The 288,358-nt window shown below is 43.6% G+C and overlaps 1 protein-coding gene across 1 annotated transcript; it reads right to left on the bottom strand.

The window, feature by feature from the left end:
- Window positions 1-2,985: 2,985 nt before the first annotated feature.
- ITGA1 (integrin subunit alpha 1) lies at window positions 2,986-226,963 on the bottom strand. The gene is made up of 30 exons (XM_077462760.1): window positions 226,495-226,963; window positions 136,234-136,354; window positions 132,586-132,692; window positions 130,120-130,208; window positions 125,845-125,959; window positions 123,496-123,623; window positions 121,887-122,035; window positions 113,908-114,058; window positions 107,378-107,543; window positions 80,502-80,575; window positions 74,118-74,262; window positions 70,255-70,397; window positions 67,600-67,743; window positions 58,858-59,088; window positions 58,630-58,760; window positions 56,899-57,062; window positions 56,681-56,814; window positions 52,800-52,910; window positions 48,332-48,417; window positions 45,947-46,082; window positions 41,396-41,479; window positions 25,449-25,525; window positions 22,156-22,245; window positions 21,916-22,018; window positions 19,683-19,796; window positions 13,284-13,388; window positions 10,066-10,170; window positions 7,681-7,773; window positions 7,286-7,402; window positions 2,986-4,764 (listed from the first exon to the last, which is right to left on the bottom strand). Exons 1-30 carry the CDS (start codon window positions 226,532-226,534, stop codon window positions 4,720-4,722), a joined length of 3,498 nt encoding a protein of 1,165 aa, XP_077318886.1. The 5' UTR covers window positions 226,535-226,963; the 3' UTR covers window positions 2,986-4,719.
- Window positions 226,964-288,358: the final 61,395 nt, after the last annotated feature.

A 288,358-nucleotide genomic window follows, 5' to 3' on the forward strand; every position in this document is an offset into this window, starting at 1 on the left:
TGTCATCATGTCCAATGCAAGACTATGGAAATCCCTTGGGTCTTTGTGACATCAGGACCTAGACCACTGGAGCATGGAGGAGAAGATGCTGCAGGGAGGGGCAGAGGATCAGGTAAGTGCATCTTGTTTTATTGTTAGCCTACAACAGTGATGGCAAACCTTGGCACCCCAGATGTTTTGGAACTACATTTCCCATGGTGCTCAACTACACTGCAGAGTTCAGGAGCATCATGGATATGTAGTTCCAAAACATCTGGGGTGCCAGTTTGCCATCACTGCCCTAGAACAAGGGAGCAATTAAAGTGGTGTTCCACCCATAAAAAAAAAAAAAAAAAAAAAATCATGAATGTGGAATTTTTTTTTCACTTGCCTCTAAATGGCTGTTGCTAGGGGGTTCCTCATAGTCTGCCTCCTTCAGTGCCTGGGCTCTTGACGTCCCTTTACCTCAACGCAGGAAGGGCTCAGCTCTACCCCCTCCCTCTTGTCAATCATCTGGGACACGTAACAGGTCCCAGATGATTGCGTGGCCATTCACGGCGTGCAGCGCTGCTTGCAAATGCGTAGTGGGTGCCTGGCTGTGAAGCCACAGCCGGGCGCCCACAGTTACAATGCCAGCGCCGCCAAATGGAGGGGGAGATGAGCGGGGCTTTGATCACCTGCATCGCTGGACCCTGGGATGAGTAAGTGTCCGATTATTAAAAGTTAGCAGCTGCAGTATTTCTCATGCTGATATACGTCGGCAGAATGGCATGGCTGGGCACAAGCACGTACAGGTACGTTGCTTTTTAAGTGCCCAGCCGTGGGTCGCGCAGGCACCGCCGCCGGTGCAATCACGACCCGGTCCTGAGCTTCGTGACCGTGAACCCGCGGACCCGATCGCCGCCGGTGTCCCGCGATCGGGTCACAGAGCTGAAGAACGAGGAGAGGTAAGTGTAAACAAACCTCTCCTTGTGCTTCCTAGTTGCTTGTCCCTGATCGTCTGTTCCCTGTTATAGGAAAAGATGTTCAGTGACGTCACACGCCAAGCCACGTCCCCCTACAGTAAAAAAAACACACACACACTTAACCCCTACACTGCCCCCTAGTGGTTAACCCCTTCACTGCCAGTGACATTTTTACAGTAATCAGTGCATTTTTAATCGCACTGATCGCTGTATTAATGACAATGGTCCCAAAAATGTGTCAAAATTGGCCGACGTGTCTGCCATAATGTCGCAGTCACAATAAAAATAATTAAATTAAAAAATATTAATAAAAATGCCATAAAACTATCCCCTATTTTGCGCAAACCAATCAATAAACGCTTATTGTGATTTTTTTTACCAAAAATATGTAGATGAAGACGTGTCGGCCTAAACTGAGGGAAAAAATATATTTTTTATATATTTTTGGGGGATATTTATTATAGCAAAAAGTAAAAAATAATGCATTTTTTTCAAAAATGACGCTCTATTTTTGTCTATAGCGCAAAAAATAAAAACCGCACAGGTGATCAAATACCACCAAAAGAAAGCTCTATTTGTGGGAAAAAAGGATGGCAATTTTGTTTGATAGCCACGTCGCACGACCGCGTGATTGTCAGTTAAAGCGACGCAGTGCCGAATAGCAAAAAGGGGCCTGGTCCTTTAGCTACAAAATGGTCCAGGGCTTAAGTGGTTAAAGACAATTTTTTAGTTGCCTGCAGTTGGAGCTTAAGCAATAATTCTGCTGGACTTCACGTTTCTAAATAGTAAATTAGACTTAGAATTTATACATTAATACACATTTTATTTGATCCCTAATTTCTAATTTAGACTTTGAGAATTCTTCACATAGCAGTCAAGTTCATGAAACAATTTGAACTAAAGATCGAATGTTAAACTCTTCATAGATTTACCATGCATGTAACTATCGCCTTACCTTCAAATCTCTGCACAATTTTAAATTTACCAAAACTTGGTAATATGAGGGCCTAACTATACTATCTAATCAATTTGTATTCCGTCAGGCAGGCTCTTGCACTGCATACTTGTAGGTAGAATAAACAGGGAGTGTACCATCGGGCTATAATGTGTGTGGTGAGCTTTATCGCCTTAGAAAGATATAAACCGAGATTTAAAGTATATCTAAACCCAAGAAGAAAATTGTAATACATTGCACCTTACAAATCATTGCCTTTCTGTAGATTCCAAAGGTAACCTATGCAAGTTTGAAAACACTGCTTAAGATAGACACAAAGACACACACAGCTTTGGATTTCTTGCAGGATCACCAGGTATTTAACACACATACACTATATTACCTATATTACCAAAAGTATTGGTACACCTGCCTTTACACGCACATGAACTATAATGGCATCCCAGTCTTAGTTTGTCGGGTTCAATATTGAGTTGGCCCACCCTTTGCAGCTATAACAGCTTCAACTCTTCTGGGAAGGCTGTCTACAAGGTTTAGGAGTGTCTATGGGAACTATTTGACCATTCTTCAAGAAGCCCATTTGTGAGGTCAGCCAATGATGTTGAACGAGAAGGCCTGGCTCTCAGTCTCCGCTCTAATTCACCCCCAAGGGGTTCTATCGGATTGAGGTCAGGAGTCTGTGCAGACATGTCAAGTTCCCCCACCCCAAACGTACTCATCCATGTCTTTATACTTTTGGTAATATAGTGTATAACAAAACACTTTCAACAGAATACCAAACAGAGCAAATAAAATAAGTTCATTGTAAGGATTATCATTCAATTTAACCTAGTAGTTCAAATAAAAGTCTGAATTTATGTTGGTTCTCTCAATGCAATTCAGATCTTCAGGTCTTATCTGAGGCAAATAAATACAAACAAGGCTACTTATAAGATAATTCTACAATTAGCTTGTGTAGCTATTGGGATATTTGACCACAATATAATCAATGTGGTCTGTGTAATCAGTGGCAGTCCAGCAGGTGCTCAGGGATCCAACCTGTGCATACTTCTGTGTGTACATCAGTCCAAAAAACCCAGGAGTACATCTTATCCAATCTGGGTTTATTCTATTCAGTTTATCATCCAAAGCTGAACAAGGGCAAAGCAATCCCTTCATGGGAAGTATTTGACCATAATGAAGTTGGCTGGCATTGTAAGAACATGTACACGTGCTTCAATGACCTTAGTTACTATTGCAGGAAATATTTTTCTTTTGTACATTATTAAAATGAACGTTAAAATATATATTCCAATTAAAACTAATTTTGGAGCAAGAATGGTGAGCTCATATGGTCAATGACATTGTCTAAGTATAGCGAGGTGGCTATATCAGGTCAAGGATGTCATCAGCATTCCTGACCCTTTGCCATGTCAGATAGCTGCAGATGACTGGAATGACTGGAATGACAGCCTTCTATCATGTGACAGTTTTCCATGGGTTCAAGCTGAACTGAGTTTGGCCCAAACCTAAGCTCAGTGGTCTCCAAACTGTGGCCCAGGAGCCAGATGCTTGCCCTTTGCTTGCTTTTAAAGCCAAGGAAGCTGCCATCTTTGCCTCTGTTTAATCCTCAACTGCTATGGTGCTGCCCATGTGATTCGTTATGACACCAGCCATTGGATGGTTTGATAGTTTGGCTGAGAGCACAGCCAATGTGCAGTTAGCATTCCCGGCATGCCTTTTTTTTTTAACTGTTTAAATCGATGGGTTTACTTCCACTTTAACTGGCCCTTGTGGCAACAAAGGGACACAGTTCATCCCAACAATGGGGCAGAGTTCCTCCCAATGACACCAATGTTGGGGCACTATCCCTCCCAATGACACCAACGATGGCACAGAACTCCTCCCAATGACACCAAAAATGAGACACAATTCCTCCCAATGACACAAAAAATGGGGCCAGATTACACCAATGATGGGGCACAATTCCAACCAAGACACCAGTGATGGGACATTGCTTATTCCAACTGATGCAGGGACATTTTCTATTCACCGGTGGCCATAGTCTGGCCCCTCTAAAGTCTGAAGTGAGTAGTAAACTGGCCCTTTTGTTTAGAAAGTTTGGAGACCCTGCCTTAGCTCATCCCTGCTGTTGAGCAGCATGCAGGAGCAATCTAGCTTTCCAGCTGCATTTAACATCAAAAAGAGATAAATTATGATTCTTTTAAATTCATTTTACATAACACCTTGCACTGAAAATGCCTGTTGATTACTCTGATAGGAAAAAAACAGTCTTTAATAATATCATCAAGATTGAGTCTGACTACAGGGCCTTGGAAGAAAGAGAGCCTTCAGGCTGTGAGATTGCTCATGGTCATAATCAGGTAATGCCCACAAAACAGCTTGCAGCATCTTCTGAATGTTATTTACCTCAATGCAAAATTAAATTTCATTGTTCCATGAAGATGAGGAGCAGGATTCTGTCCAAACCACTCTAAATAGCAATTGCCAAGCTGGCCCATCTCCATCCATGCAAAGATACTGCATACCTTGCTGATTTCTACAGTAAGTATGACACACAGACACCTACATTCACAGCATGATGGGTTTTTGCATTGTGGATCAGGACAGAAACATTTGTGCTTTTCATTGTCGTATGATCAGGTCCCCAAGAGAATTGTCCAATTAAAGTATAGAAAACAAGTTCATTAGTCAATAAAACTGTCTATAAAAAAATTTAAGAATCAAAAAACGTAATTTTCATTTCAGTATTACTTTACAAATAAGCCTGAGTCACTGTTCAAGTATTCATTGAATGTTGTGTAAAACAAAAGTTTCTTCTCATTTTTCCATTTTCTCCTTTAGTGGTCTTTTAAAAAAGCCAAGCTGTAAAGCAAAAAAAAAAATATATATATATTATTTTCTGTTATTCCTAAATATATTTATTTAAGCTAAAGGGTAAGAGCATCCAAAATGTATATTCCATTACAGGTTATGTGTAGACGTGGTTCAGTACATTCTGCATTTCTCTCTCTAGACCTCTAGTAGTTAGTTCTCCCATCTGGCATTGGGATTTATTTACTAAAGCTGGAGAAAGCAAAATCAGGCTTACTTCTGCACAGAAACCAATCAGCTTCCAGGTTTTATTGTCAAAGCCCAATTGAACCAGCTGAGGTTAGAAGCCGATTGGCTACTGTGCACAGTTGCACCAGATTCTGAGTGCTCCGGCCTTAGCAAATCTACCCCATTGCCTTTTGTCAAGCCTTTACTTGATTGAGGTAGTAATACCCATGCCTACAAGGAATTAAATAGGAGTAGCTTACAGAGTTTAAAATGGGATAATTCATCACTAGAGTGTCAGAGACATTATCAAGCAGTGTGTGATAAAAACAAAAATTACCATCCAGTACCAAAACACCATTTAAGAAGGATTTATTCTTTAAAACCCAACTGCAGGCTCCGGTCTCCCTCCAAGTTGCCTGAAGACTTATATATACCTTTTCAGATGTTTTCAAGCCCCTCATGTGATGCAGAGATAAACATTATGAATTCTGCATTGCTATGTGTGTGCAGGGTGCCATGTTGGTACCCCCCAAGAGGCAGTTCCTTGTTGACCTGCACTCACAGAATGTCCCCAGTCTTTTGGGTTGAATCATAATGGGCATGATTCATGTCAACCCAAAAGACTGAGGACATCTAGTGGCAGAAGCCTTTACTGCAGGGAACAACACTGCAGCCAGTGCTCCATTTTATGGTTTTACCCCCCTTTTCGTGGCAATTAAATAATTGCATCAAGTTGTGTTTTAATTTGTAAATTTGTACATGTTGTATCACAGCTGCTTGTAACAGATACAGTTAAAGATCAATCAAATAAACACTTTTATTTTTTACTGATTTTGATGTCAATAAGCCTTCAACTGCTAAAAACATTGGGATGAAGTTTATCAGTTCTTACAGACAGCAAGAACAGTAAGACAGATTTATATTCATTTTGATAATATTATTATTTTGCCTTTTTTTCCTAAATTCCCTAATGGAAAAATTTTAATTGTGTGTGCCTGCTATGAGGGAATATGTGACTTATCTACAATGGCAAATAGGTTGCATAGCTTTGCAAAACCATCTCAGTTGGCCTCCCTAATTTTGCTCAATGAATGTCCTTAGTAATTTATTAGCCACCCCTTATGCTGGGACTGTGACATCATAAGGGGCGGGGTCTCCGGGTGACATCACCCGGTGACCACGCCCCGCGCCTATATAAGTCATTGCACACCTCACACACAGCATTACAGCAGAAGAGTGCGTTGTGTCAAAATCGGAAGAAGAGAAGAGGGAAGAAGATGACAGAAAAGACCGGGCCACCGCTAGCGAAAAATAGCAGAAGATAGCGGAGGAGACCGGGAGTAGAACCGGAGATTGGGAGAGGAGGCCGGTGAGTGGGAGAAGAGGCCGGAGAGAGCGGAGGAGTCGGAAGCGACCCCCGAAGTTGGAAGAGACCCCCGAAGCTGCCTAATAAATTACTTTAAAATCTGTCTAATGTGTTTTTTTTATGGACACTTTTTCCCCCCCAGGTGAATGGGTAGGGGTACGATGTACTTATTAAAGGGGGCTCCCGGATTCTGAAAAGCCCCCCGCCCGCAGATCCTGACAACCAATGGCCAGGGTTGTCGGAAAGGGGCCCATGTCCTCATCAACATGGGGACAAGGTGCTTTGGGGTGGGGGGGCCACAGGGCAGCCCCCTTCCCCAAAGCACCCACCTCCTTAAGTTGAGGGTATGCAGCCTGGTAGGGTTGAGGGGGCACTTGCTCGTCCCCACCCCCTTACCTGACCGGCCGGGCTGTGTGCTCGGATAAGGGTCTGTTATGGATTTTTGGGGGACCCCTACGCAGTTTTTTCGGCGTAGGGGGTTCCCCTTAAAATCCATACCAGACCTAAGGGCCTGGTATGCCCCTGGAGGGGAACCCATGCCATTTTTTTATTAGAGAGGTGACATTGTCGCTGTTTTTCCTATTGCAGCCAGCGTGAGATGTACAGTACCCTGTCGCCGAGAACCAGCGCAATGGAATTGAGCTGGAAACACATTCTCGCGGGCAGGTTTCTTTTCCTGTAAAGTCGCCTCAATATAGATGGAGATCCGACTTGGAGGCGACTTCTATTGAATTCTATGGGTACAAGTTGCCTAGAAGTCTTCCTTGAAGTAGTACAGGAACCTTTTCTGAAGTCGGAGCGACTTCAGTAGTGTGCATCAAGATGGCTCTCATTGACTATAATGGAATTTCTGATGTCAAGCAACTTGGGGCGACTTGAGGTCTGACAAGTCGGATCCCAAGTTGCGGTAGTGTGAACTGAGCCTTAGGGTTTACACATGCCTCAAAATATTACCAGTCAGAATATAGACATACATACCTTCCACATTGCAAAAATGATGAGCGCTAATATAAGTAAACCTATAATAATGCTTAGTGGAATGACCCAGAATGGTACCTTCCCATACTCCAACTCTTTAGATAGTTTAATCATTGTCTGCAGATAAAAATAAAGAAAAAATAAAGACAAAAATAAAGCCTTTCATTTTCCAAACATTTACACAGAAAGATTGTGACCATAAGCAAAGGAATCTGAAGATTTATTTTATAGGAAAAAACACTTTATTGCAGACTGGTGGCGGAATTCTTCTGCACCACTATGGAATTCATGTTTCAAGGATATTTCCATCTTCAGTAAAGTGCTCAATTCCCTGTGGGATACAATGGTTTCACATAGAACTCCAATTTATAACATTTTCGTAGGCTTGTACTTACCTCATAATTTTCACTGTCTTTCCTTAAAATGAGTACTTCATTCTCACTTTTCAGTGCAGCATTTAAAACTAGATTCAAGCTGTGGATACTGGCCTGTAGAATAGACATTGGTGTTTAAGAATATCCTGCCATTGTGATTTATTGATTTCATATGTCGCTTGTATGTCTTTGAAAATTTTAATCTGTGTACCATTCATTTTGATTGACATCCCAACACAACGTTACAGTAGAAGGCAATGCAGATTCATGTCTGACTTGCTGTGCATTAAGGAGTGCTGACAGCTCATTCAAACTGTATACTAGCAGTTCTCGTCTCTTACCAAATCACTGGTTATATGCTGCCTGCCACTACCTGCCATCATAAACTTTGCACTTGTCACTGAGCATGTTACCCAACTTCACACACTCTACACTCCTCTGCTGACCATACTACCTACTGTTATATATTCTGTAGGGATGAGTCTGTAGTTCAAGTTGAATGTAAGTTCTACTCAAACATCGGATGTTCATTTGCTTGGAAACAAACCAAACATATGGGGTGTTTGTAGGAAATTCGAGCGCTGCGGAATGCCCCATAATGCACTGTGAGATCGCAGTGCATTGACGTCTGATGATTGGCCAAAGCATGCACCTGACCTACATGCTTTGGCCAATCACAGTGTGCTCTGCTGCAAGAGCCATAATTGGCCAAAGGCAGGGTGCCTTTGGCAAATCATGGCTCAGGGGGACTAAGTCCACGTCCCACACTATATAAGGCTGCTTACATAATGGCCTTGTATAGTGTATGGACAGCTAGATTAGGCAGGCAGGTTACTTAGTGGCGTGCAGGCAGTGTATTTAATATATATGTACACAGGGGGTTTAGTCCTCACGGCGGCCATCTTTTTGCAGCCCGCCGGAAGTGACTTTGTTATCACACTGACAACAAAGCACCCGGATGCTGCTCAGTGCAATCGATTGTGCTGGAAAGCAGCTCGACACTCCGCCAATGAAGCGCCATGTCTGTAATCTCGTGATTACACTGATGTGGCGCTTTCCATAGTGCACTGGCGCCCGAACACAGTGCACTTAGTTAAAGGACATTTAAAAAAAAATCATTTTTTATTTTTTTTTTACATTTTTTGTGACTACTGGAGGTGAAGCGGTGCCTGGGTGTCCCCTATGGATGGGCCGCCACTGTGTTATATACTCTGCACTCCTCTCTTTAACATACTACCTAGTCATATACTCTGCTCTCATCTCCTGCACGTACTACCTACTGTCACACCTTCTGCATTAATTTCCTACACGTAACTAATCAACTTCTAACTTCAACTTGTTCAGTTGAAGTCCTGGAGCTTTTCGGTTTCTATGCAGAGTTGCGCCAGATGTTTCCCTATCCAGTTTTAGTAAATAAACCCCATAATATCTTGCACTGCACTTTTGTCCTGCACACACCATCATTCAAACAACACTCCTTTCCTGCACATACCATTATATACGTCATACATAGATGAACACCCCTCACATAAAGTACATTTTACAATTGGTTGCTGATGAGTGCACAACTAAAAAGGTGTCTCTGGAACGCTATTTGAAATGTTGATAACTATGCACTCTGTTCGAAAAACACCCTCCTGGTATTTAAAGGATAAGTTCACTTTTTGTGAAAAAATAATTAATGCACATAATTTTACAGGAAAAATAAGTGCATTTATTATTTTTTTCCTAAGGAGCCTGGAAAGGATTGCATCAGTGATCAGTGGATTAAGAGTGCAATGCCAGACTCCTGCAGACAAACCTTGCAGCTTTCAGCCCATACCTTCATTCTGGCTGACTGTTTACAAGCTGACTGTTTACACTGCAGCCTCGCAGTCCATTCAGAGCTACAAACCGTCAGCCATAATGGTTGCAGGTAGTTGTAGTTCATGCATTCATAGGAAACTGTGAATCATATGGCAGTGTGGCTGTGATTTCCAAATAGTGACAGCTGGCTCAGGGAGAAGATCCCCCGCTTGCTATCACAGGGAGGGGGGGAAGGCTGCAGCTGTTGCAATGTGTTACATGCGCTACCCTTAATATGGATGGAACATGTAACATGTTCCAAAAGGTACATTTTAACAATTTCCCTTTAATACCCTCCCACTATTAGTGCACTTTAGCCACACCCACTATTTCATGTGGTGCGCCGTAAAGGGGGCATAGAAAAAAAGCCCTGTCTCTCTTTAACATTTTTTATGAGTGTCCACAGAAAGGCAGGAAACATAGTTTAAAAGGAATGGTTATCCTCCCATTCAGAGTGAAAAAAAAAAGCCCTATTACACAGTAGTCATATTGGGTCTATGAGCAGTTTTGGTATTCTGGTAAAGTATTATCCAGAGGAAAGGAAAAGAAAAGTGCAACTACCTTAATGAAAGTTGATTTCCATATTCTTAATGATATGTTGATGTGTGTGCTGTCAGAGGGCTCAACAGTGCAATTAAATGAGGAGCACCTCATTCTCTTGCAGTCCTGTATTAAACAAACAAAAAAAAGCTTTATTCATGTCACAAGAAAATGTATACATTGTATAAAGAGTCAATTAATTCAGACTTCATTTAAAGCCAAACTCCAGGAAATCAGCCAATTTGGAAAATGTGCAGCCATACGATGAGTTAAAATTCACAAAACTGATTGTCCGTTACAGGGACCAATTGGTTCCTTATTGGAGCGTTTGGGAGAATGGTTAGACAGTCCTATCCAATATTACATCTATCAAATGGACATCTATCTATGTGTGGGCTACACTGTATGTGAGGGCACTTTATTTGTCGATCCCCCACAGCGCTGGATTTCAGGCCATCCAATATCTTCGACGCTATAGCTCCTATTCTCAGGGGCTACAGGAGTTTATTTTGTTAAAGCGGTAGTAAACCCGCTGAGGTTTTTTTTATACCTGCAAGGGAAAAGGCATAATGAGCTAGTACGCATTATGAAATACTTACTTTATAATGAGGCCCGACATCTTGCCAGATGCACGCAGAGGGAGCTGACATGTTCCCTCGGCGTGTATTCCGGGTATTGCGGCTCTGGCGTTGTGAGTGGCCGCAGCCGTGATATCGTCACTCCTGTGCGTGCGCACGGAGAGTCTGCCGGACTTTCAGCCAAGAATCCACTGTGCGCATGCACCGCTGATGTCAGCGGCGCATTGCGAGGGGAATATCTCCTAAACCGTACAGGTTTAGGAGATATTTTTTTTACCTACAGGTAAGCCTTATTATAGGCTTACCTGTAGGTAAAAGTTGTAAAAAGGACTATACAACCACTTTAAGTGTTGAGCTCTTATTAAAGCACAATTATTTTTTATTCAATGGCATTTATTAGGTCCAGCGCTGTGGGGCATCATTGGGTGCTAGATTCTCACCGTCCATGGCGAATCTCTACATGGGTTGGTGGGAGGAACAATTTTTGTTCTCTCCCAGCAACCTCTTTCCTAGGCAGATTGTATGGTATTGTCGCTATATTGATGACCTCCTGATGGTGTGGGATGGTGACACTATAGGATTGCATGAATTTTGGAAATGCCTTAATGACAATCAGTTAAATTAGCATTTTTCAATTGAGCATGATGCTTTCAGTATCAACTTTTTAGACATCACGCTAAAGGGCGCCAACTACGGGAGATGTTTCAACATGCACCTATAGGAAACCATGCTCTGGTAACACTAAACTTTTTGCAGCCAGTTGTCATCCATCCCACACCATCAATGCCATCCCTTATGGGGAGTTTATTTGAGCCAAACAAAACTGTTCAACAGACTCAGCTGTGCCCATCAAATGCCGCCACTGTGCCCATCAAATGTTGCTATTGTGCCCATCAAATACCGTCACTGTGCCCATCAATGGCAGCCACTGCGTTCATCAAAAGCTGCCACTGTGCCATTGAATGCTGCCACTGTAACCCCCCCACCTGCGGTGAGTGGTGTCCTCCGAGTGGTGTCCTCTACGTGTCTCTTCCTGTCCTCTCCTCCATTCACAGCACCTGTCGTGTTAGCCAATCAGGTGACGGGTAACAGACCCGAGCACCTGATTTGTGGAGAGATGGTCCAGTGTTAGGACAGTGAATATTAATTTGCTGTTCTAACACATCTGAGTGAACTCCATTGTGACGCCTAGTAGAGCCTATGGCCAATTGATTCAAAAACACCCCCGCTGATGTAATTCAGGCGCCCGACGCCCGAAAAAGGGGATGGGCGCCTGAATAGGGGGTAGCAGCGGCAGCAATGGATAGATTCATGCCATGCATGAGTCTATCCATTGGTCATACCGGAGAGAGGGGACGCACTGACACTGCTCTGCAGGTATGCACAGCAATCCGGAGCCACTTACGTTGACTTACAGATGCTGACAGCATCTGCAATGAAGAGTGCAATGCGGCCTGGCTGGTCCACATCCAAAGGGGAGAGGTTGGCATAGTTCTTGCACTTTCCCTACTCCTCCGGAACCCGTCCCTACCTCTAAGCACTGTCCCTGTCAGATGGGGATAATGTCCCTATGCTAGCCTGTCACATACCTTGGTTGGAGGCAGAGGTAATGAGAGGGCTTCCCTTGCTGCTCTGGTCCAAGCATTCCTAAAGGTGGTGATAGAGGTACAAGACAGCAAAAGCAGGAGCATCAAAACAAAGGTTTGGGGAAGCTGAACAACATCCAGTGATCCAGCAGACATTAAGGTCTCCTTTATATAGGCAGCTTGGCACCTATGCGAGTCAACATGCGTGCCTATGCATGTTGGTGCACACAGATGGGCCTACATGTCTGTGCATGTTCGATATTAGCCAGGGAATGAGCATTAGGTGCATGGGAATGAACATTAGGTGCATGGGAATGAGCATTAGCTGTAGTATCAGCATTAGTATTAGCTGTGTGAGTATTTGTCCACGGACATAGCCACTCGCATAAAGTGCCCAAATCCAGGAGTGGGACTGGTAACCCTGAAGATAGCTTATTATATATTCTTTACGACGTCCCTATCACATTCATACAGTAGGATCGGTTAGGCTGGAGCTACTGTAACTAAACTAGCAGCATATTTCCTGATTATTGGAAGAAAATAATGCATCCAAAAGAACCCACAAAATTCCAGTATGGTGTACTAGGTAAGGTGCTGACATGAGACATCTTTTTTTTTGGCAAAAGTATCAGGATGTAAAAAAAAAAAAAAACTTTTTCTTTTGTTGTAGTTTTCTTTGTTTCATAGTTACATAGGGGGGTTATTTACAAAAGGCAAATCCACTTTGCACTACAAGTGCAAAGTACACTTGAAAGTGCACTTGGAAGTGCAGTCACTGTAAATCTGATGAGTAGATCTACAATGAGGGGAAGCTCTGCTGATTTTATCATCCAATCATGTGCAAGCTAAAAAGCTGTTTTTTATTTTACTTGCATGTCCCCCTCAGATCTAAAGCAACTGCACGTTCATGTGCACTTTCAGTGCAATTTCAAGTGTACTTTGCACTTGTACTTTGCACTTGTAGTTTGTACTTGTAGTGCAAAGTGGATTTGCCTTTCGTAAATAACCCCCATAGTGTTGTTTAAATAGAAAAAAGACACAAGTCAAAGGGAAAATAAAACGAATAAAGCTTTACCATTATTGTATCTTTTATTTTTTCTTCAAACTTTTGCAGGACATATTTTGTTCCTGAATATATATTTAGAGGATCCAAAAGCTGATCAACATTGCACATCACATTCTGGAAATAAAGCATATTTTAGGTTATCCCAAATTTTAAATACACAATTCATGTATTCTGTATGACAGATTTTACCTCTAATTATAATCTATAATATTTTAAATATATTCTATGCAAGCAAGAACAAAAATATGGTGTACTTACTGTGTTAGAGAAGGATACATAGAGAAGGCAACACGTTAACTTTTAGTGGCTAGCTAAAAATATTAAATATAAATATATATATATATATATATATATATATATATATATATATATATATATATATATATATATATATATATATATAAGCTTTAAGAGCCCTTAAGCTCCTCCCTCAGGTAATACACTTTATGTTTAATACTTTCATTAATTAATATTATAATTATTTTAACGCAAGCCTGTGCTTTGCCCATGCTGCTTTATTACCTTGCACTCAGCAGCAAATAATTTAATGTTTCTTTGTCCCCAAACTGATCTGTTTAGCGGCCAGAGGTGAGCAAAAATACATACTCTTTAGCATGTGACTCATTATTTTTTAACAACTGACAGTTTTGGTGCTTGGTCCTGTACTGTCACATAAGGGCAGAGAGAAAACCCTGCCCTGCATAAACTTCAGCTAGAGGTAAACATTTACTGCTGCAGAGAGGAGCATTTAATCAAGCCTGCTGCTTTGCCCAACATGGGTTTGACTTTATGTAATGCAGAAAATTTTTCAATTTAGGCAAATATGAAATATCACACATAACATATTCAACATGAAGACAGCAGGTGGCGCTCCATGCAAGGTCAATCTGCTAGCATACGTTGCTAAAATGGCCAGTTTAAGAGCCAACACTATTCAGCTTGACAAACTTCAAATGAGAAGTTGAAAGAGCCTAGTGGAAAAAAGTCTCTGTCTCTCATAGGCTGATCCAGATTTTCATAAAGCATAGATCTTATCATGCCCCTGATTTCCCCCCCAAAATAGGCCTAAAAGTGTTTATGAATGGATGATAATTTGGCTGGTTAAGCAGGGACCGGCCAAATGTTGATCAGCGTGTGGCCATCCTTGTTAGACAGAAGTCAATTGTTAGATTGACTTCTATCGAATGAACAAGTTAGAAAATGTTGTTGATCAGATATGAGTACCACTGTTAGAACAGAATTGTGGGGAGGGCGATTCCTCCATCCATCCTGATTTTGTGGATGGAGGAACAGCCAGCTTAAGACAAAACCCTTGCTGTTCCAGATGCAGAACGAATCAAGGAGCTTTACTACACCTACTTTGGAGATGCCAAAAATTGGTGTGTTATTGGGAGGGCATTATATCTTCTGTTAATTCTGCTTTTTAGTTCTACATTGACCAACAATCTATGTACACGTATTGTGGAATCTTTTGACTTCTCTCTACCGGTCAGTGATACCCCCCTGTCCCTTTCCATGCTCTTTGTAGCAAGTAGAATGGTTATACTTAAATGGGTATCAAACCATCCTCCGCCTTTGAAGACATAGCTACTGGAAATGGATGGAAGTATTGCTTTTGGAAAAATTACCAATCATCAGTCTAGGAATTCAACCTGTAAACACTCACTACTATGATCTCGCTGGCTAGTCCAATAGTCTTTGCTATTGCTGTCCCACCCATTTTTAACACAGAAGCCTTTCTGAAGAAAACCAGGGAGAAGCTAGAGCAGACAAAATCTGAAGCAGGTATATACAGTAACCCAGCCTTTTTCAGGGTGCCTTGAGGTTTCTTCAGGTGTGCCTTGGCAAAATGGCAAAAAATTGCCCCAAAATTTGGTGTGTGGATAAAGCTGTCTTTTAGTTAAACAAAGCCACAGGTTTTCATTGTGCACCATTACAACATTCTAGCTTCTGGCATCCTAAAAACCAATGACATCATCATTTGATAAGGAGAATGTCAGCCTCCTGCATGGCATCCTTGTTTGACTCTTCCTTGCTCCTCTCCATCAGCAGTAAAGGCAACTTATCTGAGTGATGGAGAAAAACTGAGGGAGAAGAGAAACATTGCCATGCTAGTCAGTACCAGTTTGCAAACGTGTATTTGCTTTGGAAGAATATATCCCTTTAATTTTGGGAGTCCTACTTGTGTGGATGTTGCTGCATTATGCAAAACTATTAGAATATTTTTTTACATTTTAGAATGGGGTCCCTCAAGACTGTCCATAATTTTTAAAGTGTGCCTTGACTGAAAAAAGGTTGAGAAGCATTGCAGTAACCAATCAACTTCAAATTTCAACATGCGCGTGGGAGCCACCAGTCATGGCACACGCTGGGGAAGAAACGCCAATGATGTCATTGGCGCACTACAAGGTACATATCTCCTAAACTGCACACATTTATTTTTCAGTACATATAGATGTAGCGCCGGTACTCCTAATGAGTACGCGCTATGTACTTAAATTTAGTTTTTGCCCAAAACTGTAGTTGAGTTTTGGGGTTAATGGTTCAAAATTATGCTTTGGCATCAGTTTGGCTGGGCTGTATAGAAGTTCTGCCTGGTCATAGGTGGGGTTGTACACCTGTGAGGGGCCTTAGAATGCAGTCTGGTTGGACACATTGGGTATCAATCTCTCTCGGAGCCAATCAGTGGGTGCGTTTGCTCACTGTGTATTCCGGGAGAGGGTACTTGAGGTGCCGAAGTCACGTGATTCTGGGTTCTGGTCCAGAAGTTGCTGCTGACTCCATGGTCCTGATCCTTCTGACCAGCCCCCAGGGGCCCTCATGGCCTGGGGTGTGGATCCATCCATTCTCGAGCCTCTAAAATGGCTAGTTCGAGGCACAGTAACTGGAAGGAGGATTCTAAAGTGTTCCGATGCCGTTGCGACTTTGGAGAGGCCCAGCAACTCTACATGCGACCAGGGGAGGACTCTTTGGTAGGTGAGCCACGCATGAGGCTGGCTACTCAGTAAGAGCCTGGAAGCAGAGTTGTCATGGACATTGATTGAATCCACAATTTTTATGGCATCGACAGACCAGCTGAAAGATTCTGGTACAGTAAGGAAAGTTCCTACCTCTAACCTTCCGGTTACAACTAAGTTCTTCAACCAAGTCTGTGTGAGGGACTTTGAAAAGTTAGAATTACTTGTTGGCTGTTAGATCCAAGCTCAAGGATTTATCCAACAGTTAAATAATCCAGTTATGAGTGGCTATTCCCTGGATTGTGTACAAAGAAAGTCAGCAGTTCTAAGCATCTGAGCTAAACTTTATTCTCATACCCTCTATTCCCAACTTAGGCCGCGTACACACGCGGGGACTGTTCGCCCAACTTTGTCCGTCAAACAGTTTCGGCAAACAGTCCGCTCAAAATTAGCATGGACGGACATGGCCACACACGACGTACGAACAGTTTGCTGAAACCGTGCGCGATGACGTGAACGGCACGTACGACGGGACGAAAAATACGACGTCCTATACACTGCATTATAACTTTCGGCGTGTAAATCCTTTCTGAGCATGCGCGGAACTTAGTTTGACGAACAAGCCTACACACGAGGGGACTGTTCGCTGAAACCAAGTTTCAGCGGACAGTTTTACGGAAATTCCGAAAAACTTTGTTCGTCAGACTGTCCGCTGAAACTGTCCGCTGAAAGCCCACACACGAGCGGACTGTCCGCTGAAACACTGTTCAGCGGACAAAGTTGGGCGAACAGTCCGCCCGTGTGTACGCGGCCTTAGAGACTGAGTTTGTTCAACCGTTTCATGCAAAATAAAAGTCCTAACAAGGAATTCAAGTGTCGGTCTCTACAATTACTGGGTCATCAACCCTGGGAACCCCTAAACAAGAACAATGAGTTACGAGCTGGTAGAGCTAATCGTTAAGCCCAGAAAAATTCAGCAGCTCCTTCGGGGGTTAGTGCTACATAGATAAGCCTTATTATAGGCTTACCTATATGTAAAAATGTCTCAGGGGGGTTTACAACCACTTTAAGCTTTTAAAATGAAAACTAGAAGCTGATTGGTTGCCATGCACGGCTGCTACATATTCTGGCTGCCCCAGTCAGTAAATTCTCTTTGAGGTGTTAAAAGACTCTTTGATCTTTGCATTCAGATTCATTTGCTGGTTGAGTGTCTCACTGGGACCGCACAGTTTTGATATTGTTTCTCTTATACTTTATTGTTTAGTGGAAACTGCACACGCTTTTGGGCCATTATGACTGCATGTAAACCATGTGAAGGTGAACAACCTCAGCCCCTCTGACACACCAGGTTAAGCAGAGAGGATATTACACTACTATTACTAGCACAAATATAAATATCCTGCACACACTACAGTTCCACATCAATAAGCAAAAACTAGACTGGTTTGGAATAAATAAATTCACTGTATTGTAACGTGGATGGTCTTATGTACATATAGGAACAAATGTATGCGTCAAACACAAATCCATAGACAAAAGAGTTACTATATTGTAGCAGTTTGGATTAAGAACCTATATGTTTAGATTAATCTATACCTGAGAATCTGCAAGTTGGCATTAATCAATAGCACAATAAAAATCAGTGCTGTAATAACTTTTCTGCGATCAGTATACTGTCCTGCTAGAGTTCACTGTATATGAATAACTATGTTAAAACCCAGACCTCAGACCTCACTGCAGAAAAAGTTCTTTGTGTAGACAGCAAGTGAAGTCCTTATAGAGCAGATATCTGAGGAGGCAGTCCTTTGCCCTAATTCTTAAGCCAGCCAGTGATGGGGCCCAGTCTTTATAGTGGTGCATGTAAGTACAGTTCCAGTAAAGTGTGCATGCAGTGGTAAAGGCTGCTGGTCAAGTATAAACAAGAAAAACTGTGCTATTAACTAAAAAATTTACCAAGCTGCAACTCCAAAATGTTATACAACACTAAACAAAAATGAAAACCAAGGAGAGCTGCACTGAACTGATTGACCTGTGAGGCAATATTTGATATACTCACAATAAAAAAAAAGAGGCCAGTGCATCACAATCAGTGAGACCATGTAAAAAGAAAAAAAACGACCCCACCCAGTATGGATGCACTTGCTGATAAATGCAAAGAATAAAAGTCTGTGAAACAATATCAAGTGCCCCAATACTGAAGTTACTAAATAAAAAATTATAATTTCAAATCACAAAGAATTCCAAAAATAAACCAAAGGCTACAAAGTCTGGCCAAGTGTCCAGTCCGTATGTGCTTTGTCTCTGCTAGCAGTAACAGGTTAATGGCAATAGTGTCTTCTCACCAATACCAACAATACAGACATTTTAGTTCCACTGTCCAGAGATTGACCTGCATTTGTACTTGGGCACACTTGTCACAGCACCCTGATGCACAGAACTCTGATTCTCAGCACTCTGGCCCTTAGCACTCCAGTCACAGGTTATAGTAGGCATGCATCCTATTGCAAAGGCGCACACTCTCCAATCTGCCCACAGCACAGAAAGAGTCCCCTGTCTTTTGCCTGGTAAAATATATATCTCTCCCATCTTCCCAACAGGCTCACTTTTTGAGAATTATGGTCTGACCATCCATTGATTTCCACAGCTTGGATCCCATCCTGAACTGCATCTCCCATCATTCAGAGTTCTTCTGCTCACCAGCTCCCCCTGCTGAGTGGAGGTGCAATGATGTTAACTCATTCAGGCTGGTGATCCCAAAGGGACAGAGAACAACCACAGCACGATGTCCTAATTTGCCTCCTCTCTCTCTCTAGCCAAGCACCTAGTTACACCAATATAACTTATCCTCCTATACCAAGTCTAAACGTGTCTCTTTCTCATATTCCTACGTGTGTGTATAATATGTCTGGGAAATAACTGTATTTTCTTGCACCGTAAATCAGGCTTTTTCTTTTGTTTTGTTTGAAGGGTTTGTAGTTTTATTTTTGTCTAAAAAACGTTTAATAAAAACATATAAAATGTAAAAAAAAAAAGCCTGAAAAACTAAAACAAATGAAGCCTGATAAGATGCAATATATTACACTTTTCTTCCTGGATTTAGATATGCTTTAACTGAGGAATTAATACAATCTTATAAAAAACACAAACATACTATCATTAAAAGGCTCAATGTGCTATTTAAACAAAGGATAATTAATGTACCTGTAAAAAAAGTTTTTGGGAGAAAAAAAATAAAATAAATTAATAAAGTAATTCAAAATATGACATATAACACATCCTATGACCAGCTTGTAAACTTAAATAAATACACAAAATTGACCTTGGACTATTATAATTAAAATAACCATTTAAAACTGATAAAAAATAATAATAATTATCTCTTATTGGATTCAAGAAGCATGCATTGCTATGGTATTGAAAGCAGAATTAATAGTAATGAAAGTGAACTTACATCAGAAAATGACATATTGGTCACATAAAGGAGAATGTTGCCATCTGGAGTTGTATATGGGAATGAAAGTTGAAATGTAACCCTTGGCATAGGAATGTAGTCATCCTTCTTAATCTGAAATAAAGAACACAATATTTAAACATAACTTTACTTGCAGTAATTAAAATAGCTAGGGGAATTCTGAAATATTTTCCATAAATATAAATTTATCAGCCTGAATACAACCAAAGTAGATTGAAAACTAGAGCAGAGGTCAAATAGTATGTCCAACCACGACTTTATATTTGTTTTAAACAGAGTGGTGAAGGATTAGAAGCCCTGCTGAACTTTTATTGCTATCTATGGCTCTGTAGACAGGAGCCTCCTCACCTATTGTCATGGTTCCACCAGACAGGAAGTGAGGGAAAATCTGCCCCAGGAACACAGACACCAGTTAAACTAGCTGGGGTTCTAGTCTTTCCCAGATCAGTAGATTAATATGGGCCCATTTGTAGTTATAGTTACATAGTAGGTGAGTTCGAAAAAAGACACAAGTCCATCAAGTCCAACCTATGTGTGTGATTATAGGTCAGTATTACATTGTATATCCCTGTATGTTGCGGTCATTCAGGTGCTTATCTAATAGTTTGTTGAAACTATCAATGCTCTCCACTGAGACCACCGCCTGTGGAAGGGAATTCCACATCTTTGCCACTCTTACAATAAAGAACCCTCTATGTAGTTTAAGGTTAACCCTTTTTTCTTCTAATTTTAATGAGTAAGGCACGTGTCTTGTTAACCACTTAAGCCCCGGAACCAATTTGCAGCCAAAGGACCAAGCCCCTTTTTGCGATTCGGCACTGCGTTGCTTTAACTGACAATTGTGTGGCCGTGCGACGTGGCTCCCAAACAAAATTGGCGTCCTTTTTTTCCCACAAATAGAGTTTTCTTTTGGTGGTGTTTTATCACCTCTGTAGCTTTTATTTTTTGCGCTATAAACAAAAATAGAGCGACAATTTTGAAAAAAATACAATATTTTTTACTTTTTGCTTTAATAAATATTCCCCAAAAATATATAAAAAAAACATTTTTTTTCCTCAGTTTAGGCCGATACGTATTCTTCTACATATTTTTGGTTAAAAAAAAATCGCAATTAGCGATTATTTATTGGTTTGCACAAAAGTTATAGCGTTTACAAAATAGGGGATAGTTTTATAGCATTTTTATAATGTTTTTTTTTACTAGTAATGGCAGCGATCAGCGATTTTTATTGTGACTGTGACATTATGGTGGACACATCGGACATTTTTGACACATTTTTGGAACCATTGTCATTTATACAGCAATCATGCTATTTAAATGCACTGATTCCTGTGTAAATGACACTGGCAGTGAAGGAGTTAACCACTAGGGGGCAGTGTAGGGGTTATGTATGAGGTTATGTGTTTTTTTTATTGTAGGGGGTGTGGCCTGGCATGTGACCTCACTGATCGTCCTTCCCTATAAAAGGGAAGAGACGATCGGTGACAGCCACACAGGGAAGCACGGGGAGAGGTTTGTTTACACAGACCTCTCCTCGTTCTTCAGCTCTGTGACCCGATCGCGGGACACCAGCGGCGATCGGGTCCGCAGGTCACGCGGCCATGGTCACAGAGCACAGGACTGGGTCGGGCGTGCGCCGGCGGCGGCGCGCTCCCGACCCATGTCTGGGCACTTAAAAAGCAATGTACAGGTACGTGCTTGTGCCCAGCCGTGCCATTCTGCTGACGTACATCGGCGTGAGGCGGTCCTTAAGTGGTTAAACTCCCTTCTGTGAAAAAGTTTTAGCCCCATTGTGGGGTCACCAGTGTACTAGTGTGTTAATGTAAGTTACTTTACTTTATGTTACTCATTAACGTGCATTGCATCAAGGCAACCCATTGAAATCAATGGCCTTCCAAAGCACCAAGACATCAAAAAAATTGGACCTCGCTAATTTTTTGAGTGTTTGGATGCTATTCAAAATGAATGGCACAGGAGTAAGTCAACGCGTGTCCCGCAATGGATAGATGGAAATTGGCCCCAAAAGAGTTTCCGATCGTTGGGTATGTACATCTAAATCTGCAAGTATACCAATTATCTTCAATTTCTCCATGCTGTTGTATGTTTCCTTTTAGTAAATAAGATCTATTGCTTTCTACCTTTTTGTTTTGTACACTTCAAGCCGTCAACCCATATGCTTATTGCATACATATACTGTATATCAAGGACTTACCAAATAATTCAGATTGACTTCAGGCCCGATGAAATCAGTGGAGTTAATCTGAGCAGGTATGGAGTCATTGGCAGCAATAATAACACTGACTTCTTTTGCAGAACTTTGTAAATGAAAAGAATAACCAATTAATAACATCTAAAATATAGTACACATAACTATTTTTGTAGAACATTTAAAAATAACAGCTTGTACAATGGACACAACCATACATTATGGATAAAAATAGGTAGTAAATACCCAGTAAAGGTAAGTCCGGATTCATATCTCACTGAAAAAGAAAGGTCTCTTCTGTTGTCATGTAAGGTATTGTGCTTCTCATCACTGTCACTGAAAATGATAACATCAACATATTACTTTTGCTTTACATTACTTTATTATTATATCCTTTATTTTATAGTCTTCTATTTTTTTTATTTTTTTGGGGGTGCAGAATACCAGGAAATCTCACTATGGCGCCAAACACATGACCATTGCAGAAATAGTTCCTACGTGATCATATTATACAAACATCCTTATTCAATTACCAGTGCAAAGAGCTAATGGCTCTGAAGAGTTTAAAAACCTTAAGTAACCATTCAGAACTAATTAGAAGATAGCCTATATTAAAGTAAATTGAAATAGATCAACCTCAGTGGGGTTGGTTTATCAAAGTATTTAACAAGACACAAGTTACTAACACTAATATTGTGTAATGGACATACATTTTACTAAAGGTTTTTTTTTTGTTTTTTTTTACATGTTTCTGCCCAGAAGCTATAAAGGTTTGAGATAGATAGAAAAAGGCAAACCCAATTTGGATTGAACTACCCTGTGTATTGACTGGTTTGTATTTGAAACACACAGTACTATAGTCAATGTGTGTAATGATATACTATTTCGGTTCCATAATAAGAAATCAAACAGAATTTAAAGAAGCTTTGGAAAAAAATGGAGAATGAAGGCTATATTCATCTTAACAGCTATGGGGTTAGGCAAACAGTTCTTAATTCAGAGATTTCACCACTTCAGCCCCAGAAGGATTTACCCCCTTCTTGACCAGGCCATTTTTTGCGATACAGCACTGCGTCGCTTTATCTGACAATTATGTTGTCGTGCGACACTGCACCCATCAAAAAACGTGATTTTTTCCCCACAAATAGAGTTCTTTTGGTGCTATTTGATCACCTCTGTTTTTGCACTATAAACAAAAAAGAGCGAAAATTTTTTACTTTTTGCTATAATAAATATCCCAATTAAAAAAAAACGTTTTTTTTCCTCAGTTTAGGCTGATATGTATTCTACAAATTTCTGGTAAAAAAAAAAAAAAACATAATAAGCGTATATGTATTGATTTTTGCAAAAGTTATAGCACCTACAAAATAGGTTATTGACTTATGGTATTTTTTTTTTTTTACTAGTAATGTGAGCGATTTTTATCAGGACTGAGACATTGCGGCGGACAGGTCAGACTCTATTGACACTTTTTTAAAACCATTGATATTCATACTGCGATCAGTGCTATAACTAGCCACTGATTACTGTATAAATGTCACTGGCAGGGAAGATATTAATACTAGGGGGCGATCTAGGGGTTAAATGTGTTCCCTCTGTATGTTCTAACTGTGGGGGGATGGGACTAACATAACCTATTGCAAGGTTTGCACATACTTTATGACTAGTCATTCTACCTCGATTTTTTAATTAGCCTCTATTTTTAAATTAACTCCCAATTACCTGTTTCACAGTGATTGACACATTGATCTATGGTATTTCCTCTTGACACATTGTACACTTATGTTTGATATATCATTCATCTAGTATCATTGTGTGTTGTAGTGTCAGGGGTGTCTGTGACATTTTCTTCCCCCTGCTTTCACTTTTTAATCAGCACATATTGCACATTGCACTTTAGTATATACGCGTATGTTTTAAAGCTATATATTGGCTATTTATTTATATTTATTTTTATTAATTTAGATCAATTCACTTTTCACCTATTTTTGATAATGTAGTTAGTGGTATATATATATTTTTTGGAACCACTCAGGCCGCGTACACACGGGCGGACTGTTCGCCCAACTTTGTCCGCTGAACAGTGTTTGGGCGGACAGTCCGCTCGTGTGTGGACTTTCAGCGGACAGTTTCAGCGGACAGTTTGACGAACAAGGTTTTTCGGAAATTCCGTAAAACTGTCCGCTGAAACCTTGTTTCAGCGAACAGTCCGCTCGTGTGTAGGCTTGTTCGTCAAACAAAGTTGCGCGCATGCTCAGAAAGGATTTTCACGCCGAAAGTTATAATGCAGTGTATAGGACGTCGTATTTTTCGTCCCGTCGTACGTGCCGTTCACGTCATCGCGCACGGTTTCAGCAAACTGTTCGTTCGTCGTGTGTGGCCATGTCCGTCCATGCTAATTTTGAGCGGACTGTTTGCCGAAACTGTTTGACGGACAAAGTTGGGCGAACAGTCCGCCCGTGTGTACGCGGCCTTATAGATATTATAGTGGTGGGGTGAGTTGTTGTGGTGGTCTTCTCTCCCCCTATGGTCACTTTGTTGAACTTAGCATGTTGCACAATCTGCACATTGCACTTTAGGTTCTGGGTGGAATATTGATTATAGCGCATCACTATTGTTTAGTATTTATTCCAGGTGCATTAAAATAAAAGGTGTTATTACAGCTGATTTTCTTTATAAAACAGTAAAAAAAAACTGTCCTCAGCAGAGCTCTGGCAGCAGCAGCAGTTTTATTGGACCTCTGCAGAGAGACCACTGCTTCCACAATGAGAGCAAGGGTTCTTTTCTGCAGCATGCTGGCAGCGTACAAGCTTTTCTGCTCAGGTTGTGGATGTTTTAGGGCTCATTCACACTGCCCATACACTAAACGCTCAGTTGTCAGTTTGCCCCACAGTGAGCTGCTGTGTGGGGGGGGGGGGTTGAAAAGCTTTTGCAGAACATTATTATTATTTATTAAAATTTTCCTTTCTGTTTTCCTTTTTTTTTAAGTGCACAAAGTGACACTATATTTATGTCTCTGCACTGCATCATGGGGTAATGCGCTGCAGTGCCGTGACATGTGGTGCAATCCATGCAGCATGCCTGTATTTTACTGCACTGTACATCACACCAATGTTATGGTGTGAATGAGGCACATAGAAAACAATTGTTTTTAACCACTTCTGCCTTGCTTACATAAGCAGACCGCTGTTCTACCTGACTCACAAATGATCACCAGGTCCTGGCTTCATCTGTCTCCAATCACATCAGGAGTGGGCCGCCAGTGGTGTGTGCCCCAGACCCATAAGTGTCAGGTGACATACTAGGCATGGGTTCTGGCACAGAGTGGCCGCCCTGCCACAGTATATGTGTGTGAGGCTCTCGCTAAGTGGTTAAGTGACCCTGTAGTAACTAGTACTTATCCAGTGTGGAAAGATGACAGCCGCCACACAAAGTATGAATGAGCCCTGGACTTTGTCATATTGATAATCATGCAACCAATCAATCAAACAATCAATCATTCAGTCAATTAAACAAAATCAGTCAACATAGTGTTGTACCTTGTTGCATTAATAAATATTGAAACTCTATCCAGGAGGTGCGACACATTGAATTGGAATGTAACTGTGAAAGTTATCTAAAAGAAACAAGCAAATAACTATGAAAAACAACATTAATACTGTAACATACAAAATTTGAAAAACACACACTTATTACTATAAGACTGACTGGAGCAAGTGGTAAAAGCAAACCTGTGCCCAGACGATGCACAATAAAGTATTTGCTTATTCTGAACAAACAAAAGCATTTCAAAACACGCCCTCGTTCAACTTTGTAGCTGTATGCATTGTGGAAAAATGAATCTTCAAAGTTCACAACAGAAGCACTGAAATGTTAAAGTCTACTCTAGGCACAATAAACTTACTAGGCTTCAAGCAGGAGTACATTCCATTCCCTGAAAAACAACCCCCCCTAACCTGCTGGTTTTCTTCTACATTAGTAAAATTTGCTGGTTTACATGCCGGGCTCAAAACTGACTTCAGTGTCTTTGTTGTGATCTCTGAGGTTCTTTGAGAACTAATTACTTCAAAGTGCAAGCAGCTTGAAAGGTCATTGGAAGCTTGTTTTAAAGTTTATTTTTTTATTTTATTTGTTATGGCTTGTGAAGACTAAGTACATTGATTTAATGTCCATCGTCTGGGCAGAAGTGCACTTTATTTTGATGTGTTTAAAACTGACCCTGTGGGACATGTGGAGCGTGTTTTTGACCAGGTTTAATGCTTGTATCTTAAACCTATTACTTTGTTTTCTCCCCCAAGAAAGATGCAGTATCTTGAGTTGCAGAAATCTTTATATGTCAGTCACACTGACATATAAACATAGAACATAGACACAACATAGAAGATTGATGTCAGAAAAGAGACCAAGTGGTCTATCAAGTTTATATATATATATATATATATATTTTTTTTTTTTAAGGTTTTATTTAAGTCTTTAGTCTAAATATAGATTGTCCTAAACATGTTTAAATCCACTTATGCCGCGTACACACGGTCAGATTTTCCGATGGGAAATGTTCAATGGGAGCTTGTTGTCGGAAATTTTGACCGTGTGTAGGCTCCATCTGACATTTTGCATCAAAATTTCCAACAAACAAAATTTGAGAACTGGATCTCAAATTTTCTGACAACAAATTCCATTGTCGGAAATTCCAATCGTGTGTACACAATTCCGACGCACAAAGTTCCACGCATGCTCGGAATAAAGAAGAAGAGACGCACTGGTTACTGAACTTCAATTTCCTCGACTTGTCGTACGTTGCCGCGTTCTTGATGTTCCGAATTTCCGACAACATTGTGTGGCCGTGTATATGCAAGGCAAGTTTGAGCCTTGTTGTTGGAATGTGCGATCGTGTGTACGTGGCATTACTGTTGACTGGCTCCTTAGTTCTGATGGAAGTCAGCAAACAAGGAATTCCCTTTCACACGGGCTGTCCGATAAGGTCCACCTGTCCCTTTTTCAGGTGGACCTGATCTGACCACAGATTCTCTCCTATGGAGAAGCGAATGTCAGCGGTGACATGTCCACCACCGATTCTGTCCGCCAAATCCAAGCAAATTGTGGTCCTATTTTGTATCCATTTGGTGGATCGGATGAGATCGGCAGGCGGTCAGTTTTAATCCAATCTCCCCATAGAGGAGAGTAGGACTCCAACAGGACAGGGCCTGTCATCTGTCTGCTCAGCAGGGATCAATGGAGCAATCCCTGCTGAGCAAGCGGTGTCCGTCAAGACGAACGAAAGGGGCCTAAGGCTCAGTTCCCCTGACCAGTCACGCCCCAGTCAGTGCAATGGAACCGTTCTAATCAAAGTGACTCTAGTTGCTCTGACTTAGAAAAAGATTCCTGCACTACTTGGGGGCGACTTTGGAGTGACTTGCATTGACTTCTATTAAAGAAGTTGTTTGTAAGCCGCAATTAAGTCATGTTCCACAGCGTGGCTTCAAAGTCAGGCGACCTTGAAGTCACGCTAGTGTGAACTGAGACTTAGTGGATTCAAACATGCTTAGGAAAAACATAGATCTATACTCAGACAAAAAAAGTTAACAAAAATCAAAAACATATATTGTATAAATAAAAAAAATGATGCAGATCACTTGGTCTTTTTACCTGCCTTCTGCCATCACCATCATCTTCCATGTTTCTATGTCTATAAGTGTGACTGATCAATAGGGATGGGCGAACGGTTTGGCCTGAGCATAAGTTCGGGTCTGTGACATTTTCTTCCCCCTGCTTTCACTTTATTAATAAGCACATATTGCACATTGCACTTTAGTATACGCTTATGTTTTACAGCTATATACAACTTTCGTTGTTTGGGTGTTCAGCGAACAGCCAAACAAACGGGTAATTTGACTGTTTGTTCAGCCCCTCGAACCAACCACAATGCATTGCGGTTCTGAACAGTGCATTGCAAACCCTGACTGGGTGAAGCAGTGAAAGCTTCAGCCAATCACGACACAGAGCACTGTCAGAGTCATGATTGAACACTGTCATCATGACTTTATCCAATAATGGCTTATTCCCGCCCCACAGAATAAAAGTATTCTTTTAATGGCAGCCATTTTCAGTATGATTTTGGCATGGAGAGAGATAGAACAGGGCTCTGTTCAGTGCTATTGGTTAGTTAGTGTGCCATACTGTGCTATTTTGCTTCAATTGTCAGTGAGGAATATTAGTTTAGTGTCAGTCTAGGGATAGTGTGAGTGTAGTGATTAGGGCCATCATTCAGCATTGCATAGTGTGCAGCTAGAGTAGGGACAGCTCAGATAGTTTCACTGTAGTGTAGTGAGACCGTCAGTCATACATACATTAGTGTAGAGTAGGGAAAGCTCATATAGTTTCAGTGTAGTGTAATCTTGTGTCAGTGTCAGTAATTTTGATATTAGTGTATAGCTAGAGTAGGGACAGTTCAGATAGTGTCAGTGTAGTGATGGTTCAACACTGTCTATTTGATTGCACTACTGCCAGTTTAACACCATTTATTTCTGTGTGTGTTACTGCTAGTTTAACGTCATTTACTTTTGAGTTTAATGCCATATCGTTTTGTGTGCGCTACTGCCAGTTTAACGCCATATAGTTTCGCGTGATTTACTGCTAGTTTAATGCCATTTATTTCTGTGTGTTACTGCCAGTTTAACGCCATATCGTTTTGTGTGCGCTACTGCCAGTTTAACGCCAATTAGTTTTGCATGCGTTACTGACAGTTTAACGCTATATAGTTCGGTGTGCGTTACTGCCAGTTTAAAGGTGAGGCGGCACAACCCCAAGGAGGCTGACATCAAGAAAGAATAGAGAGCAGCCAACCTATTCCATCACATTCTGCAGCTGTTATCTCCCAAACCACAACCCAAAGCTCAGCTATCTGGGCCTTTTTCAGCACATCTGCAGCAGAGCGCAATGTTGCTATCTGCAAACTGTGTATCAGGCACATCAAACGTGGCAAAAACACCATTTGGGTACCACATGCTTAACAAGGCATTTAACGCCCAGCCACTCAGCCCGTTGGCAAGAGCACCTAAAAGCCACACAACAGGGGCACAAACCTGCCCCTCCTCCTCCTTACCCACTTCACTATGCCCCTGCGATACCGAGTCATTACCTCTCAGCAGCCTCCACTGACAGGGATGATAGTATAGCACAGGGTGTCCCTGGTCCTAGCAGTAGATCTGCCAGCAGCACACCACCAGCTGTAGACTGTAGCCCCATCTGCTGCAGCAAGAAAAAAAAATACAATCCCTGCCACCCACATGCCCAGCGTCTGAATACAAGCTTGTCAAAGCTGTTGGCTCTCCAACTTTTGCTTTTCAGACTGGTGGATTCTGCCTCCTTCTGTGAATTTGCACAATGTGCTTTACTACAATGGCAGGTTTCCGGTCACTACTACTTTTCACGTAAGGCCATTACATCTCTCTACCATCATGTGGAAGGGAATGTTCTGGCATTGTTGGGCAAGGCAGTCAGCCGTAAAATCCACCTTACTACTGATACGTGGTCCAGCAAGCATGAGCAGGGATGATATATTTAGTTCACAGCACACTGGGTAACGCTGCTTGCAACTTGAAAGGATGCAGGACAGGGCTCGGTGCTACAGCTTGTTGTGCCCCGACAACTCCATACAGCAGGTGGTGATAATGCCAGACTTGTGATCTCTACCCTCTCCTCCTCCTCCTCTGCCACCTTCATGCCCTCCTCTGCAGAATTGTCCTATGAACATCAGGTACCCCCCATTCCCAGAATCAGGCTAAAAGGTGTCATGCAGTGCTTCAGCTGATGTGTTTAGGGGACAGGAACCACACCGGAGCAGAGATTCTTGCAGCTCTGCAGGGACAGGCCCAGGGGTGGTTCACACCACGCCAGCTGGAGCCAGGAATGGTGGTGTCCAATAATGGCTCCTCTCTGCCCTTAGACATGGAAAGTTGACACATGTGCCATGCCTGGCACATGTACTCAGTTTGGTGGTGCAGCTTTTCCTAAATACGTACCCAGGGTTGCAAAATGTACTAAAGCAGGCCAGAAGAGTCTATCGTCATTTCAGGCGGTCATACACAGCCAGTGCTCAGTTGGCTGAAATTCAGCGAGAATTCTAACTGCCCATAAACCGCCTGATTTGTGACATGCCCACCAGGTGGAACTCAACTTTGGGAATGCTGCAGTGGCTATACATGCAGCAGAGGGCCCTCAATGAGTACCTGTGTCAGTATGGCATGACAACAGGCTCAGGCCGCCTCTGCTTTTTTTCCCCACACCAATGGCTGATCATTAAGGATGCATGCACTGTATTATCACCATTTGAGGAGGCCACAAGGATGGTGAGCAGTGACAGTGCATGCATCAGTGACATAATCCCTGTTGTATTCCTGCTGGAGCAGACTCTGTGTGGCATTATGGAAAGGGCACCGGAGGCAGAGCAGCAGGAGAGGGGGACTTCCTTTCCTCTCAAGTCCAACTTTATCCAGACACCATCATTCCTATGCCACAGAACAGGAGGAGAGAGGGGAGGAGGATGAGGAGGAGATTTCTGGCACTTTCATAGGCTTTGTAGAAGAGGAATACATGTGTCAATCCGTAAGTGATGGCTTTCCAACCCCAGGACCCTTGGGAGTAATACATGGCTGGGAGGAGGAAGTTCCAGATGCTGTCATCCTGAGTGACCCTGAGGAGTCTGTTCTCAAGCCTCGGCAAATTTGACACGCATGGGCAACCACATGCTTCAAAGCCTGCAAAAGGACCCAAGAATATGTGGCATAAAGGAGAAGGATGATTACTGGTTGGAGGGGAAGGTCTCAGAACTCATCCCGTCCCCACAGAGAGTGCAGAAGATACAATTTCTTGAGGACACGTTAAAGAGGATTTTATTGAACAATTTTCCTGACTCCAGTAGGTTACAGTGTCGTGGAAAATGTAGTTTTGAGTCTTCTGTTGGTCAAGAGAGGAGCATTGGAGAAGGCGTCCACCTAAGTAAGGAATTTCACATTTTTTTTAGTCCTCACCGCCCAGGGCTGTCAGAATCCACATCCTATCGGTAAGACCAATTCTTGCTTTCATCAAGATTACCTCTATAGGGTTAAAGAGGGAAGGCACCACCGACACCCAAAGACCAATTTTTACATACCCGTTACTTCTATCCAAAGTCAAAGTGACACCAGAATGTATCCAAAAAATCTCTAATCTTGTTCCCAGTGCACTACATTGTGACCTTATCATACTCACTGGCTCTCACACTGTTGCTGAGCAAAATAAAGGTAGCTTGCTGGGAAAATGTCATTTTATTTGGCTTTACAAATTATTGCTGCAGCAGATTCTAGACATAAGGGACCCCCCAGGCACTATATTGGAAGGAATTTTTCATTTTTATGCTTTAACTTTAAAATTAAAAAAATCAATGCTCATTTAAAAATGAAAATTTTCACAAACTTTTTTTGTATTGTAATATGTCCCCCAGGGCAAGACCCAGACCCCTATAACCACTCTATTGCCAATTACTTGCACATACACCTTCAAAATGGGCACTTTTGATTTTTGATGTTCGGGTCCCATTGACTTTTGCGGTGTTCGAACGTTCTGGTGCAAACCGAACAGGGGTCCTATCGGCCCATCCCTACTGATTAATATCTGCAACTCAGAATACTAAATCTATCTTGGGGGAACAACAAAACAATGGATATAAGATGCAAACATCAAATCAAACCTTGTCAAAAACTTCCTCCCCACTCCCACCAGGGTCAGTTTAAAACATTCACACTACTCAATACCTTCTAATTTTTACAGATTATTATCAAAGCTCAAATACTTCTACAATTCTTACCAATAAATGTAATAAATCAATAGAGTGCACTATACCATTTATCAATAAACCTCCACATACCACAAAGCTAATATGTACTACATTAGTATCCATGAAGAAAAGGGGCTGATTTACAAAAGGTTTATGTGACGAACGCTGGTGTCAGATTCCTGCCCTCCTCGCTAACTAGCGACAAAGGACCGGCCAACCTCACACCACGCTGTCACTTACGTAACAATGCCACCCTCAGCTGCACCCAGCACAAAGATTTTCCAGCTTGCAGGACCACAATCTAGGTGCGGGCAGCCTGAGAGCGATTGTCACTGGGCTAATTACACAATTAAGCCTTTAACTGCCACCACCCCCGTTTATAAGACAGAGCCGGGGGGACTCGTAATTTTAGCAATACCAATTATAAGTTTAGAATAAGCGCCTGCAACACACACTGCCACCACAGACAGGTCTGCTCAGTGCCTTACTCTACCACAGTAGTGCCCTTTTAAGAGACAGGTTCGTTTATAGTTTGCATCAAGAGCTTTAAAGACAAGGTTAACACTTTTCAACATAAGGATTTATTATGAAAAGTTCAAGGTTGGTGCGAATAAAACATTTACAGAAAAGATGTTTCAAAAAATAAAGACAATATACAGCCACAAAGAAATAAGGTAGAATTGGGAAGGAAAAATACTTGCAGTTAATGTCCAAGGGTTGATCAGAGTTCAATCGATAAGCAAAGGTAATCGGTTCTCAAACTTGGCAGATGTTCCTGCTTGGATGGTAAAAGGAGAACTGACCATTGCCTTGGCCTCTCCTCTTTTCTGTCAAATCAAAGGGGGTGTTGACAGCGACCAGTGACCAATCGTCTGGTCATCTTGTTTAGGGGTTGGTTGCTGGGAGGTGTCTACACTCATGACCCTGTCCCAGGTACACTTTGTTATACATATTCATATCTCTGCCTCTCTATTGTTTATAGACTGCAGATATCCATTTTAGTGATCAGCATGATATTTGCTTCAAAACAAGTCCACACATGACAGGTTTCCCATTTCAGGGTTACCTAGGAGCAGTAAGGGGTCCCAGTGGCTTCCCATATGACCTGACATAGGGGTGTTTGGACTTGAAATGTTAGAAATTATCCGAGGAAACTAAATATATCCATATTATGGCTGTGCTATGAGGGCTTTGAAAGTTATAAAAAATGTTATAGTTTCAACACTTTACTAATCTGTTTGCACGCTATCTGGTTGGAAGTATTTACGACGGGGATCTGTTAGTTCTCTGCATGGAGAGGGTGACAGTTTTACGACAGGCCGGAATACCTTGCCAGGCAACTTGAGCTTTGTGTATTGACCTAGCCCGATTCTGTTTTCTCTGCTAAGATAACCTTTCTTTCCTTTTGAAGATGTTAAGACATTTGGAATTCCTAAGACAAGGGAGGGGGGAGTTTTTACAGATGTAAGTAAGTTTACAAGGTAGCCAAACTGTCATGGCTGCGTTCCACACAAAATGGCAACTAGTTACAATATATCCTGGCTCAGACGTGATATCGTTACACCTCCCTCCTTAGGTGGTTGCATGGGAGGGAACTACAATTTCCCTCCTGACGCAACCGACTCTTGCAGGCTCGGCTTGTCGCGACAGCCCATCAGCATTGCCATGGGTGCTGCCTTTCTTATGCTGGATGGTGAAATCGTATTGCTGAAGAATTAAGCTCCACCGAAGTAGTTTGCCATTCTCCCCAGCCACACGATTTAGCCAGCTCAGGGGATTGTGATCTGTGATCACAGTGAAGTGCCGTCCATAAAGGTACGTTTGTAACTTCTGGAGAGCCCACACGATCGCAAGACACTCCTTTTCAATCGTGGCGTATGCTACTTCCCTGGGAAGCAGCTTCCGGCTCAGGTAGAGGATGGGATGCTCCTCTCCAGCATCATCCACCTGGCTCAGGACTGCACCCAATCCATAGGCAGAGGCATCAGTCTGCACTAGGAAACGGCGGGTAAAGTCTGGAGCCTGTAGCACAGGGGCGCGGGCCAGCGCCTCCTTCAAGGCCTGAAAGGCCTGCTCACATTCTGGTGTCCAAGACACCACCTTGGGCAGTTTCTTTTTGGTTAGGTCAGTCAGAGGTTTAGCCAGGCTACTATAGTTACATACAAACTTCCTATAATAGCCAGCGGTCCCCAAGAAAGACATAACCTGCTTTTTGGTTTGGGGGGTAGGCCATGCCAGGATGGCATCAACCTTCCCTGTCTCGGGTTTCAGGGTGCCTCCTCCTACCCGGTGTCCCAAGTACTGCACATCGGTCATGGCAATCTGACACTTACTGGGTTTGACGGTCAGATTGGCAGCTGTCAGTTGGTCCAGGACCTGTGACAGGTGCACCAGGTGTTCTTCCCGCACAATTTCCAGCAGCGTCTCCATTTTATCCCTGAACGTTAGGACGTAATCTACACCAGAGACCTCTGGGTCGGCAATCTTGCCCTCCCAGTTCTCACAGATTAGATTCAGGGGCCCTCTTACCCTCCGTCCGCACAGAAGTTCAAGTGGCGAAAAGCCTGTGGACTCCAGAGGCACCTCTCTGTAAGCAAACAGCAGACGAGGCGGATATCGTTTCCAGTCCTTGCCCTGAGAGTGCACAAAGGTGCACAACATTTGTTTTAACGGGCCATTGAAGCTCTCGCACAAGCCGTTGGTTTGTGGGTGATAAGGACTGGCCATGATATGCATCATCTGCATTTTCTGACAGAGAGCTTGCATCAAGTCAGACACAAACTGAATGCCTTGATCGATAATGAGCTTGGCTGAGAATTCCACTCTTGTGAAGATTCCCAGGAGAGCATCAGCGACCTTGTCTGTCCGGAGGCAGGAGAGAGCCACCGCCTCTGGATAACGTGTGGCATAGTCGACAACTGTAAGGATATAACGTTTGCCTGAACTGCTAGGGATGGCCAAAGGCCCAACAATATCCACTGCCACCCTCTTAAAAGGTTCGTCAATCACAGGCAAAGGTTTTAGTGGAGCCCTGTGGACATCCCCTACCTTGCCAACTCGCTGGCAGGTAACACAGGACCGACAGTAGTCAGCTATGTCAGCAAGCATCCTGGGCCAATAGAAGTTATGTACCAACCGCCCTCGGGTCTTAGTGATCCCCAAGTGCCCTGCAAGAGGAATCTCATGGGCCACTTTTAGCAGCTGTCCCCTAAATTGACTGGGTACCACCAGCTGTCTGTCACCAATGTCAGCCTCATTCCCCTCTGCAAGCAAACTTTCTCTATACAGTTTCCCTTTGTCCCAGTAGACCTTTTGTTTGTCATTCTCTGCAGGGGGGCGATCAGCTAGACTTCTGAGCTGTGCTAGTGTTTGGTCTGTCTGCAGTGCTGTTTCAAAGGCGGGGCCACAACTCTCAGCCAGCAGTCCTGTGGCAAACAAGGACAGCTGCTGAGGCTCAACAGAGGTGGAGTCCACTGGGTCAGAACAGGGAGAGGACCCTGAGACCTCCTCCTGCTGTTCTGCGATCAGTGCCTGCACCTCGGCTGCCTTTGCAGCACTGCGAGTGACCACCAAGACTGGCAATACCTCATCATCGTCGTCGTCGTCATCGTCGCCATCGTCATCATTATCGTCATCATTGTCATCATCATCATCACATTTAACCTTTATCGGTTCAGCAATATTGGAACATACATCAGGTACCTTCACTAGCAAGGGGGGCTGCTCTCCTGTCTCTGAAGAAGGAGGACCTTGCACTTCAACTCCACCCTCCCCCTCCCTCTGTCCATCCACAGGTTGCCCAGATATTACCCCAACATCTGTAAACAGTACCTTGGTAGGTCCAGAAGGTTCCGTGGGAGCATCCAGGGTGCTCTTAGCAGGGGCATAGTAAGAAACAAGGGTACCTAAATCAGAACCCAACAACACAGCAGTGGGGATCTCCTCAGAGACACCCACCTCTCTCATCCCACTTCCGGCACCCCAATCCAGGAAAACATAGGCACGAGGTACATGGGAACAGGTTCCCCCAACTCCGGTGAGGGTAAGGTACTTCTCTGGGATGATGTCTGTTTTTTCTATCACCTCTGGTCTGACCAAAGTGACTTCGGCTCCAGTGTCACGAAAACCTGTTACAGTTCGTTGGCCTACAATGACTGGCTGCAAGTTGGCATTGGTTCCTGGAGGTTTTCCACCGACGAGCAGCACAGCAGAAGGGTTGCTGGCCGGATGGCCAGGGGTTGTCGTCTTCTTCTGCTCAGGGCACTGTGTCCGGAGATGTCCGCCTTTCCCACAGTTATAGCATTTGCGGTTGTCAGTCACAAAGGCTTTGGCTCCAGGAGCTGCAGGTTCTGGCCGCTGAGGAACTTGGTTGGTAGGTAGAGGAGGGGTTGCCATGTGTGATTTCCCTCCTTTCCAGCCATTTGGAGGAGCCTTGCGATGGTCAGATACCCGAGAGTGGATATAGGTATCTGCCAGTTCTGCTGCTGCTTTGGCAGAGGTTGGCTTTCACTCCAGCACAAACTGTCTGACGTCTGTAGGACAGATGTGCAAAAGTTGATCTTCAATCATAAGATCTTCCAAGGACTCAAAAGAATCGGCTTTCAAGCATTTAGTCCACTGCCGGAATGTGGTGTGTAAGCGACTTACCACATCCAGGTATGAGTCCCCAGGCCCCTTTTGCAAGGACCTAAAACGCTTCCGGTACACTTCCGGGGTTAGCTGAAACTTTTGGATGATTGCAGCCTTTAGGGCCTCATAATCACCTCCTTGCTCTTCTGACAGTTCTACATAAGCATCCAGGGCCTTGCCTCGTAGCCCTGGTGTCAGGTACCGGGCCCATTGTGCTGGGGGCAGATGGTACTGATGGCAAGTTTTTTCAAACGACAGTAGATACACGTCAATGTCACTGTCCTTTTCCATAACTGGAAATTTGGCTGCCGGGGCCACTGGCAGAGAGTCATCCCTGTGCTCTAGGGATCCGAGGTTCTGAACCTGTCGCTGCTGCTGGAGCCTAGCCATCTCCAGTTCGTGCCGACGATCAGCCTCTCTCTCAGCCCGGCGTTCCGCAGCCTCTCTCTCAGCCCTGCGTTCCTCTCTCTCAGCCTGGCGCTCGAGAAACTGCAGGTACGCCACAGGATCCGTCTCCCTGAGGTGTTGTACTGTTTCCTGCATTTGAGGACAGTCTATTCTGGTTCCAGGCAATCTGATGCTGGCCTGCTCCGGCGATGGCTTGGAGGTAACAATCCGTGGTAGTCCAGTGTCAGTCTCTGCATGCCCATCTGGTGAGGCCGCCTCTGAACCACTGGGCTCTGGAGTAGCGGAAACCCTTTCTGGTCCAGTTTCCCCCAGGTTCTGGTCTGCACGGATATCAAACTCATGTAGGGCATGTATCAAGCCATCACGGTTTTTGCCACCGACATCAATTCCTCTTTCTGTGCACTCAGCAGTCAGATCATTTTTGTTCATCTTTTTATATGCTGATACCCCAGACATGTTGCAAGCAGAAAAGATAGAACAGAAAGCAGAGATAGGAAGAAGGTGTAGAAAGGAGCTGTTGCTGTATATCTCTTTTTTTTTAAAAGTAAACAAAAAAAATAATGTGCACCAGCTTGTCTCTAAGGACTGTTTCCACAAAGGTTACAATCCTTCAGTGCAGAGCTAATTGCTAACAATGCACTGAATGCTCTTAATGCGAAACTATCCCGCTATGCTGCCAGCCAATATGTGACGAACGCTGGTGTCAGATTCCTGCCCTCCTCGCTAACTTTGCGACAAAGGACCGGCCAACCTCACACCACGCTGTCACTTACGTAACAATGCCACCCTCAGCTGCACCCAGCACAAAGATTTTCCAGCTTGCAGGACCACAATCTAGGTGCGGGCAGCCTGAGAGCGATTGTCACTGGGCTAATTACACAATTAACCCTTTAACTGCCACCACCCCCGTTTATAAGACAGAGCCGGGGGGACTCGTAATTTTAGCAATACCAATTATAAGTTTAGAATAAGCGCCTGCAACACACACTGCCACCACAGACAGGTCTGCTCAGTGCCTTACTCTACCACAGTAGCGCCCTTTTAAGAGACAGGTTCGTTTATAGTTTGCATCAAGAGCTTTAAAGACAAGGTTAACACTTTTCAACATAAGGATTTATTATGAAAAGGTCAAGGTTGGTGCGAATAAAACATTTACAGAAAAGATGTTTAAAAAAATAAAGACAATATACAGCCACAAAGAAATAAGGTAGAATTGGGAAGGAAAAATACTTGCAGTTAATGTCCAAGGGTTGATCAGAGTTCAATCGATAAGCAAAGGTAATCGGTTCTCAAACTTGGCAGATGTTCCTGCTTGGATGGTAAAAGGAGAACTGACCATTGCCTTGGCCTCTCCTCTTTTCTGTCAAATCAAAGGGGGTGTTGACAGCGACCAGTGACCAATCGTCTGGTCATCTTGTTTAGGGGTTGGTTGCTGGGAGGTGTCTACACTCATGACCCTGTCCCAGGTACACTTTGTTATACATATTCATATCTCTGCCTCTCTATTGTTTATAGACTGCAGATATCCATTTTAGTGATCAGCATGATATTTGCTTCAAAACAAGTCCACACATGACAGGTTTCCCATTTCAGGGTTACCTAGGAGCAGTAAGGGGTCCCAGTGGCTTCCCATATGACCTGACATAGGGGTGTTTGGACTTGACATGTTAGAAATTATCCGAGGAAACTAAATATATCCATATTATGGCTGTGCTATGAGGGCTTTGAAAGTTATAAAAAATGTTATAGTTTCAACACTTTACTAATCTGTTTGCACGCTATCTGGTTGGAAGTATTTACGACGGGGATCTGTTAGTTCTCTGCATGGAGAGGGTGACAGTTTTACGACAGGCCGGAATACCTTGCCAGGCAACTTGAGCTTTGTGTATTGACCTAGCCCGATTCTGTTTTCTCTGCTAAGATAACCTTTCTTTCCTTTTGAAGATGTTAAGACATTTGGAATTCCTAAGACAAGGGAGGGGGGAGTTTTTACAGATGTAAGTAAGTTTACAAGGTAGCCAAACTGTCATGGCTGCGTTCCACACAAAATGGCAACTAGTTACAATATATCCTGGCTCAGACGTGATATCGTTACAGTTTGCGCCATGAGTTGTGGCGCACACAGATGCGCAACGGCCGTTTTCATATTTGTGCATTTGCACACGTTCAAGTGCTCTGGTTCACTGCACCCGCAAAATCTTAGTAAATGTCAAGCTGCATAGATTTATCTGCATAAGTTGAACAGGTGCACCTCTCAACTCGACTTTTTTTTTTTTTTTGCGCTTCTATGGTTTTTTTTAAGGCTATTTGCACACAGGTCATGTTAGCATTAAGAAAACAAAAAAATTAAGAAAAAAAAATGCGTGGGGGTCCTCCGAAATTCCATACCAGGCCCTTCAGGTCTGGCATGGATTTTAAGGGGAACCCTGCGCCAAAAAAAGAAATGGTGTGGGGGTCCCCTCAAAATCCATACCAGACCCTTATCTGAGCACGCAACCAGGCAGGCCACAGGAAAAGAGGGGGGAACAAGAGAGCGCCCCCCCCCTCCTGAACCGTTCCAGGCCACATGCCCTCAACATTGGGAGAGTGCTTTGGGCTCCCCTCCAAAGCACCCTGTCCCTGTGTTGATGAGGACAAGGGCCTCATCCCCACAACTCTGTCCGGTGGTTGTGGGTGTCTGCGGGCGGGGGGCTTATTGGAATCTGGAAGCCCCCTTTAACAAGAGGACCCCCAGATCCCAGCCTCCTCCCTGTGTGAAATGGTAAGGGGGTACTTTTACCCCTACCATTTCAACAACAAAGTGACAAAAGTGTAAAAAATGACAAGAGACAGTTTTTGACAATTCCTTTATTAAAGTCTTCTTCTTTCATCTTCTTTCTTTTGCTATAACATTTTGGGGCTGATTTACTAAGATGAATGCGCTGCTCTGGTTCATACCTCAATTTGTGCGCCAGATAAATTATTAAGTGAGCGTATGCATAAGCACAACAGAGGATAATATGCAATAATAGTATCCCATTGATAATAGCGCACGCCGTATCAATAACAGTCCATTCACAAGAGGCAACACAACTTCCAGCGTGACTTTGGGAGGCAGCGTGACTTTGGGATAGCAAAAGAAAGTCAAATGTATCTTTTCTTCCATTTGTGAATCCACACTTTGAGCCACAAAGTATCTTTCCATTTTCTTCCAAAAACAAAACCAGCAATGTGATAGTGTTTCCCACACCCATGCTCTTCCAGAATCATTAATCAGAACAATTCATCTTAATAAGGACATAGAAGGCATGTTATTCATTTCTCAATACTGAATTCCTTTGTATCCATCTTCATAATTCACTCTCGCTCTCTCAACTTAAGCCAAAAAAGATATAAGATAGAGATAAATATCAAAGGATAAAGTCCACTAGATGAAATGCGTTGGTAGAAGTCTTGTGCACATGGGAAAGTAGACTGTACACACAAGTGGGTTCAGCTTAGGTACATACCCAGGTGACAAACGTGGGGAGACTGCTATATTAGACTGATCAGTCATCAAGCAGAATATGGAGAGCAGTGTCTGCAGAGGTTGTATATGCAGTGGGAGAATGTTACTCTTAGCTGCCTGGGGGAGACTGCTGAGCATTGCTGTCTGAACAGTGAAACCTGCTATCTACTTACTCTTAGTTGTGTGGGCAGGGTACCTTCCCACATGCATACGTTTCCTCCCTATGGATTTCATCCAATGGACTATATCTCTTGATATCTATCTCTGTCTTTATGGTCTATCTCTTTTTGGTTAAATTGAAAGATTGAGAGTGAATTATAAAGATGGATACAAAAGGAGTTTGGTATTAAGAAATGAATACCAAGCCTTCTAGACCAGTGGTTGTAAAGACTGAAGTTTTTTTTTTTACCTTCATGCATTCTAAAACCTTTGGTGTGCAGCTCTCCCCTCAGCCCCCCTTATATTTACCTAAGCCCGATCTCTATCCAGCGATGTGCATGAGAGCCAAGGCTCTCCCAGGTCTTTCGCTCCTTATTGGCTGAGATGCAGCAGCAGGAACCATTGGCTCCTCCTGCTGTCAATAACATAACATAGTGGCTTGCTATGGGGGCACTCGGCGGGGGGCAGCGGGGACTCGAGAGGAGAAGGATCGGAGCTGCTGTATGCAAAACCATTGCACAGAGAAGGTAAGTATGACATGTTTATTTATTTATTTATTTTTTTCCTTTACAAACTCTTTAAGCTTAAGGTCAATAAATTTGATGAGAGATTGTGGAATATCAGGGATGCAGTGAGCACTATGAGAGCAATGGTTTCATTTTTGGAAGGAAAAGGAAAGATTCATTGTTGCTTAAAGTGTGAATGGATGCACAGCGGTGTTTATAATATGGATAGGATAAGATATTACATTTGACAAGTTTTTCAATTGTTGAATACTTTGTCTTCATGGACACTAATGTAACACGTATTGTTTTTTTGTGATGTTTTGAAGTTATTATGTCATAGTGCACTGTATTGTTTTATTATTTTTTAAGGTAGGAATTGTATTTGCACTTTGTAAATAATTTGTAAAAGTGTTTTATGTACACTTAATCAAAGCTGCATTTAGTGCTCATATATCAAGGTAGCGCAAATGTATACATGTATACCTTGTCATTCTTCTTTAAAAAGGGGTATCCAACCTTACATAAGAAGTCTTCACCAGATTCATCACAGCTTACTCCTGGCTTGTCCTAGGGATTATTAAAACAAAACATGACTTATTCATATAAATACGTTCATCGTAAAAAATCGTTTCATCGTTCATAGTAAAACTATCATAGTAAAAATGTCTGACTTACACATGAAAAAACATGAAAATCATAGCATGTTATTTTACACTTAACCAATCATGCTGCCAGTGTCCTATTGGTAGGCTAGAGAAATAATTATGTGTGTAGTTTGCTAATGTCATACAAATATACCATGGGACCAACGGGTCCTTGGTTCAAGTCTTGACCAGGACATTATCTGCATTCTCCCTGTGTGTGGGTGTACTTCAAGTACTCTGATTTCCTTCCACATTCCAAAGACAGTTTTTTGGGGCTTTTGTCTAAATTGGTTCTAACATTTGTGCTAGGTCTGAAAATCTAACTGCAGCCTTCTAGGCAAACCTTGGTAACACTCTGTCAAGTGGCTAATGCAGCTCTGGTTCTCATGTCAGACATGGAGTCACAGAAAAAGTAGGGATCTGTGGTTTCAAGTGCACCAAGGTCTTGGTCATGGTAGCAGCAGGCAGGATGGGCTATACCATGAGAACATTTAAAAAAGAGCTTGATGCATTCCTAAATAAACAAACAAAAATAAATAACCTAAATAAACAAAACATGGATATTTACATTTACAGTATACTGTAGGTCAAGGGTGTCAAATGTAATTTTTCATAGCAGGCTGCATCAGCAGTATGGTTGTCCTCAAAGGGACGGTGGTATCTTTAAGACTATATAAATGTATATGAATGTATATACTTTTTATCATAATGAATAATTGCCTCTGCATTCAAATATTACTGGTTTTAGTAATACTTTAAAACTTAAAATGTGAAGGACAGGTGCAGACTGGCACAGAGCCCACTCACTCTCCTGTAGCAGGTGATGCAAGTATGAAATTGGGGGGTCGCACACCACCGATATCATACACAATAAACTTTGTTGGAGAATGCTCATGGTTCTGCTATGATGTTCTGCCTGAGCAGTCTACAATAACGTTTCTTGTGAATGATACCAGCAATGTGCGACTCTCCTTTTCAACTGGCATAGAACTGTATTATTCTCATAGAAATAATAAACATATGTCCAGAGCACCACTCCCCCCCCCCCCCCTTTACATTAGATGTCAAGTGTCCCAACCCCACCATCAGAAGTCAAGAGTCCCTTGAAAGAAAGTGCAGGGTCTGGAGGAGGACCAGTGGGGGGCTGGAGTCGCCTTAATGTTAAGACCAGGGGAAGCGGAGACGATGTGGTCCTGCAGCTGCACTGAAGGATCTGTAGGAGGAGTTCTGTTCTAGTCTCTGCTTCCAACTGTTGAGATGGGGGGTGCAGAGACAAGCATCTTTGCGGCTGAACAGAGGATCAGAGAAGCACAGGATCTGGCGGAGGAGTGCTGTCTTCCCCCCTGCTGGTTTTTCTTCTATTTATTTTCTTTTGGTTGAACTAGGTGAACTTGTGTCTTTTTTCAACCTAACTATACAACTGTGTAAATATAACAAATAATTGTAAAACTCTGGCTATCCCTTTTAACGCTATCAAGTGGCAATCCGCAACATGTGGCAGGCTACGTGGCAAGTGACAATCCGCAACATGTGGCATGCTACGTGGCAAGTGACAATCCGCAACGTGTGGCAGGCTACATGGCAAGTGACAATCCACAATGTGTGGCAGGCGACGTGGCAGGTGACAATCCGCAGTGTGTGGCAGGCGACGGGCAAGTGACAATCTGCAACGTGTGGCAAGTGACAATCCGTAATGTGTGGCAGGTGACGTGGCAAGTGACAATCTGCAATGTGTGGCAGGTGACGTGGCAAGTGACAATCTGCAATGTGTGGCAGGTGACGTGGCAAGTGACAATCCGCATTAGGTGACAAGTGACGTGGCAAGTGACAATGTGCAGTGTGTTGCAAGTGACATGGCAAGTGACACCCTCAGGGCTCCCACTGATTCTGCATTATGGTGAGTTGAACCATTTATTTTTATATTACAATGTAATAATAGAAATAATGCGCTTCAATCATCCTGACACCGTAACAACCATGGTGCCATGATGATTGAAGCGCCAATACCAGCCATTTCCCCGATAAATTGCCCCCAAAAAAACATATTTTCTAGCAGTGCCCCTCCCGAGACTAGACTCTGGATCCGCCTCTGCCCTGTCATAATATATATATATATATATATATATATATATATAATCTTTCTTCATGAATTTAGGCTAACGTGTATTTTGCTATATTTCTTTAGTGAAAATAACCAAAATCAGTATATATTATTTAGTCTGTAGGAAAGTAATAGAGTCCAGAATTGATGGTATATATCTGTAAATTGATCAATCCCGATGTACTGGCAGCCACTGACTAATGTTTCTTGAGGCCCGAAAATGCCAGAACAGTACAAATATCCCCCAAATGACTCCTTTTTGGAAAGTAGACAGTCCAAGGTATTTAGTAAGATGCATGGCAAGTTTTTTCAATTTGTAATTTTGTCATAATTTTTGGGAAAATTAAGAAATTAAAAAAATGTTTGTTTTTTTGTTTTTTACAGTTTTTACATACTGTTACCAGTGCAGTACAGCATAATCATATGACTGGTGTGGCAGTTATCAGGGACACTGACTGGTGACAGTATGTTAAAAAATATATATTTTTTCAATTTTTTTTTATTATTAAATGTTTTCTTTTTTTTACATACAGTGACCAGAGCAATACAGTGTTACCACAATAACACTGTACTATGCTGGGAACGTGATCAGGATTTTTTTTTTTTTTTACACATTATGATTGCTTACAGTATAACTGTGCATTTTACAGTTATAAGCAACCATTTTTCCTGAATGAAAACCACTCATTCAGTGTTTAGCATTGTGAAATGCTGTGATTGGCCACAGCTAATCACATGGTACAGATGGGCTCTGATTCCTGTCTGTACCATGTGGTGAATGGGACCAATCACAGAGCTCATCAGGATAGTACACAATGAAAGGCATGTAACAAAGCCTTTCACTGTGTGGCCACAACTGGCCAACCACAGCAGATAACATGGTACCTGCAGTGGGCCAGTACAGGTATTTGTCATCGGCATTGTCCAGTAGACACGGTGATATCACAGATTGTGCCAGAGCACAATTGTAACACACATTCTGCTCTTATGCCGTGCATGATATAATAAAATCAGATCACAGAAGTCAGTCACAGAAGTGGGGGATGTGGCGACACAAACGTATCTGTGTGTCATTTTTTTATCTCACTAAAAAAAGGCAAGAGGATTGCTCAGAGTTGGAGTAACTCTTTGTGGCAAGACTGGGCACAGATGGCTTGACATCCTCTACTGTATTAGATGGAAGTCTTCATTAACTGCTTGCTGCCCGCCCACTGTTAAATGACAGCAGGGCGGTGCAGCTCTCGTTCTGGGACGCTGTCATATGACGGCGTCCCATAATGGCCGCTCTCGTTCGCCCACGGGGGCGCGCAGTGCGGCGGACACGGTGCTATCCCGATCTCTGTAAAGAGCCACGTCCGCAGGTCTTTAACATTGTGATTGGCTGTGACCGATCAAAACCGGTCACATGTAAACAAGGAGATGCTGATAATCAGCTTTCCTCACCTCAAACTGACAGAATGTGAGGAGAGGAGAGCCTATCAGCAGCATCTCCTCACAGTGGGACATTTAGGGATGTAATCAGGGCACTGATGATCAGTGCCCTGATTACAATAAATAAATGCAGTGTCACAAAACACTGCACAACATTGCCCACCAATGCCAGCATATAATGCTCACCAGTGGCAGCAATCAGTGCCCACCACTGCTCACAAGTGCCACCAATCAGTGTCCATTAGCGATGCAAGTCAGTGCTGGCAATCAGTGCCGCCTATCAGTGCTGCCCATCAATGTCGCCCATTAGTGCCACCCATCAGTACCCATCTGTACCACCTATCTGTGCCGCCTATCCATGCCCATTAGTGCTGCCTATCAGTGCCCACCAGTGCTACCCAACAGTGCCCATCAGTGCCATCCAACAGTGCCCATCAGCGCCACCTATCAGTGCTCATCAGTGCCACATATCAGTGCCATCTATCAGTGCCCATAAGTGTGGCATATTAGTGCCTTCTCATAAGTGCCACCTTCACATTAGTGAAGGTGAAAAATTACTTAGTTACAAAATTTACTGACAGAAAAAAGTAAAACATATTTTTTTTTCAACGTTTTTGGTCTTTTTTTGGTAAAAAATAAAAAAACACAGCAGTGATTAAATACCACCAAAAGAAAGCTCTATTTGTGTGAAGAAAATGATAAAAAAAAAAAAATCTGTTTGGGTACAGTGTGGTATGACTGCGCAATTGTCATTCAAAGTGTGACAGCGCTGAAAGCTGAAAAACGGCTTAGGCAGGAAGGGGGTGTAAGTGCCTAGTAGGCAAGTAGTTAAAAAACATTTTGTTCAGGTTTACTCACCTCTGTTTTAGCCCTTATAATATTGGGAGTATATTTCATTAATACTCTGGAATTATAAGCGCTATCACCACTATTCTTCAAAGTAATGGTGACATTAAATCTGTCCCTTCCATGCTGTACAATCATCTCATCAAAGCTGTAAAATATTTAAAGAAAGCAAACACATTAATTCATAAGGCAAACATTTTAGTTTACTGTTTTTAAAGTTTTCTCAAAATTTACTCCAAATGTTCATTCTTTTTTAGTATTTCTCTATACATCTATTACATTCAACTACTAAAGCATTGCAGTGATGTTTACAGGGAAGGACTCTGAAAGAGATGTACAGAAGTAGATCAGTGGTTTCTCAACTAGGGTTCCATCAAACCCTATGGTTCCTCCAGAGGTTGCTAGGTTTCATGGTTATGCAATAGAGTTCGTCTGCTTACCTGTCTCCATGTGTTCATTTCTAGAGACCAGCCGAGCCTCACCTGACTGCTTTTATAATCCATCCTCTGGCATGGCTCCACCCTAGCTCCTATCAGACTACTCTATATTAACCTGTGCACTGCTAGCCAATCCTGCTGATCTACCTTTGTGTGTTAGCTTCCTGTTACCTGCCGTGTGCTCTTCTACTGTTTTCCGTTACCGACTTTGGCGTGTCCTGACTATCCCTGTTTGCCTGTGATCCTGACCTTTTGGCGTGTCCCCGACTATTCTTGTCTGCTTGTGGCTCCAAACTTGGCTTTGTGCCTCACCATCCCTATCCTCCTGTTGCCTACTGTGGGTGTGAGCTGGGGGACCCTGGGGGTCGCGACCTGGAGCCAGTTGCAGCCAAGTCCATCCTCACCACTCGAGGCTCTGGTGAACACCTGCTGGCTCTTAAACTCCGCGCCCCAGGGAATCTTGCGCTCTAACCCTGGTGGGATTCATCTTGGTGTTCTGGCGGCCCTGCCTTCCTATCACCTTGACCCCTGTCCGCAGCAGTCAGCCGTAGGGTCCACAACCTTGCGGTGCACTCCTAAGCCCTACGGTGTGCATCTGTCACCTGGGCTCCAGGTGACCTGACACCAGGGGTTCGAACAGTTTCTGACCCTCCAATTCATCCCAATGACCACAAGTATAAGGAGCATTCTTCCCACTGACCATCACACTATATTATGAGTTGTAGATATAGTCATTTTTAGCAGTGGTTCCCTAAGGCCGGAATTGAATTTCAAGGGTTCTTCTGTGTTGAAAAGGTTGACAAAGGCTGATCTAGATAATGGCTTTGTCAATGGTTTCAATTAGGGAAACTATATATGAAAGGAAACAACCAATGCTGTGCTTTCTAGATAGTCAATTGATGGTGGGGAACCCTTGTCATATATATATATATATATATATATATATATATATATATATATATACATACATACACACACACATACATGTTGAAGCTGAAATTCGGGATTAAAAAACAAACAAAAAAACACCCTTCTATTGGGGGTTTCCAAGAAGCTTGGTGGGGGGGGGGCAGTTGCAAAGCATAGAGGATGTCTGCCAGAGTAAGAAATTAGGAAGTATTTAATGAATGTGTCCTCCAGAGCTTAATAGCCCGAATACACGGTTAGAAAATCGACCGAACGCTCGATAGCCAACCAACAGGCAGCTAGAAACATTTATGACAGAAGAGACCAGTAAGGTCTCTTCTGTCATAAAAACCCTGCCCATCAGCGGTTTTTATTTTTAGAATTCATTTCCACAGTGAAGGAGAACTTCCCTCTCTCAGTCAATATTGACTATTTTTAATCCTTATGATGCTAGCATTGGTAAAATGATAGGAAAGTATATTATATTTACTAGTTTTAATCTTTCTTTTTTTTTTTTTTTTTTTACATTTCTTCAGTTATTTCCTCGTTTCCATGCCTAGGCAAATTATGTCATACATAGGAGTTTTCAGGAGGGGGCACACCCTCCTGCCTACATGCTTAAGTTAAGAACAGATGGATTCCAGGAAGTAAATGCTACATGAATCTCATGAATCTTCTGCCCTTACTCAAGATGGTCACGGCCAGGAATGCTAGGAAGTGATTTCTCAACAAAATAAAGCATGGAGACATGGATGGATGGGGGAGTCAGTTTTGGATTTTAAAAATAAATGAAATAGCATTTTTGATTTGTGGTGCTCAGATGCAGCAAAGTTCCGCTATAATGAGCATTTAACCCATGCAGTTTGGGGAAGCGGCACTGCAAGAGTATTTTTCTCTTGCCCGGAGTGGGGCTTTAAAATGAAACAGCACAAAACATTAGTCTAACAAACATATCAACTTAAAAATAGACATAAAATTTACCCAAATCCGTCTATCTATTGTTTCCTCTTAATAAAAATTCAAACACATCTTATCCATTGTAAAATAATTTTACCTTTGCTCATCCACACTTAATTGAGCATCTAGAACAAGGTCACTGATGCATGTTTTATTAGTACCACAGTCCATGGTAAATGGGATCTGTAAAATGAGCAAACAGGTACTTGTTAGGATCTGAAATGTAAGAAATGTCATTATCATTGAATTAAAACAAAAAATGTTCTGTCCAAAATAATATTTCGGCCTGTGAGAAGGGGTATGCTTTTTTTAGAAAAATCTCCTCACTGTAGTTCTTTAAAACAGTAGATCATTGTCTGAAGATTCGGGTGCATCTTTCTTGTGTTAGCAGGGGGCGGAGATACAACAGTGTACTGATCTTCCCAGTAAAAAGCCGTGCCGGGGGCTGTCAGTACAAGTCTGATCATTGGAGTAAAAAGAAGCAAACTGACCACGTTGGGATGGATGTGCTTCCATGTCCTGGTGTGGCCAGTTTGAAATAGGAAGGCAGGGGGACTGGCAGGATCATCAGGTATTTCATACAAAGGAAGCAATACAAGAAACAAGTTTCATATTAATAAAAGTACACGGTAACATGGACACATATCAGAAATATTAAATTTTGGGGTAACATAAACTTTAACCCCTTTGCACCTAAGGGTAAAGCAAATCTAAGTTCCTATGCACAATTTGCAATTTTGACTTATATTAGGAAAACTATCACAACTACTTTTTGCATCCAGGTGAATTATACCGCATTTTTTCAGGACAAATTAGGCTTTGTTTGGTGGTAAATTGTAATGGGTACTGTATCTCCTGATTTTTATCAAAGGAAAACTGGCCCAAAGTAATATATATATATATTTTTAAATTTAGCTGTATATTTCTTGCTACTAACATACCTTTCAAGCAAAAACAAAATGCTCCTGCTCCTGACGATCACAGCAATACCACATATGTGTATGTTAGTTGTTGTTTGTACTCGTAGTACATACCTAAAACAATAGTGCCCATTTTGCTTTTTTTTTACCCTACCTAAAACACACTGACACTGATACTATAAAAAAATAAAATAAAATACTGACCCTGACCTTTGACCCTGACCTTGACCCAAACACTAACCCTGGCACTGACCTAGATCAAACCTTGATCTAGGTAATTTTAGTTTTTTTTCCATTTTATTTTTTTCTGATTATTTCTTCTTATTTTTTTTACGCACAGGAGAGAGAGGGGCGACAAAGAGAGAGTTTTTGAGAGAATCGGGAGTTCCGGGTCCCAAACGTTAGTACAGGGCTTCAATCAGAGGCTATCACAGCGATCAGGTGACCTGAAATCGGAAGTTTCGGGTCTTGATCATTAGTACAGTGCCTGGAGCTCTCCATGAAACTCCGGTCTCTGTGCTAGGAGTGCATTGTGTGGCTCCCAGCACAAAGGGAGATACGCAAATATGCGGCCCCACAGAAAAAAAAGCCCACTCCAGTGGGGCCATATATTTGCGTACGGTGAAGGAGTTAAGTATACACGAGGATGGGGTAGTGTTAAATTTCATAGGCAAAATACAAAAAATCAATACACTGAAATACATTCAAATTTATATGTTTTATCCCTTTAAAAAGCACAGAAAAATACCTGTTAATGTTGTGCGCTCACAGCTTCCTGTTAGTACTGACAAACACAGTAGTTTTGCTGCACTGAAATACCAGCCGACATTGACTCCCAAGAGCCCGCTCACACACTTTTGGAAGATGTAACATGCCTGCGTCAAGAGGAACTAAGCTTGCAGCAGCTGTCCCAGCAAGAATTTTACAATCCCGGTGATAATATTACAGGCCGAATCAAAAGCTGTTTCCCACTACAAGGTAATAAAAAATCTAATACCGGGACATGCTGTATAGGGGGAGACACTTTTCTAGACCAACACAAGGCGACACATAATTGTGAAGTGGAAGGAAAATGATAAATGGTTTTCAAATTTTTTTACAAATAAATATATGAAAAGTGTGGCATTCATTTGTATTCAGCCCCCTTGACTCGGATGTCTCTAACTAAAATATAGTGGAACCAAATGCCTTCAGAAGTCAACTAATTAGTAAATAGAATCCATCTGTGTGTAATTTAATCTCAGTATAATTAGATCTGTTCTGTGAACCCCTCAGGCCGCGTACACACGCGGGGACTGTTCGCCCAACTTTGTCCGTCAAACAGTTTCGGCAAACAGTCCGCTCAAAATTAGCATGGACGGACATGGCCACACACGACGGACGAACAGTTTGCTGAAACCGTGCGTGATGACGTGAACGGCACGTACGACGGGACGAAAAATACGACGTCCTATACACTGCATTATAACTTTCGGCGTGAAAATCCTTTCTGAGCATGCGCGCAACTTTGTTTGACGAACAAGCCTACACACGAGCGGACTGTTCGCTGAAACAAGGTTTCAGCGGACAGTTTTTCGGAAATTCCGAAAAACCTTGTCCGTCAAACTGTCCGCTGAAACTGTCCGCTGAAAGCCCACACACGAGCGGACTGTCCGCCCAAACACTGTTCAGCGGACAAAGTTGGGCGAACAGTCCGCCCGTGTGTACGCGGCCTCAGAGGTTTGTTAGAGAACCTTAGTGAACAAACATGAAGGCCGAGGAACACACCAGACAGGTCAGGGATAAAGTTGTGGAGAAGCTTAAAGCAGGGTTAGGTTAAAAAAAATCCCAAGCTTTGAACATCTCACAGAGCACTGTTCAATCCATCATCTGAAAATGGAAAGAGTATGGCACAACTGTAAACCTAGTGAAAAAAAGGGGTGGAAGGCCTAAGTTTGAGCACTTGCCCTTGCATGGGCATGTCTAATTTTTAATGTATATTTTGTAACCTAGTTTTTATGAATACATAGTAACTTTTTTGTATTCATCCACTTTGTTTAAGAATAAACTGTATTATCTTGATTCAAGCGTTAGATCACGCGCCTTCCACCCCTTTCTTTCACTCAGCCTTCTTCGGACCACCCCTTGTCAGTTTAGGCAGCGGGGCACGCATGCTCATCCTCTACTACCCACCATTCGAAAGTACTACCATTCTACATCAATACTGCCTGCACGAGCGCCGGAGAAATACTTTTTCTGTTCACAATTGCAAACCTACCAAGACATGGCCATCCACCTAAACTGAAAGGCCGGGTTGAGCATTAATCAGAGAAGCAGCGAAGAGGCCCATGGTAACTCTGAAGGAGCTGCAGAGATCCACAGCTCAGGTGGGAGAATCTGTCCACAGAACAACTATTTGTTGTGCACTTCACAAATCTGGCCTTAATGAAGAGTAGCAAGAAGAAAGCCATTGTTGAAAGAAAGCCGCGATAAGCCATGTGGAGGACACAGCAAACATGTGGAAGAAGGTGCTCTGGTCAGATGAGACCAAAATTGAACTTTTTGGCCTAAAGTCAAAACGCTATGTGTGGCGGAAAACGAACACTGCACATCAACCTGAACACACCATCCCCGCTGTGAAACATGGTGGTGGCAGCATCATGTTGTGGGGATGCTTTTCTTCAGCAGGGACAGGGAAGCTGGTTAAAATTGATAGGAAGATGGATGGAGCCAAATACAGGACAATCTTAGAAGAAAACCTGTTAGCCCTTGTGCACACGGTTGGACATTCTGACGGAAAATGTCTGATCGAAACCGTGTTGTCGGATAATCCGACCGTGTGTGGGCTCCATCGGACTGTTTCCATCAGAATATCCGACCGACAAAGTTTTAGAGCTGGGCTATAAAATTTTCCGACAACATGATCCGATCGGACAAATTCCAATCGTTTGTAGAGAATTCCGATTGGACAAAGTGCCACGCATGCTCAGATCAAATTCCTAGACCAAAGCTATTGGCTACGAGCCTGAACGTAGTCCCGTTGTAATGAAATAACGGCATCATGTTACAAACGAGCGGATTTTCCGACAACTTTGTCCGACCGTGTGTATGCAACACCAGTTTCGGACAAAATCCGACAAATTTTGTTGTCGGAATGTCCGAACGTGTGTACAAGGGCTAAGAGTCTGTAAAAAACTTGAGACTGGGGCAGAGGTTCACTTTACAGCAGGACAAATACCCTAAACATACAGCCAGAGCTACAATGGAATGGTTTAGATGAGGCATATTTATGTGTTAGAATGGCCCAGGTAGACTTAAATCAAATTGAGAATCTGTGGCAAGACCTGAAAATTGCTGTTCACAGACGCTCTCCATCCAATCTGACAGAGCTTGAGCTATTTTGCAAAGAAGAATGGGCAAAAAATATTACTCTCTAGATGTGCAAAGCTGGTAGAGACATCACCAAAAAGACTTGCAGCTGTTATTGGAGCAAAAGGGGGTTCTACAAAGTATTGAATCTATCACATAAAATCCCAATAAAATACATTTACGTTTTTGATTGTAACATGACAAAATGTGGAACATTTCAAGGGGTGTCAATACTTTTTCAAGGCACTGTAAATGTAAGATCGTTCATATGCAGTTCTGTGTTAAGTCTGTACTTACATATGCATTTATAACCCTCGGATGTTCATTGCTGAGAACCGGGCCTTCTTCTGGATCTTTAAAATTGAACTCAACAGAAATATTTACAGAATTCAAAAAATCTGGCTTTTCCTAGAATAGAAAAGAGAACACATGTGTGAAAAAAGTGGCCACATGGACAGGCTACATAACAATACGTGCCTATTCACTCATGTATTTTAAGTAAAAATCCCATTCTTTGGTATGTGGCCAGTTTTCAGTTGAATGTGCTGTTAAAGGGAATTTATTAGGCCCATTCATTCTTACTGCATCACATCGTTTGTAAATCTGGCAAGCTTTGGAATCTGTGATAGATATATTCATTTTAATAAACAACTCCATGGTACTTCTTAATACTTTGACAAACAGTTCAACAAAATGCACTGAGACTCTGCTTGTTGAATTTCCACCTAGATCAATAGTAATGAAATATTGTATACTTTTAGTAAGACAATGGATCTAAGTTGGGATAATGGTAAATACATGTTGAGGCATAAGCCACAAGGAGTAGCAGTATATGCAGTTGCTGATGAGCTCTGTACTTGCAATCAAAAAAATAACATTAAAGTTCATTCATTCAGTTAATTTCTAGTCAAATCCCATTTTTGTCAATCAAGCCACAATGAAGGGGGTGTTCTTGGACCCCTAAAATGTATTGGATACTTTTTAGATTGTCCCCCTGACTTTTATTGGAAGTTGTAACTGGCCCTCTTGGCAGTGGTGTGGTACTTCAATTTCAAGCTGCCTGCCTGATAATTTACATTAATTTCAATACTTTCAAATAGCAATACCTGTGATACTGGTTCAGTTCTATTTTTCTACTTTTCTAAATTATACAGCACTGTCCGAATTTTATGTTGCTTGTAACCCCCACTGGGGAGATTCAATCTCTCCATTTGTCCTGGTGATCATTGCAACTAAGGTGTCCATTTATGAACAGTGAAATCTATTCACTGCTTCATTCTCCGGCATTCACAGAGGAGATCTTTCTCCTCTATGTGCCGGTTTATGAAGCAGAGTAGATCGCTTCACATTCATTATATATACATGTAAATGCATCATGTGTGCACTATAGAGATTGACTACTATGTTCCCCTTTGTGGCAGAAGAATAAGGGGTGGCTAAACTATGTATTCGGTCTCTTATAGCACTTTTATGCTAAGAACACTTATATAATTATTTTATATAATTATTCTCATTGATTGTTCATCATCTTTTTTGAATGTTTATTCTTTGTAGAGACAACTGTACATAATCTCCTGTAAATTTTACTCCTGAAAAAGCGATCACCCGACGAAACATGTCGAGTTTGAATCAGTTCGATCGTCATTTTGTCTTCCCCTATTGTGGATGATTGACTATACGTCCTACTGCTCAATTATTTTATAGAGATTTGTTTATGTGTAATGTCCATACTTTGTTGTGAGGGTTTTTTTCTCTATTAATTGTGTTTTTGCATTTCTCTGATAAATTTATAGATTTTTTTTATATGAGAGTTTATGTAAGTTCTAGCCGTACCATGAAAGTCCATAGTTGCCCTAGATTCTCTGCCATCCAATTTTTTTCATGTATATGCACACACATTATATGCCCATATATACATATATACACATTATATAAATATATAATATATATATATATATATATATATATATATATATATATATATATATATATATATATATATATATATATACCGTATGTACTCGAGTATAAGCCGAGATTTTCAGCCTCTTTTTTGAGGCTGAAAGTGCCCCCCTCGGCTTATACTCGAGTCACCGCTGTCTGACTGCCCGAACAGCGTGTCGAGCAGACAGACAGCGGCCATTCTACCTTTCAAAAGCCGCGCCTCCGCCTCCGCCTGTGATAGGCGGAACACTCAATTTCCCAGCAGTCAGTGTTCCGCCTATCACGGACATCGGCTCATCCTCGGATGAGCCGATGTCCGTGATAGGCGGAACACTGACTGCTGGGAAATTGAGTGTTCCGCCTATCACAGGCGGAGGCGGGGCTTTTGAACAGGGGAATGGCCGCCAGGGCGCCGACGAAGAGCGGCGATCCTGGCATGGGACGACACGGAGGCTCGGGACGGGACGACACGGAGGCTCGGGACGGGACGACACGGAGGCTCGGGACGGGACGACACGGAGGCTCGGGACGGGACGACACAGAGGCTCGGGACGGGACCGGACGGGACCGCTCGGGACACAGGTAGGCTGGACACACAAGGCTGCACGGACACACACACACACACACACACACACACACACACACACACACACACACACACACACACACACACACATACACACACACACACATGGATGGATGGACACACACACACACACAGGGATGGATGGATGGATGGACACACACACACACAGGGATGGATGGATGGACACACACACAGGGATGGATGGATGGACACACACACAGGGATGGATGGATGGACACACACACAGGGATGGACGGACACACAGGGATGGACGGACACACACAGGGATGGACAGGCATATCTCACCCTCGGCTTATACACGAGTCAATAGGTTTCCCAGTTTTTTGGGGGTAAATTGGGGGCCTCGGCTTATACTCGGGTCGGCCTATACTCGAGTATATACGGTATATATATATATATATATAAATATATATATATATATATATATATATATATATGTATATATATATATATATATATATATATATATATATATATATATACATAAATATGACAGGGGGACATGGTTACAGTGTTGGGGGGTCTGAATGAGGTAGAAGGAAGTTAAAAATCTTCCTCTTTCCTCCTCAGATCCCCCCACATTCCCCCCCCCCCCCCGATTCTCCACCTCTGAGCTGGTGAATCGGGGAGGTGAATTCTGACACAGATCACCAGTGAAGCGCTGAGATCGCAGCTTCATAAACTGTCCGTTACTGTGTCAGTCAATGAGGATTCTCCATGAGCAGAGATCATCGGTGGGAGAACATGTTCAAACACTTCTCCCCCCAATTATCTCTGTTTCATAAACTGTTTATGGACTGTGATTAGCGGCGATCCTGTGGATCACTGCTGATCACTGCTTCATAAACGGACACCTAAGACTGAAAATGAAAAACATTGGTGTCATCACTGGACATAAAATTGAGGGGTTATCTTCCAATAAGGACGTTGTACACACGGTCGGACATTCCGACAACAAAATCCGTCGGATTTTGTCAGATGGATTTTGTCCGAAACTTGTGTTGCATACACACGGTCGGACAAAGTTGTCGGAAAATCCAATCGTACGTAACGTGATGGCGTTATTTCGTTACGACGGGACTACGTTCAGGCTAGTAGCCAATAGCTTTGGTCTAGGAATTTGATCTGAGCCTGCGTGGCACTTTGTCCGATCGGAAATTCCCTACACACAATCGGACAAAGTCCGATCGGATCATGTTGTCGGAAAGTTTTATAGCCCAGTTCTAAAACTTTGTCCGTCGAATATTCCGACAGAAACAATCCAATGGAGCCCACACACAGTCGGATTATCCGACAACGCGGTCCGATTGGACATTTTCGGTCGGAATGTCCGACCGTGTGTACAAGGGCTTAGAGGCGTCCTTACTATCTAGGTGATATTTGTTGTGTGTATGGGACAGGAGGTGAGGGGCTTCCCAGTTCTCCACAGGTGACAAAAAAAAGCCTGACAGGGGGTTTAATCCTTCTTTATGCTATGAAAAAAAAAAAAATGGGAGGCGGTTTAGATATAATTTACACATCATGTCCCTAGAATAATGTGAACTATGGAGCCCTTTCTTGAAATTGGGAAACTAATTTAATTGTTAATAAACTCATGTATTAGGAATATGGTTAAAGTATTACTTGCCACCATATAGAAATCGTGGTTTACACAGTCGCCACTTTTAGACACTACACCTTGTACATCCCTTCCGTTGGTATTCATGAAAAGGCTTCGAGATAGAAACCGATGTGAGTCAAGTGTGATTTTGTACTGCAGATCTACATCAAATAAAAAAAAAAAAAAAATAGTAAAAAAATAAATAAATAAATACAGTTTTACTTCAAAAATGACCACATACATACCATAATTTTCCTGCTTGTTTTCACCAGATTTAAGTTCTATTCTGAAGCAATACATTGCCTGGATGCACACAGTATTTCTGTTGATCACACAATTCTTTATTTCCATGTTGATGGTGTCTGGTTGGAAACGCATTGCTACTGTCACTTCTACAACATCTCGAGACCTAGAATAAAAAAAACACTAAACTCATTAATGCTGTAAAAGTATATATTTAAGTCTGCCCATATTCTACAGTGCAAAGAATTTGAACATTTTTTTTTTTTTTTTTACCAAATGCCTCCAGGTTGCCACATTGCATTGAATTTTACAGAAACTTACAGTGGCTGAAGATTGAAAAGGAAAAGTAATTTTTAATAACATTATTATAATATGCCTTTGTAGCAATTGTATGTTATATTGCTTTTTTTTTCCATTTACTTTTCTTCTCACAAAAGTGAAGTTACCTTTAAAATTAATAAGATTAAAGTAGTTGTAAACTCAAAGAAAGATTACTGCCAGATCCCCTGTTCTAGCAAGCCATACTACACTATGTACATGTTTGTATAAAATTATGCCTCTAAATACCTTATTTCAGTTTGTTTCTGGTAGGTCACGCGACCAACTAGAAATTTAAGGTCTACAGTGTGAGAAACCGAGATTCCCTTCTGATGTCAGCCGGGAGAGGTCACATGGATGCTGTGCTGTCTGCTCAGCCCCTCTCGCTGTAGCCCTTAGATCGAGGGAGGAGAGCGGCTGGAGGTCACATGACTGACCAGAAACAAACTATGGCTCAGTAGAACAGGGGGGCTGGCATTAGTCTTTCTTTAACTTTACTGCCAACTACTATTAGCGGAAGGAGGGTCTGGGAAGAGATCCGCACACACACACACACACAGGAGCTGACAGGCAGGGAGGGAGGGGGGGAGGGGAAGAGAGGAGAGCGGGGGGATGACGAAGGCACGTAAATGCTATAGTTGATATACTAATTTGCTTGTTTTGTTTTCTTACATTCAAAGCAAATCTATACTTCATTTTAGACTTTCACAAGTAAAAGACTGCCTAGAAGAAGACACCCATTATTAACTTTATTAACCAAGAAAGTCTCCTCTGTGCTCCACCCTGATTTAGTTTCACTTATATTATCACCTGGCTTTACTAAACTCTGCAAATCTCAAAACCCCGTTTCCAATGAGTATGTGTTACTGGCCACTCAATGGGCAGTGAAACAACAGTTGGCAAGATCTATGAAGTTAGAAGTAGTCAGGCCCCAGAAGTGAACAGTGGCACAAAAAGGACTGCATAATGTGTTTCCAGAGCCCCTTAATATATAGATGATAAAAAAAAATGTTATTATAACAATGATAACCACAACAACAGCAACAATTAGCTATTATATTTTCTAGCTGAACAGATTAGGACAGATTTACTGAGGTGTCAAATCTGGTTCTGTTGAAAAATTAAAACAAAACAGTTTGTTAATTGTTTCCAATTTTTGGAGGTGAAACTATAAACTTTTCAGCCACTAGTTCACAATTTGTTCCGAATGCATATCCTAGGACTCTTCCTCAAGCCCAAGGTTTAGGCAAACTCGAACCTCATTCTGAATCAGCTCACTGAACTTCTAGCAGGATCAATGGGTATAAAAACCTGTATAATGGTTTCAACTGTATATTGAACAAACCAAAAGGAAGTAAATAGTAGAAGTTAATTGTCCGGGTTTACTTTGACTTTAACATGATTTCAATACCTACCAAAACAGAGAAGCTCCTCCAAGACCTCCAATTGTTACATCCGTCAGTCCATCCCCATTCAAGTCCATTTTGCCATCAATAGACTGACCAAAAAATTTGACTTTTTTCCCATCTCCGCCTGATGGAATACGCTGTTAGGGATCAAGCAAAACCACTCTTTTATCTCAATAGCTTTTATTGATTTTAAGCACAAAGTATGAGACCAACAAATACAGTTTTGACACATACCTGAGCATAGTCGCTTTTTATTGTTTTTGCACTTCCATGATAAATATACACAGCTCCCCTGTGATCGCCCTCTAGAGGAGCCCCTATAGCTACATCATTAAAGCCATCCAGGTTGAGATCTGTCACAGCTGCAATAGCTGTTCCAAAGCGAGCCCCACAGGGTTCATTTTCTGCTTCTTGTTTGCAGGTTTGTTTCATGGGCTCCAAACTCATCTCATGCTTAAAAATCTCCTGTGAAGACAAAAGTATGTGTGAACATTATCTACTTATTAAGAAATAAATATTTAAAAAAAACTGGTCTCCAGCCAGAAATGTCAACTAGAACTGCGAGCAAAGGGACTATTACGGTGCACATTAGACATATGAAAACATTGAAAAAAACAATTATATAAAAGAATTTAACTAATTTATTTAAATATAAAAACATTTAACAATACAGCATATGGAAAGCTCATGGGGAAGGTGAAGTATTTCAACTAGTTTCGCTTCTCAGCTTCTTCAGGAAATACATACATCTAGGAATATACACATGAAACACAATTAAATCAACAATGAAAATGTAGAATGACTTTAAATAACAACAAGAAATGGAGCGAGAAAAAACAACATTGTTGTAATACAGATCAACATCTTCAGAGTCTTACCCCAACGCCTTCGCCCCAGGATAGCTCAAACAGACCAGGGGAAACCTCCCCCGGTGACTGGGAGAGGTATTAGCCCTGACACAAGCCGATATCTACATGAAAATATTTGTATTAAACTCAATGGTTTATAATCTAGTCCTGTAGCGTTTTACAGGTGGTGACCCGATGTGGACTTCTTTTGCTTGACAAAAAATAATTATAAATAATGTTCCTGTCCCTCTCTCCTCTTTTCTTATTTCAGTTATCACAAAATTGTCCCCTGTGGCTGTCTTTTTCTTTGTTCCCATTTTTCAACACTCCTCTTTCCCCACCCCCCTCCCCTTCTCCCGCCCCTTCCACCTTTAATCAATCCCCCTACCTTTCGCCCTTCTTTTTTATCCTTTGATCTCCTGTCACGTGGTTCATTCATCTTAGGGGTACACCTAATGACTCAATCACTTCTCGTCACATTTGTTTATTTTTGGTCAAGCACACAAAGTCCACATCGGGTCACCACGTGTAAAACGCGACAGGGCTAGATTATAAACCAGTGAGTTTAATACAAATATTTTCATGTAGATATCGGCTTGTGTCGGGGCTAATACATCTCCCAGTCGCCGGGGGAGGCTCCCCCTGGTCTGTTTGAGCTATCCTGGGGCGAAGGCATTGGGGTAAGACTCTGAAGATGTTGATCTGTATTACAACAATGTTGTTTTTTCTCACTCCATTTCTTGTTGTTATTTAAAGTCATTCTACATTTTCATTGTTGATTTAATTGTGTTTCATGTGTATATTCCTAGATGTATGTATTTCCTGAAGAAGCTGAGAAGCGAAACTAGTTGAAATACTTCACCTTCCCCATGAGCTTTCCATATGCTGTATTGTTAAATGTTTTTATATTTAAATAAATGAGTTAAATTCTTTTATATAATTGTTTTTTTTTCAATGTTTTCATATGTCTAATGTGCACTGTAATAGTCCCCTTGCTCGTAGTTCTAGTTGACATTTCTGGCTGGAGACCAGAATTTTCAAATATTTATTCCATACATAATTGGGATGATGGTGCATCATGTAAGGTTTTATCTGTAACTTACCGGTAATTTAAATTTTTCTGCAAGGCCTATATTTAATCTTTACTTAGTAGGAAAAAAATGACTTGAAAAATCAATCACTTTAAATGATGTTTCCTAGTTTTCAGAGGAGTGGAAAAGGATCTACTTCTTTGCTTAGCATTTACTGCTGCCCATCAGCCCTGAGAAACGAGATCTTTGCATAACGCTAGTCAAACCACCATGACAGCTGGAGAACTGAACTTCCTGCGTTCCCCATTAGTGGGGGTTCTCTTTTATAAAATAATCTGCTTAAAGGCCATTGACACAGAATTCTTGAAGTATGTTAATATCCTTTTCATGTTAACCACATTGTAGCACTGTGTGCACCAAAATAAAATAGAGCCTTCTTGAAACAGAAGATTGCGTAGCAACCAGTTCCTGTTACAACAATAAGTACCTTGATCAAGATTATGTACATTAGCATACAGAGTACAGAGGTCAGGAATATGTAACATACATCCTGCTGTATAGAGTGCAGAGATCAGGAGTATTTAACATACATTGCTGCTCAGCTTAATTATTAGTGTTCACTGATAATAAATAATCCCTCCCACCATCATTGGTGGTCAGTGCCAGTAAACAATACCAATCTCAATGCCAATCTTTGAAATAAAGCAACTTGATGGTCAATAAACCAGATGACTGACCTATTCTTAAGCCTAGTACACACAAGCCAAATGTTGGCCAGCATACAGCTCCTGTTTATAACAGCCAGTCCGACAGAAGCTGACTGGCACATGACTGAAAAAGGTCTGCCGACCGGCTCTTAATCAGTGCTCTTGGCCAATGGCTGAGAGCACTGACCGGAGTGTTCTGGCGGAAGGGCCGTCCCCTGTCAGAACACAATAGCACAGCAGGGGAGATCACTGTACTAACATTGGATTGTTAGTACAGTGGCTCTGACCTGAGCTGTAATGTATACGAGGCTTTAAATAGACAGCGACAGGCGCCTTGGCCAATTGGACCACCAACAGGCTTTTTAAACTTACCCAAACCCACCAACTTTCTGTTAACTGCCTAAGGCCGCGTACACACGGGCGGATTGTCTGGCCAACTTAGTCCGCTGAAACGTGTTTCAGCGGACAATCCGCTCGTGTGTGGGCTTCAGCGGACTTTTTCAGCGGACAGTCTGGCGGACTAAGTCTTTCGGAATTTCCGTAATTTTGTCCGTCCAAACTTGGTTTCAGCGAACAGTCCGCTCGTGTGTAGGCAAGTTGGATGGACTAAGTATGGCGCATGCTCAGAAAGGATTTACACGCCGAAGGTTGCATTGCAGTGTATTGGACGTCGTATTTCTAGTCCCGTCGTACGTGCTGTACACGTCATCGCGCAAGCTTTCAGCGGACTGTCTGTTCATCGTGTGTGGTCAAGTCCGTTCATTCAAAAGTTGGACGGACTGTCTGTCGGATTGTCTGACGAACTTAGTTGGGCAGACAATCCGCCCGTGTGTACGCGGCCTAAGAAGTATATAATAAAGAAACCCTGCGCTTATCCCTGCACTTGTCAAAAAATTATCAATACAAATTGATTAACAAAACAATTTGTGATTCAGAAAATAATAAATAAATAAAGAAGGCTGCAACCCAATAAGTCCAAACACAGGCTTAATACAAAATAAAGAAAAAAGATTGGGACACTCCTCTAAAATACCAATATGTGTATACACAATACTTGAACAGTGTATCCAAATCAATGTTAGCAACAATTCAGTAGTGATCCAGCAAAAATAAAAAATATTGGTACACAAATAAAGTCTTTGCTACAAAATGAAGTCCATGCAATATGTGACAGTTTCAAAAACTTCTTAGTATCCAAACCCGAGGGGTTAATTCTTGAAGTGAATATGCCGTGTTTAAACGGTTTCTTGGACAAAACAAGGCAAATAGTGCTTTTAGAAGGAATCTTCCACCACACAAAACACGCCTCTTACTGGACTAATACGATCTCCTTTCCTAGTTGATACCATGTTATGAGAAAACACATCAAGTGGAGCCAAGCAGGCTGGTGCTGACTGCCACTGTGCCCATTACTGTGTTTGTCACGCTGGTTTTTATTGTCAAAATTGTTGAGAGTGAGGAGTGGGCAAGCACCATCCATCTAACATTGTGGGATCACTTCACTGATCATGATTGGAACAGAGGGAATCTCCTTCCTACTGATGATTTTCTAATTATACCTCAAGTAAATGTGATCTCTATAATCGGAGATCATATTAATATGGTAAGAGGCGTGTGTTTTATGTGGTGGAAGATTCCTTCTAAAAGCACCCTTTTCCTTGTTACCCGTCAGTATACCTGATCACAGCCAAACCAGTTATATGATGATGTTATACTGCACTGATGATAGCATGTAAAAAATCTAAATATAAAAGTGAAAACAAAATTTTAAACAAATTTCATAATTGTCCAAAAAATTGTGACAAAAAATTAAAACTTCAAAAAACTTGCCATGCCTCTTACTAAATACCTTGGACTTTCCAGAAAGGGGTAATTTGGGGGATATTTGTACTGTCCTTGCATTTTTGGACCTCAAGAATTGAGATAGGCCATCAAGATCAATTGATTTTCAGATATATACCATAGACTTTGGACTGTATAGCTTTCCTACAGACTAAATAATAAACACTGATTTGGTTTTATTTTCACCGAAGAAATGTAGCAGTATACATTTTGGCCTACATTTACGAAGAAAGATTAATTATTTGTGAAATTTAGATTTTTTTGTTTATTTAGCAACAAATAAAAAACCCAGCGATGATTAAATACCACCAAATAAAGCTCCATTTGTCTGAAATTCCAAGAGCTTTGCTGTGTGCACTAGTGTGCAGTCATGTTGGAACAGGAAGGGGCCATCCCCAAACTGTTCCCACAAAGTTGGAAGCATGAAATTGTCCAACATGTCTTGGTATTCTGACGCCTTAATGCCCTGTACACAGGGTTGGACATTCCGACGACAGAATCCATCTGATTTTTTCCAATGGATTTTGGCCCAAACTTGTTTGCATACACACGGTCACACAAAGTTGTTGGAAAATCCGATCGTTCAGTAGACATGTGCATTCGTTTTCGTCCGAATGCATTTTCGTCCGAATTTCAGCTATTTTCGTTTTCGTTTTGACAAACGATAACGAAAGCACAAAATCCGAAAAACGAAAGATCTGACATAAATAAATGCTTTATTTTCGTTTTCATTGTTACAACAGTTCGATATAGAATAGGAGATTCGACATGACTCTGACAACAATCTGTGTCTATAGAACCTGTGTTCGAATGTGCCTAACCTTACCTCTATTAGTCCAAGATTATATAGAGAAAATATTCGACAGAGAAAAAAGATTTGACAGAGAGAAAAGATTCTGCAAGATACTGTCCTAAAAAGTGTTTGGGGACCCGGGTCCTGCCCCAGGGGACATGGATCAATGCAAAAAAAAGTTTTAAAAACGGCCGTTTTTTCGGGAGCAGTGATTTTAATAATGATTAAAGTGAAACAATAAAAGTGTAATATTCCTTTAAATTTCGTAGGGGGGGTTGTCTATAGTATGCCTGTGAAGGGGCGCATGTTTCCCGTGCTTAGAACTGTCCCTGCACAAAGTGTCATTTATGCAGGAAAAAAAGTCCTTTAAAATCACTCGCAGCTATTATGAATTGTCGGCTCCCGTAATACAGAGAACACTCATTGAAAGTCATTGATAAAAAAATAAATAAATAAATAAATAAAAAAGCGTGGGGGTCCCCCAAATTCAATTACCAGGCCCTTCAGGTCTGGTATGGATATTAAGGGGAACCCTGCCTCAAATTTAAGAAAAAATTTGACGTGGGGTTCCCCCTAAATATCCATAACCAGACCCTTCAGGTCTGGTATGGATATTAAGGGGAACCCCGCGTCAAATTTAAAAAAAAATTGACGTGGGGTTCCCCCTAAAAATCCATACCAGACCCTTTATCCGAGCACGCAACCTGGCAGGCCACAGGAAAAGAGGGGGGGACGAGAGAGCGGCCCCCCCCCTCCTGAACCGTACCAGGCCACATGCCCTCAACATTGGGAGGATGCTTTGGGGGTCTGTGACCCCTCAAAGCACCTTGTCCCCATGTTGATGAGGACAAGGGCCTCATCCCCACAACCCTGGCCGGTGGTTGTGGAGGTCTGCGGGCGGGGGGCTTATCAGAATCTGGAAGCCCCCTTTAACAAGGGGACCCCCAGATCCCGGCCCCCCCTGTTTGAAATGGTAAGGGGGTACAAAAGTACCCCTACCATTTCACAAAGAAAGTGTAAAAAATGGTTAAATAAAACAAACACACTTTTGAAAAATTCCTTTATTAAAAATAAAAAAATAAAAAAAAGATTCCAGCGGCGGTAATCCACTCTTGCTATCCAGCGACGGACGGTCATCTCTCCAGCGATGTCTCATCTCATCCAGCGCAGCGAAACCATCCTTCTTCTGTCTCCGTGTAGGAGACACTGCAGGCATTCCGGCGGCTCACGTTTCTTATATACAGAGGGCGGGGCCACCCGTCACCTGACCCCGCCCCCTCTGACGCAAGGGGAAACCCGGGGTTCCCTGTGACGTATGGGTGACCCCGCACCCCTCTGATGTAACACAGGCAGGTTTCCGTTACATCAGAGGGGGGCGGGGTCACCTATACGTCATGGGGAACCCCGGGTTTCCCCTTGCGTCAGAGGGGGGCGGGGTCAGGTGACGGGTGGCCCCGCCCTCCGTATATAAGAAACGTCAGCCGCCGGAATCCTTGCAGTGTCTCCTCCACGGAGACAGAAGAAGGATGGATCGCTGCGCTGGATGAGATGAGACATCGCTGGAGAGATGATCGTCCGTCGCTGGATAGCAAGAGTGGATTACCGCCGCTGGAATCTTTTTTTTATTTTTATTTTTTAATAAAGGAATTTTTCAAAAGTGTGTTTGTTTTATTTAACCATTTTTTACACTTTCTTTGTGAAATGGTAGGGGTACTTTTGTACCCCCTTACCATTTCAAACAGGGGGGGCGGGATCTGGGGGTCCCCTTGTTAAAGGGGGCTTCCAGATTCTGATAAGCCCCCCGCCCGCAGACCTCCACAACCACCGGCCAGGGTTGTGGGGATGAGGCCCTTGTCCTCATCAACATGGGGACAAGGTGCTTTGAGGGGTCACAGACCCCCAAAGCATCCTCCCAATGTTGAGGGCATGTGGCCTGGTACGGTTCAGGAGGGAGGGGGGGCCGCTCTCTCGTCCCCCCCTCTTTTCCTGCGGCCTGCCAGGTTGCGTGCTCGGATAAAGGGTCTGGTATGGATTTTTAGGGGGAACCCCACGTCAATTTTTTTTTAAATTTGACGCAGGGTTCCCCTTAATATCCATACCAGACCTGAAGGGTCTGGTTATGGATATTTAGGGGGAACCCCACGTCAATTTTTTTCTTAAATTTGAGGCAGGGTTCCCCTTAATATCCATACCAGACCTGAAGGGCCTGGTAATTGAATTTGGGGGACCCCCACGCTTTTTTTATTTATTTATTTATTTATTTATTTTTTTATCAATGATTTTCAATGAGTGTTCTCTGTATTACGGGAGCCGACAATTCATAATAGCTGCGAGTGATTTTAAAGGACTTTTTTTCCTGCATAAATGACACTTTGTGCAGGGACAGTTCTAAGCACGGGAAACATGCGCCCCTTCACAGGCATACTATAGACAACCCCCCCTACGAAATTTAAAGGAATATTACACTTTTATTGTTTCACTTTAATCATTATTAAAATCACTGCTCCCGAAAAAACGGCCGTTTTTAAAACTTTTTTTTGCATTGATCCATGTCCCCTGGGGCAGGACCCGGGTCCCCAAACACTTTTTAGGACAGTAACTTGCAAATTAGCCTTTAAAATGAGCACTTTAGATTTTGAACGTTGGAGTCCCATAGACTTTAATAGGGTTCTAAAGTATGCTATCTTCTTTATACATTCGACAGACACCATAAGCCTTCAAAGACAGATTCGACCGTGATTCATGTGGATTTTCGGACGAATGCAATTTTTGAACGAAAAACAAAATAAATAAAAACTAATTTCGGGAGTAACTAAATAAATTAAGTTTTCAGACGAAAACGAAATTCCGAAACGAAATATTTTACTCTGCACATGTCTATCGTTCAGAATGCGGTGACGTAGAACACGTACGATGGGACTATAAAGAGGGCAGTAGCCAATAGCTTTTGTCTCATGTATTCTGAGCATGCATGGCACTTTGTCTGTCGGAATTGTCTACACAAGATCGGAATTTAAACGATCAGATTTTGACGTTGGAAAATTTTAGATCCTGCTCTCAAACTTTGTGCGTCGGAAATTCCGAAGGAAAAAGTCAGATGGAGCCCACACACGATCGGATTTTGCGATAACAAGATCCAATCGCACATTTTCCTTCGTAAAGTCCGACCGTGTGTACAGGGCATATGAGTTCCCTTCACTGGAACTAAGGGGCCAAGCCCAACTCCTGAAAAACAACCCCACACCATACTCCCCTCTCCACCAAAGTATTTGGATCAGTGCACGAAGCAAGGTCCATATAGACATGGATGAGCAATTTTATGATGGAGGAAATTGACTGGCCTGTACCTCAACCCAAAAATCTTTGGGATGAATTAGAGCAGAGACTTCTCGTCCAATATCAGTGCCTGGCCTCACAAATGTGCTTCTGGAGGTATGGTCAAATATTCCCATAGAGACACTCCTAAACCTTGTGGACAGCCTTCCCAAAAGAGTTGAAGCTGGTAAAGCTGCAAAGCGTGGGCCAACACAATATTGAACCTTACAGACTAAGACTGGGATGCAATTAAACTTCATGTGTGTGTAAAGGCAGGCGTCCCAATACTTTTGGCAATATAGTGTATATGTCTAGCTGCCTCTGAGTCGGTGAAGTCCGTCTTATCAGAGAGGTGAATATAACTCAGATATGAGACTGCCAGCAAGTAAAATGCTAACTTACATCCTTATCAAATCACATAGATATCTGAAAATGCTAACCTCCTGAATGCTATAGACGTACACTTTTCCTTGTTCTTGTTTTTCAGCTCCCATAAACATCGGTGCGCCAACCAGAAGAATGTCACTGACTGCATCTCCATCTATATCTACTGTGGTGAGGACACTTCCAAAATAAGACCCAATCTAAAAAAAGTGGCATTAGCAAAACAAAGATATACGTTAAGGTATTGCAATAGAAATGACACATATGACAGTCTCTACAAAGTACATAGACAGATTGTACAGTCTGTTGTTTATAAAGCTTTCACACATACTGCTACTACAGCCAGCTGTTTTTTTTTTTAAGTTTACATTATTCACTGAATGGTTAGTTAATATTGATTCATAGATTTGCACAAAAAGCAATCACAAGCATTTTTTTTTACAACTAATCCGTTTACCTTTAAAGCTGAAGTTTAGGTACGGAATTGTTTATACATTTACACAGGGATCTTTTTTTCTCAGAAAATCGGTGCTGAAACTCACCCTCCCCAGCCAATGCCCCGCCTCAACCACACCCACAACCCCACCCCAAGTCCCACCTTCCTTTAGAGGTGAATTATACGGTTGCCAAATAGTGGGTGTGATTGAGGCTCAGAATTGTGTATCGCAGAAGGCACTGGGTTCAGAACAGTGAAACACACAGAGTACAGGACTCAGGAGTGCATATCATACAGGGTGCAGTAGCCATAAACATGTACAGGATCAAGAGTATGTAATGTACACTGTACATACATAATCTGAGGCAAATGATACACACTCCTAACCACCACCCCTGTATACTGTGCTATACTTTATATAATCATGAGCCGTTCTCTTTATACTCGGCTGTATTTTGCATACTTCAGACCACTGCACTCTGTCAGTTGTGTTGTACCTCACTGCTGAACTCTGTATGCTGTGATGTATTTTGCATGCTCCTGACTGCTGTAATCCCCACATACAGAGTGGTTGGATTATTCAACATATATCCCTGTGTACAAAGTGCAGTGGTCAGGAATATGTAATATAGAGTGCAATGTGCAGTCCAACATACATTGTGCAGGGGTCAGGAGTATGTAACAGAAAACCCATTTACAGAGTGCAGATGTCATTATTATTGTCCAGAGGCCATTAATGTAACATATGACTGTAAGAGGTATGTAATGTATAGCACAGCATACAGTTATGACTAGGTAATGTACAAGGTATTTTACTAAATCATCACTGTTGCACCCTGCATGCCCTGCCATACATGACATACTCTTGGTTACTGAACTCTGTATATTTTGCTGCCCCCCAGCAAAGTTCCCTTGTCCCCATCCAAGCAAAAATCCCCCACCCCTCAAAGTAACCATCAATTACTCGCCTCTGCACACACCTTTGCTTTTCTCGGTGCCCCTCCCCATTCTCAGCTCAGCTCTGTGTCCAACATCCACAGCCCACCTACACACCTCCCCATCCACAACACACCTCTTCTGCACCATCCACAGTTCAACTCTGTACTTTTTCCACAATTCACCTTAGCACTCTGTCCACAACTTACCTTTGTACCCCATTAACATCTCACCTCTGCACCTCTCCATCCATAGATTACACCCCCCAGTCCACAACTCACCTCAGCGCCCCCATCTACAGCTTATTCCAGCTTTCTCACAAATCGTCCCACCCCGCCCCAACACAAAAATCTCTCTCACCTGTTCACAGATTGTCCTCCTCCCCCACAGCTCTCTGTCACCTCTTTTTCATCACAGTGACGTTCCTGCAGCTCTGCCTATTAGCAGTGTAGCACGGAGTAGAGGAGGAGCTCTGTTCTGTGCTACACACAGTTGTAACAGGCTGCAGGTGGAGAAAGAAGCTGCCTCCCCAAGCCCCATATTTACAAATAATGTGGGCAATTGCGGAGACCTGCTGGGACATCCATCTGTAATCATCCAGCATCATGTGCTCTGGATGCAGTGCCGACACTAGCACAGAAGCAGGTGGAGGGAGTGATTCCTTTACTTTTCTGTGTTACATGACAAGGAAAGGGAGAGGACAGGGCTGTCAGAGGTGGCAAAACTCCGTTCCGGCAAGTTCCAGCAGAAAAAAAGCCCTGCATATACATTGGATAAGCTTTGACCAGTGTAAGTTTGTATGTGCCATACCTATGTGATCCCCTAGCTTCCAGGGACTAGCCAAGTGGCTGCCCTACTGTATTGTGAAAATACAAGGGTAATTGCTCAGTATAGACATTATTCAGGAAACCACTTGCATTTTCTCAATGGATGCAAATCATTCTCTGATTGGATGAGGTGGGGCAGTGACGTCACAATCTCCACCTCATCCAATCAGACAACACTTTGCACTACTAATTGTTACAATTACAAAGGCTATCACCTAAACTGAACATAGGCTTATCTGGGGTTCAATGTAAACAGAAGACCTAATAGATGTATTCTTAAATGTTCAACTTATATATTTAACTATTTTAAAATTCAATCAGTAATCATGCCAAAATGCAACTAAATCAAATGTTCTTGTATTCTTATTAGGACAGATACATTTTGGACAAAGCCTGGAGCCTACCACAAAGGGGAAGGTCCTCGGGCACACCACAACCCATTGAATGGCTGGCCCCCCTATGTGCATCCAAAGGGATCAGTTTATTATATAGTCACAGTAATGAACACTTACCTGTTCTCCATTTAACGTGCCAATAATTTTGATGTCTCTTCCGTGCATTTTATAAAGGATAACTTGACCCCTGTGGTTGTATCGAGGCTGTCCTGCAATGTAGATTTCTCCTCCTTTTACAGATGCAGAAGTTACAGTATATCCTAAAAATACAAGCATGTGAAGAAGTCAGAACCTTGTATCAGCAAAGTGCTCGGAAAGGACAGTGTATTATAGCGGGGGCTCATTTATTGTTCAGTGGATACAGAGTCTGCTTTTTGATAAAAATCCAACCTTTTTTTAAAAAGTTTTAATTTTTGTATTAGATTACAGATCATTGGCAAAATTTTAAAAGAAGCAAAAAAAATAAAAAAAATGTTCTGAAAACAGTGAAAAAGCTAAATTGTATAATATTTAAAAAATAAAAAAAAGGCCTGCAAGTGCCACTCAGTTCCAGAGAAACACAGAGTAAGAGGAAACATGGGCATAATAGCTGCCACGGCTTCTCGCGGTTGAATAAATGCTAAATTAAAGATAAATTAAATTTAATGCCATAAATATGCAACTGGTAGTCCCTTGTTCACATATAATGCCATGTGCGTCTTAAATTCAATCAACTGTTCATAAGTGCCACATGACAAATGAATCAATTTTTTTGGCATAAACATCTTAGTCACATATACTGGCATGTTCAATATACTTTATTCATTTATGCCCAAGGTATCCCAGTATTTTTCCCTCAAAAATCCACAGGGATGAACCATTCTGCAGTCAATTGTTGTGGGTCATGGAGATTGTATGTAAGGCTTCTGACCGATTTCACCAGTCCCACCTGGCTGCATAAGAGGCAGCTTTATGCATTTAGATAGGTAAAGTTTGAGTTCTATAGATATATATATATATATATATATATATATATATATATATATATATAGCTTGTGATATTGTGTTTTACTTAATGGGACATCCATGGTGTTTTAATAATTGTTGGTACAATTATTACTGATTAGTATTCCAATGTTTCTCTTCTCCCTCGGTTTCTCTCCCTCACTGAAGGAGAGGGACAGGGGAGGGGAAGGTGCCTGATATCCTCCTATTAACCAATGACATCATTGATTGTTAAGACACTGGTGGCTAGACGGTTGTAATGGTACACAATGAAAACCTGTGGCTTTGTCTAACTAATAGGAAGGCTTGATCCACCAGTAAGCTTGTATACAGTTTTTTTGGGCAATTTTTAGATATTTTGCCAAGGCACCCCTGAAGACATCCCGGTTTAAAAAGTCTGCTGTAGAATCCTGACACCATCAAGATCAAAACAGGGTCTAAAGCCCTTCTTGGATTTGTTGATGCTGAGGGACAGTCCACCACCAGAGTGTGGGGCAGCACCATCTGCCGGGGAGCAGAGGATCAGGTAAGTGAAGACTCTTCTCCTTTCGTCTAGGCAAAATGAGCAATTAACCCTTGCAGTGTGGGAACATCTTCATATCAAGGGACACAACATTGAAGTTCTGGTACTTTGCATTAGGCAAAAGCAGCATGTTGTAAAATGTGACTTCTGTTTAAATTTAGCATTTACTTGGCAGACATCCTGCTTCTGGTATTCCAGACTCCATCTGAACTATTGTATTTTACCAGAGCAGACCTGATTCTGCAATGAATGGATTATAATAGTTCGTCCAAAATATAAATGGGTTATTTAACAATGCAAGCACAGTAAACCATATCAGCAAAATATGATTCAACATACTAAATTGAAATCTGATGGATATAGATAACTTCTCCTTGTGCTTCAGCTTACAGTGCTTAACTAAGTAAGCAGAACGGTGTCCTGAGTGTCCCTTTGCTGGAAATGGGACCAACCATAATGTGCTGTTTCTTTGAATTGTTTGGTCTTTAAGTAGACACTTATAGGAAACACCTCCTATTGACCTGTAATTCAGAGTGCATCCTGCCACTGTCTGTGTCTATAGCTGGTCACTGGCATCAGGAAACACAAAACATCACTTGTTAAGAGCATCCATTCAAATGTGAAGACAAAACAATATCATACACATAATCTCTACAGAGACACGTTCACGTTTCCTGCCATGAAACGTTATTTAGGTTTCAAGTTTCCAGAAAACCAAGACGTGGGTGGGCAGGGTGTTAGACTATTAGATTGTCATTTTCAGTGTTAGTTTAGTCCAGATTGTTGTTAAAGTAGATATAAAATCTCATATAATCTTTAAAGGCATAGTTCACCTTTTACAGAAACTGGCCCATGCAGACAAGGGGCCCCAGTAGTTGAAAATACAGTATATTGTGCTGTTTGGAAAATGATTGGTGGCACTCAACCGCAGAGAGAGAGAGAAAATCAAGAGGAACATAGATCCTCTATGGTTTAATGGGGCACTGGGGGAGTCTGGTGACCATCTTGTGTCAGACAGAGTCTATTAAAGACCCGGTCTCCCAAGCTTGGCATGCATTTCTCATGTGGCTAGTGTAAGAACAGGCCCCCCGTCTGTCAGGGACAGTGATTATCAGCAGGTAGAGGTTCAAGAAAGAGTAGGGACATGTCATCCTTCCTGGAAACCTCCCTGTTTGGGTAAAGAGGTGCCAGATTGCATTCCACCTCTCAAGACAGATGCTGTCGCTGCACCCAAAACCTGCTCTTACACTCTTTGATGCAATATTCTGTGAGTGTACTCAGTTGGGTTGTCTTCCCACCAGGTAGCTGTGCTTTACTGAACTTTAAAGTAATAGTAAAAGCTTTTATTATTATTTTTTTTAATAACAAACATGTCATAATTCCCTGCTCTGTGCAAAAGTTTTGCACAGAGCAGCCCCGAACCTCCTCTTTTCTAGTCCCCCCGCTGCCTCTTCTGGCTCCACTCCCCTGCCTAGTGTCCCTATAGCAAGCCACTTGCTATGAGGGCAGTCGTACATGCTCACCGTTCTGAGTGTCTATAAGATACACAGAATGCAGTCAAGTAAAAAATATTATGCCTTTACAACCACTTTAACTTCAATACATTTCTGCTACTGCAACTGTACATTTACAATGCGTTTCTGGGGCCCTGCCACCTTTTTTAAGTATCATACTTGAAAAAGGAGGCCGGCCTCTGAAATGTGTTGTATATGCCCCCTTTTCACTCTCAATGGTTGCTGCTTTGATCCAGATGCTGCCAACTTCCTCTGGTGGTCCTGGAGTCCATGCATGACAGCTGTCTGTGCCGGCCAGCTGTGCTGCTCTTCACCATCTTCACAGTTTTGCAGCCCTTCGCTTATCTTACACATGCAAGTGTGATTTTATGCTTTTAATAAATGATACATGCTCGTATTGTTGTTTGCGCTGTGGGCATTTTTTTTTAACTGCCTAGACATCAGCTTTAGAAGAAAACTAAATGATCCTGCCATGATGAACCTTGATCAGACATTTCCTGTAATGGGGTTGTCCTGTTCTATCAGATAAACCTCACGTGGAGAGTGCAAATGGCATCTATTGATACACATAGTTCAAGCATGGTCCACTACTGTCATGCTGAGCAATGATAACCCTTAGAAGCTCGTGTGAGTGCATACAGTAAGTACATTAGATAGAAAGTTTAGACAGTACATTAGACAGAAAGTGTCTGAAAGAGGTTAGAGGAGATCAGCAACACTGAGATGGGGAAAGGGAAAAAGGTGAGAACGAGATTCTATGGGAATACATTTTAATTGTATATGATTCATACTACATGTCATCTGTTTAGGATTTACAATTACTTTAATAATGTTTTCATGGCCCATTTTTAATCCCTTTGGTTATTCCCATTTCTGTACAAACTATAAAATGGCATTATTGATTTAGATCTCTAGAGAGTCTTATTAAAGTAGCAGCTGAATAGGAATTTCAAACTAACCTAAGTAGGCTGCCAGAGGCTCATTTCTATCTTCATGCCCTGTGTGAAATGAACTATTCCCTGGGGTGACAACGTCATCAGGTTTCATCATGACAACTGTCCCATTCCAGTCATAGGCTCCAACTGCACCAAGCATCACCCAGTCCTAAATCATAGAAAAGTATATATAGAGAGGTTAATGCAAATTAAACTGTGTATTATTATTTCATAAACAACAAAGAACCTCTACTCCTAAGGCTCCATTTAGACCTATGCATTTGCATTGCGGCAAAGCATGAAACACATTTGTGATGCCTTGGCCAATGCCATTGCGATGCCATTACTTAGAGAATAGCGGTAATTCCGTCCACAATTCAAAAAGCCTAGGTGTGAATGGAGCCTTGGGGAAAGCTCCAGTTTAAGGGAATATTCTATATATTGCATATAACTAGAAATACCATAAAAGACGTTTAGTGATTTCAAGGATAACTTAACAAAAATTCAATATTTTGCAGATTATAGTCCTTAGATGTAGTGACTTCCTTTGTCTTCTTTTAAGATAAAAACATTTTCAGCAAATATAGAAAATGCCTGTTGACCCTTCCAGAAATGCAGTGTCCTTGTCACTTCATGTGAGCTGCACAGAAAAATATCTTTCTTCCTAGGCTATTTTCCATAATTTACCACTTGTCCTGGAGATGAAGAGATACACACATGTTTGTAGGGAGGCAACCATGGCTTCCTCTATTGATACGGTGTAGGAGAGATATAGCTACTCAGGAGAAAATACCAACAAGGACTAGTAAGCTACAATTTGTATATTACATTTTTGGTTTTAGGTTTAGATTTTTACATTTAAATTTTATTAAAATGACCTATGCATGCCTTTTAAAGCGTATTAAATAATGTAAAACTGTGCAATTAAAATAAACTACAGAACAAAGAGAACAAAAGGCCAATAGTAAACCCTAAGAAAGTCTGATAATTGATAAAAAGTTCAGTAACAAGCCAATACATTACAGGGGGGTCATATTGGTGACTTACTTCATCAGGGTTTCAGACTTTATGAAAAAAAGGATATTTAAGATTGAGAATAATTTTGATTTGAAGACAAATCTATGAGATTGTGGGATAGCTCTGGCAACTGGGCTGGCAAATGACAATGTTGCATTTCTGTACGGTATAATAGCCCGACACACTTATGCAGAATGCACCTAGATATCTGACATCTTGCTCGCTTGGTTGACCTACTGATATCCCCATATGAATTCTGTAAAGCTAGGTTCACACATATGTGGTTAGTGTGACCCCACACCAACCTTATATGTACCTTGATTTGAATGGGCACCAATCGTTCATGCACCCCTGCATGTCTGCTAAAAGGTAATGCGTTTTGCCTGCAGATGCCTGTGGGTGCAGGGTGATTTTGGTGAGATACCCCCTATGACAGGGGTAGGCAACCTTGGTATGCTAATGGTGGTGAAACTACCAATCCCATTATGCCTCTGCCTTTAGGATTTATACTTATGTCACAGTCTTGCAGCATCTCATGGGATTTGTAGTTTCACCAAAGCTGGGCTGCCAAGGATACCGATCACAATGAAAAGGATTGCTTTTTCTTCTTACAAAACTGAAACTGATCAGCTGGTTATTGTGAAGGTAGATCCTCCCATTTATAGATCTGGCTAACAAAAGGTCATGGTAAGGCAAGTATGATTATTCCAAATCAGTAATTGGGTTCTCTAAGATATAGTTTAGTAGAACATGGTTATTTCTTTTTTTACTTGAGTTAAATGTGTCATCTGTTGAAGTGGACCTGTGTCCAGACTGTGGACAATAAAGTGCTTATTGACATTTTGGTCATATTGAGACCCTTTTTAACAGTTGATTACAATAAATAAAAGATGTTTAACAGGTGTAACAAAATTGTGTACATTTTATGAATTTAACCGGCACTTTGTGACCTCATTGGGAATTTTTTTTACTACTTTTCCTGTGATGCCCGGACAATAAATGGGAGTAGTTGTCCACAGGACAGGGAGACACATTCATCAATAAAAGGATTGTGAGAAGTGCTAAACCTCCTCCACACCACTTAAAATGTGTTACTGTCTATTCCCCTATTGGAGAGATTTCCCATCACTTCCTGTTCTAACAGAAGGTTAGGGGGATTCTCTTCAAACCTGTCAGGCTTATCCCTAATGCAGGTCAGACACTATGGCTAGCTTCTAGCAGCCCCCTTTCCCATAAGGCGAACAAGCCTACCAATGCTGGGATGCCCCCAGGTCTTGTACACAATGCTATAGTGCCTGGCTACCACACCAGGGCAGGCGGGAACTGAGCAAAGCAAATAGGTACTTGCAGTTGGCACAGACAGTCAGGGTAGTTTAATGACAGTCCAGGTACAGGGCAGGCAAGGTTCAGAGTAGTCAGAGTTTAATCTGTAGTCAGGCAGGTAGACAGAGTTCAAAGAATAGTTGATATCCGATCTGAGGTCATAAACAGGGAAATCCACTCAGCAGAGCAGAAAAAACAAGAAACGCAATATTAAGCCTGAGACTGCAGGCGTGGCTAAATTAAATCAGGTTTGGCCTCCAACCAGAGACTGGTCACATCAATCACCTTGCAGGTGGACAGACAGAGAGTATGTATCAGGATGCTGGAATGAGACTGGCATCTGTGATGCAGCAGGAGAACACGTATCAAAGAAATAGGAGTGCCACAAAAATGGTTTAATGTAAAAAAATATATATCTTTAAATTTCAAGTAAAAATGTCAACACATATCACAGGCTTTGACCTTCCCTCCTACTTTCTCTAATTTCTTTCATCGAAGCTTAACCACTTGAGGACCGCCGTATTGCCATTGTACGTCAGCACAATGGCACAGGCAGGCATAATCACGTACATCTACGTGATTGCCTTCCAGCGGGTGGGGGGTCCCATCGGACCCCCTCCCGCTGGTTACGGCGGTCCGATTCGGTCCAGGAGCGCTCCGTGATGAGGGGATGGCCGTTCGTTTTCGGCCACCCCCTCTGGATCGCTCCTGGCCAATGAGAAGCTTCCTCCCCTGTGTATTGTTTACACAGGAAGGAGGAAGTGATGTCATTCTCCTCGGGGCGGTCTTTTTGACCGGACTACGAGGAGAAGAGTAAAAGTAAGTCTGCACGAACACTACACTGACATGTAGGTACACACAGGCACACAAACCCCCCCCGATCCCCCCCCCGATCGCCCCCCGATCCCCCCCCCCGCCCCCCCTCCCCCCCCAGTCACAGTGTCACTGATTGCATTGATCATTTCTTTACTGATCAATGCATTCAGTGTCAGTTGTGACAGTAAAAACTGTCAGGACAGTTAGTGTTAGGTCCAGGGTAGCCCCCTATCACCCCCCCAATAAAGATTTAACCCCCTGATTGCCCCTAGAGTTAACCCTTTCACCCCCTTTTGCCAGTGTCACTAAGCGATCATTTTTCTGATCGCTGCATGTGTCGCTAGTGTCGCTAGGTAGCTAGTTATTTTTTTAGGTTCACCGCCAGGTTTTTATATCGCTAGGTACCCCGATATACTACCCAATAATGTTTTTAACCCCCTGATTGCCGCTAGTTAACCCTTTCACCCCCTTTTGCCAGTGTCACTAAGCGATCGTTTTTCTGATCGCTGCATTAGTGTCGCTACAGTCGCTAGGTAGCTAGTTATTTTTTTAGGTTCACCGCCAGGTTTTTATAGCGCTAGGTACCCCGATATACTACCCAATAATGTTTTTAACCCCCTGATTGCCGCTAGTTAACCCTTTCACCCCCTTTTGCCAGTGTCACTAAGCGATCATTTTTCTGATCGCTGCATGTGTCGCTAGGTAGCTAGTTATTTTTTTAGGTTCACCGCCAGGTTTTTATATCGCTAGGTACCCCGATATACTACCCAATAATGTTTTTAACCCCCTGATTGCCGCTAGTTAACCCTTTCACCCCCTTTTGCCAGTGTCACTAAGCGATCGTTTTTCTGATCGCTGCATTAGTGTCGCTACAGTCGCTAGGTAGCTAGTTATTTTTTTAGGTTCACCGCCAGGTTTTTATAGCGCTAGGTACCCCGATATACTACCCAATAATGGTTTTAACCCCCTGATTTCCGCTAGTTAACCCTTTCACCCCCTTTTGCCAGTGTCACTAAGCGATAATTTTTCTGAACGCTGCATCAGTGTCGCTAGTGTCGCTAGGTAGCTAGTTAACTAGGCTCCCAAAAAGTCCCCCACATGTGGTATCCCCGTACTCGGGAGAAGCAGCAGAATTTATTTTGGGGTGTAATTTGACTTCTGCCCATAGCATGTGTGAGCAATATATCATTTAGTGACAACTTTGTGCAAAAAAAAAAAAGTTTGTAATATTCCCGCAACTTTTGGCAAAATATAAAATATTCCATGGACTCAACATGCCTCTCAGTAAATAGCTTGGGGTGTCTACTTTCCAAAATGGGGTCATTTGGGGGGGTTTTGTGCTATTTTGGCATTTTATGGCCTTCGAAACTGTGATAGGTAGTGAGGAGTTAAATCAAAAATTTGCACCCTTAGAAATCCTGAAGGTGGTGATTGGTTTTCGGGGTGCCGTGCGCGACTAGACTCCCAAAAAGTCCCACACATGTGGTATCCCCGTACTCGGGAGAAGCAGCAGAATGTATTTTGGGGTGTCATTTCACATATAACCATGGCATGTGTGAGCAATATATCATTTAGTGACAACTTTTTGTAAAAAAAATTTTTTTTTTTTTTTTGTCATTATTCAATCCCTTAGGACAAAAAAAATAAATATTCAATGGGCTCAACATACCCATCAGCAATTTCCTTGGGGTGTCTACTTTCCAAAATGGGGTCATTTGGGGGGGATTTGTACTGCCCTGCCATTTTAGCACCTCAAGAAATGAGATCGGCAGTCATAAATTAAAAGCTGTGTAAATTCCAGAAAATGTACTCTAGTTTGTAGACGCTATAACTTTTGCGCAAACCAAAAAATATACGCTTATTGACATTTTTTTTACTAAAGACATGTGGCTGAATAAATTTTGCCCTCAATGTATGACTAAAATTTAGTTTATTCGATTTTTCTTATAACAAAAAGAAGAAAATATCTTTTTTTTTCAAAATTTTCGCTCTTTTTCCATTTATATCGCAAAAAAAAAAAATCGCAGAGGCAATCAAATACCATCAAAAGAAAGCTCTATTTGTGGGAAGAAAAGGACGCAAATTTCGTTTGGGTGCAATATTGCATGACCGCGCAATTACCAGTTAAAGCAGCGCAGTGCGAAATTGCAAAAAGACCTCTGGTCCTTAAGGTGTTTATTGGTCCGGAGCTGAAGTGGTTAAAGAGCTAGTATATATATATAAAAAAATTAAAAAATAATAACAATTGTAAATGTTTCTGACTCCAAACTATTAATGCAGAACTCCTATTTCCACTATACATTTATGAATCTTATATAAAGCTTCCCTAGGGGTCCTTCTGTATAGAAGAGCTGTCCACCCACAAGTCTCATGCTGCATTGTAAAGTCTGATTGTGGTTTGGATCCAGGGGATCCCACTCAAACCTCTCAACCAATAAAAATTTAGGAATTTCTAATTCTTCCAGGTTCTATCCTAAATTAAGCATATCTCAACCTACAGACAAAAGTAATATACAGTGCAGCTTACCAGTCCTTAGATGTTGTGGCTGCATTAGTTTCTTTTTTTCATGTTTTTTTCCTTTATTTTACCTGATAATCCTGTGAATAACACATGTTTTTTTCCTTTATGTCTACACTAGTTTCTCCATCCATGGTTGTCACTCAGGCCGGACTTCAAACATGTTCCTTGTTCATTTCCATTACACGATGGATGGATAGGATTAGTCATTTACATAATAAATAGGGTTCCTTGTGCTTTCTTTAAAGCAAACTCACAGTAAGTGACAAGGACACTGCATTCCTGACAAAAACAACAGACATTTTCTGTACTTGCTGAAAATATACTTAAATATGAAGACTAACACAGCCATTACATTGAGGAACTAGTAAGATGCAATACTGTACATGTTTTCTTCTGACTTTAGATCCATTTTAAATAAAAACAACTTGGGCTGGAATTGGGTTCTAAAAACCCTTTTCCTGTTACAGTTTATTAGACAATACTTATGCAAGATGAGAGCATAGAATCCATTCAAAGCTGTTAGCACCAAAAAGGCGGAAGATGACATTGATGCCAATGGAACAAACACCAATTTTAGGAAATCAAAAACAAACACACTAAACAGTAAACTTACACTATAATCACTCAGACGTTATGAACAGTCAGGAATCAGAAGGAGCCTCAATAAGGAATATTACACTTCTTTGAGACACAGTATAGTGAGCAAAACAAACAGAGGAAATATTACTTACCTTAGAATAGTGAGCACTGAATCCAGACTGAGACATTTCCATTTCAAATGACACTGTCTGTTGTTCTGTTGTAGCTTTAATAAGAAAAAAAAAAAAAACATGTTATTGCCTTTAAGGGAATGCATTGTGGTATTGTATAGATGTGTTTATTTATGCCTTACCGAGGCATTAAAAAGTAGACATGGGTGCCGTCAAAAAAATTGTTTTGTTTCGTTCCGTTTCGTATAAAAAAAAAATTGTATTTCGTAATTCATGTTCAAAATTCAATTTGGATTCATACGAAATATGAATTTTCGTTAGGTTCATTAAAATAACGAAAGTTCGTTATGATGAATTTATCATTATGAGGGGCTTCCACCATCCCTGTGCTGTGCTGACTTCCTGGGTTTTTTAACCTTTAGTTTCGTTAATTTTTTGTAAAAATAACAAATGTTCATTATGATAAATTTATCATTATGAGGGGTTCCCACCATCCCTGTGCTGTGCTGACTTCCTGGGTTTTTAACTTTGAGGTTCATTAACTTTTCGTAACAATTGTGAATTTTCGTTATGAATTTGGATCTGAAATTCGTACATGAAATTTTGTATTACGTACAGAATTCGTATGTATTAAAAATCATATTTCGGATTCGTACGAATCTACTAAATTCCTGAAATTCATACAAACTAAACTAATCGCACATGTCTATTAAAAAGAATGTAATTGATTTTATTAGTAAGTATGTCATAGTACATATGAAAACGACGTCGATTTTTATCCAGCTAGTAGATGGAACTCTGTTCTTCTTTTTCACAAATTCTTTCGTTTTTACCTCTGCTGAAAGAAGACTGTTGTTTACAAAACTTAAAACGCAACCTAAAGTAGAAGTACAGCCAAAGCCAAATGAACTGCACTCTTGTGAGCTGAAGTCCGCTCTCTGCTGATGTCACAGAGTCACATTACCAAGGTGTCACACAAGAAACATCTCATGATGGGTAAAAGCAAAGAGCTCTCTCAAGACCTTCACAACCTTCGCAAAACATACTGATGGCATTGGTTACAAAATGTTCTGAATGTTCCGATGAGAACTGTTGGAGCCATAGTCCAGAAGTAGAAAGAATGTAATTTCACCACAAAGCAGCCACAACCAGGTGCTCCTTGCAAGATTTCTCACAGAAGAGTAAGAAGAATTATCAGAAGAGTTGTCCAAGAGCCAAGGACCACTTGTGGAGAGCTTCAGAAAGACCTTTAATTAACAGGTACAATTGTTTCAAAGAAAACAATAAGAATTGCACTCAACCGCCATGGCCTGTATGCACGCTCACCACGCAAGACTCCATTGTGGAAAAAAAATATGTTGAAGCTTGTTTAAAGTTTGCTGCTCAACATTTAGACAAGCCTGTGAAATACTGGGAGAATATACTATGGTCAGATGATACCAAAATTGAACTCTTTGGATGTCATAATACACACCATGTTTAGAGGTAATACGGCACTGCACGGCACACCAAAAACATAACATAACACCAAGAACACCTCCATACCAACAGTGACATTTCGAGGTGGGATCATTATGGTGTGGGGCTGTTTTTCAGCAGATGGTACTGGCAATCTTCATATCATTGAAGGAAGAATAAATGCAAAAATGTTCCAAGACATTCTTGATAAAAATCTGCTGCCATCTACCAAGATGATGAAACGGGGGTGGACATTTCAGCAAGACAATGATCCCAAACACAAAGCTAAGGAAACTCTAAATTGGTTTCAAAGAAAGAAAATAAAGCTGCTAGAATGGTCCAGCCAATCACTTGGCTTGATGCCAATAGAAAATCTATGGAAAGAACTAAAGATCAGAGTACAGTGATGAGGTCCACAGAACCTTCAAGATTTGAAGACTGTTTGTGTGGAAGAATGGGCCAAAATCACACCTGAGCAATGCATGCGACTAGTTTCTCCATACAGGAGGCGTTTTGAAGTGGTCATTGCCAACAAAGAATATTGTACAAAGTATTAAATACAGTTCAGTTAGCATGTTCAATACTTTGTCCCTGTGTCATTCCATTTTATTACAGATAACTTAATTGCTTAAAGAGGAAGTAAACCCTGATGGGTTTACTTCCTCTTTCATTCCCTGCAAAGGTAAAGCATAATGGACTACTATGCATCGCATAGTAGCCCATTATGTGTCACTTACCTGACACAGGAGCCAGCGATGTCACCGCTGTCCCCTGTAGTCCGGCGCATCCATCTTTGCGGTGGGGTCTCGCAGCTCCGCCGCTGTCATTCGGCGGAGCCGCGATGACGTCACTCCCGTGCATGCGCACGGGAGCCGACACGCGCGGCAGCTCCGTTGTTGGAAATGACGCGCTCAGTGCGCCTGCGCGCCGCTGTCTACGGCGCATGCGCCGTAGACAGCGGTGCCTGTCTTCGGGCAAATTTCTCCTAAACCGTATAGGTTTAGGAGATATTTCTTGGACCTACAGGTAAGCCTTAATCTAGGCTTACCTGTAGGTCAAAGTGGTTTGTAAGAGTTTTCAACCACTTTAACTTATTAGTTTTGGTTTCTTTGTATGCATGGATTGCATGGGTCGTTTCCGGCATGTGGTGAAAATTCATGTCAATCGCACCTTTAGAAATATATTTACGTAGAAAAATAGTGACGCGTTCAATTATATTTATATATTGTTGTCGTGCATACAGCTTGGTGTTACAGAGGGGAAGATGCAAGATCATTTTCCTCTTTAAATACTGTCATTGCAGAGTGGCCACAGTGGTTTTGGCACCTTATATTTATATCTCCAACACCTCTGCAAAAAACTTTGCATTTAATACTGTTCCAAAACATATATCTATTCAGTGAAGCGGAGCCCATAATGAATTCACTACTATATTATGCTGTAAAAGTGGTTGTAAATCCCTCTGACTGAAGTAACTAGCCTCAGGAGATACACAGAGATAAAACAAATAATTTTACATAATTTGTTCTGCAGCCTTTTTTCTTCTACTGTCTCCAAAAGCACAATTTTACACAGAAATTCTGAGCTCCAGAAGGCAGGGAGCAGGGATATGAAGTCGCACACTCCACAGCACAGAGTGGAGACCTGAGTGTAATCTGAGAACTGAGTGGAAGGAATGCACATGTGCAGCTGAGGCTGTCAATCACATGCTATATGCTGGAGCGGTGGCAGCATAGGTGACTCATACAGATAGCAGAGGGAAGAGAGAGTAGAGAGGAACCACACTGGGTGGTTTGGATCGAGGCTAGTACACACTATAGAAGGATATTCTTTGTTATTTTTTTAAAATTTTAGAGGTTTAATTCAGACAATGGCAACAGCTGCAATTGTGACAATATTTTTGAAAGATTCATTTTAAAATGATCCCCACTTCAATTATGACACAAATATGTACAGGCCGTCCAAAAAAAAATGAGATGGGGGGGACGACATGTACCTACTCAATACTGGCACAAATATGTCTCGGTTCACAATGCAGACCAGCTGGATATTAACCCTACAAGCAACACAGCCGCAGCATGTTTTTAAAATCGTATATTAAAATGCTATTTGTGAAGTATTGACTTCGGCACCTTTAAAATTCCCATTATTTCTCTATTTTGTATGTAGTAAATGCAGAGTTAGTTTTTTTTTAATGGACAGTTAAAGTAAAACAAAAAGGCAAAGCCTTTTCTTTTTTTCATTTCAGATAGTGTAAGGGAGGACTATAACCCCATGTCATTTTTGAAATCAATGTTCCTTTGGGGAGATTTCCCTTCACTTCCTGTCCGATAGACAAAACAGGAAGTTAGAGGAAGTCCCTCCAAAGTGAGGGAATCCTTGGTTGTTACCAGGGTTATCAGAACTAGTGTTCCTATTAAATGATTTCATCTCTATTTCTGTTCTGGGGACAACACAAAATGTGGGATTTTCTAAACTCTAAACTCTTTCTACTCTATCCAAAACTACAAAAAACAAAACGTTTTGGCTTTAGTTATACTTTAAGGCTGGGTTCACATATGAGCACACATCGGCTCACAGCAGGGGTCAGGTGCATCCTCGTTCACCATTTTAGGTCCAATTTCAGCCCAAAACTTTGAATGACTTGAAACAGACCAGAAGATGCACAGGACCCCTGTGCAAATCGTACCTGAACCGATGCGGAGATATGTGAACCGGCTCCATAGAGACTCAGTCACAATCTCCTGCTAATGTGAATTGAATGCGGAAACCCACAACTAATCCACATTAGTGTGAACCCGGCCTTGTACAATATATAGTTGCAGCAAATATATTGCCATATATATTTCCATATTTAGCAGGCGATTTAATACACCTTTTAATTAAATAATTTGTTTTTGGTGGAGCAACAATTTTTATTTTTACTCTTTCTGCCCACCATATGTACATTAATGCTTCCCCAGCATATTCCTCAATACTGAGGATCTGTATATATATGTCACCAGATGTCACTTTGAGCGGCTAGTGGCTCTCAATTCAGGAATCACTGACAGTTTCAGTCCCCATTGATGATAAGAAAGCCGGCCATGACAAGGTTTCACATAGTGATCACATGCAGGTTGGAGGGGCTTCAATGACAAAATAAGCCTTTAGCAAGCAGATAGCTTTGTAGATGCCACTGCAGCATGAAGTTAATAGTGCTAATCAGTTTAACCACCTCAATACTGGGCAATTACACCCCCTTCCTGCCCAGGCCGTTTTTCAGCTTTAAGCACTGTCACACTTTGAATGACAAGTGCGCGGTCATGCTACTGCTGCTGCTTCTTCTCACAAATAGAGCTTTCTTTTGGTGGTATTTAATCACGCCTGGGTTTTTTATTTTTTCCTAAAAAAAAACAAATAAATACCAAAAATTTTGAGAAAATTTTTTTGTTTCTGTTAGTAAATTTTGTAAATAAGTCATTTCTTTCCTTCACTGATGGACACTGATAAGCTGCACTGATGAACACTGATGAGGTGGCACTTATGGGCACTGATAAGGCGGCACTGATGAGGAGGCACTGAAGAGGAGGCATGAATATGCCACACTTATGGGTACAGATTGGTGACACTCATATGACGTCTATCCAGAACGGGAGCCGCACCGCCCAGCCGTGATTTGATGGTGAGCAGGCGGCAAGTGGTTAAGATTGTATCTTTCCATTAGAATTAGAAGAAAAAAAATTTTACTTTTTGGCAGATTTGTCAGATTTTTTAAAAACAGTGTACCAAAATCCTTATATAGTTAACCAGCTCCTGCCCAACCATCATTGTACTATAGCACAGTAATTTATAGAGTATAGACTTTCCCCTTTCCAGCTGGACGTCACATGACATCCTCCCTGCCTTTCCAGTCGTGGGGGTAAGCTGTGTCACTCGAACACAGAACATCGCCGATCATGGTAAACTGCCAATGACAGCGGCTCTTTACCATGTGATCGCTGTGTCCAATCATAGCCAATCACAAATGTAAACAAAGACCAGTAAATCACTGTTACCGGCATCTTCTCCTCTCACACTGATCCTGTGTGAGGAGGAAAATCATTTTATCCCCTTCCATACTGTGCAAAACACTGCCTGGGAATAAAATGTACCCATTAGTGATGGACGAACGTTTCGCCCGGCGGTCGTTTCGCGGCGAATTTCCGACATTCGCGGTCCGCACGTTCGAACGCCTTTTTCCGTCGTTCGCCGCGGCGGACTTACGTGTTTAATGTATACAAGAACTTTAACCTTTGGTGACACGTTTATCATGTGATACAGGACAGCCAATTGAGACATGACAGCACATGGACACTTGGACATTCCCCCTAACCTATAAATACACCCGATCCGGTGGCCATTTTACATTCTTTCTTCTGTTACGATAGGGACAGGTTCCTGTGTGGAGTAGGGAGAGATAAACCACTAGCTATTTGGTACACAAAAGTTCTTTTCAGGACTGGTATAGGTGTTAGGTGTTGATAGGTTTGCTGTGCTGCTGATTCTTGCAGCAGCCTGAGTGTCTTTTGTTAGTTTAGAGAAAGGGAAAGGACGGTGTATGCTACAGGGACAGCCAGATTAGTCTTTCATCATCATCATCATCATCATCATCATTAGCTGTTACTATCAAGGTCCACAAAAGAGCTGTTCCAGTAACCACTAATCGTTCTCTTTTTTTGCCAATTTGTATAGGGACAGGAAGGAAGCAGTGTTGTCAGGCAGTGAGGGTAATTTTAAAGACTTGCTGTTATTATTAGTTCCACAAAGGTTCTTTTCAGGACTGGTATCAGTGGTACAGTAATAGGCTTGTACATGTATAATATTCTTTCTTCCAAATATAGAAAGGATATTATACTTGACTGCTGCCCTTCTGCTGCAGTCTGCTAAACATTCACAACTCACTTGTTCCACAAAAGTTCTTATAAGGACTGGTAACTTGGTATAGGGTGCTACGGTACATAGGCTTGAGTGCGGTACAGTCTGCTGTTCTGTAAGGACCGCTATCGGTCCACAATAGATAGGGTTGACGTGCACCACTGCTGACCGCTGCCCTATACTGCAGCAGTCCTTCAGCGGTATAGGGACTGACGTACAGTCTGCTAATCACTAACACACAACCTGCTTGTTCCACAAAAGTTCTTATAAGGACTGGTAACTTGGTATAGGGTGCTACGGTACATAGGCTTGAGTGCGGTACAGTCTGCTGTTCTGTAAGGACCGCTATCGGTCCACAATAGATAGGGTTGACGTGCACCACTGCTGACCGCTGCCCTATACTGCAGCAGTCCTTCAGCGGTATAGGGACTGACGTACAGTCTGCTAATCACTAACACACAACCTGCTTGTTCCACAAAAGTTCTTATAAGGACTGGTAACTTGGTATAGGGTGCTACGGTACATAGGCTTGAGTGCGGTACAGTCTGCTGTTCTGTAAGGACCGCTATCGGTCCACAATAGATAGGGTTGACGTGCACCACTGCTGACCGCTGCCCTATACTGCAGCAGTCCTTCAGCGGTATAGGGACTGACGTACAGTCTGCTAAACACTAATACACAACCTGCTTGGTCCACAAAAGTTCTTATAAGGACTGGTAACTTGGTATAGGGTGCTACGGTACATAGGCTTGAGTGCGGTACAGTCTGCTGTTCTGTAAGGACCGCTATAGGTCCACAATAGATAGGGTTGACGTGCACCACTGCTGACCGCTCACCTATACTGCAGCAGTCCTTCAGCGGTATAGGGACTGACGTACAGTCTGCTAATCACTAACACACAACCTGCTTGTTCCACAAAAGTTCTTATAAGGACTGGTAACTTGGTATAGGGTGCTACGGTACATAGGCTTGAGTGCGGTACAGTCTGCTGTTCTGTAAGGACCGCTATCGGTCCACAATAGATAGGGTTGACGTGCACCACTGCTGACCGCTGCCCTATACTGCAGCAGTCCTTCAGCGGTATAGGGACTGACGTACAGTCTGCTAAACACTAATACACAACCTGCTTGGTCCACAAAAGTTCTTATAAGGACTGGTAACTTGGTATAGGGTGCTACGGTACATAGGCTTGAGTGCGGTACAGTCTGCTGTTCTGTAAGGACCGCTATCGGTCCACAATAGATAGGGTTGACGTGCACCACTGCTGACTGCTGCCCTATACTGCAGCAGTCCTTCATCGGTATAGGGACTAAGAGTTTTGTCACAGGGTCATTTAAAAAATGACAGGCAGAGGAAGAGGCAGGCCCTTCCGCAGGGGTGGTAGGGGTAGGGCAGGAGCAACAGGCTTGAGCCAAAGTGGGAAGTTGCAGAAGGTGCGTTCAATTACTTTAAAGGATGCACCAGACTTGGTTGAGTGGCTCGCTCAGCCTTACTCTTCTGCACCCTCCTCATCCTCTCGATCTGCACCCTCTTCTTCACTCTCTGCTATGTGCACCCCCAAAGACACTACCACCAACAACACGACCACCACCACCACCACCACATACCTTCCGCTTGAGTCACTGGAATTATTTTCCGATCCATATCAAGAGGACATTTCTGATGCGCAGCCACTCTTGGTATTGGATCAGGAAGAGGAGGTAGCAACAAGCGCTACTCAGCAGTCTGACGACAGTACCCAGATCAGCCCAAGGAGGAGGTTGGTCCCCGGTGTTGCTGCCTACTCCGAGATCTCTACTTATAGCGGTGGGGAAGGTGACGTTGATGATGACGTGTCTAGTGATGTCACGTGGGTGCCCACAAGAGAGGAAGAGGAGGGGAGTTCAGAGGGAGATATGGACCAGCAGATAGGGAGGAGAAGCAGGAATAACTTACATTGCACAGGAGGGACAAAGCAGACTGCAAATGTATCAGGAGCGAGTCATCGACCATGTACGGTCACATCTGGCGCTCCCAGGACACCGGCACATGGCTCCGCAGTGTGGGCTTTTTTTAACGTGTCCGCTGCTGACAATAGCGTTGCCATCTGCAATCTTTGCAGTCAACGCGTTAGTCGCGGTAAGCCCAATACTCACCTAGGGACGACCGCCTTAAGAAGGCACATGAGCAGCCATCACCGAGCCCAGTGGGAGCAACGGAACACACAAAGCCACACTGCAGGCTCTCACCGTCCAGCCTCGTCTTCTACTTCTCCTTCTCCTCTCTCCTCACAATTGTCCTCCACTCCACCTTCCATCACGCCAAGCTCACATTTTTCTGCAAAAAGGCAGGCTTCCGTGGGCCTAATGTTTGAGCGTAAAAAAATGATGACGCCGGATAACCCTCTTGCCCAACGGTTGGCGGCTGGCTTGTCAGAACTCATAGCCCGCCAACTACTGCCATATAAACTGGTGGACTCGGAGGCCTTTCGCAAATTTGTGGCCATTGGAACACCACAATGGAAGGTCCCAGGAAGGAAGTATTTCTCAGAGAAGGGCATCCCAGAGCTATATGGCCATGTTCAGCGGCAAGTGAATGTATCTCTGGCACACAGTGTCGGTGCCAAGATACATCTGACCACAGACACGTGGTCTAGCAAACACGGGCAGGGAAGGTATATCAGTTTTACTGCCCACTGGGTGAACCTTCTGACGGCCGTCAAGCATGTAACCCGTGGCACCCGTGTAGATTTGGTTTTACCGCCACGGATTGCATGCAGGCCTGACTCTTCTTCTCCTCCTCCTACTCCATCCTCCTCCCTCTCCTCCTCAGCTGCCTCCTCCTTTTCCGCTGCTAGCGTCTCTTCCGCTGCACCGCCCAAGCTCCCCAGAACCTATTCCACATGCCAGGTGAGACGTTGCCATGCCGTGCTGCGTCTGTTGTGCCTGGAAGCAAAGAGCCACACTGGCCCGGCACTCCTTTCAGCTTTGCGTTCACAGGCAGATGAGTGGCTAACACCGCTCAATTTGACAGTTGGTAAAGTGGTGTGTGACAACGGTGCCAATCTGCTTAGCGCATTGAAACAGGGCAAAATCACGCACGTGCCGTGCATGGCACACGTCTTAAACTTGGTCGTGCAGCGATTCCTTGTCAAATACCCTGGGGTCCAGGACATCTTGCGGCAGGCAAGGAAAATCTCATCCCATTTCAGAAGATCTTACACGGCCATGGCTCGCCTTGCTGACATTCAGCGGCGACACCATCTGCCGGTCAGACGTCTTATTTGCGATTGCCCGACGCGATGGAACTCAACCTTCTATATGCTTGATAGGCTGCTCCAGCAGAAACGTGCAGTTAACGTCTACCTGTATGAACTCTGCGAAAGAAACGGTTCTGGGGAGCTGGGTTTTTTTTCACCGCGCCAGTGGCTGCTCATGCGCGACACATGCAGACTTCTGCGGCCATTTGAGGAGATCACCAAACTGGTCAGTCGCAGCCATGGCGCCATCAGTGACATGGTACCTTATGCCTTCTTTCTGGAGCGTGCATTGCGTCGTGTCATTGATCAGGCTGTGGAGGAGCAGGAGCGGGAAGATGAGGAAGTCGCAATGCTGGATGAATTCCCAGGGGGGGCTACTCTATCTGAGACAAGTCAACAACAGGAGTCTGATGAGGAGTCAGAGGAGGATGGTGCCGGGGCGGATGAGCAGGAGCAAGAAGAGCATGCTTTAAACCTTTCTGGGATCCCTGTTGTGCGAGGATGGGGAGAGGAGAATGAAGAGGACGACATTATCCTGGATGATGAGCAGGAGCCAGGCCACCACACCGCTTCCACTTTAGTGCAAATGGGGGCCTTCATGCTCCAGTGTTTTAATAGGGACCCCCGTATAAAAAGCATGAGGGTCAAGGACCAGTACTGGGTGGCAACGTACTTAGACCCCCGGTACAAACACAAAATGGCGGAAATGTTACCGCCGTCGCAGAGGGCTGTCAGAATGCAGCACTTCCAGGCCTTGCTTCGAGAAATGCTGCATTCTGCTTTTGCGTGCGCTGGCAGAGGAGCAATTCCCACTCCCAGAGAAGGATTTGCGGGTACCAATCCAACAGCGCCTGCAAGAAGAGGCCGGTTTGAAGATGTGTTGGTGACTTCGGATATGAGGTCATTCTTTCAGCCGACCCATCGACAGGTGTCATCCGGATCCAGCATCAGGGAACGCCTAGACCGTCAGGTGTCCGACTACATTGGGTTAACGGCCGATGTGGACGCTCTGAGGAGTGATGAACCCCTAGACTACTGGGTGGGCAGGCTTGACCTCTGGCCAGAGCTTGCCCAATTTGCAATCGAACTGTTGGCTTGCCCCTCATCCAGTGTCCTGTCCGAAAGGACGTTCAGCGCAGCAGGGGGGATTGTGACCGATAAGCGTACTCGCCTAGCTCACGACAGTGTTAACTACCTCACATTTCTAAAAATGAATGAGGCATGGATCTCGGAGGAATTCAACACATGTGACCAGTAGACCATGTATATGTCTATAAACTATTTTTTTAATCAAGCACACAGACCTTCTTAATTCATTTGGCTCACTTCCTTGACCCAAAAAAGCACACCGTACTATATGCCCCTACCCTCCTCTTTGAAGAGGTTGAGCGGTGTCATATTTCTACTGGGGCTGCTTATGATATCCCTGTGCTGTGCTGACTTCCTCCTGGGGGTTCTTATTATGAAGGGATCACACTATCCCTGTGCTGTGCTGACTTCCTCCTGGGGGTTCTTATTATGAGGGGATCACACCATCCCTGTGCTGTGCTGACTTCCTCCTGGGGCTGCTTACGGTGCTGCTGTCAGTGCTGTATGTCACGGTGCTGCTGTCAGCGCTGTATGTCACGGTGCTGCTGTCAGCGCTGTATGTCACGGTGCTGCTGTCAGCGCTGTATGTCACGGTGCTGCTGTCAGCGCTGTATGTCACGGTGCTGCTGTCAGCGCTGTATGTCACGGTGCTGCTGTCAGCGCTGTATGTCACGGTGCTGCTGTCAGCGCTGTATGTCACGGTGCTGCTGTCAGTGCTCTGTATTACGGTGCTGCTGTCAGATGCCTCTATCACGGTGCATGTGTCATTCCGGTATGTCACGCTGCTGGTGATCATCTCCTGCACCCTCTTCTTTGCCTACCCTGGTCCCTGACCTTCCCTCTCCTCCATTGCCTTCATTAGCTCCATAGTCCTGAATTGTTAGAACAATTTCCCAAATAAAATAAAAATGCTTGTAGTTATCGATCCCAAATTCACCTCATACATGTATTATGTCATTGTCCAGATGGTGGGACTACGTTTTACCCCCTAATAATTACCACGTGGCCGCAAATTCGACATGAAGGTTTGCAAAGTTCGCCTCCCATTGAAGTCAATGGGGCCCGCGGCGAACGTTCGGTTTCGCGAACGTTTGGGTCCGTTCGCATTTCGCTTTCGCGAAACGTCCCGTCGGAAGTTCGTCCATCACTAGTACCCATCACAGCCGCCATCAGTGCAGCCTATCAGTCTACCCATCACAGCAGCCATCAGTGCAGCCTATCAGTGTATGTAGCAGTATAAACGCTGTCTTAAATTTATGAAGAAAAATTACTTATTTGCAAAATTTTATCATAAAAACTATTTTTCGTATATTGTAAAAAATAAAAAAACAAGTGGTGCTTTTATTCCACCAAAAAAAAAGCTCCGTCTGCCTCAAAAAAAATATAAAAACGTTGTTGGAGTATAGCATTGCATAACTAATGCGTGATTAATTTTCATTCATTGTGTGAAATGGTTATTATTATTATATTATAATTATTGTCAAATTATTGTCATGCTGACTACTGCATTTTGTCTAGGCACCTAGGCATGACCTTTATTCATGACAGGGTTTAATAGAATTACTGTTCAGCATTGTAGTGTATGCATTGCTTTGTGATTATTTGCTCCTTTTTAGAAATATAAAAACTCTGAGACTTGAAAGTCATCCACACGCCTGACATTCATTTACCATAAGAAACACTTTCCCAAGACCTTTAGCTTGTCTCTTCCTCCTTAGACCTATACATGAGAAATTACATAAACCTCCAGAGACCTACATAGAGTAAAACACTGTTTTATCTTCCTCCTAAACACTGATGTAACCACAGGAAGTACATACACAGACTTTTGTTTAAAATAACATGTTTTAAGCTGTTACAGAAAACTCGATTTTTGTTGTAACTCTCTCTGGAAATATTCAGCTTCTCAATCAGAGAAAAATATAACAGGGGTCAAGTAACTAAGTGCCGGCTCACAATGGGAAAGCTGGAATTCATAACATATCCTTGTAATTAAAGGATAGTAATAATGTAAACACATCAAGGACCTTTCCACTACACAAGGTTGGATCCAAGGGTGGTTCCAGAGTCGAATGAGCCCTGGGTGAAATCTAAGGTGGGGCTCATAAATCCCCACCATCCCCACACCTTCTGCTGGAAGTATTCGCCAGCATGCCCAGAACTGTTGATCAAATGTATAGTGTGTATGTATATATACAGTATATGTATGTGTAGTTTTTAGTGCTCAACATAATAAATGCAAAAATAAAAAATGGTATATATATATATATATATATATATATATATATATATATATATATATATATATATATGTACCCCCATGGGGCTGCTGAGTTTGTTCATTTACCTTTTACCAGCCTGCCCCAGTTCTGATCCCCCCATGCAATTCCATGACACAACACTTAATGTTCTGAAATCTTATGTTGCTTTATTTGGGGATTGTCTTCTTCCTCCTCTTAGTTCCTACTTCTACCTCTCGTGCAGTCTGGTACGTCCCCTTAATGGGACGTCTGGCATTCCTCCAGAGCTACATGATGACTTCTGCTCCAGGGGCCCAACTTTGGCCCTCCTGGAGTCGCCTCAGGCTATCCGGCTCTGTGATCTCTGAACTCCCGGGCCTCAGCCTCACCCTGAACCTCCTGAAGACATGTGACCCCCCTTTTTTATGAGAGACCTCCCTTGTGACCACTCAAATTAACCATTGGTCAGTTCTCTCACATGGGGTGTCCTGCCACTCAGGTCTCAGCCCATCCTCTCTTTCCAGCAAAATCCACTATCAAGCAGAGGAAGCACTCCTGAGCCCAAGTGTAGGCGGTCACACCCACCCTTTTTCCTGGAAATTCCGAAAAACTGTCCGCTGAAACTTTGTTTCAGCGAACAGTCCCCTCGTGTGTAGGCTTGTTCGTCAAACTAAGTTCCGCGCATGCTCAGAAAGGATTTACACGCCGAAGTTTGCATTGCAGTGTATAGGACGTCGTTTTCTAGTCCCGTCGTACGTGCCGTTCACGTCATCGCGCACGGTTTCAGCGGACTGTTCGTTCGTCGTGTGTGGGCAAGTCCGTCCATGCTAATTTTGAGCGGACTGTCCGCTGAAACTGTTTGACGGACAAAGTTGAGCGAACAGTCCCCGCGTGTGTACACGGCCTTACTCATTAGTGTTACAAGGTCTCAGGTGTGAATGGGGAGCAGGTGTGTTAAATTTGGTATTATCACTCTCACTCTTTCATACTGGTCACTGGAAGTTCAACATGGCACCTCATGGCAAATAACTCTCTGAAAAAAAAAAATGTGTTGCTCCACATAATTGACCTAGGCTATAAGAAGATTGCCAAGACCCGGAGTGGAAGAGGACTCCGATGACAACCTGTGAAGCTTTGGTGAACTCCATGTCCAAGAGGGTTAAGGCAGTGCTGGAAAATTATGGTGGCCCCACAAAATATTGACACTTTGGGCCAAATTTTGACACTTTCACTTAGGGGTGTACTCACTTTTGTTACCAGAGGTTTAGACGTTTACACTCACTAATTTACATTGTAGTAAAGTGTCATTTCTTCAGTTTTGTCAGATGAAAAGATATAATAAAATATTTACAAAAATGTGAGGGGTGTACTCGCGTTTGTGAGATACTGTATATATACAGATGTGCTCATAAGTTTACATACCCTGGCAGAATTTATGATTTCTTGGCCATTTTTCAGAGAATATGAATAACACAAAAAAATGTCCTTCTACTCATGGTTAGTGTTTGGCTGATGCCATTTATTATCATCAACTGTGTTTACTCTTTTTAAATAATATTTACAAAAGAAACTACCCAAATGACCCTGATCCAAAGTTTACATACCCTGGTGATTTTGGCCTGATAACATGCACAAAAGTTGACACAAAGGGGGTTGAATGGCTTTTAACCACTGGGCCCTTAACCCCCTTCCTAACCAGACCAAATTTCAGCTTTCAGTGCTCTCATATTTTGAATGACAATTACTCAGTCAGGCAACATGCTACTCATATGAATTGTTTGTCCTTTTTTTTTCACACAAATAGAGCTTTCTTTTGGTGGTATTTGATCCCTACAGTTTTTAAAAATGTTTGCACTATAAATAAAAAAAGACAAAAGAATTGTAAAAAAAAATCAATTTTTCTTTGTTTCAGTTATAAAATTTAGCAAATTAGTAATTTTTCTTCATAAACTTTGGCCAACATTTATACTACAACATATCTTTGGTAAAAAATAACCAAAATCAGTGTATATTATTTGGTCTGTCTGAAAGTTATACTGTCTACAATCTATGGTTCCAATTATTGAAAATTGATCTCATCTGATCACACCTGATGTACTGACGCCTATCTCATTTCTTGACACACTAACAATCCAGGACAGTACAAATACCCCCTAAATGACCCCTTTTTGGAAAGTAGACATCCCAAGGTATTTAGTAAGAAGAATGGGGAGTTTTTTGAAGTTGTAATTTTTTCCCACAATTCTTTGCAACATGGAGATTTTTTTTTCCCACTGAATTGTCATATTAACAGGTTATTTCTCTCACACAGCATATGCATACCACAAATTATACCCCAAAACACATTCTACTACTCCTCCTTAGTATGACCATACCACATGTGTGAGACTTTTACACAGCGTGGCCACATACACAGGCCCAACATGCAGGGAGCAACGTCAGGCGTTCTACGGACATAAATTATAAATTCACTTTTTGACTACCTCTAAGCCCTTGTACACACGGTCGGAGAATCCGTCGGAATGTGTCCTATCGGACCGTGTCGTCAGATAATCTGACTGTGTGTGGTATGCATCGGACTGATTCCGTCCGAATATCCGACGGACCCAATTTTCCAACATGTTGGAAATATTTCCCGACCAACTGGTTCGATCGGACATACTCCGATCATGTGTAGAGAATTTTGATCGGACCAAGTGCCACGCATGCTCAGATCAAATTCCTACATCAAAGCTATTGGCTACTTGCCTGAATGTAGTCCCATCATAACGAAATTACGTCATAACGTTCTGAAAGATTGGATTTTTTGACAACTTCCGACCATGTGTATGCAACAGTTTCGGACACAATCCGTCGGACTAAATCCAACTGGCAAAATCCGACGGATTTGGTTTGCAGAATCTCCGACCGTGTGTACAGGGGCTTACAATTTTGAAGGCCCTGGAGCACCAGGACAATAGAAACATCCACAAAATGATCCCATTTTGGAAAGTAAACACTACCACATATATTATATAAGGCATAATGAGTCTTTTGAATGTGTAATCCCCCCCCCCCCCCCCCCCCAAGTTTTTGGAAAACGTGGAAAGAAAATGAAAACGCATTATTATTTTTTTTTTACGGAAAGTTGTCCATTTATAAGATATTTCTAACACATAGCATGTACATAGCAAAAATTACACCCCTGCTACTCCTCCTGAGTATGGCAATACCCCAACCTGGCCACATACAGAGGTCCAGTGTGCAGGGAGCACGATCAGGGACATACATTTCAAATCTAATTTGACTACCTATTACACTTTTGTGAGACACTGATGGGCACTGTAGTGGTAAGGATGCAGCATGGATGAGAACTGATGTAGCATGGCTGTGGCAAGGATGAGCACTGCTGTGGCATGGATGAGCACAGATGAGACATGGATGAGCATGAATGAGCCATGGATGAGCACGAATGGAGCATGGATAAACATGGATGAGCATGGACGAACATGGATGAGCACGGCTTGAGCATGGATTGAGCATGGATGAGCGCGCATTGAGCATGGATGAGCCAGGGATGGATGGAGCATGCATGAGCATAGATTGAGCATGGATGAGCATGGATGGATCACAGATGAGCCAGGGGTGGATGGAGTATGGATGAACACGGATAGAGCACAGATGAGCCAGGGATGGATGGAGCACAGGTGAGCACAGATGGAGCATGGATGAGCCAGGAATGAATGGAGCATGGATGAGCCAGGGATTGAGCATGGATGAGCACGGATGGGCCAGAGATGGATGGAACATGGATGAGCCAGGGATTGAGCATGAATGAGCATGGATGAGCCAGGGATGGATGGAGCACAGATGAGCCAGGGATGGATAGAGAATGGATGAGCATGGATGGATGGAGCACAGATGAGCCAGGGATGGGTGGAGCACAGATGAGCCAAGGATGGATGGAGAATGGATGAGCATGGATGATGGAGCATGAATGAGCCAGGGATGGATGGAGCACAGATGAGCCAAGGATGGATGGAGAATGGATGAGCATGGATGATGGAGCATGAATGAGCCAGGGATGGATGGAGAATGGACGAGCCAGGGATGGATGGAGCATGGACGGCACATATTTAGCATGCATGTGTACAGGTGGAGCATGGGTGGGCACATATGTAGCATGCATGGGCACAGGTGGAGCATGGATGGCCTCATATGAGGCTTGTATGGGCACATATGAGCACATATGAAGCATGGATGGGCCCAGGTCAGCACTGTGGGCACTCCAGAGACAGCCCACAGCTCTGCTGCACCCATCTCCCTCCTCTCCTCACACACTGTACCAACCGGTACGAGGAGAGGGGAGGAGCTCCACCGGACAAGCTCTGGTTTGTTGACAAGTGAGCGCTCCGTCATTGGACGGAGTGATCACGTAGTAAAGGGGCACTGTCATTGGACCCTTACCCCATTCTGTGATGCGCCGGGTCAGGACCCGATGGTCACGGATATTCCTGAGTGTGCGCCCCAAGGGGGGCCTCTCCAAGAATAAGCCGACCGCACTGTAGCCATCTTTCGGCTATGGCTCGGTTGGCATGTGGTGAAAAGTAACCATCCTCACCTGTGATCTGTTTGCTTGTAATTAGTGTGTGTGTATAAAAGGTCAATGAGTTTCTGGACTCCTGACAGACCCTTGCATCTTTCATCCAGTGCTGCACTGACGTTTCTGGATTCTGAGTGATGGGGAAAGCAAAAGAATTGTCAAACAATCTGCGGTAAAAGGTAGTTGAACTGTATAAAACAGGATATAAAGGAATGTATAAAGATATCCAAGGAATTAAGAATGCCAATCAGCAGCGTTCAAACTCTAATCAAGAAGTGGAAAATGAGGGGTTCTATTGAAACCAAACCACAGTCAGGTAGACCAACTAAAATTTCAGCCAACATTTTCAGCCACAACTGCCAAGAAAATAGTTTGGGATGCAAAGAAAAACCCACAAATAACTTCAAGTGAAATACAGGACTCTCTGAAAACGTGGTGTGGCTGTTTCAAGATGCACAATAAGGAAGCACTTAAAGAAAAATGGGCTGCATGGTCGAGGTGCCAGAAGAAAGCCATTACTATGCAAATGCCACAAAGTATCCCGCTTACAATATGCGAAACAGCGAAGGGACAAGCCTCAAACCTTCTGGCACAAAGTCATTTGGAGTAATGAGACCAAAATTTAGCTTTTTTGCCACAACCAAAAACGCTTCATTTGGAGAGGCGTCACCAAGGCCTATGAGGAAAGGTACGCCATTCGTACTGTGAAACACGGAGGTGGATCACTGATGTTTTAGGGATGTGTGAGGTACAACGGCACAGGAAATTTGGTCAAAATTGATGGCAAAATGAATGCAGTATGTTAGCAAAACATACTGAGGAACATTTGCATTCATCAGCCAGGAAGTTGCACATGGGACTTACTTAAGCATTCCAACATGACAATCATCCAAAAACACAAGGCCAAGTCGACCTGTAATTGGCTACATCAGAATAAAGTGAAGGTTCTGGAGTGGCCATCTCAGTCTCTGGGGAGATCTCAAACGTGAAGTTCATGCAAGACACCCCAAGAATTTACAGGAACTGGAGGCTTTTTGCCAAGAGGAATGGGCAGCTTTACCATCTGAGCAGATAAAGAGCCTCTTCCACAAATACCACAAAAGACTACAAGCTGTCATTAATGTTAAAGGGGGCAATACATAGTAGTAAGAACTGTGGTATGTAAACTTTTGCTCAGGGTCATGTGGGTAGTTTCTGTTGTGATTATGATTTAAAAAAAGTAAACAGTTGATTGATAATAAATGGCTTCAGCCAAACACAAACCATGAGTGAAAGAAAAGTTTGTGTTATCATTCATAATCTCTGAAAAATGGCCAAGAAATCATGAATTCTGCCAGGGTATGTAAACGTATATACTGCACAACTGTACATACTGAGCAAAATTATAAATGCAACGCTTTTATGCTTGCCCCTATTTATCATGAGCTGAATGCAAAGCTCTACGACTTTTTCTATGTATACAAAAGGCCTATTTCTCATGGACAATGAACACAGGTACATTTTATTGATGGCATTTTGAATGCGCAGAGATACCATGTTGAGAGCTTGAGGCCCATTGCTGTGTCATTCATTCACGGCCATGACCTCATGTTGCAGCATGATAATGCATGGCTCCATGTTGCAAGGATCTGTACACAATTCCTGGAAGCTGAAAACATCCCAGTTCTTTCATGACCAGTATACTCACTGGACATTGAGCATGTTTGGGATGCTTTTGATCAGCATACATGACAGCGTGTTCCAGTTCCTGCCAATATCCAGCAACTTCACACAGCCATTGAAGAGGAATGGACCAACATTCTACAGGCCACGATCAACAAGCTAATCAACTCTATGCGAGGGAGATGTGCTCCACTGCGCGAGGCAAATGGTGGTCACACCAGATAATAACTGGTTTTCGGACCCTCCGGACTCCTCAGTACAGTAAAACTGCACAATTAATGCCCCGTTCACATGAGCAGAGTTTCCGTCTGAAAAAACTTGGATGGTTTTTCAGATGGAATTCTGCTCAAGCTTGGCTTGCACACAAATTTGCTGAACTTTCAACCATCAAGAATGCGGTGACGTACAACACTATGATGAGCCGAGAAAATTAAGTTTAATGCTTCCGAGCATGCGTCAAATTGTTTCTCAGCATGCGTAGGAATTTTGTGCATTGGAATTTGTACAGACGATCGGATTTTTCCGACCGAAAAATTGAGAACCTGCTCTCAATCTTTTGCTGGCGGGAATTCGGCTAAAGTCAGCAAAAGTCCGATGGAGCATACACACGGTCGCATTTTCCTACCAAAAGCTCTCATCAGAGTTTTGCTGGCTGAATTTCCGATTGTGTGTATGGGACGTTAGTGTGGCCTTTTATTGTGGCCAGCCTAAGGCATACCTGTGCAATAATCATGCTGTCTAATCAGCATCTCGATATGCCGCACCTGTGTGGTGGATGGATTATCTTGGCAAAGGAGAAGTGCTCACTAACACAGATTTCGACAGATTTCTGAACAATATTTGAGAGAAATAGGCCTTTTGTGTACATAGAAAAAGTCATAGATCTTTGCGTTCAGCTCATGCTAAATAGAGGCAAACACAAAAGTGTTGCATTTATATATATTCCATTTTTATTTTTGCATTTATTATGCTGAGGACTAAAAACTACACATTTGCCAAACTGAAGCCTAATCCTTTCTTTTGAATTTGGAAGGAGTAAAGATCTTTTCACACTGCTCTGTAGCAAAATTGTGGTAAAAACAAGTGATTTTGCTGTGTTTCAGATGTGTTTTCTGTGTTTTCCAGTGCATTTTTGTGTTGCCTACACCTGTGAAAAATGGACATATGACTCAAAAACACAGCAAAACTTTCCTTTCATTGTATCCCATTTGAGAGATTTACTTTCACTTCCTGTCTCATCACACAATAAGATATGATATTCCAAGTTCACCATTGGAAGATTTCTCTTATCTATTCCTAACTCACGTAAAACTCAAAATTTTAGATTTGCCCTTACATCCTGGTAACAGTGGTCACTGGGACAAATAGTGAATAGGGATGAGCCGAACACACTTTGGTTGGGTTTGCATCAGAACATGCGAACAGACAAAAAATTTGTGCGAACATGCAAACATCATTAAAGTCTATAAGAAAACGAATGTACAAAATCAAAAGTGTCAACTTTAAAGGCTTATATGCAAGTTTTAAAAATGGACGTTGTTTCAGGAGCAGTGATTTTAAGAATGCTTAAAGTGAAACAATAAAAATGAAATATTCCTTTAAATATCGTGCCTGGGGGGTCTCCTTAGTCTGCCTGTAAAGTAGTGCATTTTCCCCATGTTTATAACAGTACCGCAGCAAAATTTTATTTCTAAAGGAAAAAATAAATGTAATTTAAAATTGCTTGTGGCTGTAATACATACATTAAAAATCATTGAAAAAAAAACAGCATGTTTCACCCCCCCAATCCATTACCAGATCCTTCGGGTCTGGTATGGATATTAAGGGGAACTCCATGCCAAAATGTAAATGTAAAAAAATGGCGTGGGGGTCCCCCCCAAAAATCTATACCAGACTCTTATCTGAGCATGCAACCTGTCAGGCTGCAGGAAAGGGGGGAGGTGAGAGAGGCTCCCCTCTTAAATCGTAGAAGGCCACATGCCCTCAACATGGGGAGGGTGCTTTGGGGTCCACCCCAAAGCACCTTATCCCCATGTTGATGGAGACAAGGGCCTCATCCCCACAACCCTTGCCCGGTGGTTGTGGTGGTCTGTGGGCAGGGGGCTTATCGGAATCTAGAAGCCTCAAAAAAGTCAAAATGACAGCAGACCGTTTTTGACAACTCCTTTATTTAAAAAAAAGAGTCCCCATACCCATTCACATGGGGGGTGTGATCTAGGGGCCCCCTTGTTAACCACTGAGCAAGGGTTGTGGGGATGAAGCCCTTGTCCCCATCAACATGGGGACAAGGTGCTTTGGGGGGATGTTGAAGGCATGTGGGCATGTTGAGGGCATGTGGTCTGGTATGGTTCAGGAGCGGGGGGAGCTCTCGCGCCCCCCCTTTTCCTGTGGCCTGCCAGGTTGCATGCTCGGAAAAGGGTCTGGTTTAGATTTTGGAGGGACTCCCATGGCATTTTTTTTATTTTGGTGTGGGGTTACCCTTAAAATCCATACCAGACCTGAAGGGCCTGGTATGGATTTTGGGGGGAAAGGGGCCCCAAGGCATTTTTTTTTACATTTTGGCGCAGGGTTCCCCCTAACCACTTCAATACACTGTGTTATATGAACTACACTGCCTGCATTTACACTGAATATCAAATCAATGCTAAATGCAGAGTATATATATATATATATATATAAAGTGAGTACACCCCTAAGTGTCCAAATTGGGCCCAAAGTGTCAATATTTTGTGTGGCCACCGTTATTTTCAAGCACTGGGTTAACCCTCTTGGACATGGAGTTCACCAGAGCTTCACAGGTTGCCACTGGAGTCCTCTTCCACTCCTCCATGATGACACCACCTTCCATTTGAGGATGCCCCACAGATGCTTAATAGGGTTTAGGTCTGAAGACATGCTTGGCCAGTCCATCACCTTTACCCTCAGCTTCTTTAGCAAGGCAGTGGTTGTTTTTGAGGTGTGTTTGGGGTCGTTATCATGTTGGAATACTGCCCTGTGACCCATTCTCCAAAGGGAGGGGATCATGCTCTGCTTCAGTATGTCAAAGTACACATTGGCATTCATGGTTCCCTCAATGAACTGTAGCTCCCCAGTGCCAGAAGCACTCATGCAGTCCCAGACCATGACACTCCCACCACCGAGCTTGACTGTAGGCAAGACACATTTGTCTTTGTACTCACCTGGTTGCTGCCACACATGCTTGAAACCATCTGAATCAAATAAGTTTATCTTGGTCTCATCAGACCACAGGACATTCCAGTAATCCATGTCCTAAGTCTGCTTGTCTTCAGCAAACTGTTTGCGGGCTTTCTTGTGAATTTTTAGAAGAGGCTTCCTTCTGGGATGGCAGCCATGCAGACCAAGTTAATGCAGTGTGCGGCATATGGTCTGACCACTGACAGGCTGACCCCCTCACCCCTCCAACCTCTGCAGCAATGCTGGCAGCACTCATACGTCTATTTTCCAAAGGCAGCCTCTGGATAGGACACAGAGCATGTGCACTCAACTTCTTTGGTTGGCGAGGCCTGTTCTGAGTGGAACCTGTCCGGTTAAACTGCTGTATGGTCTTGGCCACCATGCTGCAGCTCAGTTTCAAGGTCTTGGCAATCTTCTTATAGCCTAGGCCAGTGATGGCAAACCTTGGCACCCCAGATGTTTTGGAACTACATTTCCCATGATGCTCATGCCCTCTGCAGTGTAGTGGAGCATCATGGGAAATGTAGTTCCAAAACATCTGGGGTGCCAAGGTTCGCCATCACTGGCCTAGGCCATCTTTATGTGGAGCAACAATTATTTTTTCAGATCCTCAGAGAGTTATTTGCCATGAGGTGCCATGTTGAACTTCCAGTGACCAGTATGAGAGAGTGATAACACCAAATTTATCACACCTGCTCCCCATTCACACCTGAGACCTTGTAACACTAATGAGTCACATGACACGGGGAGGCAAAATGGATAATTGGGCCCAATTTGGACATTTTCATTGAGGGGTGTACTAACTTTTGTTGCCAGAGGTTTAGACATTAATGGCTGTGTATTGAGTTATTTTGATGGGACAGCAAATTTACACTGTTATACAAGCTGTACACTCACTACTTTACATTGTAGCAAAGTGTAATTTCTTCAGTGTTGTTACATGAAAAGATATAAAATATTTACAAAAATGCGAGGGGTGTACTCACTTTTGTGAGATAATTGATATATATATATATATATATATATATAGATATATATATATATCTATATATATATATAGATATATATATAAAACACACTGCCTGCACTGACTGAATATAGAGAATCTACACTGAATATCTAGTCTATATGCTAAATGCAGAGTATATGCCAGGGTCTAGAATTTGTGATGCAGACTTCTCAACTGGACAGGTTGAGAGGCTCCAGGGAGCTTGTAACATAAAGAGGAAGTTTCCTCAGTGTTTTGCAAAGTCCACTTTGGGACCTGGAGCTCAGGGATTTCAGAGAGATCCGGGTGAGATGTCCTGGGCCCTGATTTTGGGAACAGCCAGCATACTGATTGGTCAGGTGTGTGCTGGGCTTTTAGTAGAAACCTTACCATGATTCTGGGCTCCACCCCGCCAGATAGGATGTCTGAGTACCAGGAGTGAGGAGGGCTCCACAGGGGAGCAGGTGCAGAAAGAGGCTGTTAGCTGTGTGCACCAAGGTGGTTGCTGAAAGAGTCTGTAGGAGACAGACAAGGGCCTGGAGTGTAACGCCAAAGCAGTAGTGCTGCAAGTGAGAGCCAACTAGGTTGAATGTAGTTTTGTTGAAAAAAGGAATGCTGAAACCTCTGCAAGGGAAACCTATCTTTGTTTGTTGAACTTTTTAATGAAAATGGGCAAACAAAGCCCCTAAATAGAAGAACCAGTGAGTGGCGGCATCCTTCAAGCTCTACATTTGATGTCCTTTACAATATATATTGTTAGAAAAGTTTTAAATGTTTATTGTGTGACTATTAGAAAAACAATAGTCCTGAGACTGATTTGTTAAAAAGCTTACTTCTGAGCACATTATTGTATTAACTCATTGTATTGTTTTGTCTTAATTAACTCCATAGTAAGTTGTAGAATCATTAGATTTAACTAAATATGATAGCCTAAGAATGTACAGGAAACATAGCTAAAAGAATAAAGGTACCAGTTCGTACCATGACAACTTAATTTATGTTTCCTCAGCCAATAGAAGCACAGAGATGTTATTCTTGTGGGATATGTGAGGGCGGAACACTTTCTTTTGTTGAGACTTTTTTCTTCAGCTTTCGTCCTGTAAGCATGTCTCCCTGTTGTGGGCCACATCAGAAATAAATTGTTTGCTTCTCAAGAACACCTGGAGTTTTTACTGATCACAAGGGAAATTCCTAACAATATATATCAAATACACTGCCATTAACTAATCTGCCTGCATTCTTATGTAGTATGAGGTGTGGACTTAGTCCCCCTGAGCCATGATAGGCCAAAGGCATGTCAGGTGCATGCTTTGGCCAATCATCAGACGCTAATGCACTGCGATGCCGCAGTGCATTATGGGGCCTTCCGCTGTGTTCTAATTTCAAGTGAACACCCCATATGTTTGGTTCGTTTTAGAACAAACACCCGATGTTCCGTGGGCTCATCCCTAATAGTGAGTATGAACCCCAGTAATAAAAAAAAGTAAGATTAAAGTATATACCTAAAGCCCAAAAAATGTTAATCCATGGATAAAGTAGGGCAATGTTAGAAACTCTGAAAAGTATTCTTTTGGTGAATGTGTCTCAATAAGGGTGAGCAAGAATGTATATTTATAAGAATATGTGTTATATACTGTATAAAATTAGCACTTCTTTCATTTTTTTTAGTAGTCTGTGCTAAGCTGGAGATTTCATGACCCGGAGACACAACAGGAAGTGGGAGGACAGATGCCACCAGCACAGGTGTCAACATTGGAAGATTTTCTCTTGCCTGTACTGTAAAATTTCCTATTAATTTCAGTCCTGATGACAACAATGAAATAGGATAAATCTACCCAGTGGGTTTACAGACATCTGTAACAAATACTGAATGAAGGTTTACATTTTTTAATGCTGGAACTTTTTTTTGCACCCATGTTAACCCCTTCCCGTCTGAGCTTTTTTCTCATTTATCATTAAATATATTTTTTTTTGCCAGAGCCCCTTAGCCCTTGTACACACGGTCGGACATTCCGACGGAAAATGTCCAATCGGACCATGTTATCGGATAATCCGACCGTGTGTGGGCTCCATCGGACTGTTTCCGTCAAAATATCCGACCAACAAAATTTTAGAGCTGGGCTCTAAAATTTTCCGACAACATGACTTTGTCCGATCGTTTGTAGGGAATTACGATTGGACAAAGTGCCACGCATGCTCAGATCAAATTACGACACCAAAGCTATTGGCTACTAGCCTGAACATAGACCTGTCGTAACGAAATAACATCATCACGTTACGAACGATCAGATTTTCCGACAACTTTGTCCGACCGTGTGTATGCAATACAAGTTTCAGACAAAATCCGAAGGATTTGGTTGTCAGAATGCCCGACCGTGTACAAGGGCTTAGAGAATAAAATGGAAATTGTTGCAATATTTATTTCACATAGTATTTGTGCCGCGGTCTTCCAAAATGCATTTTTTGGGGAAATAATACACTTTCATGAATTTAAAAAAAACTAAACAGTAAAGTTAGCCCAGTTTTTATTTATTTTTTTGCATAATGTGAAAGATGATGTTACATAAAGTAAATGAATACCTAATATGTCATGCTTTAAAATTGCGCACACTCGTGGAATGGCAACAAACTATGGTACTTAAAAATCTCCATAAGCCACGCTTTAAAAATGTCTGCAGGTTACCATTTTAGAGCTAGAGGAGTTCTTGTGCTAGAATTATTGCTCTCGCTCTAACATTCGTGGTGATACCTCACTTGTGTAGTTTGAACACTGTTTACATTTGCGGTCGTGACTTACATATGCATTCACTTCTGTGCACAAGCACGAAGGGATGGGGCACTTTACTTTTTTTTTTTATTATTATTTATTTATTACACTGTCCCTTTAAAAAAAAATTCTGATCCCTTTTACTGCTGTCAGAAGGAATCATCCCTTGTGACAGTAATAGACAGTGACAGGTACTCTTTATAGAAGGAATCTGAGACCCGAAATCCAACCTTTCTACTTAAAAGTATTCAAAACAGCAAGTTTGGCTGTGTTGAATACTGTCTTTTTTTTAAATTTGGCGCCCTTAAGTCATCTGTAAACCGGAAGTGATGTCACAACATTGTTTCTCTACATCTGCAACCCAATCAAAGGTGGTTTCGGCTTCATTCCGGTCCCGTGCACTGATTAAGCAAAATAAAAGATTACGAGATTGATTTCTGTACAACCAACCTACCCATAGATGGATCGACCGGTCCCTGCAGAACTAGCCAAATTTGGATCCTTTTATGGTTGGCTTAAGACTTTCCCACTCAATACAAATAAAAAAAATTGTTTTGGCTTTAGATGTTTTTTAATTTTAAATGCTAGTAATAAATTGTTAGGGTTAAGTTAAGTGTCTGAGTAAGGGGATGTAACATAAACATTGGGATGGGTCATTTATATATCATAGGACATTTTTGAGCTTTGCCCGTTGGACAAAAAAAAAAAAAGGCACTTGTGTCTAAGTGCAGTCATAGCTAAATTGTGGCACCCCACATATCTTTTACTTTTGTTTTCAGTACCTTCAAGAGCAAATATCCGTTCTCCCAGTGATTCCGCAATTGTTGAAAGAACCAACTCATCCGACACGTTAAAGAAATGTTTCTCTTTTGGGTCACTTGCAATGGATATAATCTCATTGATCAGTTTTTCTGTACTTATGTTCCCTCTGTTGTAGTACCCAAGAATCTAAAATGATAACACATTACATAGATATATGTAATACATGCACAAATGACTATGCATTGTTTTTTTTGTTTTTTTTTTTACCTTTGCATTTTTAATGTTTTAAATGTTTACAGCAAAATCTCACAAATGTTCCCTTATTTTAACCAAGGTTGAAACATACCAGCAACTATCCTAACTTTTCCAATATACAAACTCTTTCCTCTATTTATCTTCAAATATTTCCCAGACTCCTAAAGTAAACCTGCTATAAGTGTGAGAAGTGACCTAAAGTGGGTGTGAAAGTTTGGTGTGAGGCACTGGCTGTGGACAGTGTGTGCATGTGTCACTTAGGTTTCACGCATGCACATGGTGAGAGGCTCCAAGGTTGATGTCTGATGTGGGGAAAACAAACTTGATTTCCTGTTCTTAATATGTTCTACATGAGACCACCACCTGTGAAAGGGAATTCCACATCCTTGCCGCTCTTACAGTAAAGAACCCTCTACGAGTCTGTTCTCAGTCTTGGAGCCTGAAGGCTTTATAGAGCTTTGGGTGGGAATAAGTCTCCATTCCCTAGTCCACATCCTACCTGGTAACCAGGCCTTTATTTTTATTCTCAGATGACCAAAGACCTTTATACAGATGCATATTAAAAAAAATTTGAATATCACCAAAAAGTAAATGTATTTAAGTAATTCAATTCAAAAAGTGAAACTCATATTATATGGATTTAATATAGTAGTGTATATATATATATATATATATATATATATATATATATATATATATATATTACAATTTTTAATTGATTATATTCCAATTCTAAATAAGATTAATAGTATCCACTCAATAGTTGGTCGGGGCTCCTTTTGCAAGAATTACTGCATCAATGCAGCGTGGCATGAAGACGATCAGCCTATGGTGTTATGGAAGCCCAAGTTGATTTGATAGCGATTTTTAAGCTTGTCTGCATTCTTGAGTCTGGTGTCTCCCATCTTCCTCTTGACCCCACAGATAGGGTTTACGGCAGGCGAGTTTGCTGGACAATCAAGCACAGTGATACCATGATCATTATACCAGGTATTGGTACTTTTGGCAGTGTGGGCAGGTGCCAAGTCCTGCTGGAAAATTAAATCAGCATTTCCATGAAGCTGGTCACAGAGGGAAGCATGAAGTGCTCTAGAATTTTCTGGTAAAGGGCTTCGCTGACTTTGGACTTAATAAAACACAGTGGACCAACACCAGTGGATGATAACCTTTTGTGACTTACCCTCCTTGTGGAGGGGTGTTATTGACTGTCTTCTGGACAACTGTCAAGTCAGCAGTCTTCCTCGTGATTGTGTAACCTACTGAACCAGACTGAGAGACCATTTAAAGGCTCAGGAAACCTTTATATGTGTTTTTAGTTAATTAGCCAATTAAAGTGTTACACCATGAGTCTACAATATTAACTTTTTGATGATATTCTCATTTTTTGAGACGCACCTGTACATGTAAGCTGCTCTGACTGATGCTCAGGACTTTCTCTCTTTCTCTTGTTCTCCCTTCCATGGGAATCTGCTGCTGGGTAAAAGGGTTGAGTGCTGACAAAGCACTAAAAGGTACAAGAGCGGCTTGCTTGTATTGGAGAACCCATTAAGGACATCCTGTTAGTCTAGAACTGGCCTGAATTTAGTTACTTGCTCACAGAAGCAGATGTTTTGTTTGCATTAAGGTATGGACTTGCTCTACAATACCCTCCTGTATTGAAAACTGTCGCCTTGCTGAATAACAGTGCAAACTTAGTGTGTTCCGTGGAACCCCATGTCTCATGCATAGTTTATCACAGCCAATACCAGTAAAGCCTGCCCCCCACATGGTGTTTATGCTGCTATGTTTTTTATTTGAGTATGCTAAAGGCCCTGAATTATTAAAGTACATGTAAAACTTAAAGTGGTTATAAAGGCAGAAGGTGCATTATATGGGTTATGATAAAAAGTCTTCTGTGTGCAGCAGCCCCCCTCAGCTCCCCAATACTTACCTGAGCCCATCTCTATCCAGCGATGTTGTAGGAGTGTCCCAGCTTTCCCTCCTCATTGGCTGAGATGGCAGCGTGATGCCATTGGCACTTACTGCTGCTAATCAAATTCAGTGAGCCAATGAGGAGAGAGGGGTTAGGGCAGGGTCGGGTTGCGGCTCTCTGTCTGAATGGACACAGGGAGCTGTGACTTAGCACAGGTGCTCCTATAGCAAGCTACTTGCTGTCAGGGCACTCAACATGATGGAGGGGCCAGGAGCACCAAAGAGGGACCCAAGAAGAGGAGGATCTGGACTGCTCTGTGCAAAACCCTACACACAGCAGGTAAGTATAACATACATACATACATACATACTAAAAAATAAAGGAGACTTTAAAATCACTTTAACAATTGACTTCTTTTTTTGTCTATATAGGCATTCTGTGGTCCTGACACACTTCCTGTTATAAGGTGACAAAACTGCTCCCCCAACCAAAGATACAGTACAGAGAGAGTGACCATTGTCACCCTAGGACAGAAAGGTGAAGAAAAGGAAAAGAGAGTCAGAAAAAAGAGAACTAATGCAGTCCCTATATCTAACGACTGATAAGGTGCAATATTTCACATTACGCATACCTCCCAACTTTTTCAAATGGGAATGAGGGACACCTATTAGCAAAAGTATGTAGGCATAGGACACACCCCCCTACCATTCTACCTTTAACCTCCCTGGTGGTATGATTATTTCAGATTTCTGGTGCTGAAAGCGGTACAATTATTTTTCATGGAAATTTGGCATTTTATATTGTAGGCCTGTAATTCTTAGGAATAACTCATTTAAATCTGTTCAAACCAGAGTCTAGTAGACATCCCGGGTATTATAAAAGTTAAAAAACAAAATCATAAATTAACCACTTCAGTTCCGGACCAATAAACACCTTAAGGACCAGAGGTCTTTTTGCAATTTCGCACTGCGCTGCTTTAACTGGTAATTGCGCGGTCATGCAATATTGCACCCAAACTAAATTTGCGTCCTTTTCTTCCCACAAATAGAGCTTTCTTTTGATGGTATTTGATTGCCTCTGCGATTTTTTTTTTTTGCGATATAAATGAAAAAAGAGCGAAAATTTTGAAAAAAAAAGATATTTTCTTCTTTTTGTTATAAGAAAAATCGAATAAACTAAATTTTAGTCATACATTGAGGGCAAAATTTATTCAGCCACATGTCTTTAGTAAAAAAAATGTCAATAAGCGTATATTTTTTGGTTTGCGCAAAAGTTATAGCGTCTACAAACTAGAGTACATTTTCTGGAATTTACACAGCTTTTAATTTATGACTGCCGATCTCATTTCTTGAGGTGCTAAAATGGCAGGGCAGTACAAATCCCCCCCAAATGACCCCATTTTGGAAAGTAGACACCCCAAGGAAATTGCTGATGGGTATGTTGAGCCCATTGAATATTTATTTTTTTTGTCCTAAGGGATTGAATAATGACAAAAAAAAAAATAAAAATTTTTTTTTACAAAAAGTTGTCACTAAATGATATATTGCTCACACATGCCATGGTTATATGTGAAATGACACCCCAAAATACATTCTGCTGCTTCTCCCGAGTACGGGGATACCACATGTGTGGGACTTTTTGGGAGTCTAGTCGCGCACGGCACCCCGAAAACCAATCACCACCTTCAGGATTTCTAAGGGTGCAAATTTTTGATTTAACTCCTCACTACCTATCACAGTTTCGAAGGCCATAAAATGCCAAAATAGCACAAAACCCCCCCAAATGACCCCATTTTGGAAAGTAGACACCCCAAGCTATTTACTGAGAGGCATGTTGAGTCCATGGAATATTTTATATTTTGCCAAAAGTTGCGGGAATATTACAAACTTTTTTTTTTTTGCACAAAGTTGTCACTAAATGATATATTGCTCACACATGCTATGGGCAGAAGTCAAATTACACCCCAAAATAAATTCTGCTGCTTCTCCCGAGTACGGGGATACCACATGTGGGGGACTTTTTGGGAGCCTAGTTAACTAGCTACCTAGCGACACTAGCGACACTGATGCAGCGTTCAGAAAAATTATCGCTTAGTGACACTGGCAAAAGGGGGTGAAAGGGTTAACTAGCGGAAATCAGGGGGTTAAAACCATTATTGGGTAGTATATCGGGGTACCTAGCGCTATAAAAACCTGGCGGTGAACCTAAAAAAATAACTAGCTACCTAGCGACTGTAGCGACACTAATGCAGCGATCAGAAAAACGATCGCTTAGTGACACTGGCAAAAGGGGGTGAAAGGGTTAACTAGCGGCAATCAGGGGGTTAAAAACATTATTGGGTAGTATATCGGGGTACCTAGCGATATAAAAACCTGGCGGTGAACCTAAAAAAATAACTAGCTACCTAGCGACACATGCAGCGATCAGAAAAATGATCGCTTAGTGACACTGGCAAAAGGGGGTGAAAGGGTTAACTAGCGGCAATCAGGGGGTTAAAAACATTATTGGGTAGTATATCGGGGTACCTAGCGATATAAAAACCTGGCGGTGAACCTAAAAAAATAACTAGCTACCTAGCGACTGTAGCGACACTAATGCAGCGATCAGAAAAACGATCGCTTAGTGACACTGGCAAAAGGGGGTGAAAGGGTTAACTAGCGGCAATCAGGGGGTTAAAAACATTATTGGGTAGTATATCGGGGTACCTAGCGATATAAAAACCTGGCGGTGAACCTAAAAAAATAACTAGCTACCTAGCGACACTAGCGACACATGCAGCGATCAGAAAAATGATCGCTTAGTGACACTGGCAAAAGGGGGTGAAAGGGTTAACTCTAGGGGCAATCAGGGGGTTAAATCTTTATTGGGGGGTGATAGGGGGCTACCCTGGACCTAACACTAACTGTCCTGACAGTTTTTACTGTCACAACTGACACTGAATGCATTGATCAGTAAAGAAATGATCAATGCAATCAGTGACACTGTGACTGGGGGGGGAGGGGGGGCGGGGGGGGGATCGGGGGGCGATCGGGGGGGGGATCGGGGGGGGTTTGTGTGCCTGTGTGTACCTACATGTCAGTGTAGTGTTCGTGCAGACTTACTTTTACTCTTCTCCTCGTAGTCCGGTCAAAAAGACCGCCCCGAGGAGAATAACATCACTTCCTCCTTCCTGTGTAAACAATACACAGGGGAGGAAGCTTCTCATTGGCCAGGAGCGATCCAGAGGGGGTGGCCGAAAACGAACGGCCATCCCCTCATCACGGAGCGCTCCTGCACCGAATCGGACCGCCGTAACCAGCGGGAGGGGGTCCGATGGGACCCCCCACCCGCTGGAAGGCAATCACGTAGATGTACGTGATTCTGCCTGCCTGTGCCATTGTGCTGACGTACAATGGCAATACGGCGGTCCTGAAGTGGTTAAAATATAATAAATAACTATAAAGAATTATACCAAATAATAATATAATAATAATAAAAATTATTCAATAATGTAATCAGATCAAAAACACTGATGATGAATTTCCCCACAATTTCTAGCTGGTCTAAAACCACTTTTGATGTAAAGGGACAGTTTTGGTTGCTATGGACAATCTCCAGTTTCCAGGCAGAAAGAACAGTTTTTATATTATAAAACTACATGCAGGGCACTGGACAGACCACTAGGGACAAAAGGGATGTGAAATAATTACATACAGCAATGAAATCTGTAAGATTACATTATACTGTATGTAATGTATGTGTTTAACTTTTTGAATTTGGCGCCATTCTCCATCCCCGTGTGTTGCAACGCTCACAGGGAATGGAGCTCGGCTCTGTAATAGATCGAGCGGAGAACAAGCCGCTCGCACAGTGGGGGGACATCGCTGGATCCAGGAGATAAGGTAAGCATACTCATCCTTGATCCAGTGATGCGATCCTTTTTATATACTGTACAACTATATAGATCAGATCAAAATGATGGGCAAGTGAAGAGGAAAGAGAGACAGAGGGACTTTGTTCCAAATCAGGGACAGTCCCTCGAAATCAGGAACAGTTGGGAGCTATGCATTATGGAGGGTTTGGATACACCTTAATGTGTATGTAAATGGGCTAATTTACTAAAGGAATTGAGAATCTTCACAAAACTGTGAAAATATTCACTTTAATTATCCAATCATCTACAGGTGTGTACAGGAATCTGCTTTTCACCAGTTTGGTTACTAACTGGGCTCACGCATGCCGCTGGAACGAATGGGCTCAGGTGGGGGGGATCTGGGGAGGCGCTGCAGAAAAAAAGGTTTTTCATCTTAGCATAGAATGCATTAAGGTGAAACACTTTGAGACTTTACAACCCCTTTAAGATGTACAGTATATGTAAATACACATTTACAAGTATATACTTACAGCAACACCATATCTTTCAATGCCATCTTTTTCGCAATCAGCAATGACATTAGGCAATCGATAACCATCATGGGATTCACCATCTGTTACAACCAACATAACCTTCTTGACTCCTTTCCGTGCACCTCTTTCTTCACTGAAAGCTTCTTCTCTAAAATATACACAAGAGCAAAAAAATAATCATGTACATTTTTAACTATCATTTGATATTTTTATTAAACAATCTTAATGCTAATTGCAAGTCATTTGCCTAGGTAAAATACATGCACAGTGCTCCCTTTGCCTATTGGGATAATTGCATAACATATTCCAGGAGGCATAGCCTTTCATTCATGAAAGGAGGGGAGATCAGGGTTATAGGGAGTCATAGGGAGGCATGCTGGCTAAACACAGAACAGCTGGCAGCATGACGTCACAGCGAAACATGGGACTGAGCACTGCAAGAAGAAAAGAGGTTCTAAGCTGGACAATGCTCCATCTGCTGGGTGGGTGAGTATCTGAAATGTGCTGAACACACCACCAGGTAAGCAGGATTTTTTTTAAAAAAAATATTAGGGGGAGGGTAAAAATCCGCTTGAGCATTTTGTGAGCTATTACGTTAAAAATAAAGTACAGTGTACTGTAAAAAAGTATATTCAAAATGATTAAAGCATCTCTCTCTTGGCAAGGTATGAATTTGTTTTTCAAACCTTCACCCCCTCTAACCTATACCAGCTTTTATTGTTCTTACCTGATGAAGAGATATACTCACCTTGCTGCTGCAGTTTCCAGGACCACTCATCTAGCTCTGCAAATGCACCTGAGACCACAGGTCTCCTACACTCCCCTCTGCTGTTATGACTGCTTTTGTGAGTTGAACATACCTGGTTTCTCTTTGAGGCACTTTTGACAAACTTTACTGAAGTTCAGGTACAGAACCTGAACCACATGGAAGTTAACAGGAAACAAATGTTAAAAATCAGCAATGGCCATTTTCTAGTCTAATAGACTTGTGATTACCAAACAAATAGCATTGGGGGGCTCAGTACTGCCCTGGAGAACATGTATGAAAGCAGAAATATTTTTTTTGTAAAGTCTATCACTGTCAAGGTGCCTGTAGAGGTGTAGGAATCATGAGAGTTAAGCCGCGTACACACGGGCGGACTGTCTGTCCAACTTAGTCCGCTGAAACACATTTCAGCGGACAGTCCGCTCGTGTGTGGGCTTCAGCGGACTTTTTCAGCGGACAGTCTGGCGGACTAAGTCTTTCGGAATTTCCGTAATACAGTCCGTCCAACTTTGGTTTCAGCGGACAGTCCGCTCGTGAGTAGGCAAGTTGGACGGACTAAGTATGGCGCATGCTCAGAAAGGATTTACACGGCGAAAGGTTGCATTGCAGTGTATTGGACGTCGTATTTCTAGTCCCGTCGTACGTGCTGTACACGTCATCGCGCAAGCTTTCAGCGGACTGTTTGTTCATCGTGTGTGGTCAAGTCCGTTCATTCGAAAGTAGGACGGACTGTCTGTCGGATTGTCTGACGGACTTAGTTGGCCAGACAGTCCGCCCGTGTGTACGCGGCTTTAGGTTGGTGTGGACCCGCAAAAGAATAAAAGTGAGTGGAAATCCTTAAAATGCAAGTTAGCGAGTGGACTGCATCCTTGAAGCTCTACAATTGATGCAGAATCTTCACAATATTTAACCTCCCTGGCGGTATGATTATTTCTGATTTTAGGTGCTGAAAGCGGTACAATTATTTTGCATGGAAATTTGGCGTTTTATATTGTAGGCCTGCAATTCTTAGGAATAACTTAAATCTGTTCAAACAAGAGTCCAGTAGATATCCCGGGTATGATAAAGTTTATTATATAATAAATTATGATAATAAATAATAATAAAAATTATTCAATAATGTAATCAAATCCAAAAACACTGAAATGTGCTCATTTGCAGAATTGTCGCTGTCATTAGATTTAGTGTTTGATGGCGAATTTCCCCACAAATCGCTATCGCTCAGTTCTGCAAGTGATTCTAATTTATTATCGCTGTTTTCTAGCTGGTCTAAAATCACTTTTGACATAAAGGGACACTTTCTGGTTGCTATGGACAATCTCCAAATTCCAGGCAGAAAAAAACAGTATTTATAATATAAAAGTGCATGCAGGGCACTGGACAGACTACTAGGGACAAAGGGGGTGTGTAATTTTTTTTATACAGTACTGCAATCTGTAAGATTACAGTGCTGTGTGTGTTTTGTGTATTTTTACTTTTTTGAATTTGGCGCCGATCTCCGCTCGCATGCGTCGTAATGTCACAGGGAACGGAGCTCAGCGGCACTCGGGCACTGTGTGAATCGAGTGGAGGACGGCTCGCACACACAGCGGGGGGACATCGCTGGATCCAGGGGACAAGGTAAGTAACCTCTCCCTGTGTCCTCCCTGTATCCAGCGATGCGATCCCGAGTCTGGCTTGGGGTTACCGCTCATGGTACTGAAATTGCAGCCCGAGCCAGACTCGGGATTACCGCCAGGGAGGTTAAATGTTTATTTTTCAATGACATACATCTTAAGCCCCATACACACTATCAGTTTTTCTGCTGAGTTTTTCCTTCAGGTTTACCAAAACCATATAGTGTGAGGGCCTGCCTGATTGCATACAAATTGAAACACTAAGGTTTGACCTCATATTATATAGTTTTGGTAAATCTGAAGGAAAAACTGAGCAGAAAAACTGATAGTGTGTATGGTGCTTGAGTCTTTCATATGGCCGGTTCTTTTTATAATTTTTTTATTTATACAAGTGCATGGGTCATTTACAGTTGCATATCTATGTTGGACTTCTTGCTTAGTAAAGAAGCCCAGTTATTGTGACATTTTGCTTCTGCGTCCTCTTATTGGCTATAAAAACATAGACATTTAAAGGAACAATACACACAGTAGATGACTTGTCTTGGCATGGACTTTATCACAGCAGTTGTTCAGCAAGGACACCATTCGGCTTGACAGATACCAGAGGATCAACCGACCAACAAACCCATACATAAATTTAAAACCTTGCAAATAAGGGACAGTAACCAAATTAAACTAATAAAAATATCCCTAAATTCACTTTTAGTAAAATTTTAGATCAATTTTTACTGGAAATACAATCTAGTTTTTTTTATATAAGCCAAGCCTAAAACCCCATACACACTATCAGTTTTTCTGCTGAGTTTTTACTTCGGGTTTACCAAAACCATGTAGTGCAAGGGCCTGCCTGATTGCATACAAACTGAAACTTTTAAGGTTTGACTTTATATTATATGGTTTTGGTAAATCTGAAGGAAAAACTCAGCAGAAAAACTGATAGTGTGTATGGGGCTTATGAATGCTTCTGTCTTATAAAGGATTATAAGCGAACGCCACCCCTTCAAAAACAAAAATGCATTTCTGTCGACAAGTTATCATCTTTTTACAATCAAAGTTTCCAGTAGGTGGTGACTATAGGAAGGAAATATTGTATACTGTATATTGTTTAAGAAGTTAAATATGCCATGCATCTGTCTGGAATCAGTCATTCCGTGAAGCCTTAGTTGAATTCAATTAGCTGTTTTAGCATTCCAGGATGACAAGCCATATAGCACACATCATAATTCAGCAGAACTGCTAAGTTTCCATATTCGGCTATGTGCTCAGCCTCGTTAAAAGATCCACTATGCTATATTTAGTTTACTTTGTGTCTCTTTCAGTTTTAGTCTTTTTGTGTCTATCTGAAAAATGAAGTTCAAGTGGATATATGACCTTCAATGCAGTTAGAGTGATTAGGAACAGCATTCACTGAATTCACAAAGTGGTGCCAAGTAATATTTTTTGCCTTTTGGGTCATGCTCCCAAATAGAAAGAGCTATTGTTCAACAATCATATTCTATGCACAATGCTCAGTGTTGGAGAATTTTGTATTTCTTCAAGTACAACCCCATTTATTTTTTTCTTTTGTCCACTTCATTCCCTGGCAAAAATAAGTCAGCAACATGCAGCTCACCCTCCCCACAATACAACACTGTCCTGCTCCATCACCCAGCATGGGTCCTCTTCCAGATTGAATGACACCCATCAGAATTCACCCCACGTCCCTTGAGCTCAGTTGTAAATGACATGTCCCTTGGAGGGCGTGTCATAATGCAGCCTTGGCTCACAGTAAAAAACTGCATGGACATGTACATCTTTTATTGTGAGCATCAGTCTATGGACTGACCATCCCCATCTGCTGAAGATAATGAAGCGGTATTCTAGCTTGTCATGCTAAGATATTGGGGTTCAAGGTATGTATCCTGGGAATGCTTAAAGGGATGTTCTTGGTTGGCTATTCCAGCACAGTCCCTTGGCAAGAAAAGGCAAAATGTCTTGTCTCCTATGGGCCAGGAGCTGTAATGTGCGACTGGTGTTCACTGATAAAAAGGCCACACAGGGGCCAATAAGACTTTATGAAATGTCACTGTTGCATGTTAATAAAGTTCATAAAAAAAGTGAACAGTGCTATGCACCATGATTAGCGCATCGCTGTATTGCAACACACACCAGTTGCTGCATTGTAAGCCCTTGTACAGACGGTCGGACATTCCGACAGAAAATGTCAGATCGGATCGCGTTGTCGGATAATGCGACCATGTGTGGGCTTCATCTGACTTTTTCCGTCAGAATGTCCGACCAACAAAGTTTGAGAGCTGGATATAAAAAATTTCCGACAAGATGATTCGATAGAACTTTGTCCGATCATTTGTAGAGAATTCTGATCGGACAAAGTGCCACGCATGCTCAGATTAAATTCCTAGACCAAAGCTATTGGCTACTAGCCTGAACATAGTCCCGTCGTAACGAAATAACGTCATCACGTTACGAACGATCAGATTTTCCGACAACTTTGTCCGACTGTTTGTATGCAACACCAGTTTCGGACAAAATCCGTCTGAAAAAATCAGATGGATTTTGTTGTCGGAATGTCCGACCGTGTATACAAGGGCTTACACAGCAGCTGGCGTGAACAATTCCAAAAAGTGTTTTGCAAAAAGGGGTCCAGGGCACAAGGGACAAGAAAAACCAAGATGGGGAGTGACTGAAGTTCTTCTTAGAAGTTAAGAGAGTTAGTAGAGTTAAGAGGGGTTAGAACTGCTGTGAGGTTGTAAATGCTGTCTGTATATCCAGGGAATTTGTCTTTTCCTGTTCTGTCTGAAACCCATCAGCACAACAGGAAGTAAAGGGAAACCTGCCTATAGGGGCCACAGACAGCACTCAGACCCTGCCAGATGTTCTAAAACTTCCCTATTCTGCTAAAAAATCTGATTAATAGTGCTGTATACCCTCTAGGGGGATTTCTGCTGGCTTCCTGTTTTGTCTAAGACCCGTCACCATTGGTGTGGAAGCATTAGACACAAACTGGGGCAAAATCTGTCCAATCTATATCCAACCAATTGCCAGAGGGATTAGCACTATGTCTGTTGCCTTGATAAATCTGTCCAGTGTCCTTGGTAAATTGTTACTTTATCTCAATAATTATGTAGCAGTTGGTTTTACATCAAAACCACTGAATGTAGAGCAGCGTCTGCTGTAAAAAAATTCTCTCTATGCCTTCAAAGAAGTCAATTTTTTTTTTCTTTTTTTTCATACATTATTTTAAAATGAGTTCCACTGTATTTTTCTAGCATGGAGAGCAAAGTCTTGTTTTTTATTTGTATTGAAGTGCTGCCAAGAGAATGAATCCTCAGCATCATAAGGTTTCAGACATGTTACTTACAGTGAAACTTTCGTTTTCTTAAAGCGGAGCTTTTTTTCACAAGGTCTTCCCTCCTGCCTCCTCCACCCTCCCTCTTATCAAAAAAAGAAAATTTTTAAATATTATTTTTTTTATTTTTTTTTTTCTCTCTTACTTGCTAAATTCCAACCTAAGCCAGATTGACATCACAACCGTGATGCACGGGCATGCCGTGGAACCCTGTGACATGTGTGCGCATGAGCAACATTATGCAAACTGCCTCCTGGGATGTGTGACATTGCCATTCCAGAAACTGTTTGCGACATATCATGCATGGAAACACATGCTGTGGACTCTCTGCCAGGTGCTGTAGAACTGGCAAAGATTCTCAGTGTTACTGGAGAAGAGGGGCGAAGGGACAACTTAAATCAAGACAACACTGGACTTCTTTATCTAATATTTCTTTTTTAATTTTAAGTCAGCCACAAGTGTTAGGGGTTATTATTTTTGTTGGGGGGGGGGGGGAGGTAGGCAGAGTATAGTCCCTTCTAAAGAAAAAAATTAAAAGGTGCCCTACTTGCATTGCAAACATAAAAAAAGCGTTGAAGATTGAATATTCTTCCTCCATTCTGGAGATACTGATGTAGATCTCGCCAGCACTAAAAATAGGCAGCTAAGTGGGAGGGTCTCCTTTCATTATCATTACCGGATCTGTCTTATAGGAAATCCTGAAGATTCTGCTACCCTGTATGCATGGTTAAGCATTTGAAAGCATTTAACCAAAAATAAACCATAGGAGATGCCATTAGTGTGACTTTAAGGTTTGTGCACACTTTTAGATAAAGGCAATCACACAAACAGTAAACAATATTTCTTTAGGTATAATTTTACCAAACAGTGCACAGAATGTCAACATTGTTCCCATGGGTGTGGGGACAAAAAGAGTATTTACTTTTACTGTCAGTTTTAGATGGAGGTGTCACCATGACTCCTCTCATTCACAGTATACTGATGCAGGGAGTGATGCTGATATCATGTTGGTCCATGTTGGATCACACAACCCAAGGAAAAGGACTGGCCTGATGATGTCCTCCAGGTTGAAGAACACCCATTGTTCTTCAAGCCAGAAGACTGAAGATCCTGGTGTCAATGCAGGTAATGATGGGCTAGCCGCAGGAGGCAGCGCCACTACAGTGCACCTAATTTATAATGTACTGATGCAGTCAGCTCTGTATCAGTTAACACCACCCAGCTCCAAAAAGAGGTAAAGAGGAAAAGGACTAACCTAGGGACTTTGGAAAAGATAACAATTAAAGCATAAAAAGGCATTACATACAGACAGTGAAGGCCAGAAAGCTTTATTGCTATTAAAATGAATTGCTAAACTAATTTGCAGCCCCTCAGAAATCTCATTATCTGCATTTATAATTGGTTTACTGGTTTTCCCAGTAGTCTACAAAGAACTTGCAATAACATACGAGACATCACCTGTATTGTTTTATTGCAGTGAACTTTTTATTTCTTAAGATAATGCATTATTGTTATTGCAGCATTATTGCAGTATTGCAGTTTCTCTCTCTTTACAACCCGAGACTAAATGTGTGATTTTAATAGGCAAAACCTGTATATGAGGAAATTACTGCAATGACCTGTATGTTCAAAGCTGACAAGAGTACATAAGCTGCAGTACTCTAGCTACAACCACCCACCTTTTCTAACTACTTTAGGGATGTCGTAAAATTCCTTACAATTTTAAAGTGCATTTACTGAGGATTTAGAATATGTTGATAATGGTACATAGTTATGGTAGTGGAGTATTAAAATTTGAAGTTGTGAGAAGTAGGAGGGTGTTGCCTTTACAGACGGATGTGATTGTAAGATATACTGATGTGAATGGGGGAGGATATTATCTTTAATTTGTGTATGATAGGGTTGGTTATATGTGGCGTGTGTATGTGGGATGCAGTGGGTGGAGATGCAGATGCAGTTGGTGGAACAATGGTTAGATGAGTGGAGGTGTTGGATCCAGAGAAAGTGTAGGCAGGTATGAGGGAACTGAAGAGGTAGACTGGGGTTTATAGGCAGCTTGGGATGTTGAAAGTGAAATATAAATTTAGGAGTTCATTAAGATTACTACTAGCACCAGGATCCTGTACATTCATGCTACACTGCTACTGTTGGACTGAAACACAGTATTGTCAGTCTTTAGATCTTTAGAAAGTCAACCTCTATATTTTCTCAGAAAATGAAGAATATATTGTTTTTCTGCACATACCTTGCTTTTTCAATACCAAGAGCTGTGAGTGTCATATTGCCTCTTAGTTGTGTTATCTTTCTGGCCGCATCCAGTGCACTCTTTGTGGAAGAGTGTGTGTTCAAATTGAATTCATGAGCCACACGTTCTCCATACTGAACAATGCCGACCTTAAAAATAAAACACACAGTTAAAAATTCCCATATTAAGAAACATTAATCCCAAAACTCTGTTTGGGATTTAGATGGATGGTGATGAGTGGAATCCTCATCTTAAACTGAATGGGTTGTTTTACATGGTAAGGGTTCCAAATACTTTGAATAGATGGTGAAGTCTCACATGTGACAATAATAATATAGTGCTAAGCTGTTGCTTTTAAAACTATAAGACCAAGATGCAAAAATGTGTTGTGAGAGGGGGCTAAGATGGGAGAACTGACCATCGGAACTCAACCTGTTATGTTATCAGTTAACTAAATGTTATTTTTCATTCTTTTTATTGTGTTTTACTTCACTGATAGTATCTCAAGAGAATTAAATTGCTTATATAATTATTTTTCGTCTTTCAAATCAACTTAAGATGCACAGTGCAAGGTAATAGTATATCTCTTTGTTACATCTGGTCATTGGATTAAAAGTCTAAAGCTGGCCAGTGGCCACAGGTGGATCGAAATTCGCCTGGTTCAGCATGGACTGGACACATTTTGATGCATCATTTATTCTGGCCATTTGAATGAATACTCAAGCACTAAACACACTTGTGCTTAAGCGCACTTATACGTGTTTATACCATCTGGGGGGTGGTAGGCTTTTTGTGCAGCAAAGATACTCCTATCCTGAGCATGTTTTTTTTTCTCTGCCACTAAACATTCCTGCCTCTAAATGCCTGTGAACACCTATGAGTTCAAGGACACCTAGACTAATACAGAGGGGTGTTTAAAGGCGGAAAAAAATAAATACAACACCCTTAACAGTGGTATTTTTGATGCCCAGTATGCAGACTTCAAGGCAGGGAAGTGGGAGTGGGAAGGCTGAGGGATACTGAGATGGAAAATATCATTGGAGCCCCTAGTGTAATATATTAGAAAGTCATTCGACTGTCCAGCATTTATTTTCAGCTCAACATTGGTTTTTGTGGAGTCTTATCATTTTATATGTAAATGGCAGGTCTGGAGCTGATCTCTTCACTGCCTGGGAAAACAATAAAGGGATGGTTTAAGGGTTAGAACCAAGTCAGTCAACCTTTAGTTTGATGGAGGCTGTCACCGTGTAATGTTTTCTAAACATCATGGACAACTACCAAACATACCAAGCTTTTCAGAATGAGTGCCAGTTCACACAGGGGCAACTTATCAGACGACTTAGCCGCCTGACAAGTCATGCTCCGTTCTGTACTATGGAACCATTCTAATAGGAGCGACTCAAGTCTCTCTGACTGAGAAAAAGGTTCTTGTACTACTTTGGGACGACTTCAGGGCGACTTGCATTGACTTCTATGCAGAAATCAATTTGCAAACTGCCGTTGAAGTTGTGTGCAAAGTCACGCTGCAAGTCGGGCTGCCCCTGTGGGAACCATCACTTATAGTGCATTTTTATCATATTTTTATACACGTATAATAAAGCATATTTACTTGAGTTTGTGTTGGAGAAATGTCCATTCCGCTCAATAGTTTTATTAAAAATGTGTTCACACTGTGCCAAGGAAAAACACTATTAGAGCCATCGAGAACTATCACCAGATCCAGCTGGGTTGTACATTCTGTAAAGAAATTTAGGGTATGTTACATCATATTTAATACATAAAGAATTATTACAGGCAAAGCCACTCAATGTTTCTTTTAGGTTGATGCCAGTAGATTGTATCACACTCCAGCTTCCTATCTCATAGAAATTCCAGTTAACAAATCTCTTAACTTGAGTTCCCAGCTTCACCCACTTGCTACATGCAGTTTATAAAGCAAGAAAAATACTCTATTGTAATTTAAGAGAGGTATGGACTCCAGTGGGCGAGAGATGTCACTTTACCCCTGTAGAAATCATTAGTAAGACCTCATCCGGAATATGCAGTTCAGTTTTGGGCACCACTTCTCAAAAGGGATATCGGGAAGCTGGAGAAAGTGTAGAGAAGGGCAGCCAAACCGATAAGAGGCATGGAGGAGCTCAGCTATGAGGAAAGATTAGAGGAACTGAATTTATTCTCTCTTGAAAAAAGGAGATTAAGGGGGCATATGATCAACATATATAAATAAGTGGTCCATATAGTAAACTTGGTGTACAGTTATTCATTTTAGACCCCTTTCACATTGAGGCTTTTTCAGGCACTTTCAGGCTAAAAATAGCACCTGTAAAGCGCCTGAAAAATGCCTCACCTGCAGCCCCAGTGTGGGAGCCTGAGTGCTTTCACACTGGAGCAGTGCGCATGCAGGACATTAGAAAAAGTCCTGCAAGCCGCATCTTTTGGGCAGCACCACTCCTCCACCGCCCCTGCCATTGAATCAATGGGCACCGCTGCCAAATTTCCTGCAAAGCACCTGCAAAGTACTTTGCCAATGGCGCTTTTAACCCTTTAAAGCACTGCTATAACAGTGGTAAGGGGCCTCTAAAATTAGCGGCGCTTTACCGCTAACGCCCCCTAGCCCCAGTGTGAAAGTAGTAGGGTCATTAGAAAGAACAAGGTGGCACTCTTTATGTCTGGAGGAAAAGAGATTTAACCTCCATACACAGAAAGGCTTCTTCATAATAAGGGCTGCAAAAATGTGGACTCCATGAAGAACTGGTTCAGGCCAGCTCAGTAGATTGTTTTAAAAATGGGTTGGCTGCAATCCTAAATGCACAAAATATAACTGGATATTAATATTTATAGGTAACATCACAGGAGATTGTTGATCCAGGAAATATCTGATTGCTTTCTGGGGGACCAGGAAGGAATTTATTTTCCCCCTGCTGGAACAAATTGGACCATGCGTTATTGTGCTTTTGTTTGCCTTCCTATTGATCAGCTGTGGTCATAGAAATCTGCTTATTACAAGGTGAGGGCTCATTTTGCTGCTGGATATTTCGTTCATTATACATTTTGGGTAATGGAGCGAGTGGATTGCGATTTCCATGCATAGCTTTACAATAGTTGCAGGGAGGCATAGCCAGAAACCTTGGCTGTCCTGCAACTTCTGTAAAACCAAACCTGGAAGCGAAAATACTTTACCTTTTAAGTACTTATAAAGTACTTATAAAGCAGATGTCAATGTAGAAGATTCAACCCCTGCCTTAACATGGCACTACATTATCACGTGGATCAGAAATCCCCCCTTTAATTCCAAAAATTGCAACTCCTACAAAACAATAGGAGTGCTACAATATTTCATTATGTAAGTTTCTAAAGTATTTTGAAAAGGGAGGGGGTAGGGAGACAAGGATACAACATTATAAAAATATGAAAGAGTACGTTTTTTTTCCTTCAAGCATGCTGACACAGTGATACCTTCACATCTGTTTCATGTGTGGGCTGATGTATGTCAGCTTGACTTCTGATTGTCTATGATATGGAAGGGCCAAGAAAGCAAATTTATTAAGACTGGAAGAGACAAAATCTGGAGCAGCTGTGCATAGTAACCAATCAGCTTTTTTTTAGCTTGCTCAGTTACGCTTTGAAAATGAAAGGTAGAAGCTGATTGGTTGCCATGCACAGCCACTCCAGATTTTGTCTGCTCCAGTTTTTGTAAATCCCTCCCATAATATTGGTGCCCAGTAGGAGAATAAGTCAATCTCTGGGGACAAATTGAAGCAGGAGTTTTGAGTATGATTATGCACCAGTGTTTTTAGCTGATTAGTCCATACCTGACAGCAGTTTCTGTAAACTTTGGCAGAGGAAAAGGTTTACTTGAAGAAAACCTGCCCTCGGGCAATTAAGGCCTAGGTAGGAAGCTAGTTCTCCCAGATCATAAAAAAAGCAACCCAATTATTATGCAGTGAGTGTACTGTACCTTGAACTCCAGGGGCAATTGAGTTTAAAACTTGAAATTTAGAACTGACATTTGAACAAATTCCAGTCGTGTAGTGCATGCTTCCACACCTGTATGCATACAGAGGTCCACAGGCCTTTGAGAACAGAGAAAATGGCTTAATATTTCACCAAAATAAATATGCCCTACTGTCAGTTATACAATAAAAGTGTAGGTCCAGGCAAAAACTAACTCTAAACCTGCTCTCTGCCACACTCTAAACCTAATATATCTAACCCTTTAAAGCTGTGTGTAGAAGACCGACAATAGCTGTAAATCAGCTGCGAAGCGACGTCCTCCATAGAAATACTATGGGGTTTCCGTTGTCTTCCGTTGCGTGTATAACAGTGTAAATTTGCTGCCCCTCCCCCCAAAAAAGTAACTCAACACACAGCCATTAAAGTGGTTGTAAACTCAATTTTTTTACTTTTACCTACAGGAAAGCCTATAATAAGGCTTACCTGTAGGTAAAAAAAAATATCTCCTAAACCGCACATATTCCCCTCGGCATGCGCCGCTGACTGCAGCGGCGCATGCGCACAAGGGGATTCTCGGGCTGAAAATCCGGCAGTGGCCGACCGGCCGGAATGAAATCTCCCACGCGAATGCGCGGGAGTGACGATATCGCGGCTCCGGCCACTCACAGCGCCGGAGCCGCGATACCCGCGATACCCAAAAGAAACGCAGAGGGAGCATGTCAGCTCCCTCGCCGTGGATCGGGCCAGATGTCGGGGCCTCGTGCGAAGGTAAGTATTTCATAATGAGCTAGTATGCGGTGCATACTAGCTCATTATGCCTTTTGCTTTGCAGGTTTAAAAAAAAAAAAAAAAATTTGCGGGTTTACTACCGCTTTAATGCCTAAACCACTAGCAACAAAAGTGAGTACACCCCTAAGTGAAAATGTGCAAATTGGGCCCAAAGTGTCAATATTTTGTGTGGTCACCATTATTTTTACAGCACTGCCATAACCCTCTTAGGCATAGAGTTCACCAGAACTTCACAGGTTGCCAATGGAGTAATCTTTTATTCCTCCATGATGACATCACAGAGCTGGTGGATGTTGGAGACCTTGTGCTGCTCCACCTTCTGTTTAAGGTTGCCCCACAGATGCTCAATATGATTTAGGTCTGGAGACATGCTTGGCCAGTCCATCACCTTTACCCTTAGCTTCTTTAGCAAGGCAGTGGTCATCCTGGAGGTGTGTATAGGGTCCTTATCTTGTTGGAATACAGTCTCTGAAAGGAGGGGACCATGTTCTGCTTCAGTATGTCACACTACATGTTGGCATTCATCGTTCCCTCAATGAACTGTAGCGCCCCTAGTGCCGGCAGCACTCATGCAGCCCCAGACCATGACACTCCCACCACTATGCTTGATTGTAGGCAAGGCACACTTATCTTTGTACTCCTCACCTGGTTGCCACCACACTGACTTGACACTATCTGATCCAAATAAGTTTATCTTGGTCTCATCAGACCACAGGACATGGTTCCAGTAATCCATGTCCTTAGTCTGCTTGTCTTCAGCAAACTGTTTGCTGCTTTCTTGTGCATCATCTTTAGAAGAGGCTCCTTTCTGGGACAACAGCCATGCAGACCAATTTAATGCAGTGTGTGGCGCATGGTCTGAGCAATGACAGGCTGAGCCCCCTCCCCCAACCCTTCAACCTGTACAGAAATGCTGGCAGCACTGAAATGTCTATTACCAAAAGCAGTGGCGGCTGGTGAAGTTTTAGGATGGGGGGGCGCCAGACCCCGTCCTTCCTTTTTGACCCCTCCCACTTGGTGAAAATGGGCGTGGTTTCAGTGAAATAGTGGGCATGGCTCTAAGGTGGTGTGGTTAGTGTCTGAGATGAACGAGGGATGGAGGGAGAGGGAGAGAGGGATAAAGGGACAGCAGGCCCAGATCCTACACAACAATATGTGTATTCTAGAAAGTTTAACAATTAGCAGATAAATATATTTCAAACACCTGGTGTTAGCACTTCAATCATCCTGGCACCATGGTTGTTATGGTGTCTGGATGATTGAAGCACATTATTTCTATTATAACATTTTAATACAAAAATTAAATCATTCAACTCACCATAATGCAGAATCAGTGGGAGCCCTGAGCGCGTCACTAGCCACGTCGCATGCCATCAGGTGTCCCCAGCGGAGTCCCTCCTTACATGCAGCCCATGTCCCACCAAATGCAGCCTGTGTCCCACCAGATTGCAGCAGTCTGTGTCACCATCAATTGCAGCAGCATGTGTCATCACCAAATTGCACCAGCATGTGTCACCACCAATTGCAGCAGCATGTGTCCCACCAAATTGCAGCAGCATGTGTCACCATCAATTTCAGCAGCATGTGTCACCACCAAATTGCAGAATCATGTGTCACCAAGTTGCAGCAGCATGTGTCACCATCAATTGCAGCAGCATGTGTCACCATCAATTGCAGCAGCATGTGTCCCACCAAGTTGCAGCATCATTTGTCACCAAATTGCAGCAGCATATGTCCCACCAAGTTTCAGCATCATGTGTCCCACCAAGTTGCACCAGAATGTATCACCAAGTTGCAACAGCATGTGTCCCATCAAGTTGCAGCAGAATGTGTCAACAAGTTGCAGCAGCATGTGTCCCACCAAGTTGCAGCACCATGTATCACCAAGTTGCAGCATCATGTGTCACTAAGTTGCAGCATCATGTGTCCCACCAAGTTGCAGCAGAATGTGTCACCAAGTTGCAGCAGCCTGTGTCCCACCAAGTTGCAGCAGAATGTGTCCCACCAAGTTGCAGCAGCAAGTGTGTTGTCCTCCCCAGAGATGTCTCCTCATACTTCCTGGTTCCTCTCACCTGGGTGCAATTGGAGAGAGAAAACAGGAAGTGACATCATCTCAGATGTCAATCAAACCGCCTGGCCGTAGCAATATATACTACAAATGGGCAGAAGTTACTCTGCGCCTCACAAAGTGTCACACGGCGGGCTAAACGTCCGCAAATGAAGTGCCACATCTGCAATCTTATGATTGCATAGACGTGGCGCTTCCCATAGGTGCACTGTATCCAGGCGTCGGACTGTGTCCGGCGTCCGAACACAGTGCATGTAAGGACTTTTTTTTTTAAGGGCCAGCTTTAAAAAAAAAATTTTTTGACTGCCTGGAGGGGGTGGGGGGCGCAGCTTCAGCGCCCAGGCACCCCCTATGGACGGGCCGCCCCTGACCGAAAGACAACCTCTGGATATGACGCTGAGCATGTGAACTCAACTTCTTTGATCGACCATGGCGAGGCCTGTTCCAAGTGGAACCTGTCCTGTTAAACCGATGTATGGTCTTGGCCACCGTGCTGCAGCTCAGTTTCAGGGTCTTGGCAATCTTCTTATATTCTTTGCCATCTTTATGTAGAGCAATATTTTTTTTTCAGAGAGTTCTTTGCCATGAGGTGCCATGTTGAACTTCCAGTGACCAGTATGAGAGAGTGAGAGCAATAGCACCAAATTTAGCACACCTGCTCCCCATTCACGCCTGAGACCTTGTAACATTAACAAAGGGAAAATGGCTAATTGGGCCCAATTTGGACATTTTCACTTAAGGGTGTACTCAGTTTTGTTGCCAGTGGTTTGGACATTAATGGCTGTTGAGTGTTTTTGAGAGGACAGCAAATTTATACAAGCTGTACACTCACTACTTTACATTGTAGTAAAGTGTAATTTCTTCAACGTTTTCACATAAAAAGATAGAATAAAATATTTACAAAAATATGAGGGGTGTACTCACTTTTGTGAGATACTGTATGTAGCTAAAGACAATGTGGATAAGTTCACACTAGGAGCATTGGGAGTTTGGGGACGTGTGTCAAAACTATATTTATTTTGTGAAATGGGCTGCACTGTTGTTTGTTTAAGAGAGCACAGTCTCACTTTACTTCACTTTTCCAGCTATTAGTTAACCCCTGGGGCTTGTAGTGTTGGAGCTCGCTGCTAAGCCCAGTTTTCACATATTACTATTGATGCATTGCTATAATGGGGCCACATTGGTAGTTGAACTGAACTGCCAGGAACTACTGTAAGGACACATTGGATACCTAATTTATTCATTGCTATGTATGATCCAACATGGAGACTCTCATGGCCTAGTGTTAAGACTCTCCAGTAAAATATAAAGGAAAAAAGCCAGAAAAGGGAAGCTAACATAGCCAATAAATCTATATATGATTTGATTTGATTCTGGATTTTGACACACTTTAAGGACAAGGCAGTTGTTCACTAGTCTTACCATGAATCCACCTTTAGGATTCGTGACTAAAGTTGATCCCATGGTCATGTTGTCTTTCACCTCTGTAACATTGGCAATGGTAGTATATTCTAAAATAAATAGTGAGTTAAAGGTTGTAATATTCATTTTAAACATAGGGAGAAGAGTCATGCTAAAAGCATTAACCTTAAAGTGGATGTAAACCCTCACATATACTCAGGGAAGTGAACAGCCTCAGATGATACACGGAGATAAAATAGATCTCCCTACTTAAGCTTTACATCTATATCTGCTGTTTTCAGCTTTCTAGACTCTTTAGAAAGTGTTAAAAATCGTGTTTCCTCATTCAGCAGTGGGTGTGAGCTGATTGGAGGAAAGGCACATACCTCCCCTCCACATAGGCAGAGGAACAAAAAAGCTTGCAGAGCTGTGCTGTGAATAGGCAAGCTCTCTATTTATCTGTCCCTCCCGTATCAGAGAACTTGTCATAAGTTATCATGCTGATAACTGAGGAAACGGAACAGCAGAACGACATGGCACTTAGGGCTTTTAAAGAGATAAGTAAACACTATAGATATACAGTATCTCACAAAAGTGAGTACCCCCTCACATTTTTGTAAATGTTTTATTATATCTTTTCATGTGACAACACTGAAGAAATGACACTTTGCTACAATGTAAAGTAGTGAGTGTACAGCTTGTATAACAGTGTAAATTTGCTGTCCCTTCACAATAACTCAACACACAGCTAATAATGTCTAAATGGCTGGCAACACAAGCGAGTACACCCCTAAGTAAAAATGTCCAAATTGGGGCTAATTAGCCACCCCTCCCCAGTGTCATATGACTCGTTAGTGTTACAAGGTGTCAGGTGTGAATGGGTAGCAGGTGTGTTCAATTTGGTGTTATCGCTCTCACTCTCTCATACTGGTCACTGGAAGTTCAACATGGCACCTCGTCAATGGTCGACCAAAGAAATTGAGTGCATGTGCTCAGCGTCATATCCAGAGTTTATCTTTGAAAAATAGAGGTATGAGTGCTGCCAGCATTTCTGCAGAGGTTGAAGGGGTGGGGGATCAGCCTGTCGGTGCTCAGACCATACGCTGCACACTGCATTGTCCCAGAAGGAAGCCTCTTCTAAAGAGGATACACAAGAAAGCCCGCAAACAGTTTGCTGTAGACAAGCAGATTAAGGACATGGATTACTGGATCCATGTCCTGTGGTCTGATGAGACCAAGATAAACTTATTTGGTTCAGATGGTGTTAATCGTGTGTAGCGGCAACCAGGTGAGGAGTACAAAGACAAGTGTGTCTTACCTACAGTTAAGCATGGTGATGGGAGTGTCATGGTCTGGGGCTGCATGAGTGCTGCCGACACTGGGGAGCTACAGTTCATTGAGGGAACCATGAATGTCAACGTGTACTAGTCTGCGACATACTGAAGCAGAGCATGATTCCCTCACTTCAGAGACCGGGCCGCAGGGCAGTAGTATTCCAAAATATAATGCCCCCATACACACCTCTAAGACGACTACTGCTCTGCTAAAGAAGATGAGGGTAAAGGTGATGGCCTAGGAATGTCTCCAGACCTAAACCCTATTGAGCATCTGTGGGGCATCCTCAAACGGAAGGTGGAGAAGCGCAAGGTCTCTAACATCCACCAGCTCTGTGATGTTGTCATTGAGAAGTGGAAGAGGACTCCAGTGGCAACCTGTGAATCTCTGGTTAACTCCATGCCTAATGCCACATACACACAACCGGACCTTCCCGGCAGACTAGGTCCGATGGTCTTCCCGACAGACTTTGGGCGGAATTCCCATGGACTTTGCGAATGAACGGCCACACACAAACGGACTAAGTCTGTTTGTTTTTAACGTGATGACGTAAGCCAGGACTAAAAAAGGAAGTTCAATAGCCAGTAGCCAATAGCTTCCCTTGCGTCGTATTTGGTCCGTCGGACCAGCATACAGACAAATGGTTTTCCTGCTAGGAATTGAGCCCATCGGACAGATATGAAACATGTTCTATTTCTAGGTCTGTCGGATTTTTAAGATGAAAAACGATCGGATTAGCCCATACACGATCGGATTGTCCCATGGACTGATTCCATCAGACCTAGTCTACCAGAAAGTTTGGTTTAGACATTAATGGCTGCGTGTTGAGTTTCTTTATTTATTTATTTTTTGGGGAGCAAATTTACACTGTTATACAAGCTGTACATTCATGCTTTACATTGTAGAAACATGTAATTTCTTCAGTGTTGTCACATGAAAAGATATAATAAAATATTTACAAAAATGTGAGTGTACTCACTTTTGTGAGATACGTATGTGCATAGGTCAGATTTCATGAATGGGTTTTACATCCACTTTAAGTTAAAGAATAAAAATATATGCAACTTAATAAGCCATTTACCAAAATGCACAAATGTTACGAATTGTAAGATAAACAATAACCAACATTAAAACAATACTTGTTCAGCTTACTTGGCAAGTCAATCTTCATGCATTTTGAGTGACCATTTGCTGGACATTTATACACATCTCCTGTCTTGCGAGCTGGTTGTCCCTCCAGGGGTGAACCAATGAGCACCCTGAAAGTCAAAGCATTGTTAGCATAGGAAAATAGATTGTTATATCACACCAAAGGGTTATAAAAAATTTGCATAGCGATTTGTCTAGTGAAACAGCACATAATGTAAAACAGCACATATATGTATGTTATCTGAATATTTAGTGGCTTGCCTGGAGTTCAATACTGTCTGGGTCATTGATCTGGAATAAGTATCCAGATCATGAAAGTCGCAAAAATTCAACAATCCTTCTTTGCCTTAAAGCGCTGTGTAAATTAATGTTACTATATAAGCGCCTGCAATAAATAAAAATGAATAAATAAATTTGCTAGGGCCAATGACTTAACGCATTAGCCTTTAAAGTGTATGCAAACCCCACATTTTTGTTTTGTTATTGTGTCTCACTGAATTCAATTTTCCTAAGCAAATTTTTTTTGTCCTTTTTTTTTAATCTGTTGCAACTTTTCTTACCTGGAGATCCTGCCAGCCTTGCAGGCTGATACTGTAATTATTATAAGATTCCTTGAAATTATCACATTCCTTCAGCTGTGTGTGCTCCTTCAGTTGACCATTGGGCCGCCCATCAGGTCTTTGCATGCTTCCTTCAGATACTAAAGACAGTCAAAGGCCTACTGAAGGCATGCACATGGCAGGCTGACAATGCTGCAAGGCAGTAGCATAATGCTGTATTCCTGCAACAGGGAGTGCTGTTACTGGCAAGAAGCTTTGCAACAGATTCCCTGGAGAAAGCTGCATACAGTAAGGCTGAGTGATTATTTGAAACATAATGAAAAATTGATTTTAGGCTAATGCCACGTACACACGATTGGAATTTCGACCAGCAAAAGACCAATGAGAGCTTTTCATCAGAAAATGCGACCATGTATATGCTCCATTGGAATTTAGCTGGCTGAATTCCAGCCAGCAAAAATTTTAGAGCATGTTCTCAATTTTTCAGATGGAAAAACTTTCTATCGGAAATTCAGATCGTGTGTATGCAATTCCTACGTGCAAAAAATCATGCATGCTCAGATTCAACTACAGGATGGAAGCTATTGGCTACTGGGTATTGAACTTCCTTTTTCTAGTCCCGTCGTATGCGTTGTACGTCACCACACTCTTGACGGTCGGAATTTGGTGTGACCATGTGTATGCAAGACGGCTTGAGCGTAATCCCATCGAAATTCCTCCGGGAAAATCATCAGAGCTTTTTCCGACCAAAATTCTGATCGTGTGTACGAGGCATTACATACACTATACACTAACAAAATTTCGAAATTAGATGCCATTGGCTACATTTGTAGGCTTGGTTTGAGAGATTTACCCAAAAGGACAGGTTGACTAAACAGCTGTCCTTTCTACATTTGTTGGACAAAGTCATGGTACCCCCCCCATCCCGTGTTCTTGAATGTAAAGGAGGAGTTTGTTGTATACTGTACACTTAGCAAATGCTACTTATGTAGTACAAAATGTTAGATGAAACCCTGTGAAAATCACAACTACCTGAACCCCAAAGAATGTTTATGACTTGTTAACCACTTAAAGTGGGGTGCCCCTAAAAAAAAAAAATTAAAAGTCAGCAGCTACAAATACTGCAGCTGCTGACTTTTAATAATCGACACTCACCTGTCCCAGGGTCCAGCGATGCTGGGGAACAAATATCCGCTCGTCCCCCCCTCTACTCTGCGGCGCCGAGCACTGCGCATGTGCGAGTGGCACCACGTGCCATGATACGCTGCGCAGTCATCTGGGACCTGTCACGTGTCCCAGATGACTGACTGCGCCGAGGGGAAGTGACGTTAGGTGCCCGGGCACTGAAGGAGGCAAACTATGAGGGACCCCCTAGCAGCAGACATTTAGAGGTGAGTTTAAAACAAAAATTCAAATTTTTTTTTTTGAGGGGGGAATTTTACTCATATTTTTTTTGGGGGGGAACACCACTTTAAGGACTAGAAGGATTTGCCCCCTTAATGACCAGGGCATTTTTTGCGATACGGCACTGCGTCGATTTAACTGACAATTGCGCAGTCATACAACTTTGTACACACACAAAATTTATGTCCTTTTTTTCCCCACAAATACAGCTTTCTTTTGGTGATATTTGATCACCTTTGCGGGTTTTTATTTTCTGAGCTATAAACAAAAAAAGAGCGTCAATTTAAAAAAAAAAAGATATATATATATTTTAAATTTTTTGCCATGATAAAGTTCCAAAATTCTTCATCCGTTTAGGCTAATATGTATTGTTCTACATATTTTTGGTAAAAAAATAAAATAAATCGCAATAAGCGTATATTGATTGGTTTGCGCAAAAGTTATAGCGTCTACAAAATAGAAGATAGATTTATGGCACTTTCATTATTAATTTTTGTTTTTTACTAGTAATGGCGGTGATCAGCGATTTTTAGTGAGACTGCAACATTGCAGTGGACAGATCGAACACTTTTTTTAGATGATTGACATTTATACAGAAATCAGAGCTAAAATAGCCACTGATTACTGTATAAATGTCAATGGCAGGGAAGGGGTTAACACTAGGGGGGCGATCAAGGGGTTAAGTGTTCCCTAGGGAGGTGTAGTGACTGAGGGAGGAGAGGGATCGCTGTTTCTGATCACTAGGAACAGCAGATCTCTCTCTACTCCCCTGTCAGAACGGGGATCTGTCTATTTACATTGACAGATCCCCGTTCTGGCTCTCTAAAGAGCAATTGTGGGTCGCTGGCAGACATTGTGGCATTGGCGTCGCACCGCAGGCGCACCCCCTAGAGCTCTAAAAGTGGCCTATGTACACCTACGGTGATTCGCGCAGCCGTGCCAACCTACCGCAGTATAATGACGGCGGCTGGTCGGCAAACAAACTGATTTGTGATGCAAGTTTTGCATTTTAGCTTGTTTTTCCTTGTTTTTCTGACCATAGACAAAAGATGGAATTGAAAGTGCAGCCCCTAAATCTGTCTGTAAATCAGTTAATCCAATGGTTTGTAAACTACCTATGGAGCAAATTGGTTACAGTAAAGCATAGTTATTGTGCAGTGTTAATAGAAAGCACAGAAAACACGAGTAATGAATAAATATGACTGTCCCATAAAACATGCATATCATTAAAACTGTACAATAAGCAAGAGCCTTTAAGACTTTTCAGTACAAAGGACACATTGTATATTTTACAAATATTTGTGGTCGTCCTCCTGGTACTCCTCCTTACATCAGGATCACTATCAGGGTCCCCCATCACAGTCCCCTTCAGAACCCCCACCTCAAACCAAGACCCCCATTAAAGTCTCCCCCTACAACAGAGTCCCTGTCAAAATCATCTTTACATCATAGTCCCCATCAGAGCACCTCTTACATTAGGGTCCCCATCAGAGTCTCCCTTATATCAAAATACCTCTTACATCAGTGTCCCCTGTTACATGGGGGGAGAGGAGATTTAAGCATAGATGTAGGCAACGGGCAGTCTTTTGGAGACCCCTGCATTAAAGGAAGCTTCAAATATAAAACAGATTGATAAAATACTGTGATTTCCACTAAGATAAAATGACACAGTGCAAGTCTACTTTACCATTTTCCTTCCTCATTCTCAAATTGCTGAACAGTATATCCAAACATATCATCAACAGAACCACTAAATGATAATCCATTCTTCACATCCACGTTGAAAGCTTCTCCACTCCTAAGGATGGCTGTAATTCCAAAACACAAAACTTTCCATTAATAATCTGGTAATAATCCAGGTCTTCTAAATAATAGCTTTGATAATTACATTTCTTCATTTGCTGTAAATCAGTTAAAAGGTTAAACCAGGCATATGCAACCTACTGCAACCTACAGCATCCATGCCAGGTGGACATGTAATGGATTTTTCACTGTACTTGAAGTATTAATGCCATATGCTTTAATTGATAGCTCACTAGGCAATCAATTACAAAGACTGGCCTGCCCATGGCCCAACGACCTGCCTAATATCAATGACAACATAGGCCTGCTGGCAGAAGAGGTTACACTCTTACTGCTCTTGTATGAACTGCTTTAGTATTGATGTAAAACCCCTATGTTCTAAATGTGCAGGGTTTGGTGCCAATTTGAGGTCTGAAAGTGCATGCATTGGAGTTTATCTGGATTCTGAAGATGCATGAATTGGTGTCGATCTGAAGTCTGAGGCCTGATGGAGCATACACTGGAGATGATCTGAGGTCTGATGGTGCATGCATTGTGGCAGATCCAAGTTCTGATGCTTCATGCATTGGGGCTGATAGTGGGATGGTGTGTGCCTTTGGGAAGATCTGGGGTCTGATAATGCTTGAATTGGGGCTGATCTGAGATCTGATGGTGCATGCATTGAGGAAAATCCAATTTCTTATGCTGCATGCATTGGCTGATCTTAAATCTGAAGTTGCAGGGCAAGGGCGTTGCTAGGTCTGCAAAAGATCTGGGGCTAGAGCCCATAGCAACAGTCAGCACCCTTTTTGCATGCCCATGGGGGGGGGGGGGCGGGGTGAGACTAGTGGTAAGCAATTTTTCACAGGCGATGGTTGGTGTTGGCACTTCAATCATCATGGCATAATGGTTGATATGGTATCAGGGTGATTGAAGTGCACTATTTGTATTGTTACTTTCTAACATATAATGAAGTGGTTCAGCTCACCCTAGTGCAGAATCAGTGGGAGCCCTGGGCGTGTCACTTGCCACATCTCCTGCCACCAGATGCAGCGTGTTACTTGCCACCGTCACCTGCCACTAGATGTGGATTGTCACTTGCCACATCTCCTGGCACCATTTGCAGGTTGCCACATCTCCTGCCACCATTTGCAGATTGTCACTTGCCACATCACCGGCCACCAGATGTGCGTTGTCACTTACCAACTAATGTGGATTGTCACTTGCCATGCCAGCCAGTGCCACCAAATTGATGCTGTATTGGTGGCAGGCTGACAGCACTGGTCCATTTAGTGAGAGCAGAAGAGCGGTGATGTGGGTGGGCAGTGAGAGATGATGTCATCTCTCTGCTGCTCACTGCACATCGCTCCCAAATTGAAGAGGCCCGGCTGTGAAGATCGCTGATGTGGAGTGGGCAGAGAAAGATGTCATCTCTGCTCGTCCGCCCGCTCGCTTCTCTCTTCTCCTCCACCTCTCTCATGCAATCAGCACGCTTACCGCAGCAGCCGCATCCCGCTGGCTAGGCAGGGACCCTGCAGCAAGGGACTCAGGGCTATGGGCCCCAGATTCGGGGGTATAGTCCTAATAGCCACCCCCTAGCAACGCCCCTGTTGCAGTGTTTGGTGCTGTTATAAAGTCATGAAGGAACATCATTTATTATTATATGACTACAGCGCACTATTGTTTATTGGCATGCCGTTGTCTCAAACTCTCTTTAGGGTATTACAAATGATAATGATTTAAATTAGTCTACTACAGTAATCTGGAAGTGGGTGGAATAAAGGATTTGCAGTGTCATTGGGGTTTATTTACTAAAGGCAAATAGGTTGTTACACTTTGTAAAGGACTTTTCCACGGAGTTTAGTGACTGTGGTAAAATTACCCATGCAAAGAAAAAAATAAAATAAAATAAAATGTGGCTTGCACATGATTGGATGATAGAAATCAGTAGAGCTTCACCATATTCACGGGGCCTGGGGCAAATTCCCTTGCAAAGGGTAACTTCCTTTGCAAGGTGAACAGCTGATTTGCATTTTAGTAAATCAAACACACAATGTGGACTGTGAGTATAGTACTTAACATCTTTGCAAGTATATTATCACCCCAACTTGGTGAGGACTGCTGAGATATATATTGGGATAGGGATTGAGTGGCAGCATTATTTATGTATTGTATAGAGACTGACTTTTAGCAGGCGGGGAGGCATGTTAATGCAAGGCTGCTCAGACACCCTGGAAGTGCAGCGATATTTAATAATATATAAAACCTGTGGGATATATAAAGTTACTCCCATCGAGACCAGGGCCTGTTGGCTTGCAGCAGTGATCTAGTTTATAAATTGTCTTATTATTATTTTTTTCCAGTAGGAATTACTCCCAAAGGAAATCTGCTTTTACAAACTGAGTCTTAGGAAATTTATTCTCCACTTTTCTTGTCTTCCCTAATTTTCTATAAATAGATGCTGCCTTCAATTTATGCATCTTTCTTTCAAGACAGTACTGTGTGCAACGACTGAATATTCACATTCTAAAAATTCCACCAGGACTTTCTCACTGCTTTTTTCATGGAAGAATTTCTCTGAATTTCTCTGAATTTCTCCAGAACCCATATTTTACTCTTTCCATTCTGCAGAAAGTATATGTAAATACCGTATAAGTCTAATACTGTGACAGAGTGAACTGGGGGTTTATGATGGAGGTACTGAAGGGAGTAGGTCGGGGGGAGAGGATGACAGGATGGGTATCGGCCTTGTATGGAAGACCAAGGGCCAGAGTAAAAGTGAACGGAACCCTTTCAGATAATTTTAATATACATAACGGTACAAGGCAGGGGTGCCCCCTTTTCCCATTATTATTTGCCTTGACTCTGGAGACCCTCCTCTGTAGGGTCAGGGGAAATAAGGAAATAGTCGGGGTAGGGGTTGGCACAGAGAAACAAAAAGTTTCAGCATATTCTGATGACTTATTATTCTATCCATCAAAACCCCTGGAATCAATACCTGCCCTGGTGGATGAAGTACAGAAATACAGTAAATTATCCAACTTTAAAATAAATTATGAGAAGTCAGTGATACTACCAAGCCATGTTTCATCAGCAGTAGCTACAGCTCAACACACATATCCTTTTGTATGGAAGGCAGATTCTCTATATTTTACTGTACAAACTTAATTATGGTGCTTTAAAGATAATGATGGACCTGCGGAGATGGAGAAGCTACTCCCTAACATAGTTTGGTAGAGGTAATACACTAAAAATGAACATAATACCTAGAATAATTTATGTTTTATACACTATTCCTATTATACTCCCTCAAGCTTTTGTATCCTTTGTATGGAAGAATAAAAGCCCCAGAATAGCACATGATATATTACGCAGAAGTAAAGTAGCAGGAGGAATTGGGCTCCCAGATATGGCCATTTATTATAGAGCGATGTCACTAGTACGTATTCTAAATTGGTGGACTGATAACACAAGTAAAGCTTGGGTCCCATTAGAAAAAACAATGGTAGGCAGAAACTTAGAAGGGGCACCTTGGATACCAACGACGTCAAGAGGTCTTGCAAGGTGGACTTCCCCAATAACACAGGGCTGTTTATCGGTGTGGGACAGAAAGAATAAAACCAGCAAATATGCCTCTTGGTTCCCCCCAGGAGAAGAGGTGGGGGCACGGGGCTCGTGGACATCAGAGGGGAATAGAAGCTGTGCCCTGTATGCTCCACAGGGAACCCTATGTCCCTTTGAGGAGGTGGTGGCATCCCTGGGGAACATACCTATGGCAAGGTGGATATATTATCAAATATCTAATTTCTATGGAGTGACCGTTCAGATCTGCTGAAAAAACTGACAGGCTGAATGGTCCACACATGTGAAATAGCCCTAAGAATATATGTACATTCTACATATTTTAGGCATGTTAAAGTGGTTGTAAACCCTTACAGACCACTTTTCACTACAGGTAAGCCTATTAAAAAGGCTTACCTGTAGCTACCGTGGATATCTCTTAAACCTATACGGTTTAGGAGATATCCCCTGTATCAACATGTGCTGACCTCATCGGCATATGCGCACTGAAGCAACAGCTCATTCATGTGCAGGAGTGACATCATTGTGGCTCCAGCCAATCACAGCGCCGGAGCTCGCAAGACCCCGGAAATAACTTTGGGAGACATGCCACCAGCCAGAACAGTGTGCCGGGACCACTGGGGGGGGGGGGGGCTTCGATCTAAGGTAAGTATTTCATAATGAGCTAGCATGCTATGCATACTAGCTCATTATGCCTTTGTCTTGCAGGTTTTTTTTCTTTTTGTGGGTTTACAACTTTAAAAGAAAAAATTTAAAAAGAAAAAAAATAAAGAGAATAATTCGAGGCACAGTTTATTCATAGTTTTATTGGTCCAGCTGGGACCAATGTAACTATGTGTAGCACCCTTTACTTTAGGTAGGTGGTAGAAGTAGTTTTTTGTAAGTGAAAGTAAATTTAATCAGGTCAAGCTGTACCTGTTTGTTTTGATCTGTATAGGCTGGGAGTGGCTCAGAGTAGGTTGGTGACTCACAGATAACATCATCTTTCAGTTACCCCCCTTCTACTTCTAGAGGATTCTAGAAAGAAGGAGGGGGGCGAGGTGGAGCTGTCTTGGGTGTCTCAGGGAGCCCTGACCAATCCCCAACTAGGATTGGTGGGGGCAGGCCTCCTTGATATATCCAGTGTCAGCCCAGGTGGGGCAGAGTTGTCGGGTGGAAGAAGCTGGAGATGGAGCACTAGGTGGTCGGGGCCTTTAAGGCACTCCATAGTCTGGGGGAGGGTGACCTTGGGCCTGGTGGGGTTTGGGTGCAAGTCGAAGCCTTGCTGAGAAACAAAGCAGGATCTGGACAGGAGGCACAGAGAGGAACTGAGGAGGACAGCGGGAGCTAGTGCAGCCAGGAGGGCTGGGGAGTGACAGGCAAAGTTGGAAGAGCTGAGGAGGCATTCTGGAGTGGACTGGGAGAGTGCAGTCTAAGATGGAGGTAGAGCAAGCAGGAGAGACTGTGATTTCATGGGCAGTGGAGTCAGGCAGCTGCAGCCAGTAGGGCTGGCAGTGCCTGAAGAAGACTGACCGGTAGCAGTAGTCCACCAGAGGTTGGCTAGCATTAAAGACTTTCCTATTTTTGTTGTTGCACTAAAGGAGCCATGGTCCATGCCATGCAAAGGCCTGACAGAGTCAGAGTTAGGCCTACCATGTGCCAGGGGCGGATCCAGGGGGGGGGCAACGGGACAATTGCCCCCCCCCCCCCGAGATAGTAGCACTGTCTGCACTGATATTACATGTCTCCCATTCTCTGTCGCTGCCTCTGCCGAGTCTCTCTCACATCAGACGATCAGCGGTGCAGAGAGAGAGACTCGACTAATACCAGGAGCAGGAGGAACAGGTGGGTGGAGCCTCTTCCCTGCACTCGTTGCTAACGCCTAGGCCGCCTGGCGTCTAGCAACGAGTGACGTCAGTGAGTCACGTCGGACTCCAGTCTCACTCTGAGCCGACGCGACTCACTGTAACAGCGGCCAGGGAGAGAACAGTCGCACTCGCAGTTACACTGAGACTTGAGTCTCAGACGAGTGACGTCAGTGAGTCACGTCGGACTCAAGTCTCAGAGCCGATGTGACAGGAGCTGAAGCCTCAAATAGGGGAACAGTTATTGCTGCAGTTTACAGTTTAGACAGACTGTTAAAATGTCCAGCGTCCACTGTAAGTGGCTGAGCGCCAGTATTCTTCCTTCTCCGCCCCCAACTTGTGGCAAGTGACAATCTGCAAAGTGTGGCAGGTGACGTGGCAAGTGACAATTCACAACATGTGGCAGATGACGTGGCAAGGGACAATCCGCAACGCGTGGCAGGTGACGTGGCAAGGGACAATCCGCAACGCGTGGCAGGTGACGTGGCAAGTGACAATTCACAACATGTGGCAGGTGGACAATCCGCAACATGTAGCAGGTGACGTGGCAGGTGGACAATCCGCAACGTGTGGCAGGTGACGTGGCAGGTGGACAATCCGCAACATGTGGCAGATGACGTGGCAAGTGGACAATCCGCAACGTGTGGCAGGTGACGTGGCAAGGGACAATCCGCAACGCGTGGCAGGTGACGTGGCAAGTGACAATTCACAACATGTGGCAGGTGGACAATCCGCAACATGTAGCAGGTGACGTGGCAGGTGGACAATCCGCAACGTGTGGCAGGTGACGTGGCAGGTGGACAATCCGCAACATGTGGCAGATGACGTGGCAAGTGGACAATCCGCAACGTGTGGCAGGTGACGTGGCAAGGGACAATCCGCAACGCGTGGCAGGTGACGTGGCAAGTGACAATTCACAACATGTGGCAGGTGGACAATCCGCAACATGTAGCAGGTGACGTGGCAAGTGACAATCCGCAACGTGTGACACGTGACGTGGCAGGTGGACAATCCGCAACGTGTGGCAGATGACATGGCAAGTGACACGCTCAGGGCTCCCACTGATTCTGCATTAAGGTGAGTTGAACCATTTCATTTTATATTGCAGTGTAATAATATAAATAATGCTCTTCAATCATCCTGACACCATAACAACTATGGTGCCATGATGATTGAAGCGCCAACACCAGCCATTTCCCTCATAAATTGCCCGCAAAAAAACAAACTTATTTTCTGGCAGTGCCCCTCCCGAGACTAGACTCTGGATCCGCCCCTGCCATGTGCTAGCTGTACCAGGAACCAAGTATTGTACGTGAGAGAGAATGAAACAATCTATAAATAAGCATATACATATGCATGTACCATACCTGTCCGAAGCCCCTAAAAGCTCAAAACCACTCCAGGGATCTCCTCTTGCTACCAAGTCCTGTGCAGAGAGGCTGGCCTGATGTATTCTGAACACAGGCTGTTGGCCACAACCACCATCCAGAGGATGCTTAGCATTGAATACATTGCATTGATTGGATTGCATTGATTGCATTGATTGGACAAGGTGATGAGTGTGGCATCACTGCCCCACCTTGTCCAATCAAAGAACGCTTTGCCTTCATTCATAAAATCCAAAACATTCTTTGAATGAACTTGGAAGCAAGTGGAGATCACTGAAGTAGTGCTAAATATTTTAGTGATTTCATACTTCCAGGGGCATCTGCCAGGTATGGTATATGCAAAGTTATATTGGTCCAGCCTGGACCAATGTAACTGTGTATAAAATATCCATACTTGGAGTTCCTCTTTAAGTATGTCTATAGTATTCTTTTTTCCCCCTCCTTTATAAGCTGGTAAATAAAAGGTAGGTAAGAAAGTGAGGCATGTGAGGACCTGGGCCAGCACAAGGTATTTTTTTATCCTCGGGTAAAGTTTGTTGATCCCACTAAACATTTACCCACCTTGCCAGTATGTTTGTAAGGCTTGTAATTAATAATGGGTTTTTTTGTGCTGTATACTGTATTTCCTCATACATGTGTTAATAGAATGGGTGTGATACACAGCACCTAGTCATGTTTCATAGTTTCATAGTTAGTTAGGTTGAATAAAGACACCAGTCCATCCAGTTCAACCTGAGTGAGTGTCTACAATTGTCCCTATCCTTGTACACTCACATTGGTCCCTACCCTCAAGGAGCTCACAATCCACGGTCCCCATTCATATACTAGGGCCAATTTTTGGACAGAAGCCAATTAAGCTACCTGCATGTCTTTGGAGTGTGGGAGGAAACCGGAGTACCCGGAGGAAACCCACGCAGGCACAGGGAGAACATGCAAACTCCAGGCAGGTAGTGTCGTGGTTGGGATTTGAACCAGCGACCCGTCTTACTGCTAGGTGAGAGTGCTAACCACTACACCACTGTGCTGCCCTAAAGTCTAAAAGTGTTTGTTATCCAAAAAAATAAAAAATTTGAATCTTGCTCCCTTAAAGCATGTTATACAGCACAGTGCTTGTGCTGTGTAATTTGGCCCCCATATCACCTGAAATACCCAAATGATCCTGCCTGGTCCTGCCCTCCCCACTGTAAACTGACCATGGTATATCATGACTGCTGAACCCTGACACCATCATCCGCAGCCCTGCTCTTTGCTCTCTACCCGATCCTCCCCTCCTGCTGCTCTCATAATACAAGGACATTTCAACAATCCCCTCTGCTATGTTAAACAATGTCCCCAACGTATATATATACTTTTTTAAATGCCACTGTGTACCTGATTTCAGAACGCTGATTGGCGCTCACATGGCTGGCCACCTCTCTCCTCCTTCTGACTGACGCCAGTGGGTGTTCCTCAGCACCGCCCGCTGCAGCTGTCAGTTTGAGAGAGGAGAGGCATCCGGTCATGTGAGCGCTGATCGGTGCTATAAAAAAAAGGTACACAGCGGCAGTTTAAAAAAAAAACTAAATACACTGGGGACATTGTTTAACATAGCAGAGGGGATTGTTGAAAGGTTGTTGCATGGCAACAGAAACTTCTTTAAAGCTGAACTCCAGACAAACAGCTTAATATAGAGATGAAATACATTTAAGGCTGCTGTTTTACCTGCCAAAGAATTTGTAATTCTGTCTGTCAGGTCCTGAGATTTAGTGAAGGCAGCACTCATGCAGCCCCAGACCATGACACTCCCACCATCATGCTTGACTGCAGACAAGACACACTTGTCTTTTTACTCCTCACCTGGTTGCCGCCACACACGATTGACACCATCTGAACCAAATAAGTTTATCTTGGTCCCATCAGACCACAGGACATGGTTCCAGTAATCCATGTCCTTAGTCTGCTTGTCTTCATCAAACTGCAGGCTTTCTTGTGCATCATATTTAGAAGAAACTTCATGCTGGGACAGCAGCCATGCAGACCAATTTGATGCAGTGTGTGGCATATGGTCTTAACACTGACAGGCTGACCCCTCCGCCCCTCCAACCTCTGCAGCAAGGCTGGCAGCACTCATAGGTCTATGTGCACTCAACTTCTTTGGTCGACCATGGTGAGGCCTGTTCTGAGTGGAACCTGTCCTGTTAAACCACTGTATGGTCTTGGCCACCATGCTGCAGCTCAGTTTCAGGATCTTCTTGTAGTCTAGGCATTCTTTATGTAGAGCAACTATTATTTTTTTCAGATCCTCAGAGTTATTTTCCACGAGGTGCCATGTTGAACTTCCAGTTACCAGTATGAGAGAATGAGAGCGATAGCACCAAATTTAACATGAGTCACATGATGCCGGGGAGGGAAAATGGCTAATTGGGCCAAATTGTTTACATTTTCACCTAGGGGTGTACTCACTTATGCTGCTGGCAGTTTAGACATTAATTAATGTGTGTTGAGTTATTTTGAAGGGACAGCAAATTTACACTGTTATACAAGCTGTACAATCACTACTGTACATTGTAGCAAAGTGTCATTTCTTCAGTGTTGTCACATGAAAAGATATAATAAAATATTTACAAACATGTGAGGGGTGTACTCACTTGTGTGAGATACTGCATATGAGAATATGAATGATAACACAAAACTTTTCTTTCACTCATGGTTAGTGTTTGGCTGAAGCCATTTATTATCACTCAACTGTGTTTACTCTTTTTAAATCATAATCACAACAGAAACTACCCAAATGATCCTGATCAAAAGTTTAAATACCCCAGTTCTTAATACCGTGTATTGCCCCCTTTAACATCAATAACAACTTGAAGTCTTTTGAGGTATTTGTGGATGAGGCTCTTTATCTCCTCAGATGGTAAAGCTGCTCATTCCTCTTGGGAAAAAGCCTCCAGTTCCCGGATTAAAGATACAAGGGTCTGTCAGGATTCCAGAATCTCGTTGACCTTTTATAAAGGTGAGTTACATTTAGAACCCCTTTGTGTCAACTTGTGTGCATGTTATCAGGCCAAAATCACCAGGGTATGTAAACTTTTGATCAGGGTCATTTGGGTAGTTTTTGTTGCCGCTGTGATTTAAAAAGAGTAAACACAGTAAATTGATAATAAATGGCTTCAGCCAAACACTAACCATGAGTGAAAGAAAAGTTTTTGTGTTATCATTCATATTCTCTGAAAAATGTCCAAGAAATCATAAATTCTGCCAGGGTAAACTAAAATATTCTAAATACCCTTTTCCCCTTTTATATAAGTCAGTGGTTCTCAACTCCTGTCCCAGGACCCACTAACAGGCCAGGTTTTCAAGATAACTGAAATACATCACAGTTGATATAATTTGCTGCTCAGTGATTGCAGTATTCTAGTCTGCATCTCCCCAAAGTAATACTTCAAATCTGGCCTGTTGTGGGTCCTGAGGACATGAGTTGAGAACCACTGCTATCAATGATCACATTCCCTCTGTTCTCACTTGCATAAGAGCTGGGGAAGGAGAAGCAGCAGTACACTGAGCTTTACAGTGAATGGCTGTGCAGCGGGACGTGTCAGGAGTAGGACAAGTCTGATAATAGGAGGAGAGAAGGCTGAGTTCCAAGCATATCTACTGACCATGCTGTGCTCTTCTGCTTAGTATGATCAGTCGTTATAGGAAAGTAAGGGCACTGGCAGGAACACTAGGGATTTCACATAAAGGAAGCAATACAGAGAGAAAAGGATACTTTCTCATACAAATACATGGTACAGCAGGCACATATCAGGAATATGACGTGTTGGGTTAACAAACACTTTAGGCAAGAGGAAAGAGGAGAGTGCATCACTTCTCTGAATGATATACTTGTTTGTGTATATTTCACCTTGAGCTATTTAGCACTGTAAACAACAGGCTTTCATCAGGAAAGGTAATGAGAATAGAAGTGAGAAAACAAGCAGATCCCCACATGCTGGATGGATATAAAATTATTCCATATTATTTACTTGACTAAATAAAAAATAAAATTATGTGTATATGTTAACAAACTGTACATACAGGATCACGATACATTTTTATTTTTATTAGTCTTTGCCATCATAAGGATAAATATATAACACCATTCCCAAGTCTCTTTACGTTAATATCTTCTGAAATTTACAGTCAAACATAACTTGTCTGATATAGTAGTACTCATAATGACTGTTGCTCAAAATATCCCTCTATTTTAACTATGAAATAAAAGTGCCAGAACACACTGCTAGAATGCATTGCACCAACCCTGCTTTTGTTACCAAAAGGTTAAAAGTCTCACAAAGTCTCAATGAATGAACAAAGTCACAAAAGTCATCTTATTCTCCAGAAGAAACAGCTAATTGACCAAAATCGGGGATGGCATGAACATGGTCATATTTGAAATTATTTTACTACAATGTCCTACAAAATGTATACTGTTTGGCTCAATTCTTCTATAAAGTTTTTAGAATATATTATAATTGCATGGATTATGGGGATATATTTTCTAGAGTGCATATCATTTGAATTTTCACTATTTTCACATCTACAGAGTAGCTGACTATGGCATATTTGCAATGGATACAATGGCCCTCAGACCCTTGATGTCACAAGGAATCAAGTACTACTTCACCTATGAAAAAATTCAAAAGATGATCAGCACCCTTAAAATTAGAGATAACATTTTAAAAAAACACACATCTTGTGGATAAGATATGTTGAACAACCAGATCAAATTTAATAAAGACTTGGGTAAGCAATGCTTTTAATTAAATGAATTAAAGTGGATATAAACCCTCTCCTATACCCAGTGAAGTGAACAGAGTCAGATAACACACATAGATGAAACAAATCTCCTTACATAAGTTTTACATGTATATCTGTTGTCTTCAATTTTCTAGACTCTTTAGAAAGTGTACATCGTGTTAGAATTTTTTTTTCCTGTTTCAGCTGTGGGAAGGGAGTCTTGGCATACACTGTGTGAGAGCTTTTAACTCCTGTGTCGGAGAACTTGTCAGAAGTTATCACGCTGATAACAGAGGAACGGAGCAGCAGAAAGACACTGGACTTAGGGCTTTGGAGAGAAATAAGTAAACACTACAGATATATGTTCTCAAGTCAGATTTAATGAAAGGGGTTCACATCCACTTTAATGCCCTGTACACACAGTCAGATCGGACGGAAAATGTGTGGTTGGATTGTGTTGTCGGAAAATCTGATCGTGTGTGGGCTCCATCTGACTTTTTCCGTTGGAATTTCTGACACACAACGCTTGAGAGCTGAATCTAGATCACGTGCAGACAATTCCGATGGACAAAGTGCCACGCATGCTCAGAATAAATTACGAGACGAAAGCTATTGGCTACTGGCCCGTTTATAGTCCCGTCGTATGTGTTGTACGTCACCATGTTCAGAACGATCAGATTTTCCGACAACTTTGTGCGACTGTGTGTATGCTAGACAAGTTTGGGCCAAAATCCGTCTGAAAAAATCTGATGGATTTTGTCATCGGGAAGGCTGACCGTATGTACAGGGCATAACTCTTAAAGGCATTATAAACCTTCCTATCGGCACCTTGTGTTTTTCTCCTACATAAGATATGCATTGATCATGTAGTTTAATGGTTTCTTTGTTGGCCTATACTTACAGCCTACTGTATATTAGAGTAAATCTTCACGTTGTGGTGTCAGAAGTTTCAGTTTGTGTGTGAGGCATGTGGCATGGCACTACACATGTCAATGCATGACCTCTGTCTATAGTCTGTAGAATTGACACTTTCCGTGAAGAAACAATATACCCTGCAATCCCTGGCCCTCTCAGTCTGGCACTGTTGCAGGTGAGTGCTAAATAGTAATTAGATCTGACACAGCCACAATCAGACAGAGCAAATAGAGAGATCACCATGCTTGAAGAGATGTGTAGTCATTTTAGCGCTCCAACCCCCCACCAACAACAAAAAAAAAAAACAGCATTTTTGCTTGCATTTAAATTGGTTGTAAACCCTTTACAACCACTTTTTACTACAGGTAAACTTATAATAAGCTTACCTATAGCTACCGTGGATACCTCCTAATCCTACATGGTTTAGGAGATATCCCCTGTATTAGCATGTTCCGACATCATCCGTCACCTGACGTGCCATAACCAGTGGCTTCCGCGTGGGAGTGACGTCATTGCGGCTCCAGACAGTCACTGCGCCGGAGCCTGTGATACCCAGAAGTAACTCCGAGAGTCATGTTGCCGGGCAGAACAGTGTGCTGGGACCACTGTATGGGCTTCGATCTAAGGTGAGTACTTCATAATGAGCTAGTATGCTATACATACTAGCTCATGATGTCTTTGTCTTGCAGTTTTTTGTTTTTTTTTGGATGATGTAAATCAGCAGAGGTTTACCACATTTAATAAGTTCTTGGGAAATTAGGGTAACTGCACTTGCAAAGTGCACAGTTTATTTGTCTTTATTAAATCCATCACAGTGAATCTAACTACACTAATATCTAGTTAAAACAACAATCACATCTGAAAGTGTACAAAGTCTTTGAATTTTATTGCTACTTTGGAGGTGCTAATAATGTTTTGAAATTTTCATGTATAAACCCCGAACAAGATTCTGGAAAGAGCTGATTGCGGCTGAGTCTTTATATGATTCCTAGAACTATGCTTATTTATAAGCAGCACAGTCATATTATTTTTTATATAGAATCCCTTCCTTCACAACATTTTTATGGTTATGTTATGTGATATTTGAGTCTGTAGTAGATTCCTTAGGTTTACTTAAAAAGAAAATGCCCTTCAGACCAGCGGCTATAGGACCCTGGAGAAGTTTTTGTAACAGATGTGAACCATTCTTTATAGATTTCAGGCCAGGGTTCTGTGGCTTTTTTGTTTTAATACATGGAGTAGTATGCATTTTGGTACAATTTCTTGCCAAAAACTTGAAAAAATAAATAAAAAAAAGTATCCAAAGAAGATGGATTAACCCTGAAACTGCAGCAGGGAAAGGTCAGTTCTGCACCGTAGGACATTGCTGTGTAAATCAATGCTGGATGGATAGGAAAACAAATCCTTTAGGCAGGTAATTCGGCTCTTATTTATGTATTTTATCTGTATATTAAGCTACCTTTACCTAAGTATTACTAAACCCACATTAGTAAAATCACTCTGTATAGGCAGTAAAACATGCGTGTTATACTCACTGCGGAACCTAAGGGGTTAATCCTCTGTATTGTATAAAAAGGCTGTTTGATCCTGTCTTATTTGATCCTCCCCTTTTTCCACAGTCCCCAATCCATCTGCTGATAAGACAGAGTCCTAAGAGGCACCCAGCACATGTTTAGAGTGCATTACTAGAGTTTTTTTTGTGTGTGTGTGGGGGGGGGGGGTGCATGTGATCAGAACAGGGCTAATCAGCACTCTCCAGACAGAGGGTCAGGGGTCATACAGCCTCAAAGGATATTCAGAGGAAAATGAAAACTCGTCCTACAAGCTTTAATTAGTGTTCAGGTGGAAACTGTTAGGCCGCGTACACACGGGCGGACTGTTCGCCCAACTTTGTCCGCTGAACAGTGTTTGGGCGGACAGTCCGCTCGTGTGTGGGCTTTCAGCGGACAGTTTCAGCGGACAGTTTGACGGACAAGGTTTTTCGGAATTTCCGAAAAACTGTCCGCTGAAACCTTGTTTCAGCGAACAGTCCGCTCGTGTGTAGGCTTGTTCGTGAAACAAAGTTGCGCGCATGCTCAGAAAGGATTTTCACGCCGAAAGTTATAATGCAGTGTATAGGACGTCGTATTTTTCGTCCCGTCGTACGTGCCGTTCACGTCATCGCGCACGGTTTCAGCAAACTGTTCGTCCGTCGTGTGTGGCCATGTCCGTCCATGCTAAGTTTGAGCGGACTGTTTGCCGAAACTGTTTGACGGACAAAGTTGGGCGAACAGTCCGCGCGTGTGTACGCGGCCTTAGAAGTTACATGACTGTTATATACTGATGATGAGAATAGGTATTTAGCCATTTATATTTACTAAAGTAATTGTAAAATATGTGAATAGAAATGGCCCAGGTGAAGTACTAAATATTCAAAATTGCAGCTGACAATTACACAACAGAACATTTGTGCATAAAAAATAGAAAACCCAGTATTGCCATGCTAAAATAGGAGGTGATAAAAACAAAATACAAATTATATATACAGTGATAAGTCCATGACAACATCTAAAATATTAATGTTCAAATCCGTGAAGAAATTCTACATAAATAAAGTTCTTAAATATTTGTGTCTCACTGATGATAAACGATTGAACACCAAAAGTGCATCTTCCACCACCAAGAAAGGCTGTGCCCTTACCAGATGACTACACTCCACGTTATGAGAACCTAGCAAAGCGTGGATTGGTGTAATACACATGATCTGTCCTTTGGATACAAACAGGATGATGGAAGTATCAACACAGGTGGCTGCTCTCTTTGATTCTCGCTCCCAAGTATGATAAAAGAAAGGAGAAGAAGAATGCCAACATAGCATAAAACTGTGATGGTTTATTGAGGTAGCTTAAGTCAAAACAGACAAGGATAAAAAAGTTTCCATGACAAAAAACGATCTGCAGATCACACAGGAACTAGCGTGGTAAGAATTAGCATAGACTCCACCCTACTAGTCTGGTCATAACTAACATCTTTGGGGGTGTGAAGTCCATGCCAGAAGCCACGCTATTTAACAGGTCCACAGCAGAAAGAGCACAGCTGATCGAATTCTCTAATCACATATGGCCACTATTGGTCAAATAAAGAAAATGACAGGGGAAAGCAGCCACTCATAAAAGCAATAGAGTGGCTGAACCCCCATTGCTTAGGGGTGTTAGTCCCACAGTAGATCCATACCTTCGTTTGACTAAGAGGAACCCAAGCCTCATTATCAATCCAACAGGACAATGAATAGAATAAAAATTAAAATAATTGCATTTCCATGTTCTGTGTACTGGGGGAGACCAGATATAGTGAATGCAGGCTCCTGGGTTTAGCAATACTTTAAGATCAGATTTACAATATTATCTAGATGGCTTCCCCGTTGAGTCAGAGGGGGCGGGGCAAACCGGTTAAGTAAACGGATGACCTCGCCTGCTTCTGAAGCCATGAGGGAAACCGTGGGAAAGTCCCCATGACATCAGAGGGGGCGGGGTCACCCGGGGACGTCACCAGGTGGCCCCGCCCTCAGTTATATAAGAACTGTCAAAAGGTGCTGAAGCATCACACGATGGGAGCCTCCCATTGAGGTGAATCGGTCTCGGCTTTTTATTTTTTTATTTTTTTATTTTTTTATGTCCGTCGCGGGGAGATAGAAGAAGATGGGAAATGTTTTGTTTTTGTCCCCAAGCGGTGTCTTGTCGTTTTTAACATTTTTACACTTTTTTTGTGAAATGGTAGGGGTACATTTGTACCTCGTTACCATTCCACACAGGGGGAAGCTGGGATCTGGGGGTCCCCTTGTTAAAGGGGGCTTCCAGATTCCTTTAAGCCCACAGACCCCCACAACCACCAAGAGTTGTGGGGATGAGGTCCTTGTCCCCATCAACATGGGGACAAGGTGCTTTGGGGGACTACCCCAAAGCACCCTCCCCATGTTGAGGGCATGTGGCCTGATACGGTTCGGGGGGGTGCTCTCTCATCCCCCTCTCTTTTCCTGTGGCCTGCCAGGTTGTGTGCTCAGATAAGGGTCTGGTATTGATTTTGGGGGGGATCCTACGCCATTTTTTTTATTTTGGCACAGGGTTCCCCTTAAAATCCGTACCAGGCCTGAAGGGTCTGGTATGGATTTTGGGGGGGACCCCTACGCCATTTTTTTTTAAATGGTGCAGGGTTCCCCTTAATTTCCATACCCTGGTAATGGACTGGGGGGATCCCATGCTCTTTTTTTCAATGAGTTTTACCTATATTGCCGAGACCCGACAATTCATTACAGCCACGATCAGTTTTAAATGACAATTTTTCCTTTAGAAATGCCATTTTGCTGTGGTACTGTTCTAAACACGGGATGTGCCACTTTACAGGCATAATATAGACACCCCCCAGGCACGATATTTAAAGGAATATTTCAATTTTATTGTTTCACTTTAAGCATTAAAAAAAACACTGCTCTCGAAAAAACGTAAGTTTTTAAAAAAAATGTTTGCATTGATACATGTCCCCAGGGGCAGGACCCAGTGGTCCCCAACCACTTTTTATGACAATAACTTGCATATAAGCCTTTAAAATGAGCACTTTTGATTATTCATGTTCATGTCCCATAGGCTTTAATGGTGTTTGTGTGTTCTGCCGAATTTTTTCGTTCGGTATGTTCTGGTGCGAACCGAACCGGGGGTGTTCAGCTCATCCCTAGTCCACATATGCAACATTCTCCTTAGAGTAAGTGACATTGGCCTTCTCTTTGCTTCAGAACTGCTTCACCCCTCACACATGCCTATTGGAAAGCAGAAGCAGCTTGAAGAAGGTCAAAAGGAGCAACTGCGGGTCAAATGCATAAGTCAATGACTTCTGAATAATCTCAGAAGCATCTCAAACTGATGAAAAAATAGGCTGCCTTTGCCAAATCAAGTCTCATTGACATATGTCCTTAAAGTGACACTACAATATCTTTATTTTTCAAAAATAACCCATACACAACCACTATTTAATTACCTTGTAATCTATTTTCCATGAAGTTACTTGTAATTAAAACTTACTATCTTTTTCTGCCTCCTTGTAACATCCTCCAAAACATTTTTTGTATCCATATCACATTTGTTTGGAACAAGCAGTGCACGTTACATGCAGTCATGTGAACAACTCTATGCACACTACAAATCCCATACCCAATAGTCCACCTTGGGAGAGAACAAGAGAGGGTGACTATGTTCCTACATACAGTGGGACCATGGAAAATGAACGTAGCCATCCTCTTATGGGAAGTCAGATCACACCAGCAAGAAAAGGATTTTGGACATTTGGATGAGGCTGAGAACAATGGTGGGTACTCTCTTTCTACTGCCAAGGCTGAGATAGATTTCATTGTTGCACACTAAAATATTCCATTGGAAAGCAAGTAACCAGTTATACACATTAAGAAGGTATATAGGTTGCACCCATGGTCACATTTTTTTTTCTAAAAGAAGCCCTACTATGTGGATCATGACCATATGTACAGTATCTCAGTACCTCAACCCCAGTAAACTGGAAGATATAAGGTATAAGGTAAGTCATCATAATTGTAAGGAAGACATACCATATTAGGGTGGACTGACCGTTAATTAAACAACCAAAAAAAAAATAAGTTAAAAAATGTAAGAAACTATACTTAGCTAAAGTTGAATTTGTCTTGTAGTAAAGCTGACATATGTTTTTACAAACAGATCAGTGGCTAATTCCATAATACAGCATGTGCTTTTTATCTGTGTATGTTAATATGATCCACAGTGCCCTTAATGCTAAAAAAAACAACCAAATGGTTTTCAAGAATTTTATCTGTTTTATATCCATGAATTTTAAGAATGCACAATACTCACAAATCAAAGCATTAGCATAAGACTATTTCGGTCATGCAGCGTTTCCTCCTTCCCTAGTATTGTTTATGTAGACATGTACCTTCTAAGCCTAACTTCAGCACAGATGACTATCTAGCCATTGCCAGAGTTCTTTGATTGCCAATACAAGGTTACAGTAAATGCTAATTGCTTACATTTCTACATTTCACGTTCATAGTAGCACTGAGCTGTCCCTAATAAAACTTCCAGAAGTCTGCTCCCGGAATCCACTGTCTGGTGTCATCACTATCAATTCTGAATGAATGAAGTAGTCAGAAACACAATGAATTTTGCTCTCAATCAGTTCAAATGATAAATAAATTTTCCCTTGCCAGAACCACTCATGAATTATTCCCAGACATTATCTGATGGAAAGGTTTTTACTGGACTACTACCGCTCTGTACAGGAAGTTAGTGATTTCCCTTTGGCAAGGTGCTTAAATTTTGTTTAGTTTTTATCAGTTCCTGCTTGCTGAACAAATATAAAATGACAAAGGAACTTAAAGCAGAACTTAACTGTATCGGAGCACCATAAACCTGAAATGCTATTTAATTAATTTTTAATATTTAAGGCAAACTCGCACATCCATCCATGTCTCCATGCTTTATTTTGTTGAACAATCACTTTTAAAAAAACACCCACTAGCATGTCTAGCAGCCTGCAGCCATCTTGAGTAAGGGCAGATGAATCATGTAGCATTTACTTCCTGGAATCCATCTTCCCTTAGCTCAGACATGCAGGCAGGAGGATGTGGGAAAGCCCCTCCTCTCCTCCAGATAAAAGAATAAAAATGCTAATGTAGACTCTTGGTATGATTTTGGTCTAGGCCAGAAACCAGGAGGTAACTGAGGAAATGTAAAATAAAAAAAACGACAGAAAAAAAAAAAACAGGAAATATAATATATCTTCCTATATATTTGCTAATGCTATCAGTAAAATTATTAAAAATAGTTCATATTGGGGGGCGTGACCTGCTGCTGACCGGGATGGCTGCCTGAACTCACAGCTCCGCTCCACGGCTGGGATAACAGCAACCAACGGCGACTTTCCTTCCTCCCGAGCACACTAGCTGAGCGGGGAAGGACAGAGGACACTCCGGGGTATGTCTAGAAAGCAGCATAAGACACCTGTACCGCGTCACCTGACACATTATTATCCCTCTGCCGTGGCCATGCAGTCAGCCCAAGATGGCGCTGGCTCAGGAGACTCACAGTGATACAAGCGCCCAGAAACCTCCACACCGCTCCAGCGGAGAGTCCTCCAGTACCCACAGGGACAGCATGGACACCCTGCCACCTCCGATTGAAGCTTTGGGGACACAGCAAGCGGGTAGAGGTAAGCATCTGGCAACCTCCCCTGCTAATTCCCCATGCAAAGATCTTCATCCCTAGTTATATGTGGAGATTTCAATTATATTATTGATCCTTCACTGGATTCATCTAACCCAACAAAACACAGGCCATCTGCTCTTCCCGCTTTACTCAGAAGGGAGGACCTCTATGATTCATGGAGGTGCATACACGGGTCAGAGAGAGACTACATCTTCTTTTCTTCCCCACACCAATCTTATTTAGTCATTATGGATAAATACCTGCTACAGTCTATAACTGACTCAAATATAGGAACAATTTTGTGGTCCGACCCCTCACCAGTTTCCATCAAATTATCCCCACTATCCCATTCACCCAGACATACCATCCGGAGACTAAATTCTTCCCTCCTCAGCAATCCTGTATTTGAACCACAAATACAATTGGGAATTTCCTCCTATTTTCTTAACAACAAAAAATCAATAGAAGACAAAGCCATTGTGTGGAATGCCCACAAAGCTTGCCTGCGGGTCTTTTTATAAAGCTAGGAGCACATTTAAAGAAAACCTGATCTGCCATCACGGAATCTCTGTTGAAACAAATTCGCACCTTAGAAACTGGAAATAAACAATCCCCCTCTGATAAAATGTCTTCCGATTTAAAAAACCTCTGACGGGGGCGTGGCCGGACCGGAGACAGCGATGGACGCTTGATTTATCTCCTCCGGCGCTCAGGGAGAACTTTTGCCGCACACAGGGCTCCAAAACACCCATCCGACCATGGGAAAGGGAGACAGAAGCGCTCCAGGATACCGGGACGCCGCCGAGACAGGTCTGTCCCCGCTTGCTAATATCCCGGCGATGTTCCATCCGCCGCAAGGTGAAGGCCCCAAAGCCACGGCCTCGCCTAAACAGGCTACCCCGCTCGGCGCCTCCGGAGGCGCGGCGGGCGGCGCGAATGGCCCGCAGGGCACAAACAGGGACATCTTCCCCCCTCCGCCCCAGGCTTTATCCCCCCAAGCCTCCCTAGCCCCTCAAGCCCTCAGCCTGGCTGATCTCCAGGCAGTGGCTCTGGACATCAAAGCTACCCTGTCTGCTGCCATCACAGACTTGAAAGCTGACATACAGCATGTGGCAGCAAGAATAGGATCTGTGGAGCAAACTACATCTCGCCACTCTGATGCCCTGAAACAAATACAAAGAGCTTCGGATAACCACTTGAGTCACTTAATAGAGATGCATCGCCACATTGAAGACCTTGACAACAGGGGCAGGCGTCATAACATTATAATCCGCGGAGTCCCCGAGACCACAGATCAAATCCCTGTAATACAGACGGCAACCTCCATTTTCAATGAGCTGCTGGAGAGGCCCCCAGACTCCCCAATTGACTTTGAACGGATTCACTGCGCTCTCCGTCCAAGGGGAAGGGACACCGACCCGCCGAGAGATATAGTCTGTTGCCTGGTAAATTTTCCGCTAAAGGAAGCCATTCTCAAAAAAGCCAGAGAAAGAAACAGAGTGCTCTTCAACGGTCATGAAATCAAATTATTCCAAGACCTCTCCAACATTACTTTACAGCAACGCAGGACCCTGCGTCCATTACTTGACCAACTCCGGACCAGAGGCATCCCCTATAGGTGGAAATTCCCTTTCTGCCTATCTGCAACATGGAGAGGCCACACAGCTTTCCTACGCACTCCTGACGACCTGCAATCATTTTGCGAATCGCTCAACCTCCCCGTAACAGATGTACCCGACTGGTACAATTCATTCCAGATTCATGACACATGGGTTGAAGTGGCAACCAACACGACTCCCAGAGCGCAAAGAAACAGAGATCGACGTCGTAGATCTCCGTCAGCACAGCACCATGGAAGAAGAGCAGAGCAAGGAAGCCCAGTCATCTCTCCACCCAGAAGGAGAGACCGTATCGACAGGCAAGATTCAATGGACACCTAGACAGTAGCTCCATGCCTCTCTCAAATAACCCCATCTCAACCGCTATCTATCTACTCCTGGACTATCACCACCACCATACACTCTGTATACAGTGAGTAAACCTATTCTGTCAACCCTCAACCTCTTTTTCTGTAATTGAACGATCCAGATTTACACTGAAAGGTAAGGCCCTTCTGGGGTGCTTTGGAGTCTCATTTTTGAATACATTTTGTATCTTTTTGGGTCGAACTGATGACAATCCGTTGCAAGTGAACTTGGCCAACTCCCGAGCTTACAAATGTGAAGTCACTTCGCTACCCTCATCGTATATGCTGACCCAGGGCAAGTCTGATCTGAGTAGCTCATATCACTTTTCCTTTCACAAGTGAACTGCCAATACAGGGCTCCAACCCCGATACTCTTTACACATTTACGGACATAATAGCCCTTTATAGAGACAAGGTTTAAACTTGTATTAGGTTGGTTTGTCAGGCCTTGTTCTATTGTGTTATGTGCAGGCCTCTAACCCTTTTTGTCCTTTTCTTCAGCACTCTCTATATTAATGCCTTAATGGGTTAAGACTCTCCTTGCTTACTAAAGCGGTATCTATCCCACGAGACCCGATCTTTGAAATACCTATGTAACAGCAACGTTGAGGGGGCTCCTTTAATCTGATTAATATTCCTCAAAATGTTGATTTTTTGAAGGTTTCTTTACTTTTCAAGTTTTATGTTTTTCACTGTTAACAAAGTTTATGTCCTTAGTTATCAATACTGTTAACCAGGTGGGTGTTGGTGAATGGTTACCACTTGGAGTCACAGTCACTAATACCTTATTAGCACTTAAGATGGTCGGGCGTGTGGAGAGTCCTTCCGGTCCACACCTTTCTTGGATCCAGAAAAACCGATACCTATATGTTTACTAGAGATATAGCTGCACCCTTTTATCTCAGTGTAGCTCAAAATACTCCATAATGGGGGATAAAAACTATAGGACGCTCACCCTCAGAGCTGAACCCACCGCGGCCTGGGGGGACTCTCGATACACCACCTCTCTTCTTTATATAAGATTTGAATGAATGTTTCTGGAATGGATCCTTACTGGCTTGATATACCGCACAACTTGGTTAAACAATGCACCTAATTAGGAAAACCCATCCATGGGTAAAAGGGTTACATCTGTTAGCACATTTGCTGTTAAAAATGTTCATATTGGTTTCATGGTTTCTAGATCAGAGGCCCGCACTGTGTTAATTTCTTTTCAGTCTCTCTACAGGAGATCATTCTCTCCCACACCTCATTTATATAGCAATAGCTCTAGCCGTCTATTCGCAAAAACTAAGATACAGTTACACCATCCCTTTCCCCACGTCTCTGCACCTTAATCCTGTCCTCTATAAATTTATTATGCCCTTAGGAACTCCCTGGGCGCCGGTCCCTTCCAACAGATAAGAAACTTCTTACTTTGTGATACAATTTTTTATCACTGGATTGTACCTCATATGGTCATAGAACCCACACAAGGAGTGGTTCCCTTCACCCCTCCTTGACCTTACCGGCATATATATATAGGTAGGCTTAGCTGGTCCAACGCTCCCTCCGGTTTGTACTCTTTGTACCTGTTTTAGGTACTACACCTACCCTCTAACACCCCCCCCTCTCACCCCTCTATATTTCTTTTTTTTTTTTTTTTTTTTGATATGCCTTCTCAAAGACTGCAAATTTCACCCCTTTCCCTTAAACTATTGTCCATTAATGCTAAAGGACTTAACATCGCATCTAAAAGAACCAAATTCCTATATGAATTTCACAAATACAAAGCCAACATAGTATGTATTCAAGAGACGCACTTTAAATCCAATAATATACCTAAATTTTCAGATAGCCGATTCCCCACGATTTTTCACTCCACCAACCCTGAGGGGAAGACAAAAGGAGTTTCCATCCTTATATCAAAACATACTCCTTTTCAGATAAAAGATACAATGATTGATCCTGAGGGGAGATTTATCTTTCTCAAGGGCGTAGTGTCATCTCATCCGATCCCGATTGCCAATATCTACGCCCCCAACTCAAAACAGGTTACTTTTTTCCGCAAAATTAAGGACCTACTAACAAATTTCGCTTCAGGCATCCTAATACTTGGCAGAGACTTTAATGTCCCCCTAAACCCTATAGCTGACACCTCAAATGGCTCCTCGAGTCTTCCCTTCAGGGCTTTAAAACAAATAAAACTCCAATTGCAGTCACTAACATTACATGACACCTGGAGAACCCTCAATCCTCAAGCCAGAGATTATACCTACTTCTCAGCAATCCATCAAAAGTATTCGAGAATTGACTACTTCTATATTACACAAGCAGACCTCTCACTCATGACGAACACGACAATAGAGCCCATGATTCTATCGGACCATCACCCAATCACACTATCCTTGACTTTCCCAGAAAAAAACACTATAACTAAAACGTGGAGACTAAACACCACTGTACTGAAGGACCCAATAGACATTGATTGCTTTCGAGACGCACTCAGTGACTATTTTGCCCGTAATGACACTACAGACACCACTAAGATCATCCAATGGGAAGCCCACAAAAGTGTCATTAGGGGCGAGTTCATAAAGAAATTGACCCAACTCAAAAAGGAAAAACAAAATAAAATCAAATCCTTAACAGATCGCATCCATGAGCTTGATCTAGCCAGATCGAAATTGATTCAAAATTATCTGGAGAAACATAGTCCACCTAAAATCGCAAAAAATATTGCCCAGGAACTCGAATCCCCCATTAATGGCGACGAATTTGATAAGGCCTTGAAAGACATGAAATTAGGCAAAGCCCCTGGTCCAGACGGTCTCCCCTTACAATATTACAAAACTTTTTTCGACATTCTCAAACCCAAATTTTTGCAAACCTTCCAATCGCTACACTCAGAAAAAAATCCCCCCAAACAGCTCCTGGAAGCGCATATAACAGTCATTCCCAAGGAAGGAAAAGACCCATCACTTGTCACAAACTATCGTCCAATCTCCTTAATAAATGTAGATATCAAAATATACGCAAAAATTCTGGCCAATAGATTGTTACCCCTACTGACCGCCTTAATTTCCCTTGACCAGGTGGGATTCATCCCCGGCAGAGAAGGCCGAGATAACACCATCAAGGCCCTGAACATACATAATTGGTTGACTTCTAAAAAAAAACAGGGCTTCTTTCTGTCTCTTGATGCAGAAAAGACGTTCGACAGAGTGGCCTGGGACTTCATTGATGCAGTCCTTAAAAATATTGGCATAATGCCCCAGATGAGAGCATACATCGCTGCATTGTACTCTAATCCAACTGCACGCGTACGCACTAATGGCCACCTGTCGAACGCCTTTAACCTTAAAAATGGGACGAGACAAGGTTGCCCCCTGTCCCCGTTGCTTTTTGTCCTCACCTTAGAGCCGCTCTTAAATAAAATTAGATCCAACCCAAATATTAAAGGCATCGAGATTAAAGACCGCTCCTACAAAATAGCCGCCTTCGCGGACGATATGTTACTCTTTCTATCACAACCCTTAGTCTCCATACCCAATCTAGTTAAAGAACTTGAAACATACCAACTATTATCTAATTTAAAAATTAATCACTCCAAATCGGTAGCACTAAATATCTCATTGCCCCTCAAAGATGTAGAATTATGCAAACAAAATTTCCCATTCACTTGGTCCCCCAACCAAATTACCTATCTTGGAATAGAGATACCCTCTTCCCTAAAAGACTTATTCAAACTCAATTTTCTACCCTTACTAAGAAACTCACAAGAAGACCTTAAACGTTGGAACTCTCTCAACATCTCATGGTTTGGGAGGGCCTCTCTATTAAAAATGACCATTCTACCCAGATTCCTTTATGCCATGCAAACAATCCCCATCAGATTGCCGTCCTCCTTCTTTGCCTCCTTCCGCAAAGCTTGTTCCACCTTTATTTGGAGGGGTAAACCTCCCAGAATCAAATATGCCAGATTGATCCTCCCAAAAAACAAAGGAGGAATTGCACTTCCTGATCTAAAAAAATACCATCAAGCAACTGTACTCACGCGAATTGTAGATTGGAACTTACATCAACTTGTCAAAGATTGGGTATCATTAGAACAGGCCCAATTTCCATATTCAATGACCCACCTACCATGGATAGACCCCAAATACCTTCAAAAAGAAATCAAATCACACCCCCTTATTGGACCCACGATAGCAATCTTTCACGACACTTACAAGATTGGAGACCCCACCCCTTGGATTAGTCCCTTAACGCCTCTTCGGAATAATCCTGATTTCCCCCCAGGAAACACCCCAAACTCTTTCCTGGATAACTGGCCCCACAAAACGGTGCTAATTAAACACTTTCTCCACAAGGGGATATTTTTATCCCTCGAGGAAATCAATAAGGACAGCGATCCTTGACTGATTTCCCCCTGGACATATCTTCAAATTAGACACTATATCTCCAAAGCAGCACTGGCAGCCCTTAGATCCAAATCTCTCACAACCCTCGAGATCTTATGTTCAGACACATCCCCACAGAGACATATTATCTCATGTCTCTACAATTCACTATTTAAAGAGGGTTTAGAGTTCTCCTATCCATCTTGTCTAGCATGGGAAAATGACCTCAATCTTTCCTTCTCCAATGAAAACTGGGAAAATATCTTCACTTACGCTCATAAAGGCTCACTAAACGTTGCCACACAGGAGTGTGGATTTAAGATTTTAACAAGATGGTATAGAACACCCAGTACACTTCATAAATTCTACCCCCAGATTTCCAACAAATGTTGGAGATGCAGTGGAGAGGTGGGCTCGCTATTGCATATCTGGTGGTCATGTCCACTTATTCAGCCATTCTGGAAAATGGTTCACGAAACCATCACATCAATAACATCAGAAACATTAGATCTCAACCCAGCCCACTTCCTGCTGCATCACAACAAAATCCCCCCCAAAAAATATTTGAAATCCCTAACCATGATCATGACAAACGCAGCGAGACATTGTATCCCTTGCCATTGGAGGTCATCCTCACTCCCTACGAAAAAATAATGGTTCAGAAGGATTAATTTTATTGAAAACATTGAGGAACTTATAAGTATTTCACAAGAAAGAATGTTAAACTTTACTTCAACCTGGTCGAAATGGCTTGCATTCAAAGATATGCAGGAATATAAGTCTTTCATTTAGTAATGATTGCTGTTGAACCTTCATCATATATGTTACTTTTTCGAGGACCTAACAGCGCTGGCCCGTTGCTTGGGATCTCTCCTTGCCTACTCCTTTCTTCTGCAACTATATTAAACTAATTCCTTACCCTCTTCCTTGCTTCCCCTCCCCCCCCCCTTTTTTTTTTTTCTCTCTCTCCCCCCCCCCCCCTTTATACGAGTGATCCTGACTTATCACTATATTTGCTTAAGATTTCTATCTTATCCATAATGAAAAATTAACCGCAGAATAGACATTAAAGGTCTACAGACGATTTTCACTTATATCTTGATAGTTCAAGTTACTGTTTCTCTGTAACCACCTGTAACAATGTATTACTATGCTACCATTACTGTGCGATATATTGTCGATTGTAATTACCTGCAATTCCTCAATAAAACTTTTGTGAAATAAAAAAAAAAAAAAAAACCTCTGACAAAAACTCAGCGAACATCTCCGAGCCAAATTTTGACTACTATATTAAACATCTCAAACTTCAATCCTACTCTTCGGCCAACAAACCAGGCACCTATATGGCCAAGCAACTCAAAAGACAACTTGCTAGTAAAAAGATCTCTTTTCTTACAAACAGCCAAGGCACCCGCATAACCAACCCACTTGATATTGCTAATTCAGTAAATTCTACTGCAAGCTCTATAATCTCACAGAAACACCCCCCCCCCCCAACCAAAATAACATAACTCGTTTTCTATCATCTATTTCCCTCCCCTCGATCTCCTCGACTCTCTTTCAGCTCCCTTCTCATCTGAAGAGATTCATAAACTTATTAAACAGCTCCCTTTGCACAAAGCCCCAGGCCCTGATGGCATACCCAATAAGTACTACAAACGTTTTGCAGAGCTTATTGTCCCTCATTTTTGCAAAACGTATAACCAATACGCTTCCACAGCAAACATCCCGAAAAAAAGAAGCCCTAGAGGCACTAGTGGTTTCTATCCCAAAACCGGGAAAATCCTATCTCGCTCCTTAATATGGACACAAAATTGTTTCGCTAAACTATTAGCCCAACGCCTCTCGTCCGTTATCCCCCAACTTATCCATCCGGACCAGGTGGGCTTTGTCCCAGGGAGGTAGACAGTGGATGGCACCAGACGTTTTATTGATTGTATACAGTGGGTCGAGCACAAGCGAACGCCTTCTCTCTTCCTCTCATTGGATGCAGAGAAGGTGTTCGGTAGAGTCTCTTGGCCATACATGGAGGCAGTTCTCCACAAATTTGGGATATCTGGAACATTCCTATCAGCTATCCTGGGCCTGTACACCCATCCGAACACGCGCGTCTGGGCCTTGGGCATAATATCAAACCCCTTTAAGATCATCAATGGCACGAGACAAGGCTGCCCGTTACCCCCTTTGATATTCACCTTGATAATGGAGCCTCTCGCTCAGTCCAGATCTGACCCAGAAATCTTGGGAATTAAAATTGGAGATACAGAGCATAAGATTGGCCTCTATGCTGATGATGTTATTATAGCAATCACAAACCCCATAAGGTCCCTTCCTGCAGTCCAACGCATCCTAGACTCATTTAGTGCAATATCCCTATATAAAATAAATCATAGCAAATCACTCATGCTCAACTTAGGCCTAGACCACCAAACGACTACTCTCATTTCGACCAAAACCCGCTTTGCTTGGGCCCCCAATTCTTTCTACCCTACCTAGGAATTTAATTAACATTCCCTAGTAATATCCCACTACACACTAACTTGGCACTATATATTGGCCTAAACTGATGAATACATTTGTTTTTAATATTTTTTTTGGATACGTATATAGTAGAAAAAGTAAAAGTTTTAGTTTTTTTCAAAATCATATTTTTTTTAAACCGCAGAGGTGATCAAATACCACCAAAAGAAAGCTCTATTTGTGGGAAAAAAAGGACTTTGATTTTGTTTGGGTGCAGCGTTGCACGAGAACGCAATTGTCAGTTAAAGCGACACAGTGCCGTATCACGAAAATGGCCTGGTCATTAAGGGGGTGATTCCTTTCGGGTGTTGAAATAGTTCAGTTTTACTTCTAGGCAAGCATATATTAAGGCTTACCTATAGGTAGTGTAAATATCTCCTAAACATGCACCATTTAGGAGATATTTACTGTCCTAGCAGCCAGTTACGTCACTAAAGGAACGGCCACCCATGCTGTTTCTTCAGAGCAGGTGCCGTGACTGGCGGCCTGGGAATGACTGGGTATAGATGGATGGTGTCTTAAGCGCTGACATCGCATCACTGGAAGGCTTCGTTTTGAGGTAAGTTTCACATAATGTGCTAGTATGCGATGCAGGTAAGGCAAAAAAAAAAAAGTGCATCGGTTTACAACTGCTTTAACAACGACACTGCTCTGCGGTTGAAACAGAAAGATAAAAAGGAAACACTGTTTCTTTTTGTATATTTCTGTTTATTCATCTACAGATCAAAGGGATGAACTTTGATCTGCAGATGCAGTCAGTTTAAAGCAATCAGTCAAATTAACTTTTTTTTTTATTTATTTAATTTTTTTTATTATATGTTGCACTGTTTATTACCCGTTAATTCACTCTAGGCAGTCTTAATTAACTCCTTATTATTATTCTCCATTTAATTATTATTTTCCTGCTGATTTTTTTTTGTTCACTAATATAAACTGTTAATAATTTTTATTTTTTTGTTTGCTTTGTTCATTAATATTTTTACATCATTATCGTATATTTACATGTTTCACATAAAAAAAGCGCAAAATTGAAAAAAAGATGTATTTAATTTGTAAATAACTTTTAATGCTTTGTACCATTGCTGACAGCTTAAGTGTAAACAAAACAGTTGCGGTAGGTATAGTTATTGGTATCGGCGAGTATAGGTATAACCCACTTTTGATTGGTTTCTATGCAGAAGTGAGCCTGATTTTGCACTTTCCAGCTTTAGTAAATAAACCCCATTGTGTACTTAAAAGAGGGGTATGCCTGTACTAGAAAAAAAATATTGGTACGTGTAAAAAAAAAAAAAAAAATGGTATTGATGCATCTCTAGTCTCACACTATAAGGAGAATGTCTGTGGTCGCCATTTAAAATGTATAACAAGTTTGTCTGTCTAATTTTAAACAATCTAACAGTGGTAAAGTAAGCTGTATGGAAATACAGTCATTGAGTGTGTTTATCCATTGTAGATATAACTGTGCTGAAGCGGGATTTGGAGAATTCCTTCCATCCCTGATCAGTTACGTTATCCTTATGCCATTGTTCCCTAGCTCAGGACACCATGGTGGGTTTTGCCTATAGAAGGGTATCATATATTCTAGAAATCAACTATGAATGAGAAAGTTGGAGTAATATGTGCTCCACTGCGGAGGGCTGGAAAAGTGCACTATGTAGCCTAAAATGTACCACGTGTATATGTTAGAGATATTTCAAGTAGCAGCCATCAGAAACCTCCGGCTCTTATTTAAGTAAAAACATTTAAAAGAAGTGCAATTAGTACAACTGGTGCAGGAATTTCAATTCCACTTGAGCACACTAAGGACAATTGGGAAGAATTAGGAAGTGTGCAAGCTCTGGGTTATATCAGATAGGATTTGTGGCACCCTCGGGCTCACCCTGCACAGAGATTTTGCAGGTCACAGGACAACGATCCCAAGTCCCAGCAGACTGAGAGGAATTGTCACTGGGATAAGTTAACCGCTTCAATACTGGGCACTTATACACCTTCCTGCCCAGACCAATTTTCAGCTTTCAGCTTTTGAAAAAAAATATTTTTTGTTAGTGTTACAAAACTTAATAAGTAAATTTTCTCCTTCACTGATAGGCACTGATGGGGCTGCAATGACAAGCACTAATAAGGCAGCACTGATGGGCACCGATGAGGTGGCACCAATGAGGTGGCACTGATGATGAGCACTAATATTCGGCACTGATGGGGCACTGATAGGCGGCACTGATGGGCAATGATAGGTGGCACTGATATGCAGCACTGATGGGTACACATAGGTGGCACTGATGGGGACTGAAAGGTGCCATGGATGGGCACTGAAAGGTGGCACGGATGGGCACTGATAGGTGGCACATATGGGCACTGATGGGTGGCGAGGATGGGCACTGATAGGTGGCACAGATGGGTATGGCTGGGCACTAATGTATACTAATTGATGGTACAGATGGATGCCAATCAGTGCCAAACAATAATGCTTGCCAATCAGTGATGCCCATTGTGGGCACTGATTGTCACCCATTGTGGGCACTGATTGGCATCCCTGGTGGTCTATGGTGGCATACCTGGTGGTGACATCCTTGGTGGTCCTAGTGGCATCACTGGTGGTCCAGTGAGGGAATCCTCAGGGGGGGGGGGGGTTGTGCTCTCAACACAGACTCCCCCCTGTCAAAGGAGCAGCCGATCGGCTCTCCTCTACTCACATCTGACAGACGCGAGTGAGGAAAAGCCGATCAACAGCTCTTCCTGTTTACACTGTGATCAGTTGTGATTGGACATGGCTGATCACGTGGTAAAGAGTCTCGGTCAGAGACTGACGTAATGTAGTGTTTATAGTTGTGCCGAAAAAGCTACATTTTGGTCTTATCACTCCAAATGACTTTGTGCCAGAAGGTTTGAGGCTTGTCTCTGTGCCAGTGTTGCCAACCTACCAAATTGAAATTTACTGGCACGACGCCCAAAATTTACTGGCACAGACAAGTTTATACAGCCATTTCCACAGGTTACAAAATTACAGTTTTAAGTGCAAATTTCAGGATTTAGGTTACAAACAAGTACAATATGCAATTAGCAATGTGACTTAAAGGACTTTTAAAGTTTCAATGTTTTTCACCTCAATGCATTCTATGCATTGAGGTGAAAAACCTTCTGTGCTGCAGCTGCCCCCAGAGCCCCCTTTTTCTTACCTGAACCCGATCCTTCCAGCGACGAGAATGAGCCCAGCAGCTCCAGCCACGGTCTTGGGTCCTCATTGGATAGATTGATAGCAGCGGGAGCCAGAGGGTGTCTGAGTCAATAGACGCAGCAGCAGGACTCAGAAGCACGCACGCATGAGTGCCCCCATGGAATACTGCACTTGCACAGAGCAGGTATGTATGACATGTTTGTTATTTATATTTCAAAATTGACGTTCTTTCTTTGTTTATAGCGCAAAAAATAAAAACCGCAGAGCTGATCAAATACCACCAAAAGAAAGCTCTATTTGTGGGACGTCAGTTTTATCTGGGTACAACAACATTGCACGGCTGTGCAATTGTCAGTTAAAGTGACGCAGTGCCCGAATCGCAAAAAGTGCTCTGGTCAGAAAGGGGGTAAAATCTTCCTGGGCTGAAGTGGTTAAAAAAATAAAAAACAAACCTTTACAATTACTTTGAGGTAGATATTAAGGCAAAAAAATATTTCTTATTTTATTTTCAACTTAATAAGTAAGTGGCTCAGGGCGAGGACTCAGGGGCAGGAAATTTAAATGGGTGGCACACACGCATGAAATGGATTCTCACAGTGACACTGACAGCAGTGTGCAGAAGCACAGATCACCGACACATCCCTTCCTGAGTCACAGTGAGAGTCTCTCTCCATGCCAGGTGGTCCCATCAGTCCCCTCCAGTCCAAACAGCGCTGACAGTCCCACTCCCGGCTTGCTTTGCTCCCGTCCCGCAGACCCGCACACAAGGCTCCGCTCAGCTCCTTTGCACCATGATATCACACAATACTCTCGGGCGCCACCTCCGCCAGACCTGCCCTCACTGGTACTGCCTGAACACACTTTAGCAGGCACTTGGATGGTCTCGGCAGGCTCCGGACCTGAGCTGCGCATGTGCAGTTCCGAGCCAAGCATCACAGCCATATTTTTTACTGGTAAACTTTTCCTCTTACTGACATTTATTGGCAGGAGAAAAGTGCCCATTTTTTACTGGCTCCGAGTAAAAATACTGACGGTTGGCAACACTGCTCTGTGCTGTTTGGCATATTATAAGCGGGATACTTTGTGGCATTTGCGTAGTAATGGCTTTCTTCTAGCGACTCGACCATGCAGCCCATATTTTTTCAAGTGTCTCCTTATTGTGCATATTGAAACAGCCACACCACATGTTTTCAGAGAGTCTTGTATTTCACCTGAAGTTATTTGTGGGTTTTTCTTTGCAGCCTGAATACATTTTCCTGGCAGTTGTGGCTGAAATTTTAGTTGGTCTACCTGACTGTGGTTTGGTTTCAACAGAACCCCTCATTTTCCACTTCTTCATTAGAGTTTGAACACTGCTGATTGGCATTCTCATTTCCTTGGTGTCAGGGCTGGGCTCAGTCCTTCCTTCTCTGAGCTGGCCGATCAGCTGTCGGCTAATTGCCAGCTCCTATCTCTCCACAGTGACTCACCTGTTGATGATATCCTGCTCGTCAGTCCTGCCTACTTAAGCCGTCCAGCCCAGATGATCTCTGCCTTCACCTTGGTCACATCTCTAGAGACGATCTCCTGTGTTCCTGTTAAAGATTTGCTTGGCTGACATTCCTTCTGGCTCCAGATCCTGCTTGCTGTTCTACTACGCTGTTCTCTGGCACCCTGCCATTTTGGCTTGTCTGACTATCCTTTACGGCTTTTGAACTCTATGTTTTGACTACGTTTAGTATGTTTACCTTTTTTTTATTATTATTGTGATTTAACTGTACTTCTGTCTCAGTCTGATTCATGGTTTTTGACACTTGGATATCTTTTATATCCCTTTCCTGTTTTATACAGTTTAACTACCTTTTCCCACAGCTCCTTTGACAATTATTTTGCTTTCCCCATAAGACTCAGAATCCAGAACCGTCAGTGCTGCACTGGATGAAATATGCAAGGGTCTGTCAGGAATCCAGAAACTCATTGATCTTTTATATACACACACTAATTACAAGCAAACAGATCACAGGTGAGGATGGTTACCTTTATTATCCATTCAAACCCCTTTGTGTCAACATGTGTGCATGTTATCAGGCCAAAATCACCAGGGTATGTAAACTTTTGATCAGGGTCATTTGTGTAGTTTCTGTTGCCATTATGATTTAAAAAGAGTAAACACAGTTCATTAATAATAAATGGATTCAGCCAAACACTAACCATGAGTGAAAGAAATGTTTTTGTGAATTGTATTGTAACTGTACTGTCTACCATTCACATTGTGAAGCGCTGAGCAAACTGTTGGTGCTATCATATATAAATCCTAAATAATAATAATAATAATAAAGCTAGGGAATGTTACATTCTGTCAGACGAAAGATAAGAAATAAATAATAAATATTTTTTTCTAAAAATGTAAAATAAATGAAATTTCCCTGCTATTTTTGACATAACATTTTCTTTTAGAAATAATACAATTTTTGCCTAATCTGTTGATGCAGCAAAGCAGGATGTTTGATGTCAAATTTGAAGAATTTGAGATAAAACATTGACGTCTTAAACTTTTCACCTCCAGCTCAATGGCAGGATATAGAGGCGTGTAAACGGCACAGTCATATCTCAGAGAGGATTTGGGCCTTTTATTAGCGAAATAGAAATGGTAACATTTTATGGCAGTCCCACAAGTATTCTGAAAAATAGCAGTTGACTAATTTGCGTAATTTAGTCTGTTGCTCCTCGACTAAGTTGTATTAGTCTGTTACAATTGAAGCATGGTAATATGTTTATTTATAGAGTTATAGACAAGATGAGTCATTTTTTAAAGAACAAGAGAAGTTGCGTAACGTCACAACTTAACCACCAAGAGGGATAGCTATGTTAAAGTATTTCCTGTGAAGCAAAGGTGATATTTACTGACATTCCGTAATATATGTTGTTTCCTAGCGACAATAGGGCTGACAACTACAGTTCATTTATAGTACACTTTTTTTAAAGGCATTTTTAAGACTTTTTAAATATAAACTCTATTGTATATAGAAGGGGAGCGAAGAGAGTAGGAATTGTGGGTGCTAACCAATTTGCCTCGGTACCTTCCAAATTACATAGATTGTGCTCTTTCATCTAGTCCACCTTCCACTTGAAGTTTCTTCAAGGAATTGTTCTTCCATCTGACACAAAGCAAAAGGCATGAGAATTTGGAGGAGTTACTGGGAAGGAATTTCAAAACTGCCATATTCAGGAATTGGGCATATGGTAAATTAAATAAAATTGGGTTAATAGATTTGAGACATGTCATAGCCCTCCCCTTATGTACATATATATATATATATATATATTCAACTCTTGTCTGCCTATACTAGGGATAGGCAAAACATTTTGGTGAAATTGATTTTATTGCAAAATTGCAGATTTGACTACTTTTTTTCACCGTCTGTTTTTTTTTTTCTATGATTAAATAAAATGTGTATAGTTAGTGTATCCAGGTCAGCATGGAGTAAGGACACACTGCCGAGCTCCATACTGATCCTGTTTCCCATCCAGAAGCTGTGAAAGCCTGCAACTACAGCCACCTGCTACTCCAGTACTTGCAGCAGATTATCTCAGAGAGAAGAGGTGAGGGTCCTTAGTGTCTCCAACCTATAATCAATGAAGTACACACAAGGTGGTAGTGGTGTGGGGGCTTGCAGACACACATACTACTGGCTGCTAATTTAGCTCCTCATCAGATTGCCACTGTGTACACAAAATAATTAAGCTCAGTCTATCTCTCCTGATCACTTCACTGGAGTTCTATCACTGAGGCCCCAGTTAGTAAATATTCTCCACCCTGGACCCTCAAGCTTCAAGGAGAAATGACATGTGTGGTGTCATTGTTAAACAACTTTACCATCCCTTCTCTATTAGCACAGAAATACAGACTGCTCCTCTGTGTTCATAGTTCTGACCCACTTAAGAGATTAAAAGTGGTACAACAGCAGGATGACGGCATTAACAACATTCTCTGTAACAAGCAGCTTTGTAAAGCATCCAGCACAGGCCTGCAACTAATATTTCAAGATGGGAAGAAATCATTGAATGTATTCTCATGACTTACCCCGTATAACTCGAAGACTGAGATGGGCAAACATAGCAGAGACCTACAAATGGAGATGACCCTCATAATTCAAGCACAATGAGGAAGCATCTGTCATCCACCTAGACCCCCAACTACAGGTAGTAGAACAGAACAATGCAAATTATCTCTTGACACCCAGAAGCCAATAACCTTGTTCAGAGTCTTTAGATGACTTAAACTTGAATCTACCTGAACATCACCACAATATTATCCCTTCCAAAATGGACTTTGCAGCTATATTTGCCCACTTAGATTTTTTGGAGGAAAAAAAGTGGTTACTAATATAACCTTGGCCACTTAATTATAAGCCAGAAAGATTTGTAAACTACACAAATTACCCATTCCACTTCTATTGCTGACCTCCAAGTGGCCTTAAATGAAAGAAACAGCATGTTATGCAACCCTTCTCTATACAAAAATCATGCATGGTGCAACAATTTAAGAATGCACAGCCTTCCACAGGCAACCAATGATCAAGTCATTCAACCCACACTGCGGGGCATTTTTAACACAATCTAGGATAGACCTATGAAAATTTAAATTAAGCACAACACAAGCTCCCTAATGAGATCTCATGTATGATGTTCACTACATTACTACAATAAAAAAGAACAGATTATTTAAAGGCTAAAGGGAGTCCCTCACATGATAGAACAACATTTTGCATTTATTCAGTCCTCTCAAGGTAGACCCCACAGAAACTGTGGAAACTAAAACCACGTCTGGAAATCCTTAAAAATCAGAATATAAAATCTAGGTGGTGTTCCCTTTGCCCTAATTGCTTCAAGAGAGGGTAAATCAGCTACCTTGTTCCATCTGGGAGACCTCCCTTGCTTCTCCCAAAAATTGGATAACCCCCACCCTTGTTCTGCCTGGAATAAAATAGTAGAGATTGTATTTCTTCAAGTGCTTGAAAGCAATCAATGACATGAGCTACCTGTAATGAAAAAGACAATATTTTGCCATCAACCCAGAAACAGCAAATCCTGATAGGTCATATTGAATAAGTGCATCAGGATAACACCCGCTGATTTGACCACCCCTTGTGTATGGAACTATCAAACTGATTAAAGCCTGGTTTCTATGACTGTGTAAATGAGAGTAAATAACTCAAATAGAAATCCTGTCTGCACCACAAGGGAATCAAAACAAAAAATCTGCAAAAAATAAAGTGGGAACAAACCTGACTTTGAAATTCAAGAGGGTAATGATATAAAAAGCTTCAGGTATCCTCCAAAAACTGGCAACAAATGAGTACAAGAAAAGTCCAAACACGAAAAAAGTTACCAAGTTTTTTTGGGTCCCCTACTTGCTCTGTGGATGGGGGATGGGGGTTGAGCAAGTAGGGAAAGGGGCTATATTTCTCATTCTTTGGTACATAAAATGACATATATAAGTATAGAACAATATGATTGAAGCACACATTGTAGTACTTTAGTAGAATAAGACTATCGTCTTTGCATTCAATAAAAATGTTACTAAGAAAATAATATATAGAATAATGAGGATATTGTTTAGACATTTTGGCACAAGAACAACTCTTAAGAGCCAGTAGTGGCAGCACCCGCTCTCCCTGCACATATAGAGCCACAATGACATTAAGGTACCCTCCTTCCAATGAAACGCACTTTATGAATGGAGAACAGGTGAATGAAGAAAAGGTCCACCACCTCCATTCCTAGATCACTTTTAATTCATGGAAGTTATAGCACTTTTTCTTTGAATGGAGAAGAGGGGGGGAAGGTGGGCATATTTAACACTTTTGATGAGTGTCTGTTACAGGTGAGCTGATCGTACTAATCCCAGCTCCAGAAGATTACAGCTGAGGGGTATAGGAGGAGGCAGAGGACTTTGGACCTCCACTAGGACAGCCGGTACCAGCACAAGGAACACTTCACATTAAATGTAAGTAAAGTTACTTATGCTGTGCTTTTAATTTTTTTTTTTTTTACCTAAACTTAGACTTTAAGACTCTCCAACAATCCTTCCTCATAGGTTGTATCTTTTTTTTTTATAACAGGAAACTGTAATAGCCTAGCTGCAGAAGATTGTACTGTACTTTCACAAATTATTTTAAAATGTAAGGTTTTTAATTCATATACCAGAAATTTCTTTGCTGAAACATGTATTTTGGTGTGTTCACTTCTGCCTTTTTCCTAAAAATAACTTGTCTATTGTATATAGCTTTAACATGTTTTCCTATAACTCAGTGGACTTCCTATAACCCACAAGACTTAAGCCCCATACACACTATCAGATTTTCGGCTGATTTTGTTCTTTAGATTTACCAAAACCATGTAGATGGTTAGTCTATGGCTGGACTAAGAGTATTGCTGATTTACTAAAAGAGACAATAAATTGTGTGAATATTCACTTCAATTATGCAATTAAAGTAGAACTTTAACTTTTAAAAAAATTGCAGACAGGCAGGATTTTTAATGCAGAAGATATTTGCGCAGTTTAGTGTAGAATTTTTTTTTTTTAACAGTTAAATTTTATTAAAGAAATAGCCAGTTACAATACATCATAACAGAGCATAATGATCGCAGATGCAACTGCCTGAGTGAACAATAGGGTAGCAACAGCGTTACAGACTCATACTATTAGGCATCTTGGTTGCGTATAAGCGGATTGACAAAGATCCCATTAAGCTAGGGAGCCCCTCCAAATATAGAAAAAAAAAAACTCTTAATAAAAAGGATAGGTACATTGCCATTCCTAGTGCATCAATAGGACCTAAACATAAACAATAAAGTATTGTAAAAGCCTGTCCCGGTATATCTGCATTGTAACTTTATGCCAATCAGGCTACACCCTACTACTTATAATCCAAGAGCCAAATGTGGCAAAAGAAGATAGAAAAGAGGTGACAGCCTGTCTCAAGGCTGGCACCTTGGAAAAAGAAAAAGAAAGAAAGGGGAAAGATGCGGTTGTCCCTAAGGAAAAAAACGGGCATTGTCAGCCCAGATACTCAGCGACACCTCCTCCTCAGGCTCGTGTCAGGGAGGCATATGCAGAGGAGTAAATAAACATGACCCAAGGTCGCCAGGTAACCATGTACTTGTCTGTGCTTTCGTGAGCTATGGCTCTAATCTCTTCCATTTTGTGAAGATATCTTATCTCTCCCAGCCATTCCGTGATTGAAGGGGTCGTAGTGTTTCTCCAATATCTCGGTACCACCGCCTTTGCGGCCGTAAGTAGGAATCTGATCAGCGATTTTTTATATTTTCTCATAGAAAGGTTAGTAATGTGTAATAGACAACATTTAGCGTCTAGGGGGATCCGTGTATCGGTTATTTGTTGTATAATGCTAATCACTTGGGCCCAATATGGTCGAATTAGGTCGCATTCCCACCATATATGTTGTAAGGTGCCCTTAGCTTGGTTACAGCGCCAACATAAGTCTGGAACGGCGGGGAACCACTTATGCAGTTTAATTGGCGTATTATACCAATTTGTCAAAAGTTTAAAAGAAGTTTCCTGTAATCGAGTGCTAATTGCACACTTATGGGCAAATACACATGCCTGTAACCATTGATAGTTTGTAAATGATGTATTTAATGCTGCTTCCCAGAAAAGCTTATGGTTGTTGGGTTCCAGACGTGCTGCGGATTGCAACCAAGCATACGTAAGGGAGATATTTTTCGTAGAGGCGGTGGCTTGAAAGCAAACCGCCTCAAATGGCGTTAGTGGTCGTAGAAAATGTTTAAGCCTCCGTGGGCTCAAAATATAGTCATGTATTTGTCTATACGTCCAGTGGCCCAGAAAGGTTAAGCCCAGAGTGTGTTGTAGGTTAGACATTGATTTAAATGTGTTACCCTCGAAGCAATGAGTGGCCAATAGTGGCGAATTCCCACATGTGAAGTGCCGGATAGGTTTGTGCATGCCCGGTGTAAAGTCAGGATTATCTACTAGTGGTGTTAAAGGGCCAGGTGAAGTAGTCAAACCCGTCGTTTGAGTCACTGTTTGTAGTAGTCTTAATGTGGTCCCTATGAGGGGATGTTGCTTAAGCTGTTTAGGGCATAGGTCCCACGGAATCCAAGGGGAATGTGTCACTGGAGTAGGGCCTACACCGTTCTCAAGTGTCACCCAGTCTTTATTGTCCGCATGGCAGGTCCAGTCAATCATTCTAGTAAGGTGTGTAGCCTTATAATAATTTTTGAAATTGGGGAATCCCATTCCCCCGCTGCCTTTATCTCTGGTGAGTATTGCAAGGCTTATGCGCGGCTTTTTGGACGCCCAAAGAAAGTGTCTAAGAATGGCATTCAGTGACCGAAAGAAATTTGCAGGTAACCATATGGGCAAAGTCTAGAAATAATACAGAAATCTGGGCAGAATTGTCATCTTAATAATAGCTGCCCTGCCGAACCAGGAGAAGTGTTTAAGTGTCCATCTCTCCAGATCTTTTTTTACGTTTTGTAACAGTGGCAAGAAATTTTGGCTATATATCTCGTTCAAACTAGGGGACAAAAGAACTCCTAAATATTTAAGGGAGTGGGATTCCCAATTAAATTTGCAATTGCGTAGAACGGCCTCCCGCGTGGTCTCGTGTAGCGTTAGATTGAGGGCTTCAGATTTTTTGTAATTAATTTTGAAATTCGCTATATAGCTATAATGCGTAAATATAGTGCACAAGTTGGGCATAGTAACGTGCGGATGAGTTATAAAAAACAATAAATCGTCCGCATAAGCAGCACACTTGTATTCCTTATCGCCTACATGAAAGCCATGTACAGAGGATGATAAGTTAACTGTGCGGATTAACGGTTCCAAGGTGAGTATAAACAGCAAGGGTGAAAGAGGGCACCCTTGCCTAGTCCCATTCCGTATCCGCACCTTGTCTGACAGTGTCCCATTCACCTTAATTTGTGCCGTCGGGTTATAATAAATGGTTTTAATCCAGGATAACATATGTGCTCTCAGGCCTATGTGGGAGCAGGTCGCATACAGGAAGTCCCACGACACGCGGTCGAAGGCCTTCTCTGCATCTGTGGATAAAAGCATGCCTTCAAATTGTTCTGTTTGGGCTTTGTGTATAAGATTAAGAGCCTTAATCACATTATCTTTTGCCTCCCTGCCAGGCATAAAACCTACCTGTTCGGGGCCTATAAGTTTGTGCAATAGTGGGCGCAATCTGTTCGCTAGTATTTTCGTATAAAGTTTTAGGTCCACATTCAATAAAGAAATCGGCCTATAGCTGGCACAGTCTAGAGGATCCTTGTTGGGTTTAGGCAGTACTGTCACATGCGCTCTCAGAAAATCTTCTGGTAACGCTTGCGGGTCTCGAAAGTGGTTAAACGTCTTCGTCATGTGTGGTACCAGTAATTCCGCGAATGTCTTATAGTAGTGGGCTGTCAAACCGTCCGGTCTGGGGCTTTTCCCCTTTTTTAGTTCCTTAATAGCTGCGGTGAGTTCACCTTCAGTTATCGGTCCTTCCAGCGACAGCGCATCCTCCTCAGTAAGTTTGGGGAGTCCGCTATCAGCAAGAAATTTGTAAGTAATCTCTGCCGTTGTCCCCCTTAAGTCGCTAGGTTTAAGTATCTGTGGTAAATTATACAAGTTGGAGTAGTATTCCTGAAATCTTTGTGCGATCTTTGTGGCATCCTGTGTCGTCTGACCAGTACTGGTTTTAATTGCAGCAATGTTCGTCGATAAAAGTGTTTCTTTAAGGGCCTTCGCTAAAAATTTGCCTGTTTTATCACTGTGTTCATAGAAGAACCCCTTCCGAAAGAAAAGGATCTTCTGTGCTTTAAGGTTCAGGTGAGCTTGTAGTTTTTTCCTCAAATCTAATAAAACTGCTGCTGTATCAGTTGCTAAGGATTGTTTGTGCTTCCCCTCTAGGTCTCTAATGGTCTGTATAAGGTCGTTGGTCTCCCTCTCCGCAACCCTTTTTCTCGCCGCCCCCAACCGTATGAGCTCCCCCCGAACCACGCATTTATGGGCCGCCCAAATTGTAAGAGGCGACAATTCCTCGGTGACATTTTCTGTGAAATACAGTTTAATTGTGTCCGCTATTTTGTCAATGTTGTCCTTGTCTGTAAGTAGGGAGGGATTCAGTCTCCACGAGTGGGGGCGACGGTGTGTGTTCGTTCTGTGGAATTGCAGCGATATAGGGGCATGATCGGAGAGGGTCTGCACACCTATTTTGACAGATTTTATACGGGATATATCCCTTTGAGTGACAAAAATGTAATCTATGCGTGTAAATTTGTTATGCAAGGAAGAAAAGTAAGTGTAGTCCCTACCTGAAGGGTTTGTCAAACGCCAAGTAGCTACTAAAGTGAGGGAAGCTAAAAGTGTCTTGATTTTACACAGCTTTTTATAGGGGATGCTGGACCTGCCATCCGATGTATCCTGCAGAGGATTTAGCGCTAAATTGAAATCACCCCCCAGCACCACACAGCCAGATGCAAAGCCCTTCAATTCATCTACCACATGTTGACAAAAAGTGACCTGTGCAGTGTTGGGGAAGTATACGTTAGCCAAGGTAACCGGGGTTCCCGCCCAGAGCCCTTTCAAAAATAAATACCTTCCGTCAATGTCCGCCAACTGCTGTTGTAAAGTGAAGTCAGCATTTTTATGTAACAAGATGGTCACCCCCTTAGATTTAGCCTCGGGATTCGTTGCGTGGAAAGCATGTAGGTAATGTTTATCATGCAATTTAGGAATCCTGCCAGTCCGGAAGTGGGTCTCCTGAAGAAACACCACTGCCGGTTTCTGCTTGCGGAGTTCACTAAGCAACGCCGTTCGCTTCTCCGGCGTATTTAGACCCCTAACATTATGGGAGATCACGAAAGCATGTTCATCTAGCATAGAGTACGCCATAGTAAGTACAATAGCTACTATTCGCCACCACCCTCGCACCTTGATTACGAGCACCTGAGCTGTCAGACTAGGGGAAAAGGGGGGGGGGGGGGTAAAGAAAGACTAGAAGAGAACAGGAGGAAAAGATCAGTCACTTAGGTGGATAGACACCCGAATGGAGTGAATAGGTAAAATGTCTCCTCCTATCAACTATAGGAGAGGAGAGAAAAAAAACGTTGTGAATCCCTGTCTGGTTAAAGCCAGACAGCGATGCACAGGTGGGAGCAATGGGAGGACTTTCCTTCAGCAAAAGGAGAAAAAAAGCCCAAAGTACAAAAACGGTTGGTTATCTTTTACGATTTAAATGAATATAAAGAAAACTGCTCCAAGCCTTCCGTGACTCAGAAATCAAACACATATTAAAGCCACATATATACCCTTCCAGCCAGAAGGATGAGATCGTGAACAAAAATATGAACATGAAAATTGTTTTACTACTGCGCGATGGGCGCATCTAATAAACAACAACTAAAATGAAAACCGCTGTAGTCAGCAACTGCCATACCACCCAGGGTAACTCTGGCAGGTCCAGGAGCTCAACATGCCCCCAGCTGCCGCACTTGACACCCACGCAATCCCCTTATGGCGGTCTGCGAACCGCTCCCTGGGTGGCAGTCTCTAAGAGTGAACAATCGGATCACAGGTACGTCCCGACCCCGCACCATTTGGCACGAGGCCGGGACCCCCTCTGGACCGACCCCCCGCATGACCCATCTGTCTAGGCCACACGGGAGGCCGGCCCATCCACCCCCCACCCGCTCCCCCTCCAGTGTATAAACACAACAATATCAACAATAATAAGAAAAATAAGAATAATGATACCCCCCGGCCCCCACCCCCCATCATTGCATGTGCAGAAAACAGTGTGTCCTTGCGCCGCCAAGGTATTCCCCTGGTAGAAACATGTTCAGTTGCAATGAGGTCAGTATGAGAAAAAAAAAAGGGGGGTGTCTTTCCACCAGAATTGCTTTCTTAGGGGGGGACTCTAGAAACAGCTCGGCAGACCCCGAGCAGGTATCATCAGTTGGAAAAGTGGCTGTCCAGCCTATCCGTGTCCAGGTGTGAAATAAGTGAAGCCGGTTGCTATCCGGCCCAAAAGAAAATGGAACCGAGGAAGACAGACTCCCACACTAGACTCAAGCGTGCGACTGTGGCCAGTACTCAGTCACAGGATGTGGGGATCTGCCCCTGTCCAAGCTCTGGAGTCTGTCCGGGCGAGATTTCTTGTTGGCCGATGGCTTCAATGGGGACGACTGTGGGGTATGTGGCGGGGAGGTCCCCAGCGGGGGACAACGGAATTCCCTATACCATTCCGGCACATCGATCAATGGGATTTGTAGCTGTGCACAAAAGCTTGGTATGTCCTCAGGCATGCGCAGGTGATATTGTTTTCCCATAAACGTGGCGTTCAGCGCAAAGGGAAAGCGCCAGCGATAAGGGATACCCCTTTCTCTCAGAGCGTTAGTCATGGGTCACAGAGCTCGCCTGTTCTGTAATGTGATATGGGAAAGATCCTGATACAGTGCCACAGCATGCTCATTAAAAAGGATCTGGTCATTCTTCCTTGCTTTCCCCAATATCTCTTCCTTCAATGGGAAGCTTTGCAGGCAACATATGATATCCCTTGGAGGAGCTGTATCACTTGGTTTTGGTGCCAACGCTCTGTGCGCTCTTATAAACTCAATGTCAGTATCCCTATGTCTCTCCAGCACTCCATTAAACACTGCCTGCAAAGCTTGTTTAATCTGAGCAGGTTCAATCTTCTCGGGTATCCCCCTCACTCTAATGTTCTGTCTGCGGCCCCGATTATCGAGGTCCTCGAGGTGCCTATTCATCTGAATAAGATGGGTGGTGTGGGATGAGACAGTGGAAGACAGCCTCTCCACCGCTCTATCCCTTTTAGCCTCTGCTCTTTCTGTGTGTGACAGCCGATCCGACAGAGCCATGAAATCAGCTTTCAAATCAGTGATTGCAGAAAACAAAGTGCTTTTAATGTCTGCCGCTATTTTTGTCATTTCCGAGAGCTTGAGGGGGTGATCTGAGCAGTCTTGCTCCCTTACCCTGTCCTCTGAGGCCGACATGGAGTCCTCGCTATGCTCTGCCTCGTGGCTTCTCAGCGCCATCTTGCTAGCAGAGCGGCCCCTGGTCCTCTGTGCCTGGAGGTCGAAAATGTCCGCTATACGGCGAGCCCCGGGGGTAGAGTAGGAGCTCTGTGAACCGGGACAATCAGGCAGTCTGTCTCATCTGCCCATCGCACATTCGGTGTGGCTGGAAGGGGAAGCTTGTGTCACGGTCCGGCGGAGCTCAGTTAAGCAGCGTCCATTCCCGTCGGAGTCCAAGCCACGCCCCCCTTTAGTGTAGAATTTTGACAATGCCAAGATGGCTGAACTCCTGCACATGCACAAGAGTGATGTCTTCTTGGCCCAGCCAATGGAAACAGCAAGAGATAAATACTTGGGAGCCACGTGGCTGAATAAGACAGCAGCCAACAGGGAGCTCTGGGGCACTGTAGTGTTGGAAAGAAGGTGAGAATAATTCTGCTTTAAGTGAAAGCAAATTCCCATTTACTAATTTCATCTGCACATGTCTGTAATTGAAGTGAATATTCGCACAATTTATTGTGTGGAAATTCTCAACTCCTTCAGAAAATAAACCTGGATATCTCATCAAAAATAAAATTCCGAATGCTAGGATGCAAGAAATATGAAATTGATATTTGAAATTTCTGCACAATTGTTTTGGGGTTATACGGTAGCAGAACATGTTAACTTTGCAAAGTGAATTTCCGCTTAGGTTAGTGAATGAAGTGAACCTATTCTGACTTACAATCATGTTTATCGCTGAGTTCCAGGTATGAATATATTTGCATAGTTATGTCGGTCCAGCTTTGACTAATGTATGTGTCATATCCGTCGGATCCCTGTGGAAGCTGGAAATTGCTGTAGAACATGCCTTTACTACAGTGATGACCACTGTATTCCAAGTTCCTACTACAGTGATTTCCAGTTTCGCTGGGTTCGGCCAGATATGACGCATACATAACCACTTCAATACCGGTCACTTTCACCCCCTTCCTGCCCAGGTCAATTTTCAGCTTTCAACGCTTTTACACATTGAATGACAATTGCGTGGTCATGCAACACTGTACTAACATTTTTATAGTTTTTTTCACACAAATTCAGCTTTCTTTTGGTTGTGCTCTTTGCTAAATAAACAAAAAAGGACCAAAAAAAATGAAAACATTTGTTTTTCTTTATTTCTTCTATAAAATCTTGCAAATAAATAATATTTTTTCAAATCAGTGTATATTATTTAGTCTGTAGGAAAGTTAGAGTCCACAAACTATGGTCTATATATAAAAATCGATCAATCTTGATGTACTGACAGCCTCATTTCTTGAGGCCAGGACAGTACAAATATCCCCCAAATTACCCCTTTTTGGAAAGTAGACAGTCAAAGGTATATAGTAACAGGCATGGCAGGTTTTTTGAAGTTGTAATTTTTTTGTCATACTTTTTTGGAAAATTAAGAAAGTAATGGAACATGTGTGATAATGGTCTTCTGCCATATATTAGTGAGGATAGTTTGTGCAATGTGTCACACAAGATGAAAGAATGGGATAAGGTGGGAGCTAAAATTGAGGGTCTCGATGTGGGATTGCACCATAGCAGATAATCAATTGTTTTGAGGGGGATCGCTTGCCTTTCCATTGCGACCCAGTCAGGTTTAGGCCCACCAGCATACACTATGGAGAACTGTGCTAATTGGGCGGCTTGGTAGCACCACCAAAGTTTGGGGAGACCTAAACCTGCCTGTTTTTTCCAGCAAAAGAGGACATCCTTCGCACACCGATAACCCTTGTTCCCCCATACAAAGCGAGTGATATGTGATTGGAATTTGAGGAGCAGGTGTTTCTTTATAGGTATAGGGAGGGATCTGAAGAGGTATAAAAGACGTGGTAACAATGTCATTTTGATGGCATTTATCCTACCCAGCCAGGAGAGACCACATCTTGACCATGTTTGTAAGTCGCCTTCTAATTTCCGAAACATCGTTTTAGGTAGTTAGCCGAGTATAGGTTGCTTATGATCCGTGGAAGTCTAATTCCCAAGTACAGAATGGAGTCAGAAGACCATGTAAAAGCAAAATATAATTTTAATTGTTCCACCAAATCAGCATGCACTGATATGTTTACTACAACGGATTTGGATATATTACTGTTAAACCCGAGATAGTGTCTAACTTCCTAAGTAGCTGATGTAATATGGGGGTGGATGTCAGTGGAGAAGTAATAAATAGGAGTAATTCATCCGCAAAAAGAGCACGTTTGTGTTCTTGAGGGCCACTAATGTCAGGATGAGTTCTGATTGTGATAGCCAGTGTTGCAATCGCAAAAATGACAGGGGAAAGGGGCATCACTGTCTGGTTCCTCTTCTAATATTCACAGTATCCAAGTATCTGCCCATTAGGCATAACGGCGCACTCAGAGTCGAGTACAGCACGTAGATAATACCTCTAAAACCAGGGCCAAACCCCCACCTCTCCAGAATTTCAAAGAGATGGGCCAGGACACAGAATCAAATGCTTTTTGAAAATCAATTGAGAGGAGGAAGCCCTCTTGCAGTGGTTCCCATCCCAATGGGGGTGTAGTAGGGAGATCTACAGCTCTTCCAACATGATCTGGGCCCTGTCTTCCCAGAATGAAGCCTACCTGATCCTTCTGCATATATTTAGCAATAAAACAAGACATTCTTGTGGCAAAGATTTTGGTCAACATTTTGAGATCATTATTTATAAGGGAGATAGGGCGATCGCCTGTATTTTTCTCTGGTTTGGGGTGGTTGAAATATAAGCTGAATTGAGAACTCTGCCTAACAGGGCTCCATCTCTGAGAGAGTTGAAGAACCGGGCCATGTAAGGAGCTAGGCAGTGACCAAATTTCTTGTAATATCAGACCAAGAAGCCTGGAGAGGAGCCTGACTTAAGAGATTTAATTGTTTCTAGAATTTCCTCTGACGTAATTGGTTTTTCAAAGAGATCCCTATGGAGATTGGTGAGTTTAGGGATGGGGAGGTCCCCCAAGAAGGTCCAATTTATGAAGGGAGAGTTGGTCTTGTAGATTTTTGAACAAAAAACACTTTAAGCAACAGACAAAATGGATTCATGAAAGACAGAAGTTGTAAGACAAATCTGATTTCTTTTTATGAGGAGGTAAGTAAAACCTTGGACAGAGGGGTAGCGGTGGACGTGGTATACTTGGATTTTGCAAAAGCGTTCGATACAGTTCCCCACACACGGCTCATGTGTAAGGTAAAGTCTACAGGTTTGGAAATATCAGTTTGTAAATGGATAGAAAATTGGCTAAAAGACAGAATTCAGAGAGTCGTGGTTAATGATTCTTACTCTGAATGGTCTAAGGTTATCAGTGGTGTACCCCAAGGTTCAGTGCTGGGACCCTTACTTTTTAACATCTTTATAAATGATATTGGGTCTGGGATCAAAAGTAAAATTTCTGTCTTTGCAGATGACACCAAGATATGCAGTGGAATAACGTCCTTACAGGATGTCTCCAATTTACAAGCCAACCTCAATACACTGTCTAATTGGGCGACTATGTGGCAGATGAGGTTTAATGTTGATAAATGTAAAGTTATGCACTTGGGGGCTAAGAATATGCATGCATCATACATGCTAGGGGGAGTACAACTGGGGGGATCCATAGTGGATCTGGGGGTTTTGGTAGATCATAAGCTCAATAATAGCATGCAATGCCAAGCTGCTGTTTCCAAAGCGAGCAAAGTCCTTTCTTGTATTAAGAGAGGTATGGACTCCAGAGAGAGAGTTATCATTTTGCCCCTGTTCAAATCATTAGTAAGACCTCTCCTGGAATATGCAGTTCAGTTTTGGGCACCAGTTTTCAAAAAGGATATCGGGGAACTGGAGAAAGTGCAGAGAAGGGCAACCAAACTGATAAGAGGCATGAAGGAACTCAGCTATGAGGAAAGATTAGAGGAACTGAATTTATTCACTCTTGAGAAGAGGAGAATAAGGGGGGATATGATCAACATGTTCAAATATATTAGGGGTCCATATAGTGAACTTGGTGTTGAGTTGTTCTCTGTATGGTCAACCCAGAAGACAAGGGGGCACTCTTTACGTCTAGAGGAAAAGAGATTTCATCTTCAAGTACGGAAAGGTTTCTTCACAGTTAGAGCTGTGAAAATGTGGAATAGACTCCCGCCAGAGGTGGTTCTGGCCAGCTCAGTAGATTGCTTTAAGAAAGGCCTGGATGTATTTCAGTATCTATACAAACATGGGGTAGAGGTGGCTCTGCTTCAGGAAACACACTTCCCTAAAAGATTTAACCCCTCCTTTATACACTCTAAATTCCCTCTATTTTACCTGGCCAATGCAGAGGATAAAACTAGGGGAGTGGGCATCTTTATTTCTAAACGCTGCAAATTTACACTGAAATCCGAATTCAAGGATACGGAGGGTAGGTTCTTGTTAGTGGTGGGTGATCTCGATGGAAAGCTGTACTCTTTAGTTTCTTACTATGCTCCCAACAAGGGCCAGCTAGCCTTTTTTAAACGTATGCTTTCTACTCTATCGCCATTATTGGAAGGTACTGTGGTTTTCGGTGGGGACTCCAATACCGCATTTGACCAGGGTTTAGACAAGTCACGCCCTCCTGGCAAACGCCTGACCAGACCTACCAATCAAAGCCTACGTATAGCCAAGCTGCTCTTTCAGCGAGGTTTGGTCGACATCTGGAGAGAAGTGAATCCGACCCTAAAAGACTTTACTCACTATTCTAACCCTCATGGCTCCTTCTCCCGGATAGACCACATCCTTGTCGAATCTGCCTCTATTCCTCTGGCTACAAGGGCTAGTATTAAGGAGGTAGTCTGGTCAGATCACTCAATGGTAGTTTTGTGCCTCTCTCGTCCTGCTAATCACAGGCCGAGTAGACGTTGGAGACTTAATGAGTCTATTTTGAGTGATCCCGCTAACGTTCAAGAAATTGAACGAAACATCCTTCAATACTTTGCCACAAATGATACACCTGACATAAATGCCACTTGCCTGTGGGCTGCCCATAAGGCGGTAATTAGGGGTCAACTTATACAACTTTCTTCACAAATCAACAAAGCTAACAAAGCTAATATTGAAAATCTGGACAAGGAGTATACCAAACTAGCCAAACAACATAAAAAGAACCCAAGCTCGGTCCCCATTCCCCAACTTGATGCTGCTAGAGTGGCTTTGAACTTGGCCCTAACCACCAAAGCCGAAAAATGGCTGCGCTGGAATAGAGCAAGATTCTACTATCAGGGTGATAACATTGGTTCTATGCTGGCCAAGAGATTGACACCTAAATTCCGATCCCCGGCACTCCCCAGAATCAGAATACAAGGAGGCTCTATGTCCCAGAATCCCCAGCGCATTATGCGCGAATTCCACGACTTTTACACATCATTGTACAGTAGTACTCATAGTCCATCCCCTGCAGAGATTAACAAATTCCTAGATACCCTCCCGATCCCCTCACTAGAAGATAGACACAAATCTAGGATGGATTCGCCCATCTCAGCGGATGAGGTGTGTGCGGTGATTAAAAATTTGAAAATGCATTCGGCCCCTGGTCCGGACGGGTTTTCGATTCCCTACTATAAGGCGTTTGCCCCTACGCTTGCTCCGTACATGGCCCGTTTTTTCAACACTCTCCGAAGGGGGGGGAGTTTAGATTCCTCTCTCAATGAGGCTTACATCACTGTTCTCCCTAAGCCTAATAAAGATGCCAGTTCAGTCGGTAATTATAGACCAATCTCTCTTATCAATAATGATTTAAAGATTCTGACCAAGATCCTTGCGGATCGTCTGGCTTCCTTCATTAGCTTATACATACACAAGGACCAAGTGGGATTCATTCCGGGTCGACAAGGTCCGGACCAAACTCGAAGGGCCATAGACATCATATCGCTTCTTAATTCGAACTGGGACGGGAAATCTTCCAGACAGGGATGCCTCTTGTCTTTGGATTTCCAAAAAGCGTTTGACTCTGTACACTGGTCATATATTTTCACCACCCTACAACGTTGGGGATTTGGAGAGTCTTTTCTCAATGTCTTGCGCGCCCTGTACTCGTCCCCAAAGGCCCAGGTACGTCTGCAGGGATTTTATTCGGAATCTTTCCCCATATCCAGAGGGACAAGACAGGGATGTCCGCTTTCCCCTTTAATTTTTGCAATAGCGATCGAATCCTTGGCCATAGCCATTAGGCATAACCCAAATATACAAGGTATCCATTGCGGTTCTATCCAACACAAATGTGCTTTATTTGCAGACGACATCCTTATGTTCGTCTCTTCCCCCTGACCTCGTTGCCCAATATTTGTAGTCTCTTGGATGACTTTGGATCGATTTCGGGTCTCAGGGTTAATTATCAGAAATCTCAAGCTCTTAATGTTAATATTCCTGGCTCACTCATAGAAAGGCTTAGGGACAGCTTCAAGTTCACCTGGAGTGACTCATCAATATCGTATCTGGGGATTAAATTAACCACTAGGATTGATCTCCTCCATCAAGCTAATTACCCTTCGTTATTCCACAAATTGGAGGAGGATCTCATCGGGTGGACTGGGCTGTCCCTATCCTGGCTGGGTAGAATCAATGCTATAAAGATGACGCTGCTCCCTCGCATTCTGTATTATTTCAGGGCTCTTCCCATCCCGGTGGATAGAGTACGCCTGCAACGCTTTCAAGCTAAAGTTATTAAATTTGTCTGGGGTAAGGGTGGACATAGATTTTCTAAATCTATTTTATTCCGATCCAAATCGGAAGGTGGTTTGGGACTTCCAAACTTACGTCTATATTATCAAGCAGCCCAATTGGCACAGATGTCAGCTGTCTATTCTAGATGGGAACAGCCTGATTGGATACAGATAGAGAGACAAGCGGTACCTAGGCACAAGCTAGACTTCTTGATGTGGAGCCCTAAAAAGATGAGACCTCCGATCCTTTCACCAACTCTCTCGCACTCCTTCGCAGTTTGGGATGGACTTAAACATAATTGCTCCCTAATTTCCCAATTAAAACCTTTATCTCACCTATTCCATAACCCAGACTTCCCTCCGGGCCTGAACATTAAAGCCTTTCAATGGTGGCTGGACAAGGGGCTATATAGAATAGGTAATTTCCTTAGACCAGTGGGCCCAATCTCTAGAGCCTACTGCACCAGCAAACTTGATATGCCCCCCACTGAAATATTTCGATTCACTCAGATCTCAAATTTCCTACACAAAAAATGCAAGTCCCTTCCCAGTGGTCCTCAGGTGACGTCTTATGAAACATGGTGCTGTCAGTCCGATGAGCAGAGGGGGGGGATTTCAGTCATTTATAAGGCACTGTCTTCCACAAAGTCCAAGACATCTTATATGTCGGCCTGGGAAGAGGACCTTAACCAATCCTGGAGCATTGAGCAGTGGCATGGGGTGTTCCTGAAATCCTTCAGAGGTATCCTTAACCCAAGTATGATAGAGGCTGGTGTCAAGGTGCTTACAAGATGGTACCTAGTCCCTTCGAAATTGGCCAAAATGTTCCCTTCCGCCTCCCCACTGTGCTTCAGGGGATGCGGCCTTCGAGGTGACATGATTCACACGTGGTGGACATGCCCTAGAATACGGCAGTTCTGGTATAGGATCTTTACCTGGATATCCAGAGTCTCTGCAACACCGGTTCAGATGTCTCCTCTGGTGGCACTTCTTAATTTCCCTACAGAGGGAGCCTCCAGGAGTATGCAACGCCTCATCACTTTCATTTTATTGGGTGCTAAGCTCACTCTTGCCAAAGCCTGGAAGCAGCCCTATGTTTCCACTATACAGGCCAAAAGGAAAATTTCCTGGATTATGTTACAAGAAAAGACGGCAAGCGTACTCCTGGACCGCTCGGATAAATTCAGGGCCACTTGGGAACCATGGGCGCACTTTGTGGGAGTTTCTTTATCCACATAAATGCGCCCGGATTTAGACCCTGATTACGGTTCTGTTACCCCCAGGCGACTCCTGTAGGAAAATGCCACTTCCCTTTACCTTTTTTATATCTTTCTCCCTTCCTCTTCTTCTCCTTTTCTACTATTTTTAATTCTTCACCTTCTTCTAAGGAGCCTAGTGAGAGACGGTCTTTAGTGGACACTTCATTGCGGAGTTGGGCCGGGCCAGCTGATTTTAGGGCCAGTTCCTGCATCGCAATGTGGATCTCAGTATTTTACACTCGGTTCACAGAAACCTGATTTACATACTTACATCCAGTTGCACTGGGCTTCTGTGCCCGTTAGGGTTGTTGTTCCATTCATCTCAGGATTATTGTTACATTATAGCCATGCTACATGTTTTGGTTACATATGATGGCTCACGTATATAATTTAATAACCCTTGTTGATTTACTCCTGGTCCTATCTGTCTTTATTTTTGGCAGGGGGATAGGGTCCCTCGGCCACAGCAAAGAGCCCTTATGGGGTGGCGGAGCTCCCTCCCTCCTTCCATGACCATTATATTTTTTATGTATTTTCTTCCTTATTTGACTGGGATTTTGTTCTAATGCCTACGTTAGCTCAGGCCTATTAGAGGCAAATGTTTACCTCAGTTACATGAATGTGTACTTCCCAACATATGTATTTCGTGTTGGATTCGGGTCAGTATTATAACGCTCTGTATGCTTGCAAACTGGCTTGACATATTCAAACTTAAGACTGTCCATATCTCTATATTGTCTTTCACTATGTTTTAGTCATTTTCACGTTGACTTTATTTACTGTTCTTGATGCAAAATAAAAAATATTGAAACGAAAAAAAGAAAGGCCTGGATACTTTCCTGAATGTACATAATATAACTGGGTACTAACATAGGTAAAGTTGATCCAGGGAAAATCCGATTGCCTCTTGGGGGATCAGGAAGGAATTTTTTTCCCCTGCTGTAGCAAATTTGAGCATGCTCTGCTGGGGTTTTTTTTCGCCTTCCTCTGGATCAATTGTGGGCATAAAATTGGGTATTTGGATTGTACGATTATTTTTTATTTTATTTATTTGTTTTTAAGGTTGAACTGGATGGAATTGTGTCTTTTTTCAACCTGACTAACTATGTAACTATGTAACTATGTAAAAGCCTTGGAATGCTGCCAAAATCCGAGCAAGGTTCTGAGTCAGGTCTCCTGTTGCAGTGCAAATTTTTGGCAATGTTAGGGTGCGGGTTTTGGGGCTGAATATGATTGCCAGTTTAGACCCTATCCCGTCTGCAAGTAGAATCTAGCCCGTCTATCTAAGCTGTTTCTCTGCTGCTGTGGTTAAGGCAAGGTGAGAAGAACTCTTGCAGATTCTAGCTGCGCTAAGGTGTCTGGGTTGGGATTACGTTTATGTTGTGCACTTAGTGAGAGGTAAGCCTCTGGCAGTTTCTGTGTGTCAGCTCTGCATTCATGTTTTGAATTGGAAGCAATCTGATTGAGTTTACCCCCATGACCGCTTTATGAGCCGCCCATAAAGTTTCCAGTTTCACTGGGTTGCGGTCATTGTTTACAAAGTATTCTGCCAAAGCAGATTCTAGAGTTGTACACTGAACTGGGTCACTTAATAGGCCTTCATTAAGTCGCCATTTGAAAGGGCCCTTCCCCCCTAAGGATTGTTTGATAGATAGACTCATGATGCAGTGATCCGATAGGGGGGTGTCCCTGATTTTGGAAGTCACGGCCATAGGAATACAGGTGGACTGCAGGAAGATGTGGTCAATCCTGGCATAGGTGTTGTGTGGGGCAGAAAAGTTTGTGTAGTCTTTATCGCGTGCGTGTTCAGTTCTCTCCATATATCAACTAATCCAAGTGAGTGTAAGAGCTGCACTATTTTTATTTTTTTGCCTGGGGGGGCTGTTTGGATTTTGGTTTCCCTTGTCCTGATTTATCCAAGGAGAGGTCAAAGGGTATATTGGAATCACCTCCTAAAATGACTGTAGTGATTGTTTTAGGGATTCGAAAAATTTACAGTACCTACAACAAGAATATGCCATCCCTCTGGGTCCTAGAGCACCCTAGAAGGGGAAAAATGGAGGAGTTTGGAGAAGCATATCGCCATTCCCTTCATTTTTAGTCTCTGCGTTAGCTATGAAGAATTGGGGATAGTACTGGTGGAGACAGGTGGGGTTGTATGATATGGGGAAGTTAGTCTTGTGTAGAAGGAGAACATTGGGTTTCAGGGATTGATAGAGTTGGAAAACTTTCCATCTCTTAAGTGGGGAGTTAAGCCCAGTACGTTATGGGAGACAATCTGAATGAGTGTGTTGGTAGACCTTGTGTTAGCCATGGATCAGAGGGAAGAGAGACTCGTAAACAAAATGAATGCTTACCCATTGTGGACAGGATTCCTGGCATGCAGAGTCGCAATGGACCTGTTTAGGCTCCAACCCTGGGAATGTAAGAGATCGAACTTCCCAGTAAAGCTGTAGAGAGAGTGAAGCTGAGAAAGAAGGAGGAGGAAGAAAGGGAGAAGCTAATGAGACTATGAAGGCAGCTAGTGAATAAACAATATAACCCATGAGTCCCAAAACCCACCTGGGTTAGGAAGGGAGCCACCACTCCCCAGCTCGTGACCTGAAAAGGTTGATGACCCTTGGAAAAGGGAACATCAATCGGTCTCCAAAAGGAAAACATATGTCCCGCAGAGAAAGATGGAGATGCATTGAGACCACTACGGTCACCCCGCCTTAGAACAATCTTGAAACTGAAACAGTGTAGTCAACTGAACAGAGTGTCTTTAACTAGAAGAATGTGGTTAGAGCCTGGCCAGTGTAATGGTCTACCCGCCTCCCCAAATCTCCCCTCAGGGGTGGCCACCGCAACATATGGCGCCCCCCAGGAGATCCAGTGTGACAAGGAAACCACCACACCCGGCCCTAAGTAGCATTCCATTGTAACTGAAGAGCATCTGGTTGCCTATAGTAGAGCCCAGTACACCCCACAAAGAAGGGGAAGGCCCTGGAACCTACTAGGCATCTCTTTGTGATCACAGAGGGACAGTATTAATAAGAGTCAGACCTAAATGGGGGTCTGTACCTCTTCTGAAACCTGTAAACATGTAGACTTTTGGAGAGAAGATACATTTTTGTACTCAAAACTTTTGAACTCAATTCTCACTCCCTAACCCACCCCAAAGAGATGTCTCTTAGAAAAAAAATAAAAACAAAAAAGGGTAGTTAGTAGACTTCCAAGGTGAAGATGTAGTGGCAGTCAACAAGTAAGCAAGGACCTCCAAATAATCCATTCAAAGAAGGATAAAGCCATGAATGTGATGACATTGCCCAATGTGATGATTTCATGGTGGCTGGGATTCTTTCGACCTCTAAGGCTGCTGCTTCTGCCAGACTGGGGTGAGAGGTCTTTTTGTAGATGAGGATGAAATTCTGCTGGTCGATGGAGGATGGATTTTATGCAATATTAGGCCCAGGTGTAGAAGCAGACGTTCTCCTTCCTGAAAAGAGGCAAAGCCATAGTCTTTGTTGCGGTAGGAGAAATTCAGACGTAATGGAAAGGACCATCTGTAGGAGATTTGTTTTTGTGCCAGTACTTGGAGGAGAGGTTTTAGTGACTGCCTGTACAGTGTAAGGGGAGAGACCCGCAAATATCTGGATCAGATGACCTTGGAAGACAAGCGTTTTTTCACTGCTCGTGACCTTTTCATCACTTTTTCCCTCACTACATAAAAGTGGGGCTTGACTATGATGTCCCTTGGGAGCCTGTCCAGCCTGTCCAGCTCCAGGCGATGGTCCAGGATGTCTGGAATTCATTCTTTTATAAATTCCGAATAGCTGGGTGTACCTCTTTCACAGATTCAGGCAGACCTCTGAGCCTGAAGTTATAGTGCCTGGACCTGTTTTCAAGGTCATCCATTTTAGAAAGTGCGGTTTCTAATTGATCTTGTATGTCCTGAATTCTGGATGAGTTTTGGTTATTTTTTGTGACAGATTGGTCAGCTTTTTTTCCTATAACCCATCCTAAAAATCCAGTTGCTGCGGGTCTGCATGGATAGAAGAAGTTATCTGGACTGCAGTTTGTGCCAGGCCTCTGGATAGCATTTGGGAGAAGGCAGTCACCATGGAAGGAAAGTCAGTGGGAGAGAGGGGGCAGTTATAGTTTCCATTTGCACAGGAATCTGGGCCAGCCAGTAGGTCATGCATAGGGGTGAGAAGGGGCCGCCTACTGTCCTCTCGATCAGGTATTCAGTGGATGCAGGGGAGTGTGCAGTCTAAATGCCATTACTCACTATGTTATAAGGTGGAGAGGGAGCCAAGGAGCTCGCCATGTACTGATCAGCAATCGACTCCTCTGTGATTCTGTCTTGTGCTGCAGAGGGGTCTCGCGGCTAGATCCAGCTATTGAGATAGGCCCCTGCGGGTGGATCCCGCTGACATTGGGTTGGTCCCTGTGTATTCCCCGATCAATCACCATGCGAGCGGGCATGAAACGAGCACTCTGCATGCTGTGGTGGGGAAATAGATAACTGGAGCAGAGCTTCAGGGCATTGCGGCCATGCCACTGCACAAGTGCACATGCGCCTTTTCACAATTTTTTTTTACATACTGTCACTGATACAGTGTCACCATATAACTGGTGTGGTGGTGATCAGGGAAACTGACTGGTAAATAGTTTTATTTTTTTATTTACTGTGACCAGAGTGATATAGTCTCTGGGGAAATGATCCAGATTTTATTTTATTTTTTTATACACTATGATTGCTTATAACAGTGATATAAGCAACCCTTTTTTCTGAGTGGAAACTATTAATTCAGTGTTTACTATTGTGATTAGCTGTGATTGGCCACAGCTAATAACATGGTATAGATGTGCTGTGACCAATCACAGAGATCAACAGAGATCAACAATAAATGGCATGAATGGAAGCCACCCATTGTGTATAATTGTCATGTGATTTGCTGTGATTGGTCACAGTGATCACATGGTACCGGCAGTGAGCTGGATCAATGATCTGTCATCTGCTATATCTGGTGGACACAGTGGTTAACAGAACGTGCCACAGCATGGCCCATTGGGCGTGCACTAGGCATGTTCTGGGGAGAACGTAAGAAGATGACCACCCAGAATGAGAGAGCTCCGCTCCGGCATATAGTCAAATGCCAGGCTGGACCAATATAACTATGCAAATCTATACATGCTTAGAATTTGACTTTTAGTAAAACTTCTATTTTGTCATTTTTCATTTTCATTGAACATGATAAGGTATTCTTTGCAAAGTAAATTTTACTGGGCTTTACCTAATTCCTTAAAATTCACTTTGCAAAGTGAACATGTTTTACTTGTTTAGCAAATAGGCTTTAAAAATCCACAGTAGCTGCAAAATCACAGGTCATTTTTAATAATTGCAAAGTGCCTTGTGAGGCTAATAGCTTTTAACGAGTTTCCTTCTTACAAAAATGCATTTTCATTTTGTACATACTACTTTGATAAATCAAAAATTAAACATCTAAATGTCTAAGAGAATTCATGGATTTAAAAGTTTTTCAGCTGTCAGCAAAGTCTATTCGTATGTTGCGGCCTGTGGTATGTATTTAACTTATCTGACTAGGCTGTTGCTGTGGATAGGATAGTTTCAGTTTTGAAAACATACAGATGGACCGTTTAGAGAAATTGCACCACACGCATTCCTTTAAAAATAGCATTCTTCTAGTGTTTTGCAATATTGAATATTCAGCTACAGACGTTCACCCTAAATGTGTTTCTAAAACCAAAAAAAGAAGAAGTAGAGATAACCTCAACTACAAACTCTACAGACCCAAACCAACAGCTGACTTCTGTGTCTGAATCAAGTTGGGTCCACAATAAAAATGTATGCACTAACCCATTCTGACACGTGTTCAATGCATACCGTGTTTCCCCGATAGTAAGACACCCCCGATTGTAAGACGTATCGGGAGTTTCAGAGGGGTTGGCTAATATAAGCCATACCCCGAAAGTAAGACATATGTCTTACTTTCGGGGAAACACGGGGGTATTGCCGCCTCCAGTGGCGTACTAAGAGTGGGGCGGGGGGTGCGGGCCGCACCGGGTGCCACACCCTGGGGGGGGGGGGGTGCCAGGCCAGCGCCCTCCCCCTCCGACTGAAGAGACAGCGCCGTTCTGATCAGTCTCGGGCAGCGGCTGTCACTCACAGCCGAGCAGAGTGAAGCTGCCTCCCCCTCCTCTTGTATGGCTACACAGTGCTGTCCATGAAGGAGAAGGAGGGGGAGGCGGCTTCACTGAAGCCGCCTCCCTCTCCTCCTCCTCCTCCATACACAGCACTGTGTAGCCATACAAGAGGAGGGGGAGGTGGCTTCACTCTGCTCGGCTGTGAGTGACAACCGCTGCCCGAGACTGATCAGAACGGCGCGACGCAACCACAGAGAAGGGGATTATTGCGCCAGGTCCCGGATCACTGCCGACAGGTGTCACTGGCTCTGTGTCCTCCTGGTACAGGTCAGTGCTGGTCATACAGAGAGAGACCAAGGAGGGGGAGGGGGAGGGGGGTGTGAAGAGATTCTCTGCAGCTCTTATTATGTAACCGCAAGATGCAGCTGAGGAGGACTACAAGTCCCAACATACCGGGCTGTGTGTGCTTACAGTTCTCCTCTGCTGAGCATAGCAGCTTTGTATGCTTGGACTTGTAGTCCTCCATAGTGCAGCCTTGCATGCTGGGACTTGTAGGCCTCCTCTGTAGTACAGTGCAGCCTTGCATGCTGGGACTTGTAGTCCTCTGTAATGCAGTGCAGCCTTGCTTGCTGGGACTTGTAGTCCTCTTCTGTAGCGCAGTGCAGCTCTGCATGCTGGGATTTTTTTCCAATATAAGACATACCCCGAAAGTAAGACATAGTGGGGCTTTTGGGGATAAAAAGAAAGTAAGACACTGTCTTACTTTCGGGGAAACACGGTAGTATTGCATTAAGACTTTCATCTAGTCTTTTTGTACCACCTTTTGTACCAAATAAAAATAGTTTGTAAACAAAACAAAAAAAGATTCTAGTTGTGTTGTTGGCACAATGAAGGTAAGCACACAAATATAACACATGAGACTTTCACTGCAACAAGACACATTGACATGAACAGATCTGCGTGTTTTCTGTGTTTTGCCATCACATTAAAAATCCCAAAGCCATGAGTGTTCCTAAGATGGTAAAAGCCTTGGGGCACCTTCGGGCACTCCAAGAAGAAAAAAGAGTCAGCACATGCAGAGTGACATGGTGAAGTATGTGTAGCACTAACCCCCTAAGGAGCTGCTGGTTTGACCCGGCTTACCGTTACCTTTTTCACCTCGATTTGCGTCTAGGGTTTCCCGTGGTAGATGGCCCAGAAACTTTAGAGACTGATGACAGATCCGCTTAAAGGGATTTTTATTTGCAAAAAAAGTAGTTAACGAACAATCTCTTAGTATAGGATCAGAGGGTTAGGAGGAAAAGTTCAGGTACTTTAAGCCCTTGTACACACGGTTGGACATTCCGACAACAAAATCCTTTGGATTTTGTCCAACGGATTTTGTCCGAAACTGGTGTTGCATACACACGGTCGGACAAAGTTGTCGGAAAATCTGATTGTTCGTAACGTGATGACATTATTTCGTTACAACGGGACTATGTTCAGGCTAGTAGCCAGTAGCTTTGCTCTCGTAATTTGATCTGAGCATACGTCGCACTTTGTCCGATCGGAATTCTTTACAAGCGATTGGACAAAGTTGTCAGAAAATTTTATAGCTCAGCTCTTTGTCGGTCGGATATTCCGACGGAACCAGTCCGATGGAGCCCACACACGGTCGGATTATCCGACAACACGGTCCGATCGGACATTTTCCGTCGGAATGTCCGACCGTTTTGAAGGGCTTAGTGTTAATGTCAATAATAAAGCACTTGCTTACTTTGACTGAATCCAGAGAATAGCCATTCACAGTTGGATGTTCACTCAAGTTGGATAGCCCATCTCTCACAAGACCTAGCAGCAAACAAGGTGCTTAAATCAGGAATAAGTCTCTGCCACAGACATTGTTGTAGAACATGTAGGAATAAGTCTCTGCCACAGACGTTGTTGTAGAACATGTAGGAAACTAGAATTTGTAGAACACTCGTGTAATACCTGGATCTTTCAGCCAGTTTGGCGATACTCACGAGATTGGATTCACGTAGGTATTTCAGCCCTACCAGGCTCTTGCTAAGAAGCCAACCCGTACGTGGCCTTCTTCTGAAGAGTCCTCTCCTGGATAGCTACGAAGTCGCTGGGCCTCTCCACGACCGGAGACAGCGCCGGACCACCTCAGAAGCCTTTCTTTTGTTTCCTTGCCTCAGGCTAGCCAGCCCCGAGACATAAAATCGGGTGGATCCACACCCCAGGCCATAGCCTTCCTGGGGGCTGGTCAGGAGGGCCAGGACCATGGAGTCAGAACATACTTCTGGACCAGAACCCCGAACCACATGACATCCGCATCTTTTTTTTTTCTCATTTCAAGTTTATTCACTCATATAAAATACAGTCAAAATTGAACAGTTACAGCAATAAGGACTCCACATTCAAAATACACATATGGTAATCTGTCAGGACTAAATAATAGACTGAAGGCAGTGAAGGTACCAACTTCCTGAGAGTAAAGCTGACTGATAAATAACTGTAGAACTTCAACTTAGGACTATTGATTTCTTCATGTAATGTTTTTTTCTCCCACTAAGAACAGAAGTAAGTGTGGGAGAGTTATATAAAGAAGAGAAAAGAGAAGGACTAGAGAGATGTGAACAAAGGAAAAAGAGTTATGAAAGCCATTTCGTGTTAGTAACATCCAGTTGGCTGCATCTTAGCGGGCAAGGGAGATAGTTCAACCCTCAGATGGTCCATTATAGTTCCCAGCAATCAGGTCCTGATAGGTTCGTGTGCTTCTAAAGGTGAACCACGGTGTCCACGTGTCGTGGTATTTATCCACCACATCATTAGACTGGGCCACCGTCTCCTCCATGTCACAAACCTCCCCAATTTGAAAGAGCCATTCCCTGACTGCAGGAACACTCGTCGATTTCCAATAGCGTGGTATCAAATCTTTGGCTGCATTCAAGAGATGTCTAGTCAATGATTTCTTATAACGTCGGAAGGAGAAGGTCGTGACATGGAGGAGACAGCACGCTGCGTCGAGTCTCATGGACGTTTCGGTTATGGCCCTGATCAGACCCCTCACCGTGTTCCAAAATTGCTGAATGGGGGGGCAAAGCCACCATATGTGTAAAAGCGTTCCAGTTTCCCTCTGACAGCGCCAGCATATATCCAAGGTTTGAGGGAGCCATTTGTGTAGTTTCGCTGGCGTGGCGTACCACTGAGTAAGTAATTTATAGGATGTTTCCTGCGTTCTGGTGCTCAAGGAGCATTTATGTGCCAGACAGGCCTTCCCCCATTGTCTGGCAGAGAGTTCAGTCCCAAGAGCCTCAGACCATTGCTCTCTGAGTCTCTCCACTCTCCCTCCCCCTGTATTCCGCAGCCAGGCATATGAAAGAGATGTAGTGTTCAGAGTTTGTTTACCCTCCCAACACACTCTTTCTATTTCCGTAAGATCTCTCACAAAATGCCCTCTATAGGACGGCCTGTTGGTGTAACTTCGAAGTTGGAGGTAAGTCCAGTAGGTCAAGTGAGGTAATGAATTTGCTGATTTGAAAGTCGGGAAGTCCATCAGCTGCTTGTTATGAAAGCAGTGTTTCGTAAGGAGAGGTGTGTGGTGGTTGGAGGACCGGTACAGGTGTGCTCCCATCCCTGGTGGGAAGTCGGGGTTATTACATAAAGGCATTAGTGGGCTCAATGTGGAAGAGAATTTTGTAGTATTATTATTATTGGGCAGCTGGTGAAAAATTTTAAGAGTGGTGTGAATTAGAGGGTGTTGTTTCAGTGCTCTCGGATATCCGGACTCTGGCACCCAAGGAAGAAATCTCAATGGTAGAGGGCTCAGCTCATTTTCCAATGCCACCCAATCTTTAGCTTCCCCGTGACAGTGCCAATCAATAATTCTCGCTACGTGCGCCGCTTGATAATATTGTTTGTAGTAAGGCAAGCCCATCCCTCCACAATCCTTGGGTAAGGTCAAGAGAGAATGTTTTATACGGGGCCTTTTATGCGCCCATACAAATTGTGTTTGAATCGCCTGTAATTTCTTGAAAAAGTTTGTCGGGACCGAGATTGGAAGAGTTCTGAACAAGTAGAGTAGTTTGGGCAAGATGTTCATTTTGCATATGGCTGCCCTGCCAAACCATGAGAAGTTCCTTGGGTGCTACTCTTTCAGTTCCTTCTCAATGACCTTAAACAATGGCATGAAGCCAAAAACCCGGGAAAGCGTGGGGGTCAGCCACAGACCCAGATATTGGAGCGCCTCGGTCTCCCATCTAAAGGGGCTGTCGATCCACAGCAACTCCAATGAGTGGCTCGGTAAACTAATGTTTAGGGCTTCCGACTTGGTTAGGTTGATTTTCAAGTTAGATAGGTAACCGTATATCGAAAATTCACGTAATAAGTTGGGGATAGAGATATGGGGATTCGTCAGGAAAAATAAGAGATCGTCCGCGTAGGCGGCGATCTTGTATTCCGTCTGGGCTGTCTGAAAGCCTGTAAAGTCAGGGTTCATCTTGAATAGTCTAATGAAGGGTTCCAGTGAGATAATGAATCGAATGGGTGATAGGGGGCAGCCCTGCCTCGTTCCATTGGAAATGTGGACCATATCGGATAAAGAGCCATTGATGCGAAGCTTTGCAGAGGGGTTTTTATATAAAGCAGATATCCAGAACATCATTTGTGGGCCCAGGCCAATAAATTTGCAGGTTGCAAGCATAAAATCCCAGGCTAATCTATCGAAGGCCTTCTCCGCGTCAGTAGAGAGGAGAAGGCCCTCGATGTTTCGCTCATGGGCCATCTGGATGAGATTTAGTGACTTTGTCACATTGTCTTTGGCCTCCCTCCCCGGCATAAATCCGGCCTGTTCTGGTCCAATTATGGTGTGGATTAGAGGTTTTAATCTATTTGCCATGATTTTAGCCATGATTTTGACGTCTAAGTTCAAAAGGGAAATCGGCCTATAATTGGCACATAGTGTCGGGTCTTTATTTGGCTTAGGCAGGACAGTAATGTGAGCCTCTAGAAACATTGGAGGTGTTTCTCTGGGGGTTGAGAAGGAGTTCAGTGCTTTTGTCAATGGTTTTGACAGGGCATCAATAAAAGTTTTGTAGTATATCGCAGTATAGCCATCAGGGCCAGGACTCTTCCCTGATTTCAAGTCCCCTATTACCCCTCAGACCTCAGCTTCATCCACCGGGGCCTCCAAAAGTTCAGAGTCCTCCGTGGATATCCAAGGTAATTTAGATTTAAGTAAATAGTCCTGTATAGCTTGGGTCCTGGATCCTGTCAAATCGTTGGGTCTATGTTGGGGCGGCAGGTTGTAGAGTTTGGTGTAATAGGTCTGGAAATGCCTAGCTATCTGTTCGTCTGATACGTCAAGTTTGCCTTCCTGATTGGCTATGCCTGATATTCTGTTTCGGTAATGAGGTCCCTTCAATGCTCTCGCCAAGAACTTGCCCGATTTGTCCCCGTGTTCATAATAAATTCTCCGCCGAAAAAATAAAAATCTCTTCGACGTGGCGTCTAAAATCTGGTGTAATAGTTTCCTGGCTGCTAAGAGGTCTGTTGCCGTCTGTGTAGATAAAGATTGTTTGTGTAAGGTCTCGAGCTTCGAGATTGTGTTCGCTATGTTGGTAATTTCATTTTCCCTGTCCCTCTTACGCTGAGAGCCCATTCTCATTAGAGCCCCCCTAAGTGTGCATTTGTGAGCCTCCCACACCACCAAAGGGTCCATACCCTGCATAGTGTTAAGTGTGAAGAACTCCTGAAGTTGGGAGGATATTTTGGGTAAGAATTTGGGATCTGTCAAGAGGGATGAGTTCAACCTCCAAGTTGAGAGTTTTGTTGTGTATTGTTGTCTGAGTGCAAGGGAGATCGGGGCATGATCAGAAAAACCTTGAATTCCTATATCTGCTCCGGTTAGTAAGTGATGTCCCTACGGGAAACAAATAAATAGTCTATCCTAGAATATTTAGCGTGCGGGGCAGAATAGAAAGTGTAATCCCTACCTTCCGGGTGGAAAACCCGCCACAAATCCAGTAGGTGCAGGGAATGTAAGAGTCCCTTTATCTGTTTCAGGATTTTATATGTTACGTGTGATTTGCCCGTGGAAGTATCCATCAGGGGGTTAAGGGGAAAATTAAAATCCCCCCCCAGGATTGTGCAACCGGTGCTAAACCCTTCCAACTCCCTTACTATTCTCCTGCAGAAAGATAAATGAAGTTTGTTAGGGAAATAAACATTGGCCAATGTGATAGGATTTCCCTTATATTGGCCCTTAAGAAAGAGAAATCTGCCTTCCGTGTCCGACATTTTTTCTATCAGTGTGAAGGGTGCATCTTTGCTGATAAGAATGGACACCCCTTTTGTTTTCGCTTGAGCGTTCGTGGCGTGGTGAGCCTCAACAAAAAAGGCGTCAGTAAGTCTGGGTATGTTATTCGTCCGAAAGTGAGTTTCTTGTAAAAAGGCGAAGTGTGGCCTACCTTTCTTAAGTTCCCGTAGAAGAGATGATCTCTTCTCTGGAATATTCAAGCCCTGCACGTTGTGAGAGATCACCATAGGGTTACGCCCCAATGCTGAGTACGCCATGGCGCTGGAATCTGTAGTTTCAAATAAATAAGACCTGTATACAAAAGCAAAGCAGAGTGTATTAAACAATATGAAAAAGTTGATGTTCATAACCTGGACCATAAGACACTGCCTTCAGCCACTGGAATTCAAGAACTAGTCCTATATAGGCATAGATAGAGTAAGAAAGGAAGGAAGAGAAGAGCTGTAAAGGGAAAAGAGGAAAGTCAAGATATCAGTGTACAACCTATACAGTAAATATACTGTGCAAAGGTTTCAAATTGTGGGACCGACAGAGTCCAAGCGACCCCGTCTACCCCACTGTAGAGAGCTGATGGAGAGGAGCGGCCGAACCAGCCGTCAAACTTCACACCTGTCAGGCCGGCGTTACCAAAAAACAAAAAAAAACAAAGAGAAACACCTGGCATGAGAGGGTGGAGAACCTCGGCCATCAATTACTTATTTTGGAAATGTGCCTAAAGTAGCCCCTCCGCACCATTGCCTATTAATAGCTGGGTGGCCGAACATTATCAAACATTTTAGTGTAACAAGATATTAAATATGTAACCATACATTAAACTTAAGAAAGGAAGAACAAAGCAAGAACCCCCATAAAGAAGGCAACTTATTGATTACCAACTTTCCCACAATACTGTGGCGCCCACGACCCACCACCAAAAAAGATCACCTGCAGGTCCCACCCCTTAATTAAGGTCTTACTCATGTCCAGTGAGTATACGCTCAGAAGTCCTTTCCCAAAATCTCACCAAGTCCAAATCTCCTGTCACGTAGCTGACGTATGAAAGATGGGACCGAGAGACTAGTGCATGCCACATAAGCATAAAGGGTGGTGGCTTAAGGGTGGTGGCTTCGGAGAGGAGGGATGGGAAGGTTTGGGGAGGACAGGCACGAATCATTTTTTTAATTTCTCCTCCCCTCCTTCCCCCAAAAAAAAGGGGGGGAAAAAAAGGGGGGGAATTTTTTTTTTCCCTTTGTTATGAGTCTGCTAGATCCAGGATTCTCGGGAAGCAAGACTTTAAACAATGGTGATCTTGGTAGTCAGTGTAAGCTAAACCAGGCAGGCTCAGTATGCATCATCACGCACTCTGGAGTTGTGTGCTCTGCTGGTATTCGGTGTACCCACTGCAGATCCTCCATGGTGATTGGGTCTAACCTTTTTGGGTAGTCTCTTCTCTGGGGAAGACGACGGTGATTCCGGGGGGCTCCTTTCTGGGAGAGGTAGGCGAAATTCCTGGTACCATTCTGGGAGGTCAACATGACCCAGGTGTAGGGCATGGCAAAACTCAGATAGGTCCTCTGGAGAGTGCAAGGTGAACTGTCTGCCATTGTGGGTCACCAGAAGGGTGAACGGGAAGCGCCAGGTGTATCTCATCTCTTTGGCGCGGAGTTTGTCCAGCAAGGGGCGCAACGCCCTCCGGTTTTTTAGTGTGATCTGTGAGAGATCCTGGAATAACATTATGGTTTCCCCATTGAATACTATCTGTTCGTTCCTGCGTGCCTTCTGCATAATCTCCTCTTTCAGGGTAAAGCTTTGCAGGCAGCAAATAATATCACGAGGGGGCATGTTATCCGGACCTCTGGCCCTCAGAGCCCGGTGCGCTCTGACAAATTCTATGTCAGTGTCCTCTGGTCTTTCTAACAGGCTGTTAAATACTCTCCTCAGTGCTGGTACAATCTGATCAGTCTCCACTGTTTCAGGGACCCCCCTCACTCTAATGTTGCACCGTCTGCCCCTATTGCCGAGATCCTCGAGGTGTCTATTCATATCAATAGTGTGTGAGGGTTACCTTATCCAGACGGAGGATGGCCTTCTCTCTCATTTTCCCCGCCGCCTCAGCAACCACCATGCGGTCATTCAGGACCACCAGGCTAGATTTTAAGTCCGTGATGGCCGCGGAAAAGGATGATTTTATGTCCGCCGCTATAATGGCCATGTCCGCATAGGTTAGTGGGAGGTTAGGGTGTGCAGGTCCCCTACCGTTGTCCTCAGGCGCCGATTGAGAATCTTCACTAAAATCTTCCGATGCACGTGGCGGCGCCATCTTGGGGCCGTTAGTCTCCGGCTGCGTCCTGGGTTGACTGCGGAAGATTTCCGAGATATTTCGGCCCCGAAATGCTTCAGATGTCCGATGGGATCTAGTGCGCGGTGTTCGGCCACCAAGTTTGCTCATGATCCGTGGTTAAGTGTGCGGAAGGCGGTTGAACGGCCGAGGTCTCTCCGGAGCTCTGCACTCAAGCTGCCATGTCTGCCGCGCGCCAAGCCACGCCCCGACATCCGCATCTTAAGTACCCTCTCCCAGAAAGCACAGCAAGAGTGACAGTCCCACTGGGCAGGCTCTGAAAGAAAGTAACCTTAAAGCACCCAATCAGACTGTGGTTCCATGCCTGCCTGTTCTGTTTACGCAGCTGCATTGTTTGAAAGAAATAAAAAAATTTAAGAACAGTGTGCACTAAATATATATCACAATATGTCACTCACATTCACATCACCATGCTGTTCCCATAAATAAAATGCAAGCTAGCTAGCTAGGCCTGCTATTCTGAAATAAACCTATCCAGCTGCTGACCAATGTATCATCTGCGATCCGCGGGACAAAGTGTGATTTTGCACTTGTTCCCACATCACACCTGGTGTGAACAAGACCTACAGGGTAGTATGTGAGGCAGAGTCCATTGGTCAGTACATTGTGATGCAAAGTTGCCTTGTAACTGTAGAAATCAGTTAGTAGAATGTACTGACAGGATAGGACAGTATGAAGTGGTAGGGTGGTCAGTGAGCAGTATGTAATGTCAGTCAGTGAGCCGTGTGTAGTGTCAGTCAGTAAGCAGAGTATGTAGTATCAGTCAGTGAGCAGTATGTGGTGTCAGTCAGTGAGCAGTATGTGGGGTCAGTCAGTGAGCAGTGTGTAGTGTCGGTTAGTGAGCAGTAAGTAGTGTTGGTCAGTGAGCAGTATGTAGTGTCAGTCAGTAAATAGTATGTAATGTCAGTCATTGAGCAGTATGTGGTGTCGGTTAGTGAGCAGTAAGTAGTGTTGGTCAGTGAGCAGTATGTAGTGTCAGTCAGTAAATAGTATGTAATGTCAGTCATTGAGCAGTATGTGGTGTCAGTCAGTGAGCAGTGTGTAGTGTCTGTCAGTGAGCAGTGTGTAGTGTCGGTCAGTGAGCAGTATGTAGTGTCAGTCGGTGAGCAGTATGTGGTGTCGGTTAGTGAGCAGTAAGTAGTGTTGGTCAGTGAGCAGTATGTAGTGTCAGTCAGTAAATAGTATGTAATGTCAGTCATTGAGCAGTACGTAGTGTCGGTCAGTGAGCAGTTTGTAGTGTCAGTCAGTGAGCAGAATGTAATGTCAGTCAGTGAGCAGTATGTAGTGTCAGCCAGTGAGTAGTTTGTAGTGTTGGTCAGTGAACTGTATGTGGTGTCAGTTAGTGACCAGTATGTGATGTCAGTCAGTAGGCAGTATGTAGTGTCAGTGAGCAGTATGTCGTGTCGGTCAGTGAGCAGTATTTATTGTTGGTCAGTGAGCAGTATGTAGTGTCGGTCAGTAAGCAGTATGTAGTGTTGGTCAGGGAGAAGTACGTAGTGTTGGTCAGTGAACAGTATGTAGTGTCAGTCAGTGAGCAATATGTAGTGTCAGTCAGTGAGCAATATGTAGTGTCAGTCAGTGAGCAATATGTAGTGTCAGTCAGTGAGCAGTATGTAGTGTCAGTCAGTGAGCAGTATGTACTATTGGTCACTGAGCAGTATGTAGTGTCGGTCAGTGAGCAGTATGTAGTGTTGGTCAGTGATCAGTATGTGGTATCAGTCAGTGAGCAGTATGTAGTGTTGGTCAGTGAGCAGTATGTAGTTTCAGTGAGCAGTATGTAGTGTCAGTGAGCAGTATGTAGTGTTGGTCAGTGAGCAGTATGTAGTTTTAGTGAGCAGTATGTAGTGTCGGTCAGTGAGCAGAAGCCGCTTCCCTCTGCCACTTACAGCACCACTGGATGGAGGAAGACTTGCAGGGCTGCTCTCTCTGCTCCTTCATCTTCAGCTGCTGGATCAGCCATAGCAGCCACTTGTGTGAGCAGGGAAGGGGGTGGAAGCAGGGAAGGGATTGGTTACCCCCCGTCCTGCCCACCACCTCTGGCTGACACTTACATAAGTAACAACCTCCACCCTAACATTGGCGGTTAGTGACAGTAAAATAGTCTCAGGATCTCTCAAATTTACAACATTTTAACTTCTCTGCCATCTCATACTCCTACAAAGCATCTCTACATGTTAAAGTGGGAACAAGTTTTAGGAGAGAAGCTACCCCTTACCACCCTACCAAACAATATGGTCTCAGGTGGTTAGGAGCTCCATCTGCACTTTATATAAAGAGAACCAGTATAAGATACTTTTTCACTTGTACTATACTCCAGATAAATTACTAAAGATGATAGATGTTGGTGATGTAGAAAGGGTCTGGGAAATCTCCAACATATTTTCTGGTCCTCTCCACTCATTGCACCTTACTGGGGCGCAGTGCATGTATTCATCCATCAGGTCTTTGACTCCCGGATCCCATTTACCCTTAAAACTTTTCTTTTGGGCTTACCCCTTTAAAGTTTTCTAAAACATACAAACGACTGTTATCGTATCGTGGTTTTTAGTGGTGCTTCGGTGGAAACAGCGGGAAACACCTTCTTTGATGAAGCTCCACGCTGGGATCCGGGATTTATAATGGCTGGAATACCTAATGGCCTCTCTGAATGACTTTCCTGGACAGACATAGAAGGACCTGGGAGTTGTGGCATGCCATAGAGTTCCCCCTTAATTAACTCTGGTGATCATTGTGTATAACTCTTCCTATTCTGCCTTGGGGATGGAAAGGGGTTGGCGTGTTTCACTGGATCTCGAGACACATTGGACATCTCTCTCTTTCTTTTCTCTCCTTCTTATCTCTTCTTTTATGCCCCCCCCCCCCTCTTTTTTTCTTGCCTTCTCTTCCCTGTTCTTCACAAACAAATTTTTCAAGGGACTACAGTATACTGCTGATTCCTTGTTTCTATACCCGCTCTATGGTTATATTTGCTATGTTATAAGCAGTGAGTAGAGATCTTTGCGCGATGATTATGCCTGATGTGTGTCTCTTGATGTGTCCTTGAGTGGACCCATTGAGTATAATTGGGAATCTGCCCTTTCCCTCTTTGACTAAAGCCCCATACACATTATCAGTTTTTCTACTGTGTTTTTCCTTCAGATTTACCAAAACCATATAATATGAGGTCAAACCTTAGGAGTTTCAATTTGTATGCAATCAGGCAGGCCCTTGCACTACATGGTTTTGGTAAATCTGAAGGAAAAACATAGCAGAAAAATTGATAGTGTGTATGGGGCTTAAGATGTATTATTAGACAGATTTGTCCCTGATTGTATGCTATTGTGGATTTTTTTTCCCTAAAGCCGCGTACACACGGGCGGACTGTCTGTCCAACTTATTCCACCGAAACACATTTCAGCGGACAGTCCGCTCGTGTGTGGGCTTCAGCGGACTTTTTCAGCGTGCAGTCTGGCGGACTAAGTATTTCGGAATTTCCGTAATATTGTCCGTCCAACTTTGGTTTCAGCGGACAGTCCGCTCGTGAGTAGGCTAGTTGGACGGACTAAGTATGGCGCATGCTCAGAAAGGATTTACACGGCGGAAGGTTGCATTGCTGTGTATTGGACGTCCTATTTCTAGTCCCGTCGTACGTGCTGTACACGTCATCGCGCAAGCTTTCAACGGACTGTTTGTTCATCGTGTGTGGTCAAGTCCGTTCATTCGAAAGTAGGACGGACTGTCTGTCGGATTGTCTGACGGACTTAGTTGGCCAGACAGTCCGCCCGTGTGTACGCGGCTTTACTCTTACTCTGTTGTTATCTGTTTTAAAATACAATAAAAATGACAGTTGTAAAAAAAAAAAAAAAAATAGTTTCTCCCTTTCCCCAGCATTGGTTTTCAGTAGCAATAAAATCACCCCCCTTCTCTCCAGCTTTGGCAGTCAGTGGCAATATACTCCTCCCTTACCTCCAGCATTGGTGATCAATAGTTATAGAAAGGTCTCTTTGGCTCCAGCACTGGTGGGCTGTGTCATTAAAAGTTACCCTTTCCCCAGAATTCATGGTCAGTAGCAGTCAAATAGTCCCCCTCTCTCCCCCCATTGCTGGTTATTGACAGTAAAACGTTGTCCCTTTTCCAAGCATTGGTGGCCATTGGCAGTAAAATAGTTCCTCCTGCACCCAGGATTGGTTTTCAGATGACTCTTACCGTAGAGAAGTCTGTGTCTCACACCACTGCATCACCTTGCCCCTTCATCTGCTGGAGCCAAATATATACTGTTGGGCAGGGAGATTATTCCCCTCAACAGTGTGGGTCAGATGCTGTGCTAAGAACCTTAGCTTCAACATTTGTCCTCAAGACAAGGCCCACATCTGCGGGATCCCAGGATACAGTTTAAAAAGTCTTGAAGGATCTTCCCCCCAGTGCATTGATCGGGCACCACCTGAGTCAAGGTTTTGACTTCTTTTCACGGCAGGTGTGCCTCTGACCGCATACCATCAGATGAGGGGTGTTCTAGTGTAAAAATTCCAACTTCAGTTTAATCCCTCTGCATTGCTGCCAATCATAGTTCTGCACTCCGTCATATATATATATAAGAGCAGGAGGGGTTGATGCAAATTCAGAGCTTGAATTCGAAATTTGTATATTGTCTGCCCCAGGTGAGAGGGTGTACAGCAGGGGTAGGCAACCTGGGGCCCTCCAGCTGTTGTGGAACGACATTTCCCATGATGCATTGCAAGTCTGGCAGTTCCAATTACTCCCAGAGGCATAATGGGACTTGTAGTTCTGCAACAGCTGGAGAACCCTAGGTTGCCTACCCCTCGTGTACAAGAACCTGAAGGTGGCTGGGCTTGAATTATTCTGGTTGGTTATGATTTTCCTCACTCACAGTTATACTTTATAAAAATCTTTTAAAGCAATATTAAACCCCAAACCAAAAATGTAATATTTTGCAGTTTACTAATCATTAGATGTTTCCACATCATTAGATGCATTCATTTTCTTTATTAGGCTTTTTCCTTTTGTTTTCACCTGGTGATCAGGCCAGTAACACACCTCCTCCTTGGAACTAGGAGCACAGGGGCACCTTTAGACAGCAGTCCTTTGACAGTCTAGGGGGAGTTTTAGATGTACTAGCAGATTTAAATATACTAACAAATTGAAGCCAAACTCCAGCTCACACTTTATAAGTAGTAATAGCAAACAGTCATTTTTTTTTCTTTCGGGGCAATAGTTTTACATAAAAAAAAAAAAGTCAAACTGATCATTGTAAGCACCTCTGGCAGTGTTGAATAGTTTGTCTCATCCCTTTAAGTGATACATCTGCGAAAGAGCTTGTTCTTTTGAAAAACAGACTTACTGGCCATATCATCATATGAAAATAGAAGAAAGAAAGCCTAAAAAAGAAATCGAATGCAGCCATCACATCTAAGAATGGGTAAGCTGCAATATAATAAAGGTTTGCTTTTGGGTTTAATACTACTTTATAACTGTAGTCACTATTTTTTCTGAAAACACATACTTACTTACAGAGTCTCTTTCTCTGTTTTACAGATATGGTAGTTTATCATCTCTTGCAAAATTTCAAATCCAATTATATTATCTGAACAGCAGACACAGTTAACACAAAGTCCTTATATGGTAAATCAGTGAGATGAATTGACCAAACAGATGTTCCAGTGACAGATTACACAAGTGCACAGTAAATGCAATTTTGACAATATAAGCCCATATTCCAAACTCATATTTATGCATCTCTGTATTCATTAACACCATTAAATGTATTTTGTTAAGTGCAAGCAGCATAAGTACCTGAATGCCACTTAGTACCAGTCACTTGCAACCCCTGTACAACAGAGCTGAGGCTGGGAGAGGGAGAAGCAACGCAAATAGCTAGTCATCTGTCCTGCAGTGCATATTCTAACAAGGATCATGCTGATAGGATGAGAGAGCAAACTTGAAAGAGAGATAAGCTCAACAGTGTGCTGCTTCTTCTTTCACTGTCCAGTCACAGACTGGAGAAAGGACAAGAACTGTGTTTCTTAACTGCAGCAGAGAAAACTGGGTTTACATGTATCTCAAGAGATGTTATCAGTAAACAATACAACCTAAAATCACACAGTACATATGATTAGATGGTTTTCATAAAAAAAAAAAAAAAAAAAAACTATTATGATTTTTACAATAATCTCCATCTTGTTTCATTAATTCAATCTTTGTCAGATCAGAAACAAAAATGTTGTAATCTAAAGCCCATCATGTCAGTCTTTAGCAACCAATTTATAAACTTTTATTATCTCTAAAGCTGCGTACACACGATCAGACTTTCCGACAGGGAAATGTTGGATGTCAGGCTGTTGGCAGAAAATCTGACCATGTGTACGCTCCATCGGACAATTGTTGTTGGAATTTCCACCAACAAATGTTGGCTATCATGTTTTCAAATTTTCTGCCAACAAATGTGTGTTGTCGGACTTTCTGATCGTGTGTACACAAGTCCGTCGGACAAAAGTCCAAAGTACAAACACGCATGCTCGGAAGCAGAAGTGGTCAGTCTTGTAAACTAGCGCTCTTAATGGAGAATTAACATTAGTGATGTGGCAAATTATGAAAACTCCAAATGCAGCGCACATTCTCTTCTTCTTTAATGGGATAATAATGAAGCTGCTTTGCTGGTGATACTGATGGAGTTATTGCAAACACATTTTCAAAGGCTTTTTTTTCTAGTGATATTAAGAATAATATTATTATGTTTTTTTATTTGTGCAAGTTACCCCAACACCATTATCCCATAGTTTATAAGATCAAAGATACAACTATGTTGGTGTCCCTTGTCAATTTTACATTGTATTTTTTAAATACTACTCCCAAACTGTCATTTGAAGTAAAACACAAGTATTATTCTACACATTTATTTTATTATGCATTAACAAAAAAAAATAGACAAGCAAATAGAACTTAACCAAAAAGTGCATTCTATGCATTCCAAAAATATAAAAAATATACCAAATCAAATCATTATTTAACCCCCCTGACGGTATTCCCGAGTCTGGCTCGGGGTGGAATTTTTATACCAAAAGCGGTATCCCCGAGCCAGACTCAGGACCGCATCGCTGGATCCAGGAGGAGGTTTACTTACCTTCTCCCTCGGATCCAGCGTTGTCTCCCCGCTGTACGAGCGAGCCGTGTCTCGCTCGATCTATCACATCGCCGATCTCCGTTCCCTGCGAGTGTTGCGACGCACGGGGACGGAGATCGGCGCCAAATTCAAAAAGTGAAACACACAGTATACATACAGTATAATGTAATCTTACAGATTACATTGCTGTATGTAATTATTTCACATCCCCTTTGTCCCTAGTGGTCTGTCCAGTGTCCTGCATGCAGTTTTATATTATAAAAACTGTTCTTTATGCCTGGAAACTGGAGATTGTCCATAGCAACCAAAACTGTCCCTTTACATCAAAAATTATTTCAGACCAGCTAGAAAACAGCGATAATAAATTGGAATCACTCGCAGAATTGAGGGATAGCGATTTGTGGGGAGATCCGTCATCAAATACTAAAAAGTAATGACAGTGAAAATTCTGCAACTGAGCAAATTTCAGTGTTTTTGATTTGATTACATTATTGAATAATTTTTATTATTGTTATATTATTATTTGGTACAATTATTTATAATTATTTATTATATTATAATTTATGATTTCATTTTTCAAACTTTATTATACCCGGGATGTCTGCTAGACTCTGGTTTGGACAGATTTAAGAGAGTTATTCCTAATGCCCCGTACACACGAGAGGACTTATGTCCGACAGACTTCCGCCGGAGTTCCGCCGGAGTTCCGCCGGAGTTCCGACGGAGTTCTGACAGACTTTTCGGCCGAACGGACTTGGCCACACACGATCACACTAAACTCCGACGGATTCGAACGTGATGACGTACGACCCGACTCGAATAAGGAAGTTCATAGCCAGTAGCCAATAGCTGCCCTAGCGTCGGTTTTAGTCCGTCGGAGTAGCATACACACGAGCGGAGTTTTCGAAGGGGACCGGGTCCGGCGGAGTTCCTTCGGGAAAATTTGAAGCATGCTTCATTTCTAAAGTCCGTCAGACTTTGGCGAATCAAAAGTCCGTTGCAGCCCACACACGATCGGATAGTCTGACGGACTCGGTCCTTCGGACTTTGGATGTTGAAAAGTCCGCTCGTGTGTACGGGGCATTAGAATTACAGGACTACAATATAAAACCCCAAATTTTCATGCAAAATAATGGTAGCGCTTTTAGCACCTAAAATCCGAAATAATCGTACCGCCAGGGAGGTTAAGCAAAAAAATGATGTGAAAGCAACTACAAGGCCAATAAATAATACGTTATCTCCTCCGATTCCGCAACATGTCTGGTTGATGAATGGTCCTTCAGAAACAAACTGAAAAGCACAAAATGAAAAGCGCAAACTGAAAAGTGCTAAATGAAAAGCGCGAATCAACATTCACCAAACTTCTACTAACACGAAATTAGCAAAAGGAGGCCAAAGGGTGGCATTAAAGAGCTGAAAAACCACTACGTTCGTGTTTGTTGGCCAATAGATATGAGCCGAACACTCCCCTGTTCAGTTCGCATCCAGAACATGCGAAAAGGCAAAAAATTTGTTTGAACATGTGAACACTGTTAAAGTCTATGGGAGACAAACATGAATAATCAAAAGTGCGAAAAACGCAAAAAGAAAAGCGTGAATCAACACTCACCAAACTTCTACTAACACGAAATTAGCAGAAGGAGCCCAAAAGGTGGCGCTAAAGAGCTGAAAAACACGTAGTACGTCTAGTACGTCACTGCGTTCATAATTGTTGGCCAACATTTGTGTGACCGTGTGTATGCAAGACAAGTTTGAGCCAACACCCTTTGGACAAAATTCCATGGTTTTGGTGGCCAACAATCAGATCATGTGTACAAGGCATAAGTCCCAAAAGATAAAAGGGGAAATGTTTTTATTTTGGGTGTTCAGAATGAAAATGGTCAGAATTACACACCGCAAGGGACACGTTTATTCAATATCAGAAAAAATATGCATGAATAAAAAGGTTACATGAGCATAAATAACAGAACAACATTTAGCTATAATAAGGCATATAGCTAAAAAAAAGTCTCTATTGCTGTTACTTACTGCAGGATGCTTCCTTCTTTTTTAATAAAAAAATAAATCTATTAGCGTTTGTACAGCTTTAGACTATGTTGAGTTGTCTCCACATGAAGAATAAAGGGGATACGCTTCAATGGGGACATTGGTTGTGGTGAAAGTTATCTAATGCCCCGTACACACAATATGAAAATCAGGCGACAGATCGTCCGACCAAAATTGAATAGGTTACTAAAGCTACGAAAATGCTTGTAAAACAGAAAAAAAATAGAAATAACATTTCGGAAGTGATGTCATGTGTTGTAATGTATTTATATTGTATTTTCGGATGACAGCTGTACTGACTAAACAGAAATTGTACCATCTGGTATTGTACAAGGAAAATTTTTGTGCTTTCACCGTTGGATAATATTGGATGAACTGTCGTGATCGGCTATCGAAAGTTGTGTACTAACCATCAGATTATCGTACAATCGCTTTTTTTGTACGATTTCCGGATCATGTGTACGGATCATAAGACAAGACTTCCCTCCCATTCTGTCTATAGGACAAAAAATGAAGTGAAATCTCCACAAACGGACAGAGACAGCAAAGCAAAGACCAGACAGGAGTTTAACCATGCCCTAATCTGGAACTCTAAAAAAAAAAAAAAAAAATGTATATATATATATATATATATTGTAAGGGATCTTCCCGGGGTAGGGTGTGTTTGGACACAGTTCACAGCAGACTTGGAATTTATAAAGCAGATCTTGGCGTTTATTCGTGGTACAAACAGTCCAGCAAACAAAATATACAGCAACACCGTGCTTTCTAAGTACAACAAAAATAAAAGTCCTAGCCCGGCTGGGCGCTTACTAACAGGTTCTGCTCACCTATCTGACACTTACAAACACAGCGTCTTTCGCCTGGATATCGCAGGGTGAGTTTTAGCTCCAGCAGTGGCTGTGCTTGCAGCTTCCTCAAACACACAGACTGTTCGTTTCCCTGGCTGAGAGCAATCACCTGCAGACCCTACAGAGCCTTTAGCTTCCCAGGCTAATTAGGATCCAAGCTCACCTGATCCCAAACCCAGAACTGGATCGGGGGATGTGGAATGACAGGTCCCTCTACCAAACCTACCTGCCATTCCATATAAACCCAGGCCCGGCAAAATTAAATAACAACTCAGCAGCATATCGCTGCTGAGAAACTGATCCATCCTGGATTTACCATCTCACACTGTGTAGCAACCTAGGTGAGATGTACACCCCCTCGATCACTTCTCCAGTGACATGTCTACATATCCCCCCCCTCTTTTTCAGACCGGAGGGCTGAGCCTTTTGTCCCCACAGACAACTTACCCTTGACAATGCGTCAGCATTTTCCTGTAATTTCCCTGGCCTGTGTTCCACAGTGAAATTAAAGTTTTGTAGGGAGAGAAACCATCTAGTCACTCTTGCATTTCTCTCCTTGTTTAACTTCATCCATGTTAGGGGGGCATGGTCTGTCACCAACTTGAATTTCCTGCCTAGCAAGTAATACTTTAACGATTCTAGGGCCCACTTTACTGCCAAACATTCTCGCTCCACAATGGCATAATTTTTCTCGGCCGGGGTTAGTTTTCTACTCAAGTACGTCACCGGATGCTCCTCACCATTCACTACTTGTGAGAGTACTGCACCTAAGCCTGTGCTAGAGGCATCTGTCTGGACCAGAAATTCTCGCCTGAAATCGGGGGTAACTAAGACAGGTGGTTGGCACAAGGCAGACTTAAGGCTTTGGAAAGCCTTCTCGGCCTCTGGGGTCCACGTGACCATTGCTGTCTTTCCGCCCTTTGTCAAGTCAGTTAGTGGAGCAGCAACTGAGGCAAAGTTCGGCACAAATCTACGGTAATACCCCGTAATACCCAGGAAAGCTCTAACCTGTTTCCTTGTCAGGGGTCTAGGCCAATTCTGTATTGCCTCAATTTTATTTAGCTGTGGCTTAATCAACCCTCTCCCAATAATGTAGCCTAGATATTTGGCCTCTTCTAGGGCTAGAGCACACTTCTCGGCATTTATGGTCAACCCCGCATCACTTATGGCATCCAACACGGCCTGTACCTTACAGAGGTGACTTTCCCAATCAGGGCTAAAAATGACCACATCATCGAGGTAGGCAGCTGAGTAATCACGATGTGGTCGCAGAATCAAGTCCATCAACCTCTGGAAAGTTGCAGGGGCTCCATGTAACCCGAATGGCATCACTACATACTGGAATAGCCCATCAGGGGTGGAGAATGCAGTTTTCTCTTTAGCCTCACCAGAAAGTGGAATCTGCCAGTAGCCCTTTGTGAGATCGAGGGTGGTTATGTACCTGGCGTTACCCAACTTCTCAATCAACTCATCTACCCTGGGCATAGGATACGCATCGAACTTGGAGATCTCATTCAACTTTCTGAAATCGTTACAGAACCTCCAAGTTCCATTGGGCTTTGGGATTAGCACAATTGGGCTGGACCATTCACTCTGTGACACCTCAATTACCCCCAGAGCAAGCATACGTTTTACCTCGGCAGATACGGCTTCCCTACGTGCCTCCGGTATCCTATAGGGCTTAAGGTTTACTCTGCTTCTAGGCTCCGTTTCAATGTGATGATGGATGAGGTGTGTACGCCCTGGGAGGTCAGAGAACTTGTTTTTGTTTTTCTGTAAAAATTCCTGAGCCTCCTGTTTCTGTGACACTGATAGAGTATCACCTACCTTGACTGGAGGGATTGGTTGTGACAAATTATTAACAGTATTTGTCGCGACCAAGGATTCCCTGTCTTTCCAGGGCTTGATCAAGTTTATGTGATAAACTTGGAAAGGCTTCCTTTTACCTGGTTGGTGCACCTTGTAGTTCACCTCACTGATCTTTTCAACAATTTCATAAGGACCTTGCCACTTCGCCAAGAATTTACTCTCAACAGTGGGGACTAGTATAAGGACCCTATCGCCTGGGTTGAATGTCCTGATTCTTGCGGACCGGTTGTAAATTCTACTTTGGGCCTCTTGAGCCCTCTGGAGGTGTTCTCTTACCAGGGGCATTACAGTGGCTATACGGTCCTGCATTTGTGCTACATGCTCAATAACACTCTTGTATGGGGTGGACTCACTCTCCCATGTCTCTTTTGCAATGTCCAGTAGACCCCTAGGGTGATGACCATAGACCAACTCGAATGGTGAGAACCCTGTGGACGCTTGGGGCACCTCCCTAATAGAAAACATGAGGTAGGGTAATAAATGATCCCAGTCACGACCATCTTTTGCCACCACTTTCTTCAACATATGTTTCAAAGTTTTATTAAATCGCTCCACCAATCCGTCCGTCTGGGGGTGGTATACAGAGGTACGGATGTGTGAGATTTTAAATAGTTTACATAATTCCTTCATTACTTTCGACATAAATGGCGTACCTTGGTCAGTTAGGATTTCTTTGGGGATCCCAGTCCTAGAGAACATATAAAACAACTCACGTGCAATTGTTTTAGATGCAGTGTTTCTTAAGGGTACAGCCTCAGGATAGCGGGTCGCATAATCCAGGACTACCAAAATATACTGGTGTCCTCTAGCTGACTTTACAATGGGACCCACTAAATCCATGGCAATACGCTCAAAAGGCACCTCTATAATAGGGAGCGAAACCAAAGGACTGCGAAAATGTGACACTGGGGCACTAACCTGACATGTGGGGCACGACTCACAGTATTTTTTAATGTCATCATATATGGCCGGCCAAAAAAACCTCTGGAGAACCCTCTCTCGCGTTTTGTCAGTCCCCAAGTGTCCCCCAAGAACATGGTTATGTGCCATGTCAAGCACCTGACGCCGGTACGGCTTAGGTACCAGAAGCTGTTCCACAATCTCATCCTTAACCTTATTGACTCTATAGAAAAGATCATTAGTCACCGAAAAATGTGGAAATCTTTTTTCAGCATCTGGTTCCTGAGGTACCCCGTTCATAACAGCAACCTGCTCTCTCGCATTTTTGAGAGTGGGGTCCTGTAATTGTGCAGCACCAAAATTATCCCTAGACACCTCTATGTCTAGTATATTTTGCTCAGTGGGAGGAGCCTCCTCCTCCCCAGCCAGGACCTGCAAAGGAAAACAATCATTTTCATCCTGTACACTTTTATCATTCACAGTGGACAAGGCAACCCCCTTAGAGGTATCCTCACTCCTTTTGGGGATTTTTCTTTTTTCCCAGAGAGCCCAGAATAAAGGAAAATCGCGCCCCAATATTACATTATGCATGAGGTTTTTAACCACACCCACTTCATATTGTACTGTGCCTTGTTCAGTCCCGACTTTAGCCAGCACTATAGGGTACACTTTTGTATCACCATGTATACACACAACGCTCATATGCTTTTTAGACTCTAAGTCCCCAGTCACCAGGCTAGCATGCACCAAGGTTACAAGGCTTCCTGAGTCCATTAACGCTTTAACAGGAAAGTCATTGATTGTGATGTCGCAGATTTGCGGTTCAGTCTCTAGTCCAGGAACTGCAGCACAAGATGGTTCCGCAAATAGCGACTGACGCCGGCTAGCGTCACACTCCATGGGTTCAGTGGTAAGAGGGCAATGGGCAGACACGTGTCCCTCCTCATGGCATCTCCAACACTGGATAGGGCCTGGTCTCTTTGGCAAGGAGTCCTTTTTAGGGCCCCTTAGCCACCCGGGACCATCACCAGTCTTTTGTCCCTGAGACACCACTTGAGCCCTTTTCCCTCCATCAGCACCCCTCCACACTCCCCCAATAGATGGAAGTCTCTTACCAGCTGACGGCACAGATCTGGCGCTCCGGGGAGGTGAAGATGCTGCAGGAACATCACGGAGGTAGTCCTCAGTCGCCTGGAACCTCTCCACAAGGTTGACAAGTTCGTTTGCATTCTTAGGATCACCTTGTCCCACCCAGCGTTGCAGGTCAGTAGGAAGCGCTCGGAGGTAGCGATCCATCACGACCTTCTCTAGGATTTGTGCAGGAGTAGAAGTGTCTGGCTCCAACCACTTTCTTGCCAAATGGATTAGGTCATACATCTGGGACCTCGCTGATTTGTCCAGACTGTAGCTCCAGTTGCGTACCCTCCGGGCACGGACTGCAGTAGTAACTCCTAGTCGGGCAAGTATCTCCTCTTTTAGCCGAGTATAGTCCTTAACCTCTTGCTCACTGAGGTCATAGTAGGCCTTTTGAGGTTCACCTGTTAAATAGGGCGCAATTACCTCTGCCCACTCAGCGGCTGGTAACTTCTCTCGCTCAGCCACGCGCTCAAATACTGTTAGATAGGCTTCAACATCGTCCTCAGCAGTCATCTTTTGCAGCGCTTTCTGCACAGTCCTTCTCCCAAAAAAAATCTCTGGAGCGGCTCCCATCACTGTGGGTGGATTAGCAACCACAGGCGCCTCTCGAATTGCTATCAGGTGCTCGATAAGTTGTTGTTGTGCAGCCATGGACTGTTCATGTCGTTGCTGTTGTTGCAAACTCACTTGCATAAACTGCTTCAGCATCTCCTCCATGTTGCTGGACTGTTCTTGGAGTGTAGTTGCAGCTTTCACCCAAGACATAAGCAGCTGTAGCCAAGTCTGTCCACACCGTTGCCCCTAGCAACCGTGTTGCCCGCTACCTCCACCAATTGTAAGGGATCTTCCCGGGGTAGGGTGTGTTTGGACACAGTTCACAGCAGACTTGGAATTTATAAAGCAGATCTTGGCGTTTATTCGTGGTACAAACAGTCCAGCAAACAAAATATACAGCAACACCGTGCTTTCTAAGTACAACAAAAATAAAAGTCCTAGCCCGGCTGGGCGCTTACTAACAGGTTCTGCTCACCTATCTGACACTTACAAACACAGCGTCTTTCGCCTGGATATCGCAGGGTGAGTTTTAGCTCCAGCAGTGGCTGTGCTTGCAGCTTCCTCAAACACACAGACTGTTCGTTTCCCTGGCTGAGAGCAATCACCTGCAGACCCTACAGAGCCTTTAGCTTCCCAGGCTAATTAGGATCCAAGCTCACCTGATCCCAAACCCAGAACTGGATCGGGGGATGTGGAATGACAGGTCCCTCTACCAAACCTACCTGCCATTCCATATAAACCCAGGCCCGGCAAAATTAAATAACAACTCAGCAGCATATCGCTGCTGAGAAACTGATCCATCCTGGATTTACCATCTCACACTGTGTAGCAACCTAGGTGAGATGTACACCCCCTCGATCACTTCTCCAGTGACATGTCTACAATATATATATATATATACACACACACATACACACTCTAGCTATCGATCAATATCATTTAAAGTTTCAGTCCAACATCCACAAATGATGTTTCCGTTTGATATCAGGTGCAGCTAAATGGGTTGAGCCACCTGCTGGCTTCCAAGGACACCAACTGTGAATTTTCTCCACATTTCCAGGATACGCTCCTGCTCGCCCTGGAGGTCGACTCCTGCTCTAGCAGAAGTAATCACTAGATATGTTTACTTCTCCTGTTTCATTCACAATGACATAAAGAATAAATAAATAATAATCAAACAGAAGCACACAAACATAGTTGAGTGACAGCAGAGGAAGAGGCAGCACAGTGGTGTAGTGGTTAGCACTTTCACCTAGTAGCAATTAGGTCACTGGTTCAAATCCTGACCATGACACCATCTGCGTGGAGTTTGCATGTTGTGCCTGTGTGGGTTTCCTCACACACTCCAAAGACATGTTAGTAGGTTAATTAGATCCTGTTGAAAAATTGCCCAAATATGTGTATGTGTTTGTAAGCTATTTAGGACCACACTATACTGCAGATGGACACCAGCAGCAAAAAGTGCCCTGAAGCAATTCAGTTCTTATAGGTAGTGCTATCCAAGTCATTTATTCAGAAAGACTAATGCCGCGTACACACAGAATTCTCATCAGAAAAAGCTCTGATGGTTATTTTCCGATGGAATTCGGCTCAAGCTGTCTTGCCTACATACGGTCACATCGAATTCTGATCGTTTATAACGTGGTGAGGTACGACGTGACTAGAAAAAGGAAGTTCAGTAGCCAATAGCTTCTGTCTCGTAGTTGAATCTGAGAATGCGTGATTTTTGGCATGTCGGAATTGCACACACACGATCGGAATTACCGATAGAACGTTTTTCCGTCAGGAAAATTGAGAACATGCTATCAATTCTTGGCTGGCAGAAATTCAGACAGCTAAATTCCGATGGAGCATACACACGGTCGCATTTTCCGATGAAAAGCTCTCATCTGTCTTTTTCTGGCCGAAATTCCAATCGTGTGTACGCGGCATTAGTGATCCATCAAGTCTGCTCGTTTTTTAAAAACTTTTTGTCTTTTCCTTTGTTCAGCCTTGTTTTCTGAGTATAGATCTATCTTTGTCCCATACATGTTTTTAAATTCACTTACTGATGAAAGTCTGTTCATCAACTACTTTTTAAGTAAAACAATACATTCTAATATTAGTTTAGAGCTTTGCTTCTGGGACTTTGAGGGCATGTCCCCATGGTCTTGATAGACATCAGGCATTGTAACTTCCTACAGTGGGTGTGCAGACTTTGGAATGTAGGTATAAAATGTTACACCACATACTTTCAGGTCATTTGTTTCTCCAACACCTTTCAAAAACTTAGTTTAAGTATAGTATAGTATAGTATAGTATAGTATAGTATAGTATAGTATAGCCAAAGAACACATAAGCACACACCAGGACACCTGGTCTAAAATGCAGCAGATCAGTTTCAGCTTGTCTCCTTCCAAGCCACGCCCCTCTAACACATTTCACCCACACAAGGGCTTAGTTGTAGAGCTCTTACATGAGTCACAGTATAATATAGTTTACAAATAGCAGCCTACTACTCATTACAGTGGTGTCATTGTTTGACCTTCTTTCATTCAAATTTTACCCAGTGATCCTACCAGTTCCTGAGCTCCCAGTTCTTGGGTGGCAATGATTCATGAAAGGCTCCCTAAACAGAAGCAGCCTTAAGCCGCGTACACACGGGCGGACTGTCTGGCCTACTTAGTCCGCCGAAACACATTTCAGCGGACAGTCTGCTCGTGTGTGGGCTTCAGTGGACTTTTTCAGCGTGCAGTCTGGCGGACTAAGTATTTTGGAATTTCCGTAATACAGTCCGTCTGACTCGCATTTCGGCAGACAATCCGCCCGTGTGTGTGCCAGTCCGCCGTACTTTTGAAATGAGCGGACTTTTCCCGCCAGGAGAAAAGTCTGCTCATTTCGAGCGGGTATCCAGGTAGGCGGGGCCCGCGATGGAGACGTCGCTGGCCCCGCCGCCTGGTATGGACTTAAAGGGGAACCCCAACGTCGAAAAAAATCGGCGTGGGGGTCCCCCCCAAGTCCACAACAGACCCTTGTCCGAGCACGCTACCCAGCCGGCCAGGAAAGGGGGGCGAGCGAGCGCCCCCCTCCTGAGCCATACCAGGCCGCGTGCCCTCAACATGGGGGGGTGCCTTGGGGAATGGGGGGCTGCGCGGCCCCCCCACCCCAAAGCACCTTGTCCCCATGTTGATGAGGACAAGGGCCTCTTCCTGACAACCCTGGCCGTTGGTTGTCGGGGTCTGCGGGCGGGGGGGCTTATCGGAATCCGGGAGCCCCCTTTAATAAGGGGGCCCCCGGATACCGGCCCCCCACCCTATGTGAATGAGTATGGGGTACAATGTACCCCTACCCATTCACCTGTGAAAAAAAGTACAAAAAAAACACAACACAGGGTTAAAATATTTTATTGCACAGCTCCGGGGGTCTTCTGTCTTCGGGGGTCTTCTCGCCGGACTCCTCCGCTATCTTCTTGTAGCTCTTTTGCTAGCGGAGGAGTCCGGCTTTCTTCCTCGCCGCCGGCCTCTTCTCCCGACTTCGGGGGTCTTGTCCCCCTTTTCGGTTCTTCTGCCGGGCCACCGCGCCTTCTTATAGCTCTTTTACAGGCGGTGGCCCGGTCTTCTGTCGCCGCCGTCACCGCCGCCTTCCGTTCTTCTTCTTCTTCTTCTTCTCCAGGAGATGTTGCCTCGACGATCTCTCCGGCCGGAATGCCAGGGACGCGCTCCGCTGCCACTTATATAGGGACAATGGGGCGGTGTCACATGGCTTTATGTCACATGGGTTGGTCACATGGTGACCCCGCCCCCTTACAATGTCATAGTCCCCATGTGACATCAACCCATGTGACCAACCCATGTGACATAAAGCCATGTGACACCGCCCCATTGTCCCTATATAAGTGGCAGCGGAGCGCGTCCCTGGCATTCCGGCTGGAGAGATCGTCGAGGCAACATCTCCTGGAGAAGAAGAAGAAGAAGAAGAACGGAAGGCGGCGGCGACGGCGGCGACAGAAGACCGGGCCACCGCCTATAAAAGAGCTATAAGAAGGCGCGGTGGCCTGGCAGAAGAACCTAAGAGGGGGACAAGACCCCCCGAAGTCGGGAGAAGAGGCCGGCGGCGAGGAAGAAAGCCGGACTCCTCCGCTAGCAAAAGAGCTACAAGAAGATAGCGGAGGAGTCCGGCGAGAAGACCCCCGAAGACAGAAGACCCCCGGAGCTGTGCAATAAAATATTTTAACCCTGTGTTGTGTTTTTTTTGTACTTTTTTTCACAGGTGAATGGGTAGGGGTACATTGTACCCCATACTCATTCACATAGGGTGGGGGGCCGGTATACGGGGGCCCCCTTATTAAAGGGGCTCCCGGATTCCGATAAGCCCCCCGCCCGCAGACCCCGACAACCAACGGCCAGGGTTGTCGGGAAGAGGCCCTTGTCCTCATCAACATGGGGACAAGGTGCTTTGGGGTGGGGGGCCGCGCGGCCCCCTATTCCCCAAGGCACCCCCCCATGTTGAGGGCACGTGGGCTGGTACGGCTCAGGAGGGGGGGCGCTCGCTCGCCCCCCTTTCCTGGCCGGCCGGGTAGCGTGCTCGGACAAGGGTCTGTTGTGGACTTGGGGGGGACCCCCACGCCGATTTTTTTCGGCATTGGGGTTCCCCTTTAAGTCCATACCAGGCGGCGGGGCCAGCGACGTCTCCGTCGTGGGCCCCGCCTACCTGGAGACGCGCTCGAAATGAGCGGACTTTCCTCCGCGTGTGTGGGCGAGTCCGTTCATTTCAAAAGTAGGGCGGATAGTATGGCGGACTTAGTCCGCCGTATTAGTCCGCTCAAAAAGTGCCGTGTGTGGGCAAGTCCGTTCATTCGAAAGTATGACGGACTGTCCGTCGGATTGTCTGACGGACTAAGTTGGCCAGACAGTCCGCCACGTGTGTACGCGGCTTAAGATGGGCAGTCCCTGTGGATTCCAAGCTAACTTGCTTACACCTTGTAGTCCAAAAGAATTGCAAGGCATCATAGGATGTTGATGCAATTGAGGAGGGTGCACAAAGCAGAAGCTACCTAGGGGAACCCATTAGGTACCCATTAGGTTGACACAGCAAATTGGCTTTGTAAGTTTTGAGAAACTCAAAGAGCATCTTTATTCTCACTGGAAAAACATTTGGCCAGTTTCCCTGTGTAATGTGAGATCTTGCTTTCTTTCTAGGTATCTAGTATAGGTGTATTAAGGCATATATAGGCAGTTGGGTGTTTTTTTTAAGCAGCCCTTGAACTCTCCTCTATGTTATCTTATCTGTCCATATTAGTTATTTAGAAGCAGTTTAGCTCAGTGTAATTTTTTTAAAGCAAAAAATTGCATTCGGCATTCGAAAAGCCAAATGCTTGTAACAGCGTGCTATCGAGTCTAAACGTGGTAACTCGCTTTTATAAGCATTGCGTTTTCAGTGGGGGTACATTTCTGACCATTTAAAAATGCTTCTAAACTCAAACGTGGCTAATTTACGGCATGTAAACGGAAATACTGACATTTTTAACTGTTACTAGCTGTCAAGTTCCAGCTTTCAGGAGAGGTTTTGAAATGTCCGTGTACATGAAGCCTAAATGTTTAATTTTGGCACTTCCTGTGTAATGGTGACTAGTCTGCCTTTCTACACCCTGCATGCAGCAGCATCGCCACCCCCAAATTCCAGCGGTGAGCTACAACAGGATGTGCTGATAACTAGACTAGATTCTGAAACACCTGTCTTCACAGGACTTTTTAACAGCAGATCCCAGGGGCAAAGAGAGGAAAATGATAATAAAAACATTTAAAATTAAATAATTATATATATATATATATATATATATATATATATATATATATATATATATTTTTTTTTTTTTTTTCCACAATATCATTTTTATTGAAAAAGTTTTAAAGTATACAAGTAATGCATATAAAATACAAAGGTATATGAAAAGGGTTAGGCTTCATGTACACTGCTACTGGTAAACGGATGTTTAGGAGCAGTTGGGCATTTTTTTCAGCTGCCCCTGAACTCTCCTCTATGTTATCTTATCAGTATATGTACACAGGGTCATTTATAGTCATTTCTAGACATGTGCACACTGAAATATTTTGTTTCGGAATTTCGTTTTTGTCCGAAAAAGAAATTTATTTAGTTACTCCCGAAATTAGTTTTTATTTATTTAGTATTATTAAAAAATGCATTCGTCTGAAAATCCGAAATAATTAAGGTCGATTCTGTCATTGAAGGCTTATGGTGTCTGTCAAAATGTTCTAAGAAGATTCGATGGAGCAGCTAAACTGTACGACGCCGCAATCATACATTTCCAGTTGAATGTTCCGCCTACAAGCTATAGTAGAATTCTAATGATCTATGAAACTAGTAATAATTATATTATTATTATTACTAATCAACCAACATTAGAATTCTTCTATAGCCTATGGGCGGACCATTTGACTGCTTCGTCGAATCTTCATGTCGACTCTTTTCTCTCTATGTCGAATAATCTTGGACTAATACAGTTAGGTTAGGCACATTCGACCTTTTTTGCTATTGTCTTTATAATGTCGAATCTTTTCTCTCTGTGTCGAATCTTTTCACTCTATGTAGAATAATCTTGGACTAATAGAGCTAAGGTTAGGCACATTCAACTACAGGTTCGATGGACACAGATCGCTATTGTCAGCGCCATGTCGAATCTCCTATCTATATCGAACTGTTGTCACATCCAAAATGAAAATAAAGCATTTGTTTATGTCGGATCTTTCGGTTTTTCAGATTCTGCACGTTCGTTATCATTTGTTAAAACGATAACGAAAATTCCCAAAATTCGAACGAAAATGCATTCGGATGAAAATGAATGCACAAGTCATTTCTAGGCAGTTGAGGTTAGAAGCATTTTTTTGGAAAGCAACAAAAATGCGTTCAGGATGGATGCATTTGAAACGCCAAACACCTGTAACAGCTTGTAAAGGCATGTAAACATTGTAAATCGTGTTTAGCCGCATTTCGTTTACAGGCGTTTTAAATTAAAAAAAAAAATGCTTCTAAACGCAAACGCTACTAAACGGACGTCTTTAAACGTTGTTTACTATCTGTCAAGTTAAATCGTTTAGGAGAGGTTGTAAAACGTCCTGTGTACATGAAGCTTTACAAGGTAACAGTAGGAGTATGTAAACATAAAAGGATAAAATGAAATAAGATGCACTTACAACAAATCTCATTTGACTGAATAGAAGGGAGGAAGGAGAGAATAGACTTCAAGGTCAATTTTGAGAAAACTACAAGTAGATTTTATAATAGATATCCCAATTGGACAGACATTGCAATAGTCAAAATGTTAAACTAAATCTGGAACCAATAAAAAAGAAAAAATCCCCCAAAAAAACCTCCCACAATCTTTTTGTAATTCATTGAAAGTTACTCTTCTGATGTCAGTTTTCTGCTGGAGGGTTTAGCTGTACTTTACATGTGTTTCCTTTTCCAAAGACACAAGAGGAAGCAAAAGGAAATCTTTATCAAGTAAAAGTCATTTCCTTATTACACAGCGGAACAGGTGTCCCCATTGGAAGGCCTTCACCTCTAAGCCCTTGTACACACGGTCGGAAATTCCGACGGAAAATGTCTGATCGGACCCTGTTGTCAGATAATCCGACCATGTGTGGGCTCCATCGGACTTTTTCCGTCGGAATGTCCGACCAACAAAGTTTGAGAGCTGGATATAAAATTTTCCGACAACATGATCCGATCGGACATGCTCAGATCAAATTAGTAGACCAAAGCTATTGGCTATTAGCCTGAACGTAGTCCCGTCGTAACGAACGAACGTCATCACGTTCTGAATGATCGGATTTTCCAACAACTTTGTCCAACCGTGTGTAGGTAACACCAGTTTCGGACAAAATCCATTGGAAAAAATCTGACGGATTTTGTGGTCGGAATTTCCAACCGTGTGTACAAGGGCTAACATTTTTTAGTTCCTATCACTTTCTTTCCTCAGGGACAATCCCCCCCCAGGACAAATAGAAAAGTTGAATGCACCTAGCAGTGTAACAGACAGAAATACAGGGAATTTAATTCAACTACCACACTATTAATAAAAAATAAATAAATAAAAATTCTCTGTAAATGTTAAATATACATTTTGGCTGAGCTCACCCTTTAAATGCCAACAGATATATTTTTTCACTTACCTGTCAGCAGACAGAAGTACACTGTTAAAATCCAGCACATGGTAGAGCTCTTGTCTTGGAGAAATTGGATAAAATACCTGTATGCTCCAGCAGCTGGAGAGAAAGTGATTAGCTACAAAGTATTACAAGACTTCCTAAAGCAATACTTCAGCTTGTCCAGCAGCACACTACTACAGCGAATGATCATGTACAGTGATCTCCAAGCGATCCCACGCTGAGTAATCTGCAAACATCTTCTGTGAGAAACAGAGCCTGAGATTGCAGTAACTGTTCTCCAAGGACCAATATGTCAGTTTTGTTTAATTCAAGCCACTGTGAACACTGTCAGCTCTCCAAAAAAAAATCAGGCTGATCATTTTTTCTTTTTCTTTGCGTTTCCTGGTGTTGCAAAGGATATAAAATCTCACTGCAAACTTGATGCAAAGCAGGCTAAAACATATATGTCTTAGCAAGAACAGAAGATTGTGGTTGGAGCAGATCAAAGAATGACCACAGATCCAGACCTCACAACATTTCCTGTTTGCAAATGGGAGTTGACATTTCCTTACTGTCAGCCCCCCACCTCTTTTTTTTTGTGTAAAGAACAAAATAGTATTCATTTTATTTAGCCTTATCATGTAAAGTAGTGTACATGTCCAAGACCTCTGGTCTAATTTTAAAGGAGGCTATTGTTTTGAAGAGAGCAGCTGTCGAAATCCTTAACTATAACCCATTAACTTATCTTGGAATTTAGTTGGATATTTGCAACCATAAGAATTGACATTCTTTAATGACTAGGGGTGATTTATTGAGGTTTGATATAGTTAGTTTGCATTTTCCCTAAATTTTTCAAGCCAATTTAAAAAAGTTTGTTTACACAGAAAGAATATTATGTTTTTATTAAAAACACATTTTAAGTTATTTTTCCAACATTTAAAGCGGGAGTTCCGCCATTTTTTATTTTTTTTAAAAGCCAGCAGCTACAAATACTGCAGCTGCTGACTTTTAAAATAATCACACTTACCCGCGATGTTGGCACCCGAAGCCAATCTCTCTATCGTCTCTCGGGTGCTGCCGCCGCCATCTTGGGTATGGGAATCAGGAAGTGGAGCCTTGCGGCTTCATTTCCCGGTTCCCTACTGCGCATGCGCGAGTCGCGCTGCGCAATAAGGATGGTCCCCGCTGTCTCTGGGATCCGTGTGTTTCCCAGCAGACAGCGGGGGACCTTCGGAAAGGGGCGTAGATTCTGCAGAAAGGGGCGTAGCTTCTGCAGAATCTACGCCGGAAGTGGGTGCAGATACCTGTACTGTACAGGTACCTGCACCCCCCTTCCCCCTGAAAGGTGCCAATTGTGGCACCAGAGGGGGGGAGGGTTCCAATGAGCAGAAGCTCCACTTAAGGGTGGACCTCTGCTTTAACTTGAAAGTAGTCTATTTATAACACTTTGGGGAGGGGGGGGAGGGATTTACTAAAACTGGTGCACTCGGAATCTGGTGCAGCTGTACATGGTAGCCAATCAGCTTCTAAATTTAGCTTGTTCAGTTAGGCTTTGATAATAAAACCTGGTTTTGCAGAGCTGCACCAGCTTGTGGATGCTCCAGTCTTAGTAAATACCTCCTATTGTTTTTCACACAAGATTCACAAATTTTTCCAATGAAATCCAAATAAACAAATGCGTGAAACCTGGATTTCAAAATGTGTCACTCCTGTGTGAAAACATTTATAAATAAACCCCACAGCTTGATGAGCTCGGTGTTCGACTCGAACATCGGTTGTTCATCTGTTCGGCGAATTCAGAACTTTGTGGACCGTTCGCACCAAATTCGTGTGGTACAAACGGCCCACAATGCACTACGCCATCGCAGTGCATTGCTGGCTCATGATTGGCCAAGCATGCACTGTGACCCCGCATGCTTGGCCAATCACAGCGCCGGCAGCGAGGAGAGCCATAAATGGCCACAAGCAGGATGCTTGTGGGCAATTATAGCTCAGGGGGTTTAGTACATGCCCCACACTATATAAGGCCGCCAGCAGCCATGTGTAGTGTGTTCCGGCGTGGAGGGAAAGAGCAAGATAGGCAGGGACAGTGTTCTTTTCTCAGGCATCTGCAGGAGTTAACCCCCTGACGGTATTCCCGAGTCTGGCTCGGGGTGGAATTTTTTATGCCAAAAGCGGTAACACCAAGCCAGACTCGGGACCGCATCGCTGAATCCAGGGGGAGGTTTACTTACCTTCTCCCTTGGATCCAGAGATGTCCCACGCTGTACGAGCGAGCCGTGTCTCGCTCGATTCATCACATCGCCGATCTCCGTGCCCTGCAAGCGTTGCGATGCACGGGGACGGAGATCGGCGCCAAATTCAAAAAGTGAAACACATAGTATACTGTGCTTGAGGCACACAACACCCACTTTAACTCCTGCAGATGCCTGTATTAGAGAACACCAGCAAAAAAGGGTAGATACAGGTGTATACTGTGCTGGAAACACACAACACCCACTAACTCTTGCAGATGCCTGTATTAGAGAACACCAGCAAAAAAGGGTAGATACAGGTGTATACTGTGCTGGAGGCACACAACACCCACTAACTCCTGAATATGCCTATATTAGAGAACACCAGCAAAAAAGGGTAGATACAGGTGTATACTGTGCTGGAGGCACACAACACCCACTTTAACCTCCCTGGCGGTACGATTATTTCGGATTTTAGGTGCTGAAAGCGGTACCATTATTTTGCATGAAAATTTGGCATTTTATATTGTAGTCCTATAATTCTTAGCAATAACTCACTTAAATCTGTCCAAACCAGAGTCTAGCAGACATCCCGGGTATGATAAAGTTTGAAAAAGGAAATCATAAATTATAATATAATAAATAATTATAAATAATTGTACCAAATAATAATATAACAATAATAAAAAATATTCAATAATATAATCAAAACAAAAACACTAAAATTTGCTCAGTTGCAGAATTGTCACTGTCATTACTTTTCAGTATTTGATGACGGATCTCCCCACAAATCACTGTTGCTCAATTCTGCGAGTGATTCCAATTTATTATTGCTGTTTTCTAGCTGGTCTAAAATCATTTTGATGTAAAGGGACAGTTTTGGTTGCTATGGACAATCTCCAGTTTCCAGGCATAAAGAATAGTTTTTATAATATAAAACTGCATGCAGGACACTGGACAGACCACTAGGGACAAAGGGGATGTGAAATAATTACATACAGCAATGTAATCTGTATACTATACTATACTGTATGTATACTATGTGTTTCACTTTTTGAATTTGGCGTCCCCGTGCATCGCAACGCTTGCAGGGCACGGAGATCGGCGATGTGATGAATCGAGCGAGACACGGCTCGCTCGTACAGCGCGGGAACGTCTCTGGATCCAAGGGAGAAGGTAAGTAAACCTCCCCCTGGATTCAGGGATGCGGTCCCGAGTCTGGCTCGGGGTTACCGCTTTTGGCATAAAAAATTCCACCCCGAGCAAGACTCGGGAATACCGTCAGGGGGTTAACTCCTGCAGATGGAAACAGCAAGATCAATTTCAGACACTGGCCTAAGCAGGGCCGGATTAAGAGCATCATGTGCTTGGTGCCGAGGATTTTGGTGGGCCTTTTAGGGGGTACCCTTCTGTGTTTCTAAGAACCCGTGTTGGCATGAGCCCAAACTCTAAAGGGCACATGCAAACAAGGGAAGCCTGGCATTTGATTTTCCAGGTTGCCGTAAGGGCGGTGCATTGGTGTGCACTCTGAGCTGAAAGAGTGCAGCCAAGCAGGCCTAACACTGTGGAAGCCCCAGATTTCTGCAAGAGCCCTGCATTGGCGTGCACCAGGCTTGCGTTAGGACTGCTCATGCGGCACCCATTATCAATCCCACCACCCTGCCCAGGCAGTGCATGCATAATGAAGGGCCTGTGAGGGGAGAACTATGTTGGCCCATTGCTTTTCATGAGCAGTGTGTTCTTTTTGGGTGGCTGGGCCTATATTAAGGTAGGGGCCTGGAGCTGCAGCTCCAATAGACCCTACTTTTTTTTTTTTTTTTTTAAAGAGTATTTATTGAGAAATAAATAAAGATAACAGTACAGATGCAACAAAGACATGTACGATATTGTGGGACCATCATCACAGATGAGGCGCATAAGAATGAGAGCAGATTGTAGCTGTATCATAATGAACTTATACCATAAACTGAAATACTTGAACTAAACAGAAGGTAGTGAAACTAGTAGAACAAAGCAGCAATCTGACAGTAACTGGATGGATCTTGAGTTAAGAGTTAGTTGCAAAAGTAATATATATATATATACCAGGATAATAGCATTTCCCAAGATTAAGTAAAGTAACATATCATAGGATCAGGGGTAGCTACTGAATGTAGAAAAAAAAGGGGGGAGGGGAAGAGGGGGACACATACATAAAGAAATAAAAGGGTGAAGAGGGGGGGGGGGGGGTATGGGGTTTTTGTATATAGTCCCTGAGGTAGGAGGTTCCAAGGGGCAGTCCCAGAGGTCAGTAGGTTGCTGGGCGCAAATTAGATAGTAGAGGGGGGGGGATCTGTCCCCGAGTTCAGTTGTCGAGCGCCGTAGTAGAAAAAGGTGAAGTGGTCCAAGTTAATGATGTCCACCAGGGAGAGTGGCAGATATGAAGGGAAGCCACAACGCATAGAAGCGAGACTTCGCTTTTTTGTCCCGGAAATTCACGTTACATCGGTCCTTGTATAAGAGTGAAAGGAGTTCTTTCTGCGTCTGAGCGACGGAGGGAGGAAGAGATGAAGTCCAGCTCTTTAGAATGGATTTCCTGGCTAGTAGTAAACATAGCAGAGACCAGTCCACGTGGGAGGGTTTGTATGGCGTGCCGCTAGTGGGCACGCGGCTTCTGATGGAAGACCATGGAAGCAGGAGGGGGTCCCAGTATCCAAAGATGAGGAGGAGGGGGTCCTTTGGCAATTTCAGCAGGGTTACTTTGAAGATGTAGGAGAGGATCCGGTCCCAGAAAGATGAAATAAAGGAACAGGACCAGAAACGGTGGAGGGCCTGTTCTGGAGACAGTGGGGGCACTTGGTGGTGTCCTGATCGGTGTTGGATGGAAGGAAGGGAAGGTATGCCCTGTGGGCCATTTTTAGTTGCGATTCTCTCCATAGCTCGTTAGGGGTTAGGCGGTAAACTTTGTTAAGTTCTTGCAAATTTTTTTCTACTAAATCCGGGTCAGGAAAGTCTTTCTCCCAGTTGGCGACTGATGAAGATGTCAGTGGAGAAGAAATCCGCTGGAGCAAGGGTTTGTAGATGTCTGAGATTTTATAAGTATCGTCCATGAGCAGTCGATCCAAAAAGGTTAGAGGGAAACGTTTACGTTCATCGCTGCAGATATCTTTTAAGTAACTGACGCATTGCCTGTAGTGGAAGGCGTGAGCTGGCGGAAGGGAGAACCTTTCCGCTAGGAGTGAAAAGGGCAGAGGGTGGCCAGAGTCCAGATCACGGAGTGCAGCAAAACTGGTGATGCCCTTCTCTTTCCAGATGTCGAATGTCTTGTGGAGTAGGCCAGGGGAGAAGGTGGGGTTCCCCTGTATCGGGAGATGTCTGGAGACAAAAGGGGGGAGTTTGAGGCACTTCCTGGTTTCCCTCCAGGCTATGGCAGTGTCCCTGAGTAGGAGATTATGTTGAAGCAGTGGTGGTACCGACTTCCACCTGCAGTGGAGGAGAGCTGTCAACGAGAGTGGGGAGACCATGTCGGCTTCCATGGAGTAGTTGGAGTATCTGGAGGATTGAGAGATCCAGTCCAGGCCAGTGCGCAATAAACATGACAGATTATACAGCCTTATATTAGGCAGGCTGATACCCCCCTCGTGTCTGGGAAGATGCAACTTTTTTAAGGCTATACGTGGGCGTTTGCCCTGCCAAATAAAGGAAGAAAAAGCCGATTCCAGAATCTTGATGTCCTTGTGAAGAAGAAGCAAAGGGATGGTTTGAAGCGGGTACAGTAGCTTGGCAAAGCTAACCATTTTTAGCAGGTGGCATCTTCCCAGAAGCGAGAGAGGCAGATCCATCCAATTTACCATTTACTGAGAGATTTTCGTGATCAGGGGGGGATAGTTGAGGTGATAAAGGGAGGAAGGCAACTTTCCAATTTTTATACCTAGGTAGGTGATGTAGGAGCTGGCGGTTGAAAAGATAGAGTGTTGCGTCCAGGGGGGTTTGCGAGAAGACCCTATCGGGAGAATTTCGCTTTTACCATAATTTATACGAAGCCCTGAGCAGGATCTGAAGACATCAAAGACCTCTTTAATGGTGTGCATGTCGGAAGCGGGGTCCGACGAGAAGATGAGCACATCATCAGCAAAAAGGGAGGTGCACAGGTCATGTTGGCCAATGCGGATACCGTGAAGAGGGGCTTTTTGGGTCAGATATCTGGATAGGGGTTCTAGGGCGATATTAAAGAGGAGCGGGGAGAGTGGGCAGCCCTGGCGAGTGCCTTTATGCAGGCGGAATTCATCTGAGAGAACTCCAGCTGCAACTAATTTAGCTGCTGGGGAAGAGTACATGGCTTTGATGAGGTGACAGAAGTGCCCCTAGAAGCCCATTTCAGATATAGTCATAGAGAGCCATTCAAAACTGACATTGTCAAAGGCTTTCTCCGCGTCTAACGTTATAATGGCAAAATCCCCATCCGGGTTGTTTTTAGCATGTTCCAGAGCGAGCATAACCTTACGGATATTCAAGGTGGCAGTTCTGCCTTTCACAAAGCCAGATTGGGCAGGATGGATTAGGGAGGGTATAATGGCAGCTAGTCTTGTGGCTATGATTTTGGACAGGATTTTGACATCCAGATTGAGGAGGGAAATCGGCCTATATGAGCCTGGGTCAAGGGGGTCTTTCCCTTTCTTGGAAAGGAGTTTTATAAAGGCCTGGTTTCCAGAGGGAAGATATGGGCCACCTGACCAGATGCCATTGTACACCTTAAGGAGAGTGGGTTCCGTGATGGAGGAGAGGGTTTTGTAGAATTCACTGGTGAACCCATCGGGGCCTGGTGCTTTGGACGGGGTTCGTTTGCGGATCGTGGAGTAGATTTCATCAGGGGAGATGGGGGCATTGAGAGCTTCTAGTTGATCAGGGGTAACTTTAGATAGGAGCACACTATCTAAGAAGGAACGAGCAGCAGTATTATCTATGGGGTCTGGGGCGTAGAGGGCCGTATAGTAGTTTAGCATCACCTTGTTAATTGCTTGTGGGGTGGAGTGCATAACACCCTTCGCGTCTTTAAGGGAAGTGATGTGCGTCGGGTGGAATGAGCCCTTGCACAGCCTCGCTAGGAGCTTGCCTGCCTTTTTTCCAAACTTGTGGAGTGTTGCGTCGAGTTAGGATCTTTTAGTTTGTTCGAGTGTATCCGCCCAAGTGTCAAAGCCTTTCTTGGCTGCCTGCCATTCGGCTCTATTGTCGAGGGAATCGTTAGTGTAGAGGGATCTTTGGGCTAGATGTAGTCGCGCACTGGCCCGTTTGTAATGGGACAGGGCGTTTCTCTTAAAGGAGGGTGCATAAGAGATGATCCGGCCCCTGAGGAACGCCTTACCGGCATCCCAGAAGAGGTTCGGGGAGTCCGAATGGGGGGAGTTTGCCTCCGAGTATTCACGCCAGGAGTCCGCCATAAAGTGTTGAAAGTCAGGGTTGTTGTGGAGATACGAGGGGAAGCGCCACAGTCTTGGGTGAGGTGGGAGATCTAGGTTGTCAAGTCTAACTGAGATCGGGGCATGGTCAGAGATAGCTATGTCAAGTACTTCTGCTTCAGACAAATTGGGGATGAGATCGTCAGAGCCAAAAAAATAGTCGATTCTCGAGAACATATTATGGGGGTGTGAGTAAAAGGTGTATTCCCTGTCCGCTGGGTGGGTTAGGCGCCATAGATCACGAAGATGAAGAGATTCCATGGTGGAGGCAAAGTGGGAGGGAGTAGAGGGAGCACTTTTCAACCAGTGGAGTGGGGGAGGGGATCTGTCGTCCGTATGGTGCAGGAAGTCATTAAAGTCACCGCCAACTAAATGGGGGGTCTGGGTGGTGCGGAGGAGCCAGGAGGCCAGGTCGCTATAAAAAGACTTGCTAGGGTTATTGGGAGCGTAGACGTTAGTGATCACTAGTTCTTTGGTTCCCAGGCGGGCATGCAATGAAAGGAGCCTTCCCTGAGAGTCTGAGTGCATGGACAGTACCTCGCAGGGGAGGTTTTTGTGGATCAGCAGGAGAACACCCGCTTTACGGCTAACGGCATCAGAGCCTAGGACTGTACCTACCCAGAGTTTACTCATGCGTTGAAAATCTGGAGCGGATAAATGGGTTTCCTGCAATAGGGCAATATCCGTTTTCAATCTTTTTAGGTGCCAGAGGGCTTTCATTCTCTCATTAGGAGACCTAAGGCCTTTCACGTTCCAGGAGACTATTCTCATGTCAGGGGGGTCGAGAAAAAAAGGAATTGGGCCGATTTTAAAGATTTGTCGCCAGCCGGTGGGCAGGGCAGGAGAAACTTTTGACTAAGGAAGAGGGACCTGGTGGGGCTGTGGGACACGTTAAGCATGATGATCAGAGAGGAGACGTTGTCTCCGACAAAAGGTAGGGGGAGGGGACAGGGGAGGTGGGGAGCAAACTTAAACACATACAAAAACATAAACACTTGAGCAAACTTCGCTTTTTTTCCGCATGGAGTCACTGTGTAGGCCAGCCCCCAGTGCACGACCCAAAGGTATAGGACAAGAGCGTCGGGGCGGTGAGCATGAACAAGGGTGTGGCTGTAAATTAAGAGCCAAAGAGGACACGCGCCAGGGTGTAGCAGTAGTCATGCACAGTGAGTCCAGGGGGAGTATAATACAGTCAAAAGACATGTGAACAAAGAGTTTCATACATATATAGCGATACCCTCACTTAAGAGGGCCGCAAGTTTGGTTTGGGCCCTGAGCACAGCTCCGCCAACCCCCCCGGCAATCTGCTCTACCCACTCTGGCACAGTTAGTATCTAGCAATACACATTAAATCACTTATACTCTAAATATGTGTGTGCGTGGGTGGATAACTCAAGCTCATAGACAATCTTTGAAAGTATATATAACTGACTTTACTTGTTGTTTTATAAAAGGAATAACATGAATCGAACATTTGGTTTGCAACACATAAGCAGGTCCCTGCAGTAACCAGTAATAAAGATAAACAGAGTAATCAGCATAATAAAGTATTGCTATGCAACTCTAGCGCTGCCCTTTTTCAGCTACTTCCCCGCATGGGTAAACTAACACCCAGCACTATCTACCTATGCAGTCAGGCCTGACTGATCTAGATGGAAGTCCAGTGAAACAATATTCGCTAGCAATCTTTCGGTGGTGCACTTGAAGAACAACTTTGTAATCCAAACGAATAATAAAGATAAAGTATCTGTCTTTAAACAGCTCTCACCACCCGGACAGGTCCAAGTCCGTTTTTCTCCGCCGATTCGTCTAGGAACAGGAATCCACCAACTTGCGAGTCTTCAATCCTTCTGGTGTACTGCAGCAAGGATGAGAAAATGTCTCTCAGGTGCAGCTAGGCTGGCAAAGGGCTCTTTGGAAAAGAGCACAAGGCCCAGGCTTCAGGCCTTGTGCCTCCAGCAGTTCAGCACAAAACCTCCTCTTGCTAGGAGAGGGGGGGTGTCCAAAGAGAAAGAACTAGGCCTCTCCCCCTCCTTATATGCCCTCCCCCATGAGTCTCTGGGGCATAACTCCAAACATCCTGGGAACCAGCGGGGTTCTGGGAACAGTAGTTTTACATTCCTTAAAGAGACCCCGCTACACATACGTGCAACGTAAACATTTCAGTATAAAGACCCAAGAGAGTGGATTGATCCACAGGTATAACATATAAAAATATAAACTATAAAATATAAAGTATAAAATACAAAAGTACAAAATACAAAAGTATAAAGTACAAAAGTATAAAGCGGCCGCAAAAGCGTCTGGACCACTTCTATCCGAAGCCAGGATGCCAATCGAGGCAGAGGTGGCCAAGAACAACGTTAGTGCGTCTGCTAAATGGGAGCAGAGCTTAAGGCTGATCAAAACTAGGAATAACAGGCATAACAGTATAACAGTGGCCGTGCCTGATCGGAAACAGTAAATAATAAAGTAACTTACAAAACCAAGACAGGCTGGTGGTCCTGGCGAAAGGGTCACCGGTGAGGTGAAGAGAGGAGGATCCAAGGGGACCGACATGTCATCACCGAGGGGTACCACGATGATGGTGGTCCAGGGCAGAAGGCCTGAAGCGTTTGGGCGAGTCCTTCCGGGGGCTCCTTTGGTCCAGGGAGCGATTGAACGATGAGGACTTGGATGGGGTGTGGGGGTGCGTACCCTGGTGAAGAGAGCGTAGGAATGCCTCCGCTTCGGAGGGATCTTGGAAAGTCAGTTGGTCGCCGTTCGGAGCCTTGAGGCGAAGGATAGCCAGGAAGGCCAGGGAGAATTTGAGTTGCATTTTGAAGAGTTCCGAGCACACCTACTGGAATACTTTCCGTTTCTTGGAGACCTCGATAGAATAATCAGCAAAGATTAGGACCTTGATTCCATCCAGTTGGAGAGAGCGAGTTTGCCTGAACTTCTGCAGGATCAGGGCCTTGTCAGAGTAATTGAGGTACTTTGCGATTATGGGTCTAGGGGATTTGCGTTCAGGTGCGGGGGGACCCATACGATGGGCGCGTTCAACCGTGCAGGGGCCCGGAAGGCCCAGGGCTTCTGGGATGCGCACCGCACAAAAGTCAGATAGCTCGGAGGACTGTAGCGACTCGGGGATGCCTACGAATCGCAGATTGCTCCGTCTGGCCCTATTTTCCAAATCATCGAGTTTCTGTAGAATGTATTGATTTGTCCTGTCTTGGGAGCGCTCCGTGGCTTGGGCCTGGTAAAGTTCATCTTCCATATCTGACAGACGGTGTTCCAGGTCATTTAGTCTGGTGTGGTGTTCGCCTATTTGGGCCTTGAGCTGTTACATGCCTGCATTTACAGCCTTTTCCACAGATGCCGTTATCATGGGGGATAATAGAGCAGTCACGGCCTGGGCAATGCGCTCTGTAGTGGAATCCCCAGCTGGCTGTGTGGAGAGATTGCCCTGGGATGGAGGGGCTGGAGATGCTGGTAGGGGCTGTGGAGAGGGGGGGGAGGCAGGGTCACAGCTCACCTCCATGTCCGCTGCGCGCTGTGAGGAGAAGGGAGCCGAGTAGGCCGAAGCCGGGGCCTCGATTTGTGGCCACGCCGCGGTCGCAGACGGCGCCGTATGCGCTCGCGAGCCGGTTTTTTCCACGAACCGGTCCATGGCTATGGGGGTGATTCCAGAGGGTATTTCGGTGGGTGCCCGGCCGCTCAGCGGGATTTAAATGACTATTTTAGGGTCGTGATGCGGGAGCTGATGAGGAGAGCAGTCACTCCATGCAGAGCCGGAACCGGAAGTAGCCCCTATGTTAATCCAGCCCTGGGCCTAAGGAACAACTTTGTTTATGTTTTTCTGTAAACTTTAACCTCGGACTTTCTGAATCCCCCTTGCTTTGATGACAAGGACTAGATAGCACTCATTTCTTTGAGGCTGATCATCTTGCACAAGTATGGTGTCACCAGGTTTTAAATTAGGATTGGCAGCTTATCTGGCACTGTAAAATTGAGAGGTATTTCTTTCTCCACCTTTTCAGAAGGTATTTACAAGACTTTGGGTGGAAAGGAAGTATTCCTGCGCCACGTCAGGGAAATAGAGGGAGATAGGGTACTGCTGCACACACTGAAATGGAAATATCTGAACCCCGGGGAATAATGAGTAAGAAGGGTAGTGGTGCGCTGTACACAAGGAGGATATATCTATTGATAAAAGCAGTAAATAAAATTTGCAATGGGGGGATATCCAGTAAACAATACAGGTCTGGGTATGTCTATGTGACTAGTTTAAACAGCAACACTCATTTCTACTAATAGTCCAGAACATAAATACATAAAATAGTGAAAATTCATATAAAATCCAAACTGCAATGTGTTGCGATCCTGTAGTCGCATAAAAGTGCAAATATTCCAATGTGCCGCTGTGGCTGATAAAACAATAATGTTTGTTGCTATTAGTGTAAAATCTACAACATAAAACCGTGAAATAATAAAAACAAGAAAAAAGAAGAAAAAACACAATATAACATTCAAAAGTGCAGCGTGTTGCGATCCTAAAATCGCATAAAGTGCAGGTGTTCTGCTGTGGTGCACATAGGCAAACCTTCAAACATAAATAATAATTCAGTGACAAAAAATATAAGTGTATCAGACAAAAAGTCAGTTTTCAGTGCAAAGTGCTGCGATTATTCTCAAAATCGCATAGGATGTGACTTCTTCAACAAGATATACGATGTGGAGCTGTTGCAATGGGAAGGGCAGTGGTGCTGGTGGAAGGGGATGTGGCCTTGGTGGTCCCGTATATACCAGTTATGGATGTCCCCTTACCTTACCGCTGTAAGGTAACAGCGTATATATAGAGAGCTTTTTGGGATCCTTTAGCGGAATTTTCCCTTTAATGTGGGGTGCCCAGGTCCTGACCAATGAATGATGAAGTCATGTGACCCGTGACGAACACGCGTCGGGACACAGCAACCAGGAAGTGACGTAGACCGAGCCCGCAGCTCGTTTATACACTGCTTGTACAGACTGTTTGTTTGTGAGTATTTTTAAACTGTTTTAATAACAATAAACCTGTTGAAGCATCTTACACTATGGAGTATTCTTCCTCCATCTCTGCTTAAACCCATGTATATGCCATACCACTGAGGAACCCTGACTGCAATACCACAGAGGAAACCCCCTTAAAGGGACCATATCATTGGTCAGGACCTGGGCACCCCACATTAAAGGGAAAATTCCGCTAAAGGATCCCAAAAAGCTCTCTATATATACGCTGTTACCTTACAGCGTTAAGGTAAGGGGACATCCATTACTGGTATATACGGGACCACCAAGGCCACATCCCCTTCCCCCAGCACCACTGCCCTTCCCATTGCAACAGCTCCACAACGTATATCTTGTTGAAGAAGTCACATCCTATGCGATTTTGAGAATAATCGCAGCACTTTGCACTGAAAACTGACTTTTTGTCTGATACACTTATATTTTTTGTCACTGAATTATTATTTATGTTTGAAGGTTTGCCTATGTGCACCACAGCAGAACACCTGCACTTTATACGATTTTAGGATCGCAACACGCTGCACTTTTGAATGTTATATTGTGTTTTTTCTTCTTTTTTCTTGTTTTTATTATTTCACGGTTTTATGTTGTAGATTTTACACTAATAGCAACAAACATTATTGTTTTATCAGCCACAGCGGCACATTGGAATATTTGCACTTTTATGCGACTACAGGATCGCAACACGCTGCACTTTGGATTTTATATGAATTTTCACTATTTTATGTATTTATGTTGTGGACTATTAGTAGAAATGAGTGTTGCTGTTTAAACTAGTCACATAGACATACCCAGACCTGTATTGTTTACTGGATATCCCCCCATTGCAAATTTTATATACTGCTTTTATCAATAGATATATCCTCCTTGTGTACAGCGCACCACTACCCTTCTTACTCATTTACAAGACTTTGCACTTGTTTTCAGTGGTGCATATACAGGTCCTTGCACTAAACTCTCCAGGAGGTGCACTCACTATTTGTGCACTGACTACTCTAGTTTTCAGATTAAAGAAAGTTGCTGGAGTAAGCAAGAAAGCATAATTTCTGTCATTTGAAACTGGAGTTAGAGATTTGGCCTTAATAATGGCTAAGGTATATGCCATGTCAGATTCTCACGAGTTTGTCTTGCAGGACCTACTTATTCATAAATAGAATCAAGAATTCTGCCAGGTTTGCCAAATATTTTCTCTATTTTCCTCCTATTTGAGAAAAGTGTGATAAATCTAAAGTCTATGTACAGCCCTGATCACTCAGAAATCTCTCTGCGCTTTTGGTATGCAAAGAGATATGTAATTCCTTGGCTTTGCCAACAAAGCTGGCTCTGTCTGAGCGAATATGTTTTACAAGGCCTCAGATAGCAATGAAACATCTGATGGCATTAATGAAGCTAAAAGTGCTGATAGACTTAAGTCATGCAAGTGAATTTGACTTCTCAATGCTTGCTGCTTGCAAGACCTCCTCTAGTGTGACGTGTGGTAACATACCAGGGGCTAAACATATTAAGGCCAATACTTGAAAGGAGGGTCTGTACTAAGTATTTTGGCTAGAATATTAACCATCTTTTGTGATTATAGCTTGCCAAAAGCTTGCAGCAATTTTTACGAAAATCTCACTACCCACACATCTTTTAGCTCCAACTAACCAGAAACCAGAAACTCATAAAGTCTGTAAATAGTTGTCCTTGATGTTTGACCTAATTATAGTAGTGCAGTAGAATTAAAGAAGCAATGTGATGATGGCCAGGAATGAGGATTTTTCTATCATGTTGTCAACCGGCCTATAGCATAATGAAGCCAGGGCCGGCCTCTCGTCCCTCTGGGTGATCATCATATGACGTTCTCCCAGATCATGCTGCGGCATGATCTGTCACAGCCAATGACTGATCACTGTACTGGCCTGCTGTCAGTACCATGTGAATGCTGTAACTGATCACAGCAGGTCACATGACAGTAGACAATGGATGGCTTCCTTTCAAGCCATCCATTGTGTACAATTGTATTGCTGTGATCAGTCACACTGATGTTTAGAATTTAGGAATTACAGCTCTTAAGAATAGCCACCACCCTTTATACACAGGGACTGTGTATAAATGGTTGCAGTTTCTAAAATTTGTACTTGATATTTATGTTCAACCCCTTCAATTAACCACTTGGCACGGCAGGCAAATTGGCGTACAGGTACGTCCATTTGTATTTGCCACCCTGCCATCGCGTGCACACCGCCAGCGGAGTGCGATTGTGCCGGTCGGGACCCCCGTGAGTCCGGTCGCGGATCCCGCGGCCTTGATCGCCGCGGGGATGCCCGTGATCGTCTCACAGGGAGGCTGAACGGGGAGATGCCGATGTAAAAAGCATCTCCCCATTCTGCCTAGCAACAAGTGACACTGATCTCTGCTCCATTGATTGGAGCAGAGATCAGTGTTCACTAACACACAGCCCAGCCCCCATAGTTCGTAACACACCCCTAGGACACACGTAACCCCTACACTGCCACCCCCTGGTTAACCCCTTCACTGCCAGTGTCATTTACACAGGAATCAGTGCATTTGTATAGCACTGATTGCTGTATAAATGACAATGGTCCCAAAAATGTGTCAAAAATGTCCGCTGTGTCTGCCATAAGGTCGTAGTCACAATAAAAATCACTGATCGCCACCATTACTAGTAAAAATAAATAAATAAGCGGAGGTCCGGCAAGAAGAACCGAAGAGGGGGACAAGACCCCCGAAGAGGGGAACAAGACCCCCGAGCGGCAGCGAAGAAGAAAGCTGGGCTCCTCCGCTAGTAAAAGAGCTAGTTAAAGAGCAGAAGATAGCGGAGGAGTCCGGCCAGAAGACCCCCCAAGATGGAAGACCCCTGGAGCAGTGCAATAAATTATTTTTAAACCTTGTGTGTTGTGTTTTTTTTTTAACTTTTTTTTCACAGGTGAATGGGTAGGGGTACATGGTACCCCAATACTCATTCACATAGGGTGGGGGGCCGTTATCCGGGGGCCTCCTTATTAAAGGGGGCTCCCGGATTCCGATAAGCCCTCCGCCCGCAGACCCCGACAACCAATGGCCAGGGTTGTCGGGAAGAGGCCCTTGTCCTCATCAACATGGGGACAAGGTGCTTTGGGGTGGGGGGGGGGGCTGCAGGGCGCCCCTCTTCCCCCAAAGCACCCACCCCCCCCATGTTGAGGGCACGCGGCCTAGTACGGCTCAGAAGGGGGGGGCGCTCGCTCGTCCCCACCCCCTTTCCTGACCGGCCAGGCTGTGTGCTCGGATAGGGGTCTGCCCCCAAAGGCATGCCGGCTTCATTAGTGCGGCTCTCTTTACATTTTCCTATTGCAGCCAGCGCGAGAACCAGTGCGACAGGATCGCGCTGGTTAGAGAAGCCTGTCGCCGGGAACCAGCCCGACAGGATCGCGCTGGAAACACAATATCGGCGGCACCTACTGTACTGACTCAAGTTAACTTTATTGAAGTAATTAGGTGATGAGTACACTTACTTTTTCCTCCAGCACTGTGAACGTTTAATAGGCGTGTTCAATTAAGAGATGATGAATTAGAATTGTTTGTGTGTTGTCAGCTTAAGCATATTGTGTCTATTGTTGTGACTAAAGAGGATCAGATGACATTTTAAGGCAAATTTCTGCAGAAAAATTGTTATTTCCAAGGGGTTCACATACTTTGTCCTGGCAATGTATATCCAAGTAGGCTGGAGGAACAGGGACATACAGCAGCAGGTGGGTGGAGCTGGACCGCGCTATCAGGGACTGGTTGCCTGAAGAGACAGCCAGAACACATTAAACATATGAAGGCCAACACTTGAAAGGAGGGTCTGTACTGAGTCCATTGGCTGGAAGATTAGCCACCTTTTGTAATTATAGCTTGGCACAAAGCTTGCAGTAAGTTACACAATATCCCATTATTCCCACATCTTTTAGCTCCAATTATCAACAAACCACAAGCTTGTAAAGTTCCGTCTATAAATAGTGGTTCTTAATGTTTAAGTTAATTGTAGTAGTGCAGCAGAATCAAAGAAGCAATGTGATGATGGCCAGCAACAATTAGAGGAGTTTTCTCATCTGTTTTTTTTTTTTTTTTTTTTAAATAATTTTTATTAGGAAAAAGAAAATACATAGACTCGTGTTAAGGCACATTCAGTACAGAAGAGGTACATATCCAGGTCAATCCCTGGGGCAAATGAGAACCGTAAGACATAGGAACGTACAAAGACAGTAAATTTATGGAAACCGAGGGCAATAATGACCAGACTGGATGGATCAGCGACTGTTTTGAACCTCAAATAGAACAGACGATAAATCCGGCTCCCCAAGGGCCAAAGGCCTAACTGTAACTTATAAAGCAGTATATTAAAAGAAAAAAGGGGGGGGAAGCAAAAACAGGGAGGGACATGGAAGAGGGGGGATTCAATGGTACTGTACTTTTTCAGCGTCTAAAGTGATGATGGCATGGGTACCATTGGGGTTTTGTTTGGCAGATTCGAGAGCTAGTAGAACTTTGCGGATGTTTAAAGTGGCTGTCCGACCTTTAACAAATCCCGATTGGGCTGGATGGATTAGGTGGGGAAGGATATCGGCTAGTCTCGTGGCCACAATCTTTGAGAGGATTTTCACATCTAGATTAAGGAGGGAGCTAGGTCTATATGAACCGGGTTGCAACGGGTCTTTCCCTTTTTTAGAAAGAAGCTTAATGACAGCCTGATTCCCGGAAGGAAGATAAGGGCCCCCCGCCCAAATAGAGGAGTAGACAGAGAGGAGTGTGGGTGCCGTGAAGTGAACGAGGTTTTTATAAAAATCGCTAGTAAAGCCGCCGGGGCCCGGCGCTTTGTGAGAGTGAAGATGGCGAATGGTAGTTTCAATTTCAGCTAGAGTGATGGGGGCATTGAGGGACTCTAATTGCTGCGCTGAAAGGGTGGGAAGTGACACTTTGTCTAAGAAGGACCAAGCTTTTTCTCGTATGATGGGGTCTGGTGCATAGAGATCAGTGTAATACTTCAACATAGTCTCATTTATGGCTTGAGGAGAAGAGTGTGTGCGTCCCGTGTGATCACGGAGGGAAGTGATGTGAGTGGGGCGATGACCCCCTTTACACAGTCTGGAGAGAAGTTTTCCGGCTTTATTGCCGTACTTGTGAAGGGTAGCATCCAAGTAAGCCTTTTTCGTACGTTCAAGGGTGTCGGCCCAATTGTCGAAAGCTGACTTGGCTGAAACCCATTCATCGTGATGTATGGTGGAGTTGGATAGTGAGAGCTGCCGTTGGGCTGTATGTAGTCTGGCACTAGCGGATTTGTAATGCTTGAGAGCATTACGTTTAAATGATGTGGCGTAACAGATAATGCGACCTCTAAGGTACGCTTTCCCTGCATCCCAGAATAGATTAGGGTCTGTCGCATGGATGGCGTTTGTGGAGGAGTACTCCACCCAGGCTTTATCCATGAATGTAATAAAATCCGAGTTATTAGCCAAGAAGGCTGGAAAGCTCCAAAGGTTGGGGTGAGGGGGGAGATCAAGTCTGTCCAGGGCGATAGCTACTGGGGCATGTATTTCAGAATCGGAGACCATGGGTATGCAATCATCCGAACCAAAAAAATGGTCAAGTCTGGCCAGGGATCTATGGGGGTTGGAATAGAACGTGAATTCTCTGTCTGTAGGATGGGCGAGACGCCATAGATCCGTCATGTGTAGGGAGTCCATGGTGGAGGCAAATATAGTAGGACTCGGAGTGGTGGCGCCGTGCGATTGTTTGTTTGGGGAGGATCTGTCAACCGAAGGATGCATAACGTCATTAAAATCACCCCCTACCAAATGAGGCAAGTGGGTGAATTGAAGTAGCCACGACGAAAGTTCAGAGTAAAATTGCTTAGTGGGGTTATTAGGGGCATAAATGTTGGAGATAAAAATTTCTTTGGTGCCTATCCGTACCATTGCGGTAAAAAAACGACCCATATTATCTGAGAGGGTAGATAGAACCGTACAAGGAAGATTTTTGTGAATTAGGAGTAGTACCCCTGCTTTTCAACCCACTGATTCGGCTCCATGTACCGATCCCACCCACAGTTTTTGCATGCGCGGAAAATCGGATGCATGTAGGTGGGTCTCCTGCAATAGGGCAATGTCAGCCTTGAGCCTTTTAAGATGGCGAAGGATCTTCACTCTCTTTTGAGGAGAGCGGAGACCCTTGACATTCCAGGAGATTACTCTAAGAGGGGCGGAATCTGTGGGTGTAAGTGACTGGGTGTGAGACGTAGAAAGGCGTGAATAGTTAGGTAGCATAGGCCGAGCTCAATAGAGATATAGGGCAAGGGGTTCTGTCCAGGTATCCTTGACTTATAAAGGGGAGAACCCAGGGGAACATGGGGGGGGGCAGGGAGGGGCAAGGAAAGGGGGGTATGGGGGGTAAACGAAAATAGAGGAAGAATAACCAAACAAAGAAACAACAGCATGTACTTCTCTTTTTTCCGCATGAGTTCACTGTGTATAGGGGGGAGCTCCCCAACAGAGCCCCGCGGGGGAAGGGGTAAATAGCGGGCAGTGCCGTGAGACCCTATAGGGCCCGCCGGACTAGGATATGCGCCACAGCGCAACGACTAGTCAGTAGAAGGGGGGTATAGTACACAGTGGAGTCATGCTAAGACCTGGCAAAAGCGTAGAAACAAAGGTAAAGCATGGTAAGGCAATAAGATTGTGAACATTAACTCAGAACATTGTGCAGAGCCTAAGGAACAAACACAGTATAATAAAAAACCTGAACACTTGTCTGTGGACACGGGCGTAAAACCTGAAAGGAGATAGACAAATGCTGAAGGCTTACGGCATCTGTAGTCCAGAACCTCCGTGTCCGGCAGAGTAGCAGCTCCCGGTATTAGCTGGCATCGAACCGAGCGGCCGGTATGGAGGGGAGGGAGAGATGAGGCGAATATCCAAGGGCGTAAGGGCAGCGGAGAGCCACTACTCAGCACATCTTAGCTTGCAAACCGGGTGGAAGGAGGGGGCAAAAGAAAAACACAGAACCGTCGTAGGGAGACAGTAGAGTCCTCAGCGAGGAAAGGTACGGTGCCTATGGTCTGGATCCGAAGCTCTGAAGCGTTTGGGGGAGTCTTTCCTAGGGCTCCTTTGATCCAGGGCTCGAAGGGTTGAGGCAGATTTGGATGGTGTAGCCGGTGAAGAGTCTGATCGGAGAGAGCGTAAGAATGCTTCCGCTTCAGAGGGATCTTGGAAGGAGAGTTGTTCCCCTTTGGGGGATTTGAGACGGAGCACGGCGGGGAAAGCCAGTGAGAACTTAATCTGTAGTTTAAACAGTTCCGAGCATATCGGTTGAAAGGGTTTACGTTTTTTTGCAACCTCAATAGAGTAGTCTGCGAAAATTAAAATCTTGACCCCATCAACCTGCACAGGGGGAGACTGCCGGAATGCTTGTAGGATAACAGCTTTTTCCGCGTAGTTAAGATATTTGGCAATGATGGGACGGGGGGTCTTGCGGTCTGCATTAAATGATCCTATGCGGTGGGCCCTTTCCACTGTGAAGGGGCCAGTGAGTCCCAAGGCTTCCGGGATGCGTTTTGCGCAGAAGTCACTCAAATTAGCATTGGGTAGCGACTCGGGGACACCGACGAATCGCAGGTTGGAGCGTCTGGATCTGTTCTCTAAATCATCTAACTTTTGGATGACATATTAAAGCGTTTTTTCCTGAGACTGCTCTGTGGCTTGGGACTGATAGAGATCATCTTCCACCTCAGAGACTCTGTGTTCAAGTTCATTAAGCCTTGTAGCATGCTCTGTAAGTTGGGTCTTAATTTGTTTCATCCCAGCCTGTATGGCTTTCTCCACAGAGGCTGTGATCATGGGAGATAGCAGGGCCGCCACCGCTTGTGCTATGCGGTCTGTGTGTCCATCATCCCCAAGGGATGGCTGGTGGATATCCCCAGTCTGGTTGTGAGGGGTGGTTATAGCGTGCCCACGGGGGTGGGGGGGTCCGGTATTCACTGGGGGATGCTGAAGAAGCGACCCCGCTTACCTCCATAGCCGCTTCCGGATGATCCGCAGCAGAGGCCTGCGAAGCTGGAGCGGAGTAGGCCTAAGCCGGGGGCTCGATTTGCGGCCGTTCGGCGGACGCCGCCGCGGCCGCGTACGAACGGGCTCCCGTTTTCTCAACAAAACGATCCATAGGAGCGGGGATCATGGGGGGATACCCGGATCCAAAGTGGGGCACTGGGGCCACTGTAGCAGGTCTTTTAGGCCGGTTTGTGGGGCTCTGCAGCGGGAGCTAAGCAGGAGCGCAGCTAGCTCATGCGGCGCCGGAACCGGAAGTCTCATCTGTTTTAAAGTGATTGTAAAGCTTTGTTTTTTTTTGTTTTTTGTTTTTAAATAACAAACATGTCATACTTACCTCCAGCTCGCTTGCACAGAGTGGCCCCGATCCTTCTGGGGTCCCCCGGTGGCTCTCATGGCTCCTCCCCACATCAGATAAGGGTGTTACCTTGCGGGCACGCTCCTGAGTCCACAGGGCAGGACTTACCATTGGGCTTGACTGGGCTAGAAGTCCATGGGCCCCGCCCAATAGGGGTCCCCGTGGGCCCTGCTGAGATACATAACCGAGTGTACTCGGGTTTGGCTCCACTCACAGTCATGCCCAGCCCCGCCCTATGATGGACATAATACAGGGAATGGATGTGACTGTGAGCCGAGTCGAGTACACTCAGTTACTCTCTGCTCCGCTTGGGACTGCAAGAGGACCCAAGAGCCGCCAAGCGGACCCGAGAGCCGCCAAGAGGACCCGCCGATAGCCGCCGAGAGCTGCCAAGAGAGGACCCGAGAGTCGCCGAGATACACAGGACTCTGTATCTCGGCAGTTCCATTTTTAAACTTCAAGACTGCAATGACAAGGCTGCAAATGACACTGGGAGAAGGCTGAAAATTACAAGGCTACACTGACAAGGCTGCAAATGACACTGACAAGGCTGCAGATGGATGGGCAAGGCTGTAGATGGACACTGATAAGGCTGCATAAAATTCCCTCCTAAACTTGGGGTGCATGTTATACGCCATCACGTGTTATACACCAATAAATATGGTAATGTATAGAAGGTAGGGCCCGAAAGTGACTCAAGCCCAGGGGCCCCCACCACCCTAAGTCCTGCCCTGCGAGTCCAGCATTTGCATCCATAGACATGGTAGCCGGACTCGACCCAGTCCCCCAGCGCCCGCGTCATTGAATTTGATTGACAGCAGTGGGAGCCAATGGTTGCACTGTTATCAATCTATCCAATCAAGTGCCAAGAACTCCGGACAGAGGGACAGCGCGTCCTTGCCATTAGAAATTCCAGGGCTCGGGTAAGTAAAATGGGGGGGCTGGGGGGCAGGTAACTGACAAGTTTTTTTCACCCTAATGCATAGGTTGCATTAAGGATGCATAGGATGCATTAAGGTGAAAAAACACAAGGGTTTACAACCCCTTTAATGTTGCTTCCCTAAAGCCAGCCATACACGGGTCGAAATTCAGCAGGGACTGGATGAATTTTGATCCATGTATGGGCAGGCTGGTTGTACAGAAGTTGATCTACTGATCAACTTCTATACAACCAGCCTGTCAGCGCTGCTGTCTGGCAGGCTGGAAGTGTCCCTGCTGTCAGAATGAAAAGGCTCAGCTGGAAGGATTCCTTCATCCACATCAAGTGTGTGGATGAGGGAATCAAATTATATATTTTTTTTTGTTCAACCCATTGGTTGAACATTGGCTTAACCAGTTCCCGACCCGAGTGCAACTGCGGCAGGTTGGCACCCCTCAGCAAGCCATCGTAATTCTACGTTGGCCCTTTAAGATACTGTGGGAGGCACGTGCGTGCAGCATGTGCCTGGAGCCAATGCGAGTGCCTGGCAGGCGTGATGACCGCCGGGCGCCCATGATCGCGTGTGACAGAGCGAGAACTGGGATCTGTGTGTGTAAACAAGGGATGAGCTGAACACCCCCTGGTTCGGTTCGCACCAGAACCTGCGAACTGACCAAAAATTTGTGCGAACTTTAGAACCCTGTTAAAGTCTATGCGTCTCGAACGTTCAAAATCAAAAGTGCTAATTTTAAAGGCTAATATGCAAGTTATTGTCCTAAAAAGGGGTTGGGGACCCGGGTCCTGCCCCAGGGTACATGTATCAAAGCAAAAAAAACGTTTTTAAAATGCCCGTTTTTCGGGAGCACTGATTTTAATGATGCTTAAAGTGAAAAAAAAAGTGAAATATTCCTTTAAATATCGTATATGGGGGGTGTCTATAGTATGCCTGTGGCGTAGAAGTGCCACATGTTTCCCGTGCTTAGAACAGTCCCTGCACAAAATTACATTTTTAAAGGAATAAAAGTCATTTAAAGAGGAAGTAAACTCTCCCACTCTGATGCTTCTCTTCATTTAGTCCATTATAATAAGTAATTATCAGACTATAGCCACTGTAATCCAGCCCAAATCACATGTTACTTACTGTTTAAAGAAACTTTAAAAAACTTGTTTCCAGGGGTAAGGCAGCTCCAGCTTAAGGCAGCTCCATCTTAAGTATTGTTTTCTGAGTCCACAGTGGAGTGTATTTCCGCCCTTACATTGAGCACTTCCTGTACTGTTAACCAAGCCTCCTTCTCAATCCAACGTTTCTATGGAAACCCTGCTTCCCTGTTCATAGCTGACTTGTTTTATTTCATAGTATTTACTTGTGCCAATGTCTAATGTTTCCCTTTGTCAGTCTTATCAGCTTCAGCTGATAAGACTGCAGTAATGGCCAGGTTTACATTTTATGTCATGTCACATGGTCACACGGTGTGTAGGAGGAAGCTTTGAATGAGTCTGAAGTCTCCTGGGAGTTCAGTGTTGTGTGCAGTAGGAAGTCCTGATAACAGATAGATAAGACATAGAGAGTGTGCCGTAAATCAGGGGAGATCCGGGTATGCTCAGTGACTTCATTCTAAAGAACAAAAGGGATTACAACAATACTAAGAAAGTAAGGAGATATCTACAAGCAGTGATCATTAGGGTTTTTTATGCTGATTCACATGAGACAAAGTTGTAGGGGAGGGTTTAAAACCTACTCTGAACAGCAGCATACAGACAGTGCAAACAAGACAGGGACTGTAGGTTTAAGTTGTTGAAGTAGAATCTGTTTGTAAATTTGAACTGGTACATTTTTAAAGTGTAGCTCCAGTCAAAAAATAAATTTTTAAGCTTTTTGGAAAACATAGGGAGGGGCTATCACCCCTGCAACATTTTTTATTGCTATCTGTGCACCTCTTCAGAAGATTTCAGCTCACTTTCTGTCCCAATGACAAATGTTTTTTTGAAAATTTGGGTTTTTTAGTGAAACAAGGATTGGTGATAAAGAATCGGTGGAGAGGAGTCATGTTTTTCCCATATCAACTCTTACAGGAGAGAGTTTCCCTTCCTAGGGGTAGATTTCACTTGACTTCCTGTTGTCTCCTTCCATTTGCAAGTAGGAGACGTTTGTAAGTTGGATGTTTGAAAGTAGGGGCCTGCCCTATATGCTCTGCAGAAATCTGGGCCTAAGGTGTTGGTGTTGCCACAACACTGTAAGCCCTCACAGTAACTCTTGGTGGGCGCTGGAACGCCCTGTTGTGAACTATTATATCAAGAATTGTAATTACATGCCATTGTTGAACAGTGGTGAAAAATTGGGCCTTTGGAGGTGGTGGTGGTGTTGCCACAACACTGTAAGCCCTCACAGTTACTCTTGGTGGGCGCAGGAATGGGCCCTGCTCAGAAATATTAGATCAAGAATTGTAATTACGTCTCTGTTGAACAGGGGCAGAAAAATTGGGCCTTAGGCACTGGTGCCAAAACATTGCAACACCTCACAGAAACTCTGGTTGGAGAGTGGGAATGAGCCCTGCTGCAAAGTATTGCATCAAAAATTGTAATTACACGCCCCTGGTAAACAGGGGCTGAAAAATTGGGCCCAAGCCACTGGTGGCGGTGCTCAGAACCAAAAATGTTCTTACAAGATATCAGCATGATCATTGAGGAGCAAGAGTATAGTCACTCAGCATAACAGGATAGTCACTCAGCATCAGCATAGGCAGTCTTGATCTAACATTTCTAAAAAAAATTATTCGGTTACATCAGAATCAGGTGCTTGGTAGCTGGTGGTGATCCGACTGAATCGACTGAATCATTTTTATGAAGGTCAGTCGATCAATCGTGTCAGTGGACAGGCGCACCCTGTGATTGGTTACAAAGCCTCCAGCAGCACTGAATGTGCGTTCCGAAAGAACACTGGATGCAGGACAGGCCATTAGCTCAGTTGCATACTGTGCAAGCTCTGGCCAGTGATCCATCCTCAAGACCCAGTAACCCAGAGGATTTTCGATGGGAAAGGTTTCCAAGTCTGATCTTGCCCCTAGGTCAGTGATGGCGAACCTTAGCACCCCAGATGTTTTGGAACTACATTTCCCATGATGCTCATGCACTCTGCAGTATAGGTGAGCATCATGGGAAATGTAGTTTCAAAACATCTGGAGTGCCAAGGTTCGCCATCACTGCCCTAGGTATTCCTGCACCATGTAAATCAGACGCTGGAAATGGTTGCTGGAACTGATCATACCTTGGGGCTGTAGACTAAAAAATTGTCTGAACACATCGGTCAGACGGCCACCTTCTCCACCGCTCCGCAGCAACACGTTGTCCAGGACAAGGAATTTATAACCTCCCAGTCTCTGGGGATGATTTGCACAGACCTTTCTGCAAGGCCTCCCGAAGATTTTTCATCCTCTGCTCCCTCTGCGATGGCAAGATAAGGTCCGCAACCTTACCCTTTTAAGGTGGATGAAGGAGGATTGCCAGCCAGTAATGATCCCTCTCCTTGATCCGACGAATACAAGGATCCTTCCGCAGGCTTTGCAGGTTCAGGGAGGCCATGCAGCGCAGGTTAGCTGAGGCATTCTGTCCGGAGTCCTCTGGATCACTAAGGACAACATGATCCGCAGCCACCTCCTCCCAGCCATGTACAAGTCCATGGGTTTCTTGGGACTGTAAATGATCCCTAAAAGACTGCTGCTGATGCTGAGTGCCAGGCTCTACCTCCATGCTGATACAATCCTCCTCCTCCTCGTTCTCTTCCTGTGTGATCGGAGGGCCAGCAGGAACACTGTCTGGCTAAAGGGGGCCTTGAGAGGTAAGGAAGTCCTCCTCTTCCTGCCTTTGTTCTGTCTCAAGTGCCCTGTCCATTATTCCACGCAGAGTGTGCTCCAACAGGTGGACAAGAGGGACAGTGTCTGTTAGGTTTTTGGATGGTGAGTCTGACTTGGTGGAAGGAGACCTCTCTTACGACTCTGGTTCAAGTCTCTCTGAAGTGGGAACAGAGGGACAGGAGCACAGCGGGGTAGGAGCGTCTGGCCAGATGCAGTAGCAGGTGCTAGGAAGGTAAGGATCTTCAGGTGCAGGAGCTCTCTTATAGCAGGAAGGCAGCCGATGGAGATTGGCAAACAGGCCGTGGAACCAGGACGGGTGGTGCACGGGTCTGGAGAGGCAGAGGCAGGCCCGGATGGATCTCTGGGTGGGAGAGCAGCAGACACAGCAGCAAGCAGGAGCCAGCAGAAGAATCAGATAACAAGCAGGGGTTCGGCAACAGGTATCAGTCCAAGAAGGGTCAAACAAGCCGGGGTCGGAGCAGGAGAGGTCAGCAGAGTCAAACGGAGCCGGGTCAGGTATCAGGTAGGTTTCAGGCAGAATAACAGATTGCTTCAGGTACTAGCTGCAGACGAACAGCACAGAACCTCTGCAGCTGTACCTTTAAAAAGGGCCACTGGCGCCAATCGCGCACACGTGCGTGCGTGTGCCGCGCGCACATACGAACGGCGTGCACCCGCACACGTCTGAAGACGCGCGTGCCCACGACGACCCACGGCACGAAAGCGCGTGCGCAAACGGAGACCCGATCGCACAGAACGGACGGATTCCTGACATTGCCCCCCCACAAGGGGCAACCTCCGGGTGCCCCTAGCGACTCTTTTTTCCGGGTGTGCAGTAAAAAAGGCCTGAATTAATCTATCAGCATGTAGATTAGCAGCAGGTTCCCATGAATTATTCTCCGGGCCATAGCCCTTCCACTTAATCAAAAACTGACCTTGTCCCCGTCGTCTTCTGAAGTTCAAAATGGCCTCTACTTCGTATTCCTCACTGCCATCAATCAGCACAGGGTCAGGTGGTCTTGTTCCTCTACCGGGGAAGGGATCAGGTACAGCAGGCTTAAGCAGAGCTACATGGAAGACTGGGTGTATTTTCATGGAATCAGGTAAGGACAGTTCATATGACACCTCATTAATTCTCCTCTTAACTGGAAATGGACCCAGAAATTTGGGTGCCAACTTCTTAGAGGGGCAAGCTAATTTCAAGTTAGAAGAAGAAAGCCATACCTGATCCCCGAATTGAAGAATCAATTCTCCCCTTCTTCCTCGATCGAAGCTCCTCTTGCTGTCAGCCTGAGCCTTAGTTATGGCCTCCTGTAGGGTCCGGTTATTCCGCTGAAGAAAAGCTACTGTGTCCTGTACCGCTGGAACATGGGACTCTGCAAGGATATCAGGAAGAAAGGACAGGTTAAAACCATAATTAGCAAAAATCGGGGATTGCCCTGTGGTAGCATGGCTGGCATTGTTGTAGGCGAATTCCGCCAGAGGTAAAAGGGAAACCCAATCGTCCTGAACAAAGGATGAAAAGCATCTAATGTATTGCTCGAGGGTTTGGTTGGTACGTTCCATTTGCCCATTGGTCTGCGGGTGGTAGGCGGAGGACAAGGCCAATTCTATTTTCAAAGCCTCACATAGGGCTCTCCAAAAACGGGAGGTGAACTGGACCCCCCTATCGGATACGATATTGGTGGGTACCCCGTGAAGCCTGATTATCTCCTTGATGAAGATGTGGGCCGTCTCAGATGCAGAGGGGGTTCCCTTCAAGGGTAGGAAATGGGCCATCTTAGATAAGCGGTCACAAACCACAAAGATGGCTGTACAGTTCTCAGAAGGAGGGAGTTCCACAATAAAATCCATAGTAATCATCCGCCAGGGGCGGTCAGGTGCGGGAAGTGGTTTAAGCAGACCCCAGGCCCGGTTTCTGGGGACCTTATTCCGACTACAAACGGGGCAAGAATTCACATATTGCTTGCAGAATTCCCTCATGCCTGGCCACCAGAAGGAGCGCTGTACAAGCTCCAAAGTTTTGCGGACACCAAAGTGCCCTGCGAGAGGATGATCATGGAGGAGACCCAAGATCCTTATTCGGACGTCTTCAGGAACGAAGATCAGGTTGTCCTTCCAAAGCAGCCCTTCTCTGGATGCTAATGAAATTCCTGGGGGACAGGAGGATATGAGGGAAGCTCTCTTCAACTGGGATAATAGGTCTGGCTGAATGAGTAAAAAGGTGTTGGCAGGGAGGATGGTATCTGGAGGTGCGATGTCCTTGGAGCTATCGAACATGCGGGAAAGCGCATCCGGCTTCACATTTCTTGACCCAGGGCGATAGGTAATGTGAAAGCAGAACTGAGAGAAGAAGAGGGCACAGCGGGCCTGCCGAGGTTTCAGACGTTTAGCGGTACGGAGGTACTCGAGGTTCTTGTGATCCGTGTAGATGTGTACGGGGTGTACCGCCCCCTCCAGTAAGTATCTCCACTCCTCCAAAGCAGACTTGATGGCAAGTAATTCTCGGTCCCCCACATCATAGTTCCTCTCTGCCGGAGAGAGTTTTCGAGAAAAGAACCCCACGGGGTGCATCAGGTCATCTTTACCTAGACGCTGGGAGACCACCGCCCCTACTGCTACCTCAGAGGCATCTACCTCCAGAATATAGGGTCTAGACGGATCCAGGTGGCTGAGAATGGGAGCAGAGGTGAATAAGTCCTTGAGTTTCTTGAAGGCCGCCTGTGCTTCAGGACCCCAATGAAAATGTATATTTTGTTTAGTGAGCTGGGTGATGGGAGAGATAATGGCAGAGAACCCCTTAATAAACTTTCTATAAAAATTGGCGAAGCCCACAAAGCGTTGGATCCTCTTTTTATTGGTGGGGGCTGGCCATTCGAGAACGGCAGAAACCTTTTGCGGGTCCATCTTGATGCCTGCTGGGGAGATTTCAAGGCAGAGGAATTGGATATTCTGCTGCTCAAATTTGCATTTTTCGGCCTTAGCGTAAAGTACGTGTTGCCGGAGCCGAAGCAGCACTCTGCCGACGTGCCCACGATGCTGTTCCAGGGACCCGGAGAAAATCAGGATGTCGTCTAAATATACGATGACGAAAATGTCCAGAAAGTCCCGGAAAACATCATTAATCAGATGCTGGAAGGTGGCTGGGGCGTTGCAAAGCCCGAAAGGCATCACTAGGTACTCGTAGTGCCCAAAACAAGTTCGAAACGCAGTCTTCCACTCGTCACCCGCTCGTATACGGACCAGATTATAGGCTCCCCTCAAGTCCAACTTGGTGAAAACAGTAGCCGACCTCAGTTTTTGAAAGAGTTCCGGAATCAGAGGTAGGGGATAGCGATTTTTAATCGTGATTCTGTTTAGCTCCCGGTAATCTACACAAGGTCGAAGGGTCTGATCCTTTTTTGTAACGAAAAATATTCCGGCACCGGCAGGAGATGTGGAGTGGTGGATGAACCCCTTCTTGAGGTTCTCGGAGATATAGACCTTCAGGGCCTCTTGCTCCTTCTCGGACAAAGGGAAGGCACGCCCGAACAGGATCTCTGCCCCAGGAAGGAGCTCAATGGGGCAATCGTAAGGGCCATGCGGGGGAAGGGAATCAGCCCCCCGTTTACTGAAAACGTCCAGAAACCCGTGGTAAGGCTCGGGAACTGACTGACACAAGTCCAGGTCTGGGTCCAGACAGAGGAGCGTTCTGGGCTGTACAGGAACCCCAGGAAGGCAGTGGTCCTGGCAGTAAGGGGAGAGGAACCTCACCTCCCCGGAAGACCAGTCAACGGAGGGATTATGTGCCTGCAGCCATGGTATACCTAGGATCACAGGGAAAAGTGGTGACGAGATGACGTCAAGTGTTAATAGTTCCGTATGTTGGCAGGAGGTGGTAGTTGGTAGTGGAAGGGTCTCCTGGGTGACTCGGCCGGATTTAGTTTGTGAACCATCGGCCAGGAAGATGGAAAGTTCATGAGACTTTTTCCGAAGAGGAATGGAGTGTAAGTTGACAAAGGCAGCGTCAATGAAACAACCGCAGGCCCCGGAGTCAAGGATAGCGTTGACGGGAATCGTTCTTTCCTGCAGCTGAAATGAGAGCAGAAGGGCAACATGGAAAGTGTTGGAAGGCAGGGTTACGGAACTGTGAGACACAGAAGAGAGGCACTTACGTGTCTTAACAGGGCAGTTGGTCACGTAATGTCCGGAACCGCCACAATACAGGCACAAGTTCATCTGTCGGCGGCGGGCTCGCTCTTCAGGTGACAGGGTAGGCCGGAGTAGTCCGAGCTGCATGGGTTCCTCAGTAGCTTGAGCAACACTGGCAGGCCCCCCTTGAGGGGGAGGAGTGAAGAAAGGTGCTGAAGAGGGGGTTCTGGCGGTCATCCAGGCTGGTCTTTGGGGTTGGGAGGAGCGTTCAGTCCTACGCTTGCGAAGTCTCCGATCAATCCGAATGGCCAAGGCAATTAAGTCTTCCAAAGAGTCGGGGATACCAACACATCCTTAAGACCCTCAGACAGGCCCATGCGGAATTGATGTCTTAGGGCCGACTCGTTCCACTGGGTATCTGCGCTCCAGCGTCTAAAGTCCGAGACATAGTCCTCAGCCGTCCTACGGCCCTGCTGGAGCGCAGTTAATGCAGATTCTGCGGTGGCAGACCGCTGGGGATTATCGTAGAGTTGAGCCATCCCTTTGAAGAAGGTAGAGAGAGTCTGGGTAAGGGGATTGTCATTTTCCAGAAGGTGATGGGCCCAAGACTGGGGTTCTCCTTGCAGAAGGGAGATAACGAAACCCACTTTAGTTGCCTCCAGAGAGAAGGTCCTAGGCTGTAGAGCAAAATATAACTGGCAGGCATTGCGAAAGGCCCGGAATTTAGAGCGGTCCCCTGCAAACCTCTCCGGAATGGGAACCCTAGGTTCAGGTGGAAGCATCATAACGGCCGAATGGGTGGCTGGCTGAACAGGAGGAGGCTGAGGTGCGGTGACTGATGAGCCGGGAGTAGACAGATGCTGAACACGCTCCTCCAACCTGGTGTAACCATCCTGAAGGGACTTCACGGCCTGGGTGAGGGCCGCAAGGTGCGAGCAGATCTCCTTCATGGCGGAGGCCCCTTCCGCAGACTCAGTCATGGCTGTTCGTACTGTTAGGTTTTCGGATGGTGAGTCTGACTTGGTGGAAGGAGACCTCTCTTATGACTCTGGTTCAAGTCTCTCTGAAGTGGGAACAGAGGGACAGGAGCACAGCGGGGTAGGAGCGTCTGGCCAGATGCAGCAGCAGGTGCTAGGAAGGTAAGGATCTTCAGGTGCAGGAGCACTCTTATAGCAGGAAGGCAGCCGATGGAGATTGGCAAACAGGCCGTGGAACCAGGACGGGTGGTGCACTGGTCTGGAGAGGCAGAGGCAGGCCCGGATGGATCTCTGGGTGGGAGAGCAGCAGACACAGCAGCAAGCAGGAGCCAGCAGAAGAATCAGATAACAAGCAGGGGTTCGGCAACAGGTATCAGTCCAAGAAGGGTCAAACAAGCCGGAGCAGGAGGGTCGGAGCAGGAGAGGTCAGCAGAGTCAAACGGAGCCGGGTCAGGTATCAGGTAGGTTTCAGGCAGAATAACAGATTGCTTCAGGTACTAGCTGCAGACGAACAGCACAGAACCTCTGCAGCTGTACCTTTAAAAAGGGACACTGACGCCAATCGCGCACACGTGCGTGCGTGTGCCGCGCGCACATACGAACGGCGTGCACCCGCGCGCGTCTGAAGACGCGCGTGCCCACGACGACCCGCAGCACGAACGCGTGTGCGCGAACGGAGACCCGATCGCACAGAACGGACGGATTCCTGACAGTGTCACTGATGCATGCACTGTCACTGCTCACCATCCTCGTGGCCTCCTCAAATGGTGACAGGACAAGGCATGCATCCCTGATCATGGCCCACTGGTGTGGGGAAAAAAAACAAGCTCCCCTGACCCTGTCCTAGTGCCGTAGTCGCACAGGTACTCATTGATGGCCCTCTGCTGCGTGTGCAGCCGCTGCAGCATGGCCAATGTTGAGTTCCACCTGGTGGGCATGACACAGATTAGGCAGTTCTTGGGCAGGTTCAATTCCTTTCGGAGGTCAGCCAGCCGAGCACTGGCATTATATGACCGGCGGAAATGCACACAGACTTTCCTGGCTGGCCTCAGGACATCCTGTAAGCCCGGGTACCTGCCCAAGAACCGCTGTACCACCAAGTTAAGGATGTGAGCCAAACAGGGCACATGGGTCAGTTGTCCCTGTTGGAGGGCAGAGAGGAGATTGGTGCCATTGTCGCAAAACCACCATTCCTGGCTTAAGCTGGCGTGGCGTCAACCACCTCTTAACCTGCCCCTGCAGAGCTGACAGAATATCTGCCCCAGTGTGGCTCCCCCAAGCACACCAGCGCAAGCACCGCATGGCATCTTTTTGCCTGCGTACTTGTATAGCCCCTCGAACGCCTACGGAGCACCGCTGGTTCCAAGGACAAAGCACAGGAAGAGGCCATGGAGGAAGAAGAAGAGGAGGGGGTGGAGGAGAGGGGTGTGTCAGAATCACCAGTAGTAGCATTTTGGAGGCGTGGTGGCGGAACAACCTCCAACACTACTGCACCTTGTCCTGCATCCTTCCCAGCTGCCAGAAGAGTCACCCAATGAGACGTGAAAGTAGGTAACATGCCTGTCCATGCCTGCTGGACCATGAGTCAGCGGTTATATGCACCTTACCGCAGACCGCCCTGTCCAGCGAGGTCAAGACACTGCCTTCCACATGCCGGTAGAGAGCCGGAATCACCATCCGTGTGAAAAAGTGGCGTTTGGGAACCTGCCACTGAGGAACCGCACATTCCACAAACTCACGGAAGGGGGCAGAGTCTACCAACTGGAAAGGCAGCAGTTGAAGTGCTAGCAATTTAGCCAAGATAGCATACAACCGCTGGGCAGGTAGATGGCTGGGAGTGAACTTCTTTCGGCGGTGCAGCAGCTGGGGCAGGGAAATTTGCCTGGTACAATTTGACATCGGTGTACCGATAGCGGATTTCCCGTAAGTACTTGGCTGTGACACACCTAATTCTACACCTTCATTCCTCTCAGTGCAGGTTTCAGAGAGGACTGAAGGTATAGTCCGGTTGGAGACCCCAGCTGATGAGGAGCAAAGAGAGGTCCACTTTGTTTTTTGGTGTGTGTCTTTTAGGCATGCTTGCCAATGAACTGCATGGCAGGTCGACATATGTCTAATCAAGCATTTGGTGCCCAATTGACTGATGTTTTGGCCACGCGAGATACGCTTGAGACATATGTTGCAAATAGCAACAGGGCAATCTGATGCACTCATCTCAAAAAAGGTCTACACCAAGGAACTTTTGGAATAACGCGCAGAGGCAGCGCCCTGGACATGCGGAGCTCTGCGGTGTAAAACAGTTAGTGTGCTGCCCTTAAGCTGGCCCCTGAAGGGCATCCTTACTCATTGGAGATGTGCCTCCTCCTCTCTCCTACGTGGAGTCCGTGACCTCATCATCCCCTCCCTCCTCATCAGTGGAGCAAACCTGGCAGTATGCTGCAGCTGGGGGAACATGACTGCCAGATTGCTGTCCTTCTTGGGCACCCCCTTTCTCTAGGCTCACGTTACTGCCTTCCTCTAACTTGGTATCATCATCAGAGTCTTCAAAACGCTGGGCATCCTCCTGGAGCATGTACCCAACAATGGGGTCAAACAGTTCGGGGGACTGTTTGAATCAACTGCCTGCCTGTAGTATTATTAGTATGAGAACACCAGCAATTGGGGTAGCTTTAAGTGCACACTGTGCAGAGTACACAGTACACCAACTGTAATTATTGCAGCTGCCTGCCTGTGGTATAGGATCAGAAGAACACCAGCAATTGGGGTAGCTTTAAGTGCACACTGTGCAGAGTACACAGTACACCAACTGTAATTACTGCAGCTGCCAGCCTGTGGTATAGGATCATAAGAACACCAGCAATTGGGGTAGCTTTAAGTGCACACTGTGCAGAGTACACCGTACGCCCACTGTAATTACTGTAGCTGCCTGCCTCTGGTATAGGATCAGAAGAACACCAGCAATTGAGGTAGCTTTAAGTGCACACTGTGCAGATGACACCAACTGTAATTACTGCAGCTGCCTGTGGTATAGGATCAGAAGAAGACCAGCAATATACACACATACACACACACACACATACATATATATATACACACATATTATATGTACTATATATACATTACATACTAATATATATATATACATATATATATACATACATATATATACATACACATATATATATATATATATATATATATATATATATATATATATATACACACACATATATATATATATATACACACACACATATATATATATATATATATATATATATATACACACATAACACACACACACACACAACACCTGGGATGCATATATATATACACACACACAATACACTCACTGCAGCTAACTGACTAGCCTCCTGCCTGGTCTATCTAACTCAAATGAAATGACACTGCCTATCTCTCCCTCTATCAGCACGCCCTGGAACACACTACACAAGGCTGACTTCCAGGCGGCCTTATATAGTGTGGGGTGTGTACTAAACCCCCTGAGCCATAGTTGGCCAAAGCCACCCTGTACAGACAGCGCTGTGATTGGCCAAGCATGCGGGTCATAGGGCATGCTTGGCCAATCATCAGCCAGCAATGCACTGTGATGCCGCAGTGAATTATGGGCCGTGACACGCCACTCAAATTTGGCGCGAGAGGCCCAAAACGTTTGGAATTCGCTGAAAGGGCGGACAGACGATGTTCGAGTCGAACATGAGTTTGACTCGAACACAAAGCTCATCCCTAGTGTAAACACACAAATTCTGGTTCTCTCAGGGGAGAGGAGACAGATAGTGTGTTCATACTATGTATGAACACCAATTTTTCTCCTCCCCTGGTCTGTCTCATCCCCCTACAGTTAGAACATACCCAGGGAACACTTATACAGTAATCAGTGCATTTTTATAGCACTGATCGCTGTATAATAGTCAATGGTCTCAAAAATGTGTCAAAAGTGTCCAATTTGTCCGCCGCAATATCGCAGTCCCGATAAAAATTGCAGATCATCGCCATTACTAGTAAAAAAAATAATAAAAATACCATAAATGGATCCCCTATTTTGTAGACGCTATAAGTTTTGTGTAAACCAATCAATATACGCTTATTTACCAAAAATATGTAGAAGAATACATATCGGCCTAAACTGAGGAAAAAATAGTCTGTTTCTTTTTAAAATTGGGATATTTATTATAGCAAAAAGTAAAAGATATCGGGGGTTATTTACAAAAACCAAAGAATGTAAAATCTGGTGAAACTCCACATAGAAACCAATCAGCTTCCAGGTTTTATTGTCAAAGCTTAATTGAACAAGCTTACGGTAGAAGCTGATTGGCTACCATGCACATCTGTACCAGATTCTGAGTGCACCAGCTTTAGTAAATCTACCCAATTATGTTTTTTTCAAAATTGTCGATCTTCTTTATAGCGCAAAAAATAAAAACCGCAGAGGGGATCAAATATCCCCAAATTAAAGCTCTATTTGTGGGGAAAAGGGACCTCAATTTTGTTTGGGTACAGCATCGCACGACCGTGCAATTGTCAGTAAAAGTGACGCAGTGTCGTATCGCAAAAAATGGCCTGGTCATTGAGTGGCCAAATCTTCCGGAGCTGAAGTGGTTAATCAAGAAATGGGTCAAGTTTTCTTAGGACACTGTTTCTAGGGATATTTTTTGGGGTTAAAATAAAGTCAATGTCTGTAGCTTAGGTTTCATGCAGCACAGTGTGGAAAATGACATCTCGAGATTGCTAAAGTTCTACTGCTGATCAGACATTTTAGCAAGTGTGCCAGCTTTTACAGTTACAGTACTGTTGTTTAAATGCATGCACCTTTGCAGGAATGAACTATGTGAGGTAGGCAAGTAATAGCTCAAATCAGTGGTTTTAAGGTTGAGAATCTCTAATCTGTGACTTTAAATTGACTATCTGAGGTCACTTCCTGAAGTGTAGAGACCTCAGGATGTCTTTCATCATCCAAGTCTATATCTACTGTAATAGCTTAAATGTGTCACTCTCAGGAACAGTCTCCTCTGTGTTATATCACAATGAAGGTCCTGTAAGCCATGTACTGTTTTAAGGTGACTTACAGCAGCAGCTCTAGTAGCATGATCTGCTACTAATCCTTAGCACAATTTTTTTAACATAAATGTAGAATTGTCTGGTCTCATTGTAGATGTAATGTAAAACTACTTAGTTGTCAATGTAGAATTCAATATATTTAGCTGCATTGTTAATTTCTGATGTGAGAAGTTCACATAGGTCAATAGTTAGTTCTACTTCAGAAATTCCTAGTCTGGGTATAGACATAGCTCCCAACTGTCCCTGATATCGAGGGACTGTCCTTGATTTTGAGCAATGTCCCTCTGTCCCTCATTCCACCTCATTTGTCCCTCATTTTGGTCTGATCTATATAGTTGTATATAAAATGCACTTTTAACTTTCAAAATGTGTTTCCTAGTGTACATACATACATTTTTTAGTAGATGTCCCTCATTCCCATCTCAAAATGTTGGGAGGTATAGGTATAGAATGCTAAGAATGTGGAACAAGTTTTGCTTTCCCCAAGCAATTCCTACAAGCCATTGTGCTTTAAACTGGAATTCCAGCTTTATCCTAACTACTCTTAAAACTGCCCCCCCCTCTCCTAACACATATGCTAGTAGGCAGGTGCAGTCCACTTTCTGCACTGCAGGTTGCACTCAACTGCAGTGGAATTGCAGAGGTAGAGGAAGTCAAGAGGGACATGGTTCCTCTATGGTTTCCTGGGTCACTGGGGCAGTGATCCCCTTGCATGTTGCATGGGGCAGCCATCTTATGTGTGGCAGAGTCTATTTAGGACCCTGGCTCCTGGATTTGTTGCACATTCTAGCATCTGGGTAGAATAGGGACAGGTGACCCATCTGTATGGGACAGTATTAGCGGTAGGGAAAGGTTTCAGATGAGGAGGGAAAGCATAGGGATTCACCATTCCTCTGGAAACCTCCCCACTTGGGCTTGGACCAGCCAGGCCACATTCCACCCCTCCCCCCCAGCTGAGACCTGCTCTGCAACACACTGCTGTCATCCATGAGTGTTTCCCAGTTGGGCCTTCTTCCATCAGGTTTGCTGTGAACTGTTGTACTTTGACCTCAATACAAGTTTTTTTGTGTCACTGCTGCTACACCATGCTGCACCATGCTGCACCATGCTGCACCCACCCACGTGCTAACTAAACCGTATAAGAAAGATGCATATACTTATGTATTTTTAGGGACATTCTGATGTGAAGGGGGCTGCTGATGGGGACACTCTGATGTAAGGGGGCTGCTGATGGGGACACACTTATGTGAAGGGGGCTGCTGATGGGGACACTCTGATGTAAGGGGGCTGTTGATGGGAACACACTGATGTGAAGGGGGCTGCTGATGGGGACACTCTGATGTAAGGAGGCTGCTGATGGGGACACTCTGATGTGAAGGAGTCTGCTGATGGGGACACTCTGATGTGAAGGGGCTGCTAATGGGGACACACTGATGTGAAGGGGGTTGCTGATAGTGACACACTGATGTGAAGGGGGTTGCTGATGGGGACACTCTGATGTGAAGGAGGTTGCTGATGGGGACACTCTGATGTGAAGGGAGCTGTTGATAGGGACACTCTAACGTAAGGGGCTGCTGATGGGGACACTCTGATGTGAAGGAGGCCGCTGATGGGGACACACTAATGTGAAGGGGGCTGCTAAAGGGGACAATTAGATGTGAAAGGGGCAGCTGATGGGGACACTCTGATGTGAAGGGGGTTGCTGATGGGGAACACTGATGTGAAGTGGGCTGCTGATGGGGACAATCTGATGTAAGGGGGCTGCTGATGAGAACACTCAAAATTATAGTGGGCCGATCTGGATTAAGTCCAGGGCCAAATTATTGTGCCAATCCAGCCCTGCTAAGCAATGTGTATGAAAGAATCTCCCCTGCCGGCTACTGAATTCTAACAGTTGCTAATACCTGCAACTGTCAGAATACCTGTTCAGTGACTGCATTTGATTGAATGCAGTTACTGTTTGATCATCAAATTTTGCCGGCTACTTGGATTTTTGTTGAGCCAGGTGGTGTCAATGGTGGAAGTAATCTTCTAAAGGGGATATGAAAGGACAGGGAAGATGATCTTTGTATGGCAATTCCTTTATAAGGAAATTATTTTATCATGGCTGGAAAATAAAGGGACATTTTTTCATTAGCTTCTTAGATTGGCATCTCCTATAAAGACCCATCCTAGGTCCAGCCTTTCATCATATGAAGAGTTGTGGGGGTCTGGTAATCTGAGCTCTTGCTTTGTGAACTCATAAGATTTTTGTCCCAGGTAGCTGAACTATCTGAGCCTTAGGATCAAGTTTTGTTAATAAATGTGCTATACATTTTAAATGTAAAGCCCCGTACACACAATCAGACTTTCCGACAGCAAAACCGTGGAATTTTGTTGGAAGGGTGTTGGCTCCAACTTTTCTTGCATACACACGGTCACACAAATGTTGGCCAACAATTATGAACATAGTGACGTACAAGACGTACGTGATATCTCCATTATGAATGCTAGCTTTAAAAGACCGAGTGCTTATGGCTCGTCCTTGATTCCGAGCATGCGTGTTTGTACTTTGGACTTTTGTACACACAATCAGAAAGTCCGACAAGACACATTTGTTGGCGGAAAATTTGAGAGTATGCTAGCAAACATTTGTTGGAGGAAAGTCCGACAACAATTGTCCGGTGGAGCATACGCAAGGTCGGATTTACCGGCAACAAGCTCACATCCAACATTTCCCGTTGGAAAATCCGTTCATGTGTACGCAGCATGTGTTGAAAAACTGCATCCAGTATAGGGATTGCAAATCTATGATTAGGGATCTGGTTGCATTCAATAACAATAGGCAAAGGAAAAGTGTGTTTATCCATCTATAGTAAGCATTCAGCTTGGTAACCAGATGCTCACCTCCTTGCCTTTTCTACAATCCCAGCACAGGTTTTTAAGGTGTGCTGGGGTCCCTAATGTCAAAGATATCAAAGAAGGTTGAAGTTGAAGATTTGTTACTTTGGTCATCAAGAATTTCTTATTTGCGTACTGCTGCTTAGGGTTAGCTTGCTGGAAAAATGGAAAATGGTAATTTCTATAATCTAGAGCCATGTATGATCCAACTGCTCTTGGAAAGTATGGGTATTTTGTACCATGGGACTTACACATCTGACTGTGCCAAAAAATGCAAGTCCTTGTAAGTCCCAATGGATGTGACTACATGCAGTTCCTTTTGCAAGTCACTGAGTTACCTCAGCTTGTGATGGACCCCTTTAAGGTATATTGGGAAAGCTATAAATTCTTTTGAATAGTGAGCTTGTTTTGATTGCTTTGGCATGCTCAGCAGACTCATTTCCAAGTCATTTGATTAAGGCTACATGCACATTGAACATTTGGCCCATATGCACTAAATCTTGGCATGTTTTATTGCTCAGGTGGCACAGGTGCAACAACTAAATCTATAACAGGTTGCAATATGTGGTAGCTGCACTTGCTGATACCTAGTGGTACTTGCATTTAGGGTCATATGTGTTCAGGTACATATACCTTGAATGCCAGAATTCTACGTTCCGGGCATAAGGCCCTGAATGCATATAGCCCTAAACACAAGTATCATTGGGTACAGCGTCCAGCTGCTGCATATTTCCACCTAGCACCTATCTGTTTAATGGAGGTACTGTGTTTAATTTTAGAGCAGTATCACTTGGCGAATAGAATATGTTTTTCAATATCTACATCTTCATCATGCATTACAGTCTCAGACTCGTTTGGATCCCATATATTTACATTTTTCTAACATTCTTTGTTTGGTGGCGACACCGCCTGATTCTAAAAAGCATCTAATTGGTGATTTATTTGAAGCCTTAGTGAGGGCAGTCAGTTCTAAAACCTCGATTAAATGCAGGTAGATATGGAGTTACGATATTGGCAATCTAAACGAGGATCAGTGGACAGCGGCATTAAAAGCTCCCTCCAGAAGTTTTGCTTCCCCCTCCCAAAAACTGATGCAGCTTTTTATACTCCATAGAGCCTATTATCACCTCAAAAAATGTTTTCTTGGGGTTATAAACCTTCACCGAATTGCTTTTGTTGTAGTATTCATACAGACATGTTAATTCATATGTTATGGCATTGTCCTAAGTTATTTAGATACTGCATAGATATACTTCATATTTTATCTGAACTTTATTCAGTTCAATTGACTCCTGATCTTTAATTTGCCCCGTTGAGCATATTCTCTGAGGAATAACCATCATTTTCTCAGAACATTGGCTGTCTTCTAACCCTCCAATTTGTGTTCAGTGGCACATGGCGGTGAATGCTGTGCTGGATAGAGAGCAACTTATTTATAAACTTGGAGGTTGTACTAATAAATTTAATAAAATCTTAGTTATCTTCCCCATATGTAGACTTCACTAGACTGGACGATCTCCCTGACTCTGTGGATACTGATGCTGTTTTATGATGGGTATGTGGTGGGGCATTTAACTGAACTACTGATTGTGTTGTAACCTTAACATGACTGCTATATACCAGAACCAATTATTGTTGTATTTACAGTGCCTTTGCGAAAGTATTCGGCCCCCTTGAACTTTTCAACCTTTTGCCACATTTCAGGCTTCAAACATAAAGATATAAAATTAAAATTTTTTGTGAAGAATCACCAACAAGTGGGACACAATTGTGAAGTGGAACGAAATCTATTGGATTTTTGAAACTTTTTTAACTAATAAAAAAATGAAAAGTGGGGCGTGCAAAATTATTCGGCCCCCTTGCGTTAATACTTTGTAGAGCCACCTTTTGCTGCGATTACAGCTGCAAGTCGCTTGGGGTATGTCTCTATCAGTTTTGCACATTGAGAGACTGAAATTCTTGCCCATTCTTCCTTGCAAAACAGCTCGAGCTCAGTGAGGTTGGATTGAGAGCGTTTGTGAACAGCAGTTTTCAGCTCTTTCCACAGATTCTCGATTGGATTCAGGTCTGGACTTTGACTTGGCCATTCTAACACCTGGATACGTTTATTTGTGAACCATCCCTTTGTAGATTTTGCTGTAGGTTTGGGATCATTGTCTTGTTGGAAGATAAATCTCCGTCCCAGTTTCAGGTCTTTTGCAGACTCCAACAGGTTTTCATCCAGAATGGTCCTGTATTTGGCTGCATCCATCTTCCCCTCAATTTTAACCATCTTCCCTGTCCCTGCTGAAGAAAAGCAGGCCCAAACCATGATGCTGCCACCGCCATGTTTGACAGTGGGGATGGTGTGTTGAGGGTGATGAGCTGTGTTGCTTTTACGCCAAACATATCGTTTTGCATTGTGGGCAAAAAGTTCGATTTTGGTTTCATCTGACCAGAGCACCTTCTTCCACATGTTTGGTGTGTCTCCCAGGTGGCTTGTGGCAAACTGTAGATGAGACTTTTTATGGATATCTTTGAGAAATGGCTTTCTTCTTGCCACTCTTCCATAAAGGCCAGATTTGTGCAGTGTACGACTGATTGTTGTCCTATGGACAGACTCTCCCACCTCAGCTGTAGTTCTCTGCAGTTCATCCACAGTGATCATGGGCCTCTTGGCTGCATCTCTGATCAGTCTTCTCCTTGTCTGAGCTGAAAGTTTAGAGGGACGGCCAGGTCTTGGTAGATTTGCAGTGGTCTGATACTCCTTCCATTTCAAAATGATCGCTTGCACAGTGCTCCTTGGGATGTTTAAAGCTTGGGAAATCTTTTTGTATCCAAATCCGGCTTTAAACTTCTCCACAACAGTATTACGGACCTGCCTGGTGTGTTCCTTGGTCTTCATGATGCTCTCTGTGCTTTCAACAGAACCCTGAGACTATCACAGAGCAAGTGCATTTATACAGAGACTTGATTACACACAGGTGGATTCTATTTATCACCATCACTCATTTAGGACAACATTGGATCATTCAGAGATCCTCGCTGAACTTCTGGAGTGAGTTTGCTGCACTGAAAGTAAAGGGGCCGAATAATTTTGCACGCACCACTTTTCAGTTTTTTATTTGCTAAAAAAGTTTAAATTATCCAATAGATTTTGTTCCACTTCACAATTGTGTCCCACTTGTTGGTGATTCTTCACAAAAAATTACAATTTTATATCTTTATGTTTGAAGCCTGAAATGTGGCAAAAGGTTGAAAAGTTCAAGGGGGCTAAATACTTTCGCAAGGCACTATTTATTAAATGTTTGTTTGTAAGGACACTTCTTAAATGTTTGGTCTGTATATGTGTAAAAAGAAAATGAAGATTAATAAAAAAAAGAAATATTTCCACCTATCCTAAATGTTGACAGGTTGTTGGTAGTGGGGATGGAAGCTGAACCTGTGCCTCCTGGGCATGCAATGCATATGGGTTAAATTTCCAGTGTGCATGGGGTATAAGAGATCTATTTATTCGCAGCATGCCAACACCAAACACTGATTGCAATTTGGAAGAAAGAGTACCAAGTTCTGTATTCTTCAGGGCAATTGCTAAACTTTACAAATGTAGCACTGACCCCCGAAGGAGCTGCTGATTTTTTTGGGCTTACCGTTACCTTCTTGACTGCTTCTCTGTCTAGGGGTTCCCGTGGTAGATGGCCCAAAGAAATGTGGAAACTAACACTGAAATTTCTTTTGGGTTATTTATTTTAACCAGAAACAGAGTCTCTCAGTTTAGGGTAGAGGGTTAGGAGTAAGTTCAGGTACTTTAGAATGCAAAAAATGATAAAGTCTCTTATAAGAAAAATCCAGAGAATAGCAACCGTTTCACAACTGGATTTAACAACCCCCGGATAGGCCTCCTCTCACTAGGCCTAGCAGCCGGTAGGGTGTTAAGCAAAGTCTCTGCCACAGACTTGAGCGTAGAATATTTGAGAAAGTCTCTGCCACAGGCTTGAGCATTACTGAGGGACATAGACAAATTTAAAATTTATCATACGGTACCAGTATCTCTCAGCCGACCCAGCGATACCGTATGAGTGTAGATCCATGCAGTGTCCTTCAACTGAGCCTCCAGGCTCCTTCAGAGAAGCCAGCCTTGCACACGGCCTTCTCCTAAAGAGTCCTCCCCTGGGGTTTCTCCAGTTGCTGGGCCTCTCCCTTGGATGAGACGGCACTGGACCACCTTTGGATCAATTGGCCCTGAAATCCATTCAGGCCTGTCCCTGCAGTTGCGTTGCCTCGGGCTAGCCAGCCCAAGACTCGAAATGCATGGTTCCACACCCCAGGTCAGGAGGGCAATGGGGCTGGTGAGGAGGACCAGAACCAAACAGACAAAAAATATTCTCTGTAACAGACCAGAACAGAACAGAACCCCGAAGAACGTGATGTCCGTACCTTAAATACCACCTCCCAGAATGCACAGCAGGAGAACACTCCCACTGGGCTGGTTCCGAAAGAACAGTGGCATTCAATACACCCAGCTAGACTGCGTTCTTACTCTTGCCGGCGGTGACAGCGACACCTGGTGGTCAAGGAGAACCCAGTGCAACCCAGTTAGACTGGTACTGAAACCATACATTTTGAGAATTAGCCCCAAAACCAAACTGTGGTTTCAGAAAAGTTTAACTTTGAAAAACATATAGTGCCTGCTCGTTAGGAGCCACTGCTACACAAATAATTAGGTCACTAATTCGTTGTGCAAAGATCTTGCAAAGTCAACAGTGTCTTGGTTATTATTTGGTAAAGCTGGTTGTGTATTGCTAGGGTGAAGGGTTAAGGTGCAGTTACACCTTTTATGAGTCCTGGTTTAAGCCAACCTGTGTAGTACCACTGTAGCATGAAGCTGAGGGTCATCACTTTGCTTAAAGTTTTCTTGCTTGTAGGCTTGAGGCTTGCCGCTGACTTGCAGTTGTGCTGTTTAGCATTTTTGGTTTGTTTCCTCCATGTCCTCTTTTGTCATCTCTTCTAGGTGAGTGTTACTACCCTGAATGGTGTGTTCATTCATAGACATACGCTGAAGTGAGTTGCAGATCATCCCGGAATTCAGTTTCGGCCGCTGTATTAAATTACAGGGTATATACAGTAGCTGAATAAAAACAACAATCTAGGATCCTCTTTCTGTGTGTGCTATCACCTACTTCAACTGCACTGGATGCGGTGGTTCCTCCTGCTTACCCCAACATCACTCTTGTGTCATGTGATAGAGTAAAAGTTGGCCTGAGGAACCAAAGTGCCCAGTGGTGGGGACACTATTGGGAAGTAAAAGAAGTCCCAGCAACCGCACATAACACAAAACACTCACATAGGGGTAGAAGCAGCCTGAGCCTAGACTCTGCCCAGGCTCCTGGGACCCCTTTTCCTTCCCAATTGACTTTTATGGGGCTGACATGAGCTCTTTCCCTGCCTGCATACAGTATAAGGGCCTAGTAGAGCCTGAAGCAACACCATTCATTTCTTTGTATGGGGATACCTTTAGAAATACCTGGATGTGTGGGATAGCAGTGGCTGCCATAACTCGTAAATAAAATGAAGTTTCAATGCCCTGCTTGCCGAAAGAGGAGAGTTATCCCTTTTCTTCTTGTACAGGAGGCTCCCACTATAAATGTACCCAACTGACAACAGTGTTGCATTAAGGGTCCAATGAAGTGATCTTGTTCTAGAAGATCAGTCCCTCATTAGCTTTTTATTTTCCATTTTTTTTCAATAGACTGCACAGACTGGAAAATAAAAAGAAGAAAAAAGCAACCAAATGCACACAAAATTAGAAAAAAAAAAACAAAGTAGCATTTTTTTTTCAAGCAAATTTCAGATAAGTAGCTCAATGAGTAAAATTGCGAGTTTCTACTTTGCCGATTTTGCCCTAATCACTCTGCTAATCTTAACAGGTAGTACCAGGAGAGAATAGATCCTAGTACTGTACTCCTGTCCTACAGCTACAGCATTGCTTATACTTCCCTAAACATTGAAACTCCCATCATTTATAAAATTAGCCCAATTAGTGAACTGCTGCGTGTCCCAGCACCCATTTTTTTGTGAAATGTTCGATTTAGGTGGGAAGACTACAAGGCCCTATACTAAGATGTACAAATATAGTAAGATCCTGCAGACCGCAGTGTTTATAGTTATGTCTGTGGAAAGGATAAACCATCCAGGACATCTGCACTTTATATAATAGATGATGGGGCTATACTGAGCAATAAACACACACAATTACTGTGACTGGAGGAGAAGGTCACTGTATCTGGCACGCTACATAGTTTTATGGGTTTGTTTTATATTCTTTATGCAATTTACTGTATGTCACTGTGCTACACTTTATACTTTCTGCTTTGGAGATGAGCCTACAACGGCAAGCGTGTTGATAGGAAACATCAAAAGTAGATAAAGCAAGTGCATACTTAGATGGTGCTGGGAAAATGTGGGATGTGAAATGAGTGATTCCAAATAATACTACATGTGTACTGACGTTCCTAAAATTCTATTTTAAAAAAGTATAAAGAAAATTGTGTATATAGCTTACCTAGCACATAGCTAAGTCATTGCAAAGCATATTGGCTTTTTGATCCAGAAAATATTACACATTGAGATTGCACCAAACTGCACTGCAATGCACATTATGTTGCGTTGTGGTGCACTATTTTAGAATGCTCATTCTAAATGAATGGACTGCAAAACACCTCAACACACACAAAATAGGTTTGCAGTGTGGATTGTGGTGTGCTGTGGTGTGGTGTGGTGTGGTGCAGTTTTACCATGCATTACTGCAACATGCATGTGTGAATAATCCCAAGACTTCAGGATGCCTTGGGTTCACATGTAAGATTCCAACCTTTTTGCTTCACACATTTTGTACTCACTGCTTGTGATTGATTTCATTTTCAGTATGTTACTGCTGGCAACATTTATTCACTAATCAGGAACAGTCAGACCCTGAGACCTGACAGAGGCTCTAAAACTTCCCATATATATGGGAAAAAAATTAATTGGGTTGTATCTATCTCCAATATATACCCTTCCTTGAATAAACTTAAAGCCTATTAATTAGAAAAATTGAATATGCATGTACAGTAGCACTAACCCCCGAAGGAGCTGCTGGTTAGATTGGGCTTACCGTTACCTTCTTTCTCCTCACTTCACGTTGGGGGTGTCCCGTGGTAGATGGCCCAGTAACTTGAGAGACTGACAACAGATCCACTTAAATGGATTTTATTTGCAAAAATGTAGACAATGAACAGTCTCATAAAATGGGATCAGGGGGTTGGAAAGGAAGGTCAGGTACTCTTAGTGTCAAAGTTAATGTTGAAGAACTAGCTTACTTTGACTGCATCCACAGAATAGCCATTCACAACTGGATGTTCACTCAAGTTCCTCTCTCACAGGGCCTAGCAGCCAACAAGGTGCTTACTCAGGAACAAGTCTCTGCCACAGACGTTGTTGTAGAACATACAAGGATAAGTCTCTGCCACAGACGTTGTTGTAGAATACGTATGAAACTAAACTTGTAGAATGCTCGTGTGATACCTGGATCTTTCAGCCAGCTTGGCGATATCCACGAGGCCGGATTCTCTTGGGTACTTCAGCTCCTCCAGGCTCTTGCTAAGAATCCAACCCGTACGTGGCCTTCTTCTGAAGAGTCCTCCCCTGGATAGCATGAAGTCACTGGGTCTCTCTCAAACCGGAGACGGCACCCAAACACCTCAGAATCCTCATTTCGTTTCCTTGCCTTGGGCTAGCCAGCCCGAGACAACAAGATCGGGTGTATCTGCACCCCAGACCATAGCCTTCCTGGGGGCTGGTCAGGAGGACCAGGACCATGAAGTCAGTACATCCTTCTGGACCGGAAACCCGAACCACGTGACATCCTCATCTTAATTACCCTTTCCCAGAAAGCACAGCAAGAGCGCCACTCCCACTGGGCGGGCTCCAAGAGAGAGTAACTTAAGCACCCAACCAGACCATAGTTTCATGCCTGCCAGAAGAGACAGTGCCCGCTGTGGTCAGGCTGAACATCTCATAGTCCAGTCAGACTGATGCTAAAGTCCAAATTTAGACAATTGTAACCAACCCAAACTGTACTTCAGGTGTAACCTTAAATTTGAAAAACACATAGTGCGTGCTCTTCAGGAGCCGGCGCTACATACAGATATACAAATATGGGGCAAATGTCTTCCGGACCGATGACGTGGTTGCTTAATACCTGGCTTGACACACAAGGCTGCTCTGCAAGTGTCAACTACACTGGATGGGTCCCTGGCTTGCTACCCTATTTTCCCGATTCTTCACCACCCCCTGGTTGGTGAGAATACTGCTTTGGTACTTGCTTCAGCTACTCACTGTGGTCCCTGGTAATAGGATGGATGACTCTTAGTGGTGACAGCTTTTCCTTCTACCTCCGACCATGGCCGGCAGAACCGGCAGTTCTGGTTGGACTGCAAGCCGCAATCCCAACCCTGAGCTGCTCTCTTTCTTCTGGATAAGCCCTCAGACAGCTTAGCAGCCAGATGTGCCCGGGTTAGGCCCAAACTCCAGCCTAGCTGCCCAGGCAATACAACACATGTCCACCCAGACAGCCATCCAGGTGGCACAGAACTCCGATCACCTGACTCCACCCTGACTTCACCCAAATATATAGGTTCTCCCTGCAGGCCAAGAGATTTAGGAAAACCCCTACCCATTGGCTGGGATACCTCATATTCCCATAATCTAACCTTGCATTGCCCTTCTTGTATCTAATGCCACCAGGTACCCTGCCACCTAGCGGCAAAAGAGAGAAGTGCAGCAGTTACAGACTTAGAGTGAAATTCATTGAGCTCTAACAATAGGCCAAGGTAGATATACCTGGCAGGTAAATTTAGGAGCAACCCTGCTTAAACACCAGGATACTACACACTTTTCAATTTTTTGTATGTACAGTAGCCCATGCTCATTCACATGGGGGAGCTGGGATCTGGGGGATTCTAGATTCTACTAAGTCACCTTTACAACCCCATAACCCCAGGCCAGGGTTGTGGGGAAGAGTCCATAATCCTCATCAATAGTGGGCCAAGGTGCTTTTGCTGGAGTTCTCCCCCACCTCATGTTAAGGGGATGTGGCCTAATATTGTTAGTGGGAAGGGGGCACACGCTCATCCGCCCCCTTTTTATAACCTGCCAGACTGTAAGTTTGCATAAGGGTCTGGTATAGATTTTGGGGGGGGGGGGCTCATGCCATTTTTTTGGGTTGTGAGGCCCTGCAATCCAAGCCAGGCCAGGTATGGATAGGGGGACCTCACCATTGTGTTTTGTATTTTTGTCTTGGTATGTATTGGAGGGGACCTCGTGCAATTTTTTATTTTTTTTGGCTGAGGTCCCCCAAAATTCATTCCAGACTCAAAGGGACTGGTATGAATTGAGGTTGCTGATACAGTTTAACAAAATACTCTTGGCTCTTTTGTTTCTCTAAGCACTAAAAGTGTGATCTCTACAACTGAGTCATTTGTGGTGAAATAGCTTTAACTTACAGTCTCAGTAGCTTGGCAGACAGTAACTCAATCCAAATAACATCTTGTAAGTTCTAGAAAACTTTAATCCAAAAACTTGTGCAGATCATTACAAATGAACATCAAATAGGTCAAAAAATTATAGTGTGTCTAGCTCCAGCAGAATACAGTACATGTGGTGACTGGATACTAAAGGGTAATGCCGCGTACACGTGATCGAACTATCCGGTGGACCAAGTCCGCCGGACAACCCACCCGTGTGTGGGCTCCGGTGGACTTTTTTTCCCAAAAGTCCGGCGGACTTATAAAGTAGTTTTGACTCAAAAATTGTCGTGTGTGTGCTAGTCCGCCGGACTTTTGAAAGGAACGGACTTTCCCACACACGGAGAAAAGTCTGTTCATTTTGAATGCTGCTCCAGGTAGATGGGACTAGCGCAGGAGGTCAATGTCGCTGCCATCAGTGACAAGTTTGACACGTCGCCTGGTATGGACTTAAAGGGGAAGCCCTACGCCGCAAAAAATGGCATGGGGGTCCCCCCCAGGTCCATATCAGACCCTTATCCGAGCACACAACCCAGCCGGTCAAGAAAGGGGGTGGGGAGAGCGAGCGGCCCCCCAACTCAAAGCACCTTGTCCCCATGTTGATGAGGACAAGGGCCTCTTCCTGACAACCCTGGCCGTTGGTTGTCGGGGTCTGCGGGCGGCGGGCTTATCGGAATCCAGGGCCCCTTTAATAAGGGGGCCCCCAGATACCGGCCTCCCACCCTATGTGAATGAGTATGGGGGAACAATGTACCCCTAACCATTCACCTGTGAAAAAAATATTTAAAAAAAACACAACAAAAGGGTTTAAAATAATTTATTGCACAGCTCCTTCTTCCGTCTTGGGGGGGTCTTCTTGCCGGACTCCTCCGCTATCTTTTGCTAGCTCTTTTACTAGCGGAGGAGCCCGGCTTTCTTCTTTGTCTCAGCCTGGGGGTCTTCTTCCGACTTTGAGGGTCTTGTCCCCCTCTTCGGTTCTTCTTGCCGGGCCTCCGCTTTCTTCCTTTAGCTCTTTTACTAGCGGTGGCCCGGTCTTATGTCACCTTCTCTTCTTCTCTTCTTTTCTTCTTCCTTGAGATGTTGACTCGATGCTGTCTCTGGCCGACAATGGGCGTGGTCACCGGGAGATATCCCCGCCCATTATGATGTCACAGTCCCAGCATCCTCTGGGACTGTGACATCATAATGGGCGGGGACATCACCCGGTGACCCTGCCCATTGTCCCTATATAAGTCGACGCACAACACGTCCCTGTCATTACAGTCAGAGACAGCGTCAAGTCAACATCTCAAGGAAGAAGAGAAGAAGAGAAGGCATGACAGCAGTGACAGAAGACCTGGCCACTGCCAGTAAAAAAGAGCTGGAAGAAGGAGTGGAGGCCCAGCAAGAAGAACTGAAGAGGGGGGCAAGACCCCCGAAGTCAGAAGAAGAGGCAGCGACAGAAGACTGGGCCACCGCTTGTAAAAGAGCTAAAGGAAGAGAGCGGAGGCCTGGCAAGAAGAACCGAAGAGGGGGACAAGACCCTCAAAGTCGGAAGAAGAGGCGGCGACAGAAGACCGGGCCACCGCTAGTAAAAGAGCTAAAGGAAGAAAGAGGAGGCCCGGCAAGAAGAACCGAAGTGGGGGACAAGACGCCCGAAATCGGAAGAAGACCCCCGGGCAGCGACGAAGAAGAAATTAAAGGGGGCTCCCGGATTCCGATAAGCCCCCCACCCGCAGACCCCGACAACCAACAACCAGGGTTGTCGGGAAGAGGCCCTTGTCCTCATCAACATGGAGACAAGGTGCTTTGGGGTGGGTTCCCCAAAGCACTCCCCCATGTTGAGGGCACGCGGCCTGGTACGGCTCAGGAGGGGGGGCGCCGCTTGCTCATCCCCACCCCCTTTCCTGACTGGCTGGGCTGTGTGCTCGGATAAGGGTCTGATATGCACCTTGGGGGGGGACCCCCACACCGTTTTTTCGGTGTAGGGCTTCCCCTTTAAGTTCATACCAGGTGACGGGGGCCAGCAACATATCAATCTTGCTGCCGAAGGCGGCAACATTGACCTCCTGCGCTAGTCCCGTCTACCTGGAGCCACATTCAAAATGAACGGACTTTCCTCCATGTGTGGGCAAGTCCATTCACAAAAGTACGGCAGACTCCCACCAAAAGTCCGGTTGTGTGTGGGCAGGTCCGCTCGTTCGGAAAGTCCGGCGGACCTCCGCTTCAAAGTCCGGCGGTTTGTCCGCCGGGATAAGTCCGTCTGACAGTCTGATCGTGTGTATGCGGGACTCACCAGGCACTATACTGCAATTTTTAATTTTTATTGTTATTACTTATTTTTATGCTTTCACTTTAAATATCAGTAAATTACAGCTCATTTAAAAATTACTTTTGTTTATCATTGATATATTTCTCCCAGGGCAGTACCTGGACCACCATAACCAATTACTATAATAATTCTTCACAATGGGCACTTTTGATTTTTACAGTTCAGGTCCTTTAGACTTCAAAGGGGTTTGTTATTTGGTTCCAAACTATCTTGATGCACTAAAGTTCTGGTATGAACCGAACAGGGGGTCGTTCGGACCATCCCTAGTTCTAAGACAAGAAAACATGTAAACCTCCAAGGGAGAGGACACTTTATATAGGAACTGTAGCTTCCTGCTAAGATATATTTTCTCATAGGTCTAAAAACTGCCCTACAAGGCTGGCCATCCTCTGTATTCCCACGTGTATATATGCTGCATGTTAATCTGTTACACATAGCAAACATTTCTCAAATGCTGGCAGCTGGTCTGTTATGTTATTTTATCTGACTGTGCTTGTACTGTACATGAGAAACTATGAATATGATCTAGTGCCGTGTGTCCAACTACAGAAATTAATGAAGTCATGACTGAGCTCATGGCAGGTACTGTATATTAAAGCTATGAACCACCAATTAATTCACTTATGTTTTTATCAAACATCAGTTAAAATTATTTTATATACAGTATACCTCTATATATATATATATTATAATTTTTTGAGATGCACCTGTATATATATATATATATATATATATATATATATATATACACACACCATATTTTTCACTCCATAAGATGCAGGTTTTAGAGCAGGAAAACAAGAAAAAAAAATTCTGAACCAAATGGTGCATTAAAATATTTACCAGTGCCCATGAAATGAAGCCTGACCTGTGCCATACAATGCAGTCTGACCTGTGCCACACAATGCAGCCTAACCTGTGCCTGGCAAGGATGTCATCACATCTGATAGAGCAGCCCGAGCTGGCGCTGAGGCTGCACTCCATTCGGCCTGCTCTGTCCTCTGGATCTGGGGGGGGGGGAGGAGGCGGCTGCTGGGTATATACATATACACACACACAGGTGCATCTCAAAAAATTATAATATCAAAATGTTAATTTATTTCAGTAATTCATTTCAAAAAGTGAAACTCATATTGTATCAATTCATTACACACACACTTTATATATTTCAAGCATTTCTTTCTTTCAGTTTTTATGATTATGGCTTACAGCTAGTAAAAACCCCAAATTCTGTATCTCCAAAAATTATAATATTGTGAAAAAGTTCAATATTGTAGACTCATGGGGGTTGATCTACTAAAGGCAAATAGACTGTGCACGTTGCGAAGTGCAGTTGCTCCAGATCTTAGTAAATGAACAGGAGCTCTGCTAACTTCCATAATCCAATCATGTGCAAGCAAAAATAATTTTTTGTTTTTAGTTTGCTTACATGCGATTGGGTATTCTTTGCAAAGGGAATCTTTACCTCATCTACTAAGCCCTGAAGCAGCTGCCCTTGCAGAGTGCAATTGCACTTTGCAAAGTGCACAGTCTATTTGATTTTAGTAAATCATCTCCATGGCATCACACTCTAATCAGCTAATTAACTCAAAACACCTGTAATTCCGCGATTCCAAGACTCAAATTTTTTATTTCGATTTTATTAATTTAGATTTCTATTATTGAGAAATGCAGAGGCTGCCAATGCTAACTTACTTATGGAAGTTCTAATGAATAACTTCAGTATGCTCTGGGCCACTGACCTAGAACAAGCATGCAGATCAGGACAATCAAAGTGAAGTGACTCAGAAAATTTTTAAGCAGTTGGATAAACATGACAGCCAAGCAACACGCATCATCAGAAAGTGACGTAAGCATTGGCAGTCACTATACTTCACCAAAGCAGGTTCCCTTTAATAAGCAATTAGAAGTCACCCTTCAATGTTCTCTCTGAGATCAACTAATGGAAAAGTAAAATGGTCTAGTTGCTGTGGATGCTGGTCATCATTGCACTCTATACTGGTTACTTAGGTAAACTCAGTAACTGCAAAAGTTCCAACTGCTCTTACATTACTAAATAGTTCCCAATAATGCAATTACATAGCTGAATATAGGATGGCAACCTGTGATCCTATAGCCACTTAAAACAACCTGCTGTTCCAGCTAATGGTGCATTAACACAGCCATCACCAGGATTCCATATGATGTACTCAAACACTACAGAAATGACATCTTTGAGAGGCAGAAATTCCCAGCTTCTCTAACCACAGGGAAATAGAGGTGTGCTTATATTTTCTCTGCTGGCCTAGAATGGAAACTATTTCTTGTTTATAATAACAGGGATTTGAAGATCTGCGCAAATAGCCTACAAAAAGTAAAAATGACACATTAGGGAAGTTTATCAAGTGGATCAGTAGGAAAATTACATGCACATACAGTATATTGCACATTAGGCTGTCTTCTATAAGGTAAACTATGAGCAGCATTGCTCCCAACTGACCCTTGTTTAGAAGGACTGTCTCTTTTGGAAACCAATGCCTGTCCTGTCCCTCTTTTCTCTTCAAATTCCTCCTATCTTAACTTAGGAGTAGAAATCTGTATTTAAAATAAAAAAATTCACTGCTAAAATTGTTGATATTGGACTAAACTTTTCAGCCGATTTTCATATTACAATATTGGTTAATTACAATACTAAGAAAAGTAAATGCTAATGGAAAGGTAGCAGTAAAAACTCCTGTGTGCTTACAAAAGAATTATGCCGCATACACACGATCGGAATTCTCGTCGGAAAAAGCTCTGATGGTTTTCCCGACAGAATTCCGCTCAAGCTGTCTTGCCTACACACGATCACACCAAATTCCGATCGTTTATAACGTGGTGATGTACAACACCTACGACGGGACTAGAAAAAGGACGTTCAACAGCCAGTAGCCACTAGCTTCTGTCTCATAGTTGAATCTGAGCATTCAAATCTGTGCAATTTTTGGCGTGTCGGAATTGCATACGCACGATCGGAATTTCCGATAGAAAGATTTTCTGTCGGGAAAATTGAGAACATGCTATCAATTTTTGTCTGGTGAAAATTCGGACAGCTAAATTCCGATGGAGCATACACACGGTCACATTTTCCGATGAAAAGCGCTCATCTGTCTTTTTCTGGCCGGAATTCAGATCGTGTGTACGCGGCATTACAGGCATGAATATTTTTACGTATCCAATAGGTGTGGTGAACAGCTTCAGTGAATATTCAAGTGCTAATATTTTTTACGTATATACATTGGTCCAGCTTGTATATACATATCGTGCGATTTTTAGAGGCTGAAAAATCACTGTAGTAGGCATCCCTGCTACAGTGATCTACACTAGCTACCGGGTCTCGTGACGGGTGGTTGCCCTACTGCATTGTGAACACAGGAGGTGAGCCTCTGGGCATGGGTGCCATTTAGAGAATGCTTTGCATTTTCTCAATGCATGCAAAACATTCTATGATTGAGCGAGGACATAAATTACACACCTATTTCTTGACTGCTGATTACACTTTTGAAGGTCCTGGAGCACCAGGACAATGGAAACCCCCACAAAATAGTCCCACTTTGGAAATTCTATTCTATGAGGCATAATGAGTCTTTAGAACATGTCATTTTTTTTCATGACTAGGGTAGGCAGATACCTTACTGCCCCACCAATACATGTATACACCTTCTATTATTACTAAATGAATACATGGACACCTGTTTGGATGTAAATGGTCTTAATGGCCTTTATTAACAAAACCAATAAACTGTCAACTTTTATTTCAAATATTTAAACAATTTAAAATATTCAAAATATTCCAGCTCAAAAATCCAAGTAATTGGTTGCTTGTCTCTGACGACCCCCTTTTACTTTTTGAGCCTGTAATCCTTTTTTGTTAGATTCTGTCCCCAGCCGCCAACTCGCCTCGAGGACTCACTCACTGACCACATACTCCCACAACTTATTAGTCGTTAGTCCGGACTGACACCAGGCCAACCAGAAGGACTCTATACCTGGGATGGGTCCCAACATTTTCAATTGCCCCATGTTTTCTATATATATATCCATATATATGTACCTGTCGTCAAGGACCCAACCGCCACACTCCATTGCTGAAGTCCAACCCTGGACACTTCTATTAAGGCGGAGGGAGGGAACGTTCCTCCTCGCTTGCTGACCCCAACTGCTGTACCTGCTCCACCCAGCTCCTACAATGATTGCCACACTCCTCCCATCTGCAACCATCCTCCAATGTGGTAAGTACAGTTCTTTTTAACCACCCCTCTAATTCGTAACCTTTTATTCCCCTAAGTTCCTTGTGCCCTGTCATGGATGTACTGCGCCTCCTTTTCAATACTGCTGCATACATGTCTTATGTTTTTGGAAAATGTGGAAAGAAAATGAAAATATATTTATACAAAGTTGTCTATTTATAAGATGTTTCTAACACTCAGCATGTACATAGCAAAAATTACACCCCAAAATACATTCCACTACTCGTTCTGGGTATGGCGATACCACATGTGTGAGACTTTTTCACAGCCTGGCCTCATAGAAAGGCCCAACATTTATGTAGCACCTTCAGACATTCTACAAGCATAAACTACACATCTAATTTCCTGACTATCTATCACACTTCAAAGGCCCTGGAGCACCAGGACATTGGAAACGGCCACAAAATAACCCCATTTTGGAAAGCAAACACCCCAATATATAGTCTACGAGGCATAATGAGTCTTTTGAACATCATTTTTTTCCACAAGTTTTTAGAAAATGTGAAAATAAAATAACACATTTTTTTACGCCTTTTTACACACTTTTAACGGGACTGATGGGCACTGATGTGCACTATTGGGCACCGATGAGCATTAATAGGGCACTGTAGTGGCACTGATGAGCTTTAATAGGGCATTGTAGTGGCACTTATGAGCACTCTAGTGGCACATATGAACCCTGTAGTGGCACTGAGGACACCTTTAGTGGCACTGATAACCACTCACTGATGGCACTGTAGAGCACTGATGTGCACTGTAGGTCACTGATGAGCCCACACTGCTGAGCACTGTAGTGGCACCAATAAGCACTGTAGTGGCACTGCATTTGAGCAGTGTAGTGGCACTTTACTGCACTGATGTGCACCATAGGGCACTGATGAGCAGTGTAGTGGCACTTTACGGCACTGATGAGCACCATAGGGCACTGATGAGCACTTTAGTGGCACTGTAAGGCACTGATGGCACTGTAGGGGCACTGTAATGGCACTGATGACATTGTAGTGGCACTGATAGTACTGTGGGGGCACTGTAGTGGCACTGATGGCACTGTATTCACCTAAGAAGACCTAATTGTTGCCAACATCCCATAATGGAAAACCAAAAGAAAACTTTAAGGGGACTTTAAGGGCAACTATAATGATTGAAAAGTATAGATATGTAGCACTGACCCCCGAAGGAGTGGCTGTTTTTTTCTGGGCTTACCGTTAACTTCTTCACCTTGCTTTGTGTCTAGGGGTTTCCTGTGGTAGATGGCCCAGAAGCCATAGAGACTAACGACAGATCCGCTTAAAGGGATTTTTATTTGCAAAAAACTTAGTTAACAACAGTCTCTCAGTATAGGATCAGAGGGTTTAGTTGAAAAGTCCAGGTACTCTTATTGTTAAAGTCAGTAATAAAGAACTTTCTTACTTTGAGTAAAATCCAGAGAATAGCCATTAATGGCTGGATCCTCACCCTAGTTGGATATTCCTTCTCTCTCCAGGCCTAGCAGCCAACAGGGTGCTTAAATCAGGAACAAGTCTCTGCCACAGACTTTGTTATAGAACATGTGCAAGGAAACTTGAAAAACTTGTAGAACGCTCGTGTGGTACCAGTATCTTACAGCTGGTCCGGCGATACCACACAAGATTGGATTCACTTAGGTTCTTCAGCTTTTCCAGGCTCTTGCTGAGAAGCCAATTCTTGCATGGGCTTTTCCCGAAGAGTCCTCCCCTAGGTAACTATGAAGTTGCTGGGCCTCTCCACAACCTGAGACGGCACCGGACCACCTCCGAATACTTTCTTTAGTTTCTTCACCTCGGGCTAGCCAGCCCCGAGAGGTAAAATCGGGTGGATACGCACCCCAGGCCATAGGCGTCCTGGGGGCTGGTCAGGAGGACCAGGACCATGCAGTCAGAACATACTTCTGGACTGGAACCCCCGAAACATGTGACATCCGCATCTTAAGTACCCTCTCCCAGAAAGCACAGCAAGAGTGACACTCCCACTGGGCTGGTTCCGAGAGAAAGTAACTTTAAAGCACCCAACTAGACTGTGTTTCCATACCTGCCAAAAGTGACAGCGCCCCCGGTGGCTAGGCAGAACATCCTGTAGTCTAGTCAGACTGATGCTGAGGTCAAAATTTGGAGTAATTAAACCCAAACCAAACTGCAGTTTAGGTGTAACATTAAATTTCAAAAACACATAGTGAGGGCTCTTCAGGAACTGGTGCTACAGATATATATAGTAAAAACACAAAATGTATTTATTAAAGAAGAAATCTTAAAAATATAGGTGAAAAAAATATAGGTGCATACATCACCATATATAGCTGTCAGGGCTGGGCTTAGCCCTTCCTTCTCTGAGCTTGCCGCTCAGTTGTCGGCTAATTGCCAGCTCCTTTTTCTCCACAGTGACTCAGCTGTTATTGATCTGCTCGTCAGTCCTGCCTACTTAAAGCCATTAGGCTCACTTCATCTATGCCTTCACCTTTGGTCACATCTCAGAGACTTTTCTCTGGTTTCTGACAGTAGGCGAAGGCCATGAATTCAGAAGATGCAGTCAGTCCACTTGTTGGTAATATTTTTTCCAGACTGGATGACCAGGATCACCGCATGGATCAGTTTGCCTTGGCATTACAAATGCTCCCGAGTCGCACGGCTTACCTGGAATCTTCCACTATGGCTGCTCCAGTACAACCTTGCAGGCCATCCCTACTTCTGATCCAGTCTCTGTGCAGGAACCTGCCTCAAGTATTCCTTTTATAAGAGGCATGTCTGGTTCCGCTCCACTTCTGCAGTGATTTGGGGGCGATCCAGTTCAATGCAGAGGGTTTCTCAACCGGGTTGAGATATACTTTGCGATGCTGCCCCAGGCATTTCCCAGAGACAGAAGCAAAGTAGGTTTCATGATATCTTTGCTTTCTGAGAGAGCCTTGTCCTAGGCAAACTGTCACGATCTGGAGTCAGGCTCAGAGACCAATAGCTATAGCAGCAGAGCAGATATTCACACAGGTCACCCTGTTTGATGGCACGGGTTCACCTGAGGTGCGGGGTCTAAGCACTAACCGGTATTCACCAGAGCTCCCAAAGGTGGAGATGGGCTTGGCTGCGTGTTAGTGCCAGGTCGCGGTCCTCAGGATAGCCCCACCAGGAGGTGAGCAAGCCGGGGGTCTGGTAGCAGATATAGCAGGTAGAGATCAAGCAGAAGCGTAGTTGAGAAACAAGCCAAAAGTCGGTAACCAATAGTTGCAGGTTGGGATTCAGCAGAAGCGTAGTCCAGGAGCAAGCCAAATGTCGGTAACGAAAGATAGCGAGGATACGGTCGGCAGCAGGAGAGATAGAAGCAAGATATTGGCTGGTAAAGGCACAATATTCTGGCAAGGAGGAAGTGCAGAGACATGGCTTATATCAGGAAGTTCATGGGAGGAGCAAAGGGTTCAAGGTTCAAGGCAAACAAGATTCAAGAAAGATCAGTAAAGGAATTGTCCAAGGAGCTGTCCAAGGAGCTGTCCAAGGAGCTGTCCAGCATTCCAGGTGGCTCAGCAAGCAGAGTCACTGCCAGACACACCAGAGGTCCCAGGTTCAAGCCCAGGTCCTAACAGTACTCCCCTCCTCCCAGGACGTCCCCTGGACATCTTAGGGCCAGGTTTCTGATGAAACATCTGGTGGAATTCCCTTGTTAATCTAGGGGCATGAACATTCTCCTCAGGCTCCCAAGAATTTTCTTCTGGCCCATATCCTTCCCATTGAACCAAATATTGCAATTTGTTCCTAGAGATCCTGGAGTCAAGAATTTTTCCCACCACAAATTCTTCTTCACCCTGTACCTCGACAGGTGGGGGAGGAGGATGAATTCTTCCAGAAAAAGTATTTTCATGAAATGGTTTGAGTAGTGATATATGAAACACAGGGTGAATCTTCATATTGTCAGGAAGTTTTAGGCGAAAAGTGACCGGGTTGATTTGAGCAGAAATCTCAAAAGGTCCCATAAACTTTTGACCCAACTTAGCACATGGAACTTGAACTTTTAAATTTTTGGTAGATAACCAAACTTTCACACCTACTTGAAAAGTGGGAATAGACCTACGATGTCTGTCAGCAGACTTCTTGTAATATTCCTGCGCCTCCTTCAATGTATCAGTCAATTTCTCCTGGATCTCATGTAATGAAATTAGTCTGTTGGTAACAGCAGGAATTGAAGTTGAGATGGGGAGATCAGGAATAAAAACTGGATGATACCCCGTGTTTAAGAAAAATGGGCTTTGGGATGTGGAACTATGTTTAGAGTTATTATAAGCAAACTCTGCCGTAGGAAGGTAGTCCACCCAGTCATCCTGAAGATAACTCACGAAGCATCGAAGGTATTGCTCCAGAGTTTGATTGGTCCTCTCGGTCTGACCATTAGACTGCGGATGAAAAGCCGAGGACAGATTAACTGTTACACCCAAAGCTGAGCAAAAACTTCTCCAAAATTTTGAGGTAAACTGTACCCCTCTGTCAGACACCACATCATCAGGAATTCCATGAAGTTTAAAAACTTCTCTAACCATTACCTCAGCAGTATGTTCGGCGGAGGGTACCCCTTTAACTGGAATAAAATGAGCCATCTTAGTGAGACGGTCAACGACTACCAGAATGGTGGTCATCCCTTTTGAAAGAGGAAGGTCAACCACAAAGTCCATAGAAATTGACCCCGATGGTCTTGATGGAACAGGTAGTGGTAGAAGTAACCCCAGAGGAGAAGATCGAGGTGTCTTATTGCGAGCACAGGTTAGACATGAAGCCACATAACTCTTAACATCTTTCTTGTACCCAGGTCACCAAAAGGAACGTGATAAGAGTTCTTCTGTTTTAGAAACCCCAAAATGACCAGCAAGCTTAGAGTCATGTACCAACCTGAGGGCTTCTACCCGAACTGATTCAGGTACATAGAGGCAATGCGCTTGAGTCCAAAAACCATTGTTGTACTTGAGGTTAATGTCCTTAGGAGGATTATTAAGAAGTGGGTCATTTTCATACCCCTCCTTGAGAAGATTAAGAAATGTCTTTGAACTCATGGCCCCTAGAAAGTTCTTTTGAGGCAGGATTGTACATTCAGAAGTGCTTTCCTGGAGAGGCCCAGACAACATCCGTGATAGGGCATCAGCCTTACCATTCTTTGACCCAGGGCGGTATGAAATAACAAAATTAAACCTGGAAAAGAAAAGGGTCCAACGTGCTTGTCTAGATGACAACCTTTTAGCAGACCTAATAAATTCTAAATTTTTATGATCGGTGAGAACGGTTACAGGGTGCTTAGCTCCTTCCAGCAGATGCCTCCACTCAGAACATGCTTCCTTAATTGCCAGCAGCTCCTTGTTTCCAATGTCATAATTCATCTCGGCTGAAGACATCAGTCGAGAGAAATAAGCACAAGGATGAAGCTGCATTTTTTCTCCCATTCGCTGAGAAAGGATAGCTCCCACAGCAGAATTAGAAGCATCAACTTCTACGATGAAAGGTAGTTCTGGATCTGGATGTACCAGTATTGGTGCAGAAGTGAAGAGAGTTTTCAGTTTACTAAAGGCAGCCTGTGCCTCAGGTGACCACAAAAAGGGCACCCCTTTCTTTGTCAACTGTGTGATTGGAGAAATTACCCTAGAGAAATTCCTTATAAATCTTCTGTAAAAGTTGGCAAATCCAACAAATCGCTGTATCTCTTTAACATTCTTAGGAGCGGGCCAATCCACCACAGCTTTGATCTTATCGGGATCCATGCTTACCCCTTCAGAAGAGATTATGTATCCCAAGAACTGGATCTGAGTTTGTTCAAACTCGCATTTCTCTAATTTTATGTAAAGTTGATTTCGCCTTAATCTCTCGAAAACAATACAGACATGCTTGCGGTGTTCTTTCAAATTATCAGAGAAAATGAAAATGTCATCCAAATATGCTATTACAAACTGATCAAGCAAATCTCGAAAAGCATCATTAATAAAATGTTGAAAAGTTGCAGGAGCATTGCAAAGCCCAAAGGGCATGACCAAAGACTCAAAATGTCCATATCTGGTTCTGAAAGCAGTTTTCCATTCATCACCGGAACGAATGTGGACAAGGTTGTATGCCCCCCGTAAATCTAATTTGGTAAAGAGCTTGGCAGAGCGGAGTCTCTCAAGCATTTCTGGAATCAGTGGGAGTGGATAGCGATTCTTAATTGTGATCTTATTTAAATCTCTGTAGTCAATACACGGACGCAGGGTGGAGTCCTTTTTCGTCACGAAGAATAAGGCTGCGCCAGCAGGAGAGGTTGAGTGTCTGATAAAACCCTTCTCAAGATTCTCATTAATCCACTCCCTGAGCACTTTCAGTTCAGGTTCTGATAAAGAATAAAGGCGACCAAATGGTATTTCTGCCCCTGGAAGCAATTCAATGGGACAATCATAAGAGCGATGAGGAGGCAGCTGATCTGCGTTCTTTTGATCACAAACGTCCCGAAACTCAAGATATTGTGGAGGTAGCTTGTCATATGACTGGATAGTTGCCAAAACTGCTTGTAAATCTTGGGTTGGTGGAGGGCTTATTTGATAAGATTCTTTGCAATGTTTCTTGCAATGGTTAGATGTAAAGCTTAAAGAACGTGTCTCCCAGTTGATGGAGGGATTATGGATAGAGAACCAAGGAATGCCCAGGATAATAGGGAACTTGGGTGATGTAATCAGCTCAAAGCTGATAGTCTCCTGATGGTCAGTTTCAATTAGGAGTTTAAGTGGGATTGTCTCGTGGGTAACAGGGCCTGAAGTCAAAGGTGAGCCATCCACAGTTTCCATATCAATTGGGGCA

This window comes from Lithobates pipiens, unplaced genomic scaffold, assembly GCF_037356315.1.
Source record: "Lithobates pipiens isolate NorthernLeopardFrog02 unplaced genomic scaffold, aLitPip1_a1.2 Scaffold_3, whole genome shotgun sequence".
NCBI lineage: Eukaryota > Metazoa > Chordata > Amphibia > Anura > Ranidae > Lithobates > Lithobates pipiens.

What these genes read in the sequence shown, in the direction of transcription:
- ITGA1 (XM_077462760.1), bottom strand. Translation starts at nt 226,534, where the DNA reads ATGTGCTGGATTTTAACAGTGTACTTCTGTCTGCTGACAG. An exon ending in CATGAAGATTGACTTGCCAA is followed by an intron (nt 130,209 to 132,585) that starts GTAAGCTGAACA and finishes TATTTATTTTAG; the next exon opens with AATATACTACCATTGCCAAT. An exon ending in CCAATATGTCATTTTCTGAT is followed by an intron (nt 13,389 to 19,682) that starts GTAAGTTCACTT and finishes CTTTATTTCCAG; the next exon opens with AATGTGATGTGCAATGTTGA.